The sequence below is a fragment of the Ictidomys tridecemlineatus genome, chromosome 8 (genome assembly GCF_052094955.1).
Source record: "Ictidomys tridecemlineatus isolate mIctTri1 chromosome 8, mIctTri1.hap1, whole genome shotgun sequence".
In the NCBI taxonomy this organism is placed as follows: Eukaryota; Metazoa; Chordata; class Mammalia; order Rodentia; family Sciuridae; genus Ictidomys; species Ictidomys tridecemlineatus.
In genome coordinates, this window is record NC_135484.1 from 107,823,875 (window position 1) to 108,031,234 (window position 207,360).

Below are 207,360 nucleotides of genomic sequence, written 5' to 3' on the forward strand. Positions count from 1 at the left end.
AGGTTTTTTGGCCTTCCTGCCCTTTCTCCTACTGGACATGTATGCTGTCTGTATATGTAGATACACTGCAAAGGGAACTTTGGGAGAAAAACAACAAAACCCCAACACTGACACTAGCTTTATTGTTTCAGCCAGGGCTTAAGAGTTATGTGAAGATCTTTTATAGCCTGCTGGCTCTAAGATTCTGACAATCTCCCAACCCCCTAACTCCCACTCCAGGCCAGGTCTTAAAGAATGGGTTCCAACCATTCCATAATCTATAGTCTCCAGCGGATGTCCCTTTGTCTACTTGATAAGACTATTCTACCTAAGTGACAAATGAAGATGAGGCAATGGGAGGTGTAAGACTACACCATGAAAAAGGATAATGTGGAAAGGGGTACAAAAAGTGCGACATTTACAGACTGCACTTGCTCATCAGCTATCTTTTTACATGTACCTAGCTTGGGCCCCACAACTGCTTTGAGACCCAAATGGTAGCAACAGATTAAAAGCCAGAACCCCGCTGCAGCTGGGGCTCTGTTCTTCCTGGGACTGGAGGCTACTACTTCACAACCACCTCTGGGGTTCCCCGCCAGGCAAAAAGGTTCCTTAGCAAGCTTGTTGCCAGGGAAAGAGGGTTTTACTGCTAATATTAATTGATCTTCATTTCTGGATTCCTTTGGAAAAGACTCATGAGATCAGAATGACCTGGGCCTCAATCCCAAATCACTGAGAAATAAGTGTCTAAATTATCCAGATATTACTTTGCTTTGTCTAGGCATTGCTTATGAAGGCTTTTTTAAAACTAAATTTCTTTTTTTTTTTTTTTTTATACTGGGAATTGAACCCGAGAGGTGCTTAAGCACTGAGCAGCAACCCCAGCCCTTTTTGAGACAGGGCCTCACTAAATTGCTGAGGCTAACTTTGAACTTGAGATACTCCTGCCTCAGCCTCTAGAGTTGCTGGGATTGTTGGCATGACCACAGCAACCAGCTGAAGGCTTTTTTTTTTTTTTTTTTTTTAGTTGTAGATGGATACAATACCTTTATTTATTCTTATGTGGTGCTGGGGATCAAACTCAGTTTCTCACATGTGCTAAGCAAACACTCTGCCACTGAGCCCCAAGCCCCAGCCCCAGCTGAAGGCTTTTAAAATAAGCATTTGAGGAAGCTGACTTTGCTTAATATGTCTTCCACTAAGAACAATTTATAGCCCCCTTATTCACAAGCTCTCCACTCCCTTTAGTCAACTTTCCACCATTCCCTAAGTGGGAGATTTGGTCCAATTCCAGTTCAGAAATTGGCTGGTGGAATATGCTTCAAGTGGTCAAAGCACAGAAAAGTGCCCAATGTTTTGTTTTCACTGATTCTGTATTTACCTATTAACAGCAACCAGAATCTGAAGCAAGAGGGGGGAGTTCTGTACCTTCCTATCTTTGGAAGGGCAAATTCTAGCTATTTCAGAGAAAACCTAACAGGATGTACAGCATCAGCCTCTGAAGCCAGGTGCACCAGATTTGAGGTCATGTTTTGCCACTTAAACAGATTATCTCCCCAGTCCTAATCTATAAAATGGAGACAATCATACATACATTGGGAGGTTCTTTTTTTAATATTTATTTTTTAGTTTTAGGTGGACACAATATCTTTATTTTGTTTTTACGTGGTGCTAAGAATCAAACCCAGTGTCTCACGCATGCTAGGCAAGCGCACTACCACTTGAGTCATATCTCCAGCCCCCATTGGAAGGTTCTTTAGCTTAGATAATATATGTAAGTACTTTTATTCTTGTGGCATTGGGGATTAAATCCAGGGCCTTAAACATGCTAGGCAAGCATTCTACCACTGAGCTACTACTCTAGTCTTATGCAAGTGCTTAAAACACAGTATACAGGGGCTGGAGATGTGGCTCAAGCGGTAGCCTGCTCGCCTGGCATGCGTGCGGCCTGGGTTCGATCCTCAGCACCACATACAAATAAAGATGTTGTGTCCGCTGAAAACTAAGAAATAAATAATGAAATTCTCTCTCAAAAAAAAAAAAAAAATAGTATACAGGCACATGGAGCTGTGTTCTGGTGTGGAGGCCACCAGCCTGCTGTTGCAAGTATTGGGCTTTAAAGATGAGGTCTGTAGCAGAGGGACATATGGAAGTTTGGAAAAACAAATGCTCCAAAACACAACCCAGGCATGGTGGTATACACCTGTAGTACCAACACTTGGGAGGCTGAGATGGGAAGATCACTTAAACCCAGGAATTCAAGACCAGCCTGGGCAATATACCAACAAAAATAATTTTAAAATAATAAAATAAAAAATTTTAAAAGCTATTGTCTGGATTGGGGATGTAGGTCAGAGGTAGAGCACTGGTCTAAGGTGCTGGGCTTGATTCCTGGCATCACAAAAAAATTAGTAAAACCAAAACACACCAAAAAAAATTAAAAACGACAGAATCGTTAAAAAATTATCTTCACACAATCCTGGCAATCACCAAATCTGAATGACTGCCAAGGAGAAGACCTTGGAAAAAAGCCTGCAAAATGCTGAACATTCAGGTTCTTCCAAAACTGTGAGCTAAATAAATAGGAAAACAAAAAACAAAAACCCTATATATTATATACACTGTTTCAAGCACTTTACATACATTGTCTAACAATCTTGCAGTGTATATATCATCGTCTTCATTTTTACACACACACACACACACACACACACATGAGTACCTGCACTATACCCATCTCCAACACTAGCAGGGTGACAATTCTATCCTCAAATTGCTTTGAGGAAACAAGCTCCAACCCTTGATGGCAAGAACAGTGTCAAGTCAGAGAGGAAAATAGCAAGGATCACAATGGCCAAATTACATGTAGATGAAGAGGAACTGCTATAGGCAGGAAGGTGGGTGCCACAGTCTGGGCACAAAATAACGAGCCACTCAAGCAGGAACAAACTTTATTTCCAAAACTCCCACCAATGCCATGCACACAGCCTTCTCCTGGGACACTCTACACCAACAGGAAATCCCTCCTCCGGAATTCCATCCTACCGCACTCCTCAACCAATGGGAACTCTCCGGGAGTCCTGCAAGAGCTCCAAAGTAGCAGGCTGAGAAGGACAGCAGGGGTCTAATCTCCAATTGAATGCACATCTTAACATAATCATTATCATCTCAAAAATGCTATGCATCATTCCTACTTGGCTATGGCTCTCAACATCTCCCCCTTCTGTTTAATTAAACAACAAGCAATGTGGCTTAGGGGACCATGCCTGTTAGGTTGTCCAATACAACATATGGTTCTTACCCATCATTGGATAAGCTAACCTCTAGGTGTCAGCCTCCTGTCTTACGATGATACCACTGCAATTGGATCATACCTATCACTGACTACCGATCCAGCATAGAGCCATACTTGTGGATAGGCCTTTGCATCAGTGTGTGAGGGAGTGAGGTTCTTTGCCTCACCTCTGTTGGCCCCCAAATTTTAGACCATCACTAGTAGAAGGGAGGAGGATACAGAAATGCCACGACACCAAGCCAATTGACGGCTCCTTTGGAAAAATTGTATCACCGGTGACACCATCAGCAAAGATACACCAGCACTACCACAATTCCTTGTACCAACAGATAGTTCACAATGTATACAAGTGATACATAGTCCAGGCAAGTTCTGCAAGCAGTTCAAAGCGGAGGAATCTATCAATATGTCCATTTCTTCCCAAAGTAAATCGACTCCTTGATTGAGCATTACTTGTTGAGTTATTATTCATTGATGCATCAGTTTATCTAGTTTACTGTGATACCTATTGAAGAAGGTGTAGTTTGGTTTTTATCTTTGTCTTCACCGGCACTGGGATGAAGATAGGAATTCTGGCAATGATGGCAAAAAAAAAAATATGTAACATTCCAACAGGTACTAAGAAAACAATTTTCTGAACAATTTTCATTATCCTGAACAGAATTATTAAATATAATGAAAAGGAAAGGTGAAAGTAAACAAACAGATTTGTTAACCTCCTAATTTGTACACATATTAAAACAATTCTCAACAGCTGTTTACCTAATTTAAATTAAACCATTAAAATCATGTGAATAACAAAAAAATTCAGATCCATTTTTCATGAGCGCTCCTCATATATGATATATGGATATATGCACACACAGACATACAACACAAAACACAAGTGTGCACACAAACATACAACACATAAGACAATAGTAAAGGCCTTGTAGCTTACACAGGTGAAATCTCCATTGCAATGTTTAAAAAGTCCATAGTCAAAAAATAAGAACTGATCAGAAAAACATTAACCTAGGTCTGTATGAGCTCAAAAAATAAAATATAACTTTATGATGTGGAAAAATGCAATAATAAAATAGATATTGAAAAAAGCATCCTGGTTAATCAATGTCTCAGATGTAAGAATAGCCAAGCTGGAGCTCTGGATATCAGCTGTTATGGATTTGAGTCAAATCATCTTCTTTTTGGTCTGTAGAAATCACTTTGGTTAGTCTCTCTGGAATCCAAATTGGCTGCTCTTCTCCCTGTGGAAACACACAAACAGAACCCCGACTCCAGACAATCACTGGGTCAGGACCTTTCCATTGTCCTGTTAGAATATCCTTCCAAAGTACCTTAGGCTTATGTACATTTTTTAGATACATATGCCTTTCTGCAGCACTAAGCCCTGATGAATCCAAATTTTAAAAGTTTAAGAGTAAAAAGGGTTATTTTAAGTTTATCTTTGGGGGATATATACCCCTTTACAATTCCCTCTTTTTGCTTTAATAAGTACATTTTAATAGTTTGATGAGCTCTTTCAACTATGCCTTGTCCCTGTAGATTTTATGGGATTCCTGTTATATGAGTAATGCAAATGATGAGCAAAATTGCTTAAAGGAGGTAGAGGTATAGCCAGGACCATTATCTGTTTTTAACTGTTTTGGAACGCCCACAGTGGCAAAATTTTGTAAGCAATGAGCTATAATATCTTTAGTTTTTTCTCCGGCATGAAGGGAGCCCATCAAAAATCCAGAAGAAGTATCAACTGTAACATGTAAATATTTTAATTTTCCAAATTCTGGCAAGTGTGTGACGTCCATCTGCCAAATATGGTTAGGTATCAATCCTCTAGGATTGACTCCAAGATTAACTTGTGGTAAAAAGGTCACACAATTTTGACATTGTTTTATTATATGTCTGGCTTGTTCCTTAGTTATTTTAAAGTGCTTTTGTAAAGTATTAGCATTGACATGGAACCTTTTATGAAAATTTATAGCTTCTTCTATTGTGGAGAAAATATGTATATCATGTGTAGATTTATCTGCTAAATCATTGCCCAAACTAAGGGCTCCAGGCAATCCTGTATGTGCCCTAATATGTCCTATAAAGAATGGATCTTTTCTGTCCCAGATTAGACTTTGTATAGTGGAAAACAAATAGAAAACAGTAGAGGAAGGGGAAATCCTACCAGCATCTTCAAGGGATACTATAGCATTAACTATATACTGACTATCAGAAAATAAATAATACAGAATCTTTAAACATCACAAAAGCTTATAATACTGCATTAAGCTCTACCTTTTGAGCTGATTGTTTTGGGTACTAAAAATGTAAAAGTTTGATCAGGGTTAACTACTGCTGCTGTACCATTATTTGACCCATCAGTGAATATATTTGGAGCATTCATGATAAGTGTTTTTCTTGTCATTTTTGGAAAAACTACAGGATGCAAGGACCAAAAAGACAACAAAGGATTAGATGGTAAGTGATTACCAAATGAATTAGTTTTACACATGATTATTGCCCAAGTATTTAACTCATTAGCTAACTCATCAATTTGATCCATAGTATATGGAGTAATAATTTTATTGGAAGAAATTCCAAACACTCCCTTTGCTGCTTTTATTCCTTTGAGTATTAATTGTCCTACAGCCTCAGGATACCTAGTAAGAGTAGTGTTAGGAGAATAAGATAAATGTATCCACAATAATGGAACTTCTTGCCAAAATACTCCTGTAGGAATATTTTTGTTGGTTTTACAATAAATAATAAAGGCAAACTTATATCAATTCTATCCAAATGCATATTTTCCATATATGTTTCAATAATTTTTAATGCCTTTCTTGCTTCAGGTGTTAACATGCAGGGTGAATTTGGATCTGATAGACCTTTTAGGATATCAAATAAAGGTCCCAATTCTCCTGTTGGTATGCCTAGATAAGGCCTTATCCAATTTATGTCTCCCAATAACTTTTGAAAGTCGTTAAGTGATTTGGGTTGATCTACTGGTATTTGAATTTTTGGTGGACAGACCATAGTTGAGGATAATAGAACTCCTAAATAATTAATTGGAAAATTTAATTGTACTTTATCTATTGCTATCTCTAGATTATAAGTTTTTAATAAATTTGTAAGTGTGGCATAACATTCTAGCAATGTGTTTTTATCTTTGTGTGCTAACAATACATTATCCATATAGTGAAATATTTGTAGTTCAGGATTTTGATTTCTAAGTGGCTGGATTGCTTTGTTAACATAAATTTGACACATAGTTGGGCTGTTAGCCATTCCTTGAGGGAGTACTTTCCATTCATATCTCTGATCAGGACCTTCATGATTCAGTGCAGGGATAGTAAATGCAAAACGTGGACTATCCTCAGGATGAATTGGAATTGAAAAAAAAAAACAATCTTTAATATCTATAACTAAAACACATCAGGTTTTTGGCAAAGCAGACAATTGAGCAGGTCCCATAATAACCATCTCATTATTAATGGCTCTTAAATCTTGTAATAATCTCAATTTACCAGATTTCTTTTTGATTTGACAAAAATGGGAGTATTATGGGGAGATATGGAAGATTGTATATGTCCCTCTGCTAATTGTTGTTTGACCAGGTCATGGGCTACTTGTATCTTTTCTTTAGTCAGGGACCACTGAGGAACCCATACTGATCTTTCTGATTTCTAAGTAATTTTGATTGTCTCAGTGGCCCCTTCTGAAAACCCAATCCATGTCTATTTATTCCTTGATCTATTTGAATTGGTGCTGTTATACCTTGTTCTTGTTCCCCTAATCTTTTTTCTTTCCTAAAACCTTGTCTAGCCCTAGTAGTGGGCGCATTAGGATTGATGTTATTTGTTAATGTCAAACCTAATTGATCTAGGACATTTCGTCCCCATAAATTTATAGGAAGATGATCCAATACATATGGTTGTATAGTTCCTTCACATCCTTCAAGATCCTTCCAATCTAATACCATTGCACTTCTATGGGGATTAGTCGCCACTCCTAAGCCTTGAAGCGTTTGAGTGGCTTGTTGTAATGGCCAATGTTTTGGCCATTCTTCATGAGATATGATGCTAAGGTCTGCACCTATGTCCAGTAGCCCATTAAATTCATGTCCTTGAATATTTAGTTTTAGCATTGGGCAAGAATCTAAATTTAAAGACAGCATAGCCCAATCTACACCTGTGGAGCCTAATCCCCTGGAACCTCTTTCTACAGTACGACTGGAAAATTTATCATGCAGGCTGGGTATTATTAACAACTGTGCTATTCTATCTCCTGGTGAAAATACTGATATACCTCTTGGAGAACTAGCTATAATTTTTATTTCACCTACATAATCAATTACCCCAGGACTTATCATAAGTCCTTTTAGTGTAGAAGAACTGCGTCCCAATAATAAGCCTACTGTTCCTTGGGGAAGAGGTCCTTTTACTCCTGTAGAAATGATTTGAACTCCCATCTCTGGAGTTAGTAGTGCTCTGGTGGAGACACAGATATCCAACCCTGCACTCCCTCTGCTTTGTCTGATGAGGGATTTAATGGATAATGTGTCCTGGGAACTACCCTGATGGTGTTACTGGGTTCCTCCATTGCCCCATATATTTGTGCTTGTGGGCCCCAGAGCATTGGGCCCCCCCAGTCCATTTTTTGGCAATGGAGCCTGATGCCTTTCTCCATGATATCGTGGGTAAACACCTGGTCCTTGTCTGTTTTTTGATAACAGAATACCCTCTATGGTGGTTTGAGAACGGCATTCATTAGCCCAATGTCTCCCTCTATGGCATCGTGGGCAAATACCCAGTATTCTATTCCTTTGGTACCTAGTTTTATTAAACCCTTCTCCTATGGGGCAATTCCTTTTAAAATGTCCTGTTTGTTCACAATTGTAGCATGTTTTTGGCCTGGCATCTAAAGCCTGTTGTACTGCAGCTGCCAAGACTTGTCCTTGTTCATTAATGTCTCTACATAATTTAATATATGTTTAAATCTTCATGTTTCCATGGTCTAATGACCTCTCTGCAGCAATGATTCACTTGCTCATAAGCCAGTTGTTTTATTAATGGCATTGCTTGTTCTGTATCCCCCAAAACTCTGGTAACTGTTTGAATAAGCCTATCTACAAATTCAGCGTAAGGTTCATTAGCTCTCTGTATTACCTTAGATAATTGACTTGTAAATCTCCATGTCCTTGTAAAGTCTTCCATGCCCTAACTGCGTCTGCAGCAATTTGTGCATATATAGCAGGATCATATTCAATTTATTGCCGTTGACCCTCATAAGGTCCTTTTCCTAACAACATATCTAGATTTCTTTGAGGGTAACCGGCTGCTGCATTTCGCCTAGCCGTCTCCATGCAAAACTCCTCATTGGCAACCTTCCATAACAAATATTGTCCTCCATTTAGTACAGATTTACACATGCTAGCCCAATCTGCTGGCGTCATGTCCAAGTTGGTAATGGATTTGACCATGCTTACAGTGAAGGGTGCTTGGGGACCATAGGTTGTTACAGCCTCCTTTAATTGCTTCACTGTTTTGAAAACTAAAGCATGGTGAATTCGCTGCCCTCCTGCCTGCTCAAGTACAGGGCATGCTAATCTTTGAGGTCCTGTCTTAGGATTCCATCTATCAACTACGGGGGTTTAGGGCCACTCAGATGTCTCTATAGGTGGAGCTGTTGGTTGAACTACACCCTCTGGTGATAGAACGGTGTTAGTAGCAGCCTCTTGTTGTAGCTTTTTCCCTAATAGCCCCTTTTCCTTTAAATTTTCTTCCTCTAACTAGCTCGAGAGACCTTCTCTTTTGCTTGATCTAAAATGTCTTTCTCCATGGTCTGAACCTCTAACAATTTACTTAACAGTCTTTTGGTTTGTTTTTTACTAATTTCTAATCTACTATAAAGATAATGCAACCCAACAAGACAACACAAAACAAACCAAAACAGAATGAAACAAAAACAGAACAAAAAATCGTTGTATCAATTTTCTCTTCCTCAGGGCGGAACAATTTCAAACCTTGAGCCAACCATTTTTCCCAGTTTGCCTGAGAAAGTTCTAGGGATAGGCAGCTTGAAATAAAAACAAAATAAATCAAAACAAGAACACATTGTTTTTTTAAATGGTTACCCATTCTCTCGCCTTCCCTCAAGGGCGAGCAATTTCACTTACCTCCGAGCTTCAGGCGTTCCCTGCACGGGCCGCCAAATGCCGCAGTCTGACTGGGCACAAAATCAGGAGCCACTCAAGCAGGAACGAACTTTATTTCCAAATCTCCCACCAATGCCACGCACGCAACCTTCTCCGGGGACACACTACACCAACAGGAAATCCCTCCTCCGGAATTCCCTCCTACCTCACTTCCCCAACCAATGGGAACTCTTCAGGAGTCCTGTGAGAGCTCCAAAGTAACAGGCAGAGAAGGACAGCAGGGGTCTAATCTCCAATTGAATGCACATCTTAACATTATCATTATCATCTCAATGGCTTGCTGGCGTCACCTTTCAACCAAAAATGCCACCCAAAAATGCCACGTGTCATTCCTATGGCTCTCAGCAGGTGGGTTTTTGCCAAGAGCAACTGCCAGCAGCCATCAAACAGCTACAGTGGAGCCATGCTGGGCAGAAATCCAGAAGGAACACCTGGGCACAGGAGTGAATCATCCTGGGGGCTTGAGCCTATAGTTCAATCAGGCTTCAGTTTTCTTTTCTTGATCTATTTCTCAGTGTCATTCCCCTGAAATTTGCTTCTCAGATTTGAAGGTTATAATAGGCCAGGTTTACCAGGACCATTCAGACCCCAGAACAGCTGGAAGGGGCTGGAGGTCCTTACTGCAGGCCTCAAATCCCCAAGCTGGCATGTGTTTAATCAATGATGAAGACTGATAGGCTGCAACTTTGCTCTGCCCTCACTGACCACTAGAGCAGCATCTGTGACCCTCAAACTACAAGTGTCCTGCTCTCTAAGGGTGAAAAGTCTTATGAGAGCTCCTCCCCTTCAACATGCTTTCTGCAAATCTGCTCAGAGTTTACTAAGGATCAATCACAGGCCTAAACTATTCCCCTACATCCCTGGACTTTCACTGAATGGAGTGGTAAGCTAAGTTCCTTATCAGTATTTTGCCCACACCAAAGGAGACTCCTGCTTTGGGCAGAACTTAAGGGTCACAAAGATCAATATGTGGCAAGTACAGAATGTTGGGCTACAGGCTGCTTGATGAGGATTCCAGTCCCAACTCTGCTAACAAACTACTTATAGAAACTTAGTCAAGTCACTTAACTTTCCAGACTGACCTAAGGCGGATGAAAAGGAAAAAAAAAAAAAAAATTAGTTAAAAAAATCCTGGAAGCCCTGAAGCAGGCGAGGCCCGGGGGAGGGACACAAAAAACAACTCTAGGTTTGGAGGCTGAAAAGTCTTAAGTCAAAAGTTTCAGGAAAATTTAATGATTATTCATTTTATATTTAAATTCATAAGTCACACACACTTTATGACTCTGGTAGAAACTCTGAAAGAAAAGATCAAAAGCGTACCCCATAGGAGAATCTGTTTATGAACCCATCTTTGCTTTCCAATCCTAAATAGGAACATCTGACCCAGCACCCTCTGGGAAAATCAACCTTTGATTCGGAATTGTTGCTCAATAATGATTATTTTGGTCACAGCCACACACCATCAGCCCACCAGGAAGTCTGAGGGGAGGCAAACAGCCAGGAGGACAGAGCCTTCTTCTCTCACCAGGAAGCAATTCCAGCTCCAAGCAAGAGATGCATGACAAGGTGCTACAGGGAGAAAGATAATTTAGCCATTATGTTTTTAGAGTTAAGAAACACCCTCGGTTCAATCGTGGAAGCCCTTAAGTGTCACTGGTGCCTGGAACCAAATGTAATCCTCTGAATCCAGGGCTGGAATAGAAGGTCTGCCACAGGACAGGGTCACAGTGAGTTTGTGGCCGCGGCTAGGCACTCGGTAATTGAGCTTGGGTCGAAACCAATCTTCTCCGCAGTCACGGTGCCCCTGTGCCATAACAATGGTGCCCATGAGTGGAGGAGCCTGTAGCTCACTAAAGGCATCAGCCATGAAAATGGCCCGGAAGAGACGGCGCAAACAAGCAGCTGTGCTCAGGTTCTGGTCCATGCTGAAGGGGACCAGCCTGGACAGGTCAAGTTCATAGAACTCCTTGGGGCTTAGGGCACTGCCCCCGAGGAGGATCAGCACCCGTGGTACTAGTGTCCGGGCAAAGAAGTCTTCTAAATGGCTGAGGACACTCTCCAGTTCCGCCAGTGCTTGTTGGCATTTCCTGCTGCTTGCCTCAGTGGTGACTCGAGGTTTCTTCCTCACTGCATTCTCTGCCTGTGAGGAGAAAGAATAGTGAGAGAGAAGGACTTGATAAGGGGAAGCTAATGCCCTCTGAAGAACACGGCTGGGTTTTGTAGACAGCTTTCAGGACTGAATTTCTAGCTCAATTAACTGCCATAAATATACAGTGGGTTTTATCAGAGGGCATTATGCTGAAAAAGAAAATATATTCTTTGTACAAAGCCATAATTTATATGCACTCAGAACAACAAAGACAATATCCTGAAGCTGATGGGAATTGAAAATAAGGAACTAAAACAGTCAAGGACACTCCATGGCATAGTTGAAGTAGCAAATTTCTGTTTTACGGGGAGTTTTTAAGAATGAATATTATTTGGACTAATAAATTCTGGAGTAGGTCCTCTAGTTAAACATGACAAATTAAATACAAGATTATTAATTACTTATTTTTATGTGGTGCTGAGGATTGAACCCAGGGCCTGGTACGTGCTAGGTGAGCACTCTACCACTGAGCCCCAGGACAAATTTCTAAGAAAATTTTTAAGGAAATACTTTACTCTCTTTTCAAAGGAAAGAGAGCAAGAGACACCCCCCCGCCCAGAGAGAATAGGCAACATTGGCCAAAGGCAACAACAAAGTTTTGAAAGGTAGACAGAAAGTAGATAGAAAAGGGTGAGTTGTAGTGTACTTGCCTAGCATGTGCAAGGCCCTGAGTTTGATTCCTAGCACTGCTAAAAATAAAAAAGGGTAAGAGAAAAAGAAAAATGGAGCTTGGGTTGTGGCTCAGTGATAGAGCACTTGCCTAGCAGGTGTGAGGCACTGGATTCAATTCTCAGCACCACATATAAATAAATAAATGAATGAATGAAATAAAAGTCCACCAATAACTAAAAAAAAGAAGAAGGTAAATGGAAGAGTTGAGAGTTCAAGTGGGGGTGAGGTTGTAGCTTTGCAGTAGAGTACTCGCCTAGCACGTGTGAAGCGCTGGGTTAGATCCTCAGCAGCACATAAAAATGAAATAAAGGTACTGTATCCAACTACAACTAAAACAAAATATTTTTTTTAAAAAAAAGAACTCCTTGGGGCTTAGGGCACTGCCCCTGAGGAGGACCAGCACTCGTGGTACTAGTGTCCGGGCAAAGAGGTCTTCTAAATGGCTTCTAGAAGACAAACTCAGTGGGTTGTAGCTCAGTGCTAGAGCGCTTCTTAGCATGCGTGAGACACTGGGTTCAATCCTCAGCACCACATAAAAAAAATAAATAAATAAAGGTCTAACAAAAAAAATTTTAAAGGAGGGGACAGATTTCAAGAGAGCAAAATGCCAAGTACTGACAAAGCAGATGCCCACAAAAAACAAATTCACACTGCAAAACCCCAGAAAGATTCAAGAACTGGTAATATTCTTAGGAGAAGGCAAGAGTAAGCATAGGGAGACCGAATAAAACTATGTGAGGAGGCTTATACGGCCTGCAATTTCCTCCTCCATCCAATACTATGTTCAGGAAGTTTCCCAAAGAGACCACCAGGTTCCTACTCAATCTCTTTTAAGGAAAGTCATTAGTGCAAAAGGCCCAGGCACATGCACAGAGCTTGCTATAACTCGTTCTGAAATATTCACCAGACTCAGAATAAAAACTTTCAACATGAAAGATACCAAAAAAAAAAAAAAAAAAAAAAAGGGCAAAGAATTCTGAAAGAAAGAGAAACACTGCAATGAACAGAGAAAAATGTCAAACACACATTAAAAATCTTCAGGTAATAGAAATTCAAACAGTCATGAAACAACAATATGTTATTTTAAAAGAAGATGGAAAAAATGAAGAAGGTGCTCTTAAGAATATTATCACTAGCTGGGGGGAGTTGCACACACCCATAATGGGGGAGGGTGGCTAAGGCAGAGTATCACAAGTTTGAGGCCAGTCTCAGAATCTTATTAAGAACCTGTTTCAAAATAAAAAACTAAGGTGCTGGGGTTGGGGCTCAGTGGTAGAGCACTTGCCTAGCATATGTAAGGCACCAGATTTGATCCTTAGCACCACATATAAATAAATAAAATGAAGGCCCATCAACAATTTAAAATATTCATATTAAAAATAAAATAAAATAAAAAGGTCTGGGGATATAGCTCAGTGATGGGGAGTTCAATCCCCAGTACCAAAAAAAGAGGAAAGAATACTAGAAATGTTAATCAAGAAGTCCCCTCGTGAGGCTGGAGTTGTGGCTCAGTAGTATAGCACTTGCCTAGCATGTGTGAGGCACTGGGTTTGATTATCAGCACCACATATAAACAGATAAATAAAATCAATTATACTTATTTTTTTAAAAAAAGAGAAGTAAGGCCAGGCGTCATGGCACATCCCTATAATCCCAGAGGCTCAGGAGGCTAAGGCAGGAAGATCATGAATTCAAAGCCAGCCTCAGTAAAAGCAAGGTCTTAAGCAACTCAGTGAGATCCTATCTCTAAATAAAATACAAATATGGCTGGGGATATGGCTCAGTGGCCGAGTGCTCCTGAGTTCAATCCCAGTACCAAAAAAAGAAGTCCCCTAGTAAGTAGATTAAAAAAAAAAAAAAAAAGATGAAAATTTGAAAAGAAGTTAGAATTTAAAGAGCCAGTTTCAGGGCTGGAGGGCTCAGTGGTAGAGCACATGCAGAGAATGCACAAGACATTGGGTTTGATCCCCAGTACCACATATACACATTTAAGAGCCAGTTTATGCCAGATATGGTAGCATGTGCCTGAGAGTCTAGTGACTCTGGAGGCTGAGGCAGGAGGATCCCAAGTTCAAGGCCAACCTCTCAGCAACATAATGAGGCCATGTCTCAAATTAAAAAAAAGGGGGGGGGAGGGGCTCAGTGGTAAATCCACTGAGTTCAATCCCCAGTACCAAAAAAAAAAAAAGCAAAAAAAAAAAAAAAAGCTAGTTCATGAAGTTCAAAAGCAACAACACATAATAAGAGTTTCTTTCTTTTTTTGACAAATATAGACATTATGTAATGTTCAAATCATGGTAAGCATGTCTATCTCCTCGAATGTAGTTTCCTTATGGTGAGAAAATTGAGCATTTATAGACTGATCTTGACCATCGTGAAAAGGAAGATTTGGAAATGTTAAGTAAACATTGTGACCTTTGCCGGTGAATGGATGGAACTGGAGACTATCATGCTAAATGAAATAGTCCCCAAAGGTCAAAGGTTTTCTCTGCTATGTGGACACTAATCAAAAGAAGGTGGAGGGGGATTAAAAAAATAATAGAAGAAATATCAGTGGAGTAGACCAAGAGAAATGAAGGGGAGGGAAGAGGGTTGGGGTTGGGAAAAAGAGTGGAATGAATCTGACCTAACTTTCCTACATATATATATTTTTATATATATGAAAATATCCCAATGAATCTCACCATCATGTACATCCACAAGACACTAATTTTTTCTTTAAGTAAGTAAATAGCAGAAAGATCAATAGAGAGAAGGAAACATGGGGAGGGAGGTGGAGAAGGGAAGGGGAAATACGGGGGACGAATTAGAGCAAATTATATTCTGTGCTTTTGTAATGATGTCAAAATAAATTCTCTTGTCATGTATAACTACAAAGAACCAATAAAAAAATAAATGCTAAGTAAAATATATATATATATATATATTATTTACATTTTAGTTTTCGGCAGACACATCTTTGTATGTGGTGCTGAGGATCGAACCCTGCCGCACCCATGCCAGAAGAGTGCGCTACCGCTTGAGCCACATTCCCAGCCCCCATAATAATAGTTTCCAAATAGAACAAGATAAAAAGTAAGGAGGGTCAGACAACCAAAGACTGGAGTAGAAAGAAAGTGACTAAAGCCCTTAGAACTGCTTAGGCTAATAGGAGCCTTGGAAATAAAATTGTTTGATTTTCTTTTCTTCTTTTTTTTTTTTTTTTTTTTTTGGCAGTACCAGGAGCACTCTACCACTGAGTTATATCTTCAGCCCTTTTTAAAATTTTATTTGGGGCTGGGGATGTGGCTCAAGCGGTAGCGCGCTCGCCTAGCATGCGTGCGGCCTGGGTTCGATCCTCAGCAGCACCACATACCAACAAAGATGTTGTGTCCGCCGAGAACTAAGAAAAATAAATAAATAAATAAATGTTAAAACTCTCTCTCTCTCTCTCTCTCTGTCCCCCTCTCTCACTCTCTCTTTAAAAAAAAAAAAAAAAATTTTATTTGAGGGGCTGGGGATGTGGCTCAGCGGTATTGCGCTCGCCTGGCATGCGTGCGGCCCGGGTTCGATCCTCAACACCACATACCAACAAAGATGTTGTGTCCGCCGAGAACTAAAAAATAAATATTAAAAATTCTCTCTCTCTCTCCTCTCTCACTCTCTCTTTAAAAAAAAATAAATAAATAAAAATAAAATAAAATAAAATTTTATTTGAGACAGAGTCTAAGTTGCAGAGGCTGGAACTCAGCCTCCAGAATTACTGGGATTCGGGAAAGGGGCTGGGAGCACCAAGTTCTGCCCTGAAGGTTTCATCTTTTCTACCAGTTTTCCCAATAATTTTGACTCAAAGCCTGTGCATACCTGGGGAGAAGGTTTTCGGTAGAAGTGTTTAAGCTGTTCATAGGGCAGAGGGAGTTGCTGGCGTTGGTACATGATATGCTTTAAAAGTTCACAAGTAAACCGACAGCAGCCTTCCTGGCTTACAGGCCCAGGAAACACCACTGGTACCAAGCAGTCTCTGGAGCAAAAGGGCTCCGAAGGGTTGGAAGGTTCCTGGGCAGAGGTGGTCTCAAGTAGATCTATCTGAGTGGCGTTGGTTTCTTCCGACTTCTCATACCACTCCAAATCTAGTGAGGGAAAAGGATAAAAAGTGAGAAAAAATTAAAAATTTAAGAGGTCAAAGTTAGTCTTCTCATTCCTGATGGTCACCATATCAGCCACTGTGAAGGGGGGACCCGGAGGCACGGATATAATCTTGGCAACCTCCTGCGTGGGAAGATTCCTGATCCCTGTCTAAAGTGACTTGAAAGATGGCAGCAGAGTAGAGGGGATTTCGGAGGCAATGACTAACGCTCCGCTCGCGGCGGACCCCGACCTGGGAAAATGAGTCCAAAGTGTGGTTAAGCGGGGTTCAGAACCCTGAAAGTAAGACAGAAAGCGAATCAACTCGACGCAGCGGAGGGAGTCGAGCCCGATTGGGGCGGAGCACCCGCATAGGGTAGACGGGCCGAAGAAAGGGCCAAGGAAGGGACTGACAGGCGGCAGAAGGCAAGAAACACGTCCTCAAGGCTCCCCAAGCTCTGCACCCTAGGCCTTACCAGGGACTGCAGCAGGGGACAGCACTTTCGGCTCCGCCGCCGCCATCACCACTGACTCCCTCTGCTCCCTGCGGTTAGAATGGGCGCCCTGCGGAGCATCATGGGACGTTCGGACTCCACATCCGGTTCGGCTGGACCGGAAGCAAGCAAAGCGCCACCGCCCTGAGTTAAAGGCCGGGCGGAGTTCAGAGTTGAGTTCTGCCCTCAGCTCTTGCAAACCCTGCTACGGATATGCCTTGCCCTTCCCCCGCAGGAAACCAGGCCCTCTCGGCCACTGGGCTCTGCCTTCTAAAGGATACCGCACTCACGCATCCATTCCCTCCTGGGTTCACTATTCACTGTCCATCTGCTTTGTGGCCAGGCTCAGGCTTTGTGCTGCCAGGCTCAGTCGCAAACAAGTCAGGCGCGCCAGCTACAGATATTTAGGAACTCCATTTGGAATAGAGATAGGTATTTGACAGTCCTCGGTATGGAAGTGGATAAGATCACGCAGGAAAAGCATATAAAATGAGAATGGGGTAGGATACTGAAAATATTAATGTTTATGAGATGTTGAGAACAACCTGTGGAAGAATCTGTACCCACATAAGTATAAAGAAGAATAGACAAGTTCAGATCATGGAGACCAAGGGAAAGGTATATTTTAGGAAGCAGGGAATAGAGGTCAAAATAACTATAAAAGTACAATGGTTAAAATACTGTGATACTGGGCTGGGGAGATAACTCAGTGATAGCATGTACAAGACCCCAACACCACAAACCAACCAAACAAAAACACAGTAGTTTTGGCCCAAGAATAAACAAGAGTTCAGAAACAGAATCTGAATTGGACTCAAAGTCCCAGTGACTCAGGAGGCTGAGACAGGAGGATCATAAGTTCAAGTCCAGTCTCAGCAACTTGGCAAGTCCCTAAGCAACTTTGTGCCCAAAATTAAAAAAAAAAAAAAAAAAAAAAAGGGTGGGGGGGGCTAGGGATGTGTCTCAGTGGTTAAGCACCCATGGGTTCAATCTACAGTACCCAAATAAATAAATAAATAAATAAAATCTGTATATGTAGTCTAATGGTGACTTTTCAAAGCAAATAATGTGAGACAACTGTATCTATTTAAAAATTGAGGGCTGGGGATGTGGCTCAAGCGGTAGCGGGCTCGCCTGCATGTGTGTGGCCCGGGTTCGATCCTCAGCACCACATACAAACAAAGATGTTGTGTCCGCCGAAATTGAAAAATAAATATTAAAAAAGAAAAAGTTCTCTCTCTCTCTCTCTCTCTCTCTTTAAAAAAAATATAAAAATAAATAAAATTGATTTTGGTCTATCATACACTACAAAAAAATAAATTCCAAATGAATTAAATATCTAAACATAAAAATAAACCTCAAAGCAAGCTGGACGTGGTGGCACAAGCCTGTAATTACAGCTACTTGGGAGACTGAGACAGGAGGATCACAAATTCCAGGCCTGTCTGGGCAACTCAGCAATATCCTTTCTCAAATTTTTTTTAATATTTATTTTTTAGTTATCGGTGGGCACAACATCTTTGTTTGTATGTGGTGCTGAGGATCGAACCGGGGCCGCACTCATGCCAGGCGAGCACGCTACCGCTTGAGCCACATCCCCAGCCCCCACCTTTCTCAAATTTTAAAAAATATAAAAACCTCAAAAAAAACTACTAGAAACAGACTGGGGGCATAGCTCAGTGGCATACCATGTTCTTAGCATGCACTAAATCCCTGGATTTGATCCTTGGGGTGAAGGGATGTTGCTCCTAGAAGAAATATTGGGGAATAATGTATAATCTAGGAGTGAGTTGGCTTAGGGATGACACAAAACCAAGGAAGCATAAAGAGAAAGATTGCTGTCTGAATTCAAAACATATACAAAGGTACTATACACAGAAATTAATGACTAATTACAGAGCAGGAAAAATGCTTGCATGTGACCTGTGTATCCATATATGGGATATATATATCCCATAGCCAACCACCTCATAAGCAATCCTTCCAGGAAACTAATCACACACACCACTTTCCATTGCCCAGGATCCTGATCTCCTGAACAGATATTCCTGTTCAGGCTACTTCTCTGCCAGCCTTCACTTCTATTTGTGGTAGGTAAGGTTGTTTAAGAATGGGCTCTCAGAATGGGTTATCTTCTGCTATCTTTTAAAAGAAATTCTCCATACAGGAGTCAAGGGGATTGGAATGAATGAAGTAAAATTGTGTGTGTTGGGCTTGGCTGCTGAAAGATCCATGTACATGAAAAGATGGGTGTGATCAGTCAAGTGCAGCAGGCTCTGGGTATCAAAAGGAACCAGAACTGGTTGTAGTGATAATGTTGGGGTGTGGGTTTATCTCTTGCTTCCCATCCCAATCCTTTTTGAGCTCTGAGTTTTCTACTCTCAGTCTCTAACAGCAGTTTTCCTAGTGCCCCTATGCCCTTGTTAGTGTTCACCTCTACAACATAGCCTTTCCCTCAATCACACAGGATTTCAAAGAGTCACATAAGCCTTCAGCCATTGAAGACCCATATAATTGGCTGGACATGCTAGGTCCATAATTGCTGACTTTAGTCCTTCTGCTCTCACTGCTTTGGGGAGTTATGCCATGTGGACAGTAACTGTGTCATCAGTAGACCTGCCTCTCTCTATGTGGACCCAGGAAGAAGCCATGGACTCCACCAAGTCTGAACCCCTACAGGGATCACCAGAGGTAAGTCACTGTTGCTGCTTTTAGTTTTCCAAGGAAAACTGAGGTCTGAAGGCACAAACTGTTTTATTTCCTGGCTGTGTATGAACATCTCCTTGTTTGTAAAGAGAGGGAAATGTGAGAAGTGAGTCATGAAACAGCCATAGGGCTGGGAATTGAACCCTGGCGTCCTGACTCCCAGCCCAGCAATTCTAACTGCTTCTCCACCCTGTATTTCTGGTGTCTTGTACACTGTTTTGTCGCTGGATGTGTTTACTCTATGTGTTTATTCTATGCTGACTGAGTCCTAAAGAGAAGGGGAGAGGTCTTGGCAAGAAAGTCGAAAGTCAAAAGTCAACAATACCCTGGGGCCCTGGGCCAAGTTTCTATTCCCGGGCACTTCCCCTGCCCTCGCGGTGGTTGATGTAACCCGAGCTCCAGTCCCGCCCCAAGTAGAGGCCGAGCCCTTCCTACAGCCCTGGCAGTTTTAAAACCAAGCTCAGTTCTCCAGGATTGGTTCGGCCTCAAAACAAAGGGGACGGGGATACTTGCGGCGGGCAGCTGGCTGGTTTATAGGTTCAGGTCTCGTGTCGGGGCCACCGCGGGGCCTGAGGCTGCTAAAACCAGCCCCCGGACGGTGCCAGCCCAGTAATAAAGCAGTGACTACTGTGTAAAGGTGGCATAATCATCGCCACAAAACTTCCGTAATTAGGCTAAACACCATTCGCCTCCGCCCTGGCGTTCGCCCTGACTCACCCCGACAGCACGCCGGCCATCGGGAAAGAAAACAAGCAGAGGTGGACCTGGCAGGCTGGAGGGACCAGTCTCCCGGAATTCTGCCGCTCTCTAGGTCCAAAACCTGTTGTCTGGCATCCGCAGTAAGAGGTCATAACCAGGGGGGTCCACAAAGCTCGATTCTGATGTAAGCCCTTCTCTGCCGGTGACCGCCCAGATCCTCAGGCCTCGGGGCTTTCAACTGCCCGCGCCCCAAGCCCTAGAAAAAGACCGCTCTGAGCGCGGGCACTGGGAACCGGACTACAACTCCCTTCGGCCTTTGCGCGCAAAGGCGCGCTCCTTGTCCACGCCCCGAAGCCACCTGTGGCTCCTTGCGCCGCGATGCCTCCTGGAAGCTGTAGGGCGGCGGCGCGCTCTTTTAAGAGAGGTCCAAGGCCCGTGGACTCGATATCCCGTGGTGCCCCGCGGCTGTTTCTGACGCGACCTGGAGGCCAGGGGAGGTGGGGGCGTGGCCTGCACAGCGCCCCACCCCGCTCTCCTCTGGCTGGCCGACGCGGCGGTGGCAGTAGGGGCGGCGGCGGCGGCGGTGGTGGTGGCAGGGGGGAGGGGTCGGGCGGGGGGCTGGCGGCAGCGGCGAATGGACTCGCGGGTATCTGAGTTATTCGGCGGCTGCTGCCGGCCCGGAGGGGGCCCGGCTATGGGCGGAACCCTCAAGGCTAGGGGGGCCGGCGGCAGTAGCGGCTGCGGGGGCCCGAAGGGTAAGAAGAAGAACGGAAGAAACAGAGGGAGCAAAGCCAACAACCCCCCGTACCTGCCCCCTGAGGTGAGCCCCTAAGAAGTGACTGGGCGAGAGGAAACTACTCCTCCCGTCTCGGGACTCTAGGGAGGCGGGACAGAGAATTGGCCCCCCTTCCGGTGTCAAGACCCCAGAGAGGAGGGGTAGGGAAAAAGAACCGCTCCTTCCGGTCCCGGGACCCCGGGAAGTATGTTAGAGACTTCACGTACCCTCCGGGAGAGTGCTTACCTCGATTACCCCAGAAGGAGAAATGGGGAAAGGGGATCCCATCCCCCTGGGAAGAGGAGGGTAGAACGTTCCCACCCGCTTGCCTGTGCTGCAGCTGGAACGAGGAGGCAGGCAGAATAACCACTACTTTTTCTAAACTTGTTGCGCAGGGAGGAATGGAGTAGCCTGGAAAAGAGCAATACGTTCCCTCTGTATCCCTCAGTATACATACACATAAAACCAGACAACAGTTAGACTTCGTCCTCTGCCCTTTGCCTGTCCTATGACAGGGTGGGGACAGGGAAGAACCTCCACACACAGGCACCATCTGTTCTTATGTCAGAAAGTGACTACTTTGTTCCTACCTCTCAAGATAGGAGGGCCCAGGAAAAAAAGCCTAAATCAGTGGTTACCACACTTTAGTGCACCAGAGTCACCAGGATTGCTGGCTCCACTCCTAGAATTTCTGACTCAATAGGTAAGGGATGGACCTGAGAATTTGTACTTCTTACCAGTTCCCTTGTGATGCTAATGCTTCTGGACCTGGGAGCACACTTTGAGAACCACTGGTCTAGATTGTTATCTTTATGCCACATTTCTGATGCCAGCCTTCCTAATTCTCTATTTCTAGCAAAAAATGATAAAAAGATTTCTGGAAGGTCTTTGTTGATGGGGAAAATTTCCCTTATACTCCATGGGATGGAGATTATAGGTGAAGACCACCTATTAGGGCCTTGAAGGGATAGAATGATACAGAAAGGAAAGAGGAGGAGTGTAGAAATTGAGAATGACAGAACAGGCAAAATCCATAACCTTTTGCATTGGAGAAGAGAAGCCTCAGGCAAAAGGATGCTTCTGTGCTGTGCTACCACCTGGAAGAGGGGATATTCGTGATTTCACCTCAACTGAGGCATGAGGTTTAGTGGACAGGAGGCAAGAGCCATAGGGAGTCAAGTTTATGGAGCCTGTCCCCTTTATTACATTTTCTAAGTTCTTTTGTTTGTCTTAACCCCATTTTTGGAGTTCTGCACCTCTCATACCTGGGGCTTTCTTTCTTATTCCACTTGTAGTGACCAGTGATGAGCTCACCCTTTGGCCCTGGTCCAGAACCTCTTGCAGCTTCTTACATTTGGTAACATCAGCTGAGAGGGAGGGCAGGAAGGAAATGGTGTCTCCCAGATCAGTGGCAAAGAAAGGCTTTAACAAGCCAGGCATGGTGGTGCATACCTGTAATCCCAGCTTCAGGAGGCCGAGGCAGGAAAATTTCAAGTTTAAGGCCAACCTTGGCATCTTAGCAAGGCCCTGTCTCAAAAATAAAGAAAAAAAAAATACTGGCTCAGTGGTAGAGCACCCCTGGGTTCAATCCTCAGCCTTGAGGAAAAAAGAAGCAGCAGCACCCTGTACACAGAGAAAACCTACAGAACAGGAAGTAGTAGTTTTATGTCCTGGGGAGAAGTATGGGTTGACCTTGCATCCAAGAAGAGCATCATGCCAGTGAGTGAAAGAGAAAAGGACTCCAGAATTTTGTTCTTTGCTTAAATGGATGATTTGCTGTGTCCTTAATAGGCCTTTCCTTCAGAGGGGTCACTTGGAGTTGGGTTGAGGAGTTGTCTGCCACTGACTTTCTCAGGTCCTTGCCTAAGCAGATGCTGCTGGGGCTTCCTGCTCTCTCTGCCTGGGCCTAGAGAGAATGGAGGGAAAAGTGGGAATTCAGTCTGGACAGCGTATGGTAACTGCTCCCTGCTTCTTTTCAGGCTGAAGATGGAAACATCGAATATAAAGTGAGTCTTAGGCTGGGGAGGAGCAGAGGGTCGGGTAGGTTGCCCTTGTCATTGAAATCTGAGATCCTTCCAACTTCATGTTCTTTAGCAATTTAGCAATGTGGTTTGGGTAAAGTCTCTACCTCATTTCTGTTGGAGGGGGACTCACTGTTAAGTACCAAGGGAAAGAGGTTTAGGTGGGAAGGGAAGGTCCTAGTCCTTGGGGCAGGACAGGTGGGTACCATGGGGTTTATGATTTTACCTTCTCATGATATCCCATCTGCCCCTTAGCTGAAGCTGGTGAATCCATCCCAGTACCGCTTTGAGCATCTGGTGACACAAATGAAGTGGCGTCTCCAGGAGGGACGTGGTGAGGCTGTCTACCAGATTGGGGTTGAGGACAATGGGCTGCTGGTGGGGCTGGCTGAGGAGGAGATGCGGGCCTCCCTCAAGACCCTGCACCGGATGGCAGAGAAGTATGCTTCCCCCTCTTCCTCAGTTCTCCTTTACCTAACTCTGGGGAGGACCCACACATAGGCAGTTACCCAGGACCTCAGGGGCCAAGATGGGCTTTCCTTCTACAGTGGTCTCTTGACAAAGGGCTTTTTTGCTCCTTGATTTAAGATGTTTACTTGGTTGTTTTAGAAGAGCCATGAATACAGGATAGATTGGAGGGTGGTAGAAAGTACAATAAGGTATTAGGAGCTCTGTGTGTGTGTGGCGGGGGGTGTAGGAAGGTTGTTGTTCTAGAGCCAGGCTAGTATGCAGGGAGTATCTGTGAAGTATGGCAGCTGTGGCATTGCTGTGACAGGGTTGGAGCAGATATCACTGTTCTCCGGGAGCGAGAAGTGGATTATGATAGTGACATGCCCCGGAAGATCACTGAGGTGCTGGTACGAAAGGTTCCTGACAACCAACAGGTGAGCCTGTGTCCTTCCTGCCCCCATGCCCATACTCCCTGGGAGAGCCCTGTGGTGGCAGGCTTTTCCTGGCCTGGGATCCTGGCATCCAGATCATTCTGTTGCTCCACAGGAGCATCACCACCCTTGACTTAGGCTTCAGTAAGAAAGGGATTGGAGCCCTTACTTAATACAATTTGTCCACAGTTCCTAGACCTCCGTGTGGCTGTCCTGGGGAATGTGGACTCAGGGAAGTCAACCCTGCTTGGAGTCCTGACCCAGGGAGAGCTGGACAACGGGCGGGGCCGGGCCCGGCTCAACCTTTTCCGACACCTGCATGAGATTCAGTCTGGCCGAACCTCCAGTATCAGCTTCGAGATCCTGGGCTTTAACAGCAAGGGAGAGGTGCATGGGATCAACGGGACCCAGTGGGGCCAGACTCTGAGATGGGATGGCAGAGGTGAAGGACAGAGGTTGGGGGCTGAGTGTGGAGACTTTTTGTAATAGTATAGATGAAGGCCCTGAGGGCACTGAACAAGTTTTTCTCTTAGAAAACAAATGGGGAATCAACTGAACTAATTAGAAAATGGGGCTCAGGATTAAGAGGCAGGGCCACCTAAATCCTGGTTTAGGTCCTGGCAACTCTTAAAGGGCTGGGGAGGCTCACAGGGGGCACTGAGAGCCCTGGGCCCTGGACTAGGTGGTGAATTACAGCGACTCACGGACCGCAGAAGAGATCTGTGAGAGCAGCTCCAAGATGATCACCTTCATCGACCTGGCAGGCCACCATAAGTATCTGCACACCACCATCTTTGGCCTCACCTCCTACTGCCCTGACTGTGCCCTGCTCCTTGTCAGTGCCAATACTGGCATTGGTAAGAGGTCTTGGGCAGGGAAAGGGGGTGCTTTCCCACTTTGGGAGCCAGTACTGATTCTTCTCTTCCCTCTCCTTCTTCCTATACTCTCATTCTTCTATCCTCCTGCCTGCCTTCTTTGAGACAGCTGGCACCACAAGGGAACATCTGGGACTGGCCCTGGCCCTGAAAGTACCCTTCTTCATCGTGGTCAGCAAGGTGGACCTATGTGCCAAAACTACAGTGGAGAGGACAGTACGCCAGCTAGAGCGGGTCCTCAAGCAGCCTGGCTGCCATAAGGTCCCCATGCTGGTTACCTCTGAGGATGATGCTGTCACTGCTGCTCAGCAGTTTGCCCAGTCACCCAAGTAAGCCTGCCTCATCTTAAAGCCCTGATTCATGGGAAAGAATGCTTTAGGGCCCAGGAACTTATCTTATCTCCAGAGCCAGATGGATTCTTGCTCAGTTCTATGACTTTTTCAATTTGGGACTGAGGGAGGAAGTCTTTTTAAAGGGATTGGCCCTTCCACTATGCCAACATGGAGTCTCACTGATGCCTAGAATCCTATAGACATTTACTGTCTCCCTTGAGCTGGGGGCTGGGCTTCACATGTCATATTCCTTGGCTTGCTCACAGCCAGAAGAGAGGGCCCCTCAGCTGTCCAGACAAAAGCTCACCTTTCAATGTGTGGGCCCTTGGCCTCTGCCTTCTGGACTTCCCTCGTCTTCTCATTCCATCCCTTTCTCCATAGTGTCACCCCTATCTTCACACTGTCCAGCGTGTCTGGAGAGAGTCTGGATCTCCTTAAAGTCTTCCTGAATATCCTGCCTCCCCTGACCAACAGCAAAGAACAGGAGGAGCTTATGCAGCAGTTGACGGAATTTCAGGTAGTTGGCCAAATAAACAGGTAGAAGGGGTTAGGGGGAAGGGGCCAGTTCTAACCAGTCCCAGAGCCTATTCAGAGAAGCTGGACCTGCTAGCCCTACTTAGGAGGACATTGATAGTTTTCTTTGGCTCCAGGTGGATGAAATCTACACAGTGCCAGAGGTGGGGACTGTTGTTGGAGGGACACTTTCCAGGTGAATTGCCTTGTTTGCTACCCACCCCACTCAGCCCTCACATGCCCCTGTACTCGGAGACATCCTGGCCCAAAGGAGGAGATCCTAGAGTTGAACAGAGCCCATCTACAAAATACGCTTGTTTGCAAATTAGGCTTTCACTCTCAGAAGTACTGGCAGGAGCTAGTCTATTGGCTTATTGCTGCATGCTGGGAATCTCCAGACCCAAGTGAGATGTGTCATGGGCCCCAGGAAGAAATCTAGACTGTATTCAACTGATCTCATCTCAAAAGTATGAAATGAGAAAATGACTCTTTGCAAAGCAGAGGGTGAAACCCAAGAGAAAAATTTCCCCTTTCAGGGATCAGGTGTTCAGTGTTACCAACCCAGCAGGTACCTCTCTGCCAGATGTCACTGCTGACCTTTTCTGGCATTAGCCTTTATTGTCTGAACTAAGGATCAGGCAAGGAAGTCATCGCTCCTGTCTCCAAATCTGAAATTAGGATTTCCTTCCCCTTACTTGAGGGACTCAACCCCAGAAGGGAAAAATTGCTCTGGGTGTCTCTAGCAGAGAAGTAAGAGACCTACGCTGACACTGTGCCACCTTCCCTCTGGGCTGCAGTGGGATTTGCCGTGAGGGGGACCAGCTGGTGGTTGGCCCCACAGATGATGGCTGCTTCCTGGAGCTGAAAGTGTGCAGCATCCAGCGCAACCGCTCTGCCTGTCGTGTGCTGCGAGCTGGGCAGGCTGCTACATTGGCCCTTGGGGACTTTGACCGTGCACTGCTTCGCAAGGTGAGGTGTGTGAGTGGGATGGAGAGGGAGTGCACAGAGAAGTGCCTTGGTCTGGCTAATGAGTAAGGAGCTCCCTTCTAGAGTGCTTCAGAGAAACGCAAAGGAAACATGGTCTCTTAACCCAAGAAGCTTAAGGTTTGTTTATTATACAGACTGTATGAAAATGGTTTAGAATCCTTATGAAGAGCAGATCACTAAGTTGAATCACTGTGCAAAGTGAATGTCCAGGACACTAAACATACAAAGCTTTGAAGGGTTAGAGGTAAATAAGAGTACCTACCAAAAGGAGAATTTGAAATATTATCTTGTGAGGTCTATGTGTTTGGAGTCATGTAAAAGAAAAGGAAATTCAGGAGCTGTAAAGAGGTTGGGAGGGCTGGAAAGGGTGAGTCTAATGCTAGATCTGCCCTTCCTGGGCCTGGGGACTGTGCCTCCCCAGGGCATGGTGATGGTGAGCCCCGAGATGAATCCCACCATCTGCTCAGTGTTCGAGGCAGAGATAGTCCTACTGTTCCATGCCACCACCTTCCGACGAGGATTCCAAGTGACAGTACATGTGGGCAACGTACGTCAGACAGCAGTGGTGGAAAAGATCCATGCCAAGGTGAGAGGGACCCAGTCATGCCTCCCTTTCTCCAGGGAAAAGTCAAGAATTCTCCCTCCAGAAGGGAGGGAAGCCCAATCTCAGACTTGGCAGAGCTCCCTGATCCCATGAAGGAAACAAAAAAGCCTTACTTAGGGTGGGAAGCAGCCCACCCATAGGTCCTGAGGGTGGAGAGCCAATGCTAGTAGAGAATGGGATGGGAGGCACTGGCCAGGGCAGTGACTGCTTATCTGCTGCAGGACAAGCTGCGGACAGGGGAGAAGGCAGTTGTACGTTTCCGCTTCCTGAAACACCCAGAGTACCTGAAGGTGGGCGCCAAACTGCTGTTCCGGGAGGGTGTCACCAAGGGCATCGGCCATGTCACTGATGTGCAAGCCATTACAGCAGGAGAAGCCCAGGCCAATATGGGTTTCTGAATCCTCCAGGCAGTGACAGCTCTATTGCTGCCCCTACAATATATAAGGTGACTTCTGGCCATGCTGCCCCCTGTTGGCAGCTTTGTGTGTTAATAGGCTAGGGAGAGAGGGTGCCCTCTGCCATTTGCTTCCTGCCACCTTTGGAGAGGTGTCAAGCCTGGTTGGCCAGGGAGGGGCAGTCCTGAGGGAGAAGACAGAAATCAGGGCAGTGTTCAGCAGCTGTGTGCCCACCTGGTTGGCTCAATCCTGGCAACTCCATGGCCTGTCTACTGGAGGGAGCTGACTACAGCCACCTTGGCCCCACTCCCAGGACTGGTTGTGACTCACCAGTATGATCCCTGCACTTCAGGAATTGTCACAACTGGGGTGGTCCTCGAAAGCACTCCTTTTTCTATACCTCGTTCTCAAGGCCACGTAAGTTGCCCATCTCTACCTGACTGTGGACAAAAGACATTGCTCTTGGCCATCTGGTGGCCCAGGGTCTGAAGAAATGGCACAGGAACAGCAAATGGCAGTGCTCCCACTCTGTGCTGAGACCCAAGGCCTGTTCCTGAGCTTTATCTCCTTTCCTTTCTTCCCGCAGGGCCATTTCCCCAGCTCCTCTGATAAGCCCCACAGGTGCTATTTATTATGCTGGTCCAGGCGTGGGGCTGCCAAGCTAAGACTTGGCATACCAAAGGCCAGCTGCATGTCAGTCTTGTCCTTTTCTCTGCAATCATCTGACTTTCATCAAATAGTGGTTTTTTTCCCCCCCAGACTGGTGGCTGGGGGACCTGACCCACAGTTCCACATCCTACCATCCTCAACCCCACTTCTTGCACCCATATAAACTTTCTCATTTCAGTAATTTGTAGTGACCATACCCTTCCCTCTATCGCAGGGAACCAGGAGGAAAGGGAAAAATGTTGCCATATTTCCTACTCTTTAGGCATGGACTCCCTCCTTTCCATTTATTAGTGTCCTGGGTTCCCATGGACTCAGGGATTTGTTGATTGAAGTTTCTCTGCATATATATATATATGTATATATATATATATTTAAGTACACATATATATTGTAAAGAATAAAAAATGTTTTATTGAGTATACTGTACTTATGCTTAAGACACAGGTTCAGCTTACAGAGTTAGCTTCCTCTCTAGGATTAGAGACAAGTGAAACCCTATCATTGCTGAGCCCTGAATGGGGAAAAGATTCATCCTATATCTCATTTGCCATTCTTTTCCTCTCTCTCACATATTGGTCTTTTGTTTGTTTTGGTACCAGGGATTGAACTCAAGGGCGCTTAACCACTGAGCCACAATCCCCAGCCCTATTTTATATTTAAGAGACAGGGCCTCAATAAGTTACTGAGGCTGGCTTTAAACTCAGTTCTCTTGCCTCAGCCTCTCAAGCCACTGAGATTACAGGCATGTGCCACAGTGTCCAGCCTTCTCCCACACATTGGGTCCATGTTCTCTCCTGCTTTTCATAGTTCTTTGAGTAAGCAAAGCTAAACAGCTTTTCAGCTCAAATAGGCAGCTATACTATATTTGAAGACTTCAATACTTGTTAGCAGCTCAGTGGTAAGGACAGATTTAATCAGATTTGGAGATTAGAATGCCAGCTGGTTAAAAAAAAATTATTTTTTTTGGTGGTATTGGGGATTGAACCCAGAGGTGCTTGACCACTGAGCAACATCCCTAACCCTTCTTTTTGTGTGTGTGTGCGTATGGTGCTGGGAATTGAACTCAGGGCCTTGTGCATGCGAGGCAAGCACTCTGCCAACTGAGGTATATCCCCAGCCCCCTAGCCCTTCCTATTTTTTTTTTTTTTAGAGAGAGAATTTTTAATATTTATTTTTTAGTTCTCGGCGGACACAACATCTTTGTTGGTATGTGGTGCTGAGGATCGAACCCGGGCCGCAGGCGTGCCAGGCGAGCGCGCTGCCGCTTGAGCCACATCCCCAGCCCTAGCCCTTCTTATTTTGAAACAGGGTCTGAATTCCTGAAGCTGGCCTAAATTATGATCCTCCTGCCTCAGTTCTCGAGTTGCTGGGATTATAGGCATGCACCGCCCTGCCTGGCAAGTAATTAGGCACACTTTTCAGGTTTGTAGAACCTAAACTAGATTCTTGGAGCTGTGGGAGCCACCTGGCCAAACCTCACTCCCTCTTCCTATTTCTATATTTTCATGTTATGGGTAAAGAAACAGGGCCTAAGGCTAAAATAAACTGCAGAAAACAGGGACTACATTTGGGCACTAACCCTGGCAAAGAAATATAATGATATATGTGGCCCAAGGTCCTATGTGGCATTCCGCTTCTAAAGTATTAAATAGCTACCACTCAGGGACAGCTGCTGCTTAAAATACTTAACGTGTTACTAAGAGGCTGTGGTTAAAGAACTTCCTTCTATATCAGGAGCTAAGAGTGTTTACTTCTTTTTGAACATTTGCTGATAGTGAAGAAGGAAAGGATATATGCAGCAAAACTTAATATAGCTCTCCCCCTAGCACTGACCTTTGCACGCCTGTCTGCTCTCCCCTTCACAGCTCAAACTGGGTTAGGGCTAGGATTTCCAAGAAAACACAAGTTGTGCTGTAAGTATTACTATTGGTCATCTACTAGCCACCCTCCCCTACCCTGTAGAAGTTCAATGAAACTTCTACAGTTGGGCCTGTTTCTACCACATCACATTTCTGTACAAAAGTTTATTCAGTTTGATCTATTGAACAGCAAAAAAGAAGCTTCACCTTGTTTTTACTTATCTTTTCTAGATTAAGAAGGGAAATGTTGGAAAATCATGTCTCAGTACTTAGTATCCATCTCCAGGAACTAGTGAGCCACTCTGCTATGTTAATGGAACATTTAGGGGGATAAAGTGTATAAGGCAGATCCTGAAGGAGTTTGTAACTTTTTATTGTCCCAGATATTCAACCAAGGAATATTAAGCACTTGTTATGTGCAAGGCACTGTGAAGAATTCCTGCCTTTAAGAAACTACAAATCTAGTAGAGAAAAAGCAATGTACCCAGTGAATTACTGTGAGTTCCCTTAGAAAAGGAAAAAACAGTTTCTTGCTAGATCCTGTGGTTTTCAAACAAATTAAATACAAGTCTAATTAAAAAAATAAGTTAAAAAGTATAAGATGATTTGTATATACAAATATTTAGTACTTGGTAAGCTATGGCACCAGTGACTCCAGAGGCTGAGGCAGGCTGAGACACGTTCAAGGCCAACCCTGGGCAACTTAGACCTTGTCTAAAAAAAAAGGGCTATGGATGTAGCTCAGTGGTAGGTGCACCCCCTAGGTTCAGTCCCCATGCCCCCGTAACCTACCACATCATTTTCAGTTGGTTCCATGTATAATTCAAGGTTTCTGTTTTCAGAGAAACTCAAAAGAACTGGGATGTGGCTCAGAGAAAGAGTGCTTGTCTGGTATGTTGAAGGCCCTAGATGGACCCATAGCACCCCATCCCCAATACTATAAGCATGGACAAGTTCAAAAGCTATAATAGCCCTAAACACTTATACTTTAATAAGAAGAGATCAACATACTAGTGACCCTAAAATCCCAAGCAAGCATTTACCTCTTAAATTTGCACTCAGTGTTAAGGAAATATTCTCTAGTATTTTCTAGATTAGCATTTCTAAAATGACACACATTGGGAGGTCTTAATATATAGGTCTTGATTGTTTCTTGGTGATGCTGTTCTTGGGGAATAGCAAGGTTCTAGAGATGATCTTGATTGTGACTTATCCAAACAGGCTTTCTGAACTAGCACAGGAGCAATCTCATTCTACGTTAGAATAAAATGTAGAGGTATAAGGGCCAGTAGCTAAAATAGGCTAATAGCTTTACTTGTATGAAATTAGGTGGTAATCTAGCAGCTTTTATATGAAGAGCCCTCCCTAAACTAGTTACCACTTTCAGGGTTTCAAGTCCTCAGGCATTGTCTGAACTGTTGCAAAGGTAGGAAGATTTTGGATTGGTTTAGGGATTGAGCCCAGGGACACTTAACCACTAAGTCACATCCTCAGCCCCAATCCTTCCCCTCTCCCCGCACCCCACCGCTTTTTTTTTTTTTTTTAAACTTCTGGTACTAAGTTGTTTAGACTCACTTTGAACTTCCAGTCCTGTCTCAGACTTGAGCCCCTGGGATTATAGCATTTTTTGAGAAAGGGTCTCACTAAGTTGCTAAGGCTGACTTTGAATTTGTGATCCTCCTGCTCTGCCTCCTGATTCACTAGGATTAAGGCCAGTTTTGTTTTTTTTAACCATTTTTACTCAGTTTCTTTTTAAGCCAGTGTGTGTGTTTGTCTTTTTGTGGTACCAGGAATAGAACTCAGAGGATTATATCCCCTACCTCTTTTATTTTTTGCAACAGTGTCTTGCTAAATTGCTGAGGCTGGTCTTGAGCTTATGATCATCCTGCCTTAGCCTCCCCAGTAGCTGCCATTACAGGTGGAACATCTTCTATAATCTCTAAGGTAATTATCTCAGTTTTTCAGTTGAGGAACTGAAGTAACTTGCTTAAAGCTATACTCAGAAATTGAGGCAGAAGAAAGTTTGGGATCAGGTCTCATAGGTTCCAAGCCCACACGCTTTTTGCTGTGTGACACCTTAAAAACAAAAAGGATGAATTTTTTACAATTTGGTGGGGATAGGGGAGACTGAGAACTTAACCAGGGGCTATTTACCATTGATCTACAACATCCCCTGGCCTCCCCCCCACACTTTTTATTTTTTTAAAGAGACAGGGTCTTGCTAAATTGCTGAGGCTCACCTCAAATTGGTAATCCTCCTTCCTCAGAACTGTAAACATCCTAACTTGGGAGGCTATCAGCAATGGGATTAAAATCCCATGAGAAGAGATAGGACCTTAACCCAGTACCTAACATAATTATTTTTTAAACTAAAAATTTCATTGTTATGGATTTCCTTACTTGCACCTTTCAGGCAGTGGATAAAATATTAAATTCCTTCAGCAAGCCTGAGGGCAGCACTAATGTGTTAATGGCTTAAAAAATGATTCCAATGTCTGCATGCCCTCAGGCCTGGGGCGTTTATTACTGGAGGACAAAGGGCTCTTGGAATTTCTTTTGCCTTGAGTCATAGCAGAAAGAACTTGGGGTTTTGAGGAATGGGGCTGCAAAAATGATTTCTGCAACTCCACTGCAAAATGATAGTCCATATGTTCTGGCATCTCCCATACTAATATCAGGGAGCCACACTTCTCACAGGGCACTTGGTCCTCAGCAGCTAGAAGACTAGGGGTGGTAGCTACCTTTGGGGCTACCTCCACAGACTTGGAAGCTAAAAATGTAAGGATATTTGAGCTGTTCTGGGCTAAATCAATCTCTGTAGAAACTTCTTTGGAGGAGTCTAGCTTCAATGCTCCTTTACAAACAGGGACAACATCTGAATATTCTGCTGGGAAATGATTTGTTAACCCTTTAAAGTTGGACTGAAGGTTTTGTGGAGGGGAAGAAACTGAAGAATTAATATGCTGTTTCTGCTCTAGAAGCAAACTTTTCTGCTTGAAGAAGGACTCGGTTCCTGTAGTATGACGCATTTGAAAAAATGAGGGCTTGGATGTTGAATTGCTCATGGGGGCCTGAGTAGTAGCACTAAAAGATGAAAATGAAGCTTCTTTGACTTTCTGCTTTTCTGCAGCTTTCTTTTCTGCAGCTTTTTGGAAGAATGACTCCAGAGAGGTGGTTGCTTTCTTAGTGGCTGTTATTGCTGGGCCACTTCCCTGGGTCTTAGCTTCTGAGCTGGTAACTGGCATCTTTGGCAGAGAGCTTGAGTTGCCGCTCAAGAACATGGTGATGTCTGTGCAAGATGAAGTTGTAGAGGCAGAGAATTTGGTAGCACAGAGGAAAAGCATTGTGAGTGGAGGGGACCTGTATACAAAGGAAAAGAATAAGGAGATTAACGACAGGTCACTAGTTTCAGAGCTTATATAGATTCAGTTCATAAGGGACTGGTATTCTAGTTCTGCCACAAGAGGAAGTTATTCCTTAATGTTGAGTGTTTCTCAAACTTTATTATATATTGTATTAACATAGTACCTGGGATGAACAGAGAATTTCTGCTAATTTCAACTAGTTTCCTAGCTGATGCTGATATTGCTTGTCTGGGACCACCTTAGGAACCAGCTAGGTATTATTATTTTATAAGACAGCTGAAAAAGTTGCTATAATTCAGGGTTGGGGCAAGTAATTTTATTCAGAATAACAGAAATGAAATGCTTTAGAATATTCAGACTAGAAACACTTGAAAAGTAAGCTTTGTAGACATTCTCATGTTTTTATTTATTCATTCATTCATTTTGGGGTATTGGGGATTGAACCACAGTACTTTACCACTAAAAAGACTGGGGATGTAGATACCAAGGATTGAACCCAGGGGTGCTTAACCATTGAGCAATATCCTCAGCCCTTTATGTTTTATTTTGAGACAGGATCTCACCAAGTTGCTTAAGGCCTTGTTAAATCTTTAAACCAGCTTTGAATTAGTGATCCCCCTGCCTCAGGTTCCTTAGCTACATGCCACTATATCCAGCATCCGCGGTCAACTTTTTTTTTTTAAGTTGTTGATGGACCTTTATTTTATTTATTTTGTGGTGCCGAGAATCGAACCCAGTGCCTCATGCATGCCAGGTAAGCGCACTACCACTGAGGCACAACCCCAACCCAAAATTAAATTTAAAAAAAAATATTTTTTAGTTGTAGTTGGACACAATATCTTATTATTTTTTTTAATGTGGTGCTGAGGATCAAACCCAGGACTTTGCACATGCTAGGCAAGCGCTCTACTGCTGAGCCACCATCCCAGCCCCTAAAAATTAAATTTTGAGGCAGGTTCTTACTAAATTGCTGAGGCTAGCCTTGAACTTGTAATCCTCCTGCCTCAGCCTCCCAAGTCACTGGGATTAAAATCATGCCCATTCTTCTATTTTTAAATTTTTATATATATATTTTTTTAATTTTTTTTTTTAGTTATTTATATGCAGTGCTAAGAATTGAATCCAGGGCCTCACACATGCGAGGCAAGCACTCTACCACTGAGCCACAACCCCAGCCCCTAAATAGCGCATTTCTTAACCCAGACAGACTTTCCAGAATGAAATTCTACAACTGCTTTTGGTTACCAATCCCAGTTTCCAATATTTCAGGAAATTCCTGTCATAAAGTTCTTCATTATATCTAATTACCTTAATAAAATTTTCATGAGCTGTATTTCAGAACATGAGGCACAGTTGTATGTACAGATTCACTCCTCAATGAAGCAAAGAATAAATGTTATTTTAAAGTTATTATGATGAAATCTCACTATCTTCAGATTTCATACTTTGGGACCATCTCAGATAATGTTGATGCCTCCCTGTTCAATAATTTTCACATTATTGGTGAGGAGTATGTTATGGTTTGTCAACTTTCAAATAAGGTTTCATATATCACTTGGTTCTGTGTAACTCCAACAAATTATAGATCTATACATATATTGGATAACTTTTTTTTTTTTTAAGAGGGAGAGAGAGAGAGAATTTTTAATATTTATTTTTTAGTTCTCGGCAGACACAACATCTTTGTTTGTATGTGGTGCTGAGGATTGAACCCAGGCCGCAGGCATGCCAGGCGAGCGCGCTGCCGCTTGAGCCACATCCCCAGCCCATATTTAGATAACTTAATGATAAATGTTATTTTTTAATTATCTTAGTGTACAACTGTATTTAATAGGCTGTATTTAATAAGGATTCCAATCCTGAAAATTATCATCTATTTGGCTATACTTAATGACCAAAGGAAGTTTATTATGAATATGACCTTTGATATAACACCAGTGGAGCTTGCAGCTAAACTGGGATGTTATAGATAATCAATAAACCAAAGTCACTTTCTTAAATACAAAAGCTGCTTTTAAGATGGAACAGTCAGGGCTGGGGATGTGGCTCAAGTGGTAGCGTGTTCCTGGCATGCGTGAGAAACTCCTTAGCACCACATAAAAATTAAGATATTGTGTCCACCTAAAACTAAAAAATAAATATTAAAAAAAAAATGGAACAATTAAGCAGCTGGGTGCAGTGCTACGTGCCTATAATCTCAGTGACTTGAGAAGCTGAGGCAGAAGGATCACGAGTTCAAAGCCAGCCTCAGCAAAAGCAAGGTGCTGCGTGCAATTCAGTGAGACGCTGTCTCTAAATAAAATACAAAATAGGGCTGAGGAGGTGGTTCGGTGGTCAAGTGCCCCTGAGTTCAATCCCCAGTACCCCCCGCCCCTCCCCCCAAAAAAGATGGGACAACCAAGCACTTGAGAGTGAAGTTCCCAAGTATATTCTAATAAGTGTTGCTAATCTGAGTCATAAGGAGCCTACCTCAGATGAAAGAGTTTGGATGCCCACTAATTTTAGAGCCAAGACGGAATAAGTGGATAAGTCTCTTTTTCAGAAGAGACTTAGAAAAAAAAAAAAAAAACACAACTCACCACTCAGTTTGGATTCCAGAAGTATTACAGTTTCTGATGACAGCAAAAGCATCGTGGCTCATCTTGTGAGCATCATAGTGGGTAAGGGCACAGCAACGGCGCAGGCTGCTGAGACGTTTGTCTCCTTGTACACGAATGCTTACAATCAACTGTGTGGCTACTCTGTCATTCTGTGGGTAGAAAAGATTTGGGACTAGAAATAAAGTTATCAAGAGCATCTGGATTCTGTATACTGAACTACATGGGAGGAATTAAAAGAACCAGGGTAAAAGACTGGTTTAGAAACAAAGTTTCAACTAAGTGAAGAATAAACTGTCACTAAGCAAAACATGAGGCTCTTTTATTCCATTTTGTATATTCATTAGAGTTCTTACTTTGCACATGTTTGGTACTATGAGAGATGCAAAGACAATCCCTGTTTTCATATATTGTATTAATAGTATAGAATTTATACATTACAATCACGTTTTCTGAGTAAAAATCCAATCACATGGTTGGGTTGTGTCTCAGCACCACATAAAAATAAATAAAATAAAGGTATTGTGTCCATTTACAACTAAAAAAAATATTTTTTTAAATCCAATTATGTGATTCCACACACAAAAAAGTTTGTGCTATTTCTGGATGTAAGAAGTAATCAGACAAGACATAATTTGGGTGATGGGATATTAAAATATCTAGGATATTTTGACAAGTAATGGGAACAGGACAGAAAAAAATGAAAATGGAACTCTCTTGAATTTTTTTCAGGTGCATAAGCAAGATTATAACAAAATACTACAGTATTACATTCTATTTTATTACTGAAAAAGAGTTTAGGAAAGTAATTGTCTGAAAGTCAGGATGTCACCAATGAGTAGTGGTTCTAGTTTCCAATCAAGTCCTTTGTCTTTTTTCTGCCCTGTTGCTTTTATGCTAAAAGCAGCTGAAATTTCTACTGGTACCTCGACACAGAATGGTAAAACCTCTAAAGAGCAAGACCATTTACTACTTTTCAGTTAAGTCTAAACATCTGAATACTGTTGATGTTCATCAAACCAAAATAAAGGTAAAGACATGGAAATATAAGAAAGTGAAAAGGATCCCAGCAAAAATCAAAAGATGAGCTGGACATGGGGCATGCCTGTAATTCCAGTGGTTTGGGAGGCTGAAGCAGAAAGCGATAAATCAAGGCCAGCCTCAACTATTTAGTGAAGCCCTAAGCAACTTAGTAAGACCCTGTTTCAAAAAATAAAAAGGGCTGGGGATGTGACTCAGTGGTCAAGCACCCATGGATTCAATCCCTGGTACAAAAAAATATGCTAGTGAGAAGAAATGTTCCTGTGGCAGGGTGAAAATAACATTTATGAGATTTGCATATCTTGAGAGAATATAAATTGGCAATTACAAATAAACCCTTGTTGATGAAAAAGATACAACTATAATTGAGTGCCTATTATTATATCTAGGCAATACCAGGAGATGCAAGAGAGAACAAATAAAGTCCAGAACCTCATGGATTTTACATTGTAATAGGAGCTGCATATAAGAAACAAGAAGCAGGGTTGGGGTTGTGGCTCAGTGGTAAGAGTGCTCACCTAGCATTCACAAGGCACCGGATTTGATCTCAGCACCATATAAATGTAAAATAAAGAAATTGTATCCACTTAAGCTTAAGAATATTAAAAAAAAAAAGAAGGCAAGTAATGAAAATTACTACAGAGAGCTGAGCATGATGGGATTCAAATCCCAGCTACTTGGGATTATAGGTATTAGCCAAGGCAGGAGGATTCCAAGTTGGAGGCCAGCTTTAGCAGCTTTGTAAGACCCTATATCAAAAAAATAAAAAAGGCTGGGGATGTAGGCTCAGTGGTAGAGAGCTTGCCTAGCATGCATGAATTCCCCAGTACCATTAAAATAATAATAAAAAAGCCAGCTTCTCAAAAATTTAAAAGGAATGTGTTCAATCCCTGATGTGTACACACACACACACCCACACACAGCCATAGCAACTTAGCAACACCCTGTCTTAAAAAGGACTGGGTTCAATCCTTGGTACACACACGCACACAAACCAATATGAGCAAAGAAAGATTCTCTGAGGCAAAGGAACAGGAAATGCAAAAGTGTTACGGTGAGATCTTAACTGGTGTATTAGATAAAAGGGAAAGAAGCCAGTGAAGTAGACACTACAGCAGAATAAATGAGAAGAAAAGGTGAGAGACAAGAAACTAGATCATTATATTTATAGATTTAAAAAAAAAGATTCTAGCCAGGCATGTAATCCCAATTTACTTGGGAAGTTGAGGCAATAGAATTGCAAGTTCAAGGTCAGCCTAGGCAATTTAGTGAGACTCTGTCTCAAAGTAGTGGTAGAGTGCTTGCTTAGCATGTGAAAGGCCCTGTGTTTGACTCCTTGGGCTAAATAAATAAATAAATAAATCCTTAACAGAGCTTAGATGGCAAAGGAAGCAACTGGAATATTTTAAACAGTGGAGGTTCAGGATCTTCTGTCTTGAGTTATTCTTTTGGGTATAATTTTCAGGAACCTTCCTACCCCCACTCCTCCGCAATGGATAGAAATTGGGAAGAAAAGCCCCAGAGGATTATAGAGAGATGAGTACTGAGTGACACCTAGTGGGCAAAGTTGCACAGGCCCAATAACAGCTGGGATCAAATTCCTCTTTACATTACCTACCAAAGATGTAAGAATGTAGGTAGGTAATGTAATGGTCAAGAATAGTCCAAAACTACTTGTTTGCTCTTTTGTAGCTGTAATTGGTCATGAATGTTCTTTTGGTAGGTAATGTAAAGAGGAATTTGATCTCAGTTGTTATATGTAACTTTGAAAACATTATGTTAAAGATTTAAAGGGCTGAGTCTATAGCTCAGTGGAACAGTTCTTGCCTAGCATGCATGAGGAATTGGGTTTGATCCTTAGCACCACATTAAAAAAAAATACAATAAAGGCATGCTGTTTATCTACAACTACAAATAATAATAATAATAATAAGATTTCAAGCCAGTCCAGACCAGGCACAATGGCGCATGCTGTAATGCCAACGGCTCAGGAGTTGGAGGCAGGAGGATCTTGAGTTCAAAGCCAGCTTTAGCAACAGCAAGGCACTAAGCAACTCAATGAGACCCTGTCTCTAAATAAATTACAAAATAGGGCTGGGGATGTGGTATGCCCCCCCCCAAAAAAAATAATTATAAGCCAGTCCAAAAGAAATTAAAGGGATACAAATAGGAAAAGAGGAGCTCAAACTATCTCTCTTTGCTGATGACATGATCCTATATTTAGAATACTCAAAAAACTCCACCAGAAAACTTACAGAACTCATAAATGAATTCCGCAAAGTAGCAGGATAAAAAAATTTTTTTGGTGTTGGGTGAGTTACCAGGGATTGAACTCGGGGAGACTTGACCACTGAGCGATATCCCCAGCCCTTTTTGTATTTTATTTAGAGACAGGGTCTCACTGAATTGCTTAGTGTCTGATTTTTGCTAAGGCTGGCTTTGAACTCAAGATCCTCCTATCTCAGCTTCCCAAGCTGCTGGAATTACAGGTGTGCACTACCATGCCTGGCAGGAAACAAAATTAACACCCATAAATCAATTGCATGTTCCTATACGCCAATGATGAATCAGCTTAAAAAGAAATTAGGAAAACTATCCCATTTATAATAGCCTCAAAAACAAAAAATACCACTTGGGAATCAATCTAACAAAAGAGGTGAAAGACCTACAATGAATACTATAGAACAGGGGTTAGGGTTGTGGCTCAATGGTAGAGTGCTTGCCTAGCACAGGTAAGGCACTGAGTTCGATCCTCAGCACCCCATAAAATTAAATAAATAAAAATAAAGGCATTGTGTCCACCTACAACTAAAAAACAAAAAACAAAACAAACAAACAAAATTCTATAGAACACTAAAAGAAACCTGAAGAAGATGGGAAGATCTCCCAGGTTCATGGGTAGGCAAATTAATATGGTCAAAACAGCCATACTACCAAAAGCGATATACAGATTTAATGCAATTCCATTAAAATTCTGGTTATGTTCTTCATGGAAATAAAAAAAGTAGGGCCGGGGTTGTGGCTCAGTGGTAAAGGGCTTGCCCAGCATGCGTGAGGCACTGGGTTTGATCCCTGGCACCACATAAAAATAAACAAATAAAATAAAGGTATTGTGTTCATCTACAACTAAAAAAATATTAAAAAAAAAAAAAGAAATACAAAAAGTAGTCATGAAATCCATTTGGAAAAATAAGAGGCCCAGAATAGCCAAAGCAATCCTTAGAATAGCGAAGCAAGAGGCATCACAATACCAGATCTTATACTACACAGTTAGTTACAAAAATGGCATGTTATTGGCACCAAAACAGTCATGAAGACCAATGGTACAGAATAGAAGAACACAGAGACAAACCCACATAAATACAATTTTCTCATACTAGTCAAAGTCACCAAAAATATACATTGGAGAAAAGAGCCTTTTCGACAAATGGTGCAGGAAATCCATATGTAGAAAATGAAATTTAACCCATCTCTCACCTTGCACAAAACTCAAAATAGATCTAAGGCCTAGGTATTAGATTAGAAACCCTGTACCTACTAGAAGAAAATGTAGGCCCAACATTCCAACATGACTTCTAAGACTCCTAAAGCACAAGGAATAAAATAAAAAATTCAAAAATCAATAAATGGGATAGTATCAAATCAAAGATTCTTCACAGCAAAGGAAACAATCAAGAGTGAAGAGAGAGCCTGGAGAATGAGAGAAAAATCTTTGCCACCAATACCTCAGATAGGACATTAATTTCCAGGATATATAAAGAATCAAGGGCTGGGGCTATAGCTCAGTGGTAGAGTGCTTTCCTAGCATGCATGAGGCACTGGGTTCAATCCTCAGCACCACATGTAAATAAACAAATAAAATAAAGGCATTCTGTCCATCTACAACTACAAAAGAGAATTTAAAAAATATTTAAAAAAAGAACTCAAAAAGCTCAATACCAAAAAAATAAATAACGCAATCAATAAATGGTCAAAGGAATTAAACAGACATTTCTCAAAAAGAAGCCATCGACAAATATATGAAAAACTGTTCAATATCTCTAGCAAGTAGAGAAATGCAAATTAAAACTACATTGAGATTTCATTTCACTCCAACTAGAATTGCAATTATCAAGAATACAAGTAACAATAAATGTTGGCAAGGATGAGGGGAAATGAGTACACTCATACGTTGTTGGTGGGACTGCAAATTAATGCAATCACTTTGGAAAGCAGTATGGAAATTCCTCAAAAAACTCGGAATAGGGGATGGGGTTGTGGCTCAGTGGTAGAGCGCTTGCCTAGCATGTGTGAGGCACTGGGTTCGATCCCCTGCTCCATGTGAAAAAATAAACAAAATACAGGTATTGTGTCCATCCACAACTAAAAAAAAAAAAACTAGGAATGGAACCTCCATTTGACCCACTTATCCCACTCCTCAGTATATACCCAAAGGAGTTAAAATTAGCATACTACAATGATGCAGCCACATCAATGTTTATAGCAGCATAATTCATAACAACTAAGCTATGAAACCAACCTAGATGCCCATCAACAGATAAATGGATAAAGATATTGTGGTATATATATATATATATATATATATACAAAGGAATATTACTCAGCAATAAAGAAGAATGACTATGACATTTTGCTGGTAATTGGTTGGATTTGGAGACTACCTGCTAAGTGAAATAAACCAATCTCCCAAAAAAATAAAGGTCGAATGTCCTCTTTGATATGTGGGTACTAACCCAGGGAAGCAGGAAAACAGAAATTCAGTGGATTAAACAAAGGAGAATGAAGAAAAGGGAGGGAGATAGGAATAGAAAAGACAGTGGAATGAATCTTACATAACTTTCCTATGTACGTATATGAATACACCACAATGAATCTCACCATCATGTACATCCACAAGACTGGGATCCTAATTAGAATAAGATTTATTCCATGCTTGTATAAATATATCAAAATAGATTCTATTGTCATGTATAACTAAAAAGAACCAATTAAAAACAAAAGATTTCAAGCCAGTCACAAAAGAATCATATGTATTGTATGATTCCATTTATATGAAGTTTCCAGAATATTAAATCCATAAAAACAAAATGCAGACTAGTAGTTTACCTAGGGCTGAGATTAGGTAGGGGAGAAATTAAAAATGACTATTAATAAATACAGGAATTCTTTCTGGGTAATGACAATTCTATAATCAATTGTGGAATAGCTGTACAACTCTGGAATATACTAAAATGACTGAACTACACACTTGAAATGGCTGGATTTTACAGCACATAAAGTATATCAATAGAGCTGTTTAAAAGGAACAAAGAGCCGGGCATGGTGGCACATGCCTATAATCCCAGCAACTCAGAAATCTGAGGAAAGTTCAAAGGCAGCCTTAGCAATTTAGCAAGGCTCTAAGCAACTGAGCATGGCTCTGTCTCAAAATAAAAATGGCTGGGGATGTGGCTCATTGGTTAAGTATCCCTGGGTTCATTCCTCAATACAATACAATACAATACAATACAATACAATACAATACATACATACATACATATATACAAACAAAGAAAGAAAGAAATTGTCTGATGGCTAATGTGTGACTTATTTTCTGGGTTTAAACTGCACTACTCCCAAGTCCAATAACTTATGGTTCAATCTCTCAGAGTCCTGCTCAATGACTATGCACTCTGAAGAAAGTCCATTCTATATTCAGGGTTTCAGAAGTTTGATAAGAAAATCTAAAAACATAGAGGCAAATGATAATGAGAGAGACAGAGTTAGGTCTTATGTTCACAGAACTAGGCTTTTCAAGATCAAGTTGAGTTTTATGGGCCTATGTTAAGAGAAGGTAAAAGATTTCTTAAAATTTTCTAGGCTGATATTTTTTTCTAACTTTGTTCCTATTCCAAAAGGTAAGGAGAAGCTGATTTAAATCCCAAAGCCTACTCCAGGAATAAAGAAAGAAAATCTTACATCATTTCGGTCTTTGGTCAGTCTTTCTTCAAGTTCTTGGGCTAACTGCAAAAGCCACCATTGTACCTAGAAAAGTATTTAAACTTTAATCCTTCTTTTAAATACTCAAGGAGGTTGGGGTAAAGCACTTGCCTAGCATGCACAAGGCCCTGGATTCAATCTTCAGCACTGCAAAAATTGAATATTCCAGGTCCATTATAGAACTAGATAGTGGATTTGTTCAGTTTTTTTTTAAACATTTATTTATTTTTTTTTTAGTTGTAGACAATACCCTTACTTATTTATGTTTTTGTAGTGCTGAGAATCGAACCCAGGGCCTTGCACATGCTAGACAAGCACTCTACTGCTGAGCCACAATCCCAGCCAGGATTTGAGCAGTTTTAACCCAAATAGAATTGTATACCAATGCCTCCCCCATAAGCAGATTATAGAAATCTTCTCAGTATTCTCTAAGTTCAAGATTTTCATTTTCTTTTCCTGCTGGCATGGTATAATGAATTTCATGTATGTCCAAGCATTGAAAAAAAGACCTACTTGAGGCACAATATCCTAGGTTTTCCAAGTTTCCATCTACCAAAAAATGAGAAACTCTATTTAATTTGGTCAGTTCCATTTTATTTTATTTTTTAGATGGAAGAAATGGAAACAAGTAATAAATCCCAAGTTAAACTAATATCAAAATAGAACACAAGCTTCCTTTTTCCTTCAGACTTTATAAAGTTCCCATTTAACTGGCTAAAGATTACATAGCAAATAAAATCTACCCACTACCTCTTAAAAGAGGCAATTTTCTATCAAGAATGCCTGCTTACCTGTTCCCGAGTAGCCAGAGCTGTTTTTCCTGGGAAATTCTTGCTACAGCCAATGGTTTTGGGTAGTTGCCTGGGCTTAACTGGATCATGTTCAATTCCTCGGCACATGGCATAGAGCCAAGACCTAATAAAACCAATAAAATCATTTAAGATGATAATAAATTATTATTCTTATTTAATCTAAACACCTATATTACCTTTTTATCCTTTTCATAAAAAAAGGAAAAATGTCCAAAATTTAAGTGTACTTGACCTCTCTGAGAGAACTCCAGCTCTCTCAAATTAATCCCACTGCAATATATTGAGAAGGAGAGCCTCACCTAATTTTTTGGGGGAGTGGGGGGGTACTGGGGATTTAACCCAGGAATGCTTAACCATAGAGCCACATCCCCAGTCCTTTTTACTTTTTTAAAATTTTGAGACAGGGTCTCGCTAAATTGCTTAGGGCTCACTAAATTGTTGAGGCTGGCCTGGAACTTATAGTCTTCCTGCCTCAGCCTCCTAAGCCCCTGGGATTACAGGCGTGCATCACCACACCTGGCCTCATATAGTATTTTAAAGCAAAAATAACCAACTAGGGCTGGGGATGTGGCTCAAGCGGCAGCGCGCTCGTCTGGCATGCGTGCGGCCCAGGTTCGATCCTCAGCACCACATACCAACAAAGATGTTGTGTCTGCCGAGAACTAAAAAATAAATATTAAAAATTCTCTCTCTCTCTCTCCTCTCTCTCTCTCTCTTTAAAAAAAAAAAATAACCAACTAGTGAAACTGCCTCAAGGAATAAATGTTGAACTAAAGATAGATATAGATTTTACTAAGTGGTTCTATATTTGAACTTAGCATTTCCATAAAGATTAAAAAATATTATGAATCACTTACCCATTCTTTTCTCCAAAATGACTCTGAAGCTGGGATTCAGTGAACTTGGTCAGTTCACCCATGTATTCTACCCCTAGAATTTCAATGACAGAGGCTCCTAGCTTTCCTCCAAGACTACGGCTGACAACGAGGGAAAAAAGAATTTACAGATCAGATCATAAATATCTAGTTAACAGCAAACATAAGAACTCTGATACTGTAAATAGCTCTTCAAAAAGTTCAGAGAAGCTAGGCACCATGGCTCATGCCTTTAATCACAGTGACTCCGGAGGCTGAGGCAGGAGGATCACAAGTTTGCAGCCAGCCTCAGAAACTTAGTGAGAACTTGTCTCAAACAAAAACAAAAACAAATAACTCAGAGAAAATGAGAGCACATATTAATCCTATATACTCTTTTTAAAACATTTTTTTGGGGGGTATTGGGGATTAAACCTGGGGTTTAATCACTGAGCCATATCTCTAGCCCTAGTCCTATACTCTCTTAGTTTTCTAGCATCAGACTAGATGACTCTGAGAATTCAGATACTCTTCCAGGTTCAGATCTAGGGGGAAGATTAATAAGAGCATAAGCAAAAGAGTAGTTATTGATTAGGCAATAAGCCAATTATATATAAAAATTTTAGCTGTCCAAGATCTACTGTCCTAAAAAAAAAAAATCTACTGTCCTACTTGAGGCTTAAAATTACAAACCCAATCCCTAGTTCCTTTTATTTGATGTGCACCACCATGCCCATATAAAACCATTTTATACTTAAGAATACAGTCAAAATTCTCCATCCTGGCCTTTGAAGTACTCTATAATCTGTCTTAACCTAATTTTTGAGTCTGTTTCCATTACCTGTGTTCATTAATATTAACTAGTTCACATCTTAGTTCACTGAAAATATCTTCCACTTTCTCCCCTCCTTGTGCTACAAATATTCTCCAAATCAGTGCTGTTTTATTTACTATTCTTGGCTGACTCTCCATATATGCCAACCTGAAAGCAAAATTGCATGCCCTGTTCATAAATCCTTCTGATTACTTTCTTTTTTTGTGTGTGCTCTTCAATAATATTATAAGCCCTTGTCAATAACACATAATTGGTACACACAACTTGGTTATTCTTTTGAATTGTCTTCTTTCATAACTAGTTGGGGGCAATTCAATAGCTCTGAACACCTTATTTGATATTAGAGGAGAGAAAGCAAGTAAAAAAATTTTTTTTGGAACATAGGAATAGACTTGAATAAAAAAAAATCTAGAAGGAAGTTAAAAATATAGCTAAAACTCAGTTCATCTTTTTTAAAAATAGGACGATCACAGATCATCCAGAATTGAAAATTCATTAAGAAAAAAGTTTCAGAGCCAGGTATGGTGGCACACACCTATAATTCTAGCTACTTGGGAGGCTGAGGCAAAAGAGAATTATAAGTTCAAGGCCAGCCTCAGGTGTCTAAAAATAAAAATTAGAAAAGGGACTGGTAGGGCTGGAGATATAGCTCAGTTGGTAGAGTGCTTACCTAGCATGCACAAGACCCTGGATTCAATCCCCAGCACCACAAAAAAAAAAAAAAAAAAAGAAAAGGGACTGGTAATGTAGCTCAGTGATAGGACACCCTGGATTTAATCCCCAGTAAAAACAAAAATAAAAGAAAAAGTCTTGGGCTGGGGATGTGGCTCAAGCGGTAGCGCGCGCTCGCCTGGCATGTGCAGGGCGCTGGGTTCGATCCTCAGCACCACATAAAAATAAAATAAAGATGTATGTCCACCGAAAACTAAAAAATAAAATATTAAAAAACTCTCTCTCTCTTAAAAAAAAAAGAAGTCTCACTATGCTTCAACATTTTAATTGTTTGTGTTGTCTTCCTTCTAATAGCCTGGTACCTATTTTCCCTGCTCAGATACTTTATAGGACTAAAAAATTACAACCAGAGAGCATCTTCTCTTGAGTATGTGTGAAATTTAAGGTGTTCCCTAAATACTTACATTTTGCGAATAGGCATTTGGTTGAAGAGCTGTGGGACGGATCCATGTGAGACCACCGTCTGGCGGTTGGGCTTGTTTAGTCCACAGGCCAGTTTTGCCAGGACCTGGAAACATGGAAATCAGGACTGTCAACTCACCTGTGCAGAGTTGGAGGAAATTAAGATACACACATAGAGGCAGTACAGGGGCTGTAAACTAATGATTCCACATTAAGAACAAAATAAAAAAAGAAACTTCATGTTCTACAACATCCTCAGTGGAAAACATGAACCATTATTATTATTAACCTCATTATTCTTCCTATATCTCTTCCATTCTCAGTTTTCCCCTAGTCATTTTTCCGCCTCCATCTATTCTTTGAGATCTTCCCACTTTTTGGGGGAGGGGTGTGGGAAGGGTTTTAATGGGAGATAGAACCCAGGGGTGTTTTACCACTGAGGTACATCCCCAGCCCTTTTTATTTTTTGAGACAAGGTTTTGTAATTTGCTAAGGCTGGCCTCAAACTTGTGATCCTCCTGTCTCAGCCTCATGAGTCATTGGGATTATAGGCAAGCACCACCACATTTGAAAAGTCTTCCTATACTTTAAGAGGTTTAAAACCCAGGGAAGCTACAGAAGAAGCTCAAGTAAGATAGATATATTTCTCAGTGTATCCATATGAAAATGCTAAAATAAAATGTTTTACCCTACCTAATGGTTTTGGTTCCTAAATTTAATACAGATTACCATAATTTAGTATCTGTGATAGAGACTGGGCTCAAATTTATCCTCTAAGAGCAAAAACACTTAAAAATGAAAAAATTTACATTTAAATCCTTGAGAACTCTTCAAATAGTAACACAGTTCAGTGGCATCCTTATGCAAATTATAATTTATATAAAATCATTCTTTAACTGCATTACAGAAATTATTTAGGAACTTCTATTAGACAACATTTAGTCTGGTTTAAATTACATTGAAAATACTGCCCCCCCCCACCTCCATCTAACCAGAAAAACAAAAAATAATTCTGGGCAGTTTAACAACTATTCTCCCATTAGAGGTGGGGGAGAGAGCAGCAACCAGGGATATCAACCACTGCCCAACTATTGAGTCTTGGTCAGAAGGGTATGAAAGTCTATGCTCTCACTATACTTTACTCATAGTTCATCAGAAAATTAGTTATTCGGCCCCTGGATTATTGAGAATTGCCTGTGTTCCCTAAATTAAAATAGTGGTCCAAATTAATAAAGTTTTACTATTGGATTTATCTTATAATTCCTATTTTTTTAAAATATTCATTCATTTATTTATTTTTTGGCAGGCACAACATCTTTATTTGTACGTGGTGCTGAGGATCGAACCCAGGGCCGCGCACATGCCAGGCAAGCGCGCTACCGCTTGAGCCACATCCCCAGCTCCTTATCATTCCTATTATAAAAGGGGAGATAGGCAAAAGTATAACATTCCCAAGCAACTCCCCCAAGAAAATGAGATAATAGAAAAATGTTTGACAAGTGAAAAATAAAATAGTTTTTCTTTTTTTTTAAAGAGAGAGAGAGGTAGAGAGAGGCAGAGAGGGAGAGAGAGAATTTCAATATTTATTTTTTAGTTATCAGCGGGCACAACATCTTTGTTTGTATGTGGTGCTGAGGATCGAACCCAGGCCGCACGCATGTGCGAGCGAGCTACCGCTGGAGCCACATCCCCAGCCCCTAAAATAGTTTTATACATAAAAGTTCAAGACTAGCCTCCTCCCTTCCAAAGATAGCTCAGTCATTAAGAAACCACTTTAGATATAATTTTATAAGTAAGCATTTTTCTATAATTTTTTACCTTGCTTTAATTAAACATAAATGCAATGTAAATTACCATTAAAATATACTTAATATACTTTTATTTGGGCCTCAACAAGAATTTTACATAAAAACTCATTCCAAAATATATGGGTAAGAATTTAAATATCCCACTCATATCTATCCTGGCTGTACTCAACTGAAGATATCGAGCTCAGGCAGCTGAGGCAGGAGGATCTCAAGTTTGAGGCCAGCCTCAACAACATAAGCAAAGCCCTAAGTAATTTAGTGAGACCCTGTTCTAAAAAACAAAAAATAAGAAGGGTAAGGGATATAACTCACTCAGTGGTAAAGGACTTCTGGGTTTAATCCCCAGTACCAAATAAATAAATAGTTTTTCTTTGAAATCTATGATTCACTTTCACCTTATTGTGTGAAATTCCAGCTGAGCACTGAAAACCAGTTTGCATTTCTATGGCTGCTCTCATTTCCTCCACAATCACTGCCCCCACAGTGAGCTGTAGGTCTGGAGATGTGATGTCATCAATCTGAAGAGAATCCAGCCACTGAAGTAAGCCTTGTTTTCGTATTTCCTCTGGGGGGAAAAATGAAGTCACTTTTAGATATTTTGTTTTTATGTGTGTATGATACTATTGAACCCAAGGCTTTTGCATGCAAGGCAAGCACTCTACAAACTGAGTCCCCACCCCTCCCCTTTTTATTTTTTTGAGAATGTTGCCACATTGCCAAGGCTAGCCTCTAACGTGCCATCCTCTTGCCTTAGCCTCCTGCATAGCTGGGATTACAGGAATATGCCACAGTTCCCAGCCTACATTTAGACAATTAAAAAATAATAAAAAATGCTATTTTCAGTCATGGGCAATTATAACATTCAGTCAATAAACTATACACATACCATATATCCTATATACAATCTAGGTTTTGTTGTTGTTAGGAACTTGGAATTGAACCCAGAAGCATGCTTTGTCACTGAGCTATATCCCCAGCCCTTTCTATTTTTTATTTTGAGACAGAGCCTTGCTAAGTTGCTGAGGCAGTTCTCAAACTTACCATCTCCCTACCTCAGCCTCCAGAGTTGCTGGGATTACAGGTGTGTGCCACTGTGCTGAGCCCTCTTAATTTTTTTCAGACAGGGTCTAAGTTGTTGTGACTAGCCTCAAACTTGTGATCTTCCTGCTTCAGCCTCCTAAGTTGCTGGGATCATAGGTGTGCACTATTAAGCATGGCTACAATCTAGGTTTGTATAAGTACATCCTATGATGTTTAAACAACAATGATATCACTCAACCATGCATTTCTCTGAACATATCCACATCCTGAAGCAATATGTGACTATTTTCAATTGCAGTATTTCATGCAGAAATGTTTGGATTTCAGATAATTTATATATATGTAAGGTTTTCTTGCGACATGCCAGCAAAGTGAAAGGAGTAGTCATTTGTAGGAGGCAGCCATTCTGAATGATTCACATTCTCCTTCCCTGAGCAGAGAATACTACATAGTGACATTGCCCAGGTCCCCGAGGTTGAGAATGCGTCTTTAGATGTAGGCGTGTCACCCCATAGATTGAGCTATGCTCACCTGTTCCTTTGTGATAGTACCCCTTTGCCCTGTTTGAGATAGAATGTTCCATGGAAACATCCTTAGTGTGTCCCCTTCTCTTGCTCTGCCTTTGGGTGTGGCCTTTCTAGGTGTCAGTCAACCTGCTGACAGCAGACATCACTGCTAGACTCCTGAAACCTGACCCCTGGCCTCATTTGAATGGCTTCTCCTCAATAAAAGAGTTCAGCAGGTGCTGGCCCTCTCTCTTTCAGTGGGCCTTAAGGTCTGAGAAGCTGTCACAGGACCCCAGAGAAAAAGGTATCTCTTATCTCTGTCTCTTGTCTGATTATTTCGTACAGCCCAGTTCACCTGGAGTGACCCTGAGTGTTTTAGTTGCGAAGAATTCGACAATCATTAATAGCTATCTTTCAACATGCTCATCTTCCTCATCTCTCTATATGTGAACATTTACTGCTGCAAGATACTTTTTTATATATATTTTAATTTTTTAGTTGTAGATGGACATAATACCTTTATTTCATTTATTTATTTCTTTTTATGTGGTGCTGAGGACCAACCCAGTGCCTCACACATGCTAGGCAAGTGCTCCACCACTAAGCTACAATCGCAGCCCCTCTAAGATACTTTTTTTTTCCTTTAAATGTGGTATGGGGATCAAACACAGGGTTTTGTACATGCTAAGCTTGCACTCTATCACTGGGCTATACTTCTAGCCCCTCCAAGTACTTTAAGTATATTTTCTTGCCTTGTTCCTACCTTATTACTGCCTTCTTAAACCAGTAAGTCCATATTTAGTATGTATCTAGTTCTTTCATGCCTGTGAATTATAAATAGTTGTAAATTGGATTGTAAGATATTTCCCATAATCATGAATACTGAACTACATTCTCTTCTTTGTACACACATTTCCTTTTGGTAAACTCATAACTGTCTTATGGTTCAACTTGCTTATGAGTACATGCACATCTTTCTATTGCAAACACGCATAAATTCTAATCCCTTATCTCTACCTCCCTACAGAATAACTTCTTGAAATTTTTATTATACAGAACTTCAAACTAAACTAAAAGCAATTTTTTTTTTTTTTTGGCAGTGCTGGGAATTGAACCCAGGGCCTTGTGCGTGCAAGTCAAGCACACTACCAACTGAGCTATATTCCCAGCCCTAAAAGCAAATTTATCAGGTATAGTAGCACGTACTGTAATCCCAGGTATGTGGCAGGCTGAGGTAGGAAGATGAAGGAAAGTTCAAGGCAAGCCTGGGCAGACCATGTTTCAAATAAAAAATTTTAAAGGGCTGGAGACATAACTTGTGAAGACCTGGATTCACACCCAAGTACACCCTCTCCCCACATACACAAAAAAGAAAACCTAAAAATCTGTATCTTCCACCTCAGAGATTCTTCCAACCAACCACCCATTTCTAATATAGGGTTAAAATACAAATAATGCCTCCTTTTTATTGTTTCCCATTTTGAAGCCATCCAGGCCTACTTAAAAATCTCGTATATCCACTGCAACTCACACTATTTGATTCAGATTTCTTTTTTATATTTTCCTTGTTGGTATTATGGATTGAATCTGGGGCCTTTCATGCACTTACCAGATCCTCTACCTTAATTTACACCCACAGCCACACCCTCTTTTAAAATTTTTTGAGACAGGGTCTGGCTAAGATACCCAGGCTGGCCTTGAATTTGATTCTCCTGCCTCAGCCTCCCAAGTAGTTGTGATTTCTCATATCTTAAAACACACAACCTCTGGAACATTCACTCACCATTGTAACTCCAAGAGCTTTTTCTACAGAAATCTGTACTGTTTCTTCAAATAATAACAGATTGCCTTACAGTTCCCCCAACAAGTTAACTTGCCACAGATTTGTGCCTAGTTTCCTTTTGGTTAATGTTCAACATTCAAAGGTTTTAATGAAAAGAGCTCTTCTGAATAAAAATTATATTACAAAATAGTAGTTCAAAACTATTACAGGGCTGGGGTTGTGGCTCAGCGGTAGAGCGCACACCTAGCATACGCAAGGCCCTGGGTTCGATCCTCAGCACCACATAAAAATAAATAAAATAAAGGTTAAAAAAAGTAAAAAACAAACATACAAACTATGTTACAAATGAAAGGTATTGCAACTATAGCTAATATCAAAAGTACTACGCTGGGGCTGTGGCTCAGTGGTAGAGCACTTGCCTTGCATGTGAGAGGTACTGGATTCGATCCTTAGAGCCACATAAAAATAAATATATTTACCAACTAGAACTTAAAAAAAAAAAACTAGAAAATGTCTAGTAAAAAAGATACAGACACCCCTGAAAAGCCTCCTGGTACAGAATTCTTTGCCCTGGGAAATCCAACTGAATTCTATTTGCATCATCTGACTAAAAAAATAAAATACCGTTATGCAAATTCTTAGATCTAGAATCTAAAATTATCATAGTCTAATGTACCACAAACTTTGAGGTTTTATTGTCCTAATTTTATTCTAGTCTAAGAAAACATTTTTAACTTTTATGTGAACTTTATTAAAGCACTTCATACAGAGTATTTCTCAAGTTTTTGTTAGATGAGGTAAATAAAGATGAACTTATTTAAAAAAATCACTTGCGGGGTGGGGGGCGCTGGGGTTGTGGCTCAGTGGTAGAGTGCTCGCTTAACGCACACGAGACCATGGGTTTGATCCTCAGCACCACATAAAAATAAATTAAAAAATAAAGGTATTGTGTCCAACTACAACTAAGAAATAAATATTTAAAAAAAATCACTTAGAGGCTGGAGATATAGTTCAATTGGTAGAGTATTTGCCTTGCATGCACAAGGCCCTGGGTTCAATCCCTAGCACCGCCAAAAAAAAAAAAAAATCATTTGGGGCTGGGGCTCAGTGGTAAAACACTTGACTAGCACGTGTGAGGCACTGGGTTTGATGCTCAGCACCACATAAATAAAGGTATTGTGTCCATCTACAACTAAAACAATAAATTTTTATTTATATATATATATATATATATAAAATTTATCATGGGGCTGGGGTTGTGGCTCGGTGGTAAAGTGCTCGCCTAGCACATGTGAGACCCTGGGTTCAATCCTCAGCACCACATAAAAATAAGTAAAATAAAGGTATTATATATAAAACTATAACTAAAAAAATAAATATTAAAAAAAATCATTTATCAGCTGGGCATGGTGGCATATACCTGTAATTCCAGTGACTCAGAAGGCTGAGGCAGGATGATTGCAAGTCCAAGGCCAGCCTCAGAAACTTAGTGAGGCCCTAAGCAACTTAGCAAAACCCTGTCTCAAAATAAAAAATAAAAAGGATTGGGGATGTGGCTCAGGGATTAAGCAACACTGGGTTCAATCCCCAGTACCAAAAAAAAAAAATCCAAAAACTTTTTATCATTTCCTTACACATCAACAGCCAAGTAGAAAATATAATAGAAAATGTACAAAATTGCAATAGCAGTAAAAACTTTCAGTCATCTAGGAATATAACAAATGAATGCACAAGACATTTATAGAAGAGTTAAGCCTTAGTAAAGATGTAATAGATATTCATAATAATAAAAGAATCTTGATCCCTACTCACACTATATGCACACCATCATATATCTAAATGTGAAAGTTAATACAATAAAGCATCTAAATAAACTGAAGAGTATCTTGAGATAGATAGTTGCTAAAGATATTCTTTGTGGCAACATAAATGTGCCTGGAGGACATTATGTTAAGTGAACTAAGTAGTTACAAAAAGACAAATATCACATGTTGTTAGTAATATGTAAATGCTAAAAAGAAGTGGAAAGATATTAAGAAGTAGAAAGCAGAACAGTGGTTACCAGAGACTCAGAAGAGTACAGAAGAAATGCATGGAGAAAGGACAGTTAATGGGTCCAGGGTACAGTTGGTTGGAAAGAATAACTTCATCATTCTATAGCACAGTATAACTATATAATTGATTTTATATTTCAAAATAGCTAGCGAATGTTCCTGAAACAAAACTGATAAACGACTGAAGTAAAATATATGCCAATTACCCTGGTCTGATTATTATAAAATGTATAACTTTACTGAAATGTTATACTAGGGTTTGACCCCAGCACCATAGAATATAAAAAAAAAAAAATAAAAACTTATCTAAAAATGTAAATTCAATAAAGATGTTTTGAGGAGTTCAACTTGCATATTTTAAAATTCATTCTGAACAATAAAGTGGCATAAATAGCTAAGTTAATTTTGAAAATCAAAGCAGAGAGAATTCTTATCAAATATTGAGACATACTATTAGACATCAGTAATAAAAATAAATATGTTCCTGGTGCAGCAGCATACAAGCTAATGAAATACTTCAGAATAAAGCTCAATCATATATAGAAAGTTAATAATGAATTGAGAAATAAATGTTGGAAAAACTTGCTTACTCTAAGAAGAATTAAGGAGTCTCCCATCTTAAAAAAGTTAAACTAAAAATAACTATAAGGCAAACAAAAGAAAAAGCAGAGAAAGCCTTTGTAAAATTCTGATAGAAATGATTTCTGAAATGAGATTCAAAATGCATAAATCATAACATGAAGAATTGACAGACTTAAAAATTTTTGTTTTAACAAAGTATAGCATAAATAAAATTAATACATGGATGACAAACTTGGTAGAGGATATATGCAATGTCAAAAATGGGCAAGAGACTAATAACTAGGATATACAAGGACCTCTTGCAAATCGAAAACTAAATAAATGGCAGGAAATTCAATAAAAAAAAGCAAACAAATCACAAAATTAGCAACTCAGTTGACTAACAAGTACATGAAGAGATGCTCAAAACTCAATAAGTAATCACAGAAGTGTTTATTAAAGCAAAACAAAATACACAAAATAGCACTTCATAGTTACCACTTTAGCAAATATTTTAAAACATTACTGGTAACAACATGAAGGAAACAAAACAATACGAGTTATTGGGGACAATATGAGGGAAACAGGACTCTTGTAATGCGCCAAGGGGAATGTAAACTGTGACAGTGATGCTGGGCAGTATTCTGGCAGTACTTGGTGATACTAGGTTTATGTGTATACCCTATGATTTCTTAGTCCACTCCTGCAAACATTCCCCAGAGATACTTTTACATAGGTCTAAAGAGGGTAAGGACATTCATTATACTAACATTAGGGTCTCTGGAACAACCAATGAATTATCACTAGAGAGAGGGGTCTGTAAACATGGTGGATCCACACCATGGATTATGCTGTAGGTAAAAGCCACCAATTACCTATAAATACAGCCATATGAATAACATTAATAAAATCACCACTGAAAGAAAAAATTTTTAAAAATGAAATCTATAATAGTACATTATCATCTTGTAATTAAAAAGTATATACATAAAATGATACTGTATAATTTATTAAGGTATACACATATCTAAGATGTATCAAATACATCACTGGGGTGGGAACAGGGTAAACACTACAAAGGAGAAAAGTAGTAAAGTAAAACAAGAACAACATTGCACACCACTGATGATAAAGTGATAGAAATTGATTAGAAGTTTGAATGGCTCAACTTCCTATACTTGGAGGTCTCTCCTAAAAGAGCTCACCTTGACTAGGTGCAGTGGTGTACACCTATAATTTCAGCAATCTGGGAGGCTGAGGTAAGAGGATCCCAAGTTCAAAGTCAGCCTCAGCAACTTAGTGAGACCCTATCTCAAAATAAAAAAGGGCTGGGTAGGTAGTTCAATGGTAAAGCACTCTTGGGTTCAATCCTCAGTAACAAGGGGCAAAACAAAACAAAAATTCACCCTGCTTACAAATCAAGAAACCAAGAAACTAAGTTATAATAATATAAATTAACTTGAAGATGAAGGAAGTGCTCAGTCAGCCTTCTATTAGTAACACTAACCCATCTTAGTTTTATCTAAGGAAGTATTTATTTTCATGTAATTTTCCAGCGTCTCAACACGCATATACCTGGAAAGATAAGAGAATTTGTATATCCTTCCACACGAGTCCTTGTAGTTCATTCAGGATATATTTGATTTCCTTTCAATCATTCCAAGAAGAATCAGCATGACCAAGCAAAGCAGGTTCCAAAGGCAGGAAGCAGAAGCAATAATGATGCTATGAAAGTACCTTTCTGAACAGTCTCTTTAGTTGTTGTAAGATCTTGGGGCAAACCTTCAATGTAAGTGGTTGGCAACAAATCAGCTGAGATAGGATGACCTTGTAGCTTTTGCAGTTTCTCTTGTACAGCACTGGTCAGATCTACATAAGCTTCATCGATGCTAGCACGTTCAATCACAGCAAAACGAGACATTACCTCCATCACTTCAACACTGGCTTCCCGGTACCTAAAAAGTATAAGGATCATATGTGTAGACAATAAATAGAGGTGACCTGGAGACTGTCAAGGCCCATCCTCTCCCTCTCAAAATGAATATAATAAAGAGACAACTGGCTTAACAAAGAATAAACAGTAACCCAACTAAATGGAGTCAATGGCAGGCGCACGACAGAAGAAAAGAAAAAGAAGAACCATGGAGGTAAACATTTTTTTGTGCAAACCAAGATAGAAAGCACAAACTTAGGGCTGGGGTTGTGGCTCAGTGGTAAAGAACTTGCCTAGCATGTGTGAGGCACCAGGTTCAATCCTTAGCACCACATAAAAGTAAATAAATGAAATAAAGGTATTATGTCCATCTACAACTAAATATATATGTATGTATATATATAAGCATGTACTTTTCTACATTACAAGGATCTCTTTAAAAAGGAAAAAATGGCTCACAGTAGAAAATATTTTACTACAATCATCTATTTCTTTTATTATTTTCACATATTTCATGAAGTCTTTTGCTTCTAATTCTGTCTTCAAATAAGAGGTAACCTACAGGGAAAATTAAACTGAACATACTAGAGTAGCTGGTCCTTCTTAGGATAGCATTTCTAACTAAAATCACTTCTGCAAATACTAACATTCAAATTATCAAGTTAAAGGTAAGTGTCTTGAATCTGGTGATGCATCTGGGAGACAGACAACCTTCCAAAGGGGATATCAAATTCATCATATATCTTCTATTTAAACCATAAGCAGCTGGGTATAGTGGAACTCACTTGTAATCCCAGCAACTCAAGAGGTTGAGGCTGGAGAATTGCAAGTTCAAGGCCAGCCTCAGAAACTCAGCAAGACCCTGTCTAAGAAAGGAGCAGGCACAGTAGTGAATGTCTATAATCCCAGTAACTCAGGAGGCTGAGGCACAAAGCATCTCAGTGAGACCTTGTCTCTAAGTAAAATACAAAATAAGGCTGGAGATGTGGCTCAGTGGTCAGTGCCCCTGAGTTCAATTCCCTGGTAACTACCCCACCACAAAAAAAGAAAGGACTGGGAAATATGGGGATATTGCTCAATGGTTCAATCCCCAGTACTAAAAGAAAAAAATATACATCATAAAGGCTGGGGGAACATAATTAAGCTCAAACACTCTTGGGTTTAATCTCCAGTACCACACAACAAATCAAAATATTTTTAAAATTTCAGTTCTTATTAACTCTCTGATCTGTACAGATCTTTCTCCTAAACTTTTAAATTGGCCATTTCTCATTACTTGATAAATTTCAAAAGTAAATGATCACATTTAAATTTGGTGGAATGTGGCTTTTCCAAATTACACTTTGAAGTCAACAATGCATATTTCAAGGAAATTACACTTTGTACATCAGCATAAAATTCTATTCAATGTAATTTAATAGCTTTAGCTGAATTAATTCTGCTGTAGTGTTAAAGTACTACTCTTCAATCAAATCATTCTTCTTTTCAGGCAATAACTCTGATGTGAATGTGGTGGGGTTAGCAGGCGATTCTACCTTCAGACTTCTAATTCATAGGTGAATTCAGAATATGTCAGATTCCAAGTCAGAGTATGATCCCTATCTATATCATGTTGTACAATAACTATAATATACTGTGAGAATGTGGTTACTAAAACTTGAAATAATAGATGTGAACCCTCAATCTTCTACTTATGTAGGTGAACTTAAAATTATTTAACTTCTCTAAACCTGATCCCTTACCTGTCAACACAAAGTAATACTAGCGCCTACTTTATAAATGAAATTTAAAAGAGATTTCACCTATAAAGAACTTAACTCAGTGCCTGGAATATGAAAAATATTCAATATCTATTAGTTATTAAGATTATTATAATGGTTGGGGGCTTGGGCCTAACCCTTGTTTAAGCTAAAGGTCTAAACTCTGGGAAAGATAGCTCAATTAAAAAACAAGATAGTGGGACTAGGGCTGTGGCTCAGTGGTGCTGCATTTGCCTGGCATGTGTAAAGCACTGGGTTTGGGTCTCAGCACATGTAAATAAATAAAGATCAATCAACAACTAAAATATGTAAATAAAAATATAAAATATATATAAATTATATATATATATTTTATATTTATATATATATATATAAATAAAACAACAACAAGATAGTAGTCTCCTTTCAGTTGGTTTTCCGGCAAGTAATAATAATAAAAAAAAAAAACTCAACAATTCTAGAAATTGCACTAAAATATCAAGTCTGACCCAGCCTTTCTTGGAAAAGCTATTAGGTTTATAGGCCTGCTAATCACTTCAAACACTTTGGACTTTTGGCCAATAATATAGGAATTGGTAGTAAGTTTTAATTATAATAAAACAGTTTTTAAATAATTAAAGGAATGAAATGGGTATCAAAAGACAGCAACTATTTTAAGTAATAATGGTTCTGAACTATTAATAATATACAATATCAAAATCTATTTTCATTCAGAGACAAGATGCTAACCACAGGAAACTTTTTTCAGATATTATTTACACAAAACAAATTTAAACACAAGTTGGGTGCAGTGGCTCACATCCATAATCTCAGAGATTTGGAAACCTGAGGCAGAAAGATCACAAGTTTGAGGCCAGCCTAAAGAACTTAGGGAGACTCTGTCTCAAAAAATAAAAAGGGCTGGGGATATAGCTCAGTGGTACAGTGCCACTGGGTTCAATCTACAGTACAGGGTGGGGGGAGGGGGGACACACACCAGTTCTAATCATCCTGAAATATTATTTCCAATTCCTCTATGTCCCTTTAAACAACCTTTTTTCTTACTTGGTGAGGTTAGCTTTCCCACGAGACTCACGAACTTGTGCCAGTAGAAGATCTGGACATAACTTCTTAGCATCATCTGCCCACATGTTTCTAGTAACCCCAAATGCACGAGCTTCGTAACTCACTGCAATTATTCTAAGGTTTAAAAAAAAAAAAAAGGAAACAACAACAAAAAAATTACATGATCACAAGCAAAAACAATGACACTTAACAGGAATATACTATGAATACATAAAATTAGAAGAAATGTTTTGATCACAGGTGTCACCACTCTTTCACCAAACATAGCAGTTCAGAAACCTCAAAAATAAGACCTATCACAGCACTGTTATATGTCTATAGATTAAAAACCAGTAACAAGGGGCTGGGGCTGAGGCTGAGCAGTAGAGCGCTCGCCTTACACATGTGAGACCCTGAGTTTGATCCTCAGCACTACATAAAAAATAATAAGTGAAATAAAGGTATTGTATCCAACTACAATTAAAAAAATGAATATTTAAAAAAAATAGTAACAAGGGGCTGGGGTTGTGGCTCAGTGGTTGAGCGCTCACCTAGCATGTGCAAGATGCTGGGTTCGATCCTCAGCACCACATAAAAATAAATAAATAAAAGAATTGTATTGTGTCCAACTACAACTAAAAAAAAAATTAAAAAAAGAAAAAAGTAACAATGATACATACCCACCACCTTTCCATGATTTGTACTGTACGACTGCACAGGGTTTATTCCTTAAATGAGGATTTTGTCGCTGCTCCACTTGAACAAAAAAACAGTCCATGTCCACCAGAGCAACCACTCGATCCTGTCCTGTAGTCATTTTTTCTGTAAGACAACGATTTATGAACAGAAAGATATCTAATTTAAAATGTCAGGGCAAACTATATTTCCATTCCTTTATTGGTAAGTTACCATCAATCTACCTACATGTTTAGTATCATCTGCCCATGTTTCTAGTGACCCCAAATGCATAAGCTTCATAAGTCACTACAATAATTCTAAGAAAAAAAACAGGGAAAAATATTTCATGATCACAAGCAAGAATGATTAAAAATTTAATAGGAATAGGCACAGGAGGTATGGGAATTAGAATAAAGGAAATGCATTTTCATATATTGCTGGCATGAGAATAAATTAGTACAATTTTATGAAAGTAATAGTAAAAGCTTTAAAAACACTCTTCTTCAAAACATTTCACTGAACATTTCACCAAGACACAAAATAGCCAATAGATGCATAAAAATGGACTTAGCATCCTTAGTCACGGGGAAATGCAAATTAAAACCATAGTATATGTCACTTAAGAAAAAAGGCAACAGTGATCTAGTTGACAGACAGATCTGAAGTATAAGTTTAGGGAAAAGAAAAGGAGAACATGTATATATAGCCAGTCCTCAATATCTTGAGTGTCCCACATCAGCCAATACTCTGGGGAAAGAAATGTGTAGTGAACATGTACAAACTTTATTCCTATAATTCTCTAAGCATTATGGTACAATACTTACATTGTGTTAGGGATTATAAGGAATCTAGAGATGATTTAAAGTATTTGGGAGGGACTCTGGGTGTTGCTCAGTGGTAAGAGCATTTGCCTAATATTCTGTAGACCGTGGGTCCAATCTCCAGCATCAGTAGATTTTGGTATCTTGGCCAAGGAATGGAGAGGGAGCATGTCTTGGAATCAATCCTCTTGTGGATACTGAGGGACAACTGTATAACATCATAGCATTCGTGTAAATTTTTTTTAAAAAATATTTTTTAGTTGTAGTTGGACACAATATCTTTATTCATTTTTATGTGGTGCTGAGGATTGAACCCAGTGCCTCACACGTACGAGGCGGGTGCTCTACCTCTGAGCTATGGCCCCAGCCCTTGTGTAAATTTTTTAAAGTTTTTATTTCAAAATACTTTTAGACTTACAGAAATGTACAAAAATAGTAGGGTTCTTTCACACTGTTTCCTCTAGTGTCAACATTTTACTTAGCACTATTATCAAAATTAAAAAACAAACACTACTTAACCACCAACTCAGCTGAACACAGTGGCACACACCTGTAATACCAGCTACTGGGAAGGCTGAGGTAGGAGGATCACAAATTGGAGGCCAGCTAGACAATTTAGTGAGGCCCTGTCTCAAAATGAAAAGTAAAAACACTAACTCAACTACGTACTTATTTGGATTTCACTGGTATTTCCACCAATGTCTTTTTTTTGTTGTTGTTGTTTCAGGATGCAATATAGATCTTACAGTGCATTTAGTCATCACATCTCCTATTCTACTCTTCCTTAATGCTTTTTTTGTTTTTTAGTACTGGGGATTGAACTCAGGGACACTCAACTACTGAGCCACATTCTCAGCCCTATTTTGTATTTTATTTAGAGACAGGGCAGCAAACATACCCTATGTGAAAATATAACTATACCACCAGTGGGTTTCATCACGTAAAACCAGAAGAATGAGAAATTATACTGCATCTATATTTGATGTATCAAAATACATTCTACTGACATGTATAACTAATTAGAATAAAAAAATTAACCTTCACCTTGAAAAAAGGTACCCTGCAACTATTTTATATATATTTTTTTATTTATTTAGACTCTATTGCTTAGTGCCTCGCTGTTGCTGAGGCTGACTTTGAACCTACGCTCCACCTGTCTTGGCCTCTGAGCTGAGCCGCTGGGATTACAGGCCACTGAGCTCAGCACAACCATAAACCTTTTGATGAGTACTGGCTAGTTATTTTTTTATATATATAATTTTATTTGGTGCTAAGTATCAAACTCAGTGCCTAGGCAAGCACTCTACCACTGAGTTACAACCCCAGCCCAGCTGGCTAGTTGTTTTGAGAATGTCAATTTGTGTTTGTCTAACATTTTCTCATGATTGAGATCATGCATTTTTGGCGAGAATATCAAAAAGCGATGATCTTTTCTCAGTGCATCACATGGAAGAGAGGTTATGCTGTCAATATATCTTCTTACTGGTGATGTTAACCATGATAAGATGGTGTATATCAGGTTTCTCCTGTAAAGTTACTATTTTTCCTTTTGTAACTAATAACTATCTTGGAAGAAGATACTTTGATACCATGTAAATATTCTGTTTTTCTTTATACTTTCAACCACTGAGCAAACTATCAGTGGATCCCACCTACAACAATTACTTTGTAGTGTTCTAATGATGATTTTTCTATTCATGCAAATTTTTGACCACACTTCATGGACAAAGGTATGAGTAGTAGAAAAATAACTTTACATATTTAAGAGTGGACATTAGGAGCTGGGGTTGTGGCTCAGTGGTAGAGCACTTGCCTAGCATGTGTGAGGCACTGGGTTCAATTATCAGCACCACATATAAACAGGTAAAGGACCATCAATAACTAATAATTTTTTTAAAAAAAGAGTGAATACTAATGTTATTTAACTGTTTATTTAACGTTGTTAGCAATATTAGTAGAAGGAATATCATCTGCAGCTCCCAAATTTTGCTTATATTGGAATCACCTGGGAAGCTTTAACTATTCTCAAATCTGACACTCTTGACTACTAGACATCCTAATGTAATTAGTATAGATACAATTTAGGAATCATGATTTTTAAAAGCCCTACAGATAATTCTAATATACAGCAGAGCTGGGAACAAATAGTCTAATGTAAATAAGGTATTTACAGAAACACCAGAAAAGCATGATTTAAATATGAGAAACAGGTTATACAGTTGAGTAAGCACCCAACTGTATTCTAAAAAGGTTTTTAAAAATTAACAATGAATCACGTGAATAGAGAGCCTACAGAATAGGACAAAATCTTTACCACATGCACCTCCAATAGAGCATTAATCTCTAAGATATATAAAGAACTCAAAAAACACACAAAAAAACAAGTAACCCAATCAAAAAATGGGCAAAAGAACTCAATACACATTTCAAAGAATGCAATCGATCAACAAATACACAAAAAATTGTTCAACATCTTTAGCAATTAGAGAAATGCAAATCAAAACTCCTCTAAGATTTCATCTCATCCCAGTCAGAATGGCAATTATCAAGAACACAAGTAACAATAAATGTTGACAAGGATATAGGAGAAAAGGTACATTCATACATTGCTGGTGGGACTGCAAAATGGTGCAACCCATTATGGAAAGAAGTATGGAGATGCCTCAAAAAAACTTGGAATGGAACCAAGATTTTACCCAGCTATCTCCCTCCCCAGTTTATACCCAAAGAACTTAAAATCAGCATATTACAGCAATTCAGCCACATCATTGTATATAGCAGCTCAATTCACAAATAGCTAAACTATGGAATCAATCTAATGTGTGCTTAACAGATGAATGGATGAAGAAAAATGTGAGATTCATATGTACATGGAATATTACTCAGCCTTAAAGAATAAAATTAGGCCATTTGCCAGTAAATGGATGGAGCTGGAGAATATCATGCTTAGCAAAATAAGCCAATCCAAAGACTGAATGTTTTCTCTGATATGGGATGCTAATTCACAATAAGGGGTGGGGGGCTGGGGAAGAATAGAGTTACTTTAGTTTAGGTAGAGGAGAGTGAAGGGAGGGAGGGGGTATGGAGGTAGGAAGGATAGTAGAATTAGTCAGACTTGTTACCCTATGTGTATTTATAACTATATCACAAGTGGGCTTCTACCTCAAATACAACCAGAAGAATGAGAAATTATATTGCATCTACATATGATGTATCAAAGTGCATTCTACTGACATGTATAACTAATTAGAATAAAAAAATTAATCTTCACCTTGAAAAAAAGTACCATGCAACTACAAAGCTGGATGGCTAGTGGAAAGAAAACACATATTTAAGAAAATCAGAATATTCAAGGAATAACTTGTAAATTCCAATCTACCACTCGCCTAAAACAGAATGTGATAGTTTAAACATTCATAAGTTAAAAACCACAACATGCCAGAAATTCCTTTCTTCTGAAGTGGCTTTTCTGCAGTACTAAAACAGATAATGCCAGAAAATAGTAAATGCATTGTCACAAAGGACAACGACTATGCAGGGTAAGCACCATATTAAATACAAACACCAAAAGTGAAAGAAGCAGCAGTGATTTAAAGGACAGCAAACATTTGCCAAGCACAAAAATCACACACACAAAAATATTCAGACTGACAGATAGTAAATCAATAGAGGTTTCTAATTTACGTATTTACTGGAAAAAAGCAAGAGTTTTGCAAAGATGGAAATGAACACAATTCTAGCAAAACCCTGCTTTCAGATAAGGATTATACTACTTTGAAATAAGATACAGCATTCGGCAAATTACCAAACTGCAGGAATATTCAATCTTTACTATCTTGATTTATCCCAATCTACATAAAACAAGTTTGTAGCTGATCGAGCAGTAACACATCCAGGAAAAGAGCTCAAATGAAGGGGAAGATTTAAGAGGCATACGGGAAAGTATCATTTTTTTCCTACAAGAAAAATCTCCTTAGAGGCAATCTCGCGGTCTTTTCTCTCAGTTGGCATGTTTTCTTTTTCACATAATTTCAGGGCAATGAGTCATCAGTCAAATCATAAAACCAATAGCCAAAGCAACGTGAAAAGTCTGAACATCGACACCGCACGGTTCTAAATATTCTTACCAAGGCGACACTTGGCAAAACTGCCAACGGGTCGGGTGCGGAGGCACACGCCTATAATCCCAGCAGTTCGGAAGGCTGAGACAGGAGAATCGCGACTTCAAGGCCAGCCTCAGTAATGGCGAGGTGCTAAGCAGCTCAGTACCTGTCTCTGAGTAAAATACAAAATAGGGCTGGGGATGTGGCTCAGTGGTCGAGTACAATGAGTTCAATCCCCCGTACCAAAAACAAAACAAAAAAAAAAAACTTGCCAACGGAAGCCACGGTTGCGGGAGATCAGTGTCCGCTGGATGGAAAACGAAGAGGTCTAGAGCAGGCCAGTCGGTTTCGCGATTTATTTCCCGTGACGATGAAGAATAGGCGCAGAAATCCCAAAGAATCTCCCAAAGGGCTTCGCGTTAGTCTGTTAACCCAGCCGACTAAAGTCCGACAGCGCGCGCGACTCAAGGGGCCGTTGAGGCGCCTGCGCAGCAGGGTCCTTCCGTCTCTCGCTCCACCCCCCAGGAGCAACCGTCACAAGAGAGCCGCCACTTCCGTGGGCGCGTGCGCAGTGGCAGATCGGGAGCGTGCGCAGCGCCTGGTCCTCCCCGGCTGTACATTCTGCTGCTCACGTTCCTCCTCCCGCTTCCCACCCTCCCAGCCCGCCGCGGCCCGGTTCCAACGTGTGGTCCCGCGAAGGGAGCGGTCCGTGCCTCGTGCTCCCGGGACGGCCGTAGTGTGCGCTCGCGGCGCGTGGCGTTAGCCATGGCGATGGATCAAGTGAACGCTCTGTGCGAGCAGCTGGTGAAAGCGGTGACCGTCATGATGGACCCCAGCTCCACCCAGCGCTACCGGCTGGAAGCCCTCAAGGTAGCTGGGGTCCCAGCGTCCTGGGCCCGCCCTGAGACCCTCCCCTAGACTGGCCGCCCCGGTGCGGCCCCTAAATCAGGTTGTCTCCAGCCCACGAGGCCTCTGGAACTCCCTTCCAACTCCCGAGGGCCTTCCCCTCGCGGCCCAGCTCAGGTCTTCCACCCCCGCTTCTGCACTCGCGCGCTTGCCCTGCGCCTCGGACTCTAGTCGCTTCTTATCCCAGCCTCCACGTCTCACTGTCCTTGTCTTCTTCCTTCCTCACTTTTTACTCTTGATGCACCAGGACTCCTTCGCCACGGACTCATATTCAACCTTCAATCCCCATATCCCTGGCTTTCCCGAGGCGCACGTGCAGATTCCGCCCCCACGCCACCTTCAATCTTTATGGTCTTCCTGCTAACCCGCTCACCTGACCTTTCCTAATCGACCGCCAGTCTCCCCGAATGCCCTTTACTTATATTAGAGCCTTACATTTATCTCACTGTCCCATCTGTGTTGGGCATTTCTGGTCTTATTCTCCCAGTCCTCCCATATTTTCTAGTGTGTGGTATTCATAGGCTATTTTGCGCAAAGATGAACTTATACCACTTGCTTTGCATTTTTACAAGGCCTTTTTGGTTTCCTGAAAGCAGTTTTCTTGAGATCCGGATGCTCTGCTCAGGAGACTGATTCAAGTGTTGCAATTTGGAAGCTGACACAAACGGTGATGCTAATACAATAGAGCTCCATTAAACAATGTATGTAAGCTGTGAGAAATGACTGTTTAGGAGAAAGTACTCATACATGTTTTAGATCATATAACTTCTCAGAATGAGCACCCCTTGGAGGAAACTTTACTATATGTATGCCACAGGGTTTGGAATCAGAATTATTTGAGTTTTGTTTTTTATTAGGAAATATTTTAAAATTAGAATACTATAGTGATCTTTATGTGCCTATCATCTAATTCAGCTGGGATATGGATTTTGCCACCCTTCTCTTTATACCTCCCTCCCCCCCCAAGTTTTTAAAGCAAATTCTAGAAATTGTCGTTCTGTCCCTAAGAGTGTATCTCTTAACAATTTTTTATCCCTTTAGGTAGTTTCTTTTCGGACTTAGGCTACTGTTGACCACAGCATGGCAAATCTAGAACCATCAAAGTAGAAGGAATGTTTTACCAGTTCTTTATTAATGTAATATCAATCTAGTTTATTCTTTTAGTATGATATCTATATAGGTTTTTGCAACTTTAAAAAGCAGCTAATTTTGGAGTTTTTAATATTTTTTGGTCCCTATCCTCTTTGACCTCCCAAAAGAAATACTAACTTTTCTTCTTTCAGTTTTGTGAAGAATTTAAAGAAAAGTGCCCTATCTGTGTCCCCTGTGGCTTGAGGTTGGCTGAGAAAACACAAATTGCCATCATCAGACATTTTGGTCTTCAAATCCTGGAACATGTTGTCAAGTAAGGAGCTCTTGGTCATTGCCACTAAAGTCTGTGAGAAAGCAAGTCTTTCTTATACTATAGATGCTTTTTAGACAGTAGAAAAGAGCAATCCCCAGGAAGAAAAGAATGATTGCCACAACATTCTCAGGAGCACTCATTTAGGACTTTTAACCTTTTTCCTCTTGAGTTTCTTCATCTGTGTAAAAGGTGTGGTACATACAAAGCATTCAACAAGCATTAGTTGATAGCTACTACTCCATTTGTCTACATTTATTGAACTCTTAGTATATGCTAGCAGATCTCAAGGCCTTTGTAGAATAATTCAGTAGGTAGGTAAATAAATCTCTGATTAGACAATGTCTTTTTTTGGTCATTCATTCATTTGTTTATTTGTTTACTTTGGCACATGCAAAATAGGATTGTATGAGGATAACCGAAAACCTCTCTCCTAACTTGTGTCTCCTACCTTCAACACCTATCTGAAGAGTTAGCTTTTAAGACTTAGCTAGGGGCTGGGGATGTGGCTCAAGTGGTAGCTTGCTCGCCTGGCATGCATACGGCCCGGGTTCGATCCTCAGCACCACGTACAGACAAAGATGCTGTGTCCGCCAAATACTGAAAAATAAATATTAAAGTTCTCTCTCTCTCTCCCTCTAAAAAAAAAAAAAAAAAAAAGACTTAGCCAGTTTCTGAAATTGTACTATAAATTTGTACAATAATTGTACTATAAACCAACATAAGAGAAGTAGTAATATCAAGATTATATTTTCTTTTGTGGGGAGGCAGTTATTGTGAATTGACCCAGGGAAACTTAACCACTGAACCGCATCCCCAGCCTTTTTTTGTATTGTATTTACAGACAGGGTCTTTCTGAATTGCTTAGGGCCTTGCTAAGTTGCTGAGGCTGGTTTTGAACTTGCTGTCCTCCTGCCTCAGCCTCCCAAACCACAGAGATTACAGGCATTCACCACCATGCCAAGCTCAAAATTATATTTTCTGAGAAGCAAATATTTTGTTAGAGTTGCTCTAGATGGGTAGTTTCTTTTGGCCTATCAATAAAATCTTGGGAAAAAGCTAATTTGTGGCACACATCCTGTTAGGATTCTAATTAATGGACCACAGCATGAATAAAACCTTTTCCCAAGACTTTTTCTATTATATTTTGGTTAATTGTGGGCTGTTTTTGTCCATTCTCTGAAGGACACAAAAATCAAAATAAAATTTGATGAAATCTCCAGCATAATTGAATGCAGGAATCAAAGTTATTCTTTTGTGAAGACTCCTAATAAGGTTCTGTTTATTTTATGCATTTTGGTGGCCAGGTTTCGGTGGAACAGCATGTCTCGATTAGAGAAGGTCTATCTGAAGAACAGTGTCATGGAGCTGATCGCAAATGTAAGGAAAGGATGGGTGGGAAAACGTAATTTCTTTTACACAATGTTCATATAAAAATTTACTGGTTCAAATAGTAGAATGTTAACGATTACCTGCAGGCATCACAAAAATGGTAATTCATCACATTTATCTTACTAGATTTAATTAATCACCCTTATTTTGACTTCTTTTTTAAAATTATAAAGACAAAGCAAAGAAGGTAAACAAATGGATGAATAATGTTAAATCTAAGTGGGACTGAAACACTCTCTACTTTGTTTCCTTCCATCCAAATTCAACCATGATGTGATACTAGTGATGAAAAACATGTAGATAGAATTTGTTTCAAAATAGTTGTAGTTAAACCCAATACCTTTATTTTATTTTTATGTAGTGCTGAGGATCGAACCCAGCACCTCGCACATGCTAGGTTAGGTGAGCGCTCTACCACTGAGCTACAACCCCAGCCCCATAGCCTTTTATTCTTTTTTTTTTTTTGGTGTGGGGGTTTATGGTACTGGGGATTTGGATCCAAGGGCATTTGAACTGCTGAGCTACATTCCCAGTTGTTTTTTTATATTTTTTTGTTTTGAGACAGGGTCTTGCTAACTTGCTGAGGGTCTTAACTAAGTTGCTGAGGCTGGCCTCAAAGTTGTGATCTTCCTGCCTCAGCTTCTTGCATCACTGGAATTATGGGTGTGTAGCATCATGCCCAGCTTTTTCTTTTTTTTAAACAAAGGGTATGAAATAATTCCTACCCCTCCCCTTTTATGACATTAATGGGGAAAAAAATGTCCTTCAAAAAAAATTTTTTTTTTTGAGAGAGAGAGAATTTTTAATATTTATTTTCTAGTTCTCGGCGGACACAACATCTTTGTTGGTATGTGGTGCTGAGGATCGAACCCAGGCCGCACGCATGCCAGGCGAGCGCGCTACCAACTGAGCCACATTCCCAGCCCCAAATATTTATTTATTTATGTATCTTAAGTTGGATACATTAGTTTGTTTTTATGTGGTGCTGAGGATCGAACCCAGTGCCTCATGCATGCTAGTCGTGCACTCTACCACTGAGCCACCACTCCAGCCCTCCTTCAAATTTTTTAATTTAGACCGGTGTGGAGGCATATACCTAAAATCCCACTCACTGAAGTAGGCTGTTGGATTGCAAGTTTAAGTCCAACTTCGGCAACTTAGCTAGACCCCATCTCAAAACTAAAAAGGCTGGCAATATAGCTCAGTGGTAGATCATCCCTGGTTTAATCCCTAGTACTAAAAAACAAAACAAAACATGAATTAATTCAGCTATTTTGTTCATTCTGGGGAGACAAAGTCATAATTCATTAGTTTTGACATCAAACTTCATACCAATAATAATTTTTCTATATTTTCTAATACTAGGATTATAGGAAAAACAGTCAATTGCTCTTCCATACCCTCCCATTTTTATCAACCTCTCAAGTATACACCTTATTTCTAAACTCTTCCACCCTGACCCTCATTAAAAAATGAAGCAACTTGTGACTTTCCTTAGAACAGTGATGTTTTCTTGGCCCTGTGACAGCCACCTTATTAGCTAATGCAACCCACACTTAAGTTTAAATGGGAAGAATGATGGGTGAGAATGAAGGACAAATGACTCAGACAAGGAGAACAGGTTTGTTGGTTCTGTTTAATTTTAAAACAGACCTGTTGATGGGTTTTGTATACTCTCATGGCCCAGTTTTGTTTTGGTTTTGCTTTTGTTTTTTGACTAGAATTCAGTCTTGCAAACCTCTTGTCTTTTTTCAGGGAACATTGAACATTTTGGAAGAGGAGAATCACATTAAAGATGTTCTGTCTCGAATTATGGTAGAGATGATCAAACGAGAGTGGCCACAGCACTGGCCTGACATGCTAATGGAGTTGGAGACTCTCTCTAGACTAGGGGTAAGGAGTGCAGCTGTGTCAGCTCTGCATGCTTGGTCTTGGAAATAGCCTTTGGGCATACCTATATTGAATAAGGTGCTTTAGTTTTAACTACCTTATTTCTGTTGGTATAGGAAACACAAACAGAATTAGTGATGTTTATCCTTTTGAGACTGGCAGAGGATGTAGTGACCTTTCAGACACTTCCTTCTCAAAGAAGAAGGGATATCCAGCAAACATTAACCCAGAAAATGGAAAGGATCTTCAGTTTTCTACTTAACACACTTCAGGAAAATGTAAATAAATACCAGCAAATGGTAAGGAATTTTCCACCCTACATTAGTCCTATTTTCCCTTTTATTGATTAAAATTCTCTTTAGGCAAGTTACTAGGGCGTCTAGTTCAGCAAAAGGAAAGGACATTTCATGGGCAAAAAACTGGATAACACGAGAAAGTAGAACAAATTTTCTCAAAAATCGACTCAGTGGAGTTTCCATATCTACCAGAAAAAGTAGTACCTTTTATATAGTAAGAAAATTCTTAAAGCAGCATAAACATAAAGATTAATATTTAATATTTGAAAACCCAGATTTCTGATAGGTCAAGATGTAGTATTCTGTTAAATTGCAGTGTCCTATTTCATCCTGGTTTCAATTGTCACATTCATTAATCTTTACCACATGATCCTTGGCATTTTGTACTTCCTGAGGAGGCTATTCTTCTGCAGAAAAAGGTAAGCCAGACACTGTCTTTCTGACCATTGTCTTTAGGAGACACCTTTCAGAAGAAGGCGGTTTGAAAGTTAGTACAGTGGTTCTCAAGGTGATTTTGCCTCTTTGTTATCTGAAATATTTCCAGATAAATATTTGGCTGCTATCTGGAAATATTTGGCTTGTCATAATTCAGGGGATTGCTTCTGGCATCTAGTGTGTAGAGGCCAGGAATGCTGCTAAACACCCCATAATCAGGTTAGTCCCACTGTTACATCGTGTATCTATATAAATAGGTAACAACAAATCCCACCATTACATATAACTATAATGTACCAATTTTTTAAAAACTGCAAAAAAGAAGTACCCCAATCCAGAATCTCCAAACTATTTATTTCAAAAATCAGGATTAGAAGGCGGACACAATGGTGCATGCCTATAATTCCAGCTTCTCTGGAGCTCATGAGTTCAAAACCAGCCTCAGCAAAAGCGAGGTGCTAAGTGCCCCCGATTTCAATTAACCCCTAGTACCCGCCTCCCCCCAAAAGAAAAGAAATCAGAATTAATTAAAATAGGTGTTTGTTTTTTTTAAAACGTCCCTGACACATGTATTGAGTCTGTTTTTTCAATAAATTTTAGATACTGATGCAAATGATAAGAATAAAGTACTATGAGCTGTTAGTGAATACATAATATATGCTATACACTTGTTCGCACTTTGTATGTTATTTTTCTTCAAAACAACCCTAAATTCCAGTTATTGTCTCTAAACATTCAGAGAGTAGTTATTGAAGATTCTCTAATAAATAATTGCAGTGGAATTTATAGCTGTTGTTTTGACTTATAAAGAAGTCTCCAAAATACTTGCAAGATTTAAAAAAAATTTTTTTATATTGTTTTTAGTTGTTGTTGGACCTTTATTTAATTATTTTATTTATATGCAGTGCTGAGGATTGAACCCAGTGCCTCAAACATGCTAGGCAAGCGCTCTGCCACTGAGCCACCAACCCAGCCCTTAATTTTTTTTAAAATATTTTATTTTATTAGTTGTAGTTGGACACAATACCTTTATTTATTTATTTATTTTATAAATATTTTTATAAATAAATAAAATAGAAGTGCCCAGGACCATGCATGTGCTAGGTGAGCACTCTACCGCTGAGCCACAACCCCAGACCCAATTTCTTTCTTTTTTAAAATAACTTTGTTTTTTATGTGGTGCTGAGGCTCAAACCCAGTGCTTCACAGGTGCTTGGGTACCTCTACTACTGAGCTACAACCCAGCCCTCCAAGATTCTTCAAAAGAAAATATTTACATTACAAACCTGTATGTCAGGAATGGGGCAGGGTATTCTTTTCATTTTCCCTTAAGACATATAATCCCCAAGAGAAGGGAAAAAATTGTCCGAGAGGGAGAACCTACTCATGCCTTTTTGGGGAGGGTGGGGTACTGGGGATTGAACTCGGGCACTCCACCACTGAGCCACATCCCCAGAATTATTTTGTATTTTATTTAGCGGTTTCACTGAATTGCTTAGTGCCTTGCTTTTGCTGAGGCTGGCTTTGAACTGGCACTCCTCCTGCCTTAGCCTCCTGAGCAGCTGGGATTATAGAAGTGTGCCAGTGTTCCCAGCTGCTCATACCTTTTATGAAATGGGCCAACTTTTGGGGGGGGAAAGGGACAGAAGTTCTGATATATTTTATCCCTAACTTGGGTTATTAGATTATAGGATTCAGGACAATTTTCTCTGAAATAGATGTATTTTTATAGTCTTAAGAAATAGTTAGTTAGTAGTGGTGGCTTTTAGTCAATACATTTTCTTAGGGAAGAATCCTTTTGCTCAGAAAGGATAGTGTTCCACAGAAAAGAAGATAGCTTAATTCTATAATATAGCAGCATTTGCATCAGATGAGCTGAGAAATTAAAGAAATTATAAACACTGGAGCTGGGCACAGTGGTGCAGTCCTATAATCCAGTGACTTCAGGGGCTGAGACAGGAGGATCACAAGTTTGAAGCCAGTCTGGGCAAATTAGTGAGAACATGTTTCAAAATAAAAACAGTGAAAAGGTTTGGGGAAATAGCTCAGTAATAGACCACCCCTGGATTCAGTTTCTATTATTACCAAAAAGAATTTCCAAACAGTAAAAAGTAATATGATGATATTTTAGAATAATAAAGGAATTTTCTTGGGAAAGTTAGAACCTATAGAGCTACACTGTAACCATTTAGTAATTTCCTTTTTTTTTTTTTTTCCACCTCTTATGGAACCCACAGATGCTTTACCGCTGAACTACATCCCCAGTCCTTTTTATTTTTTATTTTGATATTGGGTATTTTTCTTTGTTTTTATATATTTATGTGTGCGCGCGCGCACACACACACACACACACACACACACACACACATTTTAGTTGTAGTTGGACACAATACCTTTGTTTTATTTATTTATTTTTTATGTGGTGCTGAGGATTGAACCCAGGGCCTTGCACCCACTAGGCGAGCACTCTACCACTGAGCCACAACCCTAGCCCCTAGCTTCCCCCCCACGGTGTCCCCAGGTATCTCTTAATTGCTGAAGGTGTCACTAAATTGCTGAAACTGGTCCCAAACTTACGTTCTTCCTGCCTCACCCTCCCCAGTTCCTGGGATTACAGGCATGAGCAACCATGCCTGGCAGTGATATGTATTTTAAAGATGAATGGCCATATATTTTATGAGAAAAGCATCACAACACTATAGCATTAAAAACAGTCTTCTGTTTATAACTATAACAATAATCAGTGAAGTCCATTATTTTCTTCCTTTCTTCCCCCCAACCCTGGTCCTGGGAATTGAACCCAGGGCACTTCACCACAGTTACATCCTTAGTCTTTTTCATTTTTTATTTTGAGACTGTGTCTCCCTAAATTGCTAAGTCTATTCTTGAACTTGCCATCCACCTGCTTTAGCTTTGTGAGTAACTAGAATTATAGCATGCATCATTGCACCCAGCTCAGTCTATTGGTTTTTCAAATTCTGAATAATTAGATTGCCTAGATAAAGCATATGCCACAGCAGTACTGATTGGTGATGACTCTTGGCATAAGTTAGAAACATCCACTGTGGTCTACTTTCTTTGCCTTGGTCCTGTCCTCTCCATTTGTTAAACCAGGCTACCACATTTGGTCTTGGTAAGACCAGAGCATACCAAGAGCTATCTTTTGTACCTTGAACTTCTCTGTTCACCCTAGTTCCTTCTCTAGTTCCATTCTTCACTTTCCTAATTGTGGAGTAGATTAAATGCTAAACAAATGTGGTTTGAATAGGCTCTCCCCCTATTTCATCACCCTGGCTCCTCCACTAGCTCCAGGAGTTATGAAGGATTTATTGGAGTGTGAAGGGTTTGTTGGACTTGGTTGTAGTCACTTTATGAATTCTTGATCCCAATGATGATAACTTTCGGGTACTGCAGAATTGTTATTCCTGCTTGTATTATTTCTCTAATTGTCTTCAGGAGTTATTTTTAATTTTACTTTCAGAAGTTTCTTAGGAAAATATAATTTTAGATACTTCAGATTTATGAATGTAGCTTTTTTAATTTTTAATTTTTTTTTTTTAGTTGTAGATGAACACAATACCTTTATTTATTTTTATGTGGTGCTGAACACGTGCTAGGCAAGTGTTTCACCATTGAGTTACAACCCCAGCCACATGTAGCATTTTAATGGAATTTGAAATATTAAGATAAAAATCTGTATTGTATTTGTATTTAACAGCCATTATTTTGATATATATAGCATTTAACATTTGTTTATTTTAGTGTAGTTATGTTCACATATACATGGTCCTATGTTGTATTTATTTTAATATTATTTTAGGACGGGATAGAACCTAGGGGCTCACACATACTAGGCACTAAGCTACATCTCCAGCCCTTTTTGTTTTTATTGTTTTTATTTTGAGACAGGATCTCTAAGTTACTGAGGCTGGCCCCAAACTTGCAATCTTCCTACATAAGCCTCCTGAGCCAGTGGGATTATTCATTTAATTTTAATGTATTAAATGTATTAATTTAATTTTGTTTCTTGCTTTAATTTCTTGTTCTTAGGGGGGACGTATCAGTTATATGTTCTTGGTAAAGTTGTCTTTTTTTTCCCCAAGGTTAAAGATTGTATCTGATAATGAGTAATTATAATGCACCAATTTTAAAAATGATCTTTAAAAGAAAGCATTGCATCTGTTTGTTTTTGCAGTGCTGAAAATTGAATCTAGGACCTTGTAGTAGGCAACCATTGAACTAAACCTCTAGCCCCCTAAAAGTTGCGTCTGTAATTAACAATTATTTTTCAAGACCCTTAATTATAGGAGTGGAAAGTTATTATGTAGCCTTTTATTTACTAAATACATTGGATTTTTTTTCTTTCAGAAGGCAGATACTTCTCAGGAGTCAAAGGTAAGAGCTCTTTATGGAGTTGGAAGATTTCTTTTAGGCTTTCAAGTGTGGGGATGCATAGACCTAGTGACCTCAGCCTTTGGTCTTTTTGATTACTGAGCTCTAGTGAAAGGGGAGGTAAAGTTAAAATATTTGGGATTTCTTAAAAAAAAAAATAAAATGGCCACACAGACCAGTATGATCTTTTTTTTTTTTTTTTTTAAGATAGAGTGAGAGAGAGAGAGGAGAGAGAGAGAGAGAATTTTTAATATTTATTTTTTAGTTCTCGGTGGACACAACATCTTTGTTGGTATGTGGTGCTGAGGATCGAACCCGGGCCACACGCATGCTAGGCGAGCGCGCTACCGCTTGAGCCACATCCCCAGCCCCCCAGTATGATCTTATTGATGGATTCTGAGAAAGCCATTGAGAAGTGGTTATATATCAGAAGAAAATCTTTTGAGTTCTCAATCAGCGTCTGTTAACATGAGTACATTGTTCAGTTATAACGACAGTATTTTTATTTAAAAAAAATTATAGTTGTAGATGGACAGAATGTCTTTATTTTATTTGTTTATTTTTATGTGGTCCTAAGGATCAAACCCAGGGCCTCATGGATGCTAGGCAAGAACTCCACCACTGATATAGCCCCAGCCCAACCACAGCATTCTTATCTGTTGGGATTCATAGTCAAAAGTGATTTCTTTTCACACAGGCTCAAGCAAATTGTCGGGTAGGAGTTGCAGCACTGAATACTCTGGCAGGCTACATTGACTGGGTGTCTATGAGTCACATTACTGCTGAAAACTGTAAACTCCTGGTGATACTCTGCCTGCTTCTGAATGAACAGGAACTTCAGTTAGGAGCCGCTGAGTGTCTTCTCATTGCAGTCAGCAGAAAAGTAGGTTGTTACTTCCAACTGACTTTAACCTTTAGTTTTCTGAGTTAGGGTATGTATGTGTTTAATTGCATGTTATAACAGAAAGACTTAAAAGTGTAAAGCTCATTCATTTACTGTTAGGTCAAAGACTGGCTTTAATTTTTCTTGGCTAAAAAATGAGACTGTGACTCTTCTCCATAGGAATATTCTCTGTGTATATAATTTACTTAAATGTTGTATCAGCATTCTTTCCCAACATTTAAAATTATAAGTCTTATCCAGATTTGGTTTGAAAGAGTTGGCTTTCTTTTTTTTCTAATGTTCAGCAAGCCCTGGGTATATAATAAATTATAAAGTTAGTGTATTTGATTGTATAGATATAGAAGATGTTAGTACTTTGAGACTTTTAGTAATATAAAATGTATGACTGCGTTTCCCTAAAATTGGGTCTAGGGAAAATTGGAGGACCGGAAGCCCTTGATGGTCTTATTTGGAGATGTTGCCATGCATTATATACTCTCTGCTGCACAGTGAGTATCTTTATCTTTCAGTGTGTTGTAGTGTTTTGTTTTACTTATTTATTTTGGTTTTGAACTCAGTGTATGCCCAGTACAGATTGTACCATTGACCTATACACATAGCCCCACAATATGGTGTTTTTTTTAATATATTTATTAAAAATATTTTTAGGTGGGCACAGTATCTTTATTTTACATTTATTTGGTGCTGAGGATCGAACCCAGTGCCTCGTGCATGCTAGGCAAGCGCTCTACCACTGAGCCACAACCCCAGACCCTCACAATATGTTTTTATAATTTTTATGTCTTATTTGGCCATGTCTTAAATTCCTGTAAATACTAGCAGTGAATTAACAGCATTTATGGATAAGAAAATAAGACAGTCTTGGCGGCCAGGTATGGTGGTGTACACATGTAATCTCAACACATCAGGATTATAAGGCAGGAGGATTGCAAGTTCAAAACCAACCCCAGCAACTTAGCAAGGCCCTGTCTCAAAATAAAAAATAAGAAGGGCTGGAGATGTGGTTCAGTGGTTTTAAGCCTCTGGATTAAAACCCTGGTACCAAAAAGGAAAATAAGAATCTTAAAAGGACTGTTCAATCAATTTGAAGGTCTCTTGAAAGAAATAAGTTGTGGCCATTGACTCAGCATCCATTCTCCCCAGAAAGCTAATCTCTTGTACTGTGTGTTCTGCTTCCAGTGATCCCTGGTCCTCCAAGTAGCCTTGGTGACCAAGTCTGATAATGCTCAGGTCTGCTGGGCCAGAGTCTATCCTGGGGCTTGCCTTGAGTGGAGAACTCCAGACACTCCCTTCCTATTCTCTTAAAGTTGTCAGTGCTGAGACTATTGGAAACAGCAGGAAAAAACTAAGATGTGGTCCTGAAACACATGCTGCATACTGAAATAATGTATTTTGCTTATTTTCTTCTAGTTGCTCTGGAAAATATTAAGCATTTCCTGATAAGAATTTCTTACCAGGAAATCAAGTAGAACTGTGTGTTGTAAATAGTTGAAGTTGTTGCAACACCTTTTTTTTTTTTTTTTAATGTTGTTCACTTACTTTTTGTCCTAAGGACAAATGAAAAAGTGTGAGATACATATGTACTACTTAAATCTCTTACTATCTTTTCTCTCTCTCTCTCTCTCTCTCTCTCTCTCTCTCTCTCTCTCTCTCTAGTTGTAGATAGACAGCATGCCTTTATTTTTTGTTAATAAATTTTTTATGTGGTGCTGAGTGCTGAGGATGGAACTCACTGCCTCACAGTGCTAGGCAAGTGCTCTACTATTGAGCTACAGCCCCAGCCCTCTTAATATCTCTTACTAATATGGCATTTATCATAGTTTACTTTCCTAAGAAGACAGCAAATGTTTTTCAGGGATCGTGTTACTTAAATGAATAACACATCTTTAGGCCAGGCATGGAGGTGCACACCCAGTGACTTGAGAGGCTGAGGCAGGAGGATTGCAAGTTCAAAGCCAGCCTCAGCAACTTAACAAGACTGGCTTAAAATGAAAAGGACTGGGGATGTGGCTGTGTGGTCAATCCCCATTATTAAAACAAACAAACAAAAAACAGAGACATCTTTAATGTAATCTCTGTAGTTACTGCTTCTAGGTCCATTTCTGTAGTTTTGTAGAGACCATGAGATAGAAACTGGTGTGTCTCACCTCTGTTTATGCGGTGGATACCATATCAGACCCGGGGGTAGTAAAGTTATGATTCAGTCCAGGCAGTTAGGCTCCACGGCTTGTGTTAAAGCCATAGCACTGAACTGCTCTTTGATATCACAGAGCTAGAGCCAGATATGGTGGCATACATCTGTAATCCCAACAACTAGGGAGGAGGATCCCAAGTTCAAGACCAGCTTCAGCTACTTAGTGATGCCCTAAGAAACTTAGTAAGACCCTGTCTCAAAATAAAACATAAAGGGCTGGGGTAGCTTTACCCTATGGTAAAGTGCTTCTGGGTTAGATTCCCAGTACCAAAGAAGACAAAACCCATAAACAACCAACATCCCTAGAGCCTAACCCTATTTATCCTGAGGCTCATGTGATCTGTATTATACTCTAATGCCTGTAGGAGTCAGCTAAAATGGCTGTTGTTTATATTAGTTATTATTCATTGCTGTTAGTTTGAATAGTCCTATGTCATTTCAGGTTATATTGTGTCAGCAAATAAGTTACAATTTTTTATTTAACAAAACTATTTTTGGATTCTACTTGATTGTTAGGCCCAAACTAAGTGATTTGGAGAAGCGAGACACAAAGTCAGGTTTTTATTATAGTCCTTTTTATATTGTCAGTGGTTGAAGGAATTGTTAAATACTCCCCGATGATCTCTCCAAGTCTTACCTGTATTAACAGTGCCATTTTGTACAGCTGTTCATATAAATGTCTACTTTGTTTTATCCAGTCATGCACAGAGCTCACATTATCATCCCAAAATACTAAGACTGTATGGTGCCCGGAACTAGAGTATCTAGTGAGGGAGGAGATTGCATTGAACCATATTGCACATCAGTCTTTGAGTGTTTGGTTTCTGTTAACTTTGGTTTGAGTGGTGAGGCACTGATCACAGTTAGTTCCATTTATGGGAATCTATTGCTTCTCTTGACAGCTAATCACACTGTTCTCTCATTGTATAGGACTGCTGATGGAGGAGGCTTGATAGAAAAACACTATGTCTTCCTGAAGAGACTCTGTCAGGTGTTGTGTGCACTGGGCAATCAGCTGTGTGCCTTGCTGGTGAGCATTTGCTTACTTTCTGAAGAACTTAAGAATGTTTGAGAAGAGCATTTAGAAAATGACATTTCTATAAAGGGTTGCAGATTCCATTAATGTAACTTGATGGGGCATTGTCTTTAGATTATTTTATATGATTATATAATTTAAATTATTTTAATAGGGTTTGAATGATTGAAATTTCTTTTAACAAGTCTCAGTTATTAGCAACAAACAGGCAAGTCTGTTGTTCTATAAAGTTAATGTTTTTATTCTTGTGAATTTGTATGTTAATATCCTGAGCATATTACCTATTCAAGTTCTGTTTACTTGAATTAACAGAACATAAAACATGGAATCGATTAAAAAACCCTTTCCTAGTCTAACAGATATATTATTAGATCATAAAAGAAAACTTAAGTCTGATTAAACTGGAAAAATCTGCCTTTAGAGGAATATTTAATTTTGTCTTACAAGTTAGGAGATAGGGCAGACATTTGCAATTAATGCTGTGCCTTTTTATATCATTGAATGGGTATTTAATAGGTCAGGTAAGAAATGGAAATAAGCCAGGTCTAAAGAAATAATATGTTTTGTTTTCTTCATGTAATTTCTGAAATGAATAGTTTCTTTGAGTTTACTATTTGAACCACAACATGGTTTGGGGGTTTTTTTGCAGGAGGGGTTGTTATTTTAAGACAGGTCTCACTGTGTTGTCCTGGTTTGTCTCAAACTCATGGCCTCAGTGATCCTCTTGTCTCAGCCTCCCAAGTAGCTGGGATTACAAGAATGCACCACAGCACCCAGCTAGTATCTTTCCTTTTTTTTTTTTTTTTTTTGATTTGGGGTTTTGGTTTTTTCTCTTGGAATATTGCTTTTCTTTAGCCAAAAGGAAGTACAAAGTTCTTTCAAAACTGAATCTTTTTGTTGGTGCTATGGTTCAAACCCAGGGTTTCACCACATGCTAAGCAAGCACTCTACACTTGAGATATGCCCACAGTCCACAACTTTTTTGAGGATATAAGTTATCTGTACTGGGGCTGGGGATGTGGCTCAAGCGGTAGCGCGCTCGCCTGGCATGCATGCAGCCCGGGTTCGATCCTCAGCACCACATACAAACAAAGATGTTGTGTCTGCTGAGAACTAAAAAAATAAGTAAATAAATAAAATCTTTAAAAAAAAAAAGTTATCTGTACTTATTACTCTTCCACTGCTCCTCTCTTCCCCAGTATCTACCCCATCAGCATCATTAATATAGTTTTTTTCTCCTACAGGGCATAGATTCTGATGTAGAAACACCAGTGAATTTTGGAAAATATCTGGAATCTTTTCTTGCTTTTACAACCCACCCAAGTCAGGTAAACTTTATACAGATAATTTCTCAGAATTTTAGCTAGGTGAACTAGAATCTGCACTTTGTCCTTAAGTATAGCAACTCCTATTTAAAATTTGACTCTTCAGGCCCTAGGAATGAGTATATGTGCTTTTTCTCTTAGGTAAAATTCTGATAATGCTGAGTGAGAGGTTTGTCCCAGGTGGCTTGGTGTTAAAGGGACTTTAAACACAAAATTTTAATTATATTGTTATAAAATTAATTACATCTTTACAATTTTTCTTTTGTCACACAAATTTCAGTATCCTTTCTCATGAAAAAGAAAGTAGAGTTTAGACTACTCTCCAAGGAGTGGTCTGACCCCATCGCCTGTCCTATTAACGTGTGGTTCATAGTAAGCAGTTGTTACTGATGTGTTGCTGTAGAGGAAGTTTCAAAGTCTTGTAGAGATTTATTTGTGAAAAATGTAGATGATGACCATAAGGCTAATAGTCTTAATTATTTAGAATCCAAATCTTAACTGAGTTTGTTTTGTTTTTTGCTTTAGTTTCTACGGTCTTCAACTCAGATGACTTGGGGAGCCCTTTTCAGACATGAGATCCTATCTCATGATCCTTTGCTGTTAGCAATAATACCGAAATATCTTCGTGCTTCTATGACTAACTTGGTCAAGGTATATATAAAGGGAATCTAAGCATGTGGCATGTAGGTGAATATGCATAATTATAAGATTGGCATCATTGACAGCCTGTTTGTGACCACTTAAGATCCTTTCCTTGGGCATATTTTTTATTCTTTGGGAAGAAAGAAGGCCATAAATGGGTTATTATGTTTGCCCTTCTTTGTTTTAGACCATTTATATATCAAGTATTGGGCTAGGTGCTACATCAAGAGCAGTGACCATACAATATGATAGTTGCTATTCAGGAGATAAAAGTAGAATGCTTTGGAAGTACATAGGAGGTGGAGTCAGGAATATTCCAAGAAGAAATAAATGTCTAAACATTATTCCTGGAGGTCAAATGAGCGTCAAGAAGGCAAATGAGAAGAAAATGAGAGTGGAAGCACAAGTTATTGTCCATTTCAATAGAGTTACTCATGAATTCTGAGGTTTGCTAAGAATTCTCATAGCTTACAGATTCTAAATCCTAATTTTAAAGCAAGAGTGTGGGGCCCATTGAAGCATCCCCTTAATTGCTCAATGAATTTAGCTAGCATGTACTATGTTCTAATTTTCTGCCATGATCTTCAAATCTATTTTGAATGGAACACATGTTGTTCCATATATTTATTCCCAGTGTTTAGCATTTAATGAGGCAAATAGTTCTCAGTTCTTCCTTATTGCGTGCTGAATTATCACTTTATTTTGGGATTTTGTATTCATAGACCTTAAACAAAATTCAGAAGTAGAGTCTCTCTGAGGACGTTGGAAGGAAGGTATCAGCTAAAAGTGTTCTCTTTTCTACCACTATGATGAATATTAGAGCTGGGAATAAACTGGCTTTTGAGTGGAACAGAAGCAGTTATTTGTCATAGAATATCTAATGCAAATCTTTAACTATTTTTAAATCACAAAGTGCTTGAGTTCCTTAAGCTTAAGCACCCTTTTAGTTTCATCATTTTCATCTCCTACTCCAATTGTCTCTTTCCAGATGGGTTTTCCTTCTAAGACAGACAGTCCTAGCTGTGAATATTCTCGATTTGATTTTGATAGTGATGAAGACTTCAATGCTTTCTTCAACTGTAAGTGATATAATCTGGCATTTCTCCCAAAAGTCTCAGAATGACATCTAGTGTTATGAAGAGTGGCTCATGTCAGTTGGGGTTCTGATCAAAGATCCCCAAATCTGGCCCAGTGCAGTAGGACTTGCCTGTAATCCCAGCGGCTCAGGAAGCTGAGGCAGGAGGATTGTGAGTTCAAAGCCAGCCTCAGCAAAAGTGAGGTGCCAAGCAACTCAGTGAGACCCTGTCTCTAAATAAAATACAAAATAGGGCGGGAGTGGTGGTGGCTGGGGATATAGCTCAGTTGGTAGAGTGCTTGCCTTGCATGCACAACACCCTGAGTTCAATCCCCAGCACCACAACACAAAACAAACAAACAAAATAGGCCTGGGGATGTCATTCAGTGGTCAAGAGCCCCTGAGTTCAACCTGATACCAAAAAATAAAAAGATCCCCAAATCTGGACAGCAGTGTTGTCTGGTTTCCCTTTGTAGGATTCTGGGACTGCATCCAAGGCATAATATGTGTTCCACCGCACAAACATATAGATATGTAGTCTTTAAACCCTGATGTTTAGGGACAGTAACCATATTTAAGATACCCTCACATTTTTTTTTCATATTTATAATTTAATACCATCTCACCATGTGGTTTTATCGTTCCCAGAAAGAGTGGGAAAACCCATTATATCCTAATGTCATAATTCTGTTCTGGGGTTTTTGTAGCCCAATTTTCTTTCTTTTTAAAATAACCATTAAGATAAAATTTTTATTTACCATATACTTACAGTATTTCAGTGGTTTTAGTATTTTTGTGAGAATTGTGCAACTGTCACAACAAATTCATTTTAGAACGTTGTCATTACCCCAAAAAGAAACCCTTTGTCCACCAAAAATTACTTCTCAGTTTCTTCATTCCTACTAATCATGTGTAACCAATAATCTTTCTTTGTTTTACCTATACTGAACATTTCAGATAAATGGAATCATAAGTGGGCTGGGGTTGTGGCTTAGTGTTAGAGCACTTGCCTAGCAAGTGTGAGGTACTAGATTCAATTCTCAGCACTGTATATAAATAAATGAATAAAATAGAGGTCCATCAACATCTAAAAAGAAATACTTTTAAAAAAAATTGAGATATGGTCATTGGTGACTGCCTTCTTTCACTTAAGACAATTTTTTTGTGTGTGGGATGTGGGGCCAGGAATTGAACCCTGGGGTGCTTAAGCACTGAACCACATCCTCAGACTTTTTTATTTATTTATTTTTATTCTGATTAGTTATATATGACAGTAGAATGCATTTTTTTTTACACATCATACATAAATAGAGTATAACTTCTCATTCGTCTGTTAGTACATGACGTAGAGTTACACAGGTCATGTAATCATGCAAGCGTACATAGGTTAATAATGTCCAATTCATTCTATCATTCCTTTATTTTTTTTATTTTTGAGTTACAGTTTCACTATGTTGCCTAGGGCTTTGCTAAGTTGCTGAGGCTGGCTTTGAACTTGAGATCCTCCTGCCTCAGCCTTCCAAGCCACTGGAATTACAGGCATGTGCCTTTGTGCCCAGCCTTAACATAATATTTTTAAAATTCTTCCTTGTAGCATGTATCAATACTTCTTTTTAATGCCAATGATATTTCATTGCATATATACACCACATTTTATTCATCTGTTCTAATAAACTGTTATGTGCCAGTTATTGATTCATGTCCTTATCTTTGCAGCATCCCGAGCTCAGCAAGGAGAAGTGATGAGATTGGCATGTCGTTTGGATCCCAAGACTAGTTTCCAGATGGCTGGGGAGTGGCTAAAGTATCAGCTATCAACTTCAGTTGATGCTGGATCTATGAACCGTGAGTTTTTTCATTCCTAACATTGGTGAAGTATTATATCAAAACTATACATAGGAAATAAACCTGAGTCATATGTCAGAACAGTATATTAATACTATTAAAAGACAGCTGTTCTTACTCCTCGGGAGTGAGCAAATGAAAATGCTCAAAGGAGAGAACATTTCATCTGACACTACTTTTTTTTTTTTAATGAGCACAAAACCATGTCCCTATCATTGCCTTATGGGAAGAATTGTTTATGATCACAAATATCTTAATTATTTGGATTTTCATGAATATTCCATAAAATGATAGAGAGGCATTAATTAATATTTATTAAGTGCCTCTAATGAGTTAGGCACTGTTTTTAATCATTATATGTATATTTTCAACAGACAAGGCTCATAGAGATGAATTCAGGTCCTTCTTTGATTATTCTTTTTTTGTTTTTGTTTTTTAGTACCAGGGATTGAACCCAGGGGTGCTTAACTACTAAGCCACATCCCCAGCCCTTTTTACAAAAATAAAGGACAAGGTTTTGCTAAGTTGTCCTTACTAAGTTGCTGAGGCTGGCTTGAACTTATGAGCCTCCTACCTCAGCCTCCTGAGTTGATAGGATTACAGATATGAGCAGGGTAGGGACCCTTCTCTGCCATTAGCACACATGGTTTTCTTTGCCCAAGATCACCTTGTTCCTTCAACTCTTAAAAATCACCAAGCAGTCTCTGAGGCTGTGTTGTGTTCCTTTGTCTTCTATGTTCTTGCCATGCTGATTGAATGTTTGCATGTGTGTTTCAAAAGCCTGTTCTACAGCTGGAACTGGAGAAGGAGGCCTGTGCTCCATCTTCTCACCTTCATTTGTGCAGTGGGAAGCTATGACTTTTTTTTTGGAAAGTGTGATCAACCAGATGTTTCGAACACTAGAGAAAGAAGTAAGTAACTCCCTTGCTGACTACGTAAGTTTGATCTCTTGTAAACTATCAGGGGGATAGGAAAATCTGGATATTCATCTTACAGAAGAAGAAACTGGGATTTAGAGAGGTGAAATAACATACTCAAGTTTTCTTTTTGCTTTTTGTTTTGTTTTTGTCTGTTTTGAAACTGGGGATCAAACCAGGGTTTTGCAAATGCGAGGAAATGCTTTGCCATTAAGCTACATCACCGCCCTAACATAGTCAAGTTTAAACAGCTAATAAATGGCAGATAGGATCAAAACTCACATCTCTTAATCTATTTAGTATTCTTTTTAAAAGGGGATGAATAGTAGAGCTTAATAGGACACAGGAGCTACAGATAGGATAACTATCGCAGAGAGACCAGTGATAGAAACTTTGAATTGATAATTTGAGATATTTATCATAAAACATTCTTTTCAGTTTATGGCTGGTAGGCCAGAATACTATGTTGGCTTATCAGTCCCTTTCCCTTGAATAACAATGAATAGCTTAATTTTCTATACTTCATGTCACCTATCAACCTTCTCTTAGAACAGTATCTTAGCTATACCTATAATTAATCAGATAACAGTATATATCATGTTAATCTTGTTAATTAGATAAAATAATTAGTCATGGCTAGTTTTGGGGTAATTGCATCTTAGTGTTTTCTTTTTTTGGTACTGGGGTTTGAATCCAGGCCTTGTGTAAGTAAGGCAAGCACTCTACCAACTGAGCTATGTCCCCAGCCCTGTATCTTGGTGTTTTCTAGGTTAGTTGTGAACATGATCTCTTAAGTCCCTTGAAGAAGGTGAAATATAATGCTTTTTCTCATGAAGAACATATTAACAAATTAGATCTCAGGGTGATGAACTTTATGTGCTTTTATGTTGATTCACTTCAGTTTGAAATCATGGCATTCAGAGTTTATCCCAACATGTAGGTAAGAAACCCTATTGGGAGTCTGCATTCTGCTACTAAGTGGGGCCTTTTATAGGTTGGAATTGCACTTATCTTTTTTCTTTTTTTTTCAATGTCCCTTTATTTATATATGGTGCTGAGAATCGAACTCAGTACCTCACATATGCTATGCAACCACTCTACCACTGAGCTACAATCCCAGCCCCAATTGCATTTATCTGATAGAATAGGTATGGCATATCAAGAAAGCTCATTGCTCATTATCAAGTCAAGGGAAATGCTTTGTTTCCTTTTCTGGAATTTAAGCTAGATGTCTTTAATGAATCTAAACATGTGGTTGTGATCTTACTTGAAGGCCAAAGAATAGAATGATAGGGTTTGTCTGGTATGTATTAAGCATACAAAGGGACCAGCAGTATTTTAGAAGGGTAGGTGCCTAATTGGTTCTATGCTGATTTTACAGTAAGCACCAAGATGCAATTACCCCAAAACTATGCATGCTAGGCAAGTAGTTATACTACTGAGCCACACCCCCAGTTCACATTAAACTTTAATATTAATGGTATTTGGTTAAAATACCAGACTCTAATTGGTTCATAAAGTAACCCCCCAACACACCATGAATTGTGTATAGGAGAAAGATATGGGCTGGAGGCAAATTATCAGTATCAAATTATTTTAGAAATATGTTATATGTCCCTGTGTATGTAAGTGACAGATCTTAACCTGATCCATTTTATCTTGGGGTTATTGACTTCTGACTTTGTAGAGTATTGGCTAGTTTAGTGGTTTGCAGACTGCTCAGTTTCTGCTCTCAATCCTTTACCCCACTGTAAATCATGTCAGCTAAACTTTCATCATGTTCATTCACCCTTCAGCGAAAGAGTTTGACCAAGAGATTCTTTGGCTAAAAAAGATTTAAAAGCTACTTATCTAATTCATAGAGGTAGTAACTGTACTTTTGGTGATGAGAACATTGGATAGAGTCTTGCTTTAGCAGCCTCAGTGATGAATTGATGTAGGGGATAGTTGTGAAGAAAAGGAAATCATATTTTGCAAATGAGGATCAGTTTGCCTCTGCAGATAGTAAAATGTAAAACTTACAAATAAAGCAGTATAGTGCTGGCATTAAATATAACCTGTTGAGACAAAATAATCTAGAAACAACTTGAAACATATATAAGCTCCCAAAGAAACAAGAAGGATTAGATTAGTTAATAAATAACTTTGGGAAAAGAACTTAAATTGGGAGGAAGGAAAAAAAGTGGCTTTAACTACATGAGTTTTTTCCCTTAATTTTTAGTTGTAGATGGACACAATACCTCTATTTCATGTATTTATTTTTATGAGTGATGAGGATTGAACCCAGTGCCTCACACATGCTAGGCAAGTATTCTACCACTGAGCTATAACCACAACCCAAGTACTTGTATTTTTAAACTTATGAAACAGACTTTAAAATGTAAACTTGGAACAATAGAAAGATAAACACTGGATAAAGAATCAGTTGATAAAGCCTATAAAAAAGAAAAGCAACTTCTTTGAAATATACCTTTGACCCAACAATTCCATTCATCCCCAAAAGTCTCTCTCTTTTTTTATATATATATTTTTATTAGTTACTCATAGACCTTTATTTTATTTACTTATTTATATGTTGTGCTGAGAATTGAACCCAGTGCCTCGCACATGCTAGACAAGTGCTCTACCACTGAGCAACAATCACAGCCCCAGAAGTCTCTCTCTCTTTTTTTTTTTTTAATATTTATTTATTAGGTGTACTTGGACACAATACCTTTATTTATTTTTATGTGATGCTAAGGATCGAACCCAGGGCCTCACACAGGCTAGACGAGCACTTTGCCGCTGAGCCACAACCCCAGCCCAGCTAAAAGTCTCTTTTTTGAGACAGGGTCTCACTAAATTGCTCTAGGGTTGGCTTTGAACTTGTGATCCTCCTTCCTTAGCCTCCGAACTTCTGGGATTATAGGAGTGCACCACCGTGCCCTACATCAAAAATATCTTGCACAATAAAATAATTGAAAGTGTAAATATAATTTTCCTAAAAAAGATGTGTATTGTAGTACTGTTGACAATAGTGCAGAACTGGAAATAGTTTGAATTTCTAATCATAGGAAATTCTACATAATAGCATCATAAATTTTGTAATATGGAATTAATGCTTTGAATTTTAAGGATTAAAAGCAGTATGTAAAATTATATATGGTAACCATATTATGTATTTTTAAACTAGGGAATTTAGCAAAAGTTGTTATCTCTGAGTGTAGGCTGCCACGTGAACCTCCTTTTCATGTCTGTTTATAGGAAATTCCTATTAATGATGGAATAGAGCTATTGCAGATGGTTCTGAACTTTGACACCAAGGATCCTCTCATCCTATCCTGTGTCCTCACTAACATCTCAGCACTCTTTTCATTTGTTACCTACAGGCCAGAGTTCTTGCCCCAAGTCTTCTCTAAGGTAAAGTCCTTCTCCTTTGTAAGGTTTATCTTAACATATCTAAGCTATTTATCCTTTTAATTTTATTTATCTTATTCATTTTAGTTGTTGATAAACCTTTATTTTTTTATTTATATGCGATGCTGAGAATCAATCCCAGTGCCTCACACATTCAAGGCGAGCACTCTACCACTGAGCCATAACCCCAGCCCTTAATTATTTTTTTAACTTTTTGAAAGTACATGAGGCAAACTAGTAAACAGTCATATATTCATTTATCGAAAATTTACTGAGAATGAGCCATACTGCTAATACCTTGCCCTTTAGGAGCACTATGAGAAGAAAGACACATAAACAGATGTTTTATCTATATGGCATTGCAATCGATAGACTTATAGGCTGGAAAACAAAATAATACCTAAGCAGGTTATGAGTATGCTGTCAGATGATGAGGGAATTTGTGAGAGAAGGAACAATATGGATGGTTTTCTGGTTTCCAGTTTAATGACTAAGGGGGTGGCAGAACCATCAGCTGAGTGAGAATACTGGACCAGGAAGAAAGCAGGAGTAAAGAAGAAAAAAAATTATACTTGAAAATACTGTGTTTGAAGTATATGTAGTATATCTGGATGGAGGTATCTCACAGTAAATGGGCTATAGAAGGGAATTCCTAAGAAAGAGGAGATGTATGTAGAGTTATGGGCAATCCTAAGCATTGCCATCATTGGAAGAGGAACAGTGGTGATAAGAAGTCCCCATGGAAGAAAAAAAATAGCCAGGGTAATGAAAGAAGTATTGTGTCATAGGCCAGCAGCATTTCAGAAAATTCTCAAAGAGTTGGAGAATGCCCAATGGGTTTCTTCCTTTCTTTTCTTTCTTTTTTTTTTTTAATACCTATTTTTTAGTTTTTAGGTGGACACAGTATCTTTATTTTACATTTATATGGTGCTGAGGATAGAACCCAGTGCCCCGTTCATGCCAGGCGAGCACTCTACTACTGAGCCACAACCCAGCCCCTTTTACTTTCCTTTTTTTTTTTTTGGTGTGTCTGTGTGTGTGATGCTGGGGATCAAGCCCAGAGGGCCTCACATGTGCTAGACAAGCCTTTTACCACTGAGCTGCACCCCTAGACCTCCAGTGGGTTTCTTGGTGAGACCCTCATCTGAGTATAATTCCATCATAGTGACCAACAAACCAGCCATATTGTATCAGGTTAAGGAGTAAATGAGAAGTTATAAAATAGACTCACAGAGAGTAGATCACTCAACTTTTGATAAAAAAGGAATGAGAGGTATCACCATAGCTGAGTTGTTTGACAGGTAGTATGGATTATTCTGGGATTCCATGACCTTTTACTTTGTGGTTTGATAATTAAATTATAAATCTCAAGCATCTTACAGAGGTATCTAAGAAAATGGATATCTGATGCTTCATAACACGATAGAAAGCTTTTTGTAATCAGATTATTTCTGAGAATATACGATATCTACTGTTCAAAAACACAAGTGATGGGGCTGGGGTTGTGGCTCAGTAGTAGCATGCTTGTCTAGCATGCATGAGGCACTAGGTTTGATTCTCAGCACCACATACAAATAAATAAAAGGTCTGTTAACAACTAAAAAAAATATTAAAAAAAAAAACACAAGTGACCTTTTTTTTTTCCTCCTCCCTTTAGTTATTTTCATCTGTCACTTTTGAAACTGTTGAAGAAAGTAAGGTAAGACCATTAATTAAACCAACAGATTATAACTTCTTGGAAGCTAAAGTATGAATACCTAATACTTAGTCTAGATTTTTATGTAAGTGGAAGAGTTTAGTAAAAACAATGTAAACATGGGCTTATGATGACTATAAATGTCACTCCATTACACTCTTACAGTTGTGAAAATTTATTGTGAATTTGCCTGAGATATTCACATGATTCTATGCAGCATCAGTAAATTATATTAAAATTGGCTCTGAGTTTGTTGAATGTCTCCAGGCCCCCAGAACCCGGGCAGTGAGGAATGTAAGGAGGCATGCTTGTTCCTCCATCATCAAGATGTGCCGGGACTACCCTGAGCTTGTGTTGGTAAGCCACTTGACCCTGACTGAGTCACTTCTGAAGCCTGTCAAGTTTGGTTACATTTCTTTGTAAACCCAGCTCTTTTAATGCCTAGGAAAAACTAGAAACTGTAGCTTCACATAGAGAAGTAGTATTGAATTAGTGCGTTCTTCCTCTCTCAACTGAGTTAAAAATGCAAATATGTCCTTCCCTCAAAATGGATGGTTCTCTTCTATATGCATAACTAAGTTTATCCCCATCCATCTACAACTCTTTACTATTTGATGTGTTACTACAACGATGTGCCTAAACTTGGAAAAATTCAGATGCAAGTTTCAACCCTTTTTGGGGGAGGTTTCTATAAGAAACTTACCATTACTCATAAAATTTCCAGAAATTTCTTAATACACAGTAATTGTATCTCTATAGACATAACAAATTGATCTTTGCCTGTTAATATTCTATAAAGTTGATATATAAAAAGACAAATTACTTTCATAGTTGTAGTATGGGAAGAAAGTGCAGTTCTCCAAATACTTGAGTATTGTCTTGAACAAGAACTGTCTTCTGCCTAATTGCCTTAGTATTTAGACAAAGGAAAAAATTCTAACAAAATTACTGTGTTATAGCCTTATAGGCCTGACCTTTCTGGGACTGCCTTGGTTCTTCTTCTTTCTTCCTTCAAAGTGACCAACCTCTCCTGAAAATCAGGCCTTTACCACCAGCTTTTTTTCTTTGTGATCTGCAGCCCAATTTTGATATGCTTTATAACCATGTGAAGCAGCTCCTGTCCAATGAGCTACTCTTGACACAAATGGAGAAATGTGCCCTCATGGAAGCTCTGGTTCTCATTAGCAATCAATTCAAGAACTATGAACGTCAAAAGTTATTCCTAGAGGAGTTGATGGCACCGGTGGCCAGCATCTGGCTTTCTGAAGACATGCACAGGTAGAAATCATCCTTGGAGATTGCCTGACTCACTGCACTCATTACCCATTCTGTTTTCCAGCCTTAATGCTCTTATGGAAGAAATTGTCCTTACTTAAAATCATGATATAACTTTTCTTTCCCCCTCTTCACTTTCCAGAGTGCTGTCAGATGTTGATGCTTTTATTGCCTATGTGGGTGCAGATCTGAAAAGTTGTGATCCAGCTCTGGAGGATCCCTGTGGCTTGAATCGTGCACGAGTAAGACTTTGCTGGGAACAGGAAGTTACTTGGCCATGGGTAGGAATAGGGATGTTAACAGTTGTCAAGTTTTTCATAGATTTGTCTATATTGGTGAGAAATCTGGGTGTCCCCACTTACCTAAGCTACTGCTTTTCTTCTTTAGTTTTAAATTCTTGAGTTAGTTCCCACAGCAGAGCAGATGGTCTTTTCTGTGAAGTCATTATTTCGCTTTAAGGATCTCTAAGTATCTCTGAAGACTAAAGGCATAATGAGGAAGTAGGTTGTAACTTATTACTCTGTAAGGTGTGAGCCCTCCCTGCCATTGCTCTCTGACATATAAAATTCAAAGTAATAGCCTAACATGCAAACCGGAATTTTTTTCAGTTAATTGCTATTCAAATATGCATTATTCCTGGCACCTTTATGGCAAGTCACATTCATTAACCTAGCAAGTGGTTAAAAAGAGGTCTGTCATGGGAGAATAAGGCAAAAACTGCTGAAGTTCGAGCTAGAGGGTATAAGGCCAGCTCAAAAACATGATGAAATTAAGGTAGTTTAAATACTTATTTTTGGAGCATATCTAAGGCACCTTCTAATCAAGATTTTGTGGGATAGTCACTAAGCCCATTGAAAAGACATGAAAGGGAAGCTTACAAAAAGCACCCTTGCCTCTGAAAATGCCAGAGAGAGAACCCCTCTTGGACTTGACCTAAAGGAAGGAACAGGGATCCCATGGGGACAGAGAGAAACAGAGGGCTCTTTTATTTTCTATGGTCTCTATGTCACTTATACCACAGCCTTGAATGTATCTAATAATACTTTCATCTTTCCCATTTATGTTTACCTTTCATTTGTGCTTTTCTGTAGATGAGCTTTTGTGTGTATAGCATTCTGGGTGTTGTGAAGCGAACTTGCTGGCCTGCTGACCTAGAAGAGGCCAAAGCTGGGGGATTTGTGGTGGGTTATACACCCAGTGGAAATCCAGTGTTTCGTAACCCCTGCACAGAGCAGATTCTGAAACTTCTTGACAATTTACTTGCCCTTATAAGGTGAGTGAGAAAAATAATTTCTGTCTTGTTAGTCTTTTTTTTTTTTTTTCCAAAGAAGACTCTCAATAGTTCAACCAGTTTAATTTTTTTTTTTAATAGTAGTAATGAGGGATTAGGTCTTGATTCTTTTTTGAGTGATTTCTTAAAAAAAAAAAAAAATAGCTCTTGTTTGACACCTGTAATCCCAGCCACTGGGAAGCTAAGGCAGTAGGATCACAAGTTTGAGGCCTGGGGTTATAACTCAGTGATAGAGCATCTTTGGGTTTAATCCCGAGTCCTACAAAAAAAGTAAAATAAAAATTACAATTCTTACTTGTATAAATCTTATATTTCATGTAAGCCTCTGGGAGCTAATCCCAGAATGACTTCTCACTTTAAAGCTTCTTGCATGTTCTTCTTCCACTTCTTTTTATGTCATCCTTACTTCTAAATTTTATTTAATCTAAATTTTTACTTGTAAAGGAGTTGTTCATTAGGAGCAGGATGGTTTATTTTTATAGTAGTCCTTCTCTTGCTGGTATTCATCTGAACTAACTGAATTTATCAGTAATGACTGAACTGAAATGTAAACACTATTCCTTTAAAATTTTGCCTGGTTTTTTTTTTTAGGGGGGGAGGGTGCTTTGTTTGTTTGAGCTTTACATAAATTAAATCAAAAGTGTGTGTTTGTTTGTTTGGGTTTTTTGGTGTTGCTGAGGACTGAACCCAGGGCCTTGTGTATGCTAAGCTAAGCAAGCATTCTACCAACTGAGCTATATCCCCAGTCCCTGAGGGCAGCATTTTTTTTTTTAAGGGGAGAGAGAGATTTTTTTTTTATATTTATTTTTCAGTTTTTGGTGGACACAACAACTTTATTTTATTTTATGTGGTGCTAAGGATCAAACCCAGTGCCCTGTGCATGCCAGGCAAGCACGTTACCGCTTGAGCCACATCCCCAGCCCTGAGGGCAGATTTTTAACATTACAAATTGTGTTGCAATTACATTCTTATAAAGTCTTAGTAAACGTATATACATAATTTATTGGGGTAAGCACATACTAATGGAATTCCCAGTTTATAAGGCACATCACCAATAGAACTAGTTTTCCAAATTAGTTATATTAATTTATATTTTCCACCAGTCGTGAGAAGTGAGTTTTAAATTACTACTCTTTTATGCAATTTTTTTTCCTTTATTTTATTTATTTTTATGTGGTGCTGAGGTTCCAACCCAGTGCCTCACACATGGAGGCAAGCACTCTATCACTGAGCTACAATCCACCCCAGATTACTATTTTTTTATATATATATATATTTTTTTAATTGTAGGTGGACACAGCACCTTTATTTATTTATTTATTTATTTATTTATTTATTTTAGTTATAGATGGACACAATATCTTCATTTATTTTAATGTGGTACTGAGGATCTAACCCAGTGCCTTCCACATTCGAGGTGAACACTCTATCACTGAGCTGCAGCCCCAGCCCAGATTACTATTTTTTTTAACAGAGAAAAGTTTACTTTCTTGAAATACGTGACAAGATATTGAGAGCACTTCCAGTGTCAAATAGTCCGATAAGGGCTGGGAATGTAGAGTGTTTCTCTAGCATGTGCAGACTGATTTCAGTTCCCCGTACCACACACATACTCATAGATCAAATAGTCTGACAAATTAAAGGTATTAAAGGTAACACTATCCAGTATAGAAAGTACTAGCTACATACATGAGGCTCTTGATTACTTGAAATTTGGCTAGTCTGAATTGAGATGAGCTATTTAAGTATAAAATATCACATTTCTAAATCTTAGTTTAAAAAAAAAGTATCAATAATTTCTTATATTGGTAAAATGTTAAAATGATGTTTTTGACACACACTGCCTTATATAAAATGTTTCTTTTTTACTTTTTTAGAAATTTTAAAATAATTTACATGACTTTTCATTGGACAGTGCTGTGCTCAGTGGGTTGGACAGAGGACAGTTTTGAGAGATGAACTCTGGTTTTCAGAAGATTAGTTATCATTATCTATTAGAATAATAGTTCCTCTGTTTTCTTGAAGTTTGTTACATTGTATGCTTAATATACATAAAGTCTTATTAGCCTAGTTATTATACTCTTAGCTGGTGATACTAAAAATATTTCAAAAAGGTGTGGAGTTTAGAAAATGTTTATTATCTAATGTCCCTTCCTTTGCCAGGCAATACCAAGTTCCACATTAGAAGGAACATGGTATTGCTGGGCAAAGTGTATCAGGCAAGGGGAGCCTAAATACTACCAGAAGTTGTTTTCACCCCTGTATGTAAACACACAACTGTTCCTATTTGAGTGTTCTATACTCTTGAGTTCTACCACCACTTATGAGTACAGGTGTAGCCACAGTGGTTGTATGTCATTGAAGAAGAGAAAGGAAGAAGCTATAAAGAATACAAGATTCTCTTGTATCAGGAACATTTGACATACTGGTAGGTGAACCCTTTTATTATGGAAACTATAGGAGCTTGGGGAGGGAGGGATAGTTGCACACCCCTATAATCCCAGCAAGTCCAAAGGCTAAGGCAGAAGGATTGCAAGTTTGAGGTCAGCCTCAGCAATTAACAAGGCCCTAAGCAACTTAGTGAGACACTGTCTCAAAATAAAAAGGGCTAGAGATGTGGCTTAGTGGTAAAGTACTTCGGGGTTCAATTCCCAGTACAAAAAAAAAAACAAAAACTTGAGGTCACAATGATATTAAATTAAAAGAATAAAAGTAGGTGACTAGTCTCTGTCAGACTTGAAATTATTAATTTCTTCTTAGAGGAACTAATTTTATCAGAATTTTGAAACCAAAAAAATGGCAAACTACTTTTTTAATTTTTTGTTTTGTTTTGCTGTACTGGGGATTGAATATTGGGCCTTGTGCATAGTTAGCCAGCACTCTACCACTGAGCTACATCCCCAGTCCTTTATGTCTTTTCTTTTTTTTCTTTCTGAGGCAAGGTCTCACTAAGTTACCCAAGCTGGGCTGGAACTTGTAATCTTTATGCCTCAGCTTCCCAAACTGCTGGGATTACAGGCATGTGCCACCACACCCAGCTGGCAGTTAGGAGTTTTAAGAAATAAATACCAACTGAGCACTGTAGTACACATCTGTAATCCCAGCAACTTGGGAGACTGAAGCAGGAGGATTTCAAGGCTCACCTGGCAACTTAGAGACACCTTGTTTCAATGTAAAACAAAAAGGGCCAGGATATAGCTCAGTGGTTGAGCACCCCTAGGCTTTTAATTCCCAGTACTACTGGCATCCTGCCAATAAAGGTACCTCTTACAAATAGTAAGGCTCCACATAAGCAGGGGATAAAGGGTAAGGCAAAGTTTTAGGTAACCTGGACAAATACTGGCAGACTGAATCTACCAGTGTAGTAAGAAGATTACACATGATGACCAAGAAGAATTTATCCCAGGGATGCAAGTGTGGGTCAGATACAAAAACCAATTAGCATAATATGCTACATTAATAAGAACAAAGGAATCAAACTAAAACCTCAGTACATAAAATAAAAGCATTTGAAAATGTTAATTCTCTTTTATGATAAAAACAGCAAATTAGGAATAGAACGGAACTTCTTCAACGTGAAAATAATATACACACACACACGGTTTTTTGGAGGGGTTTTTTGGTGCCATTTTTTTTGTTGTTTTGTTTGTTTTATGGTAGGGATCAAACCCAGGACCCAGCATGTGCTAGGCATGAGCTTTACTACTAGGCTATACTTACAGCCAAAACAAAATTTTTTGTATGAAAAAGTCCATGTTTTACATCACACTCAGTGTTACAAGACTGAAAATTATTCTCTTTACCTTCAGGGACAAGACAGTATTCCCATTTTCAGTGCTGCTACTCAGCTTTGTGTTCTGGAAGTCTCAGCAATTAGGCAAGAAAAAAATAAATAAATAACGTACCCAAATGGACAAAAAAGTAAAACTGTATTCACAAATGACATGATCTTAGATATGGAACAGACCCCAACCAAATTACTAGAGCTAAGAGACAAATTCACCAAAGTTTCAGGATACAAGATGGATGTGGGGTTTTTGTTTGTTAGTTTTAGTACTAGGGATTGAACCCAAGGCACATTCCCACTGAACTTCATCCCAGCCCTTTTTTTAATATCTTCTTTTTGAGAGGGTCTCACCAAGTTGCTGAGACTAGCCTTGAACTTATGATCCTCCTGCCTTAGCCTCCCAAGTTGTTGGAATAACAGAAGTGAGCCACCATGCCCAGCTCAGTTGTGTTTCTATACTTCAGCAAGGAACTATTTAAAAAAAAAAAACTCAGAAAATAATTCCCATTTACAATAGCATTTAAAATAATAAAATGCCTAGGAGTAAATTTGTTAACCAAGGGTATGGAAGACTTACATGTAAAACATTGCTAAAGTTAAAAAAGACCTAAATAAATGGAAAGTTGTCTCATATTCATGAAGTAGAAGATAATATTGTTAAGATGGCATTCTACCCAAAGCAGCCTGCAAAATAAAAGTAATCACTATTCAAATTTCAGCATCTTTTTGCAAAAGTGGAAAAACTGATCCTCAAATTCATAAGGAATTGTAAGAGGGAGGAAATATAGCTCAATGCCCTGAGTTCATCCCTAGTGTCACTTTAAAGAAAAAAAATGTATGCCTATAATCCCAGCTACTTGGGAGGCTAAGGCAGAGAGGCCATCCTGGCCACAAATAAATAAATAAATAGAAATTGCAAGGGACCTCAAAAAGCCAAAGCAATCTTGAAAAGGGAGGATAAAGTTCAGGGAAGTAAAATTCTCGTTTCAAAACTTAATACAAAGCTCCAGTAATCGGAACAGTGTTATATCAGCATAAGAATAGACTTATAGACCAAAAGAATAGAATTGAGAATCCAGAGAAAAACCCGTACATCTATATAAAATTGTTTCTTCATAGGGGTGTTAGGACATTCAGAATTGAAAGATTCTGCTGGGATAACTGAATATCCATGTGTAACAGAATGAAATTGGACCCCTACCTCAAACCATATGTGCGAATTAACTCAGAATCAATGACCTAAATACAAGAACTAAAACTATAAGACACTTTTAAATTTTTTTTGTAATACATGACAGCGGAATGTATTAAAATTCTTATTACACATATAGAGCACAATTTTTCATATCTTTATTATAAAACTCTTTAGATGAATACACAAGGGTAAATCTTCCCAGTCTTAGATTTGGCATTGGGCTACTAAATAGAACAGCAGAAGCACAAGGGAAGGAAAAAATAGATAGATCAAAAATTCAAAACTGGGGCTGAGGTTGTAACTCAGTGTTAGAGCACTCACCTAGCACATGTGAGGCCCTATGTTTGATCCACAGCACCACATAAAAATAAAGGTATTGACAACTACAAACTAAAAAATTAAAAAAAAAAATTCAAAGCTTTTTTTTTTTTGGTACCCCGGATTGAACTCAGGCATTCAACCACTGAGCCCCATCCTCAGTCCCATTTTGTAACTTATTTAGAGACAGTGTCTTGATGAGTTGCTTAGCACCTCGATTTTTGCTGGGGCTAGCTTTGAACTCACAATCTTCCTGTCTCGGCCTACGAGCTGCTGGGATTACAGGTAATGCACCATCACGCCTGGCAAAAATTCAAAGCTTTTTAAAGAATATAAGAAAGTGAGAAGAATCTACTGAATAGAAAATATTTATAAATCATTCATTTGATAAAAATCTAATCTCGGAGCTGGGGTTGTGGCTCAGTGGTAGAGCGCTAGCATGTGTGAGGCATTAGATTCAATTCTCAGCACCTCATGTAAATAAATAAAATAAAGGTCCATCAACAACTAAAAAAATATTTTAAAAAAAGAGTTTAACAAATGTTGACAATGATATAGAAAAATTTGAACCCTCATAACATCACTGATGAGAATTTTATATTGTACAGCTGCTGTGGAAAAGTTTGGTAGTTCCTCAAAAAGTTAAACAGAATTACCACATGACCTAGCAATTCTATTCCTAAATATACAACCAAGAGAATTGCAAACAAGTACTCAAAATACTTGACCAAATGTTCTAGTAGCACTATAATAATAGTGAAATGTTGAAAACACTGAAATATCTACTCATGGAGGACTGGGTAAACACAGTGTGGTATATTTATGTAATAGTATATTAGCCATAATAAGAAATTAATTACCAGTTAATTCCTGTAATGCAGATAAACCTTAAAACAATTATACTAAGTGAAAAAAGCCAGACACAAAGGTCATATGTGTATACTTCCCTTTATATCAAGTATCTAAATTGGTAAATCCATAGAGACAGGAAGTAAATTGGAGAATAGAAAAATGGGTGTCCCACAGCTCATTTTATAAGGCTCATTTATTTAGATACCAAATTCAAACATTGGCAGTAACAAAGAGAAAAATTACAGGCCTTCAACACTTGTGAACACACATGCAAAATATCCAGGTTAGATCCAGGCTTTGTGGTGCGTGCCTGTAATCCCATCGACTGAGGCAGGAGTATCACAAGTTCAAAGCTAGCCTCAGCAATTTAGCAAGGCCCTAAGCAACTTAGTGAGATTCTGTCTCGAAATTTAAAATTTTTAAAGGGCTGGGATATATATAGCTCAGTGGTTAAGTGCCCCTGGTTCAATCCTTGGTAACAACAACAAAAATTCTAGGTTAGAAGCTAGCAATATAAATCTAATAATATAGTAATGTCTTTTAATGTAACCACATTCTCCAGCCCTCGTATCCCACCCCCCGTACTGGGAATTAAACCCAGGAGCACTGTACTTAAACTACATCCTCCCTGTTTTTAATATTTTTCCAATTTACCTTTTTTATTAATTTCAATACAATTTTTTTGTTTGTTTGTTTTAGAGAGAATTTTTTTAATATTTATTTTTTAGTTTTCGGCGAACACAACATCTTTGTTTGTATGTGGTGCTGAAGATCGAACCCTGGCCGCACCCATGCCAAGTGAGCGCGCTACCGCTCGAGCCACATCCCCAGCCCTTCAATACAGTTTTGCTAAGTTGCCCAGGCTGGTCCTGAATTTGTGATCTTCTAGCCTTAGCATCCAGAGTGGCTTGGATTACAAGGATGTTCGGCCTCCACCTTGTCTGGCCTTTTTTTTTTTTTTTAAAGTCTCACTGTTGCCCAAGTTGGTCTGGAACTCCAAAGGCTCAAGTGATCCACCTGAGTGCTGGACTACAGGCACATGCCACCACACCCAGCTACATTTCTATTATTAGATCTTACAAATATTTGCTGGGCACAGTGGCACATATCTGTAATCCCATCTGCTCCGCAGGCCAAGGCAGGAGGATCATTAGTTAAAAGCCAGCCTTAGCAACAATGAGATGCTAATCAACTCAGTGAGAACCTGTCTCTAAATAGAATACAAAATAGGGCTGGGGATGTGGCTCAGTGGTCCAGTGCCCCTAAGTTCAATCTCCAGTACCGAAAAAAATAAAAACTTAAAATATTAACAGTAGTATCATGAAATATCCCCATAATGTTTTTATTTTGACCCAAAATCCAAACAAAGTTTATTTATGGGTTTTGTTGTTTTATTTTACAGTACTGAGATTTGCATGCTAGGTAGGCACTATCCCTGAACTAACCCTCATCCCTGTTTATTTTTTGTTTTGAGGGAAGGTCACTAAGTTGCCCAGACTGGCCTGAAATTTGCAATTCTCCTACTTCAGCCTTCTGAGTAGCTAGAATTACGGTGTGCAACACCATACCTGGCAAGGTTTATACACGGTATTGGTTGATATGTCTCTTAAGTCTTCATAAGTTCAGAGCCATTTCTTCGATTTATTTATTGAAAAACAGTGTATTTATTGTATTCCCAATTGGATTTAACTGATTGCATCTCTGTAGTATTGTTTGACATATTCTATTTATATTTCTTATAAAAAAAATAGTTTGGTCTACAGGAGGGCTTAACATTCTGTAGCCCGAGGGCCAAGCCTAGGCTTCCGTGTGTTTTGTAATTAAATTTTCATTGGAATATACTGTGCCCATTCATTATTTTCTGTAACTGCTGTTGTGCTTCAGTAGTGAAAAACAGAGACCATAATGCTGGCCAAGCTTAAAATATTTACTGTGTGACCTCTGGTCTAGATAATTGATCTGATACCAATTCAGTTTTTTAGTAGTAATCCTTCATAGGTGAGGGTGGATTCACCATAAAAGTAGAAGTGCTGCTGGGTGCAGTGGCCTGTAATCCCAGCGACTCGGGAGGTTGAAGCAGGAAGATTAAAAAAACAAACCTAAGCCACTTAGCAAGACCTTATTACAAAATAAATAAATAAGGACTAGGGATGTGACTCGGTGAAAAAGCGTCCCTAGGTTCAATCCCTGGTACCAAGTGGGGGACAAAAAGTAAAATTGTCTAAAAAGACTCCCATGTATTACATATTGATGTAGGACTAAAGTAATGTAAGTCAGTGGGGAAAAAAGATGTATTCTTTAATGTATGTTGACTTGGTTGGGTAGAGGGACAATTAGATGATTAGCTGTCACCATGCAAAAACTAGAACAAAGACACAAACACACATCAGTCTAGGCCTACAAAGAATCAGTAAGCATCAGTCTTTTACTTCCATATTTTGTCCCACTGCAAGGTCTTTAGGGGCAGTGACACATGGAGCTGTCATGTGTGATAACAAGCCTTCTGGAATCCCTCCTGAAGGACCCACCTGAGGCTATTTTACAGTTCACTTTGTTTTTCTTAGCAAGTGGAATGAGTACACTCAAATAATGATTAATGATAAAAAGTATGGTAAGTACATAAACTAATAAAAATTGTCACTTATTATCAAGTATTTTACTGTACATAGTTGTTTATATGACTGACATCATAGTAGGTTCTTTTATACAGCATCACCCCAAGCACATGAGTAACACTATAATGTCATATAATAGCCACATCACTAGATGATATGAATTTTTCAGCTCCATTATAATCAATCTTAATAGCACCAAGTATGGTATCTTGTTAACCAAAATGTCATTATGTAGCCCATGACTAGTGTCTATCATTTCTACATATTTAAAATGTTTTATAATTACCTTTAAAACAACACAGGTAGTTATGCACTCATTCTGGCTGTCAATTGTTCAGTGGGACCATTGCTATGGGCAGGAAGGGAGTACTATGGACAGCAGTGATCTACAGCCCTTGCTCCTTAAACAAAGCCTGTAATTGCTCGAGTTAGTTATTTTGGTGGGAAACAGGCTTGTGCATTGAGATTGTGTTCCTCAGAAGGCTGAAACAGCTATTTCCAGATTTATGTTATTGAAACGGAGGCAGAGCATTGAGAAATGGGGCATATTACCACCTGCTGTCCTGCTTATGAACCTACAGTGTCACTAAAATTTCATCTGCTGCTCATCAGAAAATCTGAAAATGCCAGAGGATCATCTTGGATTTAAAAGAAGTAGGCTTTCAAGTTTCAGCTTTCATATTGTCCTGCTGTCTCAGGTTTTGGTTCTTATGTTAATATGTCTTAGGTGATGTATACTATATGTCTGCAATTAATAGCTTCAAATCGGTACCCTTCTCCATGGGACACCCAAGTGTTCCTACTTTCTATTTTTTAACCCCAATGGAGAAGTGTCACTGGGGGATCTACAAGGTGAACTCCACTTCTCTTCTGCAATAGACTAGGAAATATTCACATTGCACCCTGTTTCTTTCAGAACCCACAATACTTTGTATGCACCAGAAATGCTAGCCAAAATGGCAGAGCCTTTCACTAAGGCTCTGGATATGCTTGAAGCGGAAAAGTCTGCTATCTTAGGTAAGAAATCTAACCCTTTCCCCTGCTGAGTTCATCTTGTCTGTAATGGGGTCCTGAAGCAGCTTCAGTGTACCTTATGTATCACTATCTGACACTACCTTGACCACCTATTATTTGTTCAAAAATGCATTGGTTGAGTTCCTGCAGGCTGTACAAGACCAAGTATATTCATGTCATTTTAGCATAGAGATCTTCACAGGCAAAATTTTCTTTTTTCTTTTTTTTTTTTTTTCTCTTTCAATTTAGCTAGCAGGAAATTGTCAGTTTTATAAGTACCATGGCCTTTAACCCAAAAGATGTTAGTATACTTTCCTGCCTTTCACATACATACACACACACACACACACACACACACACACACACACACACTCTTAATATGTAATCAAAAAAATTGTTTTTCATTTTTTGTACCCAGGGCACTTAACCAATGAGACACATCCCCCGCCTTTTTTTGATTTTATTTAGAGATAAGGCATCCTACTTGCCTCAGCCTCCTAAGGTGCTGGGATTACAGGTATGCGCCTCCTCGCCCGGCTATAATTGAAAAAAAATTTTTTTAATACCTTTATTTACTTATTTGTTTTTCACATGGTGCTGAGGATCGAACCCAGTGCCTTGCATGTGCTAGGCAAGTGTTCTATCGCTGAGCCACAATCCATCCTTATAATTAAAATTTTTTTAAGAGTAGATTCGAAACCATGCTTCCCACTTGTTATCTTAATTAGGATATTACTTCAACTCGTTTTCAGCATCAGCGCATTAGCATAAATCTAGCTATACAGTTATAATTGTGATATTTACTATGAAGGAAAATAGCAGGGCTTTTTGAGAGTGTTTATTGGGAGACCTAACCCAGTTTTCAGGGAATTCAGAAGTTGCTTCCCATTGTTTCTGAAAGATGAGTTGGAGCTAACTTGGATGGGTCAAGAGGAGATGCTGGACATTCCAGATAGACAATGCAGTGCAAGAGCCTGAGGTAATCAGGAAAGAGCTTGGTATGTCTAGGAGGTAGAGACAGATAACTCATAGCTGGACACAGAGCAAATCTGGGAATGTGGTTAGAAATTAGAGTCAGAGGTATCAGAATTGTATGAACCTTGAGCCTATTTCTGAAGCTTCAGGCTGGGTCACCATCACAGCCTTCACAGTCTGTTCCCAGCCATAACCCCTCCTTGAGTCTGGTTGTGGTCAAGTAATCAATGAGTATTCCTCGGCTGTGAAGTGACCAAAGAAATGATGTTACTTTGTTTTTCAAGAGCTCATTATCTATCTGCCTTGGCCAGATGGTTCTAGATTTTTTTCCTCTAGGTTCCACCACACTTAAGGTCTGTTCTGCAGGTACTAGTTAGAGTAGAACTTTTAAGACATATTGCCATTAATATAAAAATAAGCTTTTACATCACACACACCCCACCCCACACTCAGACACACTATTCTACTACACAAGTTAAGCCAGGGACTCCTGCTATAAAAATCGAGCCAGATAGAGTAGAGTGGACAAATTCTGGGTGAAGCTTCCCTCTGGTAGCTTCTGGCTATGACTTGAAATATAAAACTACTGCTGCTTTTCATTAAAGGCAGTTGTTATACCAAGGTAAATGGATTTTTTTTTTCTATACATTTTGGGCTTTTGCATAAGATTTTTGCTTGAAAAAGGGGGTTCCCCAGCGTGGGGTGGGCAGTCAACCCAATGTTTTACAGAGAGATCCCTTTGCATTGTCACTGTGTGTTTTGTTGCCAGACCCATCTGGGAAAACCAAGTCCTGTGTACTTAAATAGCATCCACCTTTTCCTATCAGGAGAGTGTAAATAATCACCTACCCTTAGGAAAGCTCTTAGCACCTCCAATGCTTACTGTAGGGTGTTGGCTATTTAAGACTCCTGGTAATGGAGTAGCATGTTCCTGGCTCATCTTTCTCTATAGGATTACCTCAACCTCTCTTGGAACTCAATGACTATCCTGTCTATAAAACAGTCTTGGAAAGAATGCAGCGTTTCTTCAGCACCCTTTATGAAAACTGGTAAGGAACCAATGCTGTCTCTCTATGTTCTCTTCCTGAAACATTAATTTTATAAGAATGGCGATGGGTTAGACCTCTTATCTAGAATTCCAGAGTATAGGTAAGGTAAGGCAAGAATTTGAAGGGAAATTAATGATTCTATTATTGAATCAAAATGAACAGCCTGCTTTTCCTGTCACACAAGCCTCATGGTCCTAACCATGAGTTGATGTTTAATGCCTAATATATCTATGCTTCTGGTGAGATAAAATGGTGAGACCCAAGTAGAAGATAGATTGGTGGGGTTGCATTTGCTTAGATCCCTCACTTTGTACAATAAACTTGTCAACAGGATTTTGTCTATGAGTCCTGATTGTGGGATGGGACTCTCAAACACACCACACCTAGGACTTTGGCCTCAGTTAACCACTTGTCTAATCCACTGACAATTAAGTCCCTCCATTATTAAGTCGTCAATTTAATAGTAATGAGGCTAAATATTGATTTTGGCTACCAACATCTGTCTTTTAATGGATGTTGGGTCTGCTTTTGAGTTGCTTCCTTGCAGGGAGTGTGAGGGGGGAGTTATTCTCACTTTTTTTTTTTTTTTAAGTTGTTGATAGACCTTTATTTTATTTATTTATATGTGGTGCTGAGAATCGAACCCAGTATCTCACACATGCCAGACAAGTGCGTACTATTGAGACACAGCCCCAGCCCTATTTTCACTTTTTGATGAAAGATTCAGTCTAGGGGCTGGGGTTGTGCCTCAGCGGTAGAGCGCTCACCTCGCACATGTGAGGTCTTAAGGAATAAATACAACTGCTTTTCTACTAGAAATCTAACTGTATTAAAAATGAAATTCTTGGTGCAGTCAGTACTGACAATAACAGATCCTGCATTTGTCATTGCCAATGATTTTGCCTTACAGTTTCCATATCCTAGGGAAGGCAGGCCCTTCCATGCAACAAGATTTCTACACCGTGGAGGATCTTGCCACCCAGCTCCTTGGTTCAGCCTTCGTCAACTTAAACAATATTCCTGACTACCGACTCAGACCCATGCTTCATATCCTTTCAAAAGTCCCTAGATAATCCAACAGGTCAGAAAATTGGAGAGGGAACCAAAGCAATTGCAAGGAAGAGATGTGATTATCTAAGTGCATCATAATCTTATTAAAGAAAGAAAGATTTAAGTAAATAGCGAGAAAAATATGAAGGTGTCCAAGGGGATCTTAAAAGCTCTCTCTGTCTTAGGAGTTTTTCCTTGGGGGTAAATCTTTCCCTTCCCATTTCTTGTCAGGTGCTTCCTTTTATTTATTTATTTTTTTAAGACAGGGTCTCCCTATGTTGCCCAGGCTGTCCTTGAACTCCTGGGCTCAAGCTAACCTCCCAAGTAGCTGGGATTATAGGTGTGGGGTTTTTATGTTGTTGTATTTCTCCCCTAAAGTTATAAGAATGATGAAGTTTTATTACAAGGGCGTCCTTACCTTTTTTTCCCCCCATCCTTCCTTTTGGTTAACCCAATTGGGACAGAAAGAACATTTAAACTAAAAACATAATGAAATTGAGTATCAATGCAGCTTAGGATTTTAGGAGAGCATGAAGCTTTTTTTTCCCGTTTTGTTCACTGCACTACTGGGGATCAAACTTAAGGCCTTAGGGTCCTAGGCAAGTGCTCTGCCACCAAGCTACACCCAAGCCTTATTAACACTTCTCCTTATTATGTTCTTGGCATAGTACGTACTTTAGGGGTGCAACCCACTGCCTTGCAGGTAAGGGATTGAGCTCATGTGCCAAAACTTCTTAACCTATTTCAGCACGGGTGTTTGTGAAGCCTCTGGTGCTCTTCTGTGCCCCAGAGCACTATGAAGCCCTGGTATCTCCCATCCTTGGACCTCTTTTCACCTACCTCCACATGGTAAGAGATAGGTTAGGAAAAGAGGGCAAAGAGTACTCTTGGGATGTGTGGCCACTCCTGAGTCTTACCAGTTAGGAGCGCCTTAAAAATGTTTCCTAGCCCTGTCAGGCTGCACAGAGCTCCTACCACAGTGGACTGTTGTTGCTGAAATGGATTGAGCAGCCATCAGAGTAATAGACTGACTTAGTTTCCCATGATGCAGATTCTGCTTCTGACTGCCTATTAACTGAGGAGAGGTGGTTAGGGAAATGTTTCCTTTGCATCTGGGACTCTTACCCTGGAATTCAGCAAGAAGGCCTGCTGGACAGAGAACAGGTGTCCAGAAGCCCAGGAATTCCAAAAATAATGTTAATCTTTTCTAAATAAAGATGTTTGATAGGCTGCCCTCATCATGAAGAAGAGAGGTTACAGAAACCATATTTGGTTCTTTAACCTTATGGCGGGGCCTGGGCGGGGGGGGTCTCTACCATAGTACTAGAATCATCCTTGGCTAAATGTGTTAAAAAGAATACTTTGTAGTGAGGCACAATGGTACATGCCTATAATCTCAGTAACTTGTGGGGGGCTGATGCAAGAGAATCACAAGTTTGAGGGTAGCCTCAGCAACTTGTTGAGACCCTGACTCAAAATATAAAGAAGACTAGGGGTATAACTCAGTGGTAAAGCACCCCTGGGTTCAATCCCTAGTATAGAAGAAAAAAAGTAGAATTTAGATTTTGTGTGTTCCAAGGCCCTCCCCAGCCTTAGTACTCACATCCTTTGTGTTTTCCCAGAGGCTTTCCCAGAAATGGCAAGTCATCAATCAGAGGAGCCTACTATGGTAAGGAATACCCATACTCCTTGAGGGGTAAACTGGAAGCTAGGTTTGGGTAGGGAAACAAAAAGGGCAGGGATTCTGTTGACCCAGATCTAAAATAGCAGTGGGTTATGGTCATTCTCAGCCTAGGTGGTAGATGGTTTGTCTGGATAGGTTGAGACCAACCCTTTACCTTAGCTACTTAGGATTTTGATCATCCTGAATCCTGTAATTGGACAGAGTCACAAGTAATAATAATAATGTCCCTCAGTGGGTCATTGCTGTCCATTCCCAACATGTTCATAGAACACAGACCCAAAGGGATCCAGGAGAAGGAAGTGGGCACAGAAGGTCTGGAGAAGATCCCTGCTTGCTTTGTCCTTCCCTCTTTACAATCCTAAGGAACTTGGCTGTCTTGTTTTTGGCAGTGGAGAAGATGAAACTGTGGAGGAAAACCCAGAGTCTCAAGAAATGCTGGAGGAACAACTGGTGAGGATGTTAACCCGAGAAGTCATGGACCTAATCAGTAAGTGGCATGTGGGAACCAGGGGTAGTAGAGGAGAATTTTCCTGGAAAAAGAATTCCTCACTCAACCATCCCCATGAAGGCTAGGTTGATGCAAAGATTCAGGTTTGCAGCAATACTGACAGGTTGGTAAGAAATGACTAGCTAGATAGAAGCTAGCTAGTGCTTAAGTCAACCTAAGGACATTTTATGAATTGTGAATTGAACATACCAAGTCCAAAATATGAAGAAGTGATTTAAAATAGGAGGAATTTGGATTAATGTTAGGAATAACTTCCTAACTTTGTCGAAATAGGGAAAATTTTATAGGTTGTTAACTTTCTTTTCCATTTTTTGGAAATGTTGAAGGAAACAGTAGTTGATCGTTTGATTTATTGGTGATCCAAAGTTTTGGCCAGGGATGTATCATCAGTCGTCTATCCTCATCACTTATTCTCAGATGATTGGATTTGAAAGGGGACCAGAACATATTCTGGGTAGGGAAACAAATTCGTAAGAATGCCTCTGTTTCTCTTGGTAAATCCGATTTTTGTGCCTTGGACAGTACCCTATTTCCTCCCTTCTTCACCTGGCCAGAGACAGTTTGGGACCAGTTGGCCTAAAGTGACTGTTGTCCAGTGGTAAGATATAACCCTCCCTTCACCCCTGCTTTCTTGCTTCAGCGGTTTGCTGTGTATCAAAGAAAGGTGCTGACCACAGTACTGCTCCCCCTGCAGATGGAGATGGTAAGTGGATCTATTGCCTGACCTCAAAGGTCTGCTCTTAGACTCCTAAGTATTGTTCTTTGGAACCAGTTCAGTTCCTGTGTAAACTGTTTCCCTAGTAAGTTGATGAGAATGAAATGTAATCATTAACTGAATCTGTGCCAGCGTTTGTGCTGTATTTTCTCCAGTATAATCCAATTGCAGAGCCTTTTGCACTTACTGTTTCCTCTATCAAAAATTATTTTCTTCCAGTTGTATACATGGCCACTTTTCTTATTTCATTTATGTCTCTGCTCAGATGTTACCTCTTCAAAGTCTTCTGTGATCAGATTATCAAAAATAGCAAACCCGGCCATCCTGTATTTTTTATGGCATTTCTCACTACTTATCTTTGTGTTTTATGTATTCATTTATAACCTGTCTTCCTGATGAGAATGTAAGTTCCCATTAGGGAGGGGACTCTATCCTATTCCTTTTATATCCCCAGCAACTAAATCAGTGCCTTTCACAGTGGGTGCTTACATGTTGTTCAGCAATAAAGATCTTCAGCATCTGCAGCTTAGGTTACTGCCCAGCAGTTCCCTAGTTTCTCACATGCACAGCTAGACACATCTCCAGACCTGCCATGGGCTTGGGCTTTTTTATCCTTCCATCTGGGGTGAGGGTGACCTAATACTAAGCATCAGCCAGTCCAGTACACTCAACTTTGCTTTTTGGGCTTCTGTCAGAACAGGATAATTCTTCCTTGTTGTGAAAAGATGGAGCTTAACATTCTGCTCTGCTTACAGATGAAGAGATGATGGCCACAGAGGTAACCCCTTCAGCTATGGCGGAGCTTACAGACCTGGGAAAATGTCTGATGAAGCATGAGGTGGGTGGAGGGGATAGGTGATGCCACTGTCTCACCCTGGGCTAAAGCTCTCAGAAAAATAGGCATATTGTTTCAAAATCCCTGTGTTTAGCCTCCCCCAGGCTTAAGGTTTTATCTCTGTCTTAACACTACATCTCCCATATTGTCGTTTTTCTTTTTGACTGCCTGATAAGCAAAAATTAAACCCAATAAAGCTTCGATATTTTCCTGATTACCTATTAAAAATTTTAACTCCTGGGCATGATGGTACATGACTATAATCTAATCCCTGCAATTCAGGGAACTGAGGCAGGAGGCTAGCCTCAGCTATTTAGTGTGAGGCCCTAAGCAACATGGTGGGACCCTCTCTCAAAATAAAAAAATAAAAAGGGCTAGAGATGTGGCTCAGTGGTTAAGCCACCCAGGTTCGGGTTTAATCCCTAGTAGCCCACCCCCATACACTCCCCCCCCCCCCAAAAAAAAAAAAAAAAACAGCTCCTGATGTATAAAAAGTCTTAAGAATTTGTGCTTATTTTCCCATATTAATCCTTCCTTTTCTGTTCAGGATGTTTGCACAGCACTGTTAATCACAGCCTTCAATTCACTGTCTTGGAAGGATACTCTTTCTTGTCAGAGGACAACCACACAGCTCTGCTGGCCTCTCCTCAAACAAGTATGTTTAATCACTCCTTTTCTCTGACTATCACATAAGGTGTGGGTCAAGCAGATTGACTGAATCAGTTGGAAGAATTGGGGAGTTGGGACCTTCAGAGAAGGCCCTGAGCACAGCTGTCTCCCCAGGTGCTGTCAGGGACACTGCTCGCAGATGCCGTCACGTGGCTTTTCACCAGTGTGCTGAAAGGTTTACAGACACATGGGCAGCATGACGGGTGCATGGCTTCCCTGGTCCACCTGGCATTCCAGATATATGAGGCACTGGTGAGTGGCAAGAGCATGGGGACAAGGCATCTGTGGCTTTTTCACTCAGCCTATTTCCAGGATTGTGGGCCTTATCCTAAAAGTAGATATCTGCCAAATTGCTAGTGTTGCCATTGTGGTGGGGTAGCAGGGTCCAAACTTACATCAATTGAGTTTATCCCCACTTTTTAGCGCCCCAGGTACTTGGAGATCAGAGCTGTGATGGAGCAAATTCCAGAAATACAGAAGGACTCTCTGGACCAGTTTGACTGCAAACTTTTGAACCCCTCCCTACAGAAAGTGGCTGACAAGAGACGGAAGGACCAATTCAAACGCCTCATTGCTGGTTGCATCGGGGTAGGTTATGCACCTCCATCAGTATTCCCAACCTTACAAGGTTGTTTGTGGTCTTCTTAGACCACATGTGTAGGTAACCATAATCCAACTGTAGTCATTGACCACTATGGTAGGATATTCTCTAACCCACTATCCAGGTCCAGCATTAGTCTTTTCTCATTTGTTTTCTACAGAAACCTTTGGGAGAGCAATTCCGAAAAGAAGTTCACATTAAGAATCTTCCCTCACTTTTCAAAAAAACAAAGCCAATGCTGGAGACAGAGGTGCTGGACAATGAGGGGGGCAGCCTGGCCACCATCTTTGAACCATGAATCAAGCTCCTGGGCATCCTTCCTCTGCCTTTATTGTCATCTCTTCTTCCCCCTTCATAGCTGATCTCTAGGCCCCTCTTGCACTGTCACCTCACTTTCCACCATGGTCAGCCTGGAGACAGATCCAGGTCTGCAGCTGAAGAAGAGTGGGCCCTATGCAGGGCCACAAGTTATTCTACTTATCAAGAAAGGGAGTCAGGGCTTACGCCATTCTGTCAAGATGTTCCCATCCTATTTGGGAATTTTGGCTTTTTCAAGAAGAGCTAGAGCAGAGCAGCCCTTCTCCCCAAGCCCTCCCGCCCCTATGCAGCATACTCGGGCAAATGGGAACGAGGGGTGCTGTGCCTAGCCAGGGCTCAGCCCTCAACCACTTGTGCCGGAGAGCTTCTCCTGGACCACTGCATCCCAAAGCCCCTTGCTGCTGGGCTAGCAGGGACCCTTCCACACACCCAGTGGCATGTCTGGTTTAGGTGCTAAGTACTGAGCTGAATTTGGCCAGTTCTCATCTTTGTTTTGATCAAGAATCTGGTCACCCAATGGGATCCATAGTACAGGCTACTACTAAAGTCTGGGCACAATATCAAGTGTATTATCTCCAGGAACCAAGACTGGGTAAGGTTTAGTGCTAATATCCCCCCCTTAAGCTCACACATCTCGCCCTTTCATAAATGACCCTGACTCAAGGGTTTCTGCAGTGTCAGGGTCTACTCAGGCATTAGAGCCACAGTACCCTATTCAGTGTCACATGACACCATTGTCATCCAAGGATAATCCAGATCATCTAGACTTAACATCTGTGACAAGCAGCTAGCAAAGCCACTGGTCTCCTTCTAGGACTAGCTGAGTCCCAGGTGCCTTTAAAAATCTCGTGGTCTTACATGCCCCTGGTTGCTTTTCTCAAGGGTCATTTCCAAAAGAATACATAGGTGGGGTGGTATGTGCCTGTAATCCCAGCAGTCTGAGGCAGAAGGATCACATGTTTGAGGCCAGCCTCAGCAACTTAAGAGAGACCCTGTCTTAAAATTGGGGGAAAAAAGGACTGGGAATGTGGCGTAGTGGTAAAGCACTCCAGGTTCAATCTCCAGTACCAAAAAAAAAAAAGAAATTATATCTATCGCAACCTGTACTGAGTCCATCCTAGAGGTCACTGGAAGGCCCTGGAAGCAGAGGGAAATGTGGATGTGGGACCATGAAGTAATTATCACAAGGCAGCCTTGATCCATATAGAAAGCAGAATGCCTATGTGCTCTGCACAGGACAGGCCTGCCATCCATCCAGTTCACAAATTAGGGTTTCAGTGAGAGTAGACAGAAGCCTGCAGCTTTTAGCTGGTGCAGGTCACAGGCACTACAAGGTTGGAGAGAAGCAAAGCTGGGAAAATGGAACTTAAAAGAGTGTCACATGGTGTCTCTGTTGCACAAGTCTGTTCCCTTTTTCTGCAAGGTGCTTTGGGCTTCTATTGATTGTGAAGGTGATCTCAATATCTCCCTCCAAACTTGATCGCTGCCTACTCTATTTGGTTGGGGCTGTGGAGGGTACAGTTGTATTTATTATGTTGTAATATTTTTAACATTCTGTGACTTCATGCTAGGAATTTTCTATTGTTTATAGAACCTTTTTGTAGAAATGTTTAACTCTAAAGCACATCTGCATGTCAGTAAAAATCTCAATTTCATACAGAAAGGGCCCTATCTGCCTTTTTCAAATTGGTCTTTAAACCAGTGACATGTTCCAGGGTTAACATCTTCATTGAGCAACCTGTAGGGGGAACTAGACAGGAAGAAAATTGTGACTGATGGGTCTATTATTAAGCTTTCTGAAATAGTATGCCAATTAGGAAACTGTCTTTTTCTAGACTACCTCTAGGCACCATTCCCTTTCCTGTGTGGCTACTGGGCCTGACCCTGGTTTTTGTTTTTATAGATCAACATAGTTCAGTTGAACTGCTGTGGACAACCCTTTTTTCTGTAAGGAATTTGCCTGGTAATCCAGGACATAGGTAAATTTGGCATATTCACTCTGGTTCCTTCTGTACAGAAGGTTTGACTGTGCCCGCAGAAAGCACCTCAGTTTGGCCTTTTTGGTACTGGGGATTGAATTCAGGAGCACTCGGCCACTGACTCACACCCCCCAGCCTTATTTTGTATTTAATTAGAGTCAGGGTCTCATTGAATTGCTTAGCACCTCACTTGTGCTGAGGCTGGCTTTGAACTCACAATCCTCCTGCCTCATTCTGGAGAGCTGCTAAAGGTCTGCCCAGCAGGAAGTTTCTAAAAGGACTTGGCTTTGAGAGCTGGGAATATAATTCAGTGGTAAAGTGCCTGCTTAGCACACTCAAGGCCCCAGGTTCAATCTCCAGTACTACCAAAAAAAAAAAACTTGGCCTTAACTTACACTGACATTGGCAGTGAATCCAATGTTCTTGATTGCTAAATACCAAACCTGTTCTGAGATGAGGCCCCATACCTTGAGACTCAAAGTCAAGAAGTAGTCATAAAAGATTTTGTTTGGACATGAATTTATTTACATCAAAGGCCTTACAAAGGCATAAAGTCTCATTCTGTAGCACATTTCACAAAATGTATTGATGGAAAATAAAGCTGGAATTAGATCTCTAGTCACACGGAGTATAATAGTCCCCTTGGGGCAGGTCAGAACCCAGGAGCATCCAACTCCATACATCCCAGTATTTCTGGTCCAAACCTCAGTCCATCTGAACTGCATCTAGTTCATCCAAGAAGCGCCGGCACTTGCCCATCAATACTTTGATAGCTTCACTCACTAGCACATCTGGTGGCAACACTCCAGTTGACTCTACAGAAACTGGGAACCAAAGAAACACTACTTCAGCCCAGGCAGGACTTTTCTTTAGGAAGCTGTTATAAATTATTTCTAAATTCCACATATGGACTCTGAAAGGAAGCTATAGCAATAAAAAGTATCCACAGGCATACACTCCACCAGTTCTTACAGATGTAATGATCTCGAACACGGGCAAGCCGCACAACCTTCTTTAGCTTCTCATTCCGAAAGATTTCCCTGCTAAAGGTATCCAGCCGGGGATTGGCAACTCTGGCCACCTTTTTACCTAATGAAAACAAATCCTGTCATACTTTGTCTACTAGGGTCCAAAGCTTTTATTTCTTTTTGTCAGTTTCAAAAGAAAATCCTCATCTGAACAGCATCCCAAACACCATACCTTGCACTTCTTGTACTTCAATAACACCAGGTGAAAAGCACTGGCTCAGTTCCTCAGCTGCCTCCCCTTCCACAGGTTCAAGTAGAGTGATGTCTGGCAGAAGCCTGTAACTAGCTGTTGCCACTGGTGAAAATTTGGCATGATCTTTTCCTGGAATGTTGAGGAGAATCAGTCTTCAGAAACCTTTCTTCATTCTCCTAAACCACTGATAAGACAAACCTATTGACTTTCTGCCTGTCGGCAACATCTCAGCTCAAGTTCCCGTCACTTTGTGCCACTATAATCAAACCCAGGGTAGGCCCATAGGGTTCTCACCAATGCCCTTGACACAGTGCATTAGCAGATCAATCTCCTGGCCAGGCCGAAGCTGAGCGATGAGGATATCATCATGTACTGGGCGGATAGTGCCTTCTGGAAAGACGTCAGCCTGGTTCCCCAAGGGGACCCATGTCATATGCCTGGTATATACTAAAGAAAACATGTCAGAAGACCCCAGCCACTGAAACCAGAACCCACCAGCAGGTGGGTCCTCTTCCTCACCCTACTGGCTCACCTTTGTGGTTCACATAGAGTTCATTGGGGTCAGAGGAATCTTTAGCAGCATGCGGATTCCGCGTACATCTGACCTGGAGCCGAAATTGCAGTGTGTCTATCTCTGTGCCTTCTTCATCTCCTGAACAAATGGAGGAGGCAGCTCTTTTTACTATTGAACAGCTAAGAATATCAGGTATTATGCTACAGGATTTACATACATTTTTCATATTAATCCTCTTGACAAACTTTGGAAGGCAAGGGCAAGTGTCTTCAGTTGAAAACTGATGTTACCCAAAGACGAGTAATTTGCCCAAGGTCATACAGTAATCAGTCTAGGATTTGAACCTAGGCAGTCTAATTCTAGGTTATTCAAGAGAGCCAGTTCCAACTCTCCCAAAATTTCATTTTCTCAAACCCTCACCTTGGTTCCGATATTCAAAAAGACGAGGATCAGCAAGAATGGGAATGAGTCCCAGGCGGTGTGCAAGGATCTCATCCTGAACAATGGACGTGTTGTTGTATACCAGGACTTTTTCCACAGCCATTGTGGGTACCTGCTCAAGGAAAAAAAAAAAAAAAATCACCTGTACAACAGACAACTTCCTACTTCCTAAGATAGAGAACCCTTCCTAGAAGAATGCTTAATGAAATTTACATTTACAAAGGAAAAGAAAATCTCAGGATAGTTCTAGGGGAAATAAGGGGAGGGACAGCTTGAGAATTCTACAAGTAAGGTAATAATACAGTTCCCCACACAACCCCCGTTTTGCCACCATGCCTGCCAATACCTCAGCTAAAAGAATTCTTCTAAAAGCATTGGCAATGGCTGCATCAATTCCCACCATGTCAAACTCCAGTGAGTTTTCATCCATGTGTACCACATCCACACGGAAATTCTAGAGGGACAGGAAAAATGTTAGAAATGAATCCTGCTTATTTATACTTCTGTTTTCCCCTGGATACTTCCCTCATCCAAATATCTCCCTCTACCCAGATGACCCTCATTAGATATTCATCCTCCCCCAAACCATCCTTTAGTTTCTTCAAAAGTTGTTTTGGTTTTGTCCTCCATTAAGTGAAAACCCTATGCAATATGGCTTCCAGTTGAACCACCAACAGATGATACCCTAAAAAACACAAACTTCCATACAGTGTAGTCCAGTTGATTCTAGGCAATCCTTTCCTTGACTATTAGTAGCACTTGACATTATTAATTTTAAAAAAAAAATCCCTCCTTTTTCAATTTGTTTCCTTGGTTTCTGAGCACCAATATTGTTTTCTTCTTTCCCTAAGGATTCCTTCTAATTTCACTATCTTCCACCGGCCCCTTAAATGTTACTTTTTCTCAGAGTCTTATCTCTCTCCCAGATAACCTCAATCACATTCAGGGTTTCAGCAACTACTTCAGACAAGTCCCCAAATTTTCTCAATTCTGATATAATTGCAAACATAATCTACTGGCCTGCTTGGCTTCTCCATATGCAGGAAACTGAAGACATCATTCCTGTTCCCCAACCATTTCAGTAGATGATACCACATCCACCAAAGCAATTCCTCAAGCCAGAAGGTCATTTTATCAAAGCAATCACAAATTTACCTGCCATGCCCCCAGTGCTCTATTTCCACCATCAGTCTTAAATTCATGCCTTCACTCTTAGCTTGCCTGTACAATCTGCTTGCTGGGTATGATTCTCTTCAAACTTAATCTGCACAGCCATCAACGGCTGCAAATCTGATCATGCCTGAAGAACTCCTCAAAAGCTCCCCATCACCTATAGTGGATAAGGCGCACTCCAATCTTCTCTACCACTCTTGCTAGCACACTTTCTAGTAATAATGACCAGCCAGGACATTGTCAGCCCATCTCACATCTGCCTTTGTAAGTTAGCTCTTGCCCTCCTCACCTTTTACTGTCCTCGAGCCTCAATTCAGATGTCACCTCGTTCATGAAAATGTACCTCCGTCCCCTTTCCCAGTCTAGACTTAAGCGCCTCTGCAGGATGCTGCCACCCATCCCCACCGTTCTATCAACCGCAATTACATTAGACTAGAATTGTTTAAGTGCGTTACTCCCCAACAAGACAGAACATCGTCTTCCTCGTAAAACAGATTAGAAACGTGTCTAACTTGGCCTGTACACATTGCTCAAAAAAAGTTCTATGAATGGAGCGATCCCCAAGAACAGCTTCTGAATCACAAGTTGCCTCAGATCACACGTTCCAGCAGCCCTCATACCCACTCCAGACACCTTCGGCCCAACTCACCTTCTCGAAACGGTCCTGATCCCAGGCATCATCATACCCAGCATAGTTACCAGGAAAGTCAGTGGTATGAACCTAGAGTAAAAAGGAATCTCATCTGTCCACGAAACTGCAAGAAGCCAAGTGCATCCCCACTTCGATCCCCACCCTATCCCTATTCCGTTCTCATTCCTACTCCTCACCTCAATGCTATTAGACTTACATTGCGAACCCCAAACTCCCCTAAAACCACACGACTCCGCATCTCCTCTACCGCCTGGGCAGCCGCCATCTTGAGTTTCTCCACGAGACTTTCAGCAGCGCGTGCGTTCCAGTAGTACTCCTTGGTCTCTGGGGCAACCCTCCGCCTCCTAAAGCATTAAATATCGCGAGACGTTGCCCCACCTCCGTCCACGTCCCCAGCTTCCGGAAGTTAGCTTGGGCCAAACATCCGGGTTTCTCTTTTCTGCGTTCCGGCTGATACTACCTTTCCTTCTCTTCCCAAGCCATCTCGCTCGCTCAGGCCCACGTCTCGCCTACTCTTCCTACGCGCACAGGGCTAGCGCGGGCTTCAGCGACGGGAGCCCTCGAGGGACATGGCAACTACTGCGGCGCCGGTCGGCAGCGCCCGAAACGGAGCTGGCCCGGAATGGGGAGGCTTCGAAGAAAACATCCAGGTAATGTCCTCAGATTTCTTGCTGCCAGCAACCCCAGGGCCGGCAGCCGTCCTGAAGTATTGGGATTCTCTCTTGGGGCCTGGAAGTCTTCTCCATTTGCATTATCTTTTGTCTCCTTTGGGTCTTCCTGCACACGAAAATCAGTAGTAATAGTGCTGACCTGAAAGGGCCAGACCTGGTACTACATCCGGAGAGCCTCGGGTCTCTGGTCCGAGGAGCGAGGGAAAAGTGCGCTTACGGACTAGTTAGGAGGTCGATCAAGGCCAAGCATGGCGGGGCATGGAGTTCACTGGCACTCGCCAAAAACACAGTGTGCATAGTTGTGTTCAGGACTTGGGTAAAATAAAAGAAATGTCACTTTTGCAGTCATTTGCGGCTTTTATTATAAGGAAGGTAGGAGAAAGCATGAAAATAATAGGTTTCCCCGGGCTAGAAGAATGCCAAAAGCAGGCAACCAAGGGTTATGAGGGCAAATGAGGGGGAAGAAGAGTGGCATGATCTGTAGTGATTCCAAGCCATGCCCTGGGCAGTGGAAGAACTAAGCACAAACCCTGGGATGAGCAGAGAACCTAACAGATAGAACCGAAAGGTCCTGCACTCTAGGAGCCATTGTCTTCACAGGGTGGGGGCTCAGCTGTGATTGACATGGAGAACATGGATGATACTTCAGGCTCCAGCTTCGAGGATATGGGTGAGCTGCATCAGCGCCTGCGTGAGGAAGAAGTTGATGCAGATGCAGCTGCTGTGGAAGAAGAAGATGGGGAGTTCTTGGGCATGAAGGGCTTTAAGGGACAGCTGAGCCGGCAGGTGGCTGATCAAGTAAGAAAGATTTAATTCCTGGCAGGTGGAAAAGTATACCTAGATATATCCCATGTTTTCCAGTTGATAAAATCCAATAGAAAGACTGGATGCAATGGCACTTACCTGTGATTTCAGTGACTCTGGAGGCTGAGGTAAAAGGATCACAAGCTTGAGTCCAGCCTCAGCAATTTAATGGGACCATCAACAACTTAATGAGACCTGGTCTTCAAATAAGAGACTGGGGATGTAGTTCAGTGGTAAAGCTTCCCTGGGATCTATTCCCAGTACCAAAAAAAAGGAAGAAGAAGAAACCCACCACAAAATAGGCAACAGGGTCTAGAATCACAAGTCTCATAATACCCATCCCCCATCTCCCTTCAGATGTGGCAGGCAGGGAAGAGACAAGCCTCCAGGGCCTTCAGCTTATATGCCAACATTGACATCTTGAGACCCTACTTTGATGTGGAGCCTGCCCAGGTGCGAAGCAGGTGAGGATTCTTTTCCTGACAGAAGCTTCCCTCCTAACACCTAATCCTTCCTTCAAACTACAACCAGATGCCAAGTTCCACACTCTGGTGGGCTCCCCCACTTCATGACTTCATCACTGAACATAATGGTAATAACACTTTGCCTTCCTCCTTTTTTTCATTAGCACACTTCTCATCCCTCAAAACCTGGCTCATCCAGCACTTCCTTTGTTCTGCATTCCTAATCCACTCCCAGTTTGTTCTCACCTGGTGCCACTATGGATCTCTGTACTTGCCTCTGACAGATGGTACTTAAGCACTGCATTACATTCTCATTCCTGTGTCTGTCTCTCCAGAGACCATCCTCAAAAGCTGGCTCTGTCTTTATTTTTTTCCTGGCACCAGAAGGCTTGAAAAGCAGAATATCAGGGTATAGTTGCTAAATGACTTCTCAACAACTGGATTTAAACTTGGCTTGGTTCTTTGTTCATCCTTTAATTTGACCATTGTTTATTAAATACCCAGGACCACTCAGCAAGTATTATTAAGCTCTTGTTCTGTGCCCAGCCTATCCTGGCAGTTACAATAAAGTATCCCTATGCTATATCAAGGCATACAGATGTGACATCTAAGCTGAGTAGGCTGGTGGATGGGACAGGGCAGACTTCCCATAAAAAGTAATATCTAGCCAGGCACGGTGGCTCATACCTGCAATCCCAGCAGCTCAGGAGGCTGAGCAGAAGGATTGCAAATTCAAATCCAGCCTCAGGAACTTAGCAAGGCCCTAAGCAACTCAGTGATACCCTGTCTAAGTAAAAGGGCAGGGGAGTGGCTCAGTGGTTAAGTGCTCCTGAATTCAATCCCCAGTGCCAAAATTAATAATAATAATAATATCATCTAACTAAAAACCCACAATTTTATAAAGAGCCAGGCACTTAAGAAGACAGTGGAGAATTGACTACTTTTATTCCTACTGTGTGGAATTTTTATATCACTTCAAATACATTTTTCAAGAAAATGCTCAGCATTGCCTGGAGGGATGGTAAGTAGGAAGAGGTAGGAGGCACACTTTTTTCAGTAGTAATACCATTCCTTCTAAACCCTTCCCAGGACTTCACCATCATAGCCCTGAATTCTGGGTACTCTTCTGAGGTTTGCCTATCTTTTGAAGGGAAAATGGTCAAGTAGATAAATGGTCAGGTCCTCTCCCAAGACCCAGTCAGCTTGCTTTCAGAGAGAGTTGTCCTTCCTGAAAGTATATTTAGGGTCAAGGAAATGATTTCTTCATTACTGTCTTCACTACCCTTTTTCCCCCTGTCATCCAGCATGTCCTCTGGGCCAGGCCCCATTCCTTGGAGTTAGAGAGATGAAGGTTCAGGCCTTGTCCTCCAGAACTTCACAGAATAGTGCTGTCTCTGCTTTCATCTCTCCTCTCCTCTCCCAGGCTCCTGGAGTCCATGATCCCTATCAAGATGGTCAACTTCCCCCAGGTGAATAGGGGGTAGCATGTCTGGAGAGCCAGGGGAGGCACCCAAGGCAAAGGGTGGGACCATCAAGTCAAGCCTATGAAGGTATAAAGAGAAGAGGCGTTGTATACACCAAAATGAGTGAGTTGCTATTTTGACAGAAAATCGCTGGTGAACTTTACGGACCTCTCATGCTGGTGTTTACACTGGTTGCCATCCTCCTCCATGGGATGAAGACATCTGACACCATTATTGTAAGTTGAACAGAGGACTTTGGGAGAAGGGGGGCTGATATAGGTTGAAAGCTGCCCAAGGACAGGATGGTGGAGTGAGGCAGAAGCAGGCCCTGGGTGAGGCTGAGATCAGAGGTCTCCCAGGACTGAGTAGAACCTTCACCCTACAGCGGGAAGGCACCCTGATGGGCACAGCCATTGGCACCTGCTTTGGCTACTGGCTGGGCGTCTCGTCCTTCATTTACTTCCTGGCCTACTTGTGCAACGCCCAGATCACCATGCTCCAGATGTTGGCACTGCTGGTAAGAAGCCAGGCATGGTAGTGGGCAAGGGCAATTTTTTAAAAAGTAGTAAGGCTTTGGTCTGCATCGGTCTTGGGAGGCTCTGGACCTGGAATGAGAGGAGCAAGCCAGTGGAGCATTTATTCCCAGGGCCCCCCTGAGGAGTCAGAGGCCAGCCCAGACTGAATGATTTTCCTCTTCACCACCCTTCTTTCCAGGGCTATGGTCTCTTTGGGCACTGCATTGTCCTGTTCATCACTTATAACATCCACCTCCATGCCCTCTTCTACCTCTTCTGGCTGCTGGTGGGTGGGCTGTCCACCCTGCGCATGGTAAGCTGAGCAAGAGGTTTCCATGGGTGAGTTGTCCTCCCAGGAAGTTGGGGGAGACAGCCTGAGCTGTGCACTCCACAGAGGGCTCTAAGTGGAAAGGAAGGACCTATAACCATCCTGCCCTGGGTGCAGGTGTATTCCCCCATCCCTCACTTTGAAACCACACCCTCTGAACTGTATTCCTGTGGCCCTAGGTGGCAGTGTTGGTATCACGGACTGTAGGCCCCACCCAGCGGCTACTCCTCTGTGGCACTCTGGCTGCCCTGCATATGCTATTCCTGCTTTATCTGCATTTTGCCTACCACAAGGTGGTAGAGGGTAAGTGGAAGGAGGACCTACACAAGGGGGAGGGGCAGAATGGTGGCCCAAGGTTGGGGGCTAGATGAAGCAACCTGTAGACTAGACCCAGTAGCACTCACCTTTCCTCTTCCTTCTTTCAGGGATCCTGGACACACTGGAGGGCCCTAACATCCCACCTATGCAGAGAGTTCCCAGGGATGTCCCTGCTGGGATCCCTGCTGCCAGACTTCCCACCACCGTGCTCAATGCCACAGCCAAGGCTCTTGCAGTGACCGTGCAGTCACACTGACCCCACCTGAAATCCTTGGCCAGCCCTGTCTCTCCCAACTGTGGAGCAGAGAAAGATTAAAGGACAGTACTGGTGACATGGGTCTCTGATGGGGTCTGCAGTTGCCACTGAGTTGTAGCTGCTTAAGTACCTCTTTGATGCCTGTTGGGGCTTCTGAAGGGCACAAGGCCAGGAAATCCTGGCCAGGACTGCAAAGGTCTGCAGCCAGTGCAGAAAGTGGGTCAGCTTCTCTGAGGCCCCCAAACCACCTACCCCTTCCTACTTCTGTGCCCCTCTTGTCTTGCTAAATATAGACTTGGTAATTAAAATATTGATTGAAGTCTGGAACTGCAGTTACTGTTCCAGTGGTTCTCCTTGTCACCCTACTTCTTATACAAGTTCTTGTTGTTCATCATCAGTAGTCACATGTTCCCTTCTATATGCCCTCACACAAAAGGAATGAAGATGAGACAGGCCTAACTACTTAGATGTCAGTGACTGTTCATGGAACTTGCCCTAGGGTAGGGGATTCCTGACCCATGGAATGGCAAGGAGCCCGCAAGAGGCTTAAGCCTCATGAAACAGTATCAGATGAAGTCTGAGCTCAGCAGCATTTTGGGGAAGCCAGTGGAGCAATGGCAACTAGACAAAAACATCCAGACTAAATCCCGTATCATTACAAGGACCTTGTGCACATGGGCCCTTGTGGGGCTATTTTCCCATGGAGCTCACATCTGAAGCTAAACTTAGCTGTTCCCTGTTTTAAGCTGGCTTACTCCCTTCAGGAGTTTCCTCTGGCCTTCCACTTCCTTCCTTCAAGAGTACCATTATTCATTAAAAAAAAAAGGGGGGGGGCTGGGGATGTGGCTCAGCGGTAGCGCGCTCGACTGGCATGCGTGCGGGCCCGGGTTCGATCCTCAGCACCATGTACCAACAAAGATGTTGTGTCTGCCGAGAACTAAGAAATAAATATTAAAAATTCTCTCTCTCTCTCTCTCTCTCTCTCTCTCTCTCTCTCTCTCTCTCTCTCCTCTCTCTTTAAAAAAAAAAAAAACTAGTATGGCACCATCTATTCCCTTTACCCCTTTGATCTGCTCTGTTTAATTCAGGTAGATAGCAGAGGGAGTAGTGTCTTTGGTTTCACAATAGTAATATTACTTTTTTAAAAAAAATTGCCATTATTCTTGTAAGCCTGGAACAACAGCATCTTTCCAAAGGAACTAGCAGAAGTGCCCTTGAGGGCTGGGGTCCTACTCAGTGGTAGAGCACTTCCCTAGCATATGTGAGGCACTGGGCTCAATTCTCAAAACTGCAAATAAATAAAATTAAGGTCCATTTTCAACTAAAATATATTTTTTAAAGTGCCCTTGATTTGCCCTGCTAGACAAATGAGGCCTCACCACCATCAGCAGTGGACAAGATTCTACTTGCACTGTGCATGGTGCCCCAGCTGGCTTCACGCAGTTCCCGCCACCATTCCGGGTCGCTGATCCAGGCACCAGTTTATTTTGGCTGCCCCATTCTCAAAGACAGAACTTCAAGACATCAGCAGCGCCCTACACCGCAAAGCCGGGGGATGGAGCGGTACCAGGGTCCCGCATCCGCATTAGCGACAGTTAGGGCACCGTAGTTCAGTTCGACTGTCGCTGGGGCCCTCTCCCAGGCTGCGGGTCTAACGGGAAGCTGGTGGGGGAAGTCCTCACCGACGGGAATCCCCACGCACGCTGCGCCTCGCGTCACTGGGGCAAGGGGGCGGGGCGAGGCACGGATTAAAGGGCCTAGGGACTTCCTTACCAGAGACGGGAGTGTCCAGGATCTAGACGAGGGTGCCAAGGGTCTAGACCTGAATGGGGAAAGATGGGAGGATGGGTCCGGTAACAGCCAAACGCCATCTCCACGTAATGTGCCTCCATATATATAAACACACACGGCTGCCCTTCCCAGGCCTCAGCCCAATGCCTTCTTTCCGCCTGATGTCTGGCCCCTACATCCAGGGGAAGAATGTCCCTCTCCGCTCGAGCTCCTAGCCCGGAACCACCCGGTGTGCACGAGCCTGGTGGGCCGGCGTGGACCAGGCCGGGCAGGGGGCGGGGCGAGTGCGGTGACGCGACCGTTGCCTTGGGAACCCGCCGCCGGCTCGGGCGCAGGAGCTGAAGCTAGAGCTGCCGCCCGCCCGCCGCCCGCTTGGGGCTCTCCCTGCGAGTGGGGCGGCTGGGCCCTCGGGGCGGCCGGGGGAACAGGGCCGGAGAGAGGGAGGGAACGGGTGCGGCCTCCGAGCCGGGACTGTCCCACACGTCCTGAGGCTACGCCCCTGAGCCGCCGGCGCCGAAACCGCGAGGACAAGAACTAGCGCCAGGAAGCGCCTGCCCAGCCTCCGGACCTCGCACCCCGGCCCGCCGCCCAGACACGGACGGCACGGTCCGCCCCCGCCCCAGCGCTGCTCGGTCTCAGCCCGGCCCGCGGCGGCCCCGGCCCAGGCCCCGGCCCCGGCCCCGGCCCCGGCGCGCTTCTCCGCCTCTGCGGCCGCCGCTGCAGCCACTGCCTCAGCCGCCGCCGCCGACACCGCCGCCTCCACCTCTGCCTCCGCCTCCTCCCCCGCTCCGTCCGCGACCCCAGCCAGGGCCCCGGCCCCAGCCCCAGCCCCGGCCTCGCCCGCGACCCGGCCAACCTCCTCCCCGGCCCCGGCCCGGGCCCCGGCGGCCCAGCCGCCGGTACCATGCTGCCCAGCTCCATCCAGATTTCCGGGGAGCCGCTGTCAGGCGCCGAGGTGCGGGACATCTGCCGCGGCCTGCGCGACAACGCCGTGCGCCTGCTCTCCCTGCGCGGCTGCCGCCTCTGCGACCGCGACTTCGGCCGCATCTGCCGGGCCCTGGCCGGGGCCACGTCCCTCGCTCAGCTCAATCTTAACCTAGGCGTCGTGTCCAGCCCCAGCCGCATCAAGCAGCTGGCGGAGGCGCTGCGAACCAACCGATCCATCCAGTCCCTCTTGTGAGTGCGCCCCCTCGCAAGGGGGTCCCGGGCACTGCACCCCTCCACGTACTCCTCCTGCCACCTCCTGTTCCTCCACTTTCTAGTACCTGACTTGCCACCAGCCAGCCTTTACGCCCCTATACACACACCTCATCCTTCTGCCCATCCCTCAAGCACATGCCTTATCTCTGCCCAGGCGGCCCCACAGGAAACGGGATACCCAACCCGACCTGGCAGGGCCTGTCATATCTCCCCACCTCCCCACCCGCATTTACCTCACGGGGGCAGCCCTTCAGTTCCCAAGAAAGAATACCCCCATGGAGACTACCTGCATGCCCACAGAAGAATTCAGTCCAACACCCACACCCCTTCTATGCCCCACCCTCTGCAATGTCCTGGATTCCAGTCCCTGCCCCAGAAAAGCAAGCAAATTCGCCTTCCAACTGAGAATTTTCATTCTTCCTTTACCAGGCCTCTCAGGGGAGGTGCCCCTTTCCCAAATAGATAAGGCTAATGACTACAATAACTGCTCTCTTGCCTCACTCCCCAGCCTGCATGGGAGCCCTCTTACAGATGCTGGGCTGGCCTTGCTGAACCCAGCCCTGGCCCTCCACCCTGCCCTCGTGGCTCTGGACCTCGGGGACTGCATGCTGGGTGATGAAGCTATCAACCTCATCTGTGGCCTCCTCCCCCCAGATGGGGCCAAGTCCGGTGAGCAGGGTTCTACTGAGGACATAGGCTAGTGTGGCCTTGATAAAAAAAAAAAAAAAAAATGTAGTGGGAAGGGGGTGTGGTCCTCCGAGGGTGTGGTTGAGAATGTCTTTTTTACTCCTCTCAGGAAACGGGGCTGAACACTGAGCAGGGTGAAGACTCAGGGATCCAGGCAGGGCCAGGCAGAGGAGGCATGGGTCCTCACTGGCTCTGGAGCTCTGTGTTTGGGGATGGAGTGGCTCCCCATCCACTAGGGATATCCCAGAGGTAGGAAAGGGGCTGAATGAGAGACTGATTATCCCCATCCTGGCTTCTCATTACAATGTTGCCCAGGCTTGAAAGAGCTAACGCTGAGCGCCAACCCTGGCATCACCCCTAAGGGCTGGAGCCGCCTCGCCATTGCTGTGGCCCACAGCTCCCAAGTCCGCGTCCTCAATCTGGACTACAACCCCCTGGGTGAGTCTCAAGACCACTTCCTTCAGTTCTCAGGGCCCCATGCACTATCCAAGAAACTGTGACAACCAGTTGCCATGGTGGCCCCAACACTGGGGGAGGGAAGAGGAAAGAGAGCCCCCCCCCAGGATCTAGTTGGTAGTAGATGAGCAATCCTGTGTGGAGCACTAGATGACCAACAGGTCGAGCAAACCATCAGTCAGCACCCTGCACGTATTCTACGTACTCTTCCTGCCACCTCCTGTCTTCCCACTAACCAGCCTTTACGCCCCTTCACCTACTCTCTTCACTCATTAATCACAATGCTACACTCTTGGCCACTATCAATTAGGGTCTCCTAGCTGGGTCTAAGGTTGTTAGTGTAATGGGGGAGCTGTCCAGGAGAAAGGGTTAATCCCTGTGTGTGAGTACATGAATGTGTGCTTTCTCCCCAGGTGACCATGTGGCAGGGATGCTAGCTGTAGCTGTAGCCTCCAGCCGCACCCTAGAAGTCCTAGATTTGGAGGGTACAGGACTTACGAACCAGTCAGCTCAGGTGAGAAGTCTTCATGTTTTGGGGACAGGCCAGAGGGTCAGGGTGGATGTTAGTGTGTCTGTGGACATAACCTAAGGGGTGGTAGGTTGGGTCTGAGGACCTGTCTTAACTGTGTTCAACCTTTTCTATACTCATCCCCACCCCCAGACCCTGCTGGACATGGTAGAAAATTATCCCACAGCTCTGCGGAGCCTAGTGTTGGCTGAGAACAGCATCAGCCCAGAGCTGCAGCAGCAAATCTGCGACCTACTCTCTGAGGGGGAAGAGGAAGAGGAGGTGGCAGGAGGGACTGGCGACACCCAGGAATGGGAGAGAGGACGGGAGCCTGCTGCCCACCAGAGGGGCAGCAGCTCCTGGATGTGCCCCAGCGGTAAGAACCTAGAGGGTTAGTTAGAACCAGTCTGAAAGAGATTTGGGACAAGGAGAGTGGGTGTGGAAACCTATGCCATCTCCCCTCTGTGTGTGGTCCCCACTGAGGAACAAGTGATGATCTGAACACCCTTCTGCCTTTCCACAGATCCCAGCTCTCAGATGGTGCTAATGACATCAGGACTAGGGGACAGTCTGTTGGCTGAAACCGAGATGTGACTCTCCATTTGGGCTTCTGCACGTCATTACACTTGTCTATGTCCTCAGCACCTTCCTCCAGATGTCAGGGGGTGGAACGTCTGGGGCTTGGGAGGTTGGGGAAAGGGGTTGCTTGGGGCTCTGGCAGCTCCTGGCACTAGTGGGAGGCTCTGGAAGCTGTGACTAGGCAATGGCTATGGGGTGGGGGGGGTGCTGAACCCAGGGCAAGGCCTCTGGACCTGTTGGCAGTTCTTGACTGCAACCCGCTGGCTCGGAAGAGATTTTACAAACTCCCCAACCTGGTGTGTGGCAGTGGTCACTGGGGACCCAGAGATGGGAGGAACTTACCACTAAGCACCATTAGGGGGCAGTATCACCACACCACCCAAGCACCAGGGCACACTCTCCCAATAAGCCTAGCCCAGGTCTAGGACCTGGGATTCTGGGTGACACATCACAAGCTCCATGAAGATTCTAAAAAAAGAAGAGAATACTTCCAAAGCAGGGCTGGACTGAACTCTACTTACTGAGGGGAGATCCAGGGGCTCTAAGGTTGTGGGTGCCCCTTCTGCTGCTTGCTGCTCTGTGCCCAGGGACACCATAGGCAGAATGTGTTAAGGGGAGTCACTGGCAAAGACTAGGGAAAAAACTAGGTCTGAAAATATGAAAATACTCAAGAATGGGGAGAAGAATGGGAGAGGAAAGGTCATTAAGGAAAATAAGGCCATACCAGTAAAATAATTTTATTTGCTTTTAAAATAGTCATCAATGTGAAATTTCCCAAAATTGGGAGTAACAGTCTAGAGCCAAGGTTAAGAACGGGGTCAGGCCTAACCCAGAACCCACTTTGAGGCCCCTAAAGCCCACCCTCCCTTCCAGAGGGAGGGAGGAAACATCTGAGGAGAGCCCTGAGTCAGTTGCTCCCTCATCCCTGGGCCCAGCTGGGCCAGGCCCCTTGAGGGCAGCAGCTTGTGCAGAGAAAAACTGGTGAGAATCAGAAATTAAGAGGTTAATAACCCCAGTAATACCCCCCAAAACAACCAAAGCTCATGAATATAAAAGGAGGATGGAAGATGAACACTGATGAGCGAGCCCCTGGGCTCCCCAGAACAGCCCAATTTGAGCTGGTTGACTGGAGGACAGGACTTGAGACCCAATTGCATGTTACCTTTGGAAAATAAATATTCCAAGAAAAGGAAAAAAAAATCATGAATGAGGAAAGCTGGTGCCAGTGTCAATGCAGCTGAAAGGCCTAGTGTGGCCTCTCTTTCACACAGGGAACAGAGCTGTGCAGGTGTGGGAAGGAAGAGCTCAAGCGCCTAGGCCTTCTGCAGGCCCAGAGCGACATCAGCAGGAAAGCAAGTGGGCCTAGCTGAGCAGGGTGCCCTGCTCTTGGGCCTGGGTCAGGCTGTCCTTGCGGTGAAGATGGTGCACCCCCATCCTCTTGGGACTGCGCTGTGGGCGGCTAGAGCTGGTGAGAGGCCAGGCCCTGCCCTCAGGATGGGAAGTGCCAGGCCCTTCTGTCCCCCTACCACCAGGCAGAAGGCTCTGACGCTCCTCTTCAGGGCTGATGGGCAGGTTCAACTCTTCTTCCTCCTCCTCCCTGGGAAAACCAGAGTCAGGTTCTGCTGGCAGCAAAAGCCCACTCTCATCAGGTAGGGAAGAAGGTGCTGGAACCACCTCATCTCTGTCAGCAGGGTTAAGGGCAAAATGGCGCTGCAGTTCAGGGAGTGCATCGCGCCCAAAGGCTGTGCGCTGGACCACAGCCTTAGGTGGTGGAGTGCGGTCCACAAATGCACGCTGCCAGCTGGCTAGCAGGTCCTCTTCAGAGCTGGCTGAGCTGGCAGGGGTGCTGAGTGTTGGGGGTGCTGGGTTGGGTTGGTGGTGGGGTGAGGCCTGGGCTGAGGCAGGGCTGCTGGGTAGAGGGCTAGGGCGGGCCCGTTCACTCCCCTCCTCCACCAGACTCAGGGAGATGGCCTGGCGGGTAGCATAAGTGCAATTGGGCAGGGGACTGTTACGAGGGATCCGAACCTTATCTTCAGAGAACTCTATTACCTTGCGGCCAGGATACAGTGGGTGTGGTGGAGATGGGGTGGGGTATGGACTCAGCTTCTCAATGGCTGGCAAGGGTAGCTCCTCCTCTGGGGAGCCTCCTGTAGTACCCAGAGAATGGCATTCTCCATTGGGTTGCAGGGTAGGACTGCCAGGGGCTGGGGGACTAGCTGGGTCACCAGGAGCACCCCCACTCATGTCCACATGCACAAAGACATCCTCAGCCAAGGGGTGCCCAGTACTGCCTGACTGTGCTGAATTGAGCAGTAAAGACTCTGGCTTCTCCAACACCCGGGCAATGACTGAAGTAGGAACCACAGCTCCTGGGGCCAGGCTAGGAGGAGGGCCTGGGCTGGCAGCCTCTTGACCATTGTGCAGATGTTTCCGAACCATGTCCTGTAGCTCACAAGGCAGCTGGGATAAAGGAGCAGAAAAAGGAAGAGAGATATGATTCCAACTGAAAACAGCTTGACTCAGCAAAACTAATGGCTACCACATATAGTACCACTGTGTACTGTTTTCTTTCTGTTGAATAACATCATTTCATGGATAAATAGGCTCAGTCGGTGTAAAATAACTTGAAACTTTTGATTAACACAGTCAGAATTTGAATCCAGATCTACTGCTGAGACCTGTGTACTCTCAAATTTCTATCTCCCCTACCTCGGCAGTGGCTTCTATCCAAATCAGACTTCTGTTTGGAGAATCTACAGATCAGTACCCCTACAAATACCTCTATTTTTGCAGGCTGCATTGACCTTGGACCTGAGGCCCTTGGGTCTACAGTTTGCCTCCTGAGGTAATGGGATCACATGGGCCTAATCCTTTCTCAATACTCATGGCCAATAGCTCTGGCCATCCCCTCTTTCCTGCAAAGTGTCCTCAAACTGAGTCTCTTGTCTCTGATTATAAAAATAACAGGGCTAGCCCCAGCACTATCAATGAGCAATAACATGGGGGACACCAGCAAGGCTGACTGGCTTGAGGGGCAACATGGAGGCAAGTAGGCAAAGCAGAAAGGAGGAGCTAAATGCAGGAGGATGAAGACAGGTGCAGAAACTTGAGTGTAAGGGGTCCTAAAAAGGCTGGAATGGCACCGGTCAAGCAAGGGGTATGCTCAACTCACATCGGCGAACTTGTGGTTACGGAAGTGCGACTTGTTGCACTTGAGGAGCTGCACGGCCAGGTTGCAGTCCAGCCGGTACCGTTCCTACAGACATGGATGTGCTTCAGATCCTAGCCTGGCCCTGCTCAGGGAGCAGGGCTAGCCAGGACAGACCCCACCACTGTCAGGAAAGGCCCTCCGAGCAGGTGCAGTATACGTACATTGAGCTCCTCTAGCTTGTTGATGGTGTTCTTGGCATCCAGCAGCTTGTTGGTCAGCTCCACGATCTCCCAGTCGAGTGTCTTCCTATCCATCTCAGCCTTCTTAATCTGAGGCACAGACTTGTGGTAAACCCAATCCAGACCGCACTGGTCCTTCCTCCCCTCCACCACCTCCCAGCCCAGAGATATGAGGCCACAGGTGCTAGGACAGCCACGGCGGACAGAGCAGACAAATAATGGACAGACAGAAGGAGACTAGGCACCTCTCTCCTGCTCTCTGGAGTGGCTGTGGGTGGGGCCATGTGGGCCCAGGACAGAGGCAGTGTAAGAACTGTCCATTCACTGAGGGAGTTTGAGGGCCTCTAGGCACTAGTCAAGGCAGTTGGTACCTCAGAGACTAACTGCCACCTGTGTGTAGCATTTCCAGGACAGGACTAGGAAGAGGGAAGGGGGCTGGGTGACAGCTGAGATGCCTGTGAGATTAGATGATTGGGGAGGAACGGAGTTGCAGGTTCAAAAGTAGCCTTCTGATCTTCAGTTCATGGACTGGATCTATAGCCTCCCCTCCCATCAAACAACTGGGCCTGCTGTCACTGCAGCCAGGAAGTATTCCATGGTGACATCAGTATCTGCCAGAGCCAAGGGCAGAAGCCCCAGCCCTCTTCCAGGAGGGAGGCACTGATTACCAAATGAGCCTCACATAGGGAGAGGCAAGAGGTAGTACCCTCAGGGGGTAGAGGGAAATAGCCAGGACCCCCCAATCCCAAAATTTGGCTAAGGAGGCCAGGGCAAGGGAAAAAACACACAAACTCAGACGCAACTGCAAAAATCCAGCTGTGGCTAAGAGAGGCCTGAGAGGAGAATGCAGCAGCAACGGTGGCAGCATGAGGGGGAGACGAGGAGAGAAGAGAAACAGTGTGAGCATTAAGACAGTCCCCACGTGCATAGCACACTGCGGTTCCCTCCCCACCACTGCCCCACTTCCATCCCTCCTAAATCCCAGGGCAGAATGGCATTTTCCTAGCAAGTCCTGGCCCCCTGCTACACTGTGAGCACAGTGCTAACCAAATCACCCTCCTGGACACGTTACCAGTGTATGCAACTTGTCCTCCAGCTCCTGGTTGGTCCGCTGGGAAGCCGTATAACTGTTCTGCAGCCTGAAGAGGAATACAAGGAAGACACCTGGTCAAGATCTAGTTTTTCAGGCCCTACTCAGCTCCTCCTCCACTTGGATCGTGGGCAAATCAATTTCCTAGAACCTCTCCCAGAACATCAGTTTTCTAATCAGAATCAGGTCATCTCTGAGGCCTCTTCCAGCTAACATCCTGTGAACACAAAAACGCTCATTTGCCTCTGGCCCCTGGATCACACCTGCGGAATTTGTCCTTAAACTTGTCCAGCTCCTCGCGGCTCTGGCCTAGCTCCAGCTCCAGGCAGTCTTGCCCAATTTCCAGCTCACGCTCCAGGGCTTCAGTGCGTCTGGTGGCAGAGGCCAGACGCCGACGAAGCTCTTCATTCTCTTGCTGCAAAAGCCTAGGATACAGGAAGACACAGAGGAGCCTCAGAGAGAGAAGAGCCAGTCCTGGAGTTTTGAGTGGAGCTCAAGAAAGAAGGCGAGGGATGGTATGGGGACAGGCAACTGAAAGGAGGGGCGGACAACTGAAAGCAGAGGGATTCCTAGAGCTTCAGCTCAAGTTGAGGGCAGCAAGTTCCACAGGCCTGCTGGACCTGAGAACAGAACCTGAGTTGGATGGTAAGGGAGGGAGAGGGGATGGGAGGGGACACTCCACTCCTCCAACTATTACAGAAGAAAACCAGGAAAACAGGACAGAATTGGATGGGGCAGAGCTCCCAACCTGTCTCTTGTTACCACCTAAGCCAGCCAGCCAGCCACCAAACCCCCCAGCTCCAGTTTCCTCACTGCACAATCAGGCTTCTCCATTATTAATCCTGCGGAAATCCAGCCGAGCACTGCCCTCCTCTCCAGAGTTCTTGTGTGGCTATCAGAAAGGGCCATATGGGGGCAGCTGGCACAAGAGATCATTCTGAACTCTCTGGACAGGACTTGGGGAGGGGCTGCTTGGCAAGAGCAGGCCCCTTAGACCCATCCACCTCCTCATTCCAGGTTCTCTGGAATCCCATACAACAAAACTCCCTTTTCCAGAAAAAATATCCAGAACATCAACCGACATCCCAGAGTTCCTAAAACACCCCATTTACCTCTACTCCCCTAATCCAAGGAAAGTCTGACTGTATGAGTAGCCTAACCTGGAGCTAAGAAGGACAGTCAAGGCAGGCAGTATTACCGGCAGCAGATACTCACTTCATTCTCTCTGCATCAGTCAGGGGCTCCTGAACAAAAAAGAACATAAGCTTGAGGCTCAGCTCTGGACCATTGGCCTCCTAGATGGTCCCCTCTCCAAACAGCCCTGAAAAGGGCCATGTCTAAAGTCCAAAGACTCTCACAGAAGAGAGTTAAGGGCCTTCTAGAGATGAATGCAATCCAGTAATGCCCAAACAAGCCTAGATTACTCTCTCCTGTGCCAGCTAGAAGACTCTAGAACTCCTTCCAACCTTCACTCTTAATCCTAGAATAATTTTTCAAATGGATCCTTGTACCCGTGCTACCTCTCCCCAGGAGGGAACCTCTCAGCTATCCACTGGGTTCTTCATGGGCCCTGTCTCCACATAAGCATGGCAGAGACCTTCCAGAGAAATGAATAAGTCAGGCCAAACTACAGAAGAATTCTGAGTTTTCCCAAAGTCTTCTCAATCCTCTGTGGGGAAGATAAGGACAAAATCAGGACCTTGAAGGCTCAGGAAGAATAAATGCATGGGTGAAGGAGAGCCTTTGGGCTAATCCTAAATGAGAGGATGTTTTTAACCTCCTGTACCATCTTCCCCAAACCCCAATGGCTCAAGAGTCAGAGCTCGGGCAACTATATAACACAGCAGGCAAAGGCTATGTACAACAGGAAGGAAATGTGAAGGGCCTATTCCAAATGAACCTAACTCCAACAGAACTGTAGTTAGAGGCAAGAAAATGAGGTGGGTGGCTCAGATTATGGACTTTGGAGCCAATGACACCTGAATTTAACTCTGTTCCACTGCATACTGGTTATATAATCTTAACTTCACTAAGCCTTATTTCCCTCAACTTATAAGACTGGGATGCCCACCAGGTGGCACCTAGAATAATAGCTGGCATTTTTATCTAATGCTCCCTGAACTGAAAGGGAAAAGCAATGGCATTTTGTACACTGGTGGGCCATGTGCACCATGTACATGTGCAGCATATACACTGGTGCTCAGCGTCTGTTGAATTTCAAGTTCTTTAAACATGTTCCATGTGCTGTGGAGGCAGGGCAGCAATGACAGTCAACCACCACAACACTTGCCTCATCCTCTCAGGAGGCTTAACAAGGGAGGAGAGCTAACCTGGAATATGCTGTTAATTATATGCCTTCCAAGAGCAGAGTCTGGACCTAACACAGTTCCTGGAAAGAAGTATATGTTTAACACATATGAGCCAAACAAAATAAAGCTAGAGGAGGGGCCAGAATTCCTGGTGACAATAAAGAGCAGGTGCTCTGGTTGAATGGCTCTTCTCCACTACAGAGGGCTAGAGAGCCTGGTGGGCTGCCTCTCGCAAGGAGAATAATACTGTATGGGAACACTCTTGCTAAGCTCTGATGGCTCTGGGGTTCCCTGGCATATGGACTATAGTCCCCCATAAGGCTGCATTTCCCATATGAGGACTGCTGCACTAGGAAACCCTAGGCCTGTATAATCAGCACTGCCACATGCTCAGCCCAACTCGGGGAACCAGTAGCTCAGACAGGAGAAGTCAGCCGGACACCCAGCCTCAGGGACCTGCTCTTGTCAGCCAGGACTCGGGTACCAGTCTTACTGACCTCCTGTTCCAGTCGGGACCCAGGAATTTCCAGCCGCAGCTCCCGATGCTCCGGTGGTGCCTTACGGTAGGGTTTCTTGGCAGGGGCTGCACTGGTCATTCTGGGAGGTATGGGCTCCTCCACTTTCTGAGGGGAAGCCAGGAAGGAAAAGGTTCAAAAATGTGGTTAAGAGGTCTTTGGATTGAGAGGAAAAAATAATGATCAAAGGGGACATATTTTGGTGCCAACATATAGGATGATAGGCCTGGGCCATTGTAGGGGTCATTAGAAGGGCTGGACTTTGATGTGTTGGTCCCCATAAGTCAGGGCAGTGCTGGAGGATGGGGACTGGGTCCCATAGGGAACAGACAGGCAGGAAAGGCAGGGCCCAAATCCTGGACACCAGAACAAGTGGACCTTGCTGTAAGAATGGGGTAGGAACTCAAGAACAGTCAACTGCTTTCCCTTGAAAGTGGAAGGGACTGCAGAGGGAAAACTACTCTCTGTTTAAATGTTTCCTCAACTCTATACTGGGGCAGCTCTGAGCAGCACCAATTTCACAGGGTTGCTGTAGAGATTATCTAAGGAACTAAGAACAGTGCCCACCTGTTAAGAAATGCTCAATAAATGCTTACATTTTAGGGCTGGGGTTGTGCCTCAGCAGTAGAGCAGTCACCCAGCACGTGCAAGGCCCTGGGTTCGATTCTCAGCACCACACAAAAATAAATAAATAAATGTATATTAAAAAAATAACTTCAAAAAAAATGCTTACTTTTGGGGCTGGGGATGTGGCTCAAGCGGTAGCGTGCTCGCCTGGCATGCGTGCAGCCTGGGTTAGATCCTCAGCACCACATACAAACAAAGATGTTGTGTCTGCCGAAAAACTAAAAAAAAAATAAATATTAAAAAAAATTCTCTAAAAAAAAAAAATGCTTACTTTTTAAAACATTGTAAGCAAACACAGGGTTTGAAGATGTTCACTCAACCCAGGCTCCTTGGTGGGGATCTCCAGGCTTGAGAGACCTCCCTGGCCACTGCCACTGAAGGCCAAGCCCTTCTGGCCTTTCCACTCTCTTTTCACCAGCTTCCACCAAGACAGGATATCTGCCTACTTGCCTGCCCCCTCACCTACCAGCTCCCCTAGAAGAGATCCAAGTGAGGGAACAGGCCTCTTTAGGAACATACCGTCTGTTCGTCAGCAGCTCTCTCCGTTCCGCTGTCCAAGAGTTAGCCCTCAGTTCTCTGCATCCCACAACCCCTCCACTTCCTCTAGCCAAGAGCTCCTGAAACCAGAGAAGGGAAGAAAGTGGAAACCAGGTGTCAGCGCCTGTCTGTCAGTGCCACAGGCCTGCTTGCCCAGTTCAGGACATAGAAGGCCCCAGGGAAAGCCAGGCAAGGACATCAAACAGTGGTCTTGAGGGAGAAGTGGTAGAGGCAGATGATGACCGAGACACTAGGTTCCCTCCTTTCTCCAGACAAGACATCTCTCTTCACACAACTTCATGGTCCCAGCCTACCATGTGCCTGACTCTGAAATAGGTTGGGTTCTGTCCTGTCCTATTCATCTCCCAGGCCTCTCAGAGTCTGGAAACAAGAGATTTAGGGAACATGGGTTACAATCGATAACACAATGAAAAAGCCTAGCAGAGATACAAGAAGATGGGCAGAGAAGATGCTGGAAAGGGAGTTCCTGGAACTATTTCACAATGAACCTAAAGATTACTTCTGTATATGGTAGTCAACAGACTTGGCAAGGAGGAAAGGTAGGTCCAAGAAATAAAATCTGAAAGGCAGTAATTTAGACAATTTTGCTCATCTTCTTCCCCTGAGGACATCTGGCAAGTATCTGGAGACACTTTTGATTGTCAAAATCTGGAGGGCTGGGGTTGTAGCTCAGTGGTAGAGCGCTCACCTAGCACGTGCAAGGCGCTGGGTTCGCTTCTCAGCACCACATAAAAATAAATAAATAAAGATATTGTGTCCAACTACAACTAAAAAAAAAAAAAATTAAATCTGATGGAGGTGTGTACTACTGGCACCTAGTGGGTGGAGGTCAGGGATGCTGCTAATCATCCCACAATGCACAGGACACCCCAACAAAGCATTATCAACAGCAAGGGTTGGCAGTGCTGAGGTTGAGAAACACTGCTACAGAAAACCCCAGCAGAGAAGCTGAGACCTCTGGTTCCAGGCTCAGAGCTACTCTGGCACACTGTGGGTCTCTGGCTAACTCCCTTTCTCAATGTATAAACCTGCTCTGCATCTACGCCGATGTGGCTCCACAGAGTGACCTGTGAGGTCCCCTCCAGGTTTTGTGGTTCCAAGATCTACCCAGTGTCCTTCCTGGCTCCCATCTGTAATAAACTAGGCTACAGCATGGGGGCAGCAGCCACCACAGTGATCCATGGAAGTAGTAACCTTAGGTGGCCTTCTGGGCATAAAAAACAATCTCTTCCCACCCCCATAAACCTAAACAGAGCTGGGGGCAGAGGGAAGCCTTGCAGGCTAAAGCATGTGTTCCTAGTGTCAGGACATGTCCTGGCCAGGACTCCAACAGGGCCTGGGGCAGGAAGAATGGGGTGGGGGCAGGAAGGGCGGGAAAGCAGTAGTCTCTCTTCGGTCTGGTCCCTGGTCTGGGGTTTTGGGGGGAGCTGGGGTGTGGCAGCACAGGCACGAGCCGCCAGCCTCCACCCCTCATGAGAGGCAAAAACGTGTCCCCACAGGGTATAGGCAGCATGCTCTGTTGGGCTGACTCCCTACACAGGAATCCAGGCGGGCCTGAAAGGACAGTACATTCCTGGAGTGTGGGGGAGCAAACAAGTCACTGCCACATGTGCCCTGAGGCTGCCCCTCCAGAAGCCCTGGAGTTTGGGCTCCCATGGCCTGAGGAGAAGCCCACAAAGTACCAAAGCAGCCTGAATACCTGGACCCTGATACTCAGTGGATATATGTGTGGATGTGCATACCGAGTTGGAAAACTAAAGGGCCAGGGACACAAGAATAAGACAGGCAGTTGAGAGCTTATAGAAACCCAAGGTAGTGGAGCTGGGGTTGTGGCTCATTGGTAGAGTGCTTGCCTAGCATGCACAAGGCACTGGGTTCGATCCTCAGTACCACACAGATGTAAAATACAGATACTGAGTCCACCTAAAACTTGCCTATCATATGTGAGGCCCGGGGTTCGATTCTCAGCACTACTTATAAATAAATGAATAAAACAAAGATCCAATATATATTTTAAAAACTAAAAAAGAAAAAGAAACCCAGTGGAAGGCTCCCAGAAGTTAGTCTCTATATCTCCCTCCTTTCCAGAGGAAACAGGTCACTACATTCTTCCCCTTTTCCTCCTTGGTCAGCTAAGGTGCCCCTTTCACCTGACATGCTCCTCCTTTCTCTATTCTCAGCCTCTTTACTTTCCTATCCTTATTCCCGCCAAGGCTCACGCTATCCTCTAGGTACCAGAACACTTGTGTGAGTGGTGGAGTGGGAGTGGGGGCAGGGAAGACATGGATATGCCCAGGTACCTGATAACCTTACCTGCAGGCAGAGCTGCCTCACTGCAGGCCCCACACATAATATAGTTCATCCCACCTCAGACCTTAAGATCCTCCTCCCAGCTAAGCACACATTTATTTCTATGGCTTCTCTAGCTAGGAACATCTAGCTTGCTGAATAGAGAACAGTGTGGGTACAGCTGGCAGTGAGATGGGCAGTAAATGCAGACAGGGAGTCTGGGGGTACAGGGTGTGGTGAGAGGTTGTTTTCTCCTAGCCAGGGCCTACTCTCATCAAACATGCCACAGTCACAGGATGGGGAACACTCCTAACCAAGGAAGCAGAAAGTAATGCTCATGGGAAAGACAATATACTGGGGCACCTGCAGTATTCTCCAACCCAAGTCCATCAGGGAGATCTGTGCCACTCCCTGCCCCCTGTCCATAAATACCAGGGCATGTTGGGACACCAGGCCCTAGCTCTAACTCCTAAAATCTGCTAAGTGCCTCAGATCCAGTCAACAAGAGGCTCATAATTCCGGCACAGAAAAGGAACACAAAGGGCCAGGCAGCCCACTCTTCTAGACTGAAGAATACACCCAAGGAAGAGTGAGAAACAGCTGGAAACCAGGTTTCCCCAAGATGAGAAAAGACAAAAGGGATGAACTGGTGGCATTGGAATAGTATCACCAGGAAGACTCCACCAGCCACATCTCCTTCATCCAAAAGTTTCCCAGGTTGCTCTGGAGTATTTCAGACTGAGGAGGACTCCCAATCCTGTGCTGAGGTCTCCAGAGAAAGCAGCAGGACAAACTAAGAACGGGCCATGGGCTGGGACAAGCAAGCTGCAGCCAAATGTAGCTTCTGGGGCCTCTAGGTGCTGAGTGGGGCTCCAGGGTGCCACCAAAAAAAAAAAAAAAAAAAAAAAACGGTCTTCTACAAGGTCTGGCAATAAATAGGGAAGCTTCCCTCTCCCATCCCCATCCAACTCACCTAAGTCTCAGGGAGTTGGGGCAGATGACCCAGGATGTGAGATTACCAAGTTGTGCTGGGTCTCTATTATAATAGCTGTGCCCTCAGAGAAGGGCTGAGGCCTTTCCAGGTGGGAACCCTGGGTGACTGGATCTGGCTTGGGGCACCTTCAGATCGACCTGCCAGCACTGGTGATGGAGACACCCAGGGTAGCAGCCACCCCTCCCCATTCCCTGAAGGTGAAGTGAGGCGAAAAGGGGCTCTCCTAGTCCCTCACCACCCCTACTCCACCCCTCCTCAGCTCCACCTCCTTCCCCTGCTTCATGGCACTCATTTTTCACTTAACTCAAAAATCAGTTCGGAAGGAGAGAGTATCTCATATCTGCTGGGGCCAGGGCAAGGGGTGGGGGTGATAGCTTCCTAATTGCCATGTTGCAATCTGCCGCCTGTTGCCGCCTGCCCCGTATTAAATACCTTTTCCCTGATTACAGCCCATGGGGCACGATTAGTTGCCTTCAGAGAACAAAGTCTACTTTCATTAGAAATGGGACTCAGCATGCACAGGAACCTGCACTATGAACCCACTGAACAGCTGAGCAGAGTGCAGAGATAGATGGAAGGCATAATCTGTACCAGAAGCTGGCTGAGCAGTGTTCTTTACTCAAAGGACGAAAAAGTGTGCCAAGCTTCATCTAGCCAGATGGGATTCACACCTGCCCCCTTCTGTGGATATGTGCATATGACTGGGGCTTCCACTGTAGCCAGAGATGGCTACCACTGGAGTTGGAGTGGGATAAGAGAAAAACCTCTCAGAATCCTGATTCTTTCCAAACCCCTATCCTTACTACTCCTCCCAGCAAACATTCTCTCAGGAGGTAACAGGAAAAAGGTTCAAGCACAAGAGGCACATGGATGCTCTCCCACTCTCTCTGCGGTCCTTTCTGGGATCTGCCCAAGGCCTAGCAAAGTACAGGAGAGGAAGGAGGTCTGAGTATGCGGCTGTAGTCTGCCCACTGAGGTCTCAGAGGCTACCTCTACAGTGGCCCAGGAGAGGGAGACAGGAACAAATCCACAATGGATGTGGCTTTTTAGATTTTCAACCTTCCCTCTTCAAACATCTCCAGCTCCCCCAGAACATCTCTGCACTACCACACTGCATAACTCCACTGACCCAGGATCAGCTGCCCCACAGGGACCGACTGGCTTCCTACTACCCACATCACCAGCCCCTCCTTTAAGATATTATGCCCCAACAGTTTATCTGGGTTCAGAGCATTTCTGAATCTACTGATAAGCCTTTCTGCTCACAGATATCAATAATTCAAGCAAGCAAAGGGTCAATGAACCCAATCTTCTGACTCAGGGAGGGCTCACACATCACCACAAAAATCACTAGAAGTCTTCTTCATAATTCAAAGAAGGTACAACGTAGGCTAGTAATTACTACTGCTTTTGAAATGAAAGGAAAAGCAGCCTCATTGCAGAACTTGCTGGGTATGCTGTGTGTTGCCTATTCCCTCCAAACCAGCAAGAGATAAATAAACCACATAAGCCCTTCCAAAAGCCCCTCATCAAACACTAAAACACAACTAGTCTAATCACACAGAGAATGGGGCCAACTCAGGAATTGCTCTGAGTCTTAAGCCTTGATGTGGAGTGGGAGTTGCACACCTTTGTGGGGTAGGATAACCCTTCCCACAAAAGCCTGGCTGCTTCTTGAGCCTCTGAAATTCAAGCTCTGCCTCCAACTGAAGTCCAAAAAACAAACCACCATCTTGCAAGGGCCAGCCCTGTGATCAAGTGACCCAACAGTGGTCTGTGGATTGCTTATGAAGATTGCCACCATCCTGTGCAATATAATCCCTCTCCACCCTGACTGCCTGTATAAGAGGCAGAACAGTTCCCCCAGCATGGCAAGCTGATCCTAGGAAAGCTGGGTTCAGCCATCTCCAGTCTCCCCCTGGTGCCCCTCCCACTTGCCACCAGCCCCCAGTTTCCGGCCTGCAGCTGTTCCTAAGATACATGAGCAAAGCCCTCAGCAATCCTGGGCGCGTGGCAGGCAGGCAGCCAACAGTTCATGGGGTGGGGCCTGGGCAGAGGTTCTGCTCAGGTTAGATGAGTAGGATAGAAGATGCCAGTCTGTGCCCGGACCAGCTCTTCTGCTCCTCCAACAACTATGCCTACCACCCCTCTGGGAAAGTACAACCTCACCCTCTTGGGACCAGCTGCCTACAGTCCTTTCCTGGCTCTCTGCCTACTCTAAAGTGAACAGACTGATAAGGTTTTGAAAGCCAAAGGACAGTAATCATTCTGCCCTGGAATAATCCTGAGGATTCAGCACTAGTGCTAGTGAACTGTGAGAGCTCATCTGGCTCCCCACCTGAGCAAACACCTCTAGTCTATCCACCTGACCCTCAGCTAAGCACAAACTTAATAGGAACAAAACAGTTAAAGGCTTGATGATGGTTCAAGATCCCCACAATAAAGGGAGAACCAAAAAGTCCCTGAGTTCACAGCCAGCAGCTGATATTATTCTCAATGCCTTTTCTGTATGAATGTCCCTAAACCAGGCCTCACTAGAATCATTAAAGCTCGTTTCATAATTCAAAGAAGGTACAACTCTAGGTCTTTTCTGCTTTCCTGATCAGAGCTAGGCCCAAAATCCCTCCAGCTTGCTAAAAAAAAAAAAATTCCCTGCACCCCTTCCATTTATACACAACCACCCCAAGCTATTAGTCAGGTCCCTGCCTTCTCCCTCCCAGCCCAACAGGAACAGAGTCCATCTCAAGGGCCTGAGAGTCTCCAGCTCCCCTGGCCAGCCTGCCCAGCACTACACTGCCTCCAGAGCCTAGAAACAGTCTTTCTAAAGAGCTGTACAGATCAGCAGAAAGCACCACGCAGCTGGCCTTCCCGATATCTCCAGAACCCTTTTTCCCTCTCAAGCCTGGAGGAAGAAAGGCTCCCAAGGGTAGAAGCCTCTCTATGCCAGTCAGCACTCACCAATCTCCCACTGAGGCCAGGACCTTTTCTGGGCACAATGTGGAGTCCAAAGCCAAGTCTTGCCTCTCTGGCTGAGGCGCCCTTCTCAGCACTTCTCGGCTAAAGTCCACCTGAAGTTCCAAATGTGGAAGTAGGCAGGGGCCCCAACTCTACCAGCTCCACCTCCCAGAGTGACAGTCGCCAATGAGAGCTACATCTCAGACAGGTACCTGGTTCTGGGTTCCAGCTTTCAGTTAAAGTAGCTTTTATTTTCTGCCCAGGGACATTCCCAGTGCCCCGGCAACATTCTACTCAACCTCTCCACCCAGAAGAGAACCTGGCAATTGATCCTAACTTCTTATCCTACTATGAGAGTAATGGAGACACTCTCCAACCTTCTGCTCTTGACAAAAGGAGGAAATGCTTGGTCTAAAGAAAAATATCATTCCATCTAGCTTCAGCTGTACATGATGCATGAGCAGCAGAAGCAGCATGGTAACCAGGGGATACCTCAAACACTGCGGTGCTAAAAGCATAGACTGAATGGAAATTCCATCCAATTCTGTTTTGAAAGAGAACCGAGGAGCACAGTACTGAGGGGAGTGGGAAAGGGGTGCTGAAGAGTCCAGCAGCAGGCTGGCAGATGAGCAAGTGATATATACAGGACAGCTTACTGTCCTGGCCATGAAGGGGGGCACATCCCCACCCACAGCTGGGAGATTGGGAGATGACACCAAATAAGCTAAGGAGAGGAGGCAGTTAGGTTGGGGAAAGAATGGAGGAGAGACACTGCTGGTGATACCCCAGGGTGGGTTAGCTGGCCAAGGTTAGACTCACGGGGTTAGTGTCTTCTCCCCAACCAACCAGCTCTCCTGGTTATTGCTGTTAGTGACAGACTCATGGCAGACGCCCTCCAGGCACTCCATATAAACAGACAGCTTGGTTTGTGAGCAGCCCAACTCCAGAGCTGCAAAGAGAGAGCAAAGGAAGGGCTAAGCTGTGGGATGCCCGCAGGTGCACACAGCACTTTCCAGTGTATTGCAGAACCACTTCTGGATTCACTACCTGACCCTTCAGAGCTTTGTGCCACCCAGAAAGGAAGCCAGGTAAAGCAGAACACTCTGCCTCAGGCAATCAGGGAGTCCAGCTCGCTGAGCCAGGCAACAAGCTTCTGATTGTTCAAAAGAAAGAAAAAAGCCAGGCACTGTGGTGCACTCCTGTAATACCAGCAATTCAGGAGGCAGAGACAGAAGGAACACAAGTTGGAGGCCAGCCTCAGCAACATATAAAGTGACCCTGCCACAAAATAAAAAATAACAAGGGCTAGGATGGAGCTCAGTGGTAGAGCACCCTCAAATTTTTAAAAATAAAAAATAGAAAGAGAAGACATCTGTTATGGAAGAGAACACAGCTTCCAGTCTCTCTATTCCCTAGTCGCTGATGCCAGGCTGCACTAGGACTCTGAATACTGGGTCATAAGAACAAAGCCCCCACAGCTGCAGCTGCCACCCGTCTCATGCCTGTGCCAGCACAGTGCATCCCACTACCTCCCACAGGCTCTGAGGGAAGGGGCTAGGAGAGAACCAGCTGAGGACCAGAGGCTGTGACAAGCTATATGGGAAAAGCACAGCACAATGGAGTAGTGTGTGACCCAGCCTAGAGCAGGGCCAGTCAAAGGAAGGGGTGGCACACTGCTACTTAACAGTTTCTGAGAGGGCCAGGGGGATGGCACTTCCCAGGCAACCATCCTGCAGAGCAAGGATGAAGGCTACTGCCAGGCTCCCCAGACTCCAATAGGGGCTATTCTCCTCTCTCAGAAGGAGTAATGCAGAGGGTGGCTAGTCTGCCCAACACAGCAAGCTGGAGAACAGTAGCAACTCTTTCCTGAAGATTCCAGAGGCACCAGGAAGAAAGTGACACACATCCCAGTTTAGAAAAATGCAAGGCAAATGCCTCCACAGCAGTGGAGTCCTACAGGATGTGTCCTCTGGGGCAACAGGACAGGAAATGTACAGCACATAATTCCTGCAAACACAAGGAAAGCCAGGAAAGGGGTTCTCTTCCCTATTCTAGGAAACCCTGTAGGCTCTGTGATGACGCTAGTGAAAAGGGAAGACTAGTTACCACCCCAACCCCATGCATGGGCCTGTCCTTCTCCCAAGCCCAGGGTCAAGATTCATAAAGGCAGGAAAATCCTCTAATAGGCTCTACAACTGCCCACCAAGTGGGATCCCTGTGTATGTTTAACTATAGTCCCAGAGCTCAAAATGACCAAGGTGTTACTTAGACAAGAGACAACCATCTATAGGATAGACACAACTCTTCTATAGGCCCTGACCATTTTCATAGACTCATTAGAAAACCCATCTACTGATAGGCGACCTTCAAAACCCTCACTCTGAAAAGATCTAAGAACTCTAAAAAAAACACAAGTCAGACAAGGTTTGCTTTCAAATGGTAGATGCAGCAAGTAACCTGGATAATTCACAGTTTTAGAAGTCAGGGCCTCTTGCTACACTGAAACAGTAAAAGGGAGCCAGCCCTAGAAGACCCCCTATGCTAGGGAGGACACTCTACCAGGCTACCCAGAGGCTCCCACAGGGTCTAATCTACTCCTGGGCAACTTAAGAGAACAAAGCAGTGGAAGAACAGGATGCATTAGTACTGGGGTGTATTTGTTTTTAAAGGTGATAAGTGCTGAGGAATGTCTAGAAGAATACAAAAATGACTAGAAACTTCTCAGTGATAAATGATGAATACTGGTTCCCTATCATTAGGGAAGGGGATTAGGAGCAGTGGGAACTAAAGGGAGGGTCTTATTTTTAAATTTTGTTTATTTTTCTGTAGGACTGGTATTTTTCTACAAGAGATATTTATTGTGTTTATGATGAAAACCAACAGTCCCTAGACAGACAAAACTCCTCCATCTATACTACATTTTACCATTCTGGAAACAGTGTCACTTCCACTTATTTCTGTTGATTCTTACAGAACAGCTGGATTTCTCCCATTTCAGGTTCAGAGAAAACAAGTAGCTTGCCCAAAACAAGGGCAGTACTGGGACAGAACCCTGTCCTGTCTTTAATCCCACTGCAAAGCACAGAAAACTGACCTGTCCAATCAGTTAGTATGCACTCTGCTGGCACAGGCATGAGTCAGCCACAGGCCAATTCTGCCCTTATTGCAAGACCCTCAAAAGCTTTTAAGGTTGAATTCCCCATCAGGCAGACTGAGATGGTACAGAGACCAACGCTCAGAAACTCAAATATTAGCTCAGAGTTCCATCCTACTGGGGCTGGAGATGTGGCTCAAGCAGTAGCACGCTCGCCTGGCATGCGTGCGGCCCGGGTTCGATCCTCAGCACCACATACAAACAAAGATGTTGTGTCCGCCGAAAACTAAAAAATAAATATTAAAAATATTCTCTTTCTCTCTCTCTTTCCCCCCCTTCTCTCTCTATCTTTTTAAAAAAAAAAAAAAAAAGAGTTCCATTCTACTAATTAGCTGAGTGGAATACTGGGGCTTGGGAGGTCTACTCTGACTTCCCAGGAGGAGGACCCTCCCTTCTTGGGAGATAGTGCCAAGTTCCCTGATCCAGTTCACTGGAAGAGCACAGAAACTTCTCACAAAGAGGGGGCCACGTCCTTTACAGATTTTACATGTCATCTAGTAGACTGTTGGTACTTCTAAGATAGTAACCAACAATGCAGTCCCTTTCTAGTGCTCAGAGCCAGTCCAAGAGAAACTTGGTCCTTCTATTTATTTTATTTTATTGGTACTGGGGATTGAATCCAGGGGTGCTTTACCACTGAGTGACATTCCCAGTCCTTTTTAATTTTTATTTTGAGACTAAATTGTAGAGGTTAGCCTTGAACTTATGATCCTCTGCCAGTCTCCTGAGTTGCTGGAATTACAGGTGTGTGCCACAATGCCTGCTAATGAGATCCAGTCCTTCTGAGGACCTAAATGCACACAACACAATCCAGTCAGGCTGGCTGATCCAACCTCCTCTCAGGTCTGCTTAACAAACAATGCAATTTATCACTCCCACCAAGATCCATCAGCAAAGCTATGCCACTATGCAATGCATACTCCCACACTGAGAGACAAAGGGTAGAGCCCAGGGGAAATTTTTTTTTGTTTTTTAAAGAGAGAGTGACAGAGGGGAGAGAGAGAAAGAGAGAGAGAGAGAGAGAGAGAGAGAGAGAGAGAGAGAGAGAGAGAGAGAAAGAGAGAGAGAATTTTTAATATTTATTTTTTAGTTCTCAGCGGACACAACATCTTTGTTGGTATGTGGTGCTGAGGATCGAACCCGGGCCGCACGCATGCCAGGCGAGCGCCTACCGCTTGAGCCACATCCCCAGCCCAAGGGGAAATTTCTTCACTTCACTTTTAGCTATTGGTTTCATCCTTTTGATTCAACTGGGCATTGATAAAAGTTGTAGTTATCCCCATCCCTCCACAAGCAGCCCCATCCCCCCAAGCAGTGAGCACACCTAGTTGGGACTATCCATACAACTCAGCAGGTTGCATCAGCACTGAAAGGCCTTAAAGAATAACAGAGGAGGCCAGCAAGACTTTTAGGAGATGTTAATTAAGGAAGAAAAACTACCTCCTCTTTTAACCCCTTCCTGCTGGCATAGGAGCCCGTTATTAGAAAATAAAAAGGCTAGAAGGGAAGAGAGTTGAATCCAAGCACCTGGCAGATCATTTAACCACATGAATTCAATGCTAGAAAATAATTAGTAACAATATTGTTAACACTATCACCTTTTGTTTATGCAAGACCTTCCTTCCTGACCTCAAAAGGCTTTGCCAGGGAGATCCTGTATACTTTAATCTCACCCAGGAGGATGGGCTAGGTCACACAGGATAGCTCAGCACTAGGACCTCAATGCTCAGCCTTCGATCAGCGATATGAGGCGCTGGATTCTATCTCAGCACCACATAAAAATATAAATAAATAAAATAAAGATATTGAGTCCAACTACAACTAAAAAAATATTAAAAAAAAAAAAAAAAAAAAGCAGCAGCAGCAGCAGCAGCTTCAGAGACAGATTTACACTACAATGAGGTAAGTGCTCTGCAGTCACAGAGATGCACCCAGCTGGGGCAGGAATTTAAGGACCAATCTAGAAAGCAGCCCTGTAGAGGACTCACATATCTTCCTCATCTCACTGCAAGCTCATACTGGAGTACTACCTGGCATTAATTATACAAATAAGAAGTCTAGTAGACACAGTGGTACATGCCTTTATAATCCCAGCTAGGAGGGAGGCTGAGGCAGGAGGATCTAAAATTCAAGGCCAACCTGGGCAACGTGGTATGGGCTGGGAAAAGAAGATACTTAAGAGGTCTAAACCTCTGCAAACAAAATCCTTTGTTATTTGTTGGGGACTGCTGCCCTAAGGACTCATCAACTACACTAGAAACAAAAAGGCAAAAAATGGATTGTGACTCTCAGTTACAAATCCTATTCTTGTGGAGAATCTGAGTTAAGCCTATTCATGGCACAAGAAGACCATCAAAGCCATAAGAAAATTGGGGCTAAGAAGCCTGGCTTCCTCAATGCCTGCATATGTTCCATCAGTGTCACCTAATACTTTTCAATCCATAAAATATCAAGGAACATGGTCCGAAACACTCCATCCAGTCATCCACTTCATGCAGCCTTTGGTCTACTCAGTCTTAATTTACATTATGAACACATATCTACCAGCCTTACTTGTACCCACTAGGAATTCAACCAGGTGGGCTCAGCTCCAAATCAGACTATCACACTGCTCATAGCACCTCCTGCACCAACTCCCCTACCCAGGATCAGGAGAGTTGCTACTTCACAGGAGGTTAGCCAAGTGAAAAACAAAGTGAACAGAGAACTTATGACTCAATATGTTAAGTGCCAGAACAGAGTTCAAACCAAGTGCTGCTGGGAGTCAAGGAAAGGAAAACAAGGAAGGCTTCTCACTGGAGGAGGCAAAGGAGCTGGGTCTTAGCAGATGAGCAGTTTGAGACAGAAGGATTATGGACAAAGCAAGGTAGACAGGCAAAGAGAAATAAAATAAATGATGGCCATAATAATTGGAGAGCAGTGAGAAATATGCTTCTCTCATAGCAGCAAAGAAGCAGGGAGAGGGGAAGGGGCCATAGGACAGATGTACTCTTCCAGGGCACCCCTCCAGTAACCCACCTTTGCCAGCCATACCCATCTGCCTACAGTTATCACCCAGACAGCCCATTCAAACTAGGATGGGCTGATTAGGTTACAGTTCTCACAATTCAAACATCTTATCTCTGAATATTCCTGCATTAACAAGAGATTTGGGGGTACACCTCATATCGGAACCATAACAGGAAGACACATTTTAAACTGAGACATAAATGACAAAAAAAGGAAGGTAACAGAGATTAGAGGTCAGGAAATGCAGACAGTAGCACCTGTGTGTGCAAGGGCCCAGAAACTAGAAATAACAAGCAAAGTTTAGAGAGCTGTTAAGAGGATGGATCCATGTAAGAAATGAAGGCTCAGCTGCAGAGATCCTTGGCACTTCAAATACAGTTCCAAGGAAGAAGTGAAGGAATCAGATTCAAAGATAATGCCTGAATGAGGGGCACTATGAGAAGAAATTGATTTACACAAAAACAAAAATGGTATAAGGGGACAAGTGGCTCAAAATCCATCAGTCCCCATCCTGTAATTCAATTATTTGCTAAAATGTGACCAGAGTCCAGAAAGTCTGAAGACACCTACTAAAACACACAGTTATACTCTAGGAAGATAACACATTTCAGTATGCTGACTGCAGGACATTATTCTGGGATGCATGGTTTCTAAGTTAACAGAGAAAGGGAGCAAGACCACAACAAATAGAAAAATTTACTAGAAGGCTGGGCCAGAGTTCCCAGGAAAATCCCAAAGTCCTGGGCCCCCAACTCCCTTGAGATCAGGTTAAGACAACCAGAAACATGCCTACTCTGATAGTAGGGTAGAGAGTCATTTATTGAAGAAAAAGATGGGCCTGAGGGCATGTTAAGTAGACAGAACATGACTCAGAAGAACCGGTCTTAAATACAGGGCAAATGAAAACCAGTCAATCAAACCCTGGCACACCTCTGCCCCCAGTTTGCATGCAGCCTCCGCCTTGCTAAAGGGAAAGAGACTTGAGCACAACCAGGGCCATTATCAAGACAACACAGGCTTCAGCAGAAGCACATCTGTTTTCCATTTCACCTTATGCTGAATGGAGGAAGCTGTTTAAAATGCCTCCTTTTTTTCTCCTGTGTAGGTTGCTATTTGCTATTTTTAAAAGAAAGACTATATCCAGACTGTCTATGAATTTAATACTATAGAACTGCTCTTATCAGTAATCAGTCAAAAATAAGCCTATGTTCACATCTATCTTATCACAGACACCCCCACGCGGCCTCCTTAAAGGCAATTTAGAGTGGATTTGAGTCTGTTCGCTCAACCCAGCCCAAGGTTTTCCAAAGGGCAGTCACCAAGTTGAATCATGAACAGAGAGCCCAGATTTGGCTAACACAGCAGAGCCACTGTCCCTGCACCAGTTATTATTTCTGAGAACAAGACGGCTATGATGAAGAACTTGGACTTTCCCCCCACAAAATTTTAAATTAACCAAAAAAAAAAAATTTTCACTATAATATAATTATACATCTAACCATTAATACAGTCAAAGAGGAACCAGGATATAATGAAACAAAAAGAAAAACAAACAAAATACCAATTGGCATTAGGCATACTTAAAAGTCAACTTCACTAAGCAGGTTGCCCATAGTCCCAGTAGGAGGATGTTTAACCCAAGAGTTATTGGCTAGCTCGGCATCATAGCAAGACCCCATCTCAAAAAAAAAAAAAAAAAAAGTAGCCTGGCACTGTTGGGCACTTCTGTAATCCCAGCAACTCTGGAGGATGAGGCAGGAGGATTAAAAATTCAAAGCCAGGGACTGGGGATGTGGCTCAAGCGGTAGTGCGCTCACCTGGCATGCGTGCGGCCCGGGTTCAATCCTTAGCACCACATACAAACAAAGATGTTGTGTCCGCCGAAAACTAAAAATAAATATTTTAAAAAATTCTCTCTCTCTCTTTAAAAAAAAAAAAATTCAAAGCCAGCCTCAGCAACTCAGTGAGACCCTGATTCAAAAAAAAAAAAAGGCCTTGGATGTAGCTCAATGGTTAAGTGCCCCCTGGGTCCAAAGTTCAATTCCCTGTACCAAAAAATAAAGATAATATCATACCAATCAAAATAAATAAATAAATAGTTCAATTGCTATAGCCAAATTGCCTGGGTTCAAATCTCAGCTCTGCCACTCATTAACTGGGTAACCTTGAGCAAATTCCTTAATTACTCTGTGCCTCCATTTTCTCATCTGTAAGACAGAATTAACAGTATCCACTTCGTATGATTTATAAAAATTTGTTAAGACATGTAAAGTGTTCACAACAGTGCCAGACACACAGAATGTGCTTGATAAGCACCATTATTATCGCTCAGTTACAAAAAACAATTCTACAGCCTCACAATTTCAAACAGGAAGTCACTGTCATTTTAACATCACTTTAAATAACTTAAGAATATTCTCGGGGCTGGGGATGTGGCTCAAGCGGTAGTGCACTCGCCTGGCAAGCGTGCGGCCCGGTTCGATCCTCAGCACCACATACAAACAAAGATGTTGTGTCCGCCGATAATTAAAAAATAAATATTAAAATTCTCAGATAAAAAAAAAGAAAGAATATTCTCACTACACACACACACACACACAAAAAAAAAAAAAAAATCTATACTATCCAAAAGCTGTGCCTCATCTCTCTAACATCTGGTTAGCAGCCCAAACCAGTACAGATCCTCCACAGAGACAGCAGGTTCAACCATGAAGTAAAAATTAGGGTTTAATTCTGACTATCATAACAATGAATGCTCATAAAATATCAAGCACTGATACACTAATGCATTCACTTGTTTAATGCTCACAATGACCAATGAGGTAGGTACTCTTACCCTCCACATTGATCAGTGAGAATCTGAAGCACAGAGAACTATGCAATTAATAAAGGATATATAGCTTAAAATTGCTATTAGAATTTGAACTGCACACTCTGGTTCTAGAGACAGTTCTCTTTAAATCTTCATCACACTGTTCTGGCTGATTACAATTTCCAAGGAGGCATCTACAATTGCCTTCATAAAAAGAAGGTTCTCAGTTTTTTAGAAGTGGAAGTGCAAGTAACCATCATCAGTTCTGCATATACCTAAAGGTTTTCAAGTTGGCTTAGTAATTGCGATTTGTGGTGTTCTGAATAAAACTTTGGTGGAGAGTGGGCTGTGCAGAGAGCAAGAGATAGTTAGTGAGGAGTTCTAGATCAAACCAGACCAATTGTGAAGCAGAAGCTGGTCCTGAAGCAGGCTCCAGTAAAAAGCGCGAGCCATGAGATAACAATAGGGCACCAATCTCCAACACCAAATCCTGTATTTCTCAGGTCATGTTTATTTCAGCTAGTAAAACTGATTTTTTTCTTTTCTTTTCCTTTTTTTTTTTTTTTAATTTGATGGAAATAATACAAAGAAAAGGAAAACTACTAGAAAGGGCAAGCCCCACAATCCGTTCCTTCCTTTACTTCACTGGTCCACCTGTAAAGCAAACCTCAAGGCATTTTGGGATAGAGACCAAGGTGATAAAATTCCCAGAACTTGACACAGTGCAGTTTGACCCCTTACCATAAACTCATCTGGGTTTCTTTTCTCTACCCCCAAACTGCCTTTCCCTCATCTCTAACAACACTCCCACCAATCCACTTCCCAAGGAATACAAATAACCCCTTCTTACCACAAGTGCAAAAGTAACATGGAGCAAGAATGAATTCAGGCCTGGCATGGTGGGGCACACCTGTAACCCTAGCGGGCTCAGGAGGCTGCAATAGGAGGATCACGAGTTCAAAGCCAGCCTCAGCAACTTAGCAAGGAGGCCCTAAACAACTCAGTAAGATCCTGTCTCTAAATAAAATTTAAAAAAAAAAAAAGGGACTGGGGATATGGCTCAGTAGTTAAGTGTCCCTGGGTTCAATCCCTGGTTTAAAAAAAAAAAAAGAATGAATTCAGAACCTGGCAACAGCAGGTATCTAAATGGTCAGTGAACAACATCAGTTGCTCCCCACCATCTGTTACCCACAAATCATTTCCAGGCAGAACGTCAAACTTAAGGTATTGTGGGAAAACAGAAGAAGAAACTGCTCGTGTAGCAAACTGCTTGTGACAGGGATGTGTTACAATACTTTCAGCCCGTTCTTTAGGTCCTTGTCCAGATTTCCTCACACAGATGAAGGCACTCAGGCTCAAGTCTACACCAACTCTCAAAAGGCAACCTGTGATCTAAGCAAAACACTAACTTAGGGAACCACACACAAAGAACAATCTCTACAGAAGAGCAACCCTCTCAGATTAAATGATTCCCAGCATATAACTCCAAGCCCATGGATCCTCTCCCAGAGAGTGTATCAGCCAGAAACTATCACTGGAGGACACCTTACCCGCTCTGGGATTGGGCTGGGGCAAGTCCCTACCTCTTCTTCTTTCCAAGCAGGCACTGTGATTTCTTCCAGTCCCTGGGAACCCTCAGTCTTCAGCTGAAATTGGGGCAGATGCTGCTACAGGAGGTGTGGAAAGGCTGATCTAAGCCTGGAAAAGGTCATTCGACTGACTTTAGTTCCCTCCTTAGCAAACTGTCCAGCATTCTCAAGAACTCTCTTCCACCCTTCTGCACTATTCCCCCTTTACTAGGAAGAAATCTTTCCCCTCCCACTGGCCTGGTACAGTCAGGCCTCGAGCCCATGCTCCAGGCTTCTTTACGCTCGATTAAGAAATTATCTTCCAGTTCTTGACTCTGTTCCCCATGACCTGAACCACACGTATTTCTGGCTCCTCCGCCCCAAACCCCTCCCTTAGGGCTGCCTCTGGACTCTAGGCCCCCCTCCCATCCGCCCCATCTCCTTTTTTTCCTCCACCTCCAATCTTCCTCCATTCCATCTCCTCTTCCCCAGCCCGGATTTAGTCCCTTTTCTGTCACTACTCCATGCTGGGGTCCTGGGTTATCCCGCTTCAACTCTAGCCTCCCGGCCCGACTAGTCTAATCCCACAACAAACTTTCCGCCGCTGCCCGCTGCATTCAAGCCGCCATCTTGCCGCGGGGCAAGCCGGGTAGTGGCCAGGGCATCGGGAATCCCCACGCACTAGGCGCCGTGCGTCATTGGGGGCGGGGCCACGGGGCGGGGCCTCGAGCTGGGGACGGGGACACAAGATGATGGGGAAAGTAGAGAATCTCCTAAAAGATTATCTCTTAAGAGACTGGGAATGAAGTCCTGTTGAAGGAGGAGTAGGGCAATAGGGGTTAAGACTGGTAATAGAAAAAGAATAGGCCAGGTGCGGGGGCGCACGTCTGTTATCCAAAGGATTTGGGAGGCTGAGGCAGGAGGATCGTAAATTCATTCCAGGCCAGCCTTGGCAACTTAGCAAAATAAAAAATAAAAAGGACCTGGGATGTAGCTCAATGATAAAGCACTCCTGGGTTCAATCCCTAGTCCTAAAAGAAAAAGAATAACAAGTAAGCACAGCCCAAAGATAGAGTGAGAAGGGCTGGTGGTGTAGGTCTGTGGTAGAGCACAAGTATGTTCATTCATTCGCCCAGTGTGTGTGTATCACACACACACACACACAAAAAAAAAAAAAACCTCTGTGTGTGTGTGTGTGTATTTCTGGTATTGATTTCTCCATCATCCAAGGGATGAAATCAGCTTTTTAGCTTGGCACAGGGAAATTCGCAGGACCCAGCCTCTTCTACTTTCATTAGCCTCATTTTCTATCTCTCCCAAGAACTTAAGATTTCTAAATTGTCCTGTGTTTTCAGACCAGCAGGCCTTAAGATGTAAAACCCTCTCCTCTCCTCTCCTGGCAACATCAATTTTTACTTCTTCAACCCTTAGTTTAAATATCACCTCTTGGGCTGGGGATGTGGCTCAAGCGGTAGCGCGCTCGCCTGGCATGCGTGTGGCCCTGGTTCGATCCTCAGCACCACATACCAACAAAGATGTTGTGTCCACCGAGAACTAAAAGATAAATATTAAAAATTCTCTCCCTCCTCTCTTTTAAAAAATAAATAAATAAATAAATAAATATCACCTCTTGTATAAAGCTTTGATGCTCCTTCTGCTTGACATTTCTAGCAATTTGCACGTAACTGTATTATGGCTGCCAGGTGCCATAATCATTTATTGACACACCGTATCCCTTTTGCTCTGCCATTTCTTCAGGGCAAAAACTATGTCTGGGAGCGAGGGTGGCTGGGGGTTGGGGCTCAGTGTTAGAGTGCTTGCCTAGCAAGCCGGAGGAACTGAGTTCAATCCTCAGCACCAATGAAAAAAAATAAAATTAAGGTATTGTATCCACCTACAACTAAAAAATATATATTAAAAAAAAAAACTATGTCCTCGTATTCCATAGCAAGTGCCTGGCACACAATAAATGCTTAATGAATAAATAGCACACTTTTCCGCTGGTGCACTAAGCATATCTCTGCCTCAAGAGTCTTTTAGGTTGCCTTTCCCTGTGACCGGAATGTTCTTGCTCTAGGTATTCACTCCCATCCATGTCTCTGCTCAAATGTCACCACCTCAGAGAAGCCTTCCCTGGCCACTCACTGTAAGTCAACATACCCAGACATTCTCCCTTACCCTGCTTTAATGTTTGCTTTCATAGCAATTATAACCTAACATCATATTAAATATTTCTTTGTGGACCATCTCTTCCAAAACAATACAAATTCCAGAGGTCTGAAATTTTGTCTTACCATATCCCCAGTATCCAAAACAATGCCTGGCATATTAGGTACTCAATAAATATTTATTGAATGAATAAATGGCTTGGAAGTGGGTGATTGAAAGATTTTAGTACATAGTGGTGGGAGGAAGAGTTGAAAATACTATAAAATAAAGAAATGCATAGATAAAAGTAAACTGGCTTCTAAAGCAGTACTTGGCCCTAGCAGGAATGGGTAAAGCAGTACTTGGCCCTAGCAGGAATGGTAGCAAAGACAGGCCCCAAGTTTAACAAAAGAGAACGTGTGAGATGAGAAGATGTGAACCAGATGGAATTCTGGACCTCAGTCCTCAGGGAGCAGAGTTTCTGGGAATGCCTCAGGACAGCAACCAAGCCAGGTAGAAGAAAGGGGGAGGGCTGGTGGCAGAGGAGTTTACTCAGAACTAACAACAATATCCACCCCAAGCCCAGGCCTCTCTTGACCAGATGGTTCCGGTGAAGTGTTTGCATCTGTCCCTCCATAAATTATCTAGTGCTCCCTCCTGCCTGTCCTCTCCAGTGACAGCCGGAACAATTGCCCAGGAATTCCATCTGCTTCTCCTGTCCCTCTCCCCTCTGCAGCTCATCAACATTTCAGAGCACAGAGGTATCCCATTTCCCTTAGACTAGGGATGGGAACTAGGTCTGTCTCCTGGTAGAGCTGTTTTCAAGGATCTTCCCTCATCAACACATACAAATAAAACCTCAGCAGAGGAACTCAGATCCCCCAAGGATAGACTATCCCATCTTTATTCCTCATCCCATCCATGTTTTCCTATCCCATATATCTTTTTAAAAATTAACTTAAACAGGGTGTGCTCGCTCATGCCTGTAGTCCTAGCTACTCAGGAGACTGAGGCAGAAGGATCACTTTAGCCTAGAAGTTTGAGATCAGCTTGATCAATTTAGTAAGATCTTATCTCAAAAAGAAAATTATTAAAATTACACTAAATAAACCAATCACATGAGTTCTTGTAGAGTTTAAAATTAAGGTTCTCAGGAGCTGGAGGTGTAGTTCCATAGTAGAGGACATGCTTAGTTAGTATGCACAAGGTCCTAACTTCAACCCCCAGCACCAAAAAAAAAAAAAAAAAAAAAAGCCAAAAAAAATATATATATATTCTCAATTATATACATCTTTTCCCCAGAAACTTCCTATTGAGTACTCTCAAAATGTGACAGTCATTATAAGAATGAACTTTTTTAAAAAATTAACTGAGGGCTGGAGATGTGGCTCAAGCGGTAGCGTGCTCGCCTGGCATGCTTGTGGCCTGGGTTCAATCCTCAGCACCACACACAAACAAAGATGTTGTGTCCACCGAAAACTAAAAATAAATATTAAAATATTCTCTCTCTCTCTTTAAAAAAAATAAAAATAAATAAAAAATAAAAAAATTAACTGATTTTTTAAAGTTTAAAAATAAAAAATTTTAAAAAAATTTTAAAGAAAATAAGACCACAAACTCAGATATTTTGGTTGCAAGAGACATAATCATTTGAAGCCAGGATTAGAGCTGCTGAACCTGTATTCATGGTTGTTATGAAGATGATTTCAAAACTTCAAGAGGTGATAACTTAGTCTACTTCCCTAGATTTAAATTATACACATTTCCTCATTCTTCTATTAATAGATGTTCACAGCTGCCACTCTGGTAGATGAGCTTTTATTATATGTAATGTCTTCTCTTTTTTTTTGTAGTACTAGGAATTGAACCCAGTGGCACCATATCACTGAGATACATTCCCCTAGTCCTTTTTTATTTTTTATTTTGAGGCAGGGTCTTGCTAAATTGTCAAGATTGGCCTCAAACTTGTAATCCTCCTGCCTCAGCCTCTGCAGTATCTGGATTATAGGCTTGTGCCACTGCACCTAGCAATCATACTTATTTTAGGTACCTAGAACAATAGTCAAATTCAGACATAGAAACAGAATGCTGGTTGCCAGGGGCTGGAGGAAGGTGAATGAAGATTTAGTGTTTAATGGGTACAGAATTATAGTTTGGGAAAAAATTCTAGAGCTGGAATAAAAAAGCCCCTAGAGGTTGGTAGTTCTATGGTTCCTCTCTCTGCTGTATCAGAAGGGCTTCCTTCTCTCCATTCCAGGTCAGTGCCTTAGACTTGGCCTTGAAAGTATGTAATGTCCCGTAGACTAAGCAATTATATATACATGAAAGGTTAGAATAGGAGACCCAGGTCCAGAAGCTTCAAGTAAACCTCCTTTAGCAGCTACTAGAAGGGCTGGAGCAAGAGAGACCTGTGCCTTTGCTGCCTCAGCTCCCTCTCATCAACTTTGGGTAGTCCCAGGTGGGAGGGGCTTCACAAACGTGAACATTTGATAAAGTTTTGCTTTATATTAATGGTTCTGGATATGGGTGAATCTCTTATTTTTCTAGGTCTGGGCATATCTGTCTGCACATGCTCACAGGTCCAAATGGACCTGTTGCCTCTTTTGACATTTCAGAAGGAAGCTATGTCACTACACACTCAACTCACTAGTGGACACAGCCTTTTCATCTACCATTTCTCAACTCACCTCAACTTCCCCAATCAGTAGCCACCCTAGTCCTTTCCTTGAGCAGGTATTTCCAGGTTCTTCAAGCATGGTATCCAGGGCCTGAGACTTGGCACAAGAGCGTGAGGCACACAGTTGGTCCTGCCAACATAAACACACATACACACACACACACACACACACACACACACACACACACACACAGAGTCAAAAGGTAGGAACAATGGCTGGGTTTGGATTTCAACTCTTGACAGCTGGTCCAACTCCTGCTGTAAGATAGGATGGGGGTGGAGGACAGGAAACAACTACAAGGACAGAACTTTTGTTTCAGGACCCAAAGGCCCCTGTGCTGGCAGAAAGCCCCATTAAGGGTAGACTCTGGCTGGCTATGTCTGACTACCTCCCAGCGCTAGCTCAGCTCCTACCCTGGGACCCATACTTAGGCTGTCCAGAACTGGCTTAGAGAAGCACTAACAGTATGACACAAGCAGGTAAATGATTGTCCCTTCTTGGTGAGGACAAAAGCCAGGTCTGCATGCCCCTGAGTCTCCAAGAAGTTGAGAGGCCACAGGTGCATCTGGTCTCTCTGTTGACTTGGAGCTTGTGGGGTGTGCCTGTCCTATTAAATTGAAAAATGTTTGGGGTCAGGGCCTAGCACTTTTTTCCCCGTTTATATTAATTCATTCACTCATTAAAATAATACTTACTGAGCCTCCAGCACTAAGCTGGAGTCCCCTCCCGGCTCTTGCCCACAGTACTCACTATCATGCTAGGCTCTAAGACCAGGAGAAATATTTGTGGATGAATCAATGAATAAATGAATGACTCCCCTTTCCCTCTCTTCTTTTGTCTCTGCACCTTCATTTGGTAATATACAAAGTTTTTGTGTGTGTGTGAAAAGGAGACTGAGTAGGGAGGAGGGGAACTTGAGAACCTACCTCCCAGATGAGGAGTAAGGAGGCCAAGAGAGATGAGTCTATGTGGCTGGGGGCACTGGAGGAAGGGTTGGTTAACAGGTATTCAGAACAGAAATGCTCAGAAAAATGGGGAATTCTGAAGGTTGGGGTGTTCTAGAGTATTATTGTTAGTGTTCATGTCTGGGATCAAAGCCAGAAATGCGCCTCCTATGTCTGGAGACTCTCCCCAAAAAGAGGCCACCATTAAGGGAAGCTTAGGAATATCCTAAAGTCAACAGGCTGCCAGTCCAATCTGTTCCCAAGTCCTCCAAAGAACAGCCACTAATTGTATACTGTGAAGCAGAAATTCCAGCCAAGAGTTGATAGGCATCAGCCAGGGGCTCTCCCACCACTGTTCCAGTCCCTTTCCCTAACATAGGACAAGGATTAAACAGGGCCTCTGATGCAGACATCCTGGGTTCATATCCCAACTCTTCACAAATGACCGACGTTCTCTGCCTTAGTTTTCCCATCTGTAAAAGGCAGTTAAGCATAAATAGCAGTCAAGCATAGACAGACCCTCACAGAACTGTTTTGAGGGTCAAATAAGTTTATGCACACAAAGTGCTATGTAGACCAATGTCTGGTATGTAGGATATCCCTGCATATCCCTCAAGGACCTTGAAGCTCAGAGAAGTGAGAGGTCTCCTGAAGATCACCCAGCTATAGCCAGGATTTGAAGCAGCTACTAGTACTCTTGCCTTGACATCAAACAGCTAGAAGAGTAATAGGAGTGGTTCCAGGCTGGGGTGGGGGTGGGGAGGTGGAGTGAGGGGATAACAATGGTGTGGCTAAATGTTTAACCTGAAGGCACACAGAGGGTACATGGAAGAAAAGGTTGGGCTGGGAGGTAAGAGACAGGGTTGAGGTGGTGGAATAGAACAGACCCAGGGCCATGGGGGAAGGAAGACACAACAAATCAAGGAATGAGAGAGTAGAGGAGTCTAGGATGGTCTTAAAGTTTTCAGTCTCTGTTACCCAGAGGTAATGGGGCCGCCGCCAAAGACAGGAGATGGGGTGTACTTGGAAATCTGAGAAGTAAGACAAGGCCCTATTTCCTGGATGATTTTTAAGTGGGGGAGGGGATGCGTATTAGAAAAAGTCTTGCAGAGCCAGAAACCTGCATTAAATGAGGCCTTTTATGAAAAAGTGGATGGATTCCCAAAGATACTGGAACAGAGACAGTTGCTAAGAGACAAGCCCCTGCACAGCCCAGAACAATCCAGCTCTACCTCCTATCCTTGCTTTTCTTGCCAACCCCCTGTCTTACTCCAGGGCAGGAAATCAACTCTACCAGGGATCTTTCTGTGCCTCAGCAACCCCTCACCTCAGCCCCACCCTCCTACCTCCTATGCATGAACCTCACTTTCACATAGACTCATCCTCTCCTCACAGCCCCCCTGTGAGGAAGGGAGCAGGGCTGGTACTAATCTCCCCATTTAACAAATGGCAAACAGGCCTGAGAAGGTCTTAAGCCTTTGTCAAGGTCATGCAGCCAGATTCCAAATCCTGTTCTATTGACTTAGGACAGCACACTTCCACTTCGAGAGCTCTCAGGCAGCTGGGCATGGAGACACACTCCTTTAATCCCAGGGCTGAAGCAAGGAGGATCACTAATTCTAAGCCAGCCTCAGCAACTTAGAGATAGACTCAGAAACTTAGTGAGACCCTGTTTCAAAGTAAAAAATAAAAAAGACTGGGGATGTGTAGCCAAAGTGGTAAAGTGCCTTTGGGTTTCATCCCTACTTTCCCCGCCCCCCCTCCAAAAAAAAGAGAGATGGTGCTGTCAGACAGCTTGAAGCCAGAGTTGCTCCCCTCCTTTTCCTCAGACATCCCTTAGTGTCCAAGGGCATTCGCTTTCTCTCTAGGTAGGATAACAATTGGATATTAAGGAGGCAGTGAAAATGGACAGAGAGGGATTGTCAACATTACAGATAAGTGTCAAACATCAGGGCTGGAAACAGAGACCCTTGAGTGAACTTTGTTCTCAAGGGAAACTTAGGCCCAGAAAGAAGGAAACTTGCTCCACAGGATGCCTCTGACATTATACCACTCCTTTTGGTCCAAACATCTATTGCTGTACATAACAAAACTTTATGACTTAAGACAACAATCATTTTATCATCTGTCAGATTTCTTTGGGTCAGGGATTGAGACAGGGATCAGCAGGCAGTTCTGAATTTGTCTTGCATGTAGAGGCAGTTCAATGTGCTGAAGCAACATTGAACACCAGCTTCATCATCACTAGCTCTGTGACTTTGGGAAAGTCACCTAAGCTCTTGTATCCATCTTCTCCTTCCTTACGTATAAAGCTGGAATAATAATTGCCTGTCTTGCAGGGGTTTGGAGAGGATAACGTGGAAGAGTATGACCCCAGTTAAAAAAAAAAAGTTTTTTCCCCTTTTTTTTCTTAATATTTATTTTTTAGTTATAGGTGGTCACAATATCTTTATTTTATTTTTATGTGGTGCTGAGGATTGAACCCAGTGCCTCACGCAGGTAGGCAAGCACTTTACCACTGAGCCACAGCCACAGCACCATGTTTTTCCCCTTTCTAGATTTTAAGAAAGCAGTGAACTCACTGATATCCTTAATCTCTCATCCTGCTCATAAAATGATCCAACTCTCAATAAGGATGAGAAACCAAGACAAGTGTACAATATGGTCAAAACAGCTAGGTCATAGCAATTAACAAAACCAAGTCTTTGCCCTCATGAAGCTGATAATCTAATAGGAGAAGCCAGTTAAAACATAAATATACCAATATATATGTCAGAAGCCAGTTAAAATATAAATATACTAATATATATGTCAGGTGGTGAAAAGTGTTATGGAGAAAAATGAAATAGGGTAAGGAACATACTAGTGGGGAGTGGGGCTACTATATGGGGTGATCAGTGAGGGCCTCTTTATTAAAATGAAATTTGAGCAGAAAGGTGATTGAAATGAGGAAAAAGAAAGTATGAAAATACCTGGGATTGAGCATTCCAGGTAGAGGGAAAGATAGTGTAAAGATCCTGATCAGGGGCTTGGGTTGTGGCTCAGCGGCAGAGCACTCACCTCGCACGTTTGAGACCCTGGGTTCGATTCTCAGCACCACATAAAAATAAATGAATAAAATAAGGGTATTGTGTGCAATGACAACTAAATATATATATATATATATATATATATATATATATATTTTTAATCCTGACCAAAGATCATGATTATGTGTTTAAGGATCAATACAGAGGCCAGTTTGACTAGGGGAGTGTGAGATAGTACAGTATCCAGGATAAAATCAGACAGGAAATTTGACAGGGAGGGAGAAGGGACAGGAAAGGGAAGGAAATGTGAAATAAATTTGACAAAACTACACTACATGCATGTATAAATATACCATGACGAATCGGTGAATTCCATCTTTATGTAAACTTATAAAGCATCAATTAAGAATGAATAGAGGGAGCTGGGGGTTGTGGCTCAGCACTAGCGCACTTGCCTGCATGTGTGAGGCACTGGATTTGATTCTTAGTACCGCATATAAATAAATAAAATAAAGGTCTATCAACAACTAAAAAAAAAACCATCATGTTTGTTAAATACACAAATTAGTTTCCTTTAAATCCTTTAAGGATCCCCTTTTCATCAAATCCATGAAGTTGGATACTACTTTGACTTTTGTATGATAACCCCCAGCTTGATGGATAACTTCTTCTATTATATCACTGAGACAACTGAAAACATGAATACAGGGATACTGTTCTGTTGGAGATTATCAAAGAAATTCTCATATCCTTCCTCGACCATAATGTCAGATTCTGTCACAATTTCTTGTAAGTTTAACTTTTGGTATAGCACGTTCAGCAAGCAAGCCCTGTCATTTTATCATATAAGAGTACGTCTCTTCTACAGTAAGAACAGGATCAACTTCAATAGCACAATATTGTTGTTTCAATTGTACTCACTTTTTTCTTTCCCACATTTTTTATTGTTGCATTCTAGTTGTATAATGGTGGGATTTGTTGTTACACATTCATATATGCACACAATTATAACAATATAGTTTGGCCAATATTGCTCCCCTATACTTCCCCCCATCCTCCTCTCCCACCTTTTCTCCCCTAGTCCCTTTTCTCTACTGATCTCCCTTTGATTTTCATGAGATCTCCACTCCCACCTTCTTTTCCCCTTTTTTCTCTCTATCTTCCACATATGAGAGAAAACTTATGACCCTTGACCTTCTGAGTTTGGCTTATTTTGCTTAACATAATAGTCTCAAGCTCCATCCATTTTCCTGCAAATTACGTAATTTTATTTTTCTTTATGGCTGAATAAAACTCCATTGTGTATCTATGCCACATTTCCTTTATCCATTCATCTCTTGATGGTCACCTAGGTTGGTTCCACAGTTTGGCTATATGAATTCTGCTGCTATAAACGTGAGTATGCATGTATCACTATGGTATGATGATTTCAATCCTTTAGGATAAATATCAAGGAGTGATATAGCTGGATCATATGGTATGATCCATGCCTAGTCTTTTGAGGAATCTCAATACTGATTTCCATTATGGTTGTACTAATTTACAGTCCCTGGACTGATTTTTTTTGGCATTCATCTGCAATCAGTTTACTGTTATCAATGAAATTTTGACATGTTCGGCATCTTTACCCTTTGTAGGAAAATTTACTTCATATCATATCACAGACTGTTACAATCCAAAGTTTGCCGCTCCTTCTTTGTTAAGACCATAAATAATTCTACTCTTATAGGGTTCTTTTTTTTTCTTTTTCTTTTTTTGATACCAAGGATTGAACTCAGGGGCACTTGGCCACAGAGCCACATCCCCAGCCGTATTTTATATTTTATTTGGAGACAGACTCTCACTGAGTTGCTTAGCACCACGCTTTTGCTGAAGCTGTCTTTGAACTCTCAATCCTTCTGCCTTGGCTTCCCAAACCACTGGGATTATAGTCATGCGCCACCATGCCTGGTCTCTTATACGGTTCTTAATACAAACTGAACTTTTCTTGAATTTTGGCATCATTTTGACATATACATCCAAAGATTTGCTGAGGCTGGCCTCAAACTTGCAATCTTCCTTACAGCAGATTCTTGATTAGTCATTTCTTGGGTTTATGGCACATCTTCTCCCTTCAAGGTGAATATGTACTGGGCCAGCACCACCACTGGAAAAACGAGAGGCGATGTTTCCAGTTTAGAATTTTGGGAGAACTGGCTCGGTAAAGCCCTTATACCATGCCCCACAGGCCACTTTTCATCAAAATGTTTATTTTTTTAGTAAGTTTATATTCATAGAAAAGTTACAAAGATAGTAAAGAGCGTTCCCATATGTCCTTCACCCAATTCCTCTTAGTGCTAACATTAAACATTACCATGGTACATTTGTCAAAACTAAGAAGACATGGTACCTTAGGATAAACTTAACTCCAGACTTTATTCAGACTTTGCAGTTTTTTCACTAATGATCTTTTTCTGTTTGATGACCCAATTTAAGATACCATATCACATTTATCTGGCTTCATTCATTGAATCAACCCTGGCTACTGCATGATAATTAGAAGACCAACTAGAAAGCTGTTGCAGTAGTCTGGACTAAGATAATGGTATGTGGACCTTAGAGATTAAATTGAAAAAAGTGGTCAAATTCTGGTCAAATGCATATGAAGACAGAACCAAAAAGATTTGCAGGATGTGGGTTGTAAAAGAAAGAGGAGAGTCCAACAATGACTCCAGGATTCAGATCTAAATAACTAGAAGTATAGAATTTGACTGAAATGGGTAAAATTGACAAAGGGAGACTGTTTAGAGATGGCAATCAGGAGTTTCCTTTGGATGTGCTAAATTTGAGTTACCTATTGATGAATCCATGTGGATGTGAGTAGATAGCCCCAATACAATCCATGAGTCTGGGTTTCAGAGAGAGAATTTGGCTGGAAATATAAACTTGGGTGTCTTTAGCTTATAGTTTGTATTTCAAGCCAGTAAGCTGAATGAGATCATAGAGTGGGTGAAAGCAGAAAAAGGTACAGTGTCTCCTCCAAGTAAGAACACTGGCATTCATCTATAGTAATAGAGGGATGACAGAATATATGGAGGCAGATGCATGTAGGTGGTGGAAGCCTATGGAAATTCTCTTCAGACTGCTCTATTTTCTCCATGGATTTGGAAACAAGACCATCAGCAGAGTGGGCAAAAAAGAGAAGGTGGGTGAAGGTTGGAAGAGAGGGGAATAAAATAGTTGTCTGGCTGGGTGGGAACGGAACTGAAGAAATGCAGGAGTATTGGTGGTCAACACAAGTGGCAGGAGAGCATCATGGATTTAAGTGAGACCAGCCAACTTGAAGGCATGTTTTTGTTTTTGTTTTTTCTAGCTGCAATCAGCTGTTTGGATACAGGCTGGAGAAATCACATTGGTGGGTGAGATTTTGCCAGCTGAATACAATGAAAGGAGAGAAGGGCCAGAAAGTTGAGTGTATATGTAAGGAACTGGTTATGACAGACCATGGAATCCAGGCTGGGTAAGGAAAGAAGGGTGGAGGTGATGGGGTTAGGGGACAGTGGAAAGGCCCATAATAATTGTAGGGGCCCACAAAATGCTTTCATTTTCATTACTTTATTCTATTTTTTAAAAAATATATCTTAGTTGTCAATGGACTTTTATTTTTTATTTTTTTATTTATATGCAGTGCTGAGAATTGAACCCAGTGTCTCACATACGCTAGGCAAGCACTCTACCACTGAGACACCACCCCAGCCCCTATTCTATTTTTATTTGTTATTTATTCATGATGCTGGGGATTGAACCTGGGGTGCTCTACCACTTAATACATCCACAGCCCTTTTATTTATTTATTTATTTTTTAATTTATTAGTTACTGATGGACCTTTATTCATTTATGTGTTTATATGTAGTGCTGAGAATTGAACCCAGTGCCTCACACATGCTAGGCAAGCAGTCCACCACTGAGCCACAACCCCAGCCCCATATTTATTTTTTTCTTGAGACAGGGTCTTGCTAAATTGCTAAGACTGGCCTAGAACTTGTAATCCTGCCTCAGCCTCCTAAATTGCTAGGCTTACAGGCATGTGCTCCTGTGACCAGATCTTCTGATTTTAAAATAAGTGAATATGGCTGGGGGCCAGGGTTGTGGCTCAGTGGTAGAGCGCTTGCCTAGCATGCGTGTGGTACTGGGTTCGATGCTGGGCACCACATAAAAATAAAAACAAAGGGAATGAAGGTATTGTGTCCATCTACAACTAAATAAAATAAAATTAAAAAAAAATGGTTGGGTGTAGTGACACATGCCTGTAAGCCAGTGACTCAGGAGACTGAGCAGGAGAATCACAATTTCAAGGTTAGTCTCAGCAATTTAGCAAGACCCTGCCTCAAGAGACAATAAATAGCTAAAAGGTAGAGTGGCCCTGGTTCAATTCCTGGTACTGAAAAAAAAAATTATAAGAACAAAATTAATAAAATAAAATAAACAAGCAATAAATTCACACTAGATAATATTAATCCAATACAGTCATACAGTATAATGTTTTTAAAAGGTAGTGTTGGGGATTGAACCCAGTGCCTCACACATGCTAGGCAAGCACTCTACTACTGAGTACGTCCCCCGCTCCCATACAATATAATTTTAAATATTCTTTTTTTTTTTTAGAATTTTAATATTTATTTTTTAGTTATCGGTGGACACAACATCTTTGTTTGTATGTGGTGCTGAGGATCGAACCCGGGCCGCACGCATGCCAGGCGAGCACGCTACCGATTGAGCCACATCCTCAGCCCTTTAAATATTCTTTTATGGAGGAAGGGACCCAGGGAGGAAAAATATTTGGGGCTCATAAAAGTCACAATGCAGCCCTTATGAGAGATCTCAGGTGGGTAGTAGAATTGTTTGAGCCAAGGCAGTAGACAGCCAGAAAGACAGGAGTTAGTAATGGGAAAGTGTGATACTTAAAACTGAGATTTATGGGGTGTGTAAAAGCTACTGGTAGCAGCAAGATCTAGGGTGAGGCTTCTTGGAAAAAAAGAAATAATGAAATATAAAGTTTTTTTTTCAGGTATCTGCTGCTATATTAACCACACCAAAATTTAGTGGCTTATATTTATATATCATTTATCTGCTTATTCAGCAGTGAGTGCTATGCTGGGCTTTGCTGAGCAGTTGCGTTGGACTTGCCTAGGTTCATTCATGTGTCTACAGTCATCTGGAAGCTTGACTGGGTGAGATAACCTATTATGACCTAACTTGTCGGGTGGTCACTGGCCAAGCTATCTTGATTCTCCTCATCTTCCTGTAGGCCAGACTGAACCTTCTTTACATGATGTTGTAAGTATTTTGAGAAAGTAAGGGAATAATTTCAATGTCTCTTGAGACTTTGACTCTAGGAACTCACACTGTCATTTTTTGCTACATTCTATTAGTCAAAAACAAGTGGTAAGTTCAGCCCAGGTGAAAGATGTTGAAATAGACATCACCTCTTGCTCAGAGAAGCAGCAAAATCATTGCAAAGGATCTTATGGGAGAAGAGGTAGTAAGGCCATCTTTGCAAACATTTATCTCACTTATTGTAAAAATTATCTATTTCATACTGAATCATCAAGAATCACCAAGAAGCCAGGCATGGTGGTACTTGCCTGTAATCTCAGAGATTTGGAAGGCGGAGGCAGAAGAATTGCAAGTTGGAGGCCAGCCTCAGCAACCTAGCAAAATCCTGTCTCAAAATAAAAAAAATGAAATAGGATTGGGGGTGTGGTTCAGAGGTAAAGTGTTCATGGGTTCAATTCTCCAATACAAAAAAAAAAAAGAATCTGACGTAAGTGGGAATGAGCAGAATGACAATAAGACAGGTGCTAAAATCTTCAAAGCATGAGGGGGAAGTAAGTGGTATCATCTGATGCCATCAATATTAAAAGCTTCAAATGTCTTTGTAATTTTTATCAGTGAATTTTAATACATTTAATCAATGAAAAGGAATTATTCATTTTTCACAACTTCTTTGACTCAATCACTTGTCAGTTCAGATTCTAAAACAGTTACATAACTATATGCATGAAAATTTGAGGCACCTCTGTTTATCTAGAAGCAGTATTTATAGTGCTTAAGATGATATCTGGCACTTGGAAGTAGCACATAGCTAGATGTTCAATATATATTGGTTGAATGAATTAATGACATAAACACAATCTATGTGGCCAATAATCAGGATTAGGTTGAATAAATTATAGTATATATCTTCAATGGAATATCCCACAGTCATTGAAAATCATGCTTTCAAGGACTATCAATATATTGCATGGAATTTAAAAATCAGGATATAACATTGTAGATATGATATGATTATACCTGTATTTACATATCTGGATAGGAAAAGGGGCCAAACCAATAATAGAGTGGTTTTATCAAGCTGGTAGAATTATGAGTGATTTTTCCTTTATTTTTTAAAAAGCTAATGGGTGGGCTGGGGATGTGGCTCAAGCAGTAGCGCGCTCACCTGGCATGTGTGCGGCCCAGGTTCGATTCTCAGCACCACATACAAACAAAGATGTTGTGACCGCCGAAAACTAAAAAAATTAATTAATTAATTAAAAAAAAACTGGATGGGGGGCATGGTGGTATATACTTGTAATTCCATCAATTTGGGAGGCTGAGGCAGGAGGAATGGAAATTCTAGGCCAGCCTCAGCAATTTAGTGAGACCTTAAGCAACTGAGCAAGACTCTATCAAAATAATAAGTAAAAAGGACTAGGGATGTAGCTCAGTGGTAAAGCACTCTTGGGTTCAATTCCCAGTACCAAAAAAAAAAAAAAAAAATGGAGCTGGGGATGTAGCTCAGGTAAAGCACTTGCCTAGTATGCCTGAGGCTTTGCACTCAATCTCCGGCACCACAAAGGGAAAAAAGAGTTATACAAGTTCATTTTGGAAAAAGTGAAAATATTGAAAAGAATAAGAAAAAAACCTCTTATAATTCTACCATCCAGAGAACACTATTGCCACTATTGAAGCAGGTTCCGCTTTGTTTTTTTTGTTCCCCCCACTCCACTTAACATTTTCTTAGCTTTTTGACCATCTTTAGACTTCAAAAAGGTGACTTTTAACCATCATATAGTGTTGAAATACCATAATCTATTTTGCCTATAGTAAATTTTGACATTATAGTTTGTAATTTTTTGCTGAACAATATCTTAGAACAAAATAAATGATAGAGCCATGTCATTATTCAAACTCATAAAGTTCTTCATGTAAGAGGGGATCAAAGTGGACAGTAAACTTGCTAGAGAGCTGAGGAGAGCGTGAATGTTACATCCAGTGAAGACTGTTCAGTAAAAATGAACACAGGTGCTCTGCCCTTGTCCGGGCGTTTATGGAAAGCTGTTCTGTAAGGCTAGAGACTCTCCAATGTTTTGAATTTAAAAATGGCAAAATTTCTATCAGAAGGAATGGGACTTAGCCTTCCTGATCTCCTGCACTCTTGCCCTGGGCAAACAAGAAACTATGTTTCAGGTCCTCGCCTTGTTCAGGTGTCTAAGCCTATAGTAGGGACAGGTAAAAAGCCTAGAAGGGCAGTTCTCCCCAACTTCTCCCTAGAAAACTCTAAAGTGAACTCCTGGTTGAGGCAATATTAACCTGAGGACAAGAACAGTTGTGATGGGGTCCAGAGGCTAGAAGTGTGTATGTGTAGAGGTAACACTGACAAAATCGGGGCATTCCCAGTTCAGGGAGGCTTCCTAGAGGTGGTTACGGGAAGGAATGGGGTGGAAGATTGAAACTGATGGGGAAAAGGAGGGGTGGACCGGGCTGATATTTAGATAGGCACGTGTTAATCCTGGAAGGCTGTAGATGATAATGAGAGAAAGAGGGGGGGGGGCGAGGAGGAAAGGAGCTGACGGAAGAAGCCTGCGAGGAAGATTCTTCAAGCGGGGTGGAAAAGAGGGCGGAGCAGGCTGGCGACAGTAGGAGGGCGGGGAGCAAGTGCGCCCTGATTGTGCACGGGATATATATGAAAGCGTGATGGGCAGCCGACTGGTGAGAGCGGAGGTGGGGCGTGGGGTGAGGGGCACGAGTCAGGAAGCGGGGATGGGAGATGGGATAATAGCAGAGATCCGCACCATTGGCCGGCAACTCACAGTGTGTGCCCAAGATTAGACTCCCAAGATTTCCTTATTTTCGTTGCTTGAAGGAAGGTTCGGGGAGGTTAGGTGGGCGCGGAGGGCGGGGTCTCGGTGGGCACGGAATGGTGCTGGAGCGCAAGTGAGGTGTGGCCGTGCGTGGCCGGGGGTGGGCGCTGGACGCGGGAGGGCGGGGGGCGGGCCGGCAGCGGCCAGGAACTGGGAGAGGCGGGCTCCGCCGGCACACGCCGCCCCTGGCAGGGGGCCGAACACGCGAGAGGAGCCGCCGCCGCCGCCGCCGCTCGGGGTCGCCTCTAGCCCCAGATTCCCGAGCGCTTGGCTGGCATGGCAGCGGCCTCGGCGCCCGGCCCCGCGGCCAGCTAGGGGCGGCCTCGCGTCCCTGCCCAGCCCCTCATTGGAGCCCGTCGGATCCGGCCTCGCTCTGCTGCCCGGGACACGCCGCCTCCCAGCCGGAGGTGAGGACAGGGGCGTGCAGGGCTAGACGCTGTGGGGATTCCAGGCCCTGAGCAGTCGCCAAGCCGAGCGCGCTGAGATGGGAAGGGAACGTGGGAGCTAGTCCTAGAGGGTGGGTGTCGTAGGTGCGGGTAAGGGACTGCTCGCTGCCGGGAACCAGGAACAGTCCCTGCTTCTGGCCCCCGCGTTCCCTCCGTGCTCGAGGACGCCTCTCGGTGCTGTCCCTATCCCCGCAAACCCCTCGGTCCCGACCGCGATCCCTACCAGCCCCAGCCATTCCTGTGCCGCCGTGGCCTCGCTTGGCGCTGCCCATCCTTCCTGCAGACCCTTCTCCCGAATTTCTAGCTCCAGTCCCCTCTCCTGCTCTACCCTTCCCGGTTCCAGGTTCCGGCTACCCGCATCCACTTCTTCTGTCCCGGTGCCCTGCTCCGTCGTCGGCTTTTGTCAATTGGAGCCCATATCTTTGCCGCTATCTCCGCGTCCAGCCGCCTCCCAGCCAGTGCCATCCCACAGGTGTCTACACGTCTGGCCGTCCATCCGTCGGTCCCTCCTGGGGCGGACGCTGACCATGCCCAGCGGTTGCCGCCGCCTACATCTCGTGTGCCTGTTGTGCATCCTGGGGGCATCAGGTCAGCCTGTCAGAGGTGAGAGAGCCACAGGGTTCCAGTCGCCTCCCTGCCAGGCAGTCCTAGCTTGCGCGTTGACCTCTGCTGGCCAGAGACGGCACTGCAGCCACTCTGACCAGCGGACCTGATGAGACTTGGGTCCTCCCTTTAAAGCGGGATGGGTCTGCTTGCCCGGGCCAGACCTGAGTCCACCCAATAACTAGAACCATGAATCCTCTCCCGAGTTCATATTCCAGGAACCTGAACCCTGACCCGGACTCACCACTTCCAAATCAATCTCTTCCAGCGGATGACTGCAGCTCCCACTGTGACCTGGCCCACGGCTGCTGTGCACCTGATGGCTCTTGCAGGTACCTATCCCCAGCACTGCTCCAAACCCTTTGCTCTCCATTTCCCAGACCTTCACCCCCACAATTAGGTCAGGCCTCAAGTCAGAGTGCCCAGGGGCTTAAGACCCTACTGTTCACCCTATCACTTCTTATGACATATAAGGCAGACTGGCCAACTTCCTTCCCACCCCACCATTGCCATTGGCCTCACCTCTCTTGCTTTTTCTAGTTTATCTTTCCCAACTCTGACCCAGAAATTCTGAAACATTGCTCTTCAAGACCTCTAGAAGGAGACTTGAAGCTTGAGAGTTTGGAAATTAAGAGCTACAAGGAAAAGGGAAGATAAAAAGAGAGGTAGCTTAGGAAAGAGGGGCAGTAACTGGGGAGCAGAACTTGTGATATATGAGGTTCTTTCTAGATGACTTGAAGCAACTGATTCACTGAGGTGGAGGGTGAGTCAAATTCTGTAGCAGGAAGAAAGTGGACATAAGAAATGAGCTGAGGCAGGTTGCTCAATGGACTGGGAATGTTTGAGACTACATCTTTGGGAGGGCTTTAAAAAATAGTCGTTTGCCTTGGAATTCAGTGGGAAGATGGCCCTGATGACCTTTCAAGGTCAGTCTTTGCTTAATTGGTTGTAAACACATTAGACATGCCAGGAGTGGTACTGGAGGCATTTATGGAAAGGATCTTATTTCTTCCCCAACACAAGCCTATAAGGTGTATCTTCAATTCTTGGTGAGGACACTAAGGTTCAGAAAGGCTAGACAAAGCACAGAACCAGGACTAGAGCACTGGTTTTGGATACTCAGTTTCTGTATGTGTCCCATGATCCTGCACAGGCCTATACCTGCCTGAGACAGTTCTGGGTTCCCATTTCCTTCTGGTTTCAAGAAGCTCTGGTTCTGCATCCTCCCAGAACCCTTACCTTGTGCTTCTTCCTCTCAGGTGTGACCCAGGCTGGGAGGGGCTGCATTGTGAACGCTGTGTGAGAATGCCTGGCTGTCAGCATGGTACCTGCCACCAGCCCTGGCAATGCATCTGCCACAGTGGCTGGGCAGGCAAGTTCTGCGACAAAGGTAGGGGTAGGGAAGCTCTTGGTTGGGGAGTTCTTGTGTCTTAGAACATTCATTAGTCTTTATTCATTAAGCAACTATTGTGTTCTGCTTTTAAATCCTCAAATACATGGTATTTTATCCTTTTTGATTTTCTACCTACCTGTTGTAAGAATTTGCCCTCAGCATAACCCCATGAGGTTGGAAAGGTTGCTACTAAAAAAGACTTATTTTACACATGAGGAAACTAAGGTTCACAGAAAAGCTATAGCTTGCCCAGTCAGTTTGAGACAGACTGCCAGAACAAGAGCCAGGTGCCTCCTGACTCCAACATCAGGGTGGTTTCCCTCAGTACACCATCTCAGCCTACGGTGTACACACACAGACTTGGGTCCAAAAGGGCTAGCCGTGTAGGCCTGGGCAGGTCTGATAACCAGATATGAGGGGTGATCAAAAGCCTTCTGTTTCTTCTCCAGATGAGCACATCTGCACCTCCCAGTCCCCCTGCCGGAATGGAGGCCAGTGTGTATATGATGGGGGTGGCGAGTACCACTGCGTGTGCCTACCAGGATTCCATGGGCATGACTGTGAGCGCAAGGCTGGACCCTGTGAGCAGGCAGGGTGAGTGCTGGGCTTGTGGCAAGGTTACACTAGAATCTGGTGACAGGATGAAAAAGGCAGGACTACAAAGAGCCAGGAGAACTGAGGGTCAGGCCCACATGACCACAATAAAACCCCTGGCTCAGGATTTGTTGTTCAACTTTTTTTGTATCTTCTGAGCCATTTCTTCAACAAGCTATAGGAGCTGGAGGTGTAACAGATAATGTATGACAGCTCTGGTTGGAAGGGTGGGTGAGAGGAGAATGAGGGAACAGAAACTGGCATGCAGCTCTTAAAGATATCCCACACAGCAGCCTTATACCTCTTTGTATGGATGATGAAACAGCCCCACAGGAATGGACTTGTCCTTGTTTCAGCTTTAGGATAAGAGCTTGGGGGGATAATAATAGCACATTTATTCTCAGGCCTGCCTTTGGGCCAGACCCTATGCTAAATGCTTGACATCTGATTCTCTCATTTAACCCTCACATTGTGCAGCTAAGTACTATTTTTATTCTCATTTTTAAAATGAGATATTTGAGACCCAGAGAGAGTAGACCAAGGTGACACAGCTAGGAAGGGGGGACGGTAGTCAGGATGCTGACCAAGGCCATCTTGCAGGTGTTAGAAGTTGGTGTCAATATCCTTTCCCATCCCCACTGCAGCTCCCCATGTCGGAACGGCGGGCAATGCCAGGACGACCAGGGCTTTGCCCTCAACTTCACATGCCGCTGCTTGGCGGGCTTTGTGGGTGCCCACTGTGAGGTGAATGTAGACGACTGCCTGATGCGGCCTTGTGCTAATGGTGCCACCTGCCTTGATGGCATAAACCGCTTTTCCTGCCTCTGCCCTGAGGGCTTTGCTGGACGCTTCTGCACCATCAACCTGGATGACTGTGCCAGCCGCCCGTGCCAGAGAGGGGCTCGCTGTCGAGACCGGGTCCATGACTTTGACTGCCTGTGCCCCAGTGGTTACGGTGGCAAGACTTGTGAGCTTGTCTTACCTGTCCCAGACCCTGCCACCACGGTGGGCACTCCCCTAGGGCCCACCTCGGCTGTGGTGGTACCTGCTACAGGGCCAGTCCCCCACAGCGTGGGGGCAGGTCTTCTGAGGATCTCTGTGAAGGAGGTGGTGCGGAGACAAGAAGCTGGGCTAGGTGAGTCTAGCTTGGTGGCTCTGGTAGTGTTTGGGGCCCTCACTGCCGCCCTGGTCCTGTCCACTGTATTGTTGACCCTGAGGGCTTGGCGCCGGGGCATCTGTCCCCCAGGACCCTGTTGCTATCCTGCCCCACATTATGCCCCAGCACGGCAGGACCAGGAATGTCAGGTTAGCATGCTGCCAGCAGGGCTCCCCCTGCCACCCGACCTGCCCCTTGAGCCTGGAAAGACCACAGCACTGTGATGGAGGTGGGGGCTTTCTGGCCCCCTTCCTTACCTCCTCCACCCCTCAGCCTGGAGTGGTCCTTTCTTGCTACCCCTCAGTTTGGGTATACATACTGAGGGGAGACTTCAGCCTTGTACCAGAAATATTATTTTTTTAATATACAGAATGTAAGACAGGAATTTTATCAAATAAAACTATGAAAATGCACGTGGGCTCCTATGCCAGAAAACCCACCTCAAGTCACAGGTGCAAGAGGGCCAGACCAGAGGCCTGATTCTGGGGAAGGCTTAGCACTCTGCCCTCAGGGAGGGACCAACGAGGAACCCAGGTTGCCATTTCTCCTCTGGGGAAGTGAGGGAGGTAGAGCCACAGAGGAGAAGCAGCAAGCCCTTCCGGGTCACCTGGAGGAGAGAACTCTGGAGGGTGCAGTGTGGGGCTCAGGGTCCTCCAAGAGAGGAAGGGCCTCCCTGCTGGCTACTCTGCAGCAGCTGTTGGAACAGTGAGTGGGGCTGGTTACGCAGGGCAGAGGGGGAGTCCAGCTCCATGACCCTCCCTGCTTGTAGCACCAGCACCCGGTCGGAGTTCAGGATTGTGTTGAGCCTGTGTGGGAGAAGGTGGTCAGTGTAGAGAGCAGAGGACAATGCCCTAAAGGAAAAAACTGATGAGCTGTCTGTCCCTACCCCTCAGGACTTCAGAGGTCTGTCCCCACAGGCATTAGTCCCTGGCTCCATGCTGAGGAGGGACTGCAAAGGTCCCTTAAATAATGTGCTACTAAGGGCCCAGAATAGTGTGTGGAAAAAGAGGAGCCAAGATCTATGGGCCCAGATCCTTGGGTTCCTGAAAATACTGAGGGCAGGCTGTGGGTCCATGTCACCATGGTCCTTGATTAGTCTTATTCTGGATACTTGCACACCTGTGAGCAATGGTCAGCACTGTTTTGTTGGCAAAGCGTTTGCGGATGGTCTGCTGGAGCAGCTGGTCTGTCTTCTGGTCCACACTTGCTGTAGCCTCATCAATGCACAGAACCTGAAATGTATGTTGAGGAAACGGAGGGAGGAAGGGAGGCATAGGGAGCTATAATCCAGTGCACACCTATAGCGGCCGCAGCCTGCTCTTCCTTGCAACTTCTCTCCAACCCCTTCTTTACCCTGACACATCCCCTGTCTCCTTTCTGATCCTCTCACCTTACCTTGGCATCTGTGAGGAGAGCCCTGGCCAGACATAGCAGCTGCCTCTGTCCCAGGGACAAGCTCCGGCCCCCCTCGCCCAGCTCGCCATGCAGACCACCTGTAAGATGGAGCATTTTCATTGTGGGCCAAACCTCTCCCTGCTCCTTCCCTGCTACCAGGGTCAGACCCAGCACTCACCCATGGAGATGATCACCTCACTCAGATGGCACTGTTCTAGGGCCTGCCACAAGGCCCTGTCCTCATATAGGCCCTGAGGATCCAGGTTTTCCCGAACAGTCCCACTGAACAAAAAGGGTTCCTGGGGGATGATAGCTAGCTGTGACCTGGGGCACAAGGACAAGAGATCCAGGCTGGAGATGTGGCCACTTCTGCCAGCATCACAGGTTTTAACTATGGAGCTTGTTCTTCTAGGAAAGCCTGGGGATGAGACCTGTACACCATCCACTCTGCTTCCCACCCCATCTCCACTAACTGGCCAATCAGTTAGCTATGCACATAGAACTGTGCTGGCATTATGAGTAACACCAAAGAAACCAAAGGCCTGGACTCGGGCCTTAAGCAGCCTACATTTCACCGAGGTACAAAACAATAAGAAAAAACAAGGGCTAAATTGTGTGGCACAGACTCCAGGGACAGCAGTAGCTATGCAGGGAATGACCACAGTAGCTAAATGGGGAGGGGCCCTTCTGGGTGGAGAGGCCTGGAGTTGGATCTTGAGCCAAAACTCAGAAGACAGAAGAGGCAGGGCCAGGGTCATGTGTACAACCTTAGCATACAGCTTGCCTACCTTTTCCACATCATGGAACTGAAAGAAAATACTCGGTTTACCTAGGGCCGGGGCTGAGGGCTCTGTGGAACAGAGGAGGCCACTTGTGGCATGGATGGTGTCCGGTTATCCCAAGAACTGTCTACTGAGCTGGAGAGTCAAGGGATATCAGGATCCCCTGGGAACCTCTGATATAGAAGGTAGTGACTAGTGTCTAAAGTGGAGACAAGAAAGATGGAGCTGGAAATGTAGCCTGGGTCAGGGTGAGGAAGACCCCAAGGCTGCTGGCCAACTCTGCACCTGAGGAGGAGCTTGCTGGCTTCACTTGCTCATCTTCTCCACCTTATCCCAATTGACCCTGGCTGCCCTGAGAGTATAGAAACCTTCTAGCTATGCCCTCCTCTAGGTGCCATGACCGTGGCCCTGCTTCTTCTGTCTTCTGAGTTTTGGCTCAAGATCCAACTCCAGGCCTCTCCACCCTCTTCCCTTTTTACCAACCTCCTTCCCCCCCCAGACCTGAGCTCAGCCAGCTCTAGCTGGCTGGTGTCCACGCCGTCCAGCAGCACTCTCCCCATACTGGGCTCCAGCAGCCGGAACAGCACCAAAAACAGGGAAGACTTGCCAGAGCCCGTTCGGCCTACAATGCCCAACTTCTCTCCAGGTTGCACACGGAAGGTCACCCCATCCAGGGCATTTGGCAGCCCTGGCCGGTACACCAACACCACATCCTGGAACTCCACGCTTCCCTGGGTCAGCCAGCTGATGCCCTGCACAAGGGAGGGGGCTCATGAATAGGAGATGGAGGGAAATGGTTGAGATGAAGAGTGACAGTGAGGAGGGGGTTGGAAGGTATACAGAGGGGAGAATAATAAGAAATGGGTGGTCTGAGAAGAAAGATGGGGGAATGGGGAAAGATGGGAGGCTAAATGCAGGGATGAGGGACAAAGTACATAGAGATCGTGCAGAGAAGCAAGGGAGCTGAGCAAAAGCAAAGGAGCTTGAGGGAAGGCTGAGGCCTTCAGGAGACCCTGCAGGGATCTGGAGCTCTGGCCTGGGGTGGTGGGGTACCAGCCTACCTGCAGTGGCCGGCTCTGAGGCTCCTGAGGCAGTTCACAGGAGTACTCCTCCAAGCGCTCGACGCTCACTAGCATGGTTTCTGTCTGTGTGAAGCTGCTCACCAGGCCTGAGAGCAGGCCTGTCAGGGACAGGGCATAAGACAGCGACAAGCCCACCAGCCCTGGGGAGAAGAGCACCAGCTGCTGGGGGAGGCCTGGACACTGGGACATGTGTGGGAAGTGGAGGGCAGAACAGAGGAATCCCAGCTATGGATTATGGGTGGTTAAAGGAAGTTGGTAGAGAAGCAGGCAGATGATAAGACCTAGTCAGAAGCATAGGAGGCTATATGCACAGGAGCAGAGTGGTGTAGAGAAGACATAATGGGACTGGGGATAGAGCTCAGCTGGTAGAGTGCGTGCCTTGTGTGCACAAGGACCTGGGTTCAATCCCCAGCATCACAGGGAAAAAAAAAAGAGAGACAGAGAGAGAAGCCCTGAGGGGTAAGAGGTGGAAGGGGGCAGGATGATATGACTTAGGGATGGGTACAGGGAAGGGATTCAGATCAGAAGACTCATTCTAGTACAGATCCTACACCACCAGAGCAAGTCACTCCTGGAGACAGTTCCCTCAGTTCTCAAGTGGCAGTGATAATGATGAGACCACCTCACAGGGAACCCCAAATGGGAGGGGGATTTGGTGGGGGGAATAGTGCAGGGTGCTGGAGTGACTTGCTCCTGGGGTAAGGATGAAGGGTTGGGTGGTACCTGGGTTAGCAAGGCCTTGCTGGTGCTGCACCAGGGCGATGCCTGCAATGGCACTGACCACTGCCGCCCCCATGAGCTGTAGCTGAATGTCCAGCCACTGTGTTGTGGCACAAGAAGAAAACTGGCATCTCTGGTTTAGCTCTAGGAGTTGCTGGTTTTTCTCCTCAAACCTGGGGGAGACCAGGAGGGAAGTGAGGCCACTCCACTGCTATGCTGATCCACCCAGGCTCCTTTACAGTTCACCTTCTTCTGAGCCATTTATACACCATAGGCCTCACCTACGGAGGCAGAGAGGCCCATGTATTCTTTTGAAGGGGACCTGCTCTGCCTCTTTCTGCTGTTTTCCTCCTTTACCTTAGTACCCTTTCTCCCAGAAGGTCTGGATCCTCCTACCCCACATGCCTCTCTTATCAGGGGTCTATTCACTCCTCCCCACAGCACACCTTGCCCCGTGAGCTGTGGTTAGGAAATGCACATCACACACCTGTAGGTGGCCCCAGCTGCCCGGAGCACGGGGAGGCCGGCTAAGGTGTCAGCCAGGTGGGTATACAGTGGAGACAGGGTGAGGCTGCCCAGGCGCCGAAGCTCTCGTGCCGAGGCCCTGTAGTAGTACTGCACACGGTAGTACATGATGCCCAAAGGTGGTAGCAGCAGCAGCAACCAGGGCAGGCCAAAGCCCAGCACGGCCAGGAGGCCCAGCAGGCCAGCTGCATTGGCCAGTAGGATGTTGAGAAGGAAGGGCAAGCTGTCATCTGCACAGGCCACATCAGAGGAGAATCGGTTTAGGATCCGGCCATTGGGCGTGGAGTCAAAGAAAGTCACTGGTGCCTGGAAGAGATGGGGTTGGGGAAGAGCAGGGTCTGGAGAAAAAGAGTTGGTAGGCAGCCCTGGGAGAGGTGGAGTGTTAAATACAAAAGGAGCCTGGGGACAAAGGAGATACAGGTGGAGTTTGGAGGAAGACTGTCCCAGGATAGGAAACACTCCCTAATTCCTCTGGCCAGTGGCAACCTTATGAGGCCATGTTGGCCATTCCTCCTACTCTAAGCCGGACATATCTACTACCCTTTCAAGAGTAGGGAGCTAATATTTATCCTGAAGATAGGGGCTTTGGGCCAGTGAATGGGATCCAGTTAGATGTCAGGAGGAACATCTTGATTGCCCATGACTGGACAGATTGGTAAGTATTATCACTCAAAGTCACAGTTAAGACCTCAGGCTCTGGAGTCAGGCTGCAATTCAAACTCCAGCTCTGCCACTTAGAAGACACGAGACCCCATGCAAGGGACACATTTATCTCTCAAAGGATCAACTCTTAGTTACTAAAAGTTATTTTTCTAAATTTTGTGATATTCACGGTATTTATCCATTTTTAAACATTTGTAATTTGCTATGCTTTTTTCATCCCAAATAAATTTTCATGTTTGTTAAAAAAAAAAGAACTAGCCTTGGCCAGGTCAACTCCCAGTTTCCTCATCTATGAAATGGGGATATTGTAAGGTCCTAATAATGATAAGAAAAGACCGTCATAACAGCAACTTTAATAATAACTGCTAAATGAGCACTTATTTCTGCCAGGCAATATCCTAAGCACTTTCCATAAGCTAATTAGTGTAATCCAATACAAGTAAGCAATAGAATAGATATACACTTAGCAACAGGGATAGATCTTAGAAACAGCCCTAAATAAAAATCATAAGAAAGAGCTGGGTGCAGTGGCACATGCCTATAATCCCAGCGGCTCTGGAGGTGGAGGCAGGATTGCAAGTCCAAAGCCAGCCTCAGCGATAGCAAGGTGCTAAGCAAAGCAACTCAGTGAGACCCTATCTTTAAGTAAAATTCAAAATAGGGCTGGGGATGTGGTTCAGTAGTCAAGTACCCCTGAGTTCAATCCCCAATTCCTATCCCCCTGAAAAATTTTTAAGAAATAGAATGTGAACTCTAACGCAGTATTATTTACATAAATTAAAAATAGGCACACATATAATATAGGCATTTTGAAAAATAGACACAAAAAGACATATATTGAACACAATGGAAATGGTTGTTTATCAGGGAAAGGAGGAGAAGTAGAAATAGGGTATGGAGATACAAGGGGATAAACAAATGAGACAGAAAAGGGGCCTTGCACAAACTAAAAGGTCAACGCTTCGTACTTCAAAACTGAAGTAACCTTGAGGAAGATTCTCTTATTTGCCCCATTTTGCAAATGAGAAACTATAGGTTTAAGTCACTGGATTGGAATCCAGAAGCTACTCTGCTCTGTGATCTCCCCAAGTCTCAAAGGTTGCCACTGTGCTATACCCACCTATGAGGGGCTCTGTACTTCTGAGGACTAGGGATGTATGATACTCCCTGAACAGAGCCCATGCACTCCCCCACACCCTCTCATCCCCTTACCATGAGGACTCGATGCAGCAGGCGGTGATGCAGGGTGGCAGCTGCTTGGAGGGTACCTGCTGCAAAAAGCACTGCCCGGAGAAGGGTGCATAGAGAGTTGACACCAGCAATAGTCGCATATACGGTGAGGTAGAAACGGACGTCTGAGGAGCCATTGGGGGCAGCTTTGGGCAATGGGAACACTGGGGTGCTGGGTAATGGGGAGGGGATTATGGTAACCCAAAGTAGGGCCACTCAAGTGGTCCCTCCCCTCCCCAGGCCACTTGTCTCCACCCTCCAGGAGACAAAGCCCATGAAACACCCAGCCCTCAACCTCGCTTTCTCCCTGGAGGCCACTGAGAGTAACAGGTCTATTCCCAGCCCCAGGTACTCACTAGAGGCTTCCGGGGGAGAAGAGGAGTAGCTGTGCTGAGAAAAGCCTGGGGGATCCTGGGCTGGTGGAGGCCAGCATCTCCTCTGAGCTATTCCTGGCTGCCCTCAGCTGAGAGATCCAGTGGGACAGCCACCAGTCAGCAGCATTGCTTGTGGCTGGATGGGGGTGGGAAGAGGAAGTTGTGAGACTCCTCTTCTTCTGTTCTATTCAAATATCTTCTTCTTCCTCTGACTTTGACTCTGGTTCCTACACTCTGCAACCCTGGGGCCTCCCCTACTTGCCACTATTCTGCATCCTCCCTATGTGAGCTTCTTTCCCAGACCATCACCCTTCAGCTCTGAGAATAGCATGAATTCAAATTTGCAGAACAGGGCTCCTGTGAGGGGCATATCAGAAGGCTCCCATGGAGTACAGCTCTCTGACTTTGTCAGAATTGGGGGAGGTGCCTTTTGTCTCAACTGTTGCCTATATTTAGTGAGTCTCTGGGCTTTGTGGTGATTAGCACAAGGAGATGGTGGTAACAGGCACCTGGACAATATGGCTGTGGGATGAGGGAGGAGTGTTAGGGATTCCAGGATTCATCTCACCTTGCATTAGGAGAAGAGAGAAGAGGATGGCAAACGCCAGGCCCTGGCCCACGGCCCTCCAGTATGTGCAGTACACATGCAAGGCCACGGCACCCTCCTTCTTGCTTTCCTCCTGCAGGAGGCGGCCAGATTCGTTCTGCTCCACCTTTAGCCCTTCCTTTGTTTTCTCTGGGTCCTGTACTGACAGGGCCTTGGCTAGGAGAATCAGGGAGATCATGGAAGAATTAAGCTTACAGAATGATAGCTAAAAACTACCATTTTCAAACTATTGGTGTCTCAGAGGAGAAGGCAGGTTTTGAAAAAAAATCTCTACAGTGTGACTGTGAAAAGGAAGCCCCTTCCTCCCACCTCTTGGTCGCACCTGAGTCAGGCTCTTGTCCATTTTCAGCCCAGGCTTTGGGGACAGCTTGTACCAATGGGAGAATCTCAGAGGGAGGCCCTGGAAGGCACAAAGGGAGATTACAGTACACTGTTAAGTGTCTATACTACGCCTTTCTAACTGTGTACAATCCCACCTTTTTTTTTTTTTTTTTTCCCTGCTGTACTGGGAGTTGAACCCAGGGGCACTCTACCTCCCCAACCCCTTTTTAATTTTTTTTTTTTTTGTGTGTGTGTGTGTGTATGTGTGATGCCGTGATTGAACCCAGGGCCTTATGCATGCGAGGCTGGCACTCTACCAACTGAGCTATATCCCCAGCTCCTTTTTAAATTTTGAGATAGGACCTCATAAATAGCCCAGGTTGGCCTCAAACTTGTGATCCTCCTGCCCAAGTCTCCCAAGTTGTTGGGATTACAGCCATTCGACACCGTGCCCATCTCCACTTCTTTCTTTGGTCCTCCCTAACCCATCCTAGTGGAATACTGCTCTGTGTCCCCCTACACTCTGAGCAGGACTCAGCAAGTCCATCCCTCTGCACCCAGAGTCCAACCAGCAGATGGACAAAGGAGAAGAATCAGTCATGCATGAGCACCCTGATCAGGTTCAGCTCTTTGTTGCAGAGCTTTTCAATTCCTGACACTCAGTTCCTGATATTCCAGTTGAGCCTCATTTCTTCCTGTTACTCTCCCAGTGAACTTGCAGATGGTCATAGCCCTCTGGATATATAATCCTTCCATTTTTTTGTTTGTTTTCTTTACAAAAATGCTGTTCTAAACCCAAATGCTTTCTCCTCTCTTGAAAACATCAGATTGTCTTGAGATTCTAGTTCTCAAAGTTCCTAGGAGCACTCAGTCAGAAAGTCCCTGAGTCCCACATCTGCTGGCATTTCACCAGTACATGCCTCTTCCCTCCTGTTCTGTGAAGGCAGGAGGAGGTGAGACCCGGACTCAGGCCACACATGGAAAGGGCGGGCGGCATGGTCTGTACTTGAAAATCCACCTGTCTCTCTTCCTTCATCACACACCTCCCTCACCTGACTGGCTCCTGCCCCACATTACCAGCCCGGACAAGGTGCCCAGCCTCCATAAGCAGCACCAGGTCAGCCCTTTCCAGGTATTCAGTGCGGTGGGTGCACAGCAGCCGTGTAGTGTGACTCAGCACTCCCAGGATGCACTTGTGCAGCAGGTGGTTGGCCACATCCGCATCCACAGCAGCCAGGGGGTCATCAAGAAGATAGAGTGCTTTCTCCTAGAAAGAGGCCAGGTCCAGAGGCTCTTGAAGGCCTGGTCTCACAGCAGCCAGAGAAGACAGTTGACAGCAACTCTGGGGTCTATCCTCAGAGTTGTAGGGAAGGAAGTGAGACCTGAGTGTGGACTTCTCTTAAATCAAACAACACCAGAGACCCAGGGCCAGTCTCTGCCTCAAAGTTGCAAAAGGAGGATGGCTTGGCTAACACCTCATGAGCATGGGGTAGGGGAGGAATGTAGGTGTCGATGTCAATGAAAATATTCCTATCCCCTCATTCAGTCAAGCTCCCAAGGCTCTGGATTGCTTCCACCTCCTGGACCTTGACACCCTGTCCTTGAATTTACCTGGTATACAGCACGAGCAAGAGCAATCCGGGCACGCTGTCCCCCACTGAGGGTCACACCCTTCTCCCCAACCTCTGTCTGGTCTCCTGCAGGCAGGATCTAATGAAACAGATACACCAGTGGTCAACCAGCTCCTCAAATATCTTCTACCCTGTTTCCTGTCCCTTTGTAGGCTCCTTTGTAGGAAAGAGATGACAAGCATCAAGACAGCTAGGGAGCTTCAGATTGGATTTATACTTGGGATGAGTCAATCAGTAGTGACAAGCCATATCTCCAACAATATCTAGCATTTAATGAACACCTATTATGTGCTTAACACTTTATAAACATTATCTCATTTGAACCCCACAGGGGAAGGACACAAACCCAGATTCTTAACCACTGTGTCATGCTTACTACCCTACCTTTTTATTTTAATTTTTAATTAATTAATTTTTTAAAGATGGGGGTCCTCACCAAGTTGCCCAATCTGGCTTTGAATTCGTGATCTTCCTGCCTCGGTCTCCTAAGCAGCTGGAATTATAGGTATGCCATGGTGCTCAACATTATCCTTTTTTTTCCTTTTAATCTTGCCTTTTTAACAGGCAAGGATGATGATGGGTCAATCTGATGTGAAAACTTTCATAGGTTTTCAGAGAAGAAATATACTCTGAGCTTTCTTGTGGCCTCAGGAGTGGTCTGCTAAGCTATGAGGTCTCCTTAACCAGAGGAAGCACCTGTGATTCATAGATGTTGAGTCTTTTGACAGAAAGGCTTGTTATTTGTCTCTTTTCCCAGTCCCTAGAACACCACTCAGGACTCAAGAGACACTGGGAAATTCTTAATGTAGAATCAAATGAAAAATGAACACAGGATACACCATGGTCAATGTCGTGATTCTCCAAAGTCATGCTGTTCTAAACCCGACTGCTTTCTTCTCTTTTCTCCTTTCTCCAGGGAAGTTCCACATTTATCTGGGAAAGTGGTAATGAATCCTGGGGTAGACATGGCGGTTGGGTGGAGAGGTCATGGGAGAAATCTGGAATCTCTTTCCTGATAAACTTGGTACTCTGGGCTGGGGATGTGGCTCAAGAGGTAGCGCGCTCGCTGGTGCTGGGTTCAATCCTCAACACCATATAAAAATAGAATAAAGATATTGTGTCCACCTAAAACTAAAAAATAAATATTAAAAAAATAATAATAAACTTGGTACTCTGAACTGGAGGGATGTGGGGGAGGGTGTTGAATTTAAGGGACTTGGCAGGCTTCCCTAGGTTTCCAAATGAGACCTTGACTCTTCTAAACCTTTTAGTGGAAGTGGGGAAGGCCTCCTGAATTGGAACCAGTAGCCAGACTGGTGCAGAGCAGAGCCTCATAGGGAACCCTTGCCTGGCCCCTTCAGGGATCTGAGGGGAAGGTGCTTTATTAACACCCACCTACCATCACCCCTGTAGGCCCAAGGGGAAGCAGGAACCAAGCAACTGTACCCTCTGAGAGAACCAGTCTGGGGTGGTTAAATGATGCCTGAGTAGAAACAAACCCTTTCCAAAGAAGCAAATTTCTAGTTTAAGTGTCAGAGACACAGGAGGAAGCAGGCAGCAAGAGTTTCAAGGACAGGTACTCACGCTGAGGTCCTCGTTGAGGGCACAGGCCTCTAGCACCTCCCCGTACAGCTGGGTGTCAAGAGTCTTCCCGAAGAGGATGTTGTCTCTGATAGTGGCAAACTGGATCCAGGGTTCCTGGGTGGCCAGGCCAAAGCCCTTGGATAGCCCCCACACTGCCACCTGCCCATGCAGCCTAGAGAGAGTCAAGTCAGCAACATGGGGACTAGCTCCCCACTGGGTCTCACCCTGCCCAGCCTCTGCCTCCCAGAAACTTCCTCAGACAGCTGCCTTCTACACAAAGTTACCCTTAGTGTTACATGACTGAGTTGATGCCCTCTGAGGTTGAGGGGTCCTAATGAGGCTGTCGGCCCATTCTGGCCTGGGAAGAAAGAAACTGCTCTTTGGCTATAGGCAAGCAGCTACCATGTCTATGTGCTCTGGAGCTCAGAAAAGAGTGGGGCACCACACTGTACTCATTCTCACCTGAGAACCACATTATCTGAAAGAACAGGTGACATTGGATGGTTTTTCTATCTTTTTATGGCACTCTGATATATGAATGATGACACAGTTGAATTCTTGACAATTCAAATGCCTTCCCTTTTCCAGACTAAAACCTCTTTCAGGAAAGGGGTCATATCTTGTCCTTTTGGTACCCCTGGCCCCCCAAAAGATGTCTGATACTCAGCAGGGGCTCAGTAGGTATTTACTAAAGGAGAGCAGAGGACAGCAGACACGGGAGGTCTATTACCTGTGCAATTCCCCAGCAATGGCAGCCAGCAATGAGGTCTTTCCACAGCCTACCTTCCCCACGATGCCCACCAGCATACCCTGCAAAGAAATCAATCACAGTCAGTACCTGTAGTTTGCAGAGGGAGGACAGAGGGGTAGTGGTAGTGGTCTCCCTCTTGAAGCTCTAGGCTGTTAATTCTCCCACTTTTTTGAGGCTTCTCTCTAGGTCCTAGGTAGTGTGCAGGGAAAAGAATTTTCCACTTCACAGGAGAAGTGCACTCAGGGCCTGCCTCCCTGTCTTATCTAGAGAAGCAGGTTTACATGCTCCACTCAGAGTTATTCTGTTCCACAGGCTGAGTGAAGGTCCTCTGAGGGGGAAAGCAGTTTGCAGAGAGAATGAGAGGAAACTATCTTAAGAATTCCAGGTATACTCCAAGGCAGGCATCCCAGAATGGGTAAGGGAAAGACTCGAGAAGCTTTGGATCCAGGCTTTGGATCCATGCTGGGCTGCTAAACCTTTCACCAGATTTCCAAAAACCATGGGCAAAAGGTGTCCTTTTCTGTGATTTGAGTTTATATTTTGTTCTCTCTTCATTTCTTAATTGTAACATACATTCAAAAAGCTATCTTCCTGCTGAAAAAAGAAAAAGATCCTTTAGACATGGGCCAGGGTCTTAGAAGCTCCTTTTTATATTTTTGGTACTGGGGATTGAAACCAGGGGTGCTTATCAAGAGCCACATCCCCAGCCCTTTTTATTTCTTATTTTGATTTTATTTATTTATTTATTTATTTTAAAAAGAGAGAGAGGTAGAGAGAGAGAGAATTTTTAATATTTATTTTTTAGTTTTCGGTGGACACAACATCTTTGTATGTGGTGCTGAGGATCGAACCTGGGCCGCACGCATGCCAGGCAAGCGTGTTACCGCTTGAGCCATATCCCCAGCCCTATTTCTTATTTTGAGACAGTGTCTCGCTAAGTTCCTTAGGGCTTTGCTAAGTTGCTGAGGTTGGTTTTGAACTTGGGATCTTCCTGCTTTGGCCTCCTGAGCTGTTGAGATTACAGGGAATGCCACCATGCCCTGCTTCAGAAGCTCCACTTGTCTGTGATGCCCTATAATGCCAGCCAGACTTGACCCATCTGCAAATGAGCACTAGACTCATCTGTGACCTTTCCTGGGATTGTGGGATCAGGTCCCAGAGACAGCTTCTCCCTCTTGCTGGATGCAGCCTGTAAATGGGAGGGCTCTCTGCAGTCACACCTCTTGCCCAATGGAGAGTGGGTCCACAGAGAGAATAAGGCAAACACACACAGCAGCAGACAGAAGAGAGAAAACTCTGCAAGTTGAGGCCTGGTCCTGAACTGTTTCTTAGATCTGGTTGCATTCTTGCCTTTGGATTCTACAATTCATCTCTATATCCTTATTACAAATTCTTGTTTGCTTAAGCTAGCTCCAGTAGGTTTCTATGACTTACATATTAAAAAAAAAAAGTCTTAACCCAGTAGTAAAATTCCTTTGAAAAATTCCAGCCTTGTCTTGCCTGAACTAAGAGGGAAAACAAAACATACAACCCAAGCCAGAAATGTGAGCCAAATGTGGTGTAGGCAATTCAGCCATCACTGTAGAACTCTGGGTTGAGCTATGAGGCAAGGGGTTGGACAGAGGTCAGGAGAAAGTGAAAAACTCAGGACTGGGATGAACAGGAGCCACCTTTTCTACCAGAAATTTTCCTGTTGTAAGCTCTTAACTTTGACTATGTAGAATGCCCAAATCATAAGGCTTAACTACTTTTCACTAGACTCGGTAGAGGCTCATCTATCCCCTTTGTAAAATCTTTCATTGAAGGGGTTGCTGGGCCTTTCCCCCAGGTCCCCAGCCTGGGGAGATGCTGAATAAATCGTGGGGTCCATTCTGAACTCTGCAGCCAGTGAAGGACAAAGGGAAGCAAAAGTACTCATTGGTCTGGATTGGGAGGATGTGAGCTGCCTAAAGACCATGGAGAGGTATAATTACTCTGGAAAACTGTGTGTGGGGAAGTGAAATCCAGAGATAAGGTGTTGCTCTGTACAGTGGCACATGCCTAAATTCTCAGGGACTCAGGAGGCAGAGGCAGGAGGTTAAGAAGTTTAAGGCCAGCTTCAGCAACTTAGTGAGAATCCTGTCTCAAAATAAAAAATAAGAAGGGCTGCAGATATAGCTCAGTGCTAGAGCATCCTGGGTCCAATCTTTAGTACTGCTAGAATAAAAACAAAAGCAAAATAGATGAGGTGTCATCCCTTAGGCTGGAACCTGCTCATCAAACCCCTCCACTCCTTTCCTCAACCATTAGAGCTGAAAGGACATCCAGCTATGATTGGCTCAGCCCTTGTTTATTTGTCACCGAGTTCCCATGTCCCTCATAATCTGGGGACTCTCCCAGGATACTTGTCCAACAAACCTTTTTCACTTCAAGGTGACTAATGAAGGTCTCCTGGCTAGTTCCAGCTGGGTCCCAGGAAAACAAGGCTTCATGCAACTCTAACACTGTAGATGGCTCTGTAGGGGGATCTGAAAAGACAAGAAACCACTTATCTTAGGATCCTAGTCTATCATCAACCTGCCTGGATGGGAAGGGTATATAGGGGGCATGTCATCTGCCCTCATCTACCTGCCAAAAGTAATTCAATCTCAGTCTGGCTCCGCTCTACCCACCCCCCACAGCATCTATGTACAGTGCCCAGGTGGTTACATCCTGCTGCTTCCCAATACCTGAGCTGTAGTATGCCTGGGGATTGTGATTTGGAAGGTCAAGGAAACGCTGGATCCGCACCAAGGACACTTTGGCCTCCAGGAGGCCATTGATGACCCAAGGGAAGTTGTTGAGGGGAAAAATGAGCATGCGCACCAATGCCAGGGCTGTGAACACCTGAGTGGGGTGAAAGGGGAGAAGGTATCACCCAAAGCCTGGGAACTACCTGAGAGCCTGCTTTTCTGAAGGCCCTGTGGACAGGTCTATAGAAGAAAGAACAGAGTAGGAGAGCTAAGGGGTTGACTGGGGAGTCCTTGGGTTATAAACTCCTCTAGGGATCCAGGTTGCATTTTTGTTGGTGTTTTTTTTTTCTTTTTTTTTGGGGGGGGGGAGTGGTACAGGGGATGGAACCCAGGACCTCATACACTCTTAAGCACATGTTCCATCACTGAGCTCCACCCTAGCCCTCCAGGCTGTATCTTTACAGATGCCCAGGCCCAGCTCACTCGAGACCTCAGAATTTCTAACTGGTAATAATACCTGGCCCTGACCAGATCCAACACTGGATTATGGATTTTTTTTCCCCAAGGTCATTAGGCTGAGGATAAAGAGATCTAACTGTAAGCCTGGATCTGACAGGAAGTTGCAGTAGAAGGAAGAGTAGAGGAAGAAAAGGAGTTCCTCCACAGAGGTAAGGCTTATATCTCCAAGGTCTCAAAAAAAAAAAAAAAAAATCACAGTGTCCCCTTGGCTGGGAAGGGATAAGGCAACCAGGGATCTTCCTTCTTTCTTTCAGAGCCAGCACTGAGGGCCTGAACAACATTTCCACTCTACCGCAGTCTCCTCGCCACTGCCTTCCCCTGTGCCTTCCTAGAGCTATCCCCTCCCTTCTCAGCCCTCACCTTGGTAGCAGTGAGCTGGTGCCCCATAAGGACATAGGTAATGAAGATGATGATGGTGATGACAACCGGCAAGGCGGCCCACAGGTATACACAGGCTGCGTCCAGGTATTTGATGACTCGGAGTCTTCCCAACTCTCGAGCCCGGTAGGCTTCAACTCGGGCCCCCAGTGCCTTCTCCCACCCAAAGAACTTGATGACTCGAATGCCACTTAGCAGTTCTGTCACAAGCTAGAGACAGGGGATAAGAGAGCAGTGTGAAGTAAAGACACTGCTCATGTGTCTGCTCCTCTGTTTGGATGCTGGGTGGGGTCAACAGATGGCTGAGTGATCCTGGAAGCTCCTCACCTTAACCCGTGCATCCTTATGCTGTAGCATCTCCTGGTTGCTGGCCATGATGCGGGTAGCAATCACTTTGTTGACAGGTACCAGCAGCAGGGCCAAGACCAGACCACCCACAAAGGCCAAGCCCACCTGGTTGTACAACAGATAGAGAGTGATGGCCAGCTGCAGGGGCAGGCCCCAGGCCTCATGGAAGCTGCTGGCAAAGTTTAGTAGCCGCTCAGAGTCAGTGCCTAGTAGGTTGAGGGCCTCCCCAGCAGGAGGACGACTGGGCCCCAGCTGTAAAGTCTTGCGGTATAGGATGTTCAGCACAGCCCCCCGTGCCTGCAGTGTCACCTTGCGTACCTCATACCCATATTGATTCTGTAGCACAGCACCCAATACCGCCCCACTAGCTAGCCCAAGGGCATAGAGCAAGCCATGGCTTAGTGGCTCTTGCCCTTCCTCAAGGAATCCCACCAGCAGGGAGAGCAAAAGAGGCCCTGAGAATCCCACCATGGTTCCCACCAGCTTGAGCAGTCCAAGTGCCAGGTAACGCCGCCCAAAGGCTCCATATAGGGCCCTCCACAGCCGGGCACCCTCTTGCCAGTGTGCCTGAAAGGCCCGGGCCAGGTAGGCTGGATGCAGCCTGCGAGGGAGATGGCAAGTGTCTTGGGGCTGCCGGAGCTCTCCCTGGGCCCCACGGGCCAGCAAGGGTGCCAGCCAGGCATAGGAAAAGCGTGACAGCCAACTCTCCCCATCTTCAGACACCTCGGGTTCCTGATCCTCAGAAGACAGGAAGGGCTCTTGAGTCCAGGGTTCTTGTGGCCCCCTCGGGGCTGCCCAGCCCAGTCCATAGGCCAAGATTGCTGCCAGCTGCAAAATGAGAAGACAGAGGCGGGCCAGGGGACCTGGGAGAAATGGGGGCAGCAATGTGCCCTTCTGGCAATGCCAGAGCAAGGTCAGCACTAGGGCTGGAGCTGGCAGGAAGGCTGCCAGAGCTAAGGTCAAGGGTCCCCGGGTGAGGCCATGAGGGGAATGAGCTAATGTCCACAGAGCCAGGCTGTGGCTGAGCCAGGCCATAGCTGCCACACACCCTGCCAGAACCTCCAGCCCTATGGGCCCTGGGCCTGCTCCTGGTGGCAAAGCAACTGGAAGGAGATCAAACAGTGGGAAGATGGAGAGTAGGAAAGAAGTTGCAATTCGGAGGTACCATCCAGGATTGCAGGGTAAGTTGTAGTTTGGATTCCTGGGAACAAAGGGGAAGAGAGAAAAGAAGGCATGTCATGGCTCAGGGCCCAGACATGCCCCGCACCTACAGGGAATGAACTCCCTCTCTTGCCTTGCACATAGTATCCTTACATCCCCCTCTGACTTCACCTTGGAACCCAGGGCCTTGTCTCCCAGGAAGCCTTCCCAAATTGATCCATACCATTTCAGAATTCATTCTTTCACCACAGGTATTAACAATTTTGAGTTAAGGATGTACTTACCATGAAGGCTATAATTAGAAAAAAAAATGCAAACTTCCACACAAATAACAGTATCAGATACAATATTTATTTTTATAAGTGTCAACCTGCTAGGCGTGGTGGCACATGCCTGTAATCCCAATGGCTCAGGAGGCTGAAGCAGGAGGATCTCAAAGCCAGTCTCAGCAATGGTGAGGCACTAAGCAACTCAGTGAGACCCTGCCCTTATTTTATTTGTTTATTTTTATGTGGTGCTGAGGATCGAACCCAGTGCCTCACACATGCCAGGCAAGTGCTCTGCCGCTGAGCTACAGCCCCAGCCCAAGACCCTGTCTCTAAATACAAAAAAGGGCTGGGGATGTAGCTCAGTGGTCAAGTGCCCCTGAGTTCAATCCCCAGTACCCTCCCCCCCAAAAAAGTATCAACCTAAGATTATCCTTAAACTCACCTAAAACATTATGAGATAAATACAAAATTTTCTTACAAACAGCTTCTATATTCTAATAGAAGAGCCCAAATTTTATAAAGCCTCAGAATATTATATTATTTGTCTTTCTACATGGTAAAAAGGGGTGTGGATTAATTTGTGATTCATTTAGCTGAAGAAAAATGGCTTTTCAGTTTTGTCTCTATCTTCTGGGCATAGAAAATTTTTTTTTAATTTGAATAATCAAAGAGTCCACATTAATAATCAATAAAGAGCCGGGCATGACAGTGCACACCTATAATCCCAGTGGTTCAGGAGGCTGCAAAATGAGAAGACAGAGTAGGGCCAGGGGCCCTGGGAGAAATGGGAGGATCACAAGTTCAGCAACGTAGGCACTTAGCAACTCAGCAAGACCCTGTTCTAAATAATATATATAAAAAAGGGCTGGGAATGTGGCTCAAGGGTTAGGCACTCCTGTGTTCAATCCTCAGTACCAAAAAAAAAAAAAAAAGAATCAATAAAGGAAAACAAACCTGCAGACATAATATCAGAATGCCTTGAAGGTCATATAAAAAGAGGACTAAATATGCCATGCCCTTTGTTAGCAGAGCTAGATTACTGAAAATGTTTAGCTGGAAACTAAAATACTTTGAGTTTTCTTAAATGTCCCCCAAATGAAGTTAGATGGAGGGGTTTTAGATTGGAATCAAAATCAGCCTCTAAAGTATGGGGGGAAGAAAAAGAATGCAGAGCCCAAGATCATTTTAACCAGTGGCCTATCCTTGGGCAGGTCTCTTTCCCTCCCTATCTCACTTTCCTCTTAGGTACAAAGAGCAATGAGGAGCAACACCCAAAGCTCTCCCATCTCCTTTCCTGAGATTCCAGATCTCTCTAATCCTTATCAGCAAAGCACAGATAGGTGAGTGACAGCCACAATCTCAATTAAGTACAAGATGGTTTTTCTACCTTCTCATTAGACTGTGAGTTCCCAAAGGACAATGCCAATTTTTGTTTGCTTGTTTTTGGTACTGGGAATTGAACCCAGGGGTGCCTAGCCACTGAGCCACATCCCCAGCCCTTTTTGTGTTTATTTTGAGACAGGGTCTCGATAAGTTGCTGAGACTGGCTTTGAACTTGTGATTCTCCTGCATCAGCCTTCTGAGCCACTGGGATTACAGGAGTGTGCCACCAGGCCCCCAATTTTTTGTTTTGAGATGAGAACTCAATGCGTTGTACAGGATGGTTTTGAACTCCTGGGCTCAAGTAATCCTGTCCAAGTAATTGAGATTTACAAGCATGCACCACTGTGCCAGGCCAAGACTGTGCCAATTTTTAATAGTGCCTTCTCTGAACAAGCAGCAGAAGTCTGTGCTGACTAATCTGCTCTAGCTTTTTGTCTTGTTTCATGTAAGAGACAAATCAGAATTCCTCCCCAACCAAGCAGGTCTGCTGCTTTTCCTACCAAGGCAGGGATTCATCAGTTTCCTAATACCTCTTGGATAGAGACACTTTTCTCTCTATCAGAGTAGGAACTCCCAAAGGCTGAGATCAGACTGTACTCCTGCTTTTTCAGCAGCCAGAGAGAGACTACCTTTGGCTGTCTGTAGTGATCCAGGAACAAAACTCAAAATCAAAGTGAGTCTAGCACCCACACCTTTCAGTTCTAAACCTGGGAAGCCTTAAGGTCTCCTCTGCAGCTGAGTCTAAATATGCTCTTCTTAGCCTAGTAATACTGAGGTTGCATGGATGGAAGTAGTAGAAACTTAAACACAAGTCATTCTTCTTGGGCTGAGAATGTAGCTCAGTGGGAGAGTTCCTGCCTAGCATGTATGAAGCCCTAGTTTGATCCCCAGGATTGCAATTAAGAACACACACACACACACACACACACACACACACACACGTCATCTTTCTTAGAACACTGTTCACCTAATTCATGTCAGTTGTATTTGAGTATCTTAAAATCTACAACAGGAATTTCTCCCATGCTTTGGGCCTTTAATATATACTAAGTACTGCACTATACGTTTAAATGCATTATTTAATTTAACCCTCTCGACAATGCTGAGACTAAGAGAAGGTAGATAATTTGCCCAAGAATAGCCACATTGCTAAGTGGTAACACTTGAGCTTTTACATCTGTCTTACTCCAAAGATCTCGAAATTCTGGTGACACTGAGGGGAGATGTGGGTTGCGGGTTAAGTCTGTACGCACACACTGGACAGAAATCTTGCAGCCCTCTCTACTCACCGCGGGGTGCCCAGATGACAGGCACTGAGCACCGCGAGAAGCGTGTGGGGAAGGACGCTGAGCACCAGCTGAGTGAAGCAGTGGCCCGTGGTGTTCCCCTCCCACAGCGGGAGTGGCCGCGCAGTGCTGGTGCCGCACAGCTGAGCCAGGACCCGCTCCACCGACATTTCACCAGAGCGGAATGCTGAGCTAAAAACCAGGAAAGAGAGCTCGTCCAAGGGTACGTCCCAATCGAGTTTCCCCGCCCTGTCCCCGCCCCTCGATCCTGACCCTCCCCTCACTCCCGCCCCAGGCCAGACCCCGCCCACTCTCGCGGTACCTCAGAGGATGAAAAAGAAATTTCACTTCCCAGAGTTGGCTGATTTCTGGTCAGGTCCGCTACTCAGCTCAACTCTTCCCACTCCTGTGACTGTCTTCTCCCAGTGATCCGGAACCTCAAACCTAAAGAAGTTGCTTTCCGCCGGATTCCGATACCTCAAGTACAGGTGGATGGAAAAGAACGTGTGGCTGATCAGGCTTCTCGGGCAGGCTCGGCGGGCGCCCCCTAGAGTTGGGAAGACTTACCAGATCGTGTTAGCTCCCCCTTGGCAGGGCTTCTACGCGCGCTTGCGCACCGCTTTCCTCTCGGTGCGGTTTCTGTACACGTGTTCCGCTGCCATCGTACAGTTGTACGGGCCTTGCGTGTGGGCTGGTCTGCTACCTAGCGCAGGTTCATTTTACACCGTCTCACTTGGAATATTCGCTCCTATCCACTCACTGCTTACTAGATGGCACAAGCATTTCACTTAAATGCTTGTAACTTACAGAGCTGAGGTCCAAACGTGCCTGCTACAGTAAGAGGTAACGCTGCTTTAAAACGTTTACAAACATTTATATATATATATATATGACTATGGCCGCGCAGGTTGGTGCACACCTGTAATCCCAGCGGCTGAAGAGGCTGAGGCAGGAAGATTACAAGTTCATAAGCAAACCTCAGCAATTTAGCGAGGCTCCAAACAACTTAAGGAGACCCAGTGAGGGGAAAAAAAATTAAAGGGACTAGGTAAGTGGCTCAGTGGTTAAGCGTCCCTGGATTGAATTCCTGGTACAAAAAAAAAAAAAAAAGGACTCATACGTAAGCAGTGTTGAGAGAGTTGTCTAATAGAGTGCTTAGGGCAAGTGCTTACAGCAAGTGCCTTGCCTAGAGTAGTACTCCAAAAAATAGTTTAGAATACAAGCTTTAGAGTTGGGTAGATGGACTTGGGTTCAAATCCTGACCACAACAATTTTTAGCAGTGTGATGCTAAGCAAGTTATTTCTGTATCATTGTTTTATTTTCCAGGTATGTATATTGGTAGCTATTTCACACAAGTGTGTGCAGCACATGAAGAAAAGTAGCCCTGTAACAGGGGTCCACTCCCTGCTTTGAACCTACCCTTGCTGATCTGCCCCTGCAGCTTTTTGTTTGTTTGTTTGTCTTGTTTTTTAGTTATACGTGGGCAGAATACTTTTATTTTTTATGGGGTGCTGAGGATTGAACCCAGCGCCCGCGTGTGCTAGGTAAGCGCTCTACCGCTGAACCACAACTCTCCCCCCACACCACAGCTTATTTTAAAACTGACACGTTTTTTCACCTCTCTCTTCCCCTCCCTAACCATGTGGGAAGCAAGATTAACCTTTTTCCCCTTCTAGGCCAAATTATCTGTCCTTGAGTTCACACACCACAGGAATGAAGGAATCCAGAAACTGGCACCAGAAGATCTAAGAAACAGCTAACTAGTAAAGTATGACTCTAGATAGTGCACAGTTTTTGAATCACCTTTTTAAAAATCCTGTTTTCTGACCCTTAGAATCACAGACTCTGGGACAGAAATACACTGTGTTTCTCCTTTGTAGCAAAATAAAAACTTTATTCCTTTTCCTCATTACTGTATTGGCATTAGGGACAAGGACCCAGTGTTTGGTAGCAGCTCAACGAATAACAACTATGATTACTACATTCAATCTCAACTAGAAGCCTGTTTTTTCTCAATGTCAGGATTAATGTTCCTATTTTGAAATATTAAAAGATGAAAATTTGCATTTCACAATCTTTAATAAATAACACATCATCTGGGCAATGACTACTAGTGGCTGCTAATGCACAAAAACAGAAACAACCTGACATTATGTGTTTCTGAATGAAAAACAAAATATTTGTACCAAAAACATAGGCTGAATCCAAGTAAGTCACTAGGTCTGATACCAAAAGTTCCCTCCTCGTCTCCATTGTCAATTCAATAGCAAGGACAAAGTTTTGAGAAAAAGGAAAATGTTTTACTGATTTTTTTTTAAAGAAAGAGAAAGAGAGAATTTCAATATTTATTTTTCAGTTTTCAGCATACACAACATCTTTGTTTGTATATGGTGCTGAGGACGAACCTGGGCCACACGCATGCCAGGTGAGTGTGCTACCGCTTGAGCCACATCCCCAGCCCCTGTTTTACTGATTTGCTAGCAAAGAAACACAGGGAACTCCTATCCCAGAGGCTGTGATTCTCCCCGCCATGGAGAATACAGGTTTTTTTAAGATCTTGTTTTGTTTTGTTTTGATACTGGGAGTGAATCCAGGGGCACTCAACCACTGAGCCACATCTCCTCAGCCCTATTTTATACTTAAAGGCAGGGTCTCACTAAGTTTTTTAGCATCTCACAGTTGCTGAGGCTGGCTTTGAACTTGTGATCCTCTTTCTCAGCCTCCTAAGTAGCTGAGATATCAGGCATGCACCACCATGCCTGGCAGAACAGAGTTTTTAAAAGACAAATCCAAGCTGCCCAGGCCAGCACCAAACTCGTGACCCTCCTGCCTCAGCTTCCCAATGGGTTACAGGCATGCATCTCAATGCCCAGCTCATTTGGTATGTTTTTGAAGTTCACCAATGTTGTAACATGTAACAGTAATTTACCTTTTACAAAAGGAAAAAATAAAACCCAGCTATTCTTGTAGGAGATAGATGAGGAGGACATGCAAGACAGCAGGAAACAGTTTTATTTGGCTGCAGTCAGGTTCAGAAGTCAAAGCTCTCTCTGTAATCAGTTAATTCCCCTGGCAGTTTCAGAACTTTATACCCAGCGTGTAAAGGGAGGGGCTCATAAGTTCACAGTCTGCAGAAGTTCTCTACAAAAACAGTTCTTTCTTTCACTGTTCTGGGCAAGTTAATCCTTCAAGGACAGTGCCTGAGAAAGGGAGAACTTCTCCCCTTCCTTCTCTCCTCTGGTTAGCTGTTACCAAGGACCCAATTAGTATCCTCTTCTCTTTGAAATGTAAAGATCTCTGTGAAGCTCTGGCCCAAGGCCAGAGGCCTCATTAAAGAATATGGCTGGGGTTGTAGCTAAGCAGTAGAGTGCTAGCCTAGCATGTGCGAGGCGCTGGGTTCATCCTCAGCATTACATAAAAATAAATTAAATAAAGGTATTGTGTCCAACTACACCTAAAAAATAAATATTAAAAAATAACTTTGTCTTTCTTATCTCACTTTGCATTGCAAACACACTTCCAGCTTGAAAACTTTTTACAAACTATTACAAATATTGTTACTATAATAGAGTCCATAAATGTTTGTGAAAAACTAGTAAAGGGGTGTTCAGTACCTGGAATGCTGATCTCCTTCAGGCCTGTGGCCAAATTTAATTATTGTAAAATAGAGCAAAAGGAAATAGGAAACTTAACTACACTGAACTCTTTTGCAGAGATCCTTTTGCTGATAGTCCTAAGATCAATTATAGTGATTTTCTGTGGAAGAGCAGGTGCCAATACAATGTTAAGCTACTAAAGGAATCTTCCTCCCCAGATAAATGGAGATACTTTTAGCCATAATTTCTAATTTTGTAAGGGACCGGCAAACAACGGAGGAAGAGACCACCAAGAGACCGACTCATACAACAGCAAAAGGGTGTTTATTGCAGATCCAGCGCCCTGGGGCTCCATGCTCACTCAAGAAGGGAGAGTGGCCCAGAGCCCCGAGCAGGGGTTAAGCAGTGCTTAAGTACACTTCTTGGGGAGGGTGGGGGCTTTGCATACATCAGAGCAAATCATCATGAGGTGCGAGAAAATCGAACAACAACTCTCAAACATGATTAGTACATTCATTGGCGGGAACATGTCGGGCGGGGGTGATAGGTCAGTCCTGAAGCAGGGTGTACATTCAAACTGATTGGTTTAGGCCCTGAGGTGCCTACATGCTGAGCTGCCCTGGGTCCAAGTTGTTAAGTAACTAGGGGGGATTCCTAGACATATCTAATGGGCAGTCCCGGGAATTGTCTTAACAGCTATAGGAATTTCAGGCTTTGAGTGTAGCTTAGAAACTTAACAATACCTGGTCCTTTACATTTTAACTCTGGCTTTGCAGCTTAGAAACTTTACAATACCTGGTTCTTTACATTTTAACTTCAGTTTCTTTTACCCTTTCATTTCCTACTCCTTTTTTCTGACTACTTTTAATCTTAAAAGTGATAGACCATAATTATTGAGGGATTTCACATTCCATTTCTGCCAGTGGAGCATACTGCTATCTGATTACCATGAGTTTCACCTGTCCAATCTGAGCCTGGAGGAAAGAAACTATATGGTTAAGCAAACAGGGTCCCACAGTTAATAATAGCATAAGGATGATCAAGGGTCCAGCTAGGGCTGATAGGAGTGTAGTTAACCAGGGGGACTGGGCGAACAAGACTCAAACCACCCTTGTTGAGTTTCCCTTTCTCTCTGGCGCTCTTCAAGGCATTTTCTTAATTTACTCATGGATTCTTTTACAACTCCAGTATGGTCAGCATAAAAACAACATTCTTCCCTTAGTGCTACACAGAGGCCTGCTTCCCTCATAAAGAGGAGATCTAACCCTTGCCTGTTCTGCAAAACAACTTCAGAGAGAGAGGTTAAAGACTCCTGCAAGGCTGTGATAGAGGTTTCTAATGTCTTCAAGTCCTGATCTATTGCTGTTTCTAATTGGGCCATTTGTTGTGACCCATGGATCATTGCAGCCGCTCCCCGTACCTACTCCTGCAGCAGCTCCTATCCCTAATAGGATGGCTAGAGTGAGGGACACTGGTTCCCGGCAGAAACGGGTTGTTTGTCCCCCTACTAGACCTTCAAATGATTCTGCATCATGATAAAGCATTCTGGGGAGTATTTGCACCATTTCACAATAGTTTACAGAGCTGTCAAACACCTGGGCTGAAATGTAAGGAGTTAATCCTGAGTCACATGCCCACCAGGTTTCTTTCTCAGGGACTAGAAAGCCCTGCGTGGTGTTGATTTCTCCTATCTGGGTACATATGTGTTGTTTACTCTTGGGTGGGGACCCTAGACATAAACCTGCCCCGGTTACTTCTGGGAGAGTTAACTTCGGATTTTCGCCCCAACTACAGGTGGAACTCTACGTCTTCCCAGCATAAGTCCCATTGACTGCTATCCCTTCATAATAGGGGGGTGCGGCAGAGAGGCATAGCCAGCAGGATTGGGTGAGATCTGGATGTGTGGAGTTCAGTACCATAAAGGTTCCTTTAATCAATTCCCAGGGGGAGGAGTCAGCTGTACTCCGGAATGGGGAAGTAGGCAAAGATGGAAACCAGGAGGAATGAGATGGTAGAGGGGTTCTGGTAGTTCTAGGCATGGGAGGTTTAGGATGCTTAATTCCTGGCTTGAGGGGATTGGGCCCTATTGCTGTGGAATTTTCTTCCTGTTTAAGTTGGATGGTGAACCAGAGGCCAAAGTCATAAGTGGGGCCATAAACATAGAATCGCATTCCCCAAGTATTTCCCGTAAGCCATGTTGTTCTGAGGTAGCCCCTTCCTTTGGAAGTGAAAGTTATATTGAGGGGGTTACATAGACTATTTTTTCCACAGCGAGTATTTGACACTTGGCTAGCCAAACAGTTCTTGGGATCTATCCAGGTGTCATTTCACCCTACCTGAATCATGCTATCTGGGGAGTTTGGTTTCCACCATGCAGCTCCCGTTTGTTCACAACCCCAAGATTTGCAATAAAAGTCACTGGGTCCTCCACAGGTTCGGGCCTGTTTGCGACTTCGGAAATCAGCTGGGCACACATAATAATCAAGACTGGCTAGTCTACACCTAAAATGGGGGTGATGACATCCATAATGCATATGGTGATCCTATGGGAAATGTTGCCCTGGCTTGGGTTCGAGCGGGATCTGTGTGGGGTCCTCTATGTCAGGGAGGTCCCAGTCAGGAAGGCCTATGGCCAGTTGACAAATGTCCAGGTGGAAAGTTGGCCACCAAGTCCGTAAAGGGGCTGTATGTGAAATAGACCATACTACTTGTCCAGCAGTTGCCACTGTTGCTGAACAGGCTGATGGGGATTAGAACTGCTGGTGGTCAGGGGAAGAATCCATAGCCCTACCCACACGACGAACATGCAACTTGAGAGGGTTACCAGTCTGTTCCAGTTTCCAGCCGGAGTCTGGACAGGGCGGAGGCTTGAGATGGGAGGCATGGATCCAGGGAGCGATCCCATCCACTTTCACCGCTGTAGGCGTTATAAGCAACACCTGGTATGGTCCTTTCCAGGGGGTTCCAGGGATGACACCTGATGCCATCTCACGTAGATGAAGTCTCCCACTTGATATCGATGTGGGGTTCCCTCGTCTCCAGGCTGATAGGCAGTGGCCAACTGTTTCCACAGGTACCGCTGGATTTGTTCAAGGGCTTTAAGTCTGTTAAGCAAGGGGGTGTGAAAGGAATCATTAAGTCTCAGAGTTGGGGTTAGGTCCCTTACTGGAGGAGGGGAACCACAGAGAATCTCATAAGGGGTAAGGTTACATAAAGAGGTGGAGGGGGTATTTCTTGCACGAAACAGTGCATAAGGTAGGAGCATAGTCCAGTCTTTTATGGCGGTCTCCAAGCTTAATTTCGTTAAAGTCTCTTTGATGGTTCTATTCTTCCTTTCTACCTGTCCTGAGCTCTGGGGTCTATAAGCACAATGTAACTTCCAATTAATCCCCATGGTCCTGGCCAACCCCTGACTTACCTGGGCCATGAACACCGGTCCATTATCGGACCCTATTACATTAGGCAAGCTGAACCTTGGAAAAATGTCCTCTAGGATCTTTTTGACCACCACCTGAGCCGTTTCTTTCTTCATGGGGAAGGCTTCGACCCATCCTGAAAAAGTATCTACAAAGACTAGGAGATACTTAAGTCCATACCTTGCTGGCTTAATTTCAGTAAAGTCCACTTCCCAGAATTGTCCGAGTCTGGTTTCTCGTAAGTGCTTCCCTGCAGGAAGCTTGGATGGGTAGGCATTAACTAATTGACAGACTTGACAAGCTCTAGTTGCCTACTCAGCTATTTCTTTCCTCTGTGAGTCAGTCAACAATAAGTCCTTTCTTTGGTCCTTTAAGAGTGCCTGTAACTTCTTTGAGCCTAAATGGGTGAGCTTGTGTACGTCTTTGACGTAAAGTTGGGCTTTTTGAAATTGTAAACTTGGCTCTGTAGGGTCCCAGAGTTCTGTATCTGTGTCTCCAGATGATAAGTTGCCTGAATGTTCCTGTGCAGCCAAGTCTCCTGGTTGTTGTTCCCCCAGCGTAGAAACAGTTAACAGGGTCACTCCGTTTAGGGCTGCCAACTTAGCTTCCTCATCTGCCTGTCTGTTTCCAACTGCCACGGGGTCGTTCCCCTTCTGGTGCCCCTGACAGTGCACTATAGCTAGTTCTTTAGGGCCTTTTACTGCCGAGAGAAGGTGGAGAATCTCATTTTTGTTCCTTATTTCCTTCCCGGCGGAGGTTAATAGCCCCCTTTGCTGATAAATAGCCCCGTGTACATGAGCAGTGGCAAATGCATAGTGACTATCAGTGTATATGGTGGCCCTTTTGCCTGTTGCTAGTTCCAGTGCTTTCGTAAGGGCAATTAGTTCTGCTTTTTGAGGTGATATCCCTTCTAGGAGACCAGAGGACCAGATGACATTAGTTTTGCTAACTATTGCTGCTCCAGCCCGCCGCATACAGTCTTGAAGGAAGCTGCTCCCGTTCGTGAACCATACGACCTCAGGGCGAGGCAGTGGCTGATCCTTTAAGTCTCCTCTTACACTGATCCTTTAAGTCTCGTACCAGTATGTGTTGACAATCATGAGCGACGGGTCCTGATGATTCTTCTGGCAGCAGTGTAGCCGGGTTGAGTGGAGTAGGGGGTCCCAGCATTATTCTGTCTTTGTCAAGCAAGAGGCTCTGGTAGTGGGTTATCTGGAGTTTGATAGCCACCTGTCTGGAGGCTGACTGATGATGCTCTCCAGGGCATGGGGGGCTATAATGGTCAGCTTCTGTCCCAACGTTAATTTAGCAGCATCTTTTATTAGAAGGGCTGCCGCTGCTATAGCCCTTAGGCAATGGGGCCACCCGCTAGCCACTGGGTCCAGTTTTTTTGATAAGTATGCTACCGGCCTTTTCCAAGGTCCCAAAGTCTGAGTGAGCACTCCCCGTGCTATTTCTTTCTTTTCCTCGATGTAGAGAGTGAAGGGTTTTTCTACATCTGGGAGTGCTAAGGCCGGAGCAGATAGCAACGCCTTTTTGATATTATCAAAAGCTTGTTGGTGTTCAGGGGTCCATTGGAACTGGGCATCCCCCTTTATCAGCAGGTATAAAGGGGCAGCCAGAGACGCAAACCCAGGAATCCATAACCTGCAAAAGCTGGCAGTCCCAAGAAACTCTCTGAGTTGTCTCTTATTAGATGGGGGCAGTATCTGCACAATGGTTCATTTTCTGGGCTCAGTGAGCCATCATCTGCCACCCCTAAGAGAATAACCCAGGAAGATTACTTCTTGCTGGCAAATTTGGGCCTTTTTGGCAGAAGCCCTATATCCAAGCTGAGCAAGCTCATATAATAGTGCTTGGGTCCCAGACTCACAGTTCTCCTTGGTGTTGGCTGCCAGTAGCAGATCATCCACATATTGGAGTAGGGTGACTTCAGGGTGTGCAGTTCTGAAGTCGTTGAGGTCCCTGTGGAGGGCTTCATCAAAGAGAGAGGGATAGTTTTTGAACCCCTGTGGGAGTCTAGTCCAGGTTAGTTGGCCAGATGTTCCTGTTTCTGGGTCTATCCACTCGAACACAAACAACAATTGACTGTCCTTATGCAGGGGCAAGCAGAAGAAAGCATCTTTTAAGTCCAGCACAGTGTACCATTTCCGCTCCGGATTCAGAGTGCTAAGCAAATTATATGGATTTGGTACCATGGGGTGAATGTCCTGCACTCTGTTGTTGATCTCTCTTAGGTCTTGGACAGGACAGTAGTCTCCAGTTCCTGGTTTTCTTACTGGTAGCAGGGGGGTATTCCAGGCCGATTGACAGGGCCTTAGGACCCCAAGAGCCAGGTATTTCTGAATATGGGGCCTTATCCCATCCCTAGCTTCTTTGCTTAGAGGATATTGTTTAACACTGATTGGAGAGGCAGAGGCTTTTAATTCTACTACTATTGGAGGTTGTTTAATGGCTAGATCTAACCCAGAAGTTTCTGCCCAGGCATCAGGATAATCTTTTATCCATTTCTGGGGTAGTTTGCCTGTTGGATCAGTCCCAGGGGGCGTGAAGAGTTGATGTTCATCTTCTACTGACATAGTCAAAGCCATGACTATGGGAGATTTTACTGAAGGATTTAGAAACTCCACTTGGGGACCATCAGGGTTAAAGGTTATTTTAGCCCAGAGTTTGGTGAGCAGATCCCTGCCCATTAATAGGGCCGGGCATTCTGGGATTACTAGGAAAGAGTGATGGACTCTTCCCTTTCCTAGGTCCATAGTCCTCTTTGTTGTCCAAGCCTGATATCTACTGCCATTAGCCCCTTGAACTAAGGACCTTTTATTTGATAGGGGGCCCAGTGGGGTTTTAAGGGCTGAGTATACTGCTCCTGTATCTACTTCAAAGTTCACTGGGGTCCCCTCCACTTCAAATGTTACCCTGAGCTCCAGGAGGGGATCCGAGCCCCAACTTTCCTAGTCATCTTCTAGAGTCAGCATGGCAGGCTGGAGTGGCTGCTTCTTTTTGGGGCACTCTTTGGCCCAGTGTCCTTTTTCTTTACAGTAGGCACATTGATCTGAGGCCAGGGGCAGCCTTTGGCGTGGGCCCAGGTATCCCTTCCTGTCTCCCTGATTTTTAACTTCTGGCCTATCTGCAGCTGTGACCAGGACCTTAGCCAATGCTTTAGTCTGCCTTTTCCTCCTTTCATCCTCCTTTTGTTCCCTTTCCTTCTCCCTCCTCTGTTCCCTCTCTTCCTCAGTTTCTCTCTTATAATATACTTTCTCAGCTTCTCTAACTAAATATCTTAAGGTCATATCTTACAATCCTTCTAAATGTTGTAACTTTTTCTTAATATCTAGGGCAGCCTGCCCGATAAAGGCCATTGCAACAGATGTCTTTTGGTCCTCTGCCTGAGGATCAAAGGGAGTATATCTCCTATATGCTTCCATAATTCTCTCCAGAAACATTGAGGGAGATTCATTGGGCCCCTGGATAATCTCTCTTACCTTGGCCAAATTAGTTGGCCGCCTGGCGGTGCTCGGAAACCTACTATAAGAGCCTGGCAATAAGTGGACAGATGCTCCCTACCTTCAAAGGTGTTGGGGTCCCAGTTGGGTCAGTTTAAGGGGAAGCCAGCTTCAATGATATTGGGAAGTTGGGTTGGTCCCCCATCTGGTCCAAGAATATTCTTTCTGGCTTCCAGGAGGATTCTCTCCCATTCCTCTGTTGTGAAGAGAGTCCCCAGGAGTTGTTGGCAGTCATCCCAAGTGGGCTGGTGTGAGAACATCAGCGACTCAACTAACCCTGTGAGTCAGATGGAGTCCTCAGAAAAAGGGGGATTGTTATTTTTTTCTAGTTATATAGATCTGAGGAGGAGAAAGGCCAGTATTGGTAAGCTTGCATCTCCCCCCTGTGGCCATCATCTATTGTGGGCCCATAGGGACAAAGAGGGAGCATCACAGGGGCTTCCAAGTTTTCCATTATTCGCCGCCGGCAGGTTCCTTTAGCTGGTCCAGTTTCCTTCAGTGGGGGAGGGGCTGCTGCTGCTACCGCGGGGAAGTCCCCGGGAGGGCTTGGGTCTGGCCTAACGAGCCCTAACGGCGGAGAGGCTGGGTCAGCGGCGGGAGGATTATCTGGAACGGGGAGGATTATCTGGAACGGGTTGTGGGTTGGGGAGCGTGGGTAGAGGATGAGGAGGGGGAGGGGAGTCCAGTAGAGTTAAATCTTGTGACTCAGGAAGAATGGAGGGAGAAGGGGGAGGAGAGCCAGAGAGGCAAGAGACGGAAGGAGCCAAAGGTTTGAGTGACAGTATTGTGGGGCAAGGGGTTGGAATGGGGGCTGGAACAAGGAAGGGCTTCACCCATGTGGGAGGAGATTCGCAGAGATCCTGCCAAGTTAAGATATATGGCTGTTGATCTGGATGGTTATGTGGCCCCAGCTGAAAAACAATATCTCTGACTTTGCGGATTAGAGGGAGGTAGAAGTATCCTTCTGGGGGCCATTCAACTCCAAGAGTGGGCCATTCTGAAGTACAGAGAGTCTGCCAGGTCCGGTGTTTCACTGAAAAAGATTCTGGGCCCTTGAGTGGACATCAGTCCAGTGATCAAGGGTCAGGGACAGAGGCGTAGAATGGCTTTGTCCCATAATGGGTGTTAGATAGTGACAACACAAACGCGACACAGACAAAGAAAAATAGAAAATGTTTAACACGAGTTCAAAAATAAAGATTAGAACTGAGTAACTGGCAAAAAACCAGATGGGTTAGACCATAAAGACAGACAGTAAACTCAACCTGAGAAAATGAGTAGCCAGCAAGACCTGACGGGTTGGCAGCAGAGTCACTGAATCTGAATCAGTGGCAAAAGTACACCTGAGTTGAGGGCACCTCCGTCCCTCCATTTCCCAAGTCCTCCAAGGCGTCCCTTGGGGATGTGGTCTATGGCTTCAGGACACATCTGTCCACCACCGCCAGGGGGAACTTACGCTCTCCACTTGCAGCAACTCTGCCAACCCTTAAACCGAACCTGAACGAAAAGATCTGAATGATGGCAAGAAAAAAGAAAAAGGCGCCTTACTTACCCCTAGAGGAGTTCGTTGGGGTCTCTTTGTCCAGCACTGCGGGATTCCCGGCCAACGCACCAAATGTAAGGGATTGGCGAACGACGGAGGAAGAGACCACCAAGAGACCGACTCATGCAACAGCAAAAGGGGGTTTATTGCAGATCCAGCGCGCTGGGGCTCCATGCTCACTCAAGAAGGGAGAGTGGCCCAGAGCCCCGAGCAGGGGTTAAGCAGTGCTTAAGTACACTTCTTGGGGAGGGTGGGGGCTTTGCATATATCAGAGCAAATCATCATGAGGCGCGGGAAAATCGAACAACAACTCTCAAACATGATTAGTACATTCATTGGCGGGAACATGTCGGGCGGGGGTGATAGGTCAGTCCTAAAGCGGGGTGTACATTCAAACTGATTGGTTTAGGCCCTGAGGTGCCTACATGCTGAGCTGCACTGGGTCCCAATTGTTAAGTAACTAGGGGGGATCCCTACACATATCTAATGGGCAGTCCCGGGAATTGTCTTAACAGCTACAGGAATTTTGGGCTTTGAGTGTAGCTTAGAAACTTAACAATATCTGGTCCTTTACATTTTAACTCTGGCTTTGCAGCTTAGAAACTTTACAATACCTGGTTCTTTACATTTTAACTTCAGTTTCTTTTACCCTTTCAGTTTCATGTCAACATTGATAGACCCTATCAAGAGTTAGTTTGATTAATCATTTTCTCTTGACATATTTCCTGATTAGCTCTTTTTGCTTCTGTTTTCTTTTCTACAAATTGTCACATTTTGCTTTCTTGTTTACTTTGAAAGTAATTTACAGAAGACCCTAAAGTAATTTAAAGAACACCTGTGACCTCACCTGCATTTCACCGCTCATTGCTCACTACTATGTAATATCCTCACTGTCTGTTTTAGAACACTTCATAGCCTCAAGAAGAAACCTTCTTCCCTTTAGTTATTGGTCCCTGTTCTCCCTTTATTTCCTTCCCAGTCCTAATCTTTCTGTCTCTATGACTTCCCTATTCTAATTTTCAATATGAATGGAATCGGGCTGGGGATGTGGCTCAAGCGGTAGTGCACTCGCCTGGCATGCGTGCGGCCCGGGTTCGATCCTCAGCACCACATACAAACAATGATGTTGTGTCCGCCGAGAAATGGAAAATAAATATTAATTCTCTCTCTCTCTCTCTCTCTCTCTCTCTCTCTCTCTCTCACTCTCTCACTCACTCTCTTCTAAAAAAAAACTTAAAAAAATATGAATGGAATCATAGGCTAGCTGGACTTATGCAACTGGCTTCTTTTACTTAAAATAATATTTTCAAGGTTTATACAAGTGTATCAGTAGTATGTAGTATGTATCAGTGCTTCATTTCTCTTTTTTTTTCCCAGTGATAAAATATATATAATATTAATTTCTCCCCCTCAACCATTGGAGTGGACCTTTGGTGGCATCAAGCATACTCACATGGCTGTGCAGCCATCACACCATCCATCTCTGGTACTGTTTTCACTTTCCTTAACTAAACAATGAAACAATCACTCCCATTCACCTTCCCTCCAGCCCTGGGAAACCACCATTCTACTTTCTGTCTCTAGGAATTTGACTGCTTTAGGTGAAAGATGTGGAGAGTAAATCCAAGGACATTTCCCCTATCTGCAGGTATTTCTCCACCCAGGATGTTGGGGTAAAATTGATGCTTTTGTCATTTAAAAGACCAAGCCTTGGGGC

The 207,360-nt window shown here is 43.3% G+C and overlaps 10 protein-coding genes and 1 long non-coding RNA gene across 35 annotated transcripts; 5 read left to right on the forward strand and 6 right to left on the reverse strand.

Moving 5' to 3' along the window:
- Positions 1 to 10,681: 10,681 nt before the first annotated feature.
- Positions 10,682 to 21,654, reverse strand: Mad2l1bp (MAD2L1 binding protein). Of its 2 annotated transcripts, none has more exons than XM_078019966.1 (3): positions 21,322 to 21,654; positions 16,141 to 16,406; positions 10,682 to 11,616 (listed from the first exon to the last, which is right to left on the reverse strand). In XM_078019966.1, exons 1-3 carry the CDS (start codon positions 21,626 to 21,628, stop codon positions 11,104 to 11,106), a joined length of 1,086 nt encoding a protein of 361 aa, XP_077876092.1. In that variant the 5' UTR covers positions 21,629 to 21,654; the 3' UTR covers positions 10,682 to 11,103. The 2 variants fall into 2 exon arrangements, with proteins under 2 accessions (XP_077876092.1, XP_005318693.1); XM_005318636.5 differs by lacking the exon at positions 21,322 to 21,654 and adding an exon at positions 16,878 to 17,603.
- Gtpbp2 (GTP binding protein 2) lies at positions 20,898 to 61,678 on the forward strand. 3 transcript variants are annotated; one of them, XM_078019960.1, is made up of 12 exons: positions 20,898 to 21,120; positions 23,055 to 23,081; positions 23,352 to 23,536; positions 23,872 to 23,980; positions 24,167 to 24,364; positions 24,660 to 24,834; positions 24,962 to 25,181; positions 25,566 to 25,701; positions 25,835 to 25,893; positions 26,495 to 26,666; positions 27,106 to 27,270; positions 48,135 to 61,678. In XM_078019960.1, exons 1-12 carry the CDS (start codon positions 20,935 to 20,937, stop codon positions 48,213 to 48,215), a joined length of 1,713 nt encoding a protein of 570 aa, XP_077876086.1. In that variant the 5' UTR covers positions 20,898 to 20,934; the 3' UTR covers positions 48,216 to 61,678. The 3 variants fall into 3 exon arrangements, with proteins under 3 accessions (XP_077876086.1, XP_040138653.1, XP_005318694.1); XM_005318637.4 differs by lacking the exon at positions 48,135 to 61,678 and adding an exon at positions 27,510 to 28,771 and having other exon boundaries at positions 20,899 to 21,120; XM_040282719.2 differs by lacking the exons at positions 24,167 to 24,364; positions 48,135 to 61,678 and adding an exon at positions 27,510 to 28,771.
- Polh (DNA polymerase eta) lies at positions 28,741 to 65,428 on the reverse strand. 5 transcript variants are annotated; one of them, XM_078019958.1, is made up of 12 exons: positions 65,193 to 65,427; positions 64,945 to 65,092; positions 59,999 to 60,140; positions 59,319 to 59,453; positions 56,319 to 56,536; positions 49,032 to 49,201; positions 46,831 to 46,934; positions 44,863 to 44,982; positions 43,985 to 44,108; positions 43,173 to 43,238; positions 36,156 to 36,325; positions 28,741 to 33,571 (listed from the first exon to the last, which is right to left on the reverse strand). In XM_078019958.1, the coding sequence occupies exons 3-12, from the start codon at positions 60,133 to 60,135 to the stop codon at positions 32,671 to 32,673; spliced, it is 2,145 nt and encodes a 714-aa protein (XP_077876084.1). In that variant the 5' UTR covers positions 60,136 to 60,140; positions 64,945 to 65,092; positions 65,193 to 65,427; the 3' UTR covers positions 28,741 to 32,670. The 5 variants fall into 5 exon arrangements, with proteins under 5 accessions (XP_077876084.1, XP_021577542.1, XP_021577541.1 ...); XM_021721867.3 differs by lacking the exon at positions 64,945 to 65,092 and having other exon boundaries at positions 65,193 to 65,428; XM_021721866.3 differs by having other exon boundaries at positions 64,945 to 65,427.
- A 56-nt stretch (positions 65,429 to 65,484) lies between these two features.
- Positions 65,485 to 111,415, forward strand: Xpo5 (exportin 5). Of its 3 annotated transcripts, none has more exons than XM_078019955.1 (32): positions 65,489 to 65,790; positions 67,110 to 67,231; positions 68,536 to 68,608; positions 70,376 to 70,513; positions 70,627 to 70,809; positions 75,610 to 75,636; positions 76,331 to 76,516; positions 76,949 to 77,025; positions 79,662 to 79,761; positions 81,012 to 81,095; positions 81,618 to 81,743; positions 82,723 to 82,813; positions 84,526 to 84,654; positions 85,435 to 85,565; positions 88,815 to 88,970; positions 90,625 to 90,666; positions 90,931 to 91,020; positions 91,742 to 91,941; positions 92,081 to 92,180; positions 93,030 to 93,211; positions 102,913 to 103,013; positions 104,938 to 105,034; positions 105,945 to 106,080; positions 106,835 to 106,933; positions 107,707 to 107,753; positions 108,158 to 108,255; positions 108,917 to 108,979; positions 109,747 to 109,829; positions 110,374 to 110,481; positions 110,610 to 110,747; positions 110,919 to 111,083; positions 111,257 to 111,415. In XM_078019955.1, exons 1-32 carry the CDS (start codon positions 65,686 to 65,688, stop codon positions 111,392 to 111,394), a joined length of 3,615 nt encoding a protein of 1,204 aa, XP_077876081.1. In that variant the 5' UTR covers positions 65,489 to 65,685; the 3' UTR covers positions 111,395 to 111,415. The 3 variants fall into 3 exon arrangements, with proteins under 3 accessions (XP_077876083.1, XP_077876081.1, XP_077876082.1); XM_078019956.1 differs by lacking the exon at positions 65,489 to 65,790 and adding an exon at positions 66,395 to 66,527; XM_078019957.1 differs by lacking the exons at positions 110,374 to 110,481; positions 110,610 to 110,747; positions 110,919 to 111,083; positions 111,257 to 111,415 and having other exon boundaries at positions 65,485 to 65,790; positions 108,158 to 108,218; positions 109,747 to 109,811.
- A 2,480-nt stretch (positions 111,416 to 113,895) lies between these two features.
- Positions 113,896 to 117,799, reverse strand: Polr1c (RNA polymerase I and III subunit C). Of its 2 annotated transcripts, none has more exons than XM_005318641.5 (9): positions 117,591 to 117,799; positions 117,392 to 117,463; positions 115,916 to 116,023; positions 115,549 to 115,681; positions 115,147 to 115,266; positions 114,909 to 115,061; positions 114,594 to 114,743; positions 114,366 to 114,482; positions 113,896 to 114,217 (listed from the first exon to the last, which is right to left on the reverse strand). In XM_005318641.5, exons 1-9 carry the CDS (start codon positions 117,657 to 117,659, stop codon positions 114,099 to 114,101), a joined length of 1,041 nt encoding a protein of 346 aa, XP_005318698.1. In that variant the 5' UTR covers positions 117,660 to 117,799; the 3' UTR covers positions 113,896 to 114,098. The 2 variants fall into 2 exon arrangements, with proteins under 2 accessions (XP_005318698.1, XP_040138651.1); XM_040282717.2 differs by having other exon boundaries at positions 117,571 to 117,791.
- Positions 117,800 to 117,811: 12 nt separating this feature from the next.
- Positions 117,812 to 122,545, forward strand: Yipf3 (Yip1 domain family member 3). Of its 2 annotated transcripts, XM_005318640.4 has the most exons (9): positions 117,814 to 118,044; positions 118,666 to 118,863; positions 119,227 to 119,333; positions 120,757 to 120,802; positions 120,940 to 121,032; positions 121,182 to 121,313; positions 121,511 to 121,624; positions 121,819 to 121,942; positions 122,065 to 122,545. In XM_005318640.4, exons 1-9 carry the CDS (start codon positions 117,964 to 117,966, stop codon positions 122,211 to 122,213), a joined length of 1,044 nt encoding a protein of 347 aa, XP_005318697.1. In that variant the 5' UTR covers positions 117,814 to 117,963; the 3' UTR covers positions 122,214 to 122,545. The 2 variants fall into 2 exon arrangements, with proteins under 2 accessions (XP_013211243.1, XP_005318697.1); XM_013355789.4 differs by lacking the exon at positions 121,182 to 121,313 and having other exon boundaries at positions 117,812 to 118,044.
- Positions 119,460 to 124,360, reverse strand: LOC144366202 (uncharacterized). The gene is made up of 2 exons (XR_013425152.1): positions 123,987 to 124,360; positions 119,460 to 121,401 (listed from the first exon to the last, which is right to left on the reverse strand). It is a non-coding gene; the product is annotated as an uncharacterized LOC144366202 (long non-coding RNA).
- A 548-nt stretch (positions 124,361 to 124,908) lies between these two features.
- Lrrc73 (leucine rich repeat containing 73) lies at positions 124,909 to 127,726 on the forward strand. Its single transcript, XM_005318642.4, has 6 exons — positions 124,909 to 125,180; positions 125,713 to 125,873; positions 126,207 to 126,329; positions 126,761 to 126,861; positions 127,009 to 127,231; positions 127,379 to 127,726. The coding sequence occupies exons 1-6, from the start codon at positions 124,909 to 124,911 to the stop codon at positions 127,447 to 127,449; spliced, it is 951 nt and encodes a 316-aa protein (XP_005318699.1). The 3' UTR covers positions 127,450 to 127,726.
- Positions 127,727 to 128,155: 429 nt separating this feature from the next.
- On the reverse strand, positions 128,156 to 153,399 carry Tjap1 (tight junction associated protein 1). Of its 9 annotated transcripts, none has more exons than XM_078019962.1 (13): positions 153,300 to 153,399; positions 152,720 to 152,834; positions 142,981 to 143,110; positions 135,885 to 135,982; positions 135,472 to 135,583; positions 134,721 to 134,846; positions 133,130 to 133,158; positions 132,178 to 132,339; positions 131,897 to 131,963; positions 131,628 to 131,657; positions 130,807 to 130,914; positions 130,607 to 130,690; positions 128,156 to 129,894 (listed from the first exon to the last, which is right to left on the reverse strand). In XM_078019962.1, exons 6-13 carry the CDS (start codon positions 134,817 to 134,819, stop codon positions 128,797 to 128,799), a joined length of 1,677 nt encoding a protein of 558 aa, XP_077876088.1. In that variant the 5' UTR covers positions 134,820 to 134,846; positions 135,472 to 135,583; positions 135,885 to 135,982; positions 142,981 to 143,110; positions 152,720 to 152,834; positions 153,300 to 153,399; the 3' UTR covers positions 128,156 to 128,796. The 9 variants fall into 9 exon arrangements, with proteins under 9 accessions (XP_077876088.1, XP_077876087.1, XP_040138644.2 ...); XM_078019965.1 differs by lacking the exon at positions 142,981 to 143,110 and having other exon boundaries at positions 128,852 to 129,031; positions 129,109 to 129,894; XM_078019961.1 differs by lacking the exon at positions 142,981 to 143,110.
- Positions 153,400 to 169,790: 16,391 nt separating this feature from the next.
- Dlk2 (delta like non-canonical Notch ligand 2) lies at positions 169,791 to 174,274 on the forward strand. The gene is made up of 6 exons (XM_021721875.3): positions 169,791 to 170,076; positions 170,459 to 170,718; positions 170,987 to 171,050; positions 171,978 to 172,108; positions 172,561 to 172,705; positions 173,350 to 174,274. Exons 2-6 carry the CDS (start codon positions 170,643 to 170,645, stop codon positions 174,083 to 174,085), a joined length of 1,152 nt encoding a protein of 383 aa, XP_021577550.1. The 5' UTR covers positions 169,791 to 170,076; positions 170,459 to 170,642; the 3' UTR covers positions 174,086 to 174,274.
- Abcc10 (ATP binding cassette subfamily C member 10) lies at positions 174,199 to 194,123 on the reverse strand. Of its 6 annotated transcripts, none has more exons than XM_078019971.1 (23): positions 193,904 to 194,119; positions 193,585 to 193,773; positions 190,206 to 190,683; positions 189,462 to 189,587; positions 189,117 to 189,344; positions 188,235 to 188,391; positions 187,924 to 188,033; positions 185,506 to 185,585; positions 184,776 to 184,947; positions 183,172 to 183,270; positions 182,638 to 182,827; positions 181,562 to 181,639; positions 181,201 to 181,395; positions 180,615 to 180,768; positions 180,241 to 180,430; positions 178,328 to 178,671; positions 177,844 to 178,013; positions 177,100 to 177,260; positions 176,540 to 176,790; positions 175,435 to 175,580; positions 175,257 to 175,354; positions 174,981 to 175,093; positions 174,199 to 174,667 (listed from the first exon to the last, which is right to left on the reverse strand). In XM_078019971.1, exons 2-23 carry the CDS (start codon positions 193,749 to 193,751, stop codon positions 174,505 to 174,507), a joined length of 3,870 nt encoding a protein of 1,289 aa, XP_077876097.1. In that variant the 5' UTR covers positions 193,752 to 193,773; positions 193,904 to 194,119; the 3' UTR covers positions 174,199 to 174,504. The 6 variants fall into 6 exon arrangements, with proteins under 6 accessions (XP_077876097.1, XP_077876096.1, XP_005318702.2 ...); XM_078019970.1 differs by having other exon boundaries at positions 189,963 to 190,683; XM_005318645.5 differs by having other exon boundaries at positions 189,462 to 190,683; positions 193,904 to 194,121.
- Positions 194,124 to 207,360: the final 13,237 nt, after the last annotated feature.

What these genes read in the sequence shown, in the direction of transcription:
- Gtpbp2 (XM_005318637.4), top strand. Translation starts at nt 20,935, where the DNA reads ATGGACTCGCGGGTATCTGAGTTATTCGGCGGCTGCTGCCGGCCCGGA. An exon ending in CAGTGCCAATACTGGCATTG is followed by an intron (nt 24,835 to 24,961) that starts GTAAGAGGTCTT and finishes TCTTTGAGACAG; the next exon opens with CTGGCACCACAAGGGAACAT. An exon ending in CAGTTTGCCCAGTCACCCAA is followed by an intron (nt 25,182 to 25,565) that starts GTAAGCCTGCCT and finishes CTTTCTCCATAG; the next exon opens with TGTCACCCCTATCTTCACAC.
- Tjap1 (XM_021721873.3), bottom strand. Translation starts at nt 134,819, where the DNA reads ATGACCAGTGCAGCCCCTGCCAAGAAACCCTACCGTAAGGCACCACCG. An exon ending in TTTAAGGACAAATTCCGCAG is followed by an intron (nt 131,964 to 132,177) that starts GTGTGATCCAGG and finishes ATTCCTCTTCAG; the next exon opens with GCTGCAGAACAGTTATACGG. An exon ending in ACAAGCTAGAGGAGCTCAAT is followed by an intron (nt 130,691 to 130,806) that starts GTACGTATACTG and finishes CCATGTCTGTAG; the next exon opens with GAACGGTACCGGCTGGACTG.
- Mad2l1bp (XM_078019966.1), bottom strand. Translation starts at nt 21,628, where the DNA reads ATGGTGCCTGTGTGTGGAGGTTCTTCCCTGTCCCCACCCTGTCATAGG. An exon ending in CTCCTTCTGGGGTAATCGAG is followed by an intron (nt 16,407 to 21,321) that starts GTAAGCACTCTC and finishes TTCCCTCACTAG; the next exon opens with ATTTGGAGTGGTATGAGAAG. An exon ending in ACCGAAAACCTTCTCCCCAG is followed by an intron (nt 11,617 to 16,140) that starts GTATGCACAGGC and finishes TTCTCCTCACAG; the next exon opens with GCAGAGAATGCAGTGAGGAA.
- Polh (XM_021721867.3), bottom strand. Translation starts at nt 60,135, where the DNA reads ATGACTACAGGACAGGATCGAGTGGTTGCTCTGGTGGACATGGACTGT. An exon ending in TAAAGAGACTGTTCAGAAAG is followed by an intron (nt 49,202 to 56,318) that starts GTACTTTCATAG and finishes TTTTCCCCCCAG; the next exon opens with AGGAAATACGAAAACAAGGC. An exon ending in TGACCAAAGACCGAAATGAT is followed by an intron (nt 36,326 to 43,172) that starts GTAAGATTTTCT and finishes TTCTACCCACAG; the next exon opens with AATGACAGAGTAGCCACACA.
- Xpo5 (XM_078019955.1), top strand. Translation starts at nt 65,686, where the DNA reads ATGGCGATGGATCAAGTGAACGCTCTGTGCGAGCAGCTGGTGAAAGCG. An exon ending in AGACTCTCTCTAGACTAGGG is followed by an intron (nt 70,514 to 70,626) that starts GTAAGGAGTGCA and finishes CTGTTGGTATAG; the next exon opens with GAAACACAAACAGAATTAGT. An exon ending in TCATTGCAGTCAGCAGAAAA is followed by an intron (nt 76,517 to 76,948) that starts GTAGGTTGTTAC and finishes AATTGGGTCTAG; the next exon opens with GGAAAATTGGAGGACCGGAA.
- Yipf3 (XM_005318640.4), top strand. Translation starts at nt 117,964, where the DNA reads ATGGCAACTACTGCGGCGCCGGTCGGCAGCGCCCGAAACGGAGCTGGC. An exon ending in GCTTCGAAGAAAACATCCAG is followed by an intron (nt 118,045 to 118,665) that starts GTAATGTCCTCA and finishes TTGTCTTCACAG; the next exon opens with GGTGGGGGCTCAGCTGTGAT. An exon ending in TCCAGATGTTGGCACTGCTG is followed by an intron (nt 121,314 to 121,510) that starts GTAAGAAGCCAG and finishes CCTTCTTTCCAG; the next exon opens with GGCTATGGTCTCTTTGGGCA.
- Polr1c (XM_005318641.5), bottom strand. Translation starts at nt 117,659, where the DNA reads ATGGCGGCTGCCCAGGCGGTAGAGGAGATGCGGAGTCGTGTGGTTTTA. An exon ending in GGGAGTTTGGGGTTCGCAAT is followed by an intron (nt 117,464 to 117,590) that starts GTAAGTCTAATA and finishes TTTTTACTCTAG; the next exon opens with GTTCATACCACTGACTTTCC. An exon ending in GAAGAATTCTTTTAGCTGAG is followed by an intron (nt 115,682 to 115,915) that starts GTATTGGCAGGC and finishes TTCCTTGAGCAG; the next exon opens with GTACCCACAATGGCTGTGGA.
- Dlk2 (XM_021721875.3), top strand. Translation starts at nt 170,643, where the DNA reads ATGCCCAGCGGTTGCCGCCGCCTACATCTCGTGTGCCTGTTGTGCATC. An exon ending in ATCAGGTCAGCCTGTCAGAG is followed by an intron (nt 170,719 to 170,986) that starts GTGAGAGAGCCA and finishes AATCTCTTCCAG; the next exon opens with CGGATGACTGCAGCTCCCAC. An exon ending in GGACCCTGTGAGCAGGCAGG is followed by an intron (nt 172,706 to 173,349) that starts GTGAGTGCTGGG and finishes TCCCCACTGCAG; the next exon opens with CTCCCCATGTCGGAACGGCG.
- Lrrc73 (XM_005318642.4), top strand. Translation starts at nt 124,909, where the DNA reads ATGCTGCCCAGCTCCATCCAGATTTCCGGGGAGCCGCTGTCAGGCGCC. An exon ending in TCTGGACTACAACCCCCTGG is followed by an intron (nt 126,330 to 126,760) that starts GTGAGTCTCAAG and finishes CTTTCTCCCCAG; the next exon opens with GTGACCATGTGGCAGGGATG. An exon ending in CTCCTGGATGTGCCCCAGCG is followed by an intron (nt 127,232 to 127,378) that starts GTAAGAACCTAG and finishes GCCTTTCCACAG; the next exon opens with ATCCCAGCTCTCAGATGGTG.
- Abcc10 (XM_005318645.5), bottom strand. Translation starts at nt 193,751, where the DNA reads ATGTCGGTGGAGCGGGTCCTGGCTCAGCTGTGCGGCACCAGCACTGCG. An exon ending in CCCTCAACGAGGACCTCAGC is followed by an intron (nt 183,271 to 184,775) that starts GTGAGTACCTGT and finishes CTGTTTCATTAG; the next exon opens with ATCCTGCCTGCAGGAGACCA. An exon ending in GTGCTGACCATTGCTCACAG is followed by an intron (nt 174,668 to 174,980) that starts GTGTGCAAGTAT and finishes TCTCCCACACAG; the next exon opens with GCTCAACACAATCCTGAACT.